General features: G+C 39.4%; 1 protein-coding gene across 2 annotated transcripts; it reads left to right on the plus strand.

The window, feature by feature from the left end:
• The first annotated feature begins 2,993 nt into the window (after window positions 1-2,993).
• CD109 (CD109 molecule) lies at window positions 2,994-141,287 on the plus strand. Of its 2 annotated transcripts, none has more exons than XM_059178469.1 (33): window positions 2,994-3,386; window positions 4,531-4,703; window positions 24,867-24,895; window positions 31,325-31,555; window positions 37,918-38,043; window positions 69,955-69,994; window positions 72,692-72,776; window positions 76,964-77,060; window positions 77,310-77,451; window positions 78,212-78,321; window positions 81,044-81,268; window positions 82,111-82,212; window positions 82,300-82,362; window positions 83,182-83,358; window positions 84,757-84,909; window positions 89,616-89,690; window positions 90,098-90,158; window positions 92,340-92,481; window positions 93,485-93,602; window positions 96,692-96,805; window positions 98,662-98,880; window positions 99,827-99,971; window positions 102,467-102,643; window positions 114,339-114,420; window positions 116,732-116,960; window positions 120,375-120,540; window positions 122,276-122,466; window positions 122,931-123,086; window positions 124,340-124,405; window positions 127,996-128,138; window positions 131,978-132,125; window positions 134,190-134,292; window positions 136,459-136,700. In XM_059178469.1, exons 1-33 carry the CDS (start codon window positions 3,313-3,315, stop codon window positions 136,578-136,580), a joined length of 4,284 nt encoding a protein of 1,427 aa, XP_059034452.1. In that variant the 5' UTR covers window positions 2,994-3,312; the 3' UTR covers window positions 136,581-136,700. The 2 variants fall into 2 exon arrangements, with proteins under 2 accessions (XP_059034452.1, XP_059034451.1); XM_059178468.1 differs by lacking the exon at window positions 136,459-136,700 and adding an exon at window positions 136,736-141,287 and having other exon boundaries at window positions 2,996-3,386.
• The last annotated feature ends 133,970 nt before the right edge of the window (window positions 141,288-275,257 follow it).

Genomic DNA, 275,257 nt, shown 5'->3' on the forward strand with positions numbered 1-275,257 from the left:
ATGAATTTTATGTAAAAGAGTTTCCAAGATGCTACCTTAAAGACCTCTTAATAAAATAGTACCGTTTCATTGTTTTCTTCATAAATGAAAAAGATATTTATATTCATTATAGAAACCTTGGCAGATATAGGTAATCACCAGGATAGAGACAACATTTTGGTGAGCATCCTTCAACTCTTTCTTCCATGCATATATCTATAATGTATATGTATACATAAATACACTTTATTTTTATAAAAAGGGAATCATATTTAGGGGTTCTTGGGTGACTCAGATGGTTAAGCCTCTGCCTTCGGCTCTTGTTATGACCCAGGGTCCAGGGATCGAGCCCCATGTAGGGCTCCCTGCTCAGCGTGGAGTCTGCTTCTCCTTCTCCCTCTGCTCATGCTCTCTCTCTGTATCTCTCTGTCTCAAATGAATGAAAAAAAAAATTTAAAAAAAAGGAAACATTTAAATTCTGTTTTAGAAAACAGATTCTCTACACTCCCAACAGCATATCATGAATATTTATTTCTAAATAATTAATCTCCAATTCAAGAACATAATTTTTAATTACTTCATAGTATTCTATTGCATGGATATACCATAATTTATTTAACCCAATCTCTTATTGTCAATCTTAGACTATTTTCAATTTTTCTTTCTTTTTTAAATGGTTCTTTTCTTTTCTCCTCTTCTTCTTCCTCCTCCTCCTCTTCTTCTTCTTCTTCTTTTTAAAGATTTTATTTATTTATTTGTCAGAGAGAAAGAAAGCACAAGCAGGAGGAGCAGCACGCAGAGGGTGAAGTAAGCTCCCAGCCAAGCAAGGGGTCTGATGTGGAACTTGATCCCAGAATCCTGGGATCATGACCCCAGCCAAAGGCAGACACTTAACCAACTGAGCCACCCAGGTGTCCCATATTTTCAATTTTTCTTTTTTTTTTTAAAATAAATATTTTATTTATTATTTGACAGAGAGACATCACAGGTAGGCAGAGAGGCTGGCAGAGAGAGAGAGAGAGAAAGAGAGAGAGAGAAGCAGGCTCCCTGCTGAGCAGAGAGCCCGACGTGGGACTCCATCCCAGGACCCCGAGACCATGACCTGAGCCGAAGGCAGCGGCTCAACCCACTGAGCCACCCAGGCGCCCCCGCCCCCATATTTTCAATATTTCTTAATTAAGAAAAGACTGAGGGGCACTTGGCTGGCTCAGTTGGTAGAGCATCCAACTCTTAATCTCAGGGTTGTGAGTTTGAGCCTCATGTTGGGTATGGAGATCACTTAAGGAAATAAAAAAAATTTAAAAAACCCTCTGAGATGAACATTTTTACTAATCCTTTTAACACATTTTTATTGAGTACTGTATAGCAGGCATGTAGTAGCTTCAACTCTATGCAAATCTACTCGGCTAAATTTCTATATAGTTAAGTTTTTCAGCAAGTGTGTATTGTGAGAAGGAAGAAATAAAAAGAGAGATACATCCAATTTAAGATCTGCACAGATTTAATTTTATAAAATAACTAGGTCATTCTAAACTGTTCTATAGGTCTTCTTGGAATGCAACATTCAGAGTCCCTCTTACGTTTGCTTGCCTCTAGAATAAACCTAAAGTTATTGCTGTGTCTCTGTGAAGCTTGAAAAGAATTTTCTGCATGATCTCAACTTCCCTTTTAAATCATAGTACCCCTAAATTGCCTGCACTTAAAGGCCTTCTGTGACCCCCTGTATACTGAAGTAAAGTACAATCTTAGCCCCTAACCCCAAAATAGTGTTTGCATTCCAACGTGATTATCGTACATGTTAGAGTTTGAGAAGCACGGTTTAGACCTCCAGGCTTGGTTTACACTTGACCCTGTTCCTCCGCTTGAACAACAGAGGTAAGGAGACTGTATCAGCAGTGACAGCCATGTCAGGGATAGGATCTGTACCCAAGGATCCACTCTGACACTTTTCATTATCCTCAAACTCTGCCTGCACAGGAAGCCAGGCACTAAAGATAGGCTGCCTGAAAGAGCCATAAGGACATAAGGAACCTCTGCAAAGCCATTCAGCAGGGTGAAAAAGGGTGGAACAGGAAAGGGAGGAAAGCAAGTTCCTGGATTCCAAAAACCACAGTTTGTCTAGGTGCTACTTTCTCCCGTATTTAGCACATAGCTTTGTCATGTGACATCCCTTCGCTGACCTCTTTTCCTTGTGCATTTTGCCCCACACGAAAAAGTCACCATCTAAAATTTTTCTCCACGAATTAGAAACTTTAAGTTGTCAAGGACTGAATGTGCCTGTTCTCCAACAGTTTCTGGCAGCTCTCTGCTTTTATGGTGTAGTCATGGTGAAACCTGAGTCATCTGAAGATGGTGCCAGTGCCAAAGAACTGGAGAAGGAGCTGTTGACAAGCCAGGGTGGTGAGGAGCTGGGGAAGATCTGTAACTGCTGCACTGCGGCTCCCGTCCCGCTGGGACAGGAGAGCCACCTCAGTCCTAATTGTTTTTCTACAAATTGCTCCCAGCTTTACAGACTTAATGAATACCGTCCGGAGGAAACGTGTTTAGAGACAGCCCAAATTATAAAGCATCACCCTAGATAATTGTTCTTCGCAGTTCCAAGTAGCAACACCGAACTGTTGAGTGTGCCAGAATTCCTTTCTTGCTTTTTTTTTTTTTTTTTTCCTCAACTGAGAAACCACAACATTTTCCTGGAGAGGCAAACGAAATACCTTAATCTGCGTTTTAAGTAAAAACAGTTTTTCTCCTGTCTTTTCATATACATTAAACGACTCGCCAGAAAATACCTCGGTTTGGCCTCTGTGTGTGTGCATATGTGTGTGTTTGCCATTTCTCTAAAATTATGACTCACAGTCTGGGGGACAATGATTGATTTTTTCCCCACTTCACATAGCTGCTCTGAATTTCTCCTCACAAGGATGGGCCTGTTTATTCACTCCGGGCATCGCTGGTAGAACGCTAGTGTAAACAGCCCGGCAACCCGGTGGGCTGGGGAAGTGGGCGGCGCGTGTTCTCCGCGGGGAGCAGGGATGCCGGGGCCGGGCCGGGCTCCCCCGCATTTAGAGACCGCTCTCTGACCCCCCCACCCCCCACCGGGATTTTCGATGCCGGCGGGAGCCGCGAGAAGCGCCATTGTGATGCCGGTGGGAGGGGTGGAGCCACCCAGCCCTGTCTCAATTTAGACTTCTCACTCCGCTTTTAGGCGCGCCCATTTCAGATTGCTAAACTCCAGAGTCAGGGGGAAAAAAAGCGGGGAGGAGGTGGAAAGCCACACCCCGCGGCGCCCGCGAATTTCCCCAGGAGCCGACGGTGGCCCAGGCAGACGCGGCCGAGATGCGGGGCTGGGGGCTCCTGACCGCCGCCCACCTCGTGTGCGTGTGGACCTCGGTGCTGGCCGCGGCCCCCGGGTAGGAGCGCGGGCGCGGGCGCGGGTGCGGGTGCGGTTGCGGGCGGCCCGGCGGGCGGAGGGGGCGGCGGCTGTGCGGCCGCGGCCGCGGGTGAGAAGCGGCCCGGGGCGGCACAGCGCAGCGGGGCACCGGCCGGGAGGGTAGACCGGCTGTCGCTGCAGCTGGGTTCTCCGCGGGACAGTGACTTTCTCCACCCGTGCAAGTTGTTGCAGTGTCTTCTGGCCGTAGCGACTTTCTAGGGAGTCGAGTTAGTTGCCTCTGCCTTTCCCTCAACATTCCCCCCACCTCCCCCGCAAAGATCGTGCTTTTTTTCCCCCCAAGGCTTGTGTCGTTCCAATTTTAGTATATGTGCTGCCGAAGCGAGCACTCCCCCCAAGGCTTGTGATGTGTTTTTCCTCTCCGAGGTCTCTCAGCGGCGGCGTTGGCAAGGTGTGGCTGAGGCGAAGTGGTTCCGCTGCAGACACCGTAGGAAGATAGCTAATGAGACACCCACATTAATGGAAAGTGCCCCATCCTACGGTTTTTTGAAGCTGAGCCTTTTTTTACCCTGGGCTGGTGCAGAGAAAGTGCTGTTTTTGCTGACTTTTATGCACTGCTACACCTGGACGTTTTACCACTGGTCGTTTAATTTCTGATGGTATATTTCAATCAGTGGTATTTGTTAGGTGATGTTTTCTGGGGCAGATGCCCATGGATGAAGGTTTGAATAAAAACCGCAAAATTGTGTGTGTGTGTGTGTGTGTTTAAGCCAAGAAAAAAAAAATCATGCTGGGATAAGGTTGTCTGTAAAGGAGAAGTTTAGAAGCTTGTACGTTGCCAATAACTTCTGCCTGCCTCAGCGTAAGCCATCCACACAGGCTCATCCTGCGCTGTCTGTGGTTTATAAAATGGAAATAATAACACATGCTCTCCTCTAGTGGTGTGCAGGAATTACTGTATTAAGGTTGACTTATGGGAATTCTTGTTTCAGAAGGGTTTCAGTGCAGTTGTTAAATGGAGCAGTGGGGCCATGTTGGAATAATTGGAACAATTGCAGTTGGCGCAGTATGAAATCTATTTCACTATCTGTGGAATTTGAGCATCGGAAAATAATGGAGATGTAAAGATAAGAAACTGTGTTTTTCTCTTCTTGGGAACTCTTTAGGCCTAGGTTTCTGGTGACGGCCCCAGGGATTGTCAGGCCTGGAGGAAATGTAACCATCGGGGTTGATCTTCTGGAACACAGCCCCCCCCAGGTCACTGTGAAGGCAGAGTTGGTCAAGATGGCAGCCAACCTCACGGTCTCTATCCTGGAAGCAGAAGGAGTTTTTGAAAAAGGTAAGATAAACAGCATGAAGTCTTACCCTTCTGTAGTAGTAACTGCAGTATATTAATAGAGCCATGGGTTAGGTAGGGTAACAGAGAAACCCCAGAGTCGCAGTGTTTCATGTAGTACGCTTTTAATTTTTGCTCATGGAGAGTCCAAAATGGTGTTCCCGGATACTTTCCCAACTGGAGATGCACAGACCCAGGTTCCTTCCACTTTGTGGCTCCCTCATCATCAACATGTGGCTTCCACGTTTGCAGGGGAGGAGCATGGAATTCTCATGTGGGAGGTTTTTATAGGATAGACCTAGAGGAGGCTCATATCACTTCTGTTCCTCTTCTGATGGCCACATTTAGCTGCAAAGGGGACTGGGAAATGTAGGCCAGTGACAGCCCAGAGGGGGAAATGGGTAAGGTTAACAGGCTGAGGCAAAATCATATTTATATATAGTTTACATAAACCACATGTAACCATGTTTTTTTTATATTTATTGAGTGCTAAGGATTTTATTAAGTAGGCTTGTGGAAAGGAAAAGAGCTACACAGTGTTAAAAGTTCAGTATTATGGAATATTTCTTAATTTTTAAAGTACAGGAAAAAAATGATGTAAATGTGGAAGTCATTGTAAAAGAACCCACATCTCTTAAATTTGGATTCAAATCTGGTTTAGGATTAAATTGGGTCAATGAATGTCTTCTTTTTTAATATGGAGGGAAAAATAATTTTGGGGGTAAATTCTTAAGCCTTTTTCCATTAAAATAAACATTTATTATATTTTTTTCTCTAATTGAAAGAGTAGTATATACTCAGTGATTACATCCTTGGAAGTAAAGGAAATAAACCCAAATCACCCATAATCCTACTTCCTAACTATAAACACAGTTAACTAGAAGCATGTTTAGATGTTTCATCAGAGGGCAGAGATTGTGGCATAAATGCCTACAGTGTTAAGAGTTATCTTAAAAAATTAATGTAAGAGCACATAATGAAAGGTGGAAGAGATTCCGCAATAGTTCATCTTCTAAATGTTTATCCTCTACTAACATAAATTAACACCATCATGAAAAAAGTTAAAATCAAATTTTATCTGTATCTGTGGTTTTTTTTTTTGTTGTTGTTTGTTTGTTTTTTGTTTTTTTGTTTTTTTTCTTCCCACTGGAGGTTGACTGACTAGGAGAGTAAAGTTTGGGATGGAAGTTAAGAAGAGTTCATGCGTATGGGAGCCAAGCCTCTTTGTCTTTCCTAGGAGTTATGTCAGGAAAGTTAGAGGCCTTGTTTCCCTGAAGAGGAAATGTAGCTTAGTGCTTAAGACCTGAGATTGTCCTAGCACCGGTTGTATGATCGTGTGCAGTTAGCTGACTGTTCTGAGCCTCGGTTTCCTCACCTGTAAAGTGAGGATAACGAAACTTACATTCCAGAGCAGGTATAAAGTGAACGTTAGTATTCCAGCCTATGTGGAATTCAACACCTGCTGTTAGTATTTTCCATAATCATACTGAAGAAGAACATGCAGGATGTATTATTTCCTTTTATATGAGAATAGACTTTTGTTTTTGGTATTGAACTATTATTTCTGAAAATGAATGAATGAATCCTGGTTTTACAATGATGGCTAAAGAAAATACTGAAATACTAAGTTCGAGCGGACATTACTTAATGTAGTTGCACAGTCATTATTTATCCACTAAGAGTTGTCATTTTGGCTCTACTAGTGCAGTAGTTTTACTGCGTTGCAGAGGTCCAGAATAACATGGCGGATTTTGATAAATATTTGGGCTTTGCTCCGATGTTTGTATACTCTTATTTTAGAATTTCTACTGCATCATCTTTCTGTAATCTTTATCAGTCTCTTCTTTTTTCTGCAAATAGTACCAACACTGTTGAGGGAGATGGGGAGGACTCTGGCTCATTTTAAAACTTTTTTCTTAGATTTATCTTTTGAGAAGAGAGTTGGTCCCATGTCTCTAGGAAGTCTAAAATGCTCAAGACTGGGTCAGACGACACTATCCTGAGGGCAGCATGAATCTTTGAAAAAGAGAGAGAGAAAATGTGTTTCTTCTAGAGGCTGTTTTCTGACTCTGCTGACATAGAGTTTCATTGAAAATACCATTTCTGGGAGCACTCTCTCCCTTGCAAAGGAGAATGTTACTCCGTTATCAGAGGCTGTGAGTCATTGTTCTCAAAGCAGATGCTTCCTGTAATGTTAGGACTCAAGGACCAAGACACTTTTTTTTTTTTTTTTTTTTTTTAAAATCTAACTTCTCCAGTGGCAGCAATATGTAGACAAATGAGCATTTTATTTATTTTTTTTTTAATTTTTTTTTTTTTTTAAGATTTTATTTATTTATTTGACAGAGAGAAATTACAAGTACACTGAGAGGCAGGCAGAGAGAGAGAGAAGGAAGCAGGCTCCCTGCTGAGCAGAGAGCCCGATGCGGGACTCGATCCCAGGACCCTGAGATCATGACCTGAGCCGAAGGCAGCGGCTTTACCCACTGAGCCACCCAGGCGCCCCGACAAATGAGCATTTTAAATCAATGGGTCTTCTAAATCCAGAGATCCTCCTAGGATCCGTTTTTTTTTTTTTTTTTTTCCTCCCTTGCCACATAAACACAAACAAATAAATACATTTTAGGTCTGATTATGTCATTACTTTTTTTTATGAGGGCCTCCAAGAAAAGGTTGCTTCTAATAAAGATTCATCATCCAGTAGAGCTGGGTAAAGAGAGGTATTATTTCTAAGCGGCTGTTTCTAACAGTCTGTTTTAGAAATTCCTGGGGGCAGAGCAGTGTTTCACCATAACCAGAATGCATTGGTAGCTTAGTTTGTGTCAGAAATGGTAATAGCTAAGGGAGTCATATTGCAGAATATACTTTAAAAAAGGAATGGGTGAAATTGGTGAAGGGGATTAAGAGTGCACTTATCTTTATGAGCACAGAGTAATATATGAAATTGTTGAGCCATTATATTGTACACCTGAAACTAGTATAACACTGTGTGTTAATTACACTGGAATTAAAATAAAAAATGAAAAGAGATAAATGAATTAAAAAAAGAAAGAAGACAGAAAAGTTTGGCTTGTCCTCAAGGAAGAGTTCATTTATTTATTTGAAAGATATAAGGAAGATTTTATTTACATTTCCATCCGTGAGGCCAGCAGCATTGATTACATTATAGTTTATTAATTTTTATTATTTATTTATTTATTTACTTATTTGTGTATTTTAAATTTTAAATTTTTAAATTGACTTATAATGTATTATTTGCCCCAGGGGAGTTTATTCATTTTTAAATACGTTTCTCCACTTATTGGGGATCAATTATGAGTTTTCTTGGGTGAACGGCAGCCCTTTAGAAAAGTGTTTTTACTAGACTTTGTGGCAATCTGTCAAGGTATATTAATGCCTCTTCAGTGGAGAGATTCAGACACAGAAGTGTGCTTGCCATTATCACCACCAATATCTTCACCCTCATCGCCACCATCACCACCAGCACCTTTATACTGAACAGAGCTAGGTTCAGAGTCTTCTGTCACATAAAATAGTTAAGTGGACCTAATTAACAAAACATGGTAAAAGTTCAGCAGGTAGAAATTACTAGAGGAAAGATGATGGAGTCACTTTTGAAATCAAATCAGATTTGAAGTCAAATCAGACTGCATGTTGGGTGGAGAGTGAGTCTGTTCCTTTATGTCTTTTTTTCTTGGTTTTTATCTTTTCCATTAGTGAGAGGTTGCTCTGGAGTTCCATGCCAGATCAAGAAAAAAAGTTGAAGAACGTTTGAATTCATGGGTCATAAATGGGAACTATCTTCTTCTCATCTGTGAAGCCATATGGAATGATTGAATTATTTTTAACGTCCTTGAAATTGTTATTTCTGCCTTATGCCCTCCTCTTTCTACAATATGAAATGTTCTTGTGTAAACTTTCAGTGTTTCTCTTGAGTGAGAATATGAACTCACCCTTTCCCCTCATTAATGAATTCATTGTCGGTGGTTCACGTAAACCTGATTTAAGAAAAAACCCTAAACAAAATGTCAGCGGAGGCCGTGGGTGCTCTGCAGGGCATCTTGTGGTTGAGTGCCTGCTGGTTGGGATGCATTGTTTAATTATTTATTGGGCCAGGCCTACTTCCATCTTCCCACTGATGCATTGGCATGAGGCATACTCTATGAGGGAGTGTGTCTATGTCCTTTAGTAATTGCTTTTTCTTTTGCTCTAAAATCTTGGAGAGTCAAAAAGTTTAACTTTTTAAGAGTTAAAAATTCTTCTTTGTCCTTTATTGTCTTTCTTTCCCACATTGACAAGGGGGTATTTTATTTTCCATCTTGATCCAGTAAGGGTGGGAAATCAATGCTTCTTAAGTTTGAGCTATTATCTGAAAGACTTAAAAAAATCATCCAGTTCAGTTCAGATGGCTTTCTGGTGGAAACAAAGCTCTGGAACATACGTTTCATGGCTTGTAGATCAAAATCAGTCCCGTGGTTTTTACGAGAGTAGATTAATTAGTGTAGTGTGTGGGCAGATCTCCCAGGACAGGTTTTCACAGGCAGCTTTGTCAGGAGAGCTAAGTCTGAACTTGTAGGTATGTGAGAATTATTTTTAAAGGGTGTGGACTCTTCATTCACATGTCTTTGGTATTGTGATATCTATCTATCTATCTGAAAGATAAAGGACCACAGTGTAGTTATGAAGCCAGGCTACCTGAGAGTCCATTAGTGGTTGTATGGTTGTGGGCAGTCATGATCTCACCGGGCTTCAGTTTTATTATCTGGAGAATAGTGGTTCCTGCCTTATGCAATTACAAGGCTATTGTACGGATTGAGTGAGGTAACATGTTGAAAGCACTTAACACATAGGAATTATTCAAGAAGAGGATAGCTGTTGTTACCCTGTTGTTATTAGCTATTGTTATTAGAAAAGAATAGCAACAATCATGACTGAGGCAGTTATTAATCATCAGTTGGTGTGATCTTGAAGTGGGAACCCTGTAAAAGGCACATCACTAGGAGGGGCTGGGAAAGGGATTTAACATATTAAATACTGAATTTCCTTATAGTGCCAGGGACTTAATGCACAATTCTTTTTTTTTTTTTTTTTTTATAAAGATTTTTATTTATTTATTTGACAGAGAGAAATCACAAGTAGATGGAGAGGCAGGCAGAGAGAGAGGGAAGCAGGCTCTCCGCTGAGCAGAGAGCCCGATGCGGGACTTGATCCCAGGACTCTGAGATCATGACCTGAGCCGAAGGCAGCGGCTTACCCACTGAGCCACCCAGGCGCCCTTAATGCACAATTCTTAACGTCAATAAGCTTGTGAGGAAGGCACTATTATCTTCATTTTAGAGATGAAGAAACTGAGGCTAAGAGAGAAAAAAAATAACTTTCCAGAGTTAACAAGCTAAATAGTGAAGCCTGCATTTGAAGTTGGTTCTGTTGGTTCCGAATTTGAAGGTTGAGATTGGATGGAAGAGTATGACATAGTTTTTGTTTGTCTTACTTTGGGATATTGATACAATGTTCTATCAGTCATCTTCCTATAAAATTATCATCACATTTGCTTGGGGTGATGTAGTCCTGGATCTAACGAAATCCAGTCTGGATCTGAAGAATCACAATGCAGTGCTAGCTCTCTACCCACTTTCCTTGGAGCTTTATAGAATGCAGGATCTGGACAGGACCTCAGAGATAAGCCAATTCAGTCACCTAATTTATGGCCAAGGAGACCGAGGCCTGGTGTTTGATGATTTGCCCAAGGTGAAATCACTTATTGGTAGCAGAGCTGAAGACCTCACACATCCCTAAGTTTGTAGGCCAGTGCTATTTCCACTCTAGGAAATTTTCCTAACATATGGAGAACTGTGTGTAAGACCTTAGGATATATTTGCAAATGTTGATTTTTCTGATATGGAAGAAAATAAGGCTAACTAAGGAGTTTTAAAATGCTTACCTGCATATTCGTGCAAGTTTCTTATTTCAGCTCAAGGTGGAGTTGCTCTTTATGGACTAATGATTCTGCATGGAGTGGGGGCTGGGAGAGGAGCCTCATGGATCTTTCTAACGCTAAATCCTGTTTCTGGGTTTTTCACTGTGTGAGTTGTGCTTATGAACAGCACAGACTCAGGGTGCCTGGCTGGCTCAGTTGGGGAGCATGCAACTCTTGATCTCGGGGTTGTGGGTTCGAGCCCTTCATTGGGTGTAGAATTGGCTAAAAGTAAAATCTTAAAAAAAAATGCCAGGGCCACCCCTTTAAGACATGGGTAAGGTCTAGGAATCTACATTTGTTTCAAGCAGTCATCACAAGTGATTCTTAGCCACATTAAAATGAAAACGACTGCTTTTTACTATCTCATGAATGGCTCCTGACCAAGTGTTGGAAAGCCTGAGAATGGGAGGCGTGCCTTTGCACGTCTGTGGTGATTCATGGTAGCTGAGCCAAGTCCCCTCCCAGACTTCTGTATTGGCTTTCAAGCAGCCCCCAACTCTAAGCATGGGTGTTTGTTTTAAGCAATGGAGAATCCTATTTTGGGGTTTGATTTATGAATCAGTGATTGAGTGAAGCTGAAAGAAAACTTACTGATTCTTTAAACTCCAAGTTAAAACATGTGCTGCTCCTTTTCTAACACAAAATGAGTCACTGTCCCAGTGACTCACTGAGGGGTTGTGGTGGAAATAGAAATCAGATCCTGTAAGAATTCGGGCTGGGTTACTGTTTGATCCTTTATGTTGCCAAGAGGGCTTTACAATGCTACAACTAGTTGTTTGCCCAATGACATTTTCCTCCACTAATTTATTATTTCCTGATTATTTGTTGTATGTGATTGTGGATGAATAGGGGCAGGTGGGGAATAAGAGAAAGGAAGGGTTAGAAAAGTTTCAGAGGTTCTAGAAGGATAATATATATTTTAAAGTGCAGAAGGTCTGACTTTTTATTTCTTGTTTTTATATAAGAATTCAGTGTGGTTTGTAAATAGTGCTTCTTGTGTATGACCTTGTGCTTGGTGGTGTTACCTTTTACATCCAGAGTTATACAAATGCCCATTCATACGTGTTCCACTCCTGCTGATATATTTGGCATTTAGTGGGAACAGTCATTTCACATACTAGGGGAGGGAAGAGTGTGCCCGGAGGAAAGAGCTGACGGCTGGGAGTGGCAGCCATGGGGGGATAGAGGTTTGTGTGTCTGTTTTTTGAAAAGATGCTACATTCTGCTTTAGATATAAATTTGGGGAGACATCCAGGTGGAGATGTACAGCAGATAGTTTTGAAATTGTAGCTAGGGAGAGAGTCTAAAGCATTGTTTTCACACAAGCAGACAATTCTTGGAGTCTTGGTGGGAATCCATAAGATGTATAAGAGAGACAAAACTTACTGGAACAATACTGGTGACAGAAGCTTGGAAGAAGGAAAAGAAATCAGTGAAATGGATGAATGATGAGCGGCCAGAGACAGGGATAGGTTGAAGATGGTGAGATGTTTCAGAAGCCAAGGGAAGAAAGTTGTAAGAAGGAAAGTTTTGATAGAGCTGAGTGTCCCAGAGGGACAGAGAAGAGAAGAGGAAGACAGAGAAAAGGACATTGGGTATCGTTAAGTGAATGGTTTTAAGTTGAACGTTGGGACCAAAAGCCAAGTTTAGGGAATAAATGGGTAATGAGAAAATATAAGAGTGTAGACTACACTTTACTGAAATTTGATAGTTGAGAGAGGTAGATATTCTCTTAAAATGCCCAGTAGAGAGGTAAAAGTCGTTGGCGCAAAAGAAGGGGGTGGATAATTCATGGATAAGAAGTCCTAGGATCAGGATTAGGAGCACAGGTAAGTGGATTAATCCTTAAAACAAACAAACTTGTACTTTTTGTTTTGATGCAAGAAAGAGATTGAAGAGAATGAATAAAGGAAGAAATATTTTGAGGTATGGGCTTGCAATGAGGAATAAAATTGGAATACAATTTCAGGAAAAGTTTGCAGTAGTTATTTACCTGCCTCTAAATTTTACACATTTGGTCATCTCTTCATAGGGAGTGGGGATATACATAATAAGTAGTAGCCCATTGGAAAGAGAAACACAGAATGGAGATACTCCCTTGTGGTATCCAAATGGATCCCTGCTGGTTTGTGGGATGTTGGAATGCAAGGGCGGATACTTGTATTGGTATCAAGGAAAGGAACACAGGAGAATAGAGAAGAGAAAGGGGCATTGGTTGTGGTAGTGTGCTTCCACTTGAAGCTTGAAGGGATTGGGTAGTTACTTTATTATTGCCATGGGATTGTCAGCATGAGTAGGAAGTGGAATTGTAATTTATTATCTCTTGGCCTGGGCTAAGGTGATCATCAGATCAAAGGTGCAATGACAAAACTTGAGGAGAAGGAAATTATAGTGGGTTCTGGTCTTACTCTGTCTTTTCTACTCTTCATTTCTCTTAGGAAAATTCCATGACTTGACTTTCTTTCTTTGCAAGGGTGAGGGTGAAATTGGCCAAAGAAAATTTGGTGGAGGGAGTTCGGTGGGGAGTAGTGGGGAGGTCCTTGGGTCTTTAGTTTTGAAGAAGTGACTCATGAATTACTCTAAAAACCAAAATGGTAAAGAGCTTAGAAATAAATGGAGTTATATTCTCTTAGGAGTACTTGGTAGCTTCCTTTTGGCAGGGCGATGCTGGGAATTTACATTTATGGAAATGTAGATGGCAGAAATGATTTAGTATTATAAATGTAAATTTTGCTGTAATCTTGTTAAATCTTCTCAGAAATGTAGTTGAGACAGGGCCTTGTTATTTTGAGAATTCCAAATATTTATTAGGCATCAAATTATATATGGCACAATATTGGGTGGCATAAATATTGGGCTCTTCATGGGGATGCAAAGTAAGTTTCTTTTCATTTGCCATCTCAAGTTGATGGTAGAGGCTGCTTGGAGTGCTCTGTTGATGGTGTCAAGGTGAAGTCCGGGTTTACCAGAACAGAGAGTAGATGGATTAGCTGTGTCTGCCATGGGCGTGGGGCTGGGGAGAGTTTTATGAATGCTGTAAAGACGGCTGTTGGGTTGAAGAGGGATGGACTTCTACAGGCCTACATGGGGCTTGAGGTAATCACAACATGGATGAGAGAGAAAAGGTAGAAGAATGGGTGTGTTCAAATACTACTGTGAGGGGTGCCTGGGTGGCTCAGTGGGTTAAGCCGCTGCCTTCGGCTCAGGTCATGATCTCAGGGTCCTGGGATCGAGTCCCGCATCGGGCTCTCTGCTCAGCAGGGAGCCTGCTTCCTTCTCTCTCTCTCTGCCTGCCTCTCAGTGTACTTGTAATTTCTCTCTGTCAAATAAATAAATAAAATCTTAAAAAAAATACTACTGTGAGAGTGCACTAAGTACAGAGGAGGGACAGGGAGGAAACATGAGATTTTGTTGGGACCAATATTTTGGAAGTAATATCCAGGTCTCTTCTGTATAGTTTGGGAGGCATAGTGAGTCAGACTCAGGGCTCTAGAACCACACTGGAATCGAACACTTAGCACTACCTCTTATTACCTAAGTGGCCTTGGGCAGGTAACTTCATTTCATCTAATCTCAGTTTCTTCATCTGTATGATGGCAATAAGAATAGTACCCACGTTAGAGCACTGATGTGAGTATTAAATGAGATAGTACTTCAGACCTGTTCTGAGCAATATGGTAGCCACAAGCCACCTGTGGATTTTGAGTGCTTAAAATGCGGCTTGTATAAGTTGAGATGGGCTGCAAGTAAAAAATACACACTGGACTTTGAATACTTAATACCAAAAGATGCGACAAAACTGAATTTTTTAAAAACTGATAAGTTTTTAATATTGATTATACCTTCAGGGGTAATATTTTGGGTCTATTGGGTTAAATAAAATATATTATTAAACTTAATTTTATCCATTTTTTTTTTAAAGATTTTATTTATTTGACAGAGAGAGAGATCACAAGTAGGCAGAGAGGCAGGCGGGGGGGGGGGGAGGGGGAAGCAGGCTCCCTACTGAGCAGAGAGCCAAAGCCCGATGCGGGGCTTGATCCCAGGACCCTGAGATCATGACCTGAGCCGAAGGCAGAGGCTTAACCCTCTGAGCCACCCAGGAGCCCCTCCATTTCTTTTTCTTAAGTGTATTGCCTTAGAACATTTATCATATTGTCTGGCATATGGTAAACATTGGAGAATGTCTGCTGTGTCGTACCTAGCATTTCCTAGTATCACATATTGTTATTTATGCCGTGCAGCTGTGGCATCAGGCCAGGTCTCTGTTGATGGCAGTTTGATTGTGACTCAGCTGGGCCTTCAACCTTACTCCTTATCCCTTGAGAAAGGAGGAGATCTTTCTAAAAAGAGCACCATCCCATAGGGGACAGTAAACTTTTCCAAAAAGGCCAGATGGTAAACATGGTAGGTTCTGCTGCCTTATGGATTTTGGTGTTTGTCCTTGTAGGCACAGAGTAGCTATAGAGACAGCGCGTAGTAAATGAGTGTGCTCATGGAACGTTACGGACCCTGAATTTGGAGTTCTTGTAATTTTCATGTGTCATGAAGTATTTTTTTTTCTTTTCCCTGCTACATAACAATGCAAAACCATTCCTAGTTGATGAACTGTAGGAAAGTTGGTGTGGGCCATCTTTGGCTCATGGGTCTTAAACTGCCAACCCTACTATCGTAAATGCCCAGACATTCAGTAGCCCAGAACCTTGTTTGACTCTTGGTTTTTCATCTGTTTTGAACCCAACATTTAGTTTATACTGTAACATTGTATTTATTTTACTTTTAGTGGGTTTTGTTTGACCTGTTGATACTCAGTGGTCTAACTGGAGCAACACATTATTTATGAAACTCCTGTTTATTGGGATGTTTGTAAATAAGGAGAGGCAAGAGAGAAAAAAAAAATTAAAGGAATGTGTAAGAGGCCAAAGGAGATATTTTTGTTTTGTTTTACTCAAAATGCTTGTCTTTTCTGTATAGATTGGATGCACTGAAGAGTTACTTAGCTTTACAGTGACAGTAAACTGTGAAGCAGAAGCATGTTTTAAGGTTTTGTCTTCCACGGATTTGTAGGGGGAAACCCTATTTCTCGGTTTGTCTCCCTGTGATCAAAGAAAATGCTGAACAATGAGAGAGTTATTTAATAACTTGATAAGGAGGTCCAAGTTTTCAGCCAGGATAGTGATATACTTTAGTTTATATTACTGAATAGCAGAGAACTACCAAAAATAATTAAGCAGTAACTATTAAGTCAGACATATAAATGTATATGTATGTTTATATTTGCATATACATTCATATACATACGTACATATACACATATATATTTATATGCATTTAGTGGAAAAGCTGTTTTTTTTACCCATAGGGACTGTTTCTGGATCTGTTGGATTTCCCATTACACATCACCCCTTTCCTTCAGCAGTTCTCCACAGAGCTATTTGGTGAGCACAGATGTCAGAAGAGGCAGCATATGGTATTATAGAGTGTGTTTAAAAAGCTAAGGGAAGGTTCGTTTTTGTGTATGCTTATTATACAACTTAAAAATAGTTTGACTTTATTTGTAAATCAAACGGCCAGCTCTCAGGCTTGTGCCAAGTGTGAAGCCTTAAAACAAGGTTTCTTTTGAGTGGCTTCGGCAGCATTGGGAAGGAGAAAGCATCTGAAAGGATTCTAAGATGGACTTTCTGTGGTTACACACAAGAATAACCTGAGTCCTACAGACTTATCTACAATAATGTTGAGAAGGACTTTTCGTCCCAGAGCGGATCTTTTGTCTGAGATTTAAAGGAACACGAGTTAGTGTTTCTAGAGGTGGTGCCTGTTTCCCATGTCTGAGTGGAACCTTGCTCAGAGGGAGCAGAAATGGTCATAGCAATTTGCAAATGCTGTCTATTTAATCTTCAACCTAGCAACAGTACAGAAAGAGATGACCATTGGGCATCTACATTCCCACCGGTTCACTCCCAGCTTTAGGTTTTGGTTGTGTAAATTATTGCTAGAATGTTAGGACTTTCACATAAGGCTGAGTAAGTGCCTAGGACATTCCAGGCTGCGTTTGTAAATTTGGAGAGAACACAAGTTGAAAAAAATGTCAAGTACTTGAAGTTGACCTTTTAATAATGACACATGAGACCAGTGAGTGGGCTTTAAACTGGATCTCTCTACACATCCTTTGAGCCACTCCCTGAATGTAGCAAGAATTAGGGTTGGGTGGGACATCTCTGCCCTGACGCTCTGGCTTTTGGGAGCAGCTTCTGTTTCTGGCCTTGTTTTTCCTGGGTCTGTGAACAGACACCGTCATGTGTCAAAGTAGTGAGAGCCAGGCATGCAGTCAACCTCCTCTTCCAGTTTTTCTCTAATGAGAAAGCCCCTCGAGGGTTTGACCCAAAAGAGCTACATTAAAAAAAAAAAAGTTCTATGAACTGGGGTTTCCTGCACTTCGAATCTGGGTAGCTGGTCCTGAGTTGCTGAAATGCTTGTCCTCCGATTAATCAACCTATTGGATTTATTTGGATTGTAGATTCTCAGCTGGTTTTTTGTTTGTTTTGTTTCGTTTTGTTTTTTACTTTCTCCTTGTTTAGTGTCTCTTAGATAAAAATAAATACACCCAGCCCCTGCCCCAAAATACATGCGCGCGCACACACACACACACACACACACGCACAGTCTTTGTAAATTTGCCAGTGATGGGAGGTAGACTGCGTGTCAGGCCATGATGGAGAGGAAGCACATTGTTTCCTCCAAGTCACAGGCCTGACAGAATGGCCAACCCCGATGATTTATCCTAAAGTAATGAAAAATAAATACCTCTCCGTAATCGAGGGTACTGGTCGTTGGGGTTCCACTTTCTGCAGTCTAATTTTGTCCATTTTCTCCCAGTGTGGGATATCGTGGTGGATCTGTGCTGTGGCACCCAGGTAGAGCCCTTCGGAGGAGAAGGACTGGTTCTCTCCAGCTCCTGGGAGTGCTGTGGCATTCTGCCCTCAAAGCCAGCCCACTTTGGGGTTTGCATCTGCTAAGAGAATCGCTTTGCCCAAGAGGCACTGCTCCTTGGGTGAAGGTCCAACCCCATCCGCCTGGCTCAGGACAGTTCTCAAGGGTCTTGGCTGTTTTTGAGAGTACGTGTCTTGTGCACGTACCGCTGCCCCCCAAGTCCTATCTCCTCCCTTTACCAGGTACTGAATACAGCAGCACTTCCCACAAAACCCCTGGCTTCCCTGGGGTCCCAGCTATAGACATATGTGGTTATTTTTAACTTTACTTTGAAGAGGGATTTTTCAGATCTTGAAATTTTCTTCGAATGTATCAGAACTGTAGTATGAGGAAGTGATATGAGAGTTGGGAAATTTTCTAGTTTTTGTATCCTTTTCAGAAGTTTTTGTATAACATGAATTATTTTAAAATTAGTTCTGCCATCGCAGTACTTATAGCTGAACTTGAAAGGTTGGGAGCAACGTGGATAAAGAAGAATCCTTAGGTCCTTTGATGACTAGCATAGAGCTGAGGAGAAGAGTCCTGAGATAATAGAGGTTTTGAACCTCTGTGACGGAGGGGTGAGAATGTGCACAAAGAGGCTCTCTAGGCTGGGGAACTTTTACAGTAATCAAGGGTATGTAGAATAAAAGCACAGAGGTAGGGCGCCTGGGTGGCTCAGTTGGGTAAGTGACTGCCTTCAGATCAGGTCTTGATCCCTTCTGGGGTGGAGTCCCATATCAGGCTCCCAGCTTCAGGAAGTCTTGCTTCTCCCTCTCACTTCTCTGCTTCTCCTTCTTCCCTCTCATGCTCTCTCTCTCTCAAATAACTAAATAAATAAAATCTTAAAAAAAAAAAAAGGCACAAAGGTTCAGTTGGTGGTTCTGTGCTGAGAGGGAGCCCAGAATGATGATTTATGGCTCAGACCCAAGAGCCAGGCTGCCTGGATTAGAATCTTGGCTCTGTTACTTCTTTTCTGTGGGTGACCTTGGGCGAGTCACTTAATGTCTCTATGACTTAGGGTTCTCATTTGTAAAATAAGGAAAATAATACCTAATGGGATTATGATGTGGATTAGATCAGTTAATATATGTCATGCTTTTATAACACTATAAATAGTATCTATTATTATTTACATATTATTTTATTCACCATATTTAAAAATTGCAGGCAATCAGATCTAGCTTGTTGTTTTATTGCTTCTAAGCAGAAATGGGAGTCCTCCATCCTCCAGACTAACATTGTCCAATAGAAGTATGATTCTACTATGTATGTAATACAACATTTTATAATACCCAAAATAAAAAAGTAAAAAATAGGGGCACCTGGGTCACTCAGTTAGTTAAGCGTCCAATTCTTGGTTTGGCTCAGGTTACCATGCTCTCAGGGTTGTGAGCTCAAGTCCTGTGATGGGCTCTGTGTTCAGCATGGAATCCGTTTGTCCCTCTCCCTCTGCATCGCACCCCCTCTCTTTGCTCGCTTGTGCACACAGACTCTCTGTAATAAATAAATGAAATCTTAGAAAAAAAAAGTAAAATATAGGGGTGTCTGGCTGGTTCAGTTAGTGGAGCATGTGACTTTTGATCTTGGGGTTGTGAGTTTGAGCCCCATGTGGGGTGTGGAGATTACTTATAAAATCTTTTAAAAAAAGGTAAAGAAAATCCAGATAAAATTAATTTTAATTGTGTACTTTAATCTAACCCAATAATTCATAAATATATAATCAGTTCAGCATGTACTCACTATGAAATTATTACTGAGATGGTTTACATTCTTTTTACTTCTTTAAGTGTTAGAAATATGGGGTGTATTTTGCGTTTGGAGCACATTTCAGTTGCTCATTTCAGTAGCCAACGTGGATGGAGGCTGTTGTACTGCTCTGTGCACCTTTACAGGTTTGCTAGTTAATCTTTTTATTTCAAGAGTGTTCCAGTCATCCATTTCTGTGAGCGATTCACCCAAAACGTAGCAGTTTGAAACAACAATACTTCATTATTTCTCATGAATCTCACTCACCCAGCTTGTACACACAAGATTGATGATTGTTGCTTGAATCAATTATTTCCAGGATAGCTGTGAAATTTCCCAATTCCATGATTCCTTCTATATTTACTTGTTGGAATTCTACAGTAAAGAAGAACTTTTTCTTCTCCATCATTTAGTCATGTGTTTAATTACAGAGCAGCATGCGCTCATGGACTCTTCCTTTATTCAGTAGGTTATAATCCATAAATTATTTGAATGTTCAAGTTGTCTGACCATTCCATGATGTATATTATTATATATATAACCTTTTATTTATATTATTTATATATACATTTATATAATTTATATAATATATAGGAGTGATCCAATGATTTGAACAGTCAAATAAAGGCTTTTTTTCCCCCAAATTTTCTATATTATCCCTGTTCCCACACATGCACAGCCTTCCCCATTATCAAGATCTCTAAACCAGATGGTACCATTTTTTTTTTTTTTTTTTTTTTTTTTTTTAGCAGGAATGAAACTACACTGACACATCATAAACAATGGAAGTCCATTGTTTTCATCAGGGTTCTCTCTTGGTGTTGTATATTCTGTGGATTTTGGCAAATGTATATTGACATATAACCATTATTATAATACCATACAGAGTATTTTGACTACCTTGAAATCCCTCTGTGCTCTGCCTTTTCATCTCTCTGTGCCACTTCCCAGCAACCTGATCTTTTTATCATATCCATAGTTTTGTTTTTTTTCCAGAATGCCATTTATTTGGAATCATGCAGTATGTAGCCTTTTTAGATCTGGCTTCTTTCACTTTACAATATACATTTAAGCTTTCTTTCTTTTTTTTTTTTTTAAGATTTTATTTATTTGTCTCAACGAGAGAGAGAGAGAGAGAGAGAGCACGTGAGCACACACACAGGCAGACGTAGAGGAATAAGCAGGCTTCCAGCTGAGCAAGGAGCCCGATGTGGGACTCAATCCCAGGACCCATGACCTGAGCGGAAGGCAGATGCTTAACTGACTGAGTCACCCAGGCATCCCACATTTAAGGTTTCTCTATATGTCTTTTCATGGCTTGATAACTCATTTCTTTTTAGAGCTGAATAGTATTCCATTGTCTAGATGTACCACAGTTTATTTCTTCATTCACTGACTGAAGGAAACTTGGTTGCTTCCAAGCTTTGGCAGTTATGAATAAAACTGCTGTAAATACCTGCGTGCAGATTTTGTGGGTGGTCATAAGTTTTTAGCTCTTTTGAGTAAATACTAAGGAATGGAATTGCTGGATTGTATGGTAAGAATATATTAAGTTTTTTAAGAGATTGCTTAACTGTCTTCCCAAGTGGCTGTACCTTTTTGCATTGTAAATCAGCCGTATGGGAGAGTTCCTTTTGCTCCTTATCCTGGCCAGCATTTGACATTGTCAGTGACTGATAGAAGTGTCCTGGTATCTTATTGTTTAATCTGCATTTCCCTATGATGTGGGGCATCTTTTTATTATGCTTCTTTGCCAACTGTGTATCTTCTTTGCTGAGTTGTCTATTAATGACTTTGGCCCATTTTTTAGTCTGTTATTTGCTTCCTATTGTTGAGTTTTAAGATTTCTTTGTAGATTTTGGACTATAGTCCTTGACTTTTGCAAATATTTTTTCCCAGTCTGCAGCTTTTCTTCCCATTCTCTTGACGTTGTCTTTTGCATAGCAGAACTTTTTAATTTTGACGAAGTCCAGCTTATGAGTTTTTTTTAAAAAAGATTTTATTTATTTGAGAGAAAGAGAGAGAACATGAGTGGGGGGTGGCAAGGAAGAAGCAGCCCCCCCCCCCCCACCTTCCTCTGAGCAGGGAGCCCAACATGGTGCTCTGTCCCAGGACCCTGTGATCACAATCTGAGATGAAGGTGGATGCTTAACTGACTGAGCCACCTATGCTCCCCTGAATTGTTTCTTTAATGGATTGTATCTTTGGTCTTATATCTAAAAAGACAAGGTCATTTAGGTTTTCTCCTATGTTATACTCTAGGAGTTTTATAGTTTTGCATTTTATATTTAAGTCTGTGATCCATTTGGAGTCAGTTTTTCTGAAGGGGGTAAATACTATGTCTAGGTTCACTTTTTTTTACATGTGGTTGTCCGTTCCAGGATTATTTGTTGAAGAGACAGTCTTTCCTCCATTGCATTGTTTTTGCTCATTTACCAAAGATCATTCAACCATATTAGTAGGGGTTCATTTCTGGGCTCTTTCATCTGTTCCATTGATCAGTTTGTCTATTCTTCTGACAACACTACACTGCCTTGATTACTGTAGCTTTGCAGTAAGTCTTGGAGTTATTAGTACTGGCCATCCAGCTTTTGTTGTCCTTCAGTATCGTGATGCTTATTCTGGGTCTTGGAATCAGTTTGTTGATTTTCACAAAATAACTTTCTGGGATTTTGATTAGGATTGCATTGATCAAGTTGGGAAGAACTGATGTCTTGACAGTGTTGAATCTTTTTATCCATTGAATATCTCTTCATTTATTTAATCCTTTCTTGATTTCATTTATCATAGTTTTGTAGTTTCTTCATATAGATCTTGTACCCGTTTCATTTGATTTATACCTAAGTATTCTTTTCTGGGGGATGCTAGGGTAAATGGTATTATTTTTAGTTTCAAAGAGCATTTGTTCATTGTTAGTATATTTTTATTGAGAACACACTCTCTTCGTCTGCTGAGGTACGTGTTAAGATCAGAGCAAATTCTGCTCTATGGAGAATGTTCTCAATTCCATCTATTCCTGCATATTGAACTATTTAAATGTTTCAGTCCAAATATTTTACAGGGTTTGTCTTTTTGCCTGGAGAGTACTATGACTCCCTTCAACAAATATTTTTACAACACAAAACTTGTCAAGTAAATTGTCTGTATTTATGGTTCTTTTGACTGACCAAGTTCAGTGGCTGCAATATCATAGGGCTTCTCAAATCTTACTTCAGTTCAGTATGGAATATGGCTATCCCATTAAAAGAAGAACTTAATGAGGAGAAGTTTCTTCCCACAAGTTGAGATAATACCAATATTTCAAAGTTAAGTCTTGTGAAAATTAAACCCACCTCTTATCAATATTTCAGTAAACCAAAACGATTCAGGACAATTGCTGCATCAGGATGCTGGGACAGTGGCATAACTTGGGATATTTAATACCAGCCAGGACTCACTCTGTGCAAAAGGCCTTTCAGGATCTGGTCCAACCTCATCTTTCTAGTCCTCTCCCTGCCAGCTCTTTTCTTCTGTAGACTCATGCTGAGCTCCGCTCTTTTGCATTTGCTGCTGCTCTGCCTGGAAACTCTTCCCTTCCTTTCTCATCTGGCTAATTTTTCCTTATCGTCCCAATCTGAGACTTCTGGCATCGTTTTCTCTGGGAGCCTTTTCCTGGTCCCTGTGGGGTGGGCTCTGTCCTTTTCTTATTGCCGCCCTCCCGTGTTGGCGCTGTATCTCTTCAGTTGTTTCTCTTTGTCACCTTTTCAAGACACTTTTTGTCCAGTGTCCTGTTATTTAAGAGTCCTGCTCTTTGCTTCCTATGGTGACAGTCACTGGATAAACTGGTCTGTGCTAGGTGATAAGTGATTTTGACGAATTGCTTATCTGCTTCTGAAAACATATTTGTATTTCACGGAGGCCCATTGGGGCAGTGGTCTTCAGGTGGGTGTGCACACATTGGGGATTGTGCAAGACCATTTATAAGGGTGTAGGCAGAAAACGTACTAACTTTTACTTTTTTTATTTTATTGAGCAAAACTAAGGAACTAAGGTTTTCTAATATTTAGTATTTTGGTTGAGAAAGTGCATGTATGTATATGACTTGATAATCTAACTTGACATTGGTGATATGTACTGATCGACTGAGTGCTCTATTATGAAAATGGGAAGACCCTGCTATAGAGGCACACGGACATCCCCAGAGGAGATCTCTTCCAAGTTTTCTGGCGCTACAGTGACTTACATTTTTCAAGTGTTTCCTCTGTGCCAGACACTGTTCTATACACTTTCTAGGTATCAACATACTTATTCTTCACAACCACTTTATGAGATTGGTCCTATTATTAACATGCTCAGTTTATGGGTGAAGAAATTGAACCTAGACAATCAGGTAACTCTTTCAAGGATGGGGCTAGTACATGGTTGATGAGTATAGAATTGGTGGAGTCTAATTCCAGAGGCCACTTGCTTAACCCCTGCTCTCTACGTGCTCTGCTCTGGTGTCTGTTTCTATAGGATAGACACATGTGGCTTCCAGGAGGACAGGGACCATGTCTGTCTTATTCATGGTGGTAAATACTTCTTAAATATTCACAAGTATTTCTTAAATGAAGGAACTGTGAGGGTCCATCATCACCTCTGAATTCATGTCACTTCAATAGGACCTTTGGATAAGTACTCTTTTATTTTTAACTTGAAACATTTTTTCCCTTGAAGTAATTGGATCTGATGAGAAATTGGCATGAGTTAAATTAGCAGCCCTATGTTTAGAAACTGTACATGAAAAGAAGTCTGCATCACTCTAATACCAGTGACTCAGTGATGAGTCCCAGCTCACCCCTGATGTGACTAATGCCTTCCTTTTCTTCCTTTATCATGAGGGTCTGAGAACATAAATAAACCTCAACTTCTTTCTCAACACAGATTCATATGTCCCTCCAATATGTAGAACCTTTTTTTTTTAAAAAAAAAAGATTTATTTATTTATTTATTTGACAGAGAGATCACAAGTAGGCCGAGAGAGAGGAGGAAGCAGGCTCTCCGCGGAGCAGAGAGTCTGATGCAGGGCTTGATCCCGGGACCCTGGGATCATGACCTGAGCCAAAGGCAGAGGCTTAACCCACTGAGCCACCCAGGCACCCCTAATATTTAGAACATTAAAGCAACAACATAAACAGCAGCAACGATGACAACAAAAATGATAATGGAAAAGAAAAGAAGAACTTAAGCTAATTTTGGGGGGTGGGGTTCACCCACTGATGGCTTTTTAAGTCTGGCTTAGCTTTCCTTAATTCTTTGGCACGAAGTTCTATGGTAATCCCTCAGGTATTCTGGGCTTTCACAATTGTTTTGTTTTGACCAAATAAGTTTATGATTCTGTAAGCTTATGATTCCTTCTCCATCCGAAAGAGTATTAGGAAAGTCTTCGGAGTTGTGTAGTATATCATTGTATTCAAATTCTGACTCTCTTTTCTTCCCTGTTTTGCTTTTAGGCTCTTTCAAGACACTTACTCTTCCATCAGTAAGTATCCATTTAAAAAATTTGGTTTCAGAAATATATATTGCTTTGACCAATGAAACAAAAAATTAATATTTTGTTGGCCTTTATATCAATTTACACCCCTTGTGAATTTGACTTGAGTTCAGTTTCACATTTAGACCCAGAATACTGTTACTGCAAGGAGATTGGTTATCAGCCTTTTCAAACCCATAGCAGAGATTTTCTTCACGTAAAATAGGGAACTCACTGAGGGAACCTGGCCTGGACTATTGCCACAAACACAGGCATCTGCCTTAAAAAACCTTAGAGTTTTGAGGGTGTAATAATGATCACTCTGTCCTTCAGTTTCTCTGTCCTGGAAAAGTGGAGTGCCACGCTGAGCTCTACTGAAGGCTGAGGCATTGATGATACTGATCCTGTCTTTATTGAAACTTTTTTGTTGTTGTTGTTGTTCATAATTTAAGTTTTTACATTATTTCTACTTAGAAATATTTTAAATATTACAAATTTATTTATCTTGGTTGCTGAATTTTTTTGGTCTCCTCTTTAAGTTTTGCACCTGGGACAGGGCCTCACCCACCTCACCCTTGTCCCAGCCCTGGAAAAGGGGATAAAGAAACTGCCTCCTGTTTCATAGGGGATACCCCAGAGGTGAAGTAAGATGTGAAAGTGCTGTAAAAATTTCCTATAGAAGTGGAAAGGGGTTATTATTTTGTTGAGAAAGTCATAAAACCTGATGATTACATGCTGTTTGTGAACTGATCCTACTTGTCATCGCTTTGATTTGGAAGTTTGTGCTTTTATGACTATGTTTTGTTTTGGAGCTTCACACTTTGAATGTACAATAGAGAACGGAGACCACAGCATCCAACAAGAGATGCCATTTAGTATACTTTTCTGAGAATAGTTGACTGGTGACTTTGTTAAAAAAACAAAACTCAGCCTAGTAAATTTGAAGATCTAATTGGCCTTATTAAGCCATTGGACAGGATCCCATCTAGCAAGTAGAGGGGGAGCTCCAGAGTTGTACCGTGTGGAAGATTTTTGTAGGAAGGAGGGTGGGGCAAGGAAGTTATTAGCAAAAGAAAAGAAAGGATTGTTCCAGACAAGGTCACCTTCCCTTAGGGGGAAGGGCCTGGGGTCTTATCCTGTAGATTACCTCATCTTCCTTTGGGTGGGGGTGGGGATGGAGAGGGCCCATGTGACAGATTACCTCATGGGTGCTTGTCAGAAAGTTCCAGATTGATTGTCCTAAAAGTCCACTCCTGGAGAAGTTGAAACTGCCATTAAATCTCAGTTTGCTCGTCTGGGAGCAAGCTAGTTCACCTTGGGCCGGTGGTTTTCCTTTGAACAACTTTAGCCCTGACACTTTACATACTTAATGTAGAATCAGCATCACCTGATGAGCCAGGTTCCCCCATTTCCTCCATTACTTCCTGAAGGTTACTTTTGAAACATATTCAGCAATCACTGGAAGTGGAGTGGGGTTGTTCCTAGAGAACACAGTGTGGCCAAACAGTGCTTTATAAAAATTACTTATATTCCATGGCTATGATTTCTTACCTATAATGCTTCTGCTTTCCTTACTAAGAAATAAAACTGCTTTTCTACTGTTAAATAGAAAGTAGGGAAAAAGAGGCGAAGCAGGTGGAAGTGGGGAAACCCAATCTCAGTGATAATAAAATATCGCATTGTGTTCTTGTACCCTAAAACATTAGAAGCTGGCCATATGCTGTTGAAAGAATTTTCTAATAAATGGTTAAAGTAAATCCTGTGTAATACAATAGTCCTACAGCAGAAGGTGGTGGGATTTAAGTCCATGAACCACAGTTTATGTTTTTATTTTTAAAAAACATTTAATTTATTTATCTGAGAGAGAGAGCCCGAGGGTCGGGGGAGGAGCAGAGGAAGAGGCACACTTCCTGCTGAGCAGGGAGCCATGGGTGAGGCTCGATCCCAGGACCCTGAGATCAGGACTGGAGCCCAAGGCAGATGCTTAAGTGACTGAGCCTCCCCGGCACCCCCAGGAACCACAGTTTAAAGTACAACTGTCTGGTTTCTTCAGAGAAGCCTGCAGGTGCACAGGCTGGAAGAGTAGAAGGGCTGAGCAGGGAAGGCATCAGGCCGAATGAGGGCACCTGGGCCTGTTCCGGTAATGTCAGTTTATTATAAACTGTACCTGGCCAAACTATCATTAAGCTGGAATTTGGCTGCTCTGACTCTTTTAAGTCTTAACTGTGTGAAATACAAACTCCAACATCCTGTATTTGTCTTTAATATTAATGCTCTTTCTATTGTTGTAGATATAGCAATTATCTACTGAAAGCTTTACTGGAGATTATATTTAGGACTATATCCCTTTTCTAGTAAAACAGAAGTTTAAAGACCTAGTCATAAAGTGTCTGGGAAAATGTGATCATTCTTGGCAAAAATAGAAAGTTCTGTATGGTTACGAGTTTTCAGTTAACATAGACCCAACTTTCAGAGTGTGCTCTTGCAATCTCATGTTTGTAAATGTAACATTTTGAATTGTTTTTTAAGGTTCTCTCAAGTTTTTGCTGTACAATATAAATATTTTGACTGCATTGAAACAAATGTGTTTTTAATATCTGATTAGCCTATTGTTTTTACTTTTGATACACTACAGTCAGCTTTTAATAAGAAGTAAATTAAAAAACAATTGATGCTTAATACCAATATTACTTTTTGCAGAGAATGTGCTAGGAGAAATTTCTTTTATTCTCTCTGTAAAGAAGTCCAACTTAAATGAAGAAGTGGCTTTTAAAGTTGGAAATGTTTTTAAAGTTTATTTTATGTATAATTAATATTTTAAAAAATATATATATTTAAAGATTTTGTTTATTTATTTGACCGAGAGATTGAGATCACAAGTAGGCAGAGAGGCAGGCAGGGAGGGAGGGGGAAGCAGGCTCCCCACCGAGCAAAGAGCCCAACACAGGGCTCAATCCCAGGACGCTGAGCTCATGACCCGAGCCAAAGGCAGAGGCCTTAACCCACTGAGTCACCCAGGCGCCCCTAAAAATATTTTTTAATAGAAACCATCCTCTTAAATTCCCAAACCTTATTTTAAAAGTTATTTGAAATCTCCACTACTCTTAATAACTAGCATTATTAATGAAGTAGAGTAGGATCAATGCTATTGTGTTGTCTCAGTTTCCTTGACAACTGATCTTTTAGAGAGGACAAGATGGTTTTAGTCAACCCAAATTAGTTCCTTGCCCACCAAGGGACCTTTTTAAAAATTGTTATTTATTTTTATTTTATTTTTAAGCAAACTCTCTGCCCAATGTGGGGCTCGAACTCACAACCCTGAGGTCAAGCATCACATGCTCCACTGATTGAGCCAGCCAAGTGCCTGTCCACCAAGGACTTTTTGAGCATACCTTCCTTCCATATTTTGGGCAAAGAGCAATCATTTCCTTAGAAAATTAGCATTCATGTATACACAGAATAGACTTAGCCTAATGAGAATCTTACATACCCAACTCAGATGCTAATCGATACTTTGCTGATCAAAGCCCCTTGATGTTGTGCACTCCCCTTCTCTTGTCCTGCTGCTAGACAGTGTCCTCTGTGGGCATTGTATCTTTCTCCAGCCATCTGGTCTTGGCTCAACATACAGAGGTCCCAAATCTCTGTGGGCGAATAATTGGTTCTTATATAAGAGATTTGGAAATCTCTGATGAGGGAGCCTCTTTATTACCAATCCTGGGAGCTCTTTCAATAATTGTGACCCCAAGAAGGCAGAGACAGTTGATCAGCGAAGATTCAGGAGCTAATACCTTCTGGTGTCCTCTCCACTGTGGGGAGCAGGTTACAACCCATCCTAGGTCTGGTACAGAGAGAAACTTCCATAGAGATTGCTTAAAATCCATGGTGTTTTCTTCAGTCTCCTCATTCTGCTTTTATGGCTTTTATGTTAGCAATGGAAAACTAAGGTCTCTACCATGTCACAGGATTCCTGGTGCCATGCAAAGTCTGTGGGGACACCCCAAGGCGTACAGTGATGCCCTGTGGCTTGTAGAGTCACCCCTGCTCTGCTGATACACCAGGTTCACTTGTCATCTCTGACTTTCCAGCCCTGGGATGAACACTGAGGCTTTGAGCATCTTGAATTGTGTAAATCTTACATATGCAGGAGGGGTGGTGGTGGTGAGATTTCTAACAGGGAAGTTGAGAAAACAAATTGGGGTGGGAGGAGGGGATGTGGGGGGCGAGGTGTAGCTAAGAGGAGCAGAAGATAGTACTGTCTCCTCCTGAGGCAGTGCCAGCGCTCCCTGAAGGAGGATGGATAGGAGAGAAGGTTTTGGGACACATTGTGTGTTACTTCTGTTTCTTTAACTCTTTGGTGTTCTAGTGGTTAATGGGCCTCTTTAGTTTTGGGCCGCTGCATCATGGATTTGCCATAAATCTTCAATCTGCTATCTGTTCTGGGGCCTAAAAATGATCAAACTGTCTCCAGATCATGAAAATCAATCCTATCAAATACCATATTTTAAACACGAAGTATTTATGAATCTTTGCCACGTGTAAGTCTTTGATAGGCTGGCATAGACCGTGTCCTGCTTTTAGTATTAAAATACCTATTTAAAAGAATCTGGGAGCTGAAGTATCATTTGAGAAAATGGAATATAAGAATGCAGGTTCCAAGCTAGACTCCCAGCCCTATGAGGGCACACGTCTTTGGTTCATGTTGTATCCCAAAGACTCAGAACAACCTGGAGACAGAAGGTGCTCAAGAAATATTTATTGAAGAAAAGCAGAAATTGGCACTGGAAGTTATTTGAATGTGATGCTACTGATTGTTTTTTTTCTAACTTTTTATTAAGAAATTTGCAAATATACACAAAACTTGAAGGAATTCATAGTGAACCCTTTTATACGCACCACTCCCAGTCTCCCATTAACATTTTGCCATACTTGCTCTATAACATGTCTCTCTGTCTCTCTGTCCATTAATTCATCTTATTTTTTAAATGTATCTCCAGGTAAATTGTGGACATCAGTATTTCTCTCCCTAAATATTTTTTGTTGATAATTTTATTGGTGCTTTGTTACATTTCCTTTGTATTCTTAGGCATCTTGCTAGCTTCCAGGTAGCTGCTATGACTGGAAGGTCTCCGAGCTTTCTGTGGACAAAACTTATTTGCAAGAATGAATCACAATTTAGTTTTAGAATCGCAGGTTTATTAACATGAAAACCAACTGAGAGTCAAGTATGCTAAGTCGTCTGTTTTAAACCGATTATCTCAAAGCTTTGGCATTAAAACAGCAATAAGCTTTTATGGCTTCTCACAATTTCTGTGGGTCTGGAATAGGGGAACCACGGAACTGGGCTGTTCTGATTTGGGATATTGCAAGATGTCAGTTAGACTTGCAGTCACCTGAAGGATTCCCCAGGGCTGGGGATCCTTGGTATGGGAGCTCATTCATAAGGCTATCAAGCTGGTGCTGAGGGAGGCCTCAGTTTCTCCCTGCAGGCGTCTCAAGCATCTTCATCACATGGCACAGCTGGATTCCTCCAGAGTGAAGAATCCCAGAGAGAGAGAGAGGGAAAGAGAGAGAACCAGGCAGATGCTATCCTTTCTATGACACAGCTTCATTCTCTTCTTGAGAAGCAAATCCCTAACTCTGGAGAAGGAGACTCCACATTTGGAAGGGCAGAGGGGCAAGAGTCGAGGAATGGTCAGACATGTTTCAGAGGCAGCCAATGGAGGCTTTTAGCAGAGTAGCACAGCTCATTGTGGGTTGCATCTTTGCTTCTGACCTGGAGCAACTTCCCAAACTCCTCCAAGCCCCACTTTCCTTGTTTATAAAACAGGTGTTAGTAGGAGCACCCATCTGGAGGATTGTCGTCAGGTGCCACAGGTCAAGCAAACTGCTGAGTAAGGCTTCTGGTCTGTTCATGCTGGAAGGTAGGAATTCTGTCAGTGAGAGCCTTAGGAGAGCAGCAGTAGTGTGTCGGTCCTTTCCAGCACCGCGACTCGTGCTGTGCGGGGTGCAGGAAGAGTGTGCACGGTAGGAAAGAACTCGAGAGAGTACAACAAGGAAAGAAGTCTTGTGCAAATGTGCTTTTCACCAGTGGACTGCCTCAACTAGGGGGACATGGAAAAAATGTTGAAAGATATTAGATATCCCAACCCACAGCGACCATGAGGAAGAATTTGCTCTGGGAATAGGAAATGACACAGTCACTGCTGCTGAGCCCTCCTTTCCAGGAACCCTCCGATTTAGCTGGGGAGAAAACTGCAGGCTGTTAGGAGGGAATACAAATTGTTTAATGTTGGTGCCTACGAGGAGGGAGTTTTTCAACATGGCTTTTGCTGTTAATAATACTATGGATTTAAATGTTCTAGTCTGACTTACATTTAAAAACACTTCTGAGGCAAAATGAGAATGTCATTTGTCTGATCTCTTTATTTTCCCCAGCTCCCTCTGAACAGTGCAGATGGGATCTATGAGCTGCGTGTAACTGGATGGGCCCAGGATGAGATTTTATTCTCTAATAGTACGCGTTTATCATTTGAGACCAAGAGAATGACTGTCTTCATTCAAACAGACAAGTCTCTGTACAAGCCAAAGCAGGAAGTGAAGTTTCGTATTGTTACACTCTTCTCAGATTTTAAACCTTATAAAACTTCTTTAAACATTCTCATTAAGGTAAGTGCCAGACAGAAATAAAGTAAGTTCAAGTTATCTCACTAAAGCTCTCTTTGAAGTCCTGTTCATATTATTTTAGAACTCACCATGGATAAGCTTCCTTCCCAACATGAGAGTGCTCTTTCTCGGAGGGGAGATGGTAGAACAATGGGTTCAGAGCTTAGGCTCTGGAGTTGGGCAACTCGGGCTCCAGTCCTTGCTTTTTCATTGATTAATTCATTGGTCAACCTTTATTGAGCTTCTGTGTTCAGGCCCCTGGAATGGGTCTGTGAACAGAACAGATTAAGTCTCCTGCTCACATCAAGCATGTATTTCAGTGAATAGTGTGGAGACAGACACTAAACAAACACATAAATATGTGTATGAAGTGAGAAGCCTGGGGTTTGGGTGGCTCAGTTGGTTGAACAGGTTGATCTTACGGTTTTGAGTTTGAGCCCTGCATTGGTCTCTGCGCTGGGCAAGCAGCCTACTTTAAAAAAAAAAAAAAAAAAAAGAAGGTGTAGGGGTGCTTCGGTGGCTCAGATGGCTAAGCATCTGTCTTCGGCTCAGGTCATGATCCCATAGTGCTGGGATCGAGGCCCGCAATGGGCTTCTTGATCAGCAGGGAGCCTGCTTTTTCCTCTACGTCTGCCTGCTCTGCACCCTGCTTATGCTCTCTCTGTTAAGTGAATAAATAAAATCTTTAAAAAATGTATATAAAAGAATTGGGGTGTGTGTGTGTGTGTGTGTGTGTGTGTTAAGAGAGAGAGAAAGAGTGTTTGTGTTTGCTATTTTCTCTGGGGTTGTTAGGGAAGTCTTATTTGAGCAGAGATCTAAAGGAAGTAAAAGAATGAGCCCCTAGAGAGGGAACAGCTTGTATAAAGACCCTGAGGTGGGAACTTGTTAGGTGCACTGGGGGAAAAGAGGCTGATAGTGTCCCAGAGAGTGAGGGAACAACTAATAGGAGATGAGGTAAGATACAGGTAGGTGGGTTAGAGGAGGGATTGTGCAGGATCTTCTTAGGGTCATGATAGGGACCTTGGATTTTACTCTGAGTGAAATGAGAATTCACTGGAGAATTCTGAGGACAGGCATGGTGTGATTTGGCTTATAAAAGGATCACTGTCTGCTCTAAGAAGAATAGTTGCTAGTTGTGAGACCTGGAGAAAATGCACCTCTCTGAACCACAGTTTCTTTATTTCTAAAATGAGTAATAATGGTAATACCTCACAAAGGTTTTTGTGAGATAATCCAAGTAAAGCATTTAGAATTATGCCTGCCACATAGTACATGTTCACTAAACATTAGCTCTTATGTTTATGGGAATCCCCTATGGCAGGAAGTCATCTGGCCTCTGCTTCTCCAACGCTCTGATGCCCTAGAGGCAACATAGACTGAGTGCTTTCCTGTGAGAACCAAGTTGAGGACAATTGAGATCCGGCTGGACCTGCTTTTCTACACTTACGCTGAGGAGGATATGAGACATTGGATCACTGCATGGAAACAGGGTGGCGACTAACCCATCCTTGTTTTCCTGGGACTCTCTTGATAACACCTGAAAGTCCCTGGTCCCGGGATCTCTTTTGGTTACCCTAAATGTTCTAATGAATGCCATAGGATGGAAGGCAGGTTCAGGCTTTTTTAGTTCAGTATCTTCCTATTCTTTTTAACTTTTTTGTCATTCTAAATTAAACTAAAAAGCAAACAAAAGTGAAGCAGACATGTATACGTGTAACTTCAAGCCAGTCTGTGTTTGTAGTAAGCACAACGTTGGTCGGCATGATGCTCGATGCATGTTCTTGAATTTCCAAGAATTCTAGCTCTGTGGATTTCTGTCTTTGCTGTGTGTTGGAATGTTTATAAAGGAGGTTGATATAGTGAATAGCATTTCTTTCTTTTTTTTTTTCAGAGATTTTATTTTACTTTATTTTTTATTTGAGAGAGAGAGCACGCGCAGGCAGTGAGGAGGAGCTGAGGCAGAGGGAGAGGGAGAAGCAGATTCCCCACTGAGCAGAGAGCCTGTCTCGGGGCTTGAACCTGGGACCCTGAGATCATGACCTGAGCCAAAGGCAGACGTGCCCCAGAGAATAGCATTTCTGAATTCAAATAGCTTTCTAAGCAGTGTTTTATGGACTACATTCATACCATCTTTCAAGTCAACATCTGCCTATTTCTGGCTGTTTCTATCCAATCTGCCTTGTTCTACCTGTGGTAATAAAAGTCAGCACTGGATAAATTGCCTGCTCTAGGCATTAATCTAGCTACTGGATTAAGGGACAAACACCTCCCAGGAGTTTTTGTGAAGATTAAGTGAGATAATTTAAGTAAAGCATTTAGAGTGGTGCTGGTCTGTGCATTTATTATTTTGTTTCTCTACGCTACTTTAGGATCACCTTTGGAACCTTCAATTTGTACTCTTGGGTTCTTTTCTCCAATTCTGAGCTTAGCTTGCCACATTTGACTTTCTCAGAAGTGCTCAGAGAAATCTCTGGTTCTAGTTGCGTGGCCAAGATGTGGCCCTCTTGGCCAGGGATGGGGATTTACACAGGTTAGAATTCCACCTGGAACCCAGAGTGTTTGGGCACAGGTGCCTGGGCAGAAAGCCATCCTCTGCTCTGTGCAAGCAGGCGGTGCGGCTGGGGTAGGAGCTCAGGTCCAGCGGCCTCCTTCCCTCTAACTTGTGGAAGCCAGATCAGAGCATTGATGCCCACACGGCTGTCCTCCTTCGTCTGACAGCAGTCATTTGGGCCAGACTGTGATGTTTTCTCCATCTTTCAGTGTGCGATAGTTGGTTTCTTGGCAAAACTTCCCAGAAAAAAAGTAGAACTTGCTGTAACAAAAGAGCCTCGGACTTGAATCCATGGGTACCCCCCAGGACAGCACCACCTGCAGGCTATGGTGGAGAAGTGCACCTGATGGCTGAGAGGCCGACTTCTCAGGACCCATCTTGCCGGGTCAAGGAGTGACTGGGGGGAAAATCAGAGGGGGAGACAAACCATGAGAGACTATGGACTACAGGAAACAAACAGGGTTTCAGAGGGGAAGGGAGTGGGGGTTGAGTGAGCCTGGTGATGGGTATTAAGGAGGGCACATATTGCATGGAGCGCTGGGTGTTATACACAAATAATGAAGCATGGAACACTGCATCAGAAAGTAATGTTGTACTGTATGGTGACTAGCATAACACAATAAAACATTTAAAACAAAACAAAACAAAAAAGAAGATAGTCAGTGATACTGTCATAGCAATGTAATGGGGCCGACAGTAGCTACACTTGTGAACACAGCATAGTGTAAAACTGGTCAAACCACTAAGTTGTAAAAGAAAAAGAATGGCTGTAGGATGTAGCTAAAATATTGATTGTCACAGCATGTACAGGGGTGATCAGTGTTTGTTTTTTTTTTTTTTTTTTTTTTGTCAACGGATATTATTCATTTTGCTGCTTTAGTAGCTAGCCTTCTCAGGATGAGAGGGCCTTCACAGCCCTTTCAGCAGTGGTAAAAACTTGCCCTAATTCCGGCTTCCTCCAGCTAATATCTGGGCTCACACTTTGGAAATAAGTGCCTTCGACACTGGCCTGGCAGCTGGCTCAGGGGATTTCTGCCCTGACTTCCTTCTTGAAAAAGGTGTTGCTCCTTGTCCAGGTGAATGACCTTGCCTGGGGAGGGGTGTTATTGGGGTTCTATCTTGTGATTGTGCCCTGGCCCTGCAGCCTGGAGCAGCTGGGGCAAAACCATGACCTCATCCCTGGTGAGGTGAAGGGCCACCTTGTTTAAGTGACTTGACTTCTCCAGTTCTCCACTCTAGACAGACCCTGGGTGCATCATCCAGGACTCTAACGAGTGGCCGAAATTCTCCTTGGGGACACATTCTGCAGCCAGGGAACTTGTGGCTGGAGACAGTCTGGCCCAGGCAGCAGAGACTGTGCTGAGCTGAGACACCTGAGAGAGATCCTGGGCCATCTAAAGATGACTCTGAGGGCACAAGGGGCCACTTTCCCAGCACGTCCAGCTGTGGTGACTGTGGCGGCTGTGCCAGGGACACGGTTCACATGGTACCTGGCAGTCTTGCATGTGACCTTGCAGGAAATGATGATGTTCGAATGCGGGGTTCTGCTCTGATGCCCTGTTCACATCCCGATGTGTGAAAACTTCTGGTGTTTCTACGCTCTATGTGTTTTTGGTGACAGGCCTAGGTCTAAGACAGGCTTGAGCAACTGGGGAATTATCTCGTTCACTCCCAACCCTCCAGATCCTCTGGACAAAGTCATCAAAAACTTCACTTAGGACATCCTTTGCTTGTGAGGCCATGGCCCCACCCCAGAAAAATGTGTACCCTCAAATGTATACCAAAATAATGCACCAGCAGAGTATGAACATTCCTTTCCACCCAGTTTAAATGACACTGGGAATTACTGTTATTTTTTTATTTTTGTCAGATGGACAGAAGAAAAATGGTATTTTTTTTTCATTTTCACTTGCATTCCCTTTATTATTAGACAGCATATATTTATTCGCTGGTTTGTGTTTTTTTCCTTGGGTTTTGAGTGTTTAGACTTTGTGGGCCTCGCATGCATCAGTCTGTGGCAGGCACAGGAGAGCCGACTGCTGATTAGAGTGCCTGTCCCAGGAGTTGGCCAAGGGTGGTGACCTGCTTAGTCTTGACTTGCTTTTGGTTTTCGGTTTTAACAGTGAGTTTCTGGCTTACTAGACTGCGCCATACTCAGTTCTTGGCATGGTACTTAACTTATGACTTTCACGTTCTACCCCACTCAGGAAGAGGGGTTTCTTCTGGCTTGTAGTAACTGGGCTAACCCACTACCTCTAGTCAAAGGACAGAGCATAGGAATAAGGGAAAATATTTGATCCTGTTCTCAGGAGCTCACAGTCTGGGAACAAAAACCCCCATATATTAACCACGAGGACCTTATATAGTAATATGTTCTCAAAAGGGGTAAACTCCAGATATCGTAGGGCTCTCCAGGAAGTGGCCATTTCATCTGCTGGTGGCGTGGATAGGAGGCAAGATACCGGAGCTTATTGCACCGACTGGATGGGAAGGGAGGGCACTCTAGGCAGCAGTTGTAGAGACCTAGATGCAAAGGCTTTTAGAGGTGAATTGCAAACAGATCTGTGTGTTTGGAGGAAGATGAGCTTAGGAACGTAGATGGAGTCAGACTCCTGAGTTCTGTATGCTGTGTAGAGGAGTGTAGACCTCATTCTGTAGGCAGACAAGAGCCAGCATCACCTTGTGGTCCAGCATAACGATCACAGCCGGTGTGTCTTCACTGCCTGTTGTGTCAGCAACGGGACCAAGCATGTTGACCCCTTTGTCTTGTCTGAGATTTATGTTTCAGATGGATAGCACTGTCGGCGGTGGGGAGGATGTCTTGGAGGGGCGACACTGGAGGAGGGAGATTAGTGGTGATGGTTAGAAAACAGGCCGTGCTGGCTGGGTGTGAGGATGGAAAGGAGGAGAAAGATGAGAGAGAGGAGGTTAAATAGCCAGAGCTGACAGGGCTGGGAATGGGAGAGGCATCCGGGACGGCTGCTGGATTGGTTTGGATGAATTCTGCGTGAAGGGATTATTCCCTTCCCCTGTTGTCTGGGAGAGTCTAGGACGAAGGATTTTTCACGTATCCCCTTGGGTGAGCATCTTTAGGATACATTTTTTGGATTTAAAGGCACATGGGTTTGAATCCTGAATTCACTTATTACTTACAGTTGAGTGCTTACCTAAGCTTTCTGGGAATCCGTTTTCTACTATAATGGGAGGACAGTCCTTCCCTGGGGGAGAATTACAGATTTTAAAAACTTTTTATTAAAGATTTTGTTTACTTATTTGACAGAGAGCATGCACAAGTAGGCAGAGCAGGAGGCAGAGGGAGAGGGAGAAGCAGGGTCCCCACTGAGCAGAGAGCCTCATGTGGGGCTCCATCCCAGGACCCTGGGATCATGACCTGAGCTGAAGTCAGACGCTCAACCCACTGAGCCACCCAGGCGCCTGATTGGGTGATGTGTGATTGTAATGATAAAACACAGTGCCTGACACATGGTGGGCCTTGAATACACGAGGCCTGTGATCTCTACAGTTAACAGTAACAACACAGGTTTGGTGGTGTACACGTCATTTTGTTCCATGTTGAAGGAAATATAGTTCTGAGAATTAAAAAGTGGAGTAGAATAAAGATGAGAGGAGTATGAGAAAGGAAGAATTTTGGTTGTCTTCTGTCTTGTAATATACAGCCAACATTTTCCAGAAACTCTCTCTATGGCCATGTTTTGGATGTGCCTGGGAGTGCTTCAGGGCATCATTCGTAACCAGATAGGGTACACATGTACACGGCAGTCTATACAGTTAACATGTATGGTTTTCATTGTAGGACCCCAAGTCAAATTTGATCCAGCAGTGGTTGTCAGAACGAAGTGATCTCGGCGTGGTTTCCAAAACTTTTCAATTATCTTCCCACCCAATACTTGGTGACTGGTCCATTCAAGTTCAAGTGAATGTGAGTATAAATGTATTTTTAAGGGGAATGCTAAAATGATTTGAATAGGTTAGGTGGGGAAAGAGCTCCAAAGTCATTTATTCAGTGAACAGAAAAATGTTAATCTGAACATCTGGACAGTTTAGGTGGTTTATTTTTAATTTACTGTGTTTTTCAATGGGTTAGCTTTCATGGTAACATATTAGAGTTCTAGTCATTACTGCTTTTTTCTGTAACATAATGTTTGAACATTAAAACATTGCATTTTAGTGTAAAACTGATTAAATAATGTTTATTTTATTTATTAAGTGTACACATTGAGGATTTTAAAACTAAACAATGAATACATAATTATTATTTGGCAGATTTTATGTCTCTGAGTGATGAGATTGGATTAACCTACTTCATCTTTGTTTTAAAAAATAGTGATTTTGGGAGAAGGTGGGGGGTGGGGTAATTGGGTGATGGGCATTGAGGAGGGCACTTGAAATAATGAGCACTGGGTGTTATATGCAGCTGATAAATCACCAAATTCTAACTCTATGGCTAATAATACAGAATGTATAAACTAAATTGAATTTAAATAAAAAAATTAAAAATGAAAACCACAGTAATTTTTTTTTTTAATTTATTTTTTATTTTCAGTGTAACAGTATTCATTATTTTTGCACCACACCCAGTGCTCCACACAATCCGTGCCCTCTATAATACCCACCACTTGGTTCCCCCAACCTCCCACCCCCCGCCCCTTCAAAACCCTCAGATTGGTTTTCAGAGTCCATAGTCTCTCATGGTTCACCTCCCCTTCCAATTTCCCCCAACTCCCTTCTCCTCTCTATCTCCCCATGTCCTCCATGCTATTTGTTATGCTCCACAAATAAGTGAAACCATATGATAATTGACTCTCTCATCTTAACTTATTTCACTCAGCATAATCTCTTCCAGTCCGGTCCATGTTGCTACAAAAGTTGGGTATTCGTCCTTTCTGATGGAGGCATAATACTCCATAGTGTATATGGACCACATCTTCCTTATCCATTTGTCTGTTAAAAGGCACCTTGGTTCTTTCCACAGTTTAGCGACCAAAACCACAGTAATTTTAAATAACCACAGCAATTTTATGTTCCCTAGTCCTCTTTCTCTCCAGCTTTTCCACATGCTTCCTTTGTTCACTGCCGACTTTTGTAGCTCTGAGACCCAACAGGGCAGGTGCACGGCAACATCCTCATCTCTCTGCCTTAGGTTTTCTCTTGCACATCACTGTGTGATGTTTGAAGACTCACTGAATATTTTTTCCCATTTTCTTCGATATTTATTAAAAATGTACAGATATGAATTTTGAGCTCATATGAATATGAGCTTTTAAAAATAGTTCTATTGAAATAGCTTCTCACTGTGGACATTTTGGTGACAGCGCTTTTCTGTGGGCCTTGTCAGGTGCGCTGGAGGATGTTTAGCGGTATCTTTGCCCTCAGCCCACTAGATGCCGGGAGCAGCTTTCCCTTCCCTCCAAGTGTGACAACCATGCACGTCTACACATACAGTCAGGGTCCCCAGGGGAAAATACCCTCTCTCTCCACCACTGAGAACCACTTTATTAGAAGGAATAATCATTCATTAACATCAGACCTTTAGTGGGATAAAAGTACTAAGTACTTCATCAATAAAAATTTAAAAAGTTTCCCCTTTTGGTTAATGTATTTTGGGGTGATATCCTAAAGGCAGAACTCGTCCCTCCTCGCCAGCACGTGTTTTGAGCACCCACGGAAAGACGAAGAGCGCCGTCGGCCTGCGGAGAGGTTGTGCTGTGGAGGGAGACACGTGGGCAACAAGAAAATGTAGAGGGGTGCTTGGGGGTTAGTGGGTGATGCGTCCTGGGGGGACCAGACATTTGCACTTACAGAGAAGGAGCGTGGATGTTTGGGAAACTTCAGAGAGAGAAAGCTGTTTGTAGAGGCAGGGAAAATGCAAGAGAGCCTCACGGGTCTGGGCGTGTGGGGGAAGTTTGGTGGTCCTCACACGTGTGGAGAGGGATGGGAGTTGAAGGTGAAGACAGCACATGACTTCGAAGGAGTTTGGGATTTATTCTCAGTTCCTACCTTTGGTTTCACCTTAAACTCTCTAGGATCAATTGCTTATTTATCCATCCATTTGTACATCTTTCCTTCTGCTCCTCTGTTGGGTATGTGGTGAGGGCTTTCAGGGCAGTGGTGGATACAAGGAAGTAAACACGCGACATCTGTGTCCTTGAGGACTGCTGTTGTGCTGACATGTAGTAGGGTAAAAGCTGACTAACACAAGCGTGACAAAACCAAGGCAGTGCAGCAGCGGGAAACCGCCAGGTGCTGGGTCAGTGAGCTTTGAGGTCTGTCAGAAGTTTCTAAAGAGGGTTTAGGGACACGGCTCCCTCTGTCTCTTGTGGCCTGTGTCATTTTCCTCTCGCTCTTCTGTCAACCTTTAAATCCGAACCGGTCACAGTGGCTCTGCTAAATAGCCATCATCTCAGAGCCCGACAAGCCAGCGTCTTCACCCGTGGCTGGCAAGTGGTGGACGGGCTTCCCTTGGGTCAGGTGTCCACTGTTGGCCCATTCGGGGACAGCTCTGCACACTGGCCAGGTGGGGTCGCAGCTTCCAAGGGGTAATTTATTTATTCAGTGATGGGTGACCAGAATATGTACCAGAAGACAGAGGGTGATAGAACAGTGGAGAAGATTTTGGAAGTTGTGAGGTCGTAGGTTGGAAGATTTTCAGGATTTCTCATGCCGTGCTTTGTGGACTCGACCCATTATGTTGCTTTGGTAGGAAAAAACCACAAGGAAATGTAGGAGCTTACGAAATTCAAATAGTTGACATGATTTGGCCTTTACCGCCCTCTAAAGCCTTGTTAAGTGCCACCCTTATCCTTGAACCCTGTGCTTTAGACATTTTATATCCTTTAAGTTTCTTAAACTCACGGTTCTGCCTGATCCCAGAGCCTTCCCATGCTGTTCCCTCTGCCTGTAATTCTAGAGGCTTGCTTTTGCCCTTTGGGCATCATCTAAAATAGCCTGATCCCTCTAGACATTCCCAGAGCACTCTGTGCTTCTCTTGCTTCATTCATGTCACTTTTAACAGGTAGTACCTACTAGACTGTGGTCTTGGGGCATGTTCATATCTGTATCTCTGTGACCTAGCGCACATTTTGCACTTGGGTATTAGTCAATATTTATTAGGTGAGTGTATTAAAGCTATATGATAATCATCTGTATTGAACTAAGTGTAATTTCCACCTTTTCCACATTCTATAACGCATCTTCGTCTTTTAGAAGACAAGCATATTGATCAGGTACTTATTGTTAGCGATACGTTTTTTTCTCCCAATTTTATTGAGGTGCATTTGACAAATAAAATGATAGGATATTTAAAGTTTACAGTGTGATTATTTGATATACATACACTTTATGAAAGGATTCCTCCCAGGTGATATAATGTTAAGGCACACGCTAAAGGAAAATAAGCGCTTTAATTAAAAAAAAAAGTCTTTTAAAGGCCACCAGGGGTCAGTATAATCAAAGAAATGTTATGGGACACAAACCCAGAGTCAGTATTTGTCTCTGGTTTTTATCTTTCCTTGACCCCTGCATAGTATTCAAAGACTGTTTATTGCTTATTATTAAACTCTATTTTTCCCAGCAGTGAATAATGACTCTGGCGAAAATGTATTTATTATTTAAATAGTCCACCACGTTAAACTATATTTTTGTTTTTCTTTTTTCTTTTCTTAAAAAAGATTTATTTATTTATTTATTTGACAGAGGTTACAAGTAGGCAGAGAGGCAAGCAGAGAGAGAGAGAGAGAGAGAGGAGGAAGCAGGCTCCCTGCTGAGCAGAAAGCTCGATGCGGAGCTCGATCCCAGGACCCTGGAATCATGAGCTGAGCCGAAGGCAGAGGCTTTAACCCACTGAGCCACCCAGGTGCCCTATTTTTGTTTTTCTAAGCCAGTGACCATTCTCAGTATAAATCTCAGGGAGGAGAAAATATTTATTTCAGAAGAATGTTTGAAATTCCATTTGTCTCTAGAAAAAATATGGGATGATCCTAGTATTAGACTTATCAGAGCTTTGATTTGTAGTGACTGTGCAGATATCAGTGTATCAGTGTGGCATTCTTAAATTACACTTTCAGCTAGGTCAGGGAAAGGATCCTTTAGGTGAAGCACACTTGGTGGGTTCCTTGGCATTTTCTACAATTATAAAATGTACCATTATGTGAATGAGTCATTTACTATATGCTAGCCTACCTGGATTACTTACATTGCTTTTGACCTTCAAGTAGTGCATTTTACTTTCAGGATTTTAATGATGAGTAATTATTTTGATTTAGTTGAATTTCTAAGCTTTTATTATTTTTATCTGTCTATCGTACAGTTTTTAATGGTAGAGCATATGAAGTTCCCTATATATTCATAGACCTGCATTTTTTACAATGCCAATTTAATTAAATTGATGATGATAACTTTTAAAAAAATATATTTTATTTATTTATTTGAGAGAGAGAGAAACAGAGAGTGAGAGAGATAGTGAAAGAGAGAGCACAAGCCAGGAGGAGAGGGAAAAGCAGTCTCCTGCTGAGCAAGGAGCCCGACATGGGGCTCGATCCCAGAACCGTGGGATCATGACCTGAAAGAAAGGCAGATGCTTAACCGACTGAAGATGATAACTTTTAAGCTCTTTTAAAGTTAGTAAAATTTAGTAAGAGCACTGATTTTTTAAAAAGATTTTATATATTTATTTGAGAGAGTGAGTGAGAGCGAGAGAGAAATTGAGAGAGAGGGAGCACAAGCAGGGGGAGCAGCAGGCAGAGGGAGAAACAGGCTCTAGCAGGGAGCCCGACGAGGCACTCTATCCCAGGACCCTGGGATCATGACCCGTGCCTGAAGGCAAATGCTTAACCGACTGAGCCATCCAGGCTCCCAAGAGCACTAATTTTTTATGTGTGCTACTTCTGCATGTACTTAATTTCTATACCTGCTTGGAATGTGGATAGTTCTTTGCTGCAAAGGGGACTGTGCTTCTTTTGAAAAGAATCACCACCCTTTCTACCTCTTTCAGCTCCCTGCCCCCATCATCCTTTCTCCCTTAACTTCAGGGACACTGTGACCTCCCCTTAGAAGGAAGAAGTTAGTTTTAGCTGTAATACCTCTTCACAGAAGTGTGGTTACAGAGTTGCTATATTTTAGGTATATTCGAGGACAGGTGGGGAAATGTGCTCCAATTTAATAATCATCTTACAAATATTCCTTGGTCAGTTAACTTGTGAGAGTTAGACATTGCTTGTATTTTCATTTTTTTGTGGTACTTCTCTAGGTGTCTTATCTCTCTAGGGATTGATCTCTTGACTCAGATCCTTGGCTGTCCCAAAGAGTTACACATTTTTTCCTCATTTTTAAAAACTTTGGTAAAATAGATGCAGAATTTACTCTTAACTATTTAGGGTACAGGGCAGTGGTATGAAACATACTCATATTGTTTTGCCTCCTTCACTGGGCTCCATCTCCTGAACTTGTATCCTCTTGCAGAACTGAAACTCTGTAACTAAACACGAACTCCTCATTCTTCCTCTCCCCCAGCGGGAGGCAACCATCGCTTTCCTTTTTGTCTCCATGAATTTGACTATTCTAAGCACCTCATACAGGTGCAGTCATACCGTATTTGTCTTTTTGTGACTGGCTTATTTCACTTAGCATGATATCCTTAAGGTTCGTGCAGATGGTTGCACATGTCAGAATTTGCTTCCTTTTTAAGGCTGAGAAATATTTCATTGTATGTGTATGCCAGGATTCATTACAAATGGTCTTGCATCTCTGATTTAAAAAATTGTTCTAGGTTACTAGAATACAAAAAATTGTATTCCTGGCTTAGAGGTTCTTTCAAAGAACTGCTAACCTTGGTGTGTGTACATCAGGCTCCTGGAGCGAGGAGGGATCTGGCCACCCCAGCCCTCTCCCCAGAGGCACCCACAGCCAATGGGTGCTCATGTTCCTCTGAGAACCCGAAGGGAGAGGGAGTCACAGAGAGAATCCTGCCCCGTTGATAATCGTAGCCCTTGCCCTTCTCCGCGGTGTGGTCGGTGGAAGCCTGTCTTCTCTTCTAGAGGAGTTCCTGCAGCTCAGCTGACCTCCCGAGGTTGTGCTTGCTAGAACCTTCCAGTGGTTCTCAAACAGCAGTGTGCCTGAGAACCAGCAGACTGGTGAGCTTATTTAAGATGCCCAGTTCGGGCCCCACCCCCAGATCACAAGTCAGTATTGCTGGCGTGGGCCCGAAGAATTTGCATTTTAAATAAGCACTCTGGGAAATTCCATTTGTCTTCTGGACCACATCTTGAGAAGTGCTGATTACTGTCCTCAGCCAGGCAGCCCTTCTTCCCGTCCATTCTGCTGAGAGGCAGAGTCGGGTGATGTAAGAGGCAGAGAACGGGAGACGGGCCCATGACGCAGTCTTTCATTCTCTACCGGGGAGACTCTGAGCTATGGACTTGGCCCCTAGGTAACGAGGTGACCCAAGCATGGGTGCTCATGTCCCTCTGAGAACCTAAAGGGAGAGCAAGTCACAGAGAGAATCCTGCCCCGCTGATAATGGGAATTCAGAAGCAGCCCGCCTTGAATTGCTCCTTTCTTCATAGCGCTTGCGTCCGTTCTTGCAAGTTAGTTGTTGTGGCAGGGCTAGGAAGGGTTGCTAGGGGCACCGGCTTCCCACAGCCTTGCAGCGTGCTCCTTATCTTTCCTGCCTTGCTGCCTAGCTGCTGCCTGGCTGGGTTGGCTTCCGCTGGAGCCCTTTGTCCTTTGCAAAGGAGCGTGTCTTTGTTTGGACAGTTCCTGTCCTTGAAGCTCTCTGGAGTAGCATCTTGTGACCCCGCTCCTGGCTTGTGCTGACAGCTTAACAGAAAGCATGGAGCGATCTGTGACAGCTCAGAAAACAGTGGCATCCTCTGGAATGTGGAAGGGGCTTCCAAAATACTTTCACTAGCCTCCCCTTGAAGGAAGACTGCTTTTTTTGGGAAAAGCTTCAAGTCCTTCCTTCCATGTGCAGTGAGAAAAGCAGGGAGGGGAGTTGGTTTGAGGATCTTGATTTCTTACAGCAGCAGTGGGCAGAGGTGAGCACCTCCTTCTCCATTCTTCTCTGGGCCCAGATACACCTCTTTACTACAGCACTTGCCGATCAGAGTAGCTATTTCCTTGTTTGCTTGTTTTATTGTGGCAAAATATAAATAACATAAAATTTACCTTTGTAGCCACTTTTTAAAATTTATTTTTTTATAATTTTTAAATTTTTTTATAAACATATAATGTATTACTAGCCTCAGGGGTACAGGTCTGTGAATCATCAGGTTTACACACTTCAGAGCACTCACCGTAGCGCATACCCTCCCCAATGTCCATAACCCCACCCCCCTCTCCCTACCTTTGTAGCCATTTTTAAGTGTATCATGTTCAGTGGCATCAAGTACATTTATATCCATCACCACTGCCAATTTCCAGAATTTGTTTCATCTTTCCAAACTGTGATCAGTGTAGTTTTTAAAAATATGACTGCCTTGTTTATTAGACTGTGAGTTCGTTGAAGATAGGAGTTCTGTTTTATTAATTTTCATGTTTATTCTATCTAATGGAGTATCTGACCTTTTATGTGAACTCATTCATACTTGAAGGATGAAAGAATGAATGAACAGTTTCTCCTAGGCTATTGCCATTGGTTATTATCCTTTGCTTTTTTTTTTTTTTTTTTTTAAGATTTTATTTACTTATTTGAAAGAGAGAGAGAGAGGGAGAGTGTGCACAAGCAGGAGGAAGTGACAGAGGGAGAGGGAGAAGCCGGCTCCCCCCTGAGCAGAGAGCCCGATGTGGGGCTCGATCCCAGGACCTGGGATCATGACCTGAGCCAAAGGCAGACAATTAACTGACTGAGCCACCCAGATCTCAGTGGTGTGCATTTTAATTTCTGGATCCCAACTTAATTTTTTTGAGGAGTTCCTTGTCTTGTTCTTCCTCTCCAAAAGCTACCCTAGGACTGCCTTTCCTTTAAAGTATGTCTTACCTACAGCTCTCTTCAGGTACCTCTTTTTGGCATTAGTTGAAAACTCTGAGATCAGACGTTAGCATGTCCTGGTCCTCAGTGAAATGGAGGATCTTGGGAGCCTGTCAGCCTGTAGCAAGTTTCCCCAGATCCATCTCTTCATTTTGTGGGGGAGGAACTGGAGAGAAGGGATGTGACCTGGTGGTTAAGCTTACATGGTATTGTGGTAGCATCAGGGCTCGAAGCCAGATCTCCTGACACCTTCATCTGTAGAACGTTAAACTATCTAGTATGTGTAGCAATTGCTATTTAAAGGTGGTCACCTTTTTGGTTGAGTTTAGATATTAACAGAGCTTGCTGTACACATTGGCGGAGAAGATGCCCACCTCTGTGACGTGATTCACAGGTGCCAGACAATCACTCCTTCACACATGGGCTTGTTTGTTTTTTGTTTTTTGTTTTTGCTTCTTTTCTGGCTTTTTAAGTTTTTATTTTAATTCCAGTTAGTTAACATACAGTGTAATATTAGTCTCAGATGTACAATATGGTGATTTAACACTTCCGTACATCACCCAGTGCTCATCATGACAAGTGCCCTCCTTAACCTCCATCAGCTGTTTCCCTCATCTTCCCACCGCCCTCCCCTCTGGTAACCATCAGTGTGTTCTTTGTAGTTGAGAGTCTGTTTCTTGATTTCTCTCTCTCTTTTTTTCCTTTGCTCATTTGTTTTGTTCTTAAATTCCACATGTGAGTGAAATCATATGGTATTTGTCTTTCTTTGGCTGAATTATTTTGCTTTAGCATTATACACTCTAGCTCTGGAACACTCTAGCTCTGTCTAGAGCTAGAGTGAACGGCAGGTTGTGAATGGCAAGATTTCATCCTTTTTTATGGCTTAATAATATTCTACTATATATGTGCATGTGTATATACGCCATATATATTTGCCACATCTTCTTTATCCATTCATCCATTAGTGACACTTAGTTTGCTTCCATAGTATGGCTATTGTAAATGATACTGCTGTAAACATTAGGTGCATGTATCCTTTTGAATTAGTATTTTTGTGTCCTTTGGGTAATTACCCAGTAGCATGATTGCTGGATCACAGGGTAGCTCTATTTTTAACTTTTTGAGGAACCTCCACACTGTCTTCCACGACTGTACCAGTTTGCATTCCCACCGACAATGCCCGAGTTTTCCTTTTTCTCCACATCCTTGCCAACATGTGCTGTTTCTTGTGTTGTTGATTTTAGCTCTTCTGACAGGTATGAAGTGATATCTCATTGTATTTTTGATTTGTATTTCCCTGACAGTAAGTGATGATGAACATCTTTTCATGTGTCTGTTGTTCATCTATAAGTCTTCTTGGGAGAAGGGTCTGTTCGTGTCTTCTGCCCATTTTAAAATCAGATTACTTATTTTTTGAGTGTTGAGTTTTATCAGTTCTTTATAGATTTTGGATTCTAGCCCTTTATTGGATATGTCATTTGCAAATCTTTTCTCCCCTTCAGTAGGTTGCCTTTTAATTTTATTGATTCTTTCCTTAATTGTGCAGAAGCTTTTTTTTTTTTTTTTTTTTTTTTTTATAAACATATATTTTTATCCCCAGGGGTACAGGTCTGTGAATCACCAGGTTTACACACTTCACAGCACTCACCAAATCACATGCCCTCCCCAATGTCCATAATCCCAACCCCTTCTCCCAAACCCCCTCCCCCCAGCAACCCTCAGTTTGTTTTGTGAGATTAAGAGTCACTTATGGTTTGTCTCCCTCCCAATCCCATCTTGTTTCATTTATTCTTCTTCTACCCACTTAAGCCTCCATGTTGCATCACCACTTCCTCATATCAGGGAGATCATATGATAGTTGTCTTTCTCTGCTTGACTTATTTCGCTAAGCATGATACGCTCTAGTTCCATCCATGTTGTTGCAAATGGCAAGATTTCATTTCTTTTGATGGCTGCATAGTATTCCATTGTGTATATATACCACATCTTCTTGATCCATTCATCTGTTGATGGACATCTAGGTTCTTTCCATAGTTTGGCTATTGTGGACATTGCTGCTATAAACATTCGGGTGCATGTGCCCCTTTGGATCACTACATTTGTATCTTTAGGGTAAATACCCAATAGTGCAATTGCTGGGTCATAGGGCAGTTCTATTTTCAACATTTTGAGGAACCTCCATGCTGTTTTCCAGAGTGGCTGCACCAGCTTGCATTCCCACCAACAGTGTAGGAGGGTTCCCCTTTCTCCGCATCCTCGCCAGCATCTGTCATTTCCTGACTTGTTGATTTTAGCCATTCTGACTGGTGTGAGGTGATATCTCATTGTGGTTTTGATTTGTATTTCCCTGATGCCGAGTGATATGGAGCACTTTTTCATGTGTCTGTTCGCCATCTGGATGTCTTCTTTGCAGAAATGTCTGTTCATGTCCTCTGCCCATTTCTTGATTGGATTATTTGTTCTTTGGGTGTTGAGTTTGCTAAGTTCTTTATAGATTCTGGACACTAGTCCTTTATCTGATATGTCGTTTGCAAATATCTTCTCCCATTCTGTCAGTTGTCTTTTGATTTTGTTAACTGTTTCCTTTGCTGTGCAAAAGCTTTTGATCTTGATGAAATCCCAGTAGTTCATTTTTTCCCTTGCTTCCCTTGCCTTTTGCGTTGTTCCTAGGAAGATGTTGCTGCGGCAGAGGTCGAAGAGGTTGCTGCCCGTGTTCTCCTCAAGGATTTTGATGGATTCCTTTCGTACATTGAGGTCCTTCATCCATTTTGAGTCTATTTTTGTGTGTGGTGTAAGGAAATGGTCCAATTTCATTTTTCTGCATGTGGCTGTCCAATTTTCCCAGCACCATTTATTGAAAAGGCTGTCTTTTTTCCATTGGACATTCTTTCCTGCTTTGTCGAAGATTAGTTGACCATAGATTTGAGGGTCTATTTCTGGGCTCTCTATTCTGTTCCATTGATCTATGTGTCTGTTTTTGTGCCAGTACCATGCTGTCTTGATGATGACAGCTTTGTAATAGAGCTTGAAGTCCGGAATTGTGATGCCACCAACGTTGGCTTTCTTTTTCAATATCCCTTTGGCTATTCGAGGTCTTTTCTGGTTCCATATAAATTTTAGCATTATTTGTTCCATTTCTTTGAAAAAGATGGATGGTACTTTGATAGGAATTGCATTGAATGTGTAGATTGCTTTAGGTAGCATAGACATTTTCACAATATTTATTCTTCCAATCCAGGAGCATGGAACATTTTTCCATTTCTTTGTGTCTTCCTCAATTTCTTTCATGAGTCCTTTATAGTTTTCTGAGTATAGATTCTGTGTCTCTTTGGTTAGGTTTATTCCTAGGTATCTTATGGTTTTGGATGCAATTGTAAATGGGATTGACTCCTTAATATCTCTTTCTTCTGTCTTGCTGTTGGTGTAGAGAAATGCAACTGATTTCTGTGCATTGATTTTATATCCTGACACTTTACTGAATTCCTGTATAAGTTCTAGCAGTTTTGGAGTGGAGTCTTTTGGGTTTTCCACATATAGTATCATATCATCTGCGAAGAGTGATAATTTGACTTCTTCTTTGCCGATTTGGATGCCTTTAATTTCCTTTTGTTGTCTGATTGCTGAGGCTAGGACCTCTAGTACTATGTTGAATAGCAGTGGTGATAATGGACATCCCTGCCGTGTTCCTGACCTTAGCGGAAAAGCTTTCAGTTTTTCTCCATTGAGAATGATATTTGCGGTGGGTTTTTCATAGATGGCTTTGATGATATTGAGGTATGTGCCCTCTATCCCTACACTTTGAAGAGTTTTGATCAGGAAGGGATGTTGTACTTTGTCAAATGCTTTTTCAGCATCTATTGAGAGTATCATATGGTTCTTGTTCTTTCTTTTATTGATGTGTTGTATCACATTGACTGATTTGCGGATGTTGAACCAACCTTGCAGCCCTGGAATAAATCCCACTTGGTCGTGGTGAATAATCTTTTTAATGTACTGTTGAATCCTATTGGCTAGTATTTTGTTGAGTATTTTCGCATCTGTGTTCATCAAGGATATCGGTCTATAGCTCTCTTTTTTGGTGGGATCCTTGTCTGGTTTTGGGATCAAGGTGATGCTGGCTTCATAAAATGAGTTTGGAAGTTTTCCTTCCATTTCTATTTTTTGGAACAGTTTCAGGAGAATAGGAATTAGTTCTTCTTTAAATGTTTGGTAGAATTCCCCCGGGAAGCCATCTGGCCCTGGGCTTTTGTTTGTTTGGAGATTTTTAATGACTGTTTCAATCTCCTTACTGGTTATGGGTCTGTTCAGGCTTTCTATTTCTTCCTGGTTCAGTTGTGGTAGTTTATATGTTTCTAGGAATGCATCCATTTCTTCTAGATTGTCAAATTTATTGCCATAGAGTTGCTCATAGTATGTTCTTATAATAGTTTGTATTTCTTTGGTGTTAGTTGTGATCTCTCCTCTTTCATTCATGATTTTATTTATTTGGGTCCTTTCTCTTTTCTTTTTGATAAGTCGGGCCAGGGGTTTATCAATTTTATTAATTCTTTCAAAGAACCAGCTCCTAGTTTCGTTGATTTGTTCTATTGTTTTTTTGGTTTCTATTTCATTGATTTCTGCTCTGATCTTTATGATTTCTCTTCTCCTGCTGGGCTTAGGGTTTCTTTCTTGTTCTTTCTCCAGCTCCTTTAGGTGTAGGGTTAGGTTGTGTACCTGAGACCTTTCTTGTTTCTTGAGAAACGCTTGTACCGCTATATATTTTCCTCTCAGGACTGCCTTTGTTGTGTCCCACAGATTTTGAACCGTTGTATTTTCATTATCATTTGTTTCCATGATTTTTTTCAATTCTTCTTTAATTTCCCGGTTGACCCATTCATTCTTTAGAAGGATACTGTTTAGTCTCCATGTATTTGGGTTCTTTCCAAACTTCCTTTTGTGGTTGAGTTCTAGCTTTAGAGCATTGTGGTCTGAAAATATGCAGGGAATGATCCCAATCTTTTGATACCGGTTGAGTCCTGATTTAGGACCGAGGATGTGATCTATTCTGGAGAATGTTCCATGTGCACTAGAGAAGAATGTGTATTCTGTTGCTTTGGGATGAAATGTTCTGAATATATCTGTTATGTCCATCTGGTCCAGTGTGTCGTTTAAGGCCTTTATTTCCTTGCTGATCTTTTGCTTGGATGACCTGTCTATTTCAGTGAGGGGAGTGTTAAAGTCCCCTACTATTATTGTATTATTGTTGATGTGTTTCTTTGATTTTGTTATTAATTGGTTTATATAGTTGGCTGCTCCCACGTTGGGGGCATAGATATTTAAAATTGTTAAATCTTCTTGTTGGACAGACCCTTTGAGTATGATATAGTGTCCTTCCTCATCTCTTATTATAGTCTTTGGCTTAAAATCTAATTGATCTGATATAAGGATTGCCACTCTTGCTTTCTTCTGATGTCCATTAGCATGGTAAATTCTTTTCCACCCCCTCACTTTAAATCTGGAGGTGTCTTCGGGCTTAAAATGTGTTTCTTGGAGGCAACATATAGATGGGTTTTGTTTTTTAATCCATTCTGATACCCTGTGTCTTTTGACAGGGGCATTTAGCCCATTCACATTCAGGGTAAGTGTTGAGAGATATGAATTTAGTGCCATTGTATTGCCTGTAAGGTGACTGTTACTGTATATGGTCTCTGTTCCTTTCTGATCTACCACTTGTAGGCTCTCTCTTTGCTTAGAGGACCCCTTTCAATATTTCCTGTAGAGCTGGTTTGGTATTTGCAAAATCTTTCAGTTCTTGTTTGTCCTGGAAGCTTTTAATCTCTCCTTCTATTTTCAATGATAGCCTAGCTGGATATAGTATTCTTGGCTGCATGTTTTTCTCGTTTAGTGCTCTGAAAATATCATGCCAGCTCTTTCTGGCCTGCCAGGTCTCTGTGGATAAGTCAGCTGCCAATCTAATATTTTTACCATTGTATGTTACAGACTTCTTTTCCCGGGCTGCTTTCAGGATTTTCTCTTTGTCATTGAGACTTGTAAATTTTACTATTAGGTGACGGGGTGTGGGCCTATTCTTATTGATTTTGAGGGGCGTTCTCTGAACCTCCTGAATTTTGATGCTCGTTCCCTTTGCCATATTGGGGAAATTCTCCCCAATAATTCTCTCCAGTATACCTTCTGCTCCCCTCTCTCTTTCTTCTTCTTCTGGAATCCCAATTATTCTAATGTTGTTTCGTCTTATGGTGTCACTTATCTCTCGAATTCTCCCCTCGTGGTCCAGTAGCTGTTTGTCCCTCTTTTGCTCAGCTTCTTTATTCTCTGTCATTTGGTCTTCTATATCACTAATTCTTTCTTCTGCCTCATTTATCCTAGCAGTTAGAGCCTCCATTTTTGATTGCACCTCATTAATAGCTTTTTTGATTTCACCTTGGTTAGATTTTAGTTCTTTTATTTCTCCAGAAAGGGCTTTTATATCTCTCGAGAGGGTTTCTCTAATATCTTCCATGCCTTTTTCGAGCCCGGCTAGAACCTTGAGAATTGTCATTCTGAACTCTAGATCTGACATATTACCGATGTCTGTATTGATTAGGTCCCTAGCCTTCGGTACTGCCTCTTGATCTTTTTTTTGTGTTGAATTTTTATGTCTTGTCATTTTGTCCAGATAAGAGTAAATGAAGGGGCAAGTAAAATGCTAAAAGGGTGGCAACAACCCCAGGAAAATATGCTTTAACCAAATTAGAAGAGATCCAAAATCGTGAGTGGGGAGAAAGGGGATAAAAAGAGGTTCAAAAAGGAAGAAAGAAAAAAAAAAAAAAACAAAAAGAAAAGAAAAAAAAGAAAAGAAAAGAAAAGAAAAGAATTTTTAAAAAAAGAAAACACCTAAGAAAAATGTAAAAAAGAAAAAATATATATATTAGATAAACTAGTAAAAAATCATTAAAAAAGAAAAAGGTAACAGTTAAAAAAAAAATTTTACCCGAAGGTGAGAAAAAAAAAAAAAAAGAAAAAGAAAAAATTAAATTAACTGCAAGACTAAAAAAAATCACAGGAAAAAAGCCATGAGTTCCGTGTTTGGCTTTCTCCTCCTCTGGAATTCTGCTGCTCTCCTTGGTATTGAAACCGCACTCCTTGGTAGGTGAACTTGGTCTCGGCTGGATTTCTTGTTGATCTTCTGGGGGAGGGGCCTGGTGTAGTGATTCTCAAGTGTCTTTGCCCCAGGCGGAATTACACTGCCCTTACCCAGGGCCGGGGTGAGTAATCGGCTCGGGTTTGCTTTCATGAGCTTTTGTTCCCTGAGCGCTTTCCGTAGAGTTCCAGAGGACGGGAATACAAATGGCGGCCTCCTGGTCTCCGGCCAGGGCCGCACTCCTCAGTGCACCCTCAGAGAACAGCGCCCAGTTACTCCCGTCTGCCTGACCTCCGGCTGTGCTCCGAGCTCACCGAGCCTGTGACCGGTTCAAGGTAACACGGAGCTGCGAGCTTACTGTCGGCTCTGCCTCTGTAGCCGGCTTTCCCGTTCCAATACCCGCAAGCTCTGCGACACTCAGACACCCCGGATCCTTCTGTGACCCTGCGGGACCTGAGGCCACGCTGACCACGCGTGGGCTTCGCCCCGGTTTAGCCTCTGGAGCGATGTCCCTCAGCGGAACAGACTTTTAAAAGTCCTGATTTTGTGCACGGTTGCTCCGCCGCTTGCCGGGAGCCGGCCCCTCCCCCCGGGGTCTATCTTCCCGTCGCTTTGGATTCACTTCTCCGCCGGTCCTACCTTTCAGAAAGTGGTTGTTTTTCTGTTTCCAGAATTGCTGTTCTTCTTCTCTTCGATCTGCCGATGGATTTTCAGGTGTTTGCAATCTTTAGATAAGCTATCTAGCTGATCTCCGGCTAGCTGAAGCAGTCTCAGCTTGCTACTTCTCCGCCATCTTGACTCAGTCGTGCAGAAGCTTTTTATTTTGATGTAGTCCCAATAGTTTATTTTTGCTTTTGTTTCCCTTGCCTCAGGAGACCTATTTAGAAAGAAGTTTCTATGGCTGATGTCAAAGGGGTTACTTTCAGTGTTCTCATCAAAGATTTATTTATTTGAGAGAGAGAGGGAGAGAGAAAGAGTGTGTGGGAGGAGGGACAAAGGAAGCAGGAGAGAGAGAATTTCAAGTAGACTCCCCACTGCTCACAGAGCCCTCCGTGGACCTTGATCCCATGATCCTGAGCTCATGACCTGAGCCAAAATCAAGAGTCTTGATGCTTAACCACCTGAACCACCCAGATGTTCTCTTCTAGGGTTTTTATGGTTTCAGGTCTTATATTTAGGTCTTTCATCCATTTTGAATTTTGTGTGTGTGTGTGTGTGTGGTATAAGAAAGTGGTTGAATTTCATTCTTTTGCATGTAGCTGTCCAGTTTTCCCAGCACCATTTGTGGAAGGGATTGTCTTTTTTCCATTGGATATTCTTTCCTGCTTTGTTAAAGATTAGTTGTGGGTTTATTTCTGGGTTTTCTGTTCTGTTCTATTGATCTATGTGTCTGTTTTAGTTCCAGTATGCAATGTACCAAATACTTATATCTTAATGTTATTATAGTTCAATATCAAAACAGTAAACTTACATTGATAGGATATGTGTGTATAGTTCTGTAAGATGCTTAGTTTTCAATGGCAGAGGGAGTTTTGGAAGATCACAACTCATTGGACACTGCTAATGGCAGTCCTGGGAACCAGGGTAGGTCACTAAAATGAGTACTATGTCTGTCGGGTAGAGTGAGAAAAGGAGAAATGAGCAAGAAATGGAATTATTTTGCTTCGAGGGTAACTTTCCCATTCAATACAAAGTTGTAGCTACATTTCTGCTTTTTCATCTTGCTTGAAATAGGTGCCCAAGAAAGGGGATCATGGGGCTCATCTTTAAAAACTTTTTTTTTTTTTTCAGTTTTCAGGAGAAACAAGGTTAAGTGGATGGTTTTTGTTTGTTTGCTTGCTTGTTTTAAAGAGTGTGCTTCTAGTTAGCACTTTTCTGCTATGGAAACCAGTTTGTCTCTTGTACAGCATAAATTTGTGCTGCAGATGGAGAAACCTTTTAGAAGTGTACATGTACTTGTGGTATTGGGTGTCTGGACTGCCATGGAGTTTTACATGGTCTATGTCTTTGTTATTGGTTAGATCTATTTTCCCCAAGTCCTGTTACTATGAGTAACTATTAGGTATAGACTAGTTTAGTTCCAATCTTGGTGAGTACCAGAATATTTGTCATTCTTTCTAATGAGAGAAGGGATTCAGGAAAATGCTGTCTCATGGGAGAGATTCTGCCCCACCCCCTCACTCTCAGTAGGTGATCTTTCTTTCTACTTCATACACAAAGCGGAACTTGTTAGATAGGAATTTTTTAAATTCCTCTGCCAGATCTATGTGTCTGCCTGTGTATGTGCCCATCTCAGGGTCATCCTCTTTCCAGAAGAGATGTGATTCTTCATACCTAAGACCAAAACCTCAACCCCTTCCCTGGCTTCTCCTTTCTACTTTTTCAGAAATCTTTTTTTTTTTTTTTTAGATTATTTATTTATTTATTTGAGAGAGAGACAGTGAGAGAGAGCACAAGCGAGGAGAAGATCAGAGAGAGAAGCAGACTCCCCGTGGAGCTGGGAGCCCGATGTGGGACTCGATCCCGGGACTCCAGGATCATGACCTGAGCAGTCGTCCAACCAACTGAGCCACCCAGGCATCCCCTTTTTCAGAAATCTTAACAGTATTTATGATCTCTTCTTTCTCCATCTTCTACCTGGATCTCTCTCTCTCTGTCTCCTGGATCTTTCCACAAAGTCTAGTCTGTTCAAATCTCTTACATGATTAAGGGAAAGGGGGAGAGAGAGTGAGAGTGGAACAGAGAGAGATTGGGAAGGGTCACTGAACTCTGCCCCTAGTTTCCTTTCTAGTAACTTCACTTTCTTTGTCTTTCCCATTCTAGCCAATCCACCAAAAAAAGGGTTGTCTTAATCTCTTCCTCAGCTGTTTGGGACTTAGGTTTCTTTCTACAGGTTTGCTAGTCTGAGTTCTTCTCCTTATCTTGTTTTGTCATTTATTCTTTCTTACATATGGGCATATCGTAAGGTTTGGCCTTAAGTTTCTTTCATTTCTCACTCTAGACCATGTCATCCATAGATATGGTTGTATTTTCCATCTATACACCAATGACTTTCAGATTTGTCTGAGAGAACCCAGACCTCTGTGTTCCAGACCTTTATAATAATCAACCTATTTAACATCTCTATTTGTATGTTTTAAAGGCTTCCTAATCTCCTCACATCTGATATTTCATTCTCATAATCTACCCTCACCACATCTGGCTCTTCTCCAGCATTCTCTAGCTTATTGAATTACTCTATCCAGTTGTGCAAGCTGGTAACCTTGGAGTTACTTGGAGTTTTCCTGTCATCTCATGCTTGTCACCATCCTAATTACCCAGACCTTCACTAATTCCCATAGATAGTATGCTTAAATATATTCCAAATCCATCTACTTCTGCTTCTCTTTATTTCCACCTCTACCTTTTTTGTCCAAGCCTCCCTCATATTTTCCCTAGATATTTGTGATGTCTCTTTTTTTTTTTTTTTTTTTTTTTAGTCATTTTTTTTTTTATTTTTTTTATTTTTTTATTTTTTATTTTTTATAAACATATATTTTTTATATACATATATTTTTATCCCCAGGTCTGTGAATCACCAGGTTTACACACTTCACAGCACTCACCAAATCACATACCCTCCCCAATGTCCATAATCCCACCCCCTTCTCCCCAACCCCCTCCCCCCGGCAACCCTCAGTTTGTTTTGTGAGATTAAGAGTCACTTATGGTTTGTCTCCCTCCCAATCCCATCTTGTTTCATTTATTCTTCTACGCACTTAAGCCTCCATGTTGCATCACCACTTCCTCATATCAGGGAGATCATATGATAGTTGTCTTTCTCTGCTTGACTTATTTCGCTAAGCATGATACGCTCTAGTTCCATCCATGTTGTTGCAAATGGCAAGATTTCATTTCTTTTGATGGCTGCATAGTATTCCATTGTGTATATATACCACATCTTCTTGATCCATTCATCTGTTGATGGACATCTAGGTTCTTTCCATAGTTTGGCTATTGTGGACATTGCTGCTATAAACATTCGGGTGCATGTGTCCCTTTGGATCACTACATTTGTATCTTTAGGGTAAATACCCAATAGTGCAATTGCTGGGTCATAGGGCAGTTCTATTTTCAACATTTTGAGGAACCTCCATGCTGTTTTCCAGAGTGGCTGCACCAGCTTGCATTCCCACCAACAGTGTAGGAGGGTTCCCCTTTCTCCGCATCCTCGCCAGCATCTGTCATTTCCTGACTTGTTGATTTTAGCCATTCTGACTGGTGTGAGGTGATATCTCATTGTGGTTTTGATTTGTATTTCCCTGATGCCAAGTGATATGGAGCACTTTTTCATGTGTCTGTTGGCCATCTGGATGTCTTCTTTGCAGAAATGTCTGTTCATGTCTTCTGCCCATTTCTTGATTGGATTATTTGTTCTTTGGGTGTTGAGTTTGCTAAGTTCTTTATAGATTCTGGACACTAGTCCTTTATCTGATATGTCGTTTGCAAATATCTTCTCCCATTCTGTCAGTTGTCTTTTGATTTTGTTAACTGTTTCCTTTGCTGTGCAAAAGCTTTTGATCTTGATGAAATCCCAGTAGTTCATTTTTTCCCTTGCTTCCCTTGCCTTTTGCGTTGTTCCTAGGAAGATGTTGCTGCGGCAGAGGTCGAAGAGGTTGCTGCCCGTGTTCTCCTCAAGGATTTTGATGGATTCCTTTCGTACATTGAGGTCCTTCATCCATTTTGAGTCTATTTTTGTGTGTGGTGTAAGGAAATGGTCCAATTTCATTTTTCTGCATGTGGCTGTCCAATTTTCCCAGCACCATTTATTGAAAAGGCTGTCTTTTTTCCATTGGACATTCTTTCCTGCTTTGTCGAAGATTAGTTGACCATAGAGTTGAGGGTCTATTTCTGGGCTCTCTATTCTGTTCCATTGATCTATGTGTCTGTTTTTGTGATGTCTCTTAATGCATCTCCCTAAATTTGCTCTTTTCCCCTTGCAACCAGTTCCCTGCACAGCAGTGAAAGTAATGTAAACATTAAATGGGATCGTGTTCTTCCTCAGCTTAAAACTCTCCACAGGCTTTCCATTGCCCTCAGAATAAAGTTCATATATTTCACCATGGTCGACATAAGGCCCTGCTATGGACTACTTTTCCAGCCTCATCTTCAGAGGTCATAATTCCCTATAAATTTAATTCACAGCTTTTATCATTGTCTATAATTATATATTCATGTGTGTGATTATTTGATTAATATCTTCTTTCTACCAGATTAGAAGCCTCATCCTGTGCAAGTGTATCTCCGTCACTGAGCACAATGCTAAGTGTACTTAGGTGCGTGACTTCTCTGTTGTCTCGTGGATGAATGAATACTTTTGCTCTGTTTGGGCTGCAGTTCTTTTCTCTGAATCAGCAACTCTGGGGTGGGAATGGGGCATCTCTGCTTCTTGAATCTACCATAGTTGATCCTGATGCCTGGGGCTGAAAACGGAATTTTCCTATTATGTGTATGGTGGGAAGAAACACTTCAGTAAACATCTAAAGACGATAAAACACAGGCCCTACTATGAATGAGCTTAGAGTCAGGGAAGTCTTCATGTAATAAATGCAGAGCATTAGATTGGGAGTTACGGGACATGGGGCCTTATGCTGTAGTCAAGGGACTGTGGACAGGTGGTGTCAGCCATGGATCTGTTTCCTCAGCTGAAAATAAGTCCTGTTAAAAAAAAAAAGTCCTCTTGGGGCAGAGGACTTGTAAGCCTCTTCATGCCGTTAAAATTCTGTGCTTCAACTACGTGGAGGTAGATGACACTCCAGAAGTCAGATGGGGACCATGGAGGTAGCGGTGGCTTGAGGATTGGGGCTGGGTGAGTTGGGAGCAGACACTTGCCTGGAGTGGAGGTCCTGCAGGGAGTAATAGTCAAAGAGGACTGTGAGAAGAGTGTGTGGGTTGAGGTGTGGAACATATTGGCTATCAGGCTCATGTTTTAGATTTCATTCTGTGCATGGGAGGAGGGGAGCTCTAAAAACTTGATTTTACTTTGAGTGTTAATGTTATGAATTTCATGTAAGACTTCTGAGGACAAGGAAAGCAAAAATTATGTGTGAATGAGTCTCTATTATAAAAGATACAAAAATTACACTTTTATTATTTCCTCTAATTATACAAGTAATGCATGCTCAATATAAAAACACTGAAATATGGGGCGCCTGGTGGCTCAGTGGGTTAAAGCTTCTGCCTTTGGCTCAGGTCATGATCCCGGGGTCTTGGGATCAGCCCCGCATCGGGTTCTCTGCTCAGCAGGGAGCCTGCTTCCTCCTCTCTCTTTGCCTGCCTCTTTGCCTACTTGTGATCTATGCCTATCAAATAAATAAATAAAATCTTTAAACAAACAAACAAAAACAAACACCGAAATAATAATTATGCAGTGGACAGAATGATGTGCTTACGAGAAACCCCTGGATGAAAAAATATGTCATCATTATTTGTTGTCTTGTTGACTTCTGTAGTATGACATGATTGCAGTAGTATTTTAGGAAGATGGCAGCACGTGGAGGTGATTAAAAGGAGAGGAGCTGAAGGCAGGGAGAGGGCCAGGGTCTTAGTATCATTGCTTTGCAAATACAGCCTATATAGCCTACCTTCTGTGTTAGGTGGTAGTAGTCTAGTCTGAAGGTAACAGAGGGTTGCTAAAGGGGAGCAGCATGAACTCAAGAAGAATGGGTGAATTTAAGAGACACTTGAAAGGATGATTCATCAGGTTTAGGTACTAATTGGATCGTGATTGTGAAAGGGAGAAAGAGGAGTAAAAGGTGTTAAGTTAACTAAAGAAACCATTAGACGGATGTGGTTCTGTTCCCATGGTGGACTACTTAAGCAAACTAGAATCTAAGTCTGCAAATCCCTCAAGGTTACGAAATCAAAATGCTAGGGATAACCAGTCACAAACAACCAAAGAAGCTTCAAGTTACAGCCAGTCAATACTTTCCTTACTTTGCTTCCATCTTTTCTCTGTGAAAGTTTCTCCCTGAGCTCCTGTTGGTAGAGGATGCCTGACCCCTTGCGGTTCAGGACTGCCCACTGCCACTCAATTTTTGTGCACATAAACTCTTTAAAATCTTTAATGTGCCTCAGCTTACCTTTTGATGAGTTGACTCTGGAATTTCAAGGGTGATCTCTGGGAGAATCATCTGTTACAAGGGAAGTCAGGGCCAGAAGCTTGGTTTCGGGGAGAGAGGGGGCAAGCTGATCAGAGGGAAATCACTACATTTAGCAGCTAAACGGAGGAGCCACCCAGAGCACGGGAACGAACAGCCAGGTTTGGAATGACAAAACCCAGAGTGCAGGCACAGAGCAGAGGAGACGGGATTCAGAGAGGGTGGCCACAGAGTTAGGTGCTGCACAGGCCTCCAGGAGAACCCAGCCTAAGAGAGAGGCCATGGGCAATTAGCAGAGGCAAGCAGCTATCACTGAGTGAGCACCCTTCCAGACCAGTGACATGGAAGAGGCAGAGTCCAGGTGACAATAAAGAGTATAGACAGCTCATTTAAAACTTTTGTTTCTAAGGAGAGAATTAATATAGTATGCTGTGGGCACAGCAACAAAAACACCATGTGATTTTGTTCATATTATGGTAAAGTAGACATTTGTGGAAGAGTCGAGAAATCTAACCATACGGTTCTAGTGGAAAACTAGGAGTCCGAATTGTTGATACCTTCTGCAACCCCAGCCTTTCTTAACATGAACAGGTGGCCAGTTTGGGATGTCCAGTTATTTGTGTGGGACTCTGACATTGAACATGTATAACTGAAAGGTACAATACGAAAACCACAGCATATTCTTTTGCCATTTAGTCTTGTTCTTTGGGAACAATTCTTCCCTATTACTTGTTGAAATGTAGGCCAAATCCCACCATTTTCCTGGTTATTTTTTGGTAATAAAGGTTCTGTCATTTTTGGTTATATTTACACACAAAGAAGAGTCTATGTCCAATAACTAATATGTCCAGTCCAATAAAGTCAAGTGCTGTCTTCTCCCAGTTTGGGTCTTCTCTGGTCTGGCTATCTCTCTCTGGCTCATTGCACTGTGTTTGATAACTCCAGGATTGAACAGGGTGGAGGGAAGAGAGGCAAGGGGTTAAAAAATCCTTACTTGAGACTTCAAGCTCTATTACAAACCTGTAATCATCAAAAGAGTATGCTAAACATACACTGTTAGTGGGAATGCAAGCTGGTGCAGCCACTCTGGAAAACAGCACAGTTGTTCCTCAGAAAGTTGAAAACAGAGCTACGCTACAACCCGGCAATTGTACTACTGGGTATTTACCATAAAGATGCAAATGTTGTGATCTGAAGGGGCACCTGCCCCAGTATGTTTATAGCAGCAATGTCCACAGTGGCCAAACTATGGAAAGAACCTTGATGTCCATCGACAGATGAATGGATAAAGAAAATGTGGTGTATATATACAACGGAATACTATGCAGCCATCAAAAGAAATGAAATCTTGCCATTTGCAATGACCTGGATGGAACTAGAGGGTATTATGCTGAGTGAAATAAGTCAATTAGAGAAAGACAATTATCATATTATCTCTCTGATATGAGGAATTTAGAGGCAGGGTAGAGGGTTTGGGGGGTAGGGAAGGAAAAAAATGAAACAGGATGAGCTCGGGAGTGAGACAAACTGTAAGAGACTCTTACTCTCATAAAACAAACTGGAGGTTGCTGGGGGTTGGGAGGGTAGGGAGAGGGTGGTTGGGTTATGGACACTGGGGAGGGTATGTGCTATGGTGAGTGCTGTGAAATGTGTAAGCCTGATGATTCACAGACCTGTACCCCTGGGGCAAATAATACTTTACATGTTAATGAAAATAATTTTTAAAAATCCCTACTTGATTTTTTAAATCATTTATTTATTTATTTATTTATTATTTATTTATTTTCAGCATAGCAGTATTCATTGTTTTTGCACCATACCTAGTGCTCCATGCAATCCGTGCCCTCTAGAATACCCACCACCTGAAACCCCAGCCTCCCACCCGCCGCCGCTTCAAACCCCTCAGATTGTTTTTCAGAGTCCATAGTCTCTCATGGTTCACCTCTCCTTCCAATTTCCCCCAACTCCCTTCTCTTCTCTAACTCCCCTTGTCCTCCATGCTATTTGTTATGCTCCAAAAATAAGTGAAACCATATGTAATTGACTCTCTCTGCTTGACTTATTTCACTCAGCATAATCTCTTCCAGTTCCATCCATGTTGCTACAAAAGTTGGGTATTCATCCTTTCTGATGGAGGCATAATACTCCATAGTGTATATATGGAGCACATCTTCCTTATCCATTCGTCCGTTGAAGGGCATCTTGGGTCTTTCCACAGTTTTGCAACCGTGGCCATTGCTGCTATAAAAATTGGGGTATTGATCAATTTGCCAATATATGTCCTACAGTTTAATATGGTTCAATGTCAATTATGAAAGAAATTGAAGAGGATACAAAGATAGGTTCATGGATTGGAAGAAAAAACATTGTTAAATGTCTATACTACCAAAGCAATCTACATAATCAGTGGAATCTTGACCAAAATAGCACCAGCATTTTTCACAGAGCTGGAACAAACAATCCTAAAATGTCTCTGGAACCACAAAAGACCACAAATAACCAAAGCATTCCTAAAAAAGAGAAACAAAACTGGAGGTATCATGATTCTGGACTTTCAGCTATATTACAAAGCTGTAGTAATCAAGACAGTAGGTGCTTGCACAAAGACAGACACATAGATCAAACAGATCAGAATAGAAAACCCAGAAATGGACCTACACTATATGGTCGACTAGTTTGAGACAAAGCAAGAAAGAATATCCAGTGGAAAAAGGGCAGTCTCTTCAACAAATGGTGTTGGGAAAACTGGATAGCTACATGCCGATAAATGAAACTGGACCACTTTCTTATACCATACACAAAAATAAATTCAGAATAGATGAAAGACCTAAATATGATACAGAAAACCATCAAAATCCTGGAGGAGCGGGCGCCTGGGTGGCTCAGTGGGTTAAGCCGCTGCCTTCGGCTCGGGTCATGATCTCAGGGTCCTGGGATCGAGGCCCGCATCGGGCTCTCTGCTCAGCAGGGAGCCTGCTTCCCTCTCTCTCTCTCTGCCTGCCTCTCCATCTACTTGTGATTTCTCTCTGTCAAATAAATAAATAAAATCTTAAAAAAAAAAAAAATCCTGGAGGAGCATAGGCAGCAACCTCTTTGGCCTAGGCCGCAGCAACTTCTCATTTGACATGCTGCCAGAGGCAATGGAAACAAAAGCAAAAATGAACTGTTGGGACTTCATCAGATAAAAAGCTTCACAGAGAAGGAAACAGTCAGCAAAACTAAAAGGCAATCTACAGAATGGGAAAAGATATTTGGAAATGACATATCTGATAAAGGGTTAGTATCCAAAATCTATAAAGAACTTACCAACTGAAAACCCAAAAAACAAATAACCCAGTCAGGAAATGGGCAGAAGACATGAATAGACATTTTTCCAAAGAAGACACCCAGATGGCCAACAGACACATGAAAAGATGCTTAAAATCACTCATCATCAGGAAATACAAATCAAAGCCACGATGAGATACCACCTCACACCAGTGAGAATGGCTAAAATTAACAACATAGGAAAAAACAGATGTTGGTGATAGATAAAGGGAAACACTCATATTGTTGGTGGGATTGCAAACTGGGGCAGGCACTCTGGAAAACAGCATGGGGGTTCCTCAAAAAGTTAAAAATAGAATTACCCTGTGATCCAGTAATTGCACTACAAGGTATTTACCCAAAGATACAAAAATACAGATTCAAAGGATACATGCACCCCAATGTTTATAGCAGCATTGTTAACAGTAGATAAACTGGGGAAAGAGCACAAAATGTCCATCTACTGATCAACAGATACAGAAGATGTGGTTATTCATATATCTACACGTGTGTGTGTGTGTATGTGTGTGTGTGTGTGTGTGTGTGTGTGTATTACTCAGCCATCATAAAGAATGAAATCTTTTGATTTGCAACGATGTGGATAGAGCTAGAGGGTATTATGCTAAGTGAGATATGTGAGTCAGAGAAAGACAAATACCAGATGAATTTAGGAAACAAAACAGCTGAACATATGGGAAGAAGGGGGAAGAGAGAGAGGGAAACAAACCATTAGAGAGTCTTAATGATACAGAACAAACTGAGGGTTGATGGAGGGTGTGGGTGGGGGATGGGCTAAATGGGTGATGGACATTAAGGAGGACACTTGTGATGAGCGGTGGGTGTTGTATATCAGTGGTGAATCACTAAATTCTATTCCTGAGACCAATATCACACTGTATATTACCTAACTAGAATTTAAATTAAAAAAGTAGAAAAAATATGGTTCAACGTTGTACTGTTGTCATCTGGCATTAGTGTTCTTAGGGCTTGGCAGGCATTAAAAACTAACACTTTCCTTCATCAGACTCTTCTGTGGGCTCTTTGGAGCTCCCCTGCCATTGCTGGGAGGCTTCGCATTCAGTGTCTTTGATGGTTTTGAACCCGTCTCCTCCTCTGGCAGCTCTCAACTTTGTCTTCAGCACCTGGACATCTATAGGATACCTCTAGCTTCCCCCCCACCCCCAGAGGTGCTCCCCATCTGGAAGGTGTTTTTGATCAGGAAAGAAGACAGCCCCATGCTGACACTCTCTCTCTCTCTCTCTCTCTCTCTCTCTTTTTTTTTTGCATTTCTAGTTGAGGGAAATTGCTTATCCTTTCTTAGCCTCTTTCAAGTCCAGAGGCACAGGCCACTTCCAGTACAGCACTGCGTCTTGGCTTAGCTGTCTGTACAGCTGGCCAATACCAGTATTTTGCTCTTAGATTGTCCAGGCATGTCAAGTGCCTGCCTACAGCCACTGATGTGTGAAAGCACATCAAAAGCTTTCTCCCAAAATTCCTTTCTAGTTTATTTACATCTTGACCTTTTTGGTTAGGAGTTGCAAAACGAGTTTTTGGAAACCTCCTTTGTAAGTCCTGTGGGCTAGCTTACACCTGGCTTGGGAATGTGGATGTAGTTGGCATCTGCGGTCTTGGGAGACAGAGCCAAAACTGAGTTTGAAATAATTCCGTATTTGTTATGTGTGGATTTAAAAAAGCTCAGTGTGTTTCTTCATCTTTAAATACAAATTAAATCCAGACACGGAGATCAGTGCTGAAGCAGACTTTTGGGAAATTGAAACGATCATGAATGAACATCAATGTGCGAGCAAAAATCCACTCAGCACCTTTAGTTCTGTCTCTAGCATTTCTTTTTATTCCAGAAGCAAGAATTAAAAGTTGCTGACCTGCATTTTACCATATATATATTTTAAAAGGTCATGTAGCATGTCATATTCCTTCAAGTTTATTAAAAATAGGAATTCTCTCAAGAGTTGCATGGCTTTGTGGCTAGAGAAGAGAAAGTCTGTAGCTGGAATAGATGATTTTAGCAATTCACATGTCTTTAATCTGCATCCAGTCATAGCATATTTTTTAGGAACTAGTAAAAGTAGTGTATTTTCTCTTTTCTCTTTCATTTGACTGATGTTTTGAACATATACCGTCCCAATGAACTGTTGGTTTAGGGATAAGGGGAATAAAGAAATTGCAGAGATTACTGAGAATACTTCCTGGTTTGTCTTCTCCATTTCTCCTTTAGAATTTGTTTTGAAAGTCTAGTTGGGTGCCTGGGTGGCTCAGTGGGTTAAGCTGCCTTTGGGGTCATGATCTCAGGGTCCTGGGATCGAGTCCCTCATTGGGCTCTCTGCTCTGCAGGGAACCTGCTTCCCTCTCTCTCTCTCTGCCTGCCTCTCTGCTACTTGTGATCTCTCTCTGTCATATAAATAAATGAAATCTTAAAAAAAAAAAAAGGGGGTGCTTGGGTGGCTCAGTGGGTTAAAGCCTTCGGCTCAGGTCATGATCTTAGGGTCCTGGGATCGAGTCCCGCATCGGGCTCTCTGCTCTGCAGGGAGCCTGCTTCCTCCCTTTTCTCTCTGCCTGCCTCTCTGCCTACTTGTGATCTCTGTCTGTCAAATAAATAAATAAATAAAATCTTAAAAAAAAAAAAAAAAAGGCTCGTTGAGACAGGCTTCCATCTCATAAGAATCAAGGGGGGAATGTATGTGGTAAGAGCAGGCTTTGTGAGGGAGCACTTTCCCCATGGAAGAGTGACCACCTGGGACAAGCAGAACTGAGAGGATGTTGATGAGTCATGTATTCTTGCCCCTGGAAAGGGGTTGGCCTGCAAGACATGCTGCTCAAGTATTTACTCTTTGAGGTCAGCCTTCTTCTCCTGTTGCTGGCAGAGTGAATGAGCACAAACCATATTTGATGAGCTGGAATAAACATGAAAACTCATGTTGAGGCAGGTTGTTTCTGTGGAACTGAAGGAAGATTGTTGAGCCAATGAAATCATGCTTCCTACAAAAGCGCTGTATTTTTTTTCCCCTTTTTCTTTCTTCTCCATTGTTCTAGCTAAGGTTAATCAGTTTAGTTCAGCTAGAGTTGACATAGAACAGTTTGGAAATACATTTTATTTTTTAGATCAGGGTTAAGCAAGCTATGGCCTAATGGCCAAATCCAGCCCAACACCTACATCTGTTTTTGTAAATAAAGTTTTATTGGAACACACTCAGTCTCATTTACCTCTTGTCTCAAAGCAGAGTCGAGTGGTTGCAGCAGGAACCATATGGGCTTGAAAAGCCTAAAATATTTACTATCTGGCCTTTTATGGAAAAACTTCACAAATACCTGTTCAGGCTTATGAAAGTACTCAGTATCAATATTTTATGCTTTTATATGACAAATTGCTATTAATTCTCTGATTTATTATTAGTTTCAAGTATTTCAATATTTTATATCAGTCCTGATGATAGGTTTTGTAAACATATTTAATAAAAATCACTAAACTCATTGTGGGAATTGGTATGACCCGATTGCCTAATGGATAATATGTTGGAAATTACAAAACTCATTTCTGCTTTTGAAACCCCTTGGAAAGTAAAAGAATTTATTTCTTGATTTGCATTTCACCACTTATAAACACCCTGGGAAAACCTCATCCAGGACAAAGCATCCTGTCAGCGCTCAGTTACAAAATGATTTCGTGATTTACTGGAACAATTTAAACTGACAGTGAAAAAAAGCACTTCTTTGCTGCACATTAGTGTTGTATGCAGTTGGCGTCTTCTACTCTTTGACATTTATATTCCTTCCAAGTACAGGGCAGAGAATTAAGGTTACTCTGTGGGCCATTTGCCAAACGGCCATGTCTCTTCAAGGTTGTCTGATTCTTCTCATGAGAAGGTTATTTCAATTTCTGGTAGGAGATGTTGTATGATAATTGAGGCCAAGCTGAGGAGCCCTGTAAGAACCAGCCTGCAGTCAAGAATCCTTTTGTTCATTTGTTTATACATACATTCATTCAACAAACATTGAAGGCATGCTTCATTAGGTGCTGGGTCCCCACTGATTTCATGGTCTGTTCTAGGATATGGATACAAAGCAGATAATTATAATATATTGTGTTAAGTACAATAATTGAGTTATACATGAGTTATTATGGGAGGGAATGGTATCTAACTCAGTAGGGGGAAAGGCACATAAGAGAAGGTCCCTGGGTGAGGCTAAATCCTGTTAAAGAAGTACAACACATTCTGTAGGACATTCAGGAGGAGATGTACAGAAAGTGGACTTGAGTCTGCATCTCTGGGCTGAGGTATGGGTCAAAGATAAAGATTTAGGAGTCTTGAGTATAGAGATGGCAGTTAAAACCAGGAGAGTTGATGAGCTCACTTAAGGGTCTGAAGAATGGGAAGAGCCTCAGGCTCGGGGTCGGTAGGGCCCACATTTTGGGAGCAGAAAAAGAGGACCACTAAAGAAACAAGAAAGTAGTCAGAAAGATACTTGGGAGTATCAGGAGAACAAAAGAGCTGAAAATGTTTATAGACCGAATGAAAGAGGAGATAGTAAACAGAGAGATGGAAAATCAGGAGTTATCAGGGATGATGAATAATGCAGGAAGCACGAAAGGAGAATTCATTGCAAATGTAATTCATATAACTACGTATCTGTTAAATAATTTCCGAAAACTTGGTTTCAAGGCTGTTGTTTAATGTAGGCCCAAACGAATTAGTTGATTTCCTGCATTTGTCAAATCTACTACTATATACCTAACACATATTGATTGAGTGCTTTTTTGGTATTAGACACTCTTAGGCTGGCAGCTCAAGGGATAAACTATGAGGGGTAAAAATGTCAAGCAAGGACCTGGCCCTCAAAGAACTTGCGGCAAGATAAACTACATCCCTAAATATTTATGATACACTTTTTACGGGGTGCGAAGGGAAAGAAGGAAGAACTGAAGAGCATGGAGGCTCAGAGTGCTGAGATTGCTCTTAAGTTGGAGATTCGGGGAAGCAGTAATTTTTGAGCTAAGTCTCGGAAGATGAGTAGGGATGGAAGTAATGTGTAGGTCAAGCTTAGGGGAGAGTAGGAGCCAAAGCACAGTGCATGAAACTGGAAACAAATTAGAATTTATAAAGGAACCTAATATAGGTAATTTGTAACATTCCTATATAGGACATGAAAACAATTTAAGATAGAAGCCACAAATGTAGATTCTTATGACTATGATCAACACAATTTCTTTGGGATCTACTTTAAATGACATCATCGAGATCAAGTTTTAGACAATTATTTTGTTGGTATATAAGCAGTTACCTTTGTTTCGTACTTTGATTGTACTCTATCCTTTTAGGATTAAAAATAACTTGTTCAGTTGATTTAGATTAACAAAGGATGATTTAAAAACCAATATTCTGTAGCTGGATCTGTGTAGTTGCTTTGATAAACATAGGGAATCAGATTTAGAATACAAATTTTATTGGTAGAACTACTTAGTGATATCAAAGAAGTTCTAGTTAATGTTACTTATGGACTTAGGGTGGACAGAAATATGGGAAACTAGAAAAAATGATATAACAAGAGGCCACATATTTTCTCGTTGATCTTGGAAAAGGAAACAGTTAACAATATTTGTTAAAATAGGGTAGAATATATTGTATTGTTTTAAGATCTGCACAAGAAAATGAAAGGTATAAGATGTTCGTCCAAGATGATTTTGTATTTTTGATTATGTATAAATACTTAGAATATGTGTAACTTTATTTTCTCCATTGTTTTTTTTTTAATATAATTTTTTATTTTTTATAAACATATATTTTTATCCCCAGGGGTACAGGTCTGTGAATCACCAGGTTTACACACTTCACAGCACTCACCAAAACACATTCCCTCCCCAATGTCCATAATACCACCCCATTGGTTTTTTTGAGAGTGATATTCAAAACAAATTTGAAGTCATAGTTTGGCATGTGGTATTCTTGCTTCATATATTTATAAACCATATAATTTAATGTAGTTTTCATTTCACAAATGATGGAAGTCAAATTAAACAGTTTGTTCACATGACCTGCAGTAAAATATAGAGACAGGTCACCTTTTTATGTTAGTGAATTGACAAGAAACACTAAATGAAATCCCATAGGCTTCATGTCACGGATGACTAAGAGTAAACTTCTACAAGTTAAAATTAACTGTTTTGCTCATTAAATCATTATAAATGCAATTAAAAATAATTACCTTAATCTTTCTATGTAAGTAAGCAAGCAAAATAATTAAATAAGAACTCACATGTTTTCTTGTCTTTTTTTTTCTTCCCAATAGGACCAGACATATTATCAATCATTTCAGGTTTCAGAATATGGTAAGAGTTCTTCAATTTATTCTGAAAGAAAAAAATATTTGTTACTTTCCACAGAGATAAGAGAAATTTCCAAGAGATATGTTATTTAAAGTACAAATGCTAGTGAGGGTGAATTCCTGATGTTTCTTATAGGCCTACCTAAACACATTTTTCCTTTGTAAAAGATATAAAAGGTTATTATAAAGAAAAATATGCAGAACAGATCACCTGGAGTCCCATTATGTTGTCTCTCTTATGCATATTTTTTTTGTTTTTCTACTTCATTGTGATCTTAACATATTTTAGTTTTTGCAAGTTTTTAAAAAAGATTTTATTTATTTATTTGACAGGCAGAGATCACGAGTAGGCAGAGAGGCAGGCAGAGAGAGAGAGGGCAGCAGGCTCCCGCTGAGCAGAGCGCCCGATGTGGGGCTCGATCCCACTACCCTGGGGTCATGACCTGAGCTGAAGGCAAGAGGCATTAACCCATGTTAAGAGGCATTAACCCATGTTATGTTTTTGACATAACAGTTATTTCCCCTATTTTTCATTTGGTTGCTTTGGTAAAGATGGTCTGTTTGACTTGGGCAAATCCTTTTCTTGCAGGAGTCACATTTATATAATAGTTAGATATACATAGATAAAAATAGCATGGCCCAACTAGTTTGTTGGTGGATGGAGAGGAAGGAAAGATAAGACTAGGATCTCATTTGTTAGTATAGGATCTGACTATTCGTTATAATTTGGATAACTATTTTGAGGTTACACATGAACTTTTTCATTTGATTTGTGTCGCTTTTTGACACTGTGTCTCATTCAGGCAATAGAAATTCTGGAAAGTGGTTTGTTCACACCTCAGTGACTCAGAGTCCACATATCTCATACAGCACTGGTCACTCCTAAGTCTCATAATCCACGAGAATAGGGATCAGCAAATTTTAGGCTCTGTGGTCCTTATGTTTTTGTCATAACCACTCAGTGTTGCTATGGTTGTAGGAAGTAGCCGTTGACAATATGTAAGTGAATGTGGCTGTGACCCAATGAAATTTTATTTAGAGACACAGAAATGAAAGTTTCCTATAATTTTTACATGTCATAAAATATTCCCTTGATTTCCCCCCCCAATGAATTAAAAATTTATGAACTCTTCTTAGCTCATGCTGGTTGTCATTTACTGACCCCTGATCTGGAACCGTGTTGTTCAAATTGGGGGTCACTTACCACATGTGGCTATTGAGTGCTTGAAGTATGACTAGTCCAAGTGGAAATGTGCTCTAAGTGGGTTAATGATCAGATTTTGAAAACTTAGTTAAAAAAAAAAGAAAGGAAAATGGCTCATTAGTAGTAATTTTTTGTATTGAGCACATGTTGAAATGATAATATTTTAGGTATATGGCATCAAATAAAATACTACAAAAATTAATTTCACATGCTTCCTCTTACTTTTTAAATGTGGCTACTAGAAATTTAAAATCATACATGTGGCTCACATTTTATTTCTTTTGGATTACCCTGATCTAGAAGAAGGAATTGGAGGTGGCCAAGGTTTATCTAGGCTATTTTCATTTCATATAGAGGTGGTGCTGGGTGGTTATATGTTGTTGAATTGGATATGGTGGAGGTGGGGAACTGATTGCCAACCTATGAAGTTTGAGGAATGGACATTTGAATTCTTTGTTCTAAGGAAATTCCACCTCTGAGTGGATCATATGGCTTTCTTGGCCCGCCAGTCCTAGATTTGTCTAGGACTATCTTGACGTACTAATGGCCTTTGGCCTGGCCTGGAGCTGGAGGTTTGATCTATACTGTTGACGCATTGGCCTTCTTGACACTTCTCTTGTGTTAATTGAATGGTGGGGTGGTTCGTAATGAGACTGATCTATTTGTTGAGCTAGTGAAGTTTGAGAAAAAAATTTCTATAGACTGGAAGGATACAATATTTTTTTACTCTGGTGGTATGCTTTATATCAAATAGTGTTCATATTTATAAAATATTTCACATCCTAATTATATAAAGCTGACCAAAATAGGGATTTTTTTTTACTTTGAGATTGCCCTCAGAAATCACTGTCATGCAAGAAAAGCATCATTACTTTGTAGTCACATCTTAATGATTAACTCAGAAATCCTACTACACAACTTTCCCTTCATTGCGTTCCATGACATTTAACTGCCCCCAGATTCTTTGATTGTCTCAAAGAATAAGGATTCTGTATGACTGCATACATGGTACCATGCAGACGGGGAGTCTTAGGGCCCTAGGATGTGCTTTTAGTAACCACACTGGAGAATGCTCCTAGGGAAAGGGCTGCTCTAGACGCAACTATTTAACACCTAGCATGGGAGTATTTTAACAAGCAGTAAGGGAGCACTAATGGGAGATGCCTGGTCTCCCACCATCCAGATGCCTTAGCATCTAGGATTCTGGATACAACACAGGTTCTACTGTTGAGAAACTTCCAGTGACACAAGTGTCCAGAGCAACTGGCCCCCACTGTCACTGTCTAGTCATCAGCCTCATAAGGGTTTCTCATTTTGGCTGAAATAAAGTGCTTTTCATCTATCTGTGTGTTAACGTGTCTTTGGAGTCTAAAGAATCCAAGTTCAAATAGTACCAATTGTTGACTTCTTTGGAACAACTTAGTCTTTATTTTGTTAAGTTAAAAATGATAGTAAAATAGATTCTTTGAGATATTTACGCTTGCTTCTCTTTTTCAGTACTACCCAAATTTGAAGTTACTTTGCAGACACCATTATATTGTTCTTTGAATTCTAGGAGCTTAAATGGTACTGTCACAGCAAAGTAAGTATCATTTTTTAAAAAATGGCTATATCCTGTTATAAAACTGACCAAGAGCTCATTATATACTCCATAATATTAGCACCATGTTCTGTTTATTAAAATACCACAATGAGCAGGAAACAAATATCTGTAATAACTAATTAAGCACGGAACTTGTCTGTACAGGTCTTTGTATCCACCTGCCTGCTTCCACGCTGATCCAATCCTGAAGTATTTCCCACAGACGAGGATCTTTCTGAGACTAGTCGGGGGATTTACATTATTGATTGTTCCAGATTGTATCTTTATCCCTCATTCAGCTGACATGGATCGAGGCTACTTAGGTCTTCTTCGATCTTAATTTTTTTCTGTCAGTAATGGAGATTGAATCTTGAGGGAGGAATTTGGTTGTCTTAATGCAATTAGCAAACAAGGAAGAAGTTCTCCCTCCTCATTGTTTCAGTGGATGAACACAGAGAGACTCCAGCCCATCCATATATAGGTGTATCATGGCGCTCATTATTTTGATCCGCTGGCTCGAACAGCAGAGGGTTTCATTTTGGGGCAGCAGAAAGCATCCCGAGAGTCCCAGCCTACCAGAGTTATTCCAGAACTGATCTTACGTAGCATTCATTTTTTTTTAAAAAAAGATTTTATTTATTTATTTGACAGACAGAGATCACAAGTAGGCAGAGAGGCAGGCAGAGACAGAGAGAGAGAGGAGGAAGCAGGCTCCCTGCTGAGCAGAGAGCCCGATGTGGGGTTTGATCCCAGGACCCTGAGATCATGACCTGAGCCGAAGGCAGAGGCTTTAACCCACTGAGCCATCCAGGCGTCCTGTAGCTTTCATTTTTGATGTGTGACTAGCTGTGCTTTGGTTCCTGAAATTTATTTAGTTTCAGAATTTATTTGTAATGGCAGATAAATACTGGACTCCCTCTCACTGACTTCTCATCTTCTCTTGGTGAGGGTTTGTGACAGTGGCAAGTGACGGGCAGTCAGTCTCCTGGTGGAAGAAACCCACAAAACGTTCTGAGGACTCCCGCTTCAGATTTTATTTGGAAAAACAAAACCAAAACAAAACACAAAAACCAACCCATGTGAAAATCTTGTGACACAAAGGCAAATATGTGTCTACAATTTATATACCAACTTAGTGTTCTGCCTGTTTTCAACCAAGAGGTGGCTTCTAATATGAATTTGGGTACTGTGGATGGATTTATGGTTTAGAAAACAAGTAAATGCCTGCATTTTACAAAATTATTATCCTGTCCTTGATCTTAGCTGAAGGCTAAGGATTCTGAGTTTTATTTTGAGTTCTTTGACGAGAGTTTTTAGAACAGTGAGTGCAAATCCACACAAACCATCAGCGTCCTCGTGGATTAGGTTGTGTGGAAACCTTCTTCGCTTCTGGTTTTTGGTTTTCAGGGCTATGCCAGGGATTCAGTACAATCACTTAGAACAGTGATTCTTGAGCTCTGGTAACTCTTCAGAAAGTTTTATATATAACTTTGGGGGGTGGGATGTGAGGATCCCCTGATACCCTCCTCCCTGCGGTAAGAATTCTTATAGGAGCATCTCTTTAGGTGCTAGAAGGGATGCTGCCGATTTAGGAGTTGCTTAGTTAAGCCAATTAGATTAAAAAAAAGAAAAAAGAACTCCTCTAGTTTCATCTGGATTCTCATTTGTTGAGCCTCTTTGAAATACCACTGTCTGAGAACAACATGGCCATTGTGATGGCCCCTGGTTTTTTTTTTTTTTTTAGCATTCACCACATCCTACTCGCATCCTTTTCCTTAGGACGCCTGCAGTTAAGGTTCCGCAGAAGTAGAGCCAGTAGGAGATACATATTAAGAGGTTGTTGTGAGGAACGGGCTTACATGATTGTGGGGGGGCTGGCGTACATTCACACTGAGGATATTCTTTACATCTTTGCAACAGATTAAGGAAATCTTTTGACCAGCAGAGTATTTTATCAGTCTATAAAAATTGGTGTAGACCTATTCTATAAATACTGTGTCCCGCAAAAAATCGAGATGTGTTGATGAAGATGATGATCCTATGAGTGGTTAATAAACAGTTTGGGCTTTTCTTTTGGTCATAGCCATCTGTCCATCAAGGCATGGTTAAGGTGAGGAACATTGCAGGGAATTTCCCAGAGAAGAAGGTTAACAGTCTCTTTTTGGCTTAGAAATCTTTTTTATTTTTATTTTTTTTAATTTTTAAAAGATTTTTGTTTATTTATTTGACAAAGAGATCACAAGTAGGCAGAGAGAGAGGGGGAAGTAGGCTCCCCGCTGAGCAGAGAGCCTAATGCGGGACTCGATCCCAGGACCCCGAGATCATGACCTGAGCCAAAGGCAGAGGTTTAACCCACTGAGCCACCCAGGAGCCCCTAGATTAGAAATCTTTAACTGAGTTGAATAAAAATCTGCATTTATTTATTGGGTTTGATGTGAACATCTGCTCACTATTCCCACCTCATTAAAAGAAATAGTAGACTCTTCCCCACTGACCACAGAGGGTTCTAGAGGATTGTAAAGAAAATAACATAGCACACATCTAGTTATTTCTATATATTCTGCAGATAGTAAAGTTGAAAAACATATTTTTTAGGCCAAGGTTTATTTAAGTGTATTTATTATTTGATAAATTGAGACATGTGTCTTTGAAATGACATGAAAAAAAGAGTGGGAGAAACATGAACTATAACTGGCCGGTTCAATTTTTTAGGTATCATTTTGTAAACCTTTGGTTATGGCTATTAAAAAAATCCTTGTTTTGTTAATGGCACTACCCTAGAATATGCTCCATTTGCTTTTTAAAATGTTGTCAAACTATTATTTTCTAAGTCATTAGTTTATTCCAAATGCTTCCCGACTTTAGGACAATAATTATCAGTATCCTTGTTTCATAATTATTATAATTAGCTTGAGGCAAAGAAGGCTAAATCTGCTTCACATTTAAACAAAAATAAAAAAATATTTGTATCTGAGAATACATTAAATGATGTCTGAATTTTCAAGCCCCCAGTACCTCATGTGATAGAACTCTTTTAAAATATAATGTTTTGGTAACCTTATGCATTTATTTAAGCTTTTAACAAGATGCAAGAACTGTTAAGTTTTGAGGACTCTCTTTTGAATGAATGAACTTTGTGCTGAAGTTGCTGACCAGGGTTGCAGCTGACTTGACTGTTTTCATTTGGAAGGTGATACATTTGAAAATGTATTTGTTTCATTCTCCTCAATTTGGAATGTACTGCATTTCACCATTGGCTTTTGAGTTGAGTTGATCCAGATGAGGAGCCATTTCTGTGTTCAACTAATGGATTCAGGAAACAGGAGTTTACTGTTAGATTTATAGAGTGCGGAGCAACACTGACTTCCACGTTTGGCTGAGTATTTATTACACAATAGAAATGGAAGGAACCCAGGAAACACATTTAAAAAAGGCTTTCTGGCAGTAAAATGGTTTACCAAAGATTGCCTCTCTTTTTCACATGAAGAGATTTTCCCATCATGAGAGAGGATTAAAAATTAATACATAAAATGTAAAGCAGCAGAGATGAGATATGACTCCAGAAAATAATTTTGGTACTGTGGGTAAAAAATTACTCTTCTTTTATATTTTTCTGCACAAAGCCAAGTTTTGATAACCCTGAGCACATTTGGTGCCGCAGTGTGTTTGGTCTAATAAACCCTTCTGGGTAATACTGGAACGGGCAACAGTGGGCCTTGGCGATTGCAATTTCAACTACCATTTAAAAATGTTCAAAAGTAGCAAAGTGTCCTGGACATGCAGTTAATGGGCCAGTCTAGATTTCTAGGAATAAAACGTTTTCGTAACTTAAAAAAAAAAAATCTTTGGACAGGAAACTGCACTTGCAATTATAATCAGATTTTTCTCTGCAGTGTCTAAAATGGTTAGAGGTGAAGTAGGTGCTATGAACTGTTTTTGAAGTATTGTCATTAAAAGTCTTCTCATTTCAGAGACTTAATTTTAAGGATCACCATTGATTAAGGATATTCCTAGTTGTGATTAGTTTTAAAAATTTGCAGTGAAAGTATTTTTTAAAATATAATTCTTTTAAGTTGGATTGCTAGTGATGTTATTGAAAGTAATATTTTCTTTTTTGGAAAGTTATATTTTTATGTGCTGTTTTGATACTGTCAAGTTGAAAATGTAAAAAAATTATTATTTTTCAGGTATACGTATGGGAAGCCCGTGAAAGGAGATGTAACACTTACATTTTTACCTTTATCCTTTTGGGGCATGAAGAAAAATATTACAAAAAATTTTAAGGTAACTTTTACAGAGATCTTATGACCTCAAATGGGGAAACACTATACGTATACTTTTATTAGAAATAAGATTTCATACTGAATTAACAAAGATTGAGTGTAAGAAAAGAGTTTTTTTAGAATTGGACAGATGAGAATCTACCCATTTATACTCCAGAGCCATCATATTTTGTGACTCAGTTTGAATTTTATTTCTAAAATTTGAATTGCTAAAGTGAAGAATAAAATTGAATTATTTTAAACAAAACAGATAAATGGATCTGCAAACTTCTCTTTTAATGATGAAGAGATGAAAAAAGTAATGGATTTTTCAGAAGGGCTTTCTGAACACATGTATCTGTCTTCCCCTGGGCCGGTAGAAATTTTAGCCACAGTGACAGAATCACTTACAGGTTTGTAGACGTTGAAGTGAAGGTAAAGCTGCTTATGTGGTGCTGCTCTCTCTCCTTTCTTGTTACAACTAGCACGTTCATTTGGGAGCCTTTCTAAAGATGCTACTTAATTCTGAAATTGTCATGTCTGTTAATTAGTGTCACTTGCAGAATGTTTTCATTATGAAGGAGAAACTTCTTTTCTTTCTTTCCATTTTCATTTTAAATTTTGGGGGGGGATTACCTATTTTCTACCACAGTCTGTGCTTCAACCACATGTAATAGGTATTTGTAATTTTCTCCATTTCTCCTTTCTTTTCAACCTGGGAACTACATGGAAAGGCCTGTTTTTTCAGCCGACTAACCACCTTCTGTTTTGTGTGTATGTGGGTGTGTTTTTAATCATTTAACATCTTCTGAGCTCTTGTCTGCTCATGGACAGTTCTTTTTCAATAATAAAATAAAGGTTAATTGCTTGGATCTTTCTGTTGCTATCCACAGCTTTCACGAGACCTCGAAGGAGCAAAAAATGATTCAGTCTGTGGCCTTAGTCTTCAGTGTCCATGTTGCGGATGGGCACAGCAGTAACAGTGCTTAGAACGGGTCCCTGGAAGCTGTAATAGAACCGTATGGTTCTCTTTATGACCAAACCAGTGTGGGAATGAGGCTTCTGTGCCCCATTAACTTCTTGGCGACGTAGCTTAGATAGAAAAATTGGATGAATAGAGGCTGTTGGTGAACAATAACATTTGGTTTCTAAATGGTGCAATTTCCAAAACAGGTATCTCAAGAAATGCAAGTTCTAATGTATTTTTCAAGCAACATGATTACATCATTGAATTTTTTGATTATGCTACTGTCTTGAAGCCATCTCTCAACTTCACAGCCACTGTAAGTTGGCATGCTTATTAATGATCTAAAGCAGCAAGTTCAGTTTAATGAAACAGAATGGCAGTTAATATTTTTGGTGCTTTTCAAAAAAATATTAAACTCAAAGTAGATAGATTACTTTTTCCCTCTTAGATATATGAGGTATGTAGAATTGTTCCCAAATGACCTTTGTCTGAGTTTACTTAAAAAAGTAGTTTCCGACAAACGTATTTTCCTCAAAATGTATTTAATAAGGGATTTAAGTTAGATTTGGATTGCTACATTGAAGCTTTTATAAATTACTTGAAAGAATTAAGTGCCAGTTAAAAAATTTCAATTTCAGTTTGATTTTCATAATGATTAATTTTAGTTCTAGCAAAGATGTTGCATTAAAAATTATCAACAATTACTCTTTAAAAAAAAATTTAACACTTATTGAGTGAATTTTGACACTGTGCAAGGCAGGATGCTGGGTGGGGCTTATAGAACTAAGAAGAATCCAGTCCCTACCCCGGATTTACAGTTTTTGTGATGGTGACAAGAAAGTATACACACAAGTATGATTTAAGGAGGATAAGGTCAGTGTCATGCATACATTTCTCTAGTGATTTAAAGCAGGGGTTGGCAAACTTTCTGCAAAGGACTGGACAGTAAATAATTTTAGCTTTGTGATACATATGGTCTCTGTGACAGCTACCCAACTCCGCCATTATAGCATGAAAGCAGCCTTAACTACTTTGTAACAAAGTCAGGGTGGCTGTGTTCCAGTAAAACTTTATTTACAAAAAGCCTGGATTCGGCTTTCTTGCCTGCCATAGTTGCTGACCTCTGGTTTAAAGAAGGAAGGTATGACTTCTTGTTGAATGGATCAAGAAAAGTTTTAGATAGTTTCTGATTTCAATGATCACATAATTTAGTTTGAAAAAGTAAGGAAAAAAACCCTTAAGGCTGCAAATGGTAACTTCCAAATGAGTAGAGTGAGACAGTAAGAGTCTGGGAGAAGGAGTTGGCTTGGGATAGGGAGGAGGGTCATTAAAGGATGCTTTATGGAAGGGGAAGATTTAAGCTATTTGCTAAAATATCAGAAGGGTATTATTTTAGTTTTTCAAAGATTTTATTCATTCATTTATTTATTTTTATTTTTTTTTTTAAAGATTTTATTTATTTGACAGACAGAGATCACAAGTAGGCAGAGAGGCAGGCAGATAGAGAGTAAGAGAAGGAAGCAGACTCCCTGCTCAGCTGAGAGCCTGATGTGGGACTCGATCCCAGGACCCTGAGATCATGACCTGAGCCGAAGGCAGTGGCTTAACCCACTGAGCCACCCAGGTGCCCCTCATTTATTTATTTTTAAAATATTTTATTTATTTATTTGACAGAGAGAGAGAGATCACAAGTAGACAGAGAGGCAGGCAGAGAGAGAGAGGGAAGCAGGCTCCCTGCTGAGCAGAGAGCCCAATGCAGAACTCAATCCCAGGACCCTGAGATCACGACCTGAGCTGAAGTCAGCGGCTTAACCCACTGAGCCACCCAGGCGTCCTCATTTATTTATTTTAGAGAGAGAGAGCGAGCGAGAGTGTGCAAGTATGAGCTGGTGAAGGAGCAGAGGCGGAGGGAGGGAGAGAGGTAAAGAACCTCAAGCGGACTCCATGTTGAGTATGAGCCTGACGTGGGGCTCAATCCCATGACCCTAAGATTGTGACCTGAGCCAAAACCAAGAGTCAGACACTAAACCGTGAGCCGCTCAGGTGCCCAATATTAGTAAATGTTTGGTGTGGAGGTGAAAGGTGGGGAACAAGGTGAGCTGAGACAAGTAAAGGCCCCTCTTTGCCAAGTTCAGGTGCATTCACCTGGATGGGTACAGTTGTAGCAGGGAGTTGTGTCCAGGGGTGGTGAGACAGAAAACAGGAGGCAAAGTGTGGGAAGTTGTCAAGAATCCTAAATGGCACATGCATGTTTTTGAACTTTATGCTCTAGGCAGTGAAGAGCCTAGGAGCCTTACGAGTGTGGGAAGGGTATGGAGAAAGCCGTATTCCAGGGAGACGGATGGGGCTGTATGTAGGAGGATGGCTGCAGCTCAGAGGCGGGAGGTGGTGAGGAAGCTTGAGGGGGGGATGTGCTAATGGAGAGGATGCAAGACAGAAGTACAAGACTTAGTGTATATTTGATCTGGGAGGTGGGAAAAGGGAGGGGTAACTGAGAGATGGGAAGTCTGGCAAAATTGTGGTGTTAGCAAAAAGAGGAGAGGCAGGATGGTTGCTCAGTGATAGATGCACTGAATTCGAGTTGACAGGGATACTTAAGTAGAAGTTGTCTGCAAGTGGAAATTGGAAGTGTTGAGTATGAATTCCAGAGCAAGGTGAAGAAAGCAGTAGGAGTGCTGAGACCTTTGAGAAAAAGAGAAGCACAGGTAACTGATAATTTAGCCTTGACAAGTTTCCACATTTAGGAAGAGGGACGTGGAACCCAAAAGGTCACGTGAGGACACAGAAAGAGGGCTCTGAAATAAAGAAGGTTGTTGTGGAGCCATGGAAGGCAAGAGAAGCCATACTAATAAGAAGGGAATGGTCAGTGGTGTTGGAAGCCTAGGGAGAGACTACTTCATCTGGAAGTTAGGGTACTGCCATCAGTTTTTGAGAATTCATTTTCATCAGAATACCACAGATGGGGACTGGATTCATTTGAACTTAAAAGCTTTGCTTTTCTTGTTACCTGTTTTTAAAATGTTGTTTTTGACAATTAGGTGAAGGTAACCCGTGCTGATGGCAATCAACTGACTTTTGAAGAAAGAAGAAATAATGTAGTTATAACAGTGACACAGAAAAATTCTTCTGAGTACTGGAACAGATGGAATAGCAGAAATCAGGAAACAGGAGCTGTCCAGATCATAAATTATACCCTCCCCCAAAATGGAATCTTTAAGATTGAATTCCCAATCTTGGATGATTCCAATGAGCTACAGTTGAAGGTACCATTTGTTTTTCATCATTATGTTACTATAAGATCATTAAAATTGTAATCTCATGGTAGGTACTCAAACCGTTAGAGGTCAAAGTTCACAGGAAGTAGGAAGTAGACACATGTTTCTATTTTTAAAAATGGAGGAAAACATTATAAACAATTTAGTAACAGCGGCTTGAGGGATGGACCAAGTACTTCCTTGTAAATTTATTTTAAAGAGCATAGTAAAATATAGTGCTCTGAAGATATGATCAAACTCCTCAGATTCCCGGCCTAGGTTGGTTTTCAATCATTTAAAAGTGTATTTTGGCAGGAGCTGAAATGAAGAGGAAAACATTTTTTTAAACCTATGCTCCTTTGCTGAACTCTTCTCAGAGGGTGTCATTTGGGACACCTCAACCATTCCTGCTATCTTTCTTTTCATTGCTCAACCCTGCCACAGGTTTGGTCCTTTGAGTTTTACTCTGACTATTGGTAGATACATGAGTTGGTCTGATGTTTTGCTTGTAAATAAACTCTGTGTTGTGGAGAGAAGGAAAGGAGTCCTTTCTATTTTGTTCTCTCTTCTCATTGTGTTTCTAGATAATGTACTTTCATTTCTGAAATAAATTAGGACTATGCTTTTTCCTCATAGATTATGGTGATGAAGACCCCTTCTGTGTTTTAAAGCTGTCACTTTCTTTATAAACTATAAAGTGAAGATCCAATGTCTGGAGAACACACTTTTTCTTTCTGCAAGAAAAAAGAGTAAAAGTGAATTTGCCTTTCAGGAATTGTTCAACAGATAGTATCCTTTCTCAGGGTGTTACTGAAGATGAAAATTTATAGCTCCCTTTTCTTCTATTATAGGCTTCTTTTCTTAATAGTGTGAGTAGCATGGCAGTTCATGGTATGTTTAAGTCTCCCAGTCAAACATACATCCAGCTAAAGACAAGAGATGAGAATGTAAAGGTAAAGCCTACAGTCACTTATAATTACAATATAATTGTTCTCTTTTGCCATTCATATGTGCTTATTAATTAAGATTTTTTTTTCTAGGTGGGATCACCTTTTGAGTTGGTGGTTAGTGGCAATAAGCAATTGAAGGAGTTAAGCTACATGGTAATCTTTTATAGAATCTGAATTTATTATCTCTCTCTCTTTTTTTTTAAGATTTTATTTATTTATTTGACAGACAGAGATGACAAGCAGGCAGAGAGGCAGGCAGAGAGAGAGGGAGGGAAGCAGACTCCCTGCTGAGCAGAGAGCCCGATGTGGGGCTCGATCCCGGGACCCTGGGATCATGAACCGAGCTGAAGGCAGAGGCTTTAACCCACTGAGCCACCCAGGCACCCCTTGAATTTATTATCTCTTATAGGATCACCACGAATGATATCTACCTTATGTCTAAACTCATTAATTTTTTAAAATTCAGTCTTATATCCTTTAGCCTGCCCTTTTCATATTACAGTCAAAATTTCTTTTTTATTCCTTCACCTGTATTTGCATTTCCAACTTAAGACGGATAATTAAATCTTGCATTATGTTTAAAATTTAATTTGTTTGAGATAATCCATCTGAGTTTATTGTAGAAAATTATAAAATATGAGAAAAACAAAATAAATAAATAAGAATTGCTACCCATACCTTGAATTTTGCTCATTCTGGTCTCCCCAGTGGTGCTCTATATTCCTCCCACTCAAAAACAGATTCTTGACTGTGAAGCTACTGTTGTCTCAATCAGTATTTCTTTTATCCTTTTCTGTCTCCTAGCTTATCCTCTCTGTGTTGGTCAGGGAAGTTTCTTTGCATTCATAAAGGCTTTGAAGTTGGTTTAAGTAAACAATTTGTGTGTATGGTTAAAGTTATGATGATTATAGCTGCAGCTAAGATTCTTACCAGCTTTGGCATCAAATGAAACTGTTCTACTCTTCTTTTCAGGTCATATCCAGGGGACGGTTGGTGGCTGTAGGCAAGCAAAATTCAACAACCTTCTCTTTAACACCAGAAAATTCTTGGGCTCCAAAAGCCTGCATTATTGTGTATTATATTGAGGATGATGGGGAAATTATAAATGATGTTCTAAAACTCCATGTTCAGCTTGTTTTTAAAAATAAGGTAAGATTAAAGGTAATGAATGATGTTAGAAGAAAACTTCATATTAGTGAAGTCTGAGAAATGTTACTATTTCTTTAGAAAAGTATCACTAAAAAAAAAGTATCACTAAAAAAATTGATTCAAAATTGAATCAATTATTCAATTGATAAACAAAATGAATATTCTTTTTTTAAAAAAAGATTGTATTTATTTTTTTGACAGAGAGAGAGATCACAAATAGGCAGAGAGGCAGGCAGAGAGAGAGGGAAGCAGGCTCCCTGCTGAGCAGAGAGCCCGATTCGGGACTCAATCCCAGGACCCTGAGATCATGACCTGAGCTGAAGGCAGAGGCTTTAGCCCACTGAGCCACCCAGGCGCCCCAGATAAACAAAATGAATATTCTTGATATTCATTTCCAGAACTATGGTTGAACCTTTTCATATTGTTACATGTATATTTTCACATGTGGAATTATTGGGCAGTGTGGTCTTATTTTAAGTTATGATTCTTGGCTTTAAGACTTTGACTGAGGGGTGCCTGGGTGGCTTAGTGGGTTAGGTATAAAAGCACAACTCAAAGGTATAAGAACAAAATTTTATCTAACCCATGGAAAGAAGAAAAATGAAAAGATGAAAAGAGAGGGGGAAAAAAGAAAGTAATCACATTTAAAAGTATGAAATAAAGTAGAAATAAATCCTAATTAGAATAAGAATTACCACACTTGTAAATGGGTTAAATAAGCTTATTAAAAGACATGGACTACCAGACACTCAGGGGGTTAGGTATAAAAGCACAATTCCAAGAAATTTCTTAGCTATGAAAGATAAGAAGTATAGTTTTAGCTATATTTGTGAAGACATAGCTTTCTCTACATTAAAAAAAATACTTTATTTTTTTTGTCAGAGTGAGAGAGAGAGAGAGAGAGAGAGCGTGAGCAAAAGCAGCGGGGAACGGCAGGCAGAGGGAGAAGCGGGGTCCCCGCTGAGCAGGAAGCCCGATGTGTTCGATCCTGGGACCCCAGGATGTGAGCTGAAGGCAAACACTTAACCGACTGAGCCACCAAAGCATCTCTACATTTTTTTTTTTTAAAGTAATCTCTACACCCAATGTGGGGCTTGAATTTACAACCCTGAGATCAAGAGTCGCATGTTCTACTGACTGAGCCAGTCAGGCACCGTTCTTTTTTTACTTTTTATATAATTTTTATTACATTACTCATGAAGAAACTACAAATTTGAAGAGGATATATTTAAACTTTTAAAAAATTTTCTTTCCCTGCAGAAGGCTTATGTATGGTTTCAGAATTATCCCTGAGTTAAGGCAAATGTAAAATCTTTGCTAGATTTTGAGTTAGTAAGATATGTAAGTAATGATTTTTAAAAAGTCAAATAAATCAGTCCTCTTTTCTCCCTTTCTTAGATAAAGCTATTTTGGAGTAAAACTCAGGCTGAACCATCTGAGAGAGTCTCTCTTAGGATCTCCGTGACACAGCCAGACTCAACAGTTGGGATTGTAGCCGTTGACAAAAGTGTGAATCTGATGAATGTCTCAAATGATATTACAATGGAAAATGTGAGTTTAGCAATTTTTTCCTTACAAAATACATGTTTAAAGAGCAAAAAGGAGACCTATTGCCTTAGTTCAAATATCTAAAGGAAATTTCATTAGTTCCTCTTAAGTCAGTAATCAGTAAAGTTTCCAAATAAAAAGGATTTGGATTCTGGTTGTTGTGTTGGAAAGGGGCTTCATATGGTGAAGAGTCTTTGCTGTTTTACATGAGAGATGCCATCTGAAGTTTTCTCTTATTTTCATACTGTATTTGAATTTAAGACTCTCGAGAAAGTACTAGGAAATTTACTTGTGTAATTGTGGATGACATTGGAGAAGAGAACTTTAGATAATTTTGAAATACTTTTTCTTTTGGTTATACCTAAGTGTCATATATAAGTATAGTCTTATTGAATCTGGAATTTGTAGTATATTGAGGGAGTGAAATCATGTTAATCTACAGAAAACTTATATATCAAGAAATATGGAAACATCTAGTGTTACATAAATTAATTCCCTATTCATTAATCATTCCATGTTAATTTGTAAGTTCTTGATATATTCTTTTGTGCCATTGTCAGTTGAAATCTAGATTGTATAACCTATATCCATTAATTGATTAAGTACATATAGGAGGAAAGATATAAATGTTTAGGTTGACTTGATCATTTTGTTGTAAATTAATCCACTTGATAAAAATTATATATAATTTTCAGTCTATAAAGATACTTTTTAAAAATCCATTTTATTTATTTATTTATTTAATTTTTTAGTATATGTGCTGCCGAAGCGAGCACGTATTTATTTAATTTTTTAAAAAAGATTTTATTTATTTATTTGACAGAAATAGACACAGCAAGAGAGGGAACAGAGCAGGGGGAATGGGAGAGGGAGAAGCAGGCTTCCCTCTGATTGAGCCCGATGTGGTGCTCAATCCCAGGACCCTGAGATAATGACATGAGCAAAAGACAGACACCTAACTGACTGAGCCAACCAGGTGCCCCTTGCTTTTGTTTTTTAGTGTCTGGTAGTCCATGTCTTTTAATAAGCTTATTTAACCCATTTACAAGTGTGGTAATTCTTATTCTAATTAGGATTTATTTCTACTTTATTTCATACTTTTAAATGTGATTACTTTCTTTTTTCCCCCTCTCTTTTCATCTTTTCATTTTTCTTCTTTCCATGGGTTAGATAAAATTTTGTTCTTCTGGTTTTGAAGTTTTACATTCTGTTTTTGTTCTTATGATACATGCCCTTAATTCATGAACCATGCATATTTATTTATCATGTTGATTTCTTACAGCTATCAATATTTGTATCTTTATCTAACAGAACAAGCATTTTCGCATCCTCTCATTTTCTTGCATATACATTTTGTCTTTCACCTGTTACCATCTTCTTCTCCAACCCCGGCCAGACCATGTTGCTTTTGTGAGGGATTGTAATTCTGTGTCATTATTGATTGCCCTTTTGATCTATGCTCTTCCTTCATTTTTTAATTCTGGAAATTTACATCTGTTACTTCTTCATATATTCCCTCTTCTCCATTTAAATTTTTTCTTTTCTTCTGAGACTCTCATTATTCAGAGATTGGCATATCTATTTTCTTTCTCCATATCTCCTAGCTTTTTGTTTTATGTTCTCTATCTCTTTGTCTTTTTCTGTGTTTCTTGAGAGAGCTCCTCACGTGACTCTGCTCACTGGTCATTTTTCAGTTGTATCTATCCTACTTTGATTTCTTATATTGGGTTCTTTATGTCAGCTATTATGTTTTTAATATCTATTATTTTCATTTGGTTCTTATCTTTTGTTCTTTTTTTATATCATCCATATTTTTCCTTATCTCTTTATGCATATTTACCATGTTTATTTTAAATTCTTGAACTGGACTTTTCAGTGTTTTGCTTCACATGTTATGTGTTGTCTATTTGGATATCTTTTATGGAAGACATATTCTTTGGATGTAGTTGGGTTGGCAGCTACTCTGATAATGTCTTGTTGAGGAAGGCTCAATGCCCCATTCCAATCTGTGTGTTTTGTGAGTTTAAAGAGAGGATGGGGTTAAGCTCCAGGGACTAGAAAACTACTCTTGATCCTCCCTGTGTGATGTTGGGTTTCATTCCGTGTTTCACTTTAAAGCTCTTAGGGAAAAGCATCACCAAGAAGAGACAATCTCTTGAGATTATGATTTAGCTGCCCTGAGAGTTTGGAGGACAAGAGGAAGAGAATGCTTGGGGCCATGGGTCTGTCCACAGGTTCTCCTGTTTCTCACACCAGAAGGGCAGAGGAGCTGACTTATTTTCCTGACACCTTGCAACAGGAAGTGTAGGCTGCTGCTGCAGCTACTGATTTTGGCAGTGAAAATGGGGGGAATGATTGTCCTGAGGCTACCCATTGGAAAGAAGTCAGAGCAGAACCTTTTCCCCAGACTGTCTGCCTCTAACACTTTCTGCCACCCAAATCCTCCCAACACACCAATTCAAGATATCCTTCACTCTTCCCAGGGTCTTCTCATCCCACTCATCCAAGTTTCCTACTTGCTTTTATTGTTTGTCCGGAGTTGGCTCTGGGGGAGGGTGTCAGGAGCTTGTAGTGACAGGCCATTTTGGTTTCTTTTGTTCTTGTTAAATTTATAAGTGGTGCTGAGAGACTCTTGAACACCTTGAGAAAATTTAAGTGTGCTAGACCTTCTGGAAATAATTTTCAGACACCGGCCTTTGCTGCAGCTTTGGCAGTGCCTTTTTGTTGAGCCACTGAGAAAAGGAGACTCTTTTTTGGAGGTAGTTGATTCTTTCTAGATAATTCCACAATATTCCATGATAATGATTCATGCCGGTGTGTCAGCAGAAGGTGATCCTGCATGCATTTGTGTTCTGTAGCAGAGTTTGAGTCATGGGATTAAAACCTTCTCTCTCTATTATGTCTGGTTCTGGGTCCATTGCCTGTTTGCCAACTTCTTGAGATAATCTGACATTTCCTGTTCTCTCATTCACTTGTTTTCTTCTTGGTGCCTCTTCTGGCACCATGTTTGGTTACCATGCATGTAGCAGTGGTGGTGCTTAGCACGGCAGAAACACTGGATGCACGTGTTTCATTTTAAATGGGTGTGTTTTTTAAACTTGGACTTAGAATCTTTCATGGTTTTTATTCCTGCCTTTGTCTTAAGTTTTCTGGTTAATGCTAATGTAAATAAAGGAGATGTATTGGAATAGTTACCAAAAAGGGTATCATATCTTAATTTTTTATTGTGGTGAAATATAGATAACATAAAATTTGCCGTTTTAACTGTTTAAAAAAAGATAATTCAGTTGGTGTGAATTACATTTATAATGTTGTACAAGCATCATCACTATCTGTTTCCCAAACTTTTTCATCACTCCAGAGAGTCTGTAACCATGAAGTGATGATCCTCAATTTCCCCCTTTCCTCACCACTGCCAAGCAGTCTCTAATCTACTTCCATCTTTATGAGTTTGCCTAGTCTAGATATTTCATGTAAGTGGAATAATATAAAATTTGTCCTTCTGTGTCTGTCTTCTTTCACTTAGCTTAAGGTTTTCAGGGTTCATCCATGTAGTAGCACCTGTCAGAACTTTATTTCTTTTTATGGCTGCATAGTATACAATTGCATGTGTCTACCACATTTTGTGTATCCGTTCTTCTGTTGATAGACGTTAACTTGCTGACTTTTGGCTATTGTGACTGATGCTGCAATGGACTGTTGGCATGTTAGACTCTTTGGGTCCCTATTCTTTTCAGTATGTACATGGGAATGGAGTTGCCAGGTTATATTCTAATCTGTGTTTAGCTTATTTATTTATTTATTTATTTATTAAAAATTTTATTTATTTATTTATTTGACAGAGAGAGAGAGTGAGAGAGGGAACACAAGCAGGGGGAGCGGAAGAAGGAGAAGCAGGCTTCCCGCAGAGCAGAGAGCCTGATGCAGGGCTTCATCCCAGAACCCTGGGATCATGATCCTAGTGAAGGCAGATGCTTAATGACTGAGCCACCTAGGCACCCCTATGTTTAGTGTTTTTAGAAGCTGCCAACTTTACTCACTCTTTTTTTTTTTTTTTAAAGATTTTATTTATTTATTTGAAATAGAGAGAGAGAGATCACAAGTAGGCAGAGAGGCAGGCAGAGAGAGTGAGAAGCGGACTCCCTGCTGAGCAGAGAGCCCGATGCGGGCCTCGATCCCAGGACCCTGAGATCATGACCTGAGCTGAAGGCAGACACTTAACCAGCTGAGCCACCCAGGTGTGCCTATTTATTTATTTATTTGAGAGAAAGAGAGAGATACAGAGAGAGAGAGAGAGAAAACCAGCAGGAAGAAGGACAGAGGTAGAGGGAGACAGAGAATCCACAAGCAGATTCCCAGCTAAGTGCAGAGCCTGGTACATGGCTTGATCCCAGGACCATGAGACTGTGACTTGAGCTGAAATCAAGACTCGGCTGCTTGAGCAACTGAATGACCCAAGTGCCCCTGAGCATATACCTCTTAGGAACTCTCTATCACTGAACAGAGTAAAAATAAGTTAAGAGAGGAAATGTATTTTTAACTGACTGAATCATGAACAAGGCATTCAAGTATTCTTTATTCCTCCATTTATGTCATTTTCATTTAAGCTTGTAGGCCCTGTGTTGTCTAAGCAACATACAAGAAATATGACAGGGGTAGAACAGGTTGCTGTGATTCAATTCATTGCATGTATTTTATCTTCTCTTTAGGTGGTCCATGAGCTGGAACTTTATAACACTGGCTATTATTTAGGCATGTTCATGAATTCTTTTGCCGTTTTTCAGGTATGTTTAATTTGTTACAGACTTTGAAAAGATATTAATATCTTTTACTATTGCAAACACTTTCAGAATTAATTATCTGGATTATGAAATGTTAACCTTTTCTTAAACGTGTTGCTGAAGTGGAGTGTTATATAAGTGTAATCTGAAATGGAAAGATAATTATCCTTCCAATTTTAAAAGCAAATGGAAAAAGTGTGTGTGTGTGTGTGTGTTCTGTGTACGGAAAGGGAGAGAGAATGCTCATGTACATATGTAAATTCTCAAAAATGAGATAGAGTAAAAAAAACCCTTTCACATGTGCATAAAAATGAATGCACAAGAGTGAATTAAAAGTATGGGAGACAGCTGGGACATTTTACAGAGCATTTAAACTTATTTTTAAAGAAAATTAAACTTGTTCTTTCTAGGAATGTGGCCTCTGGGTATTGACGGATGCAAACCTTTTGAAGGATTACATTGATGGTGTTTGTAAGTAAAACCTGGCAGTGTGCTTTTAAGTATTTAAGTCTTTTAGGTATTTAAAATTATTCACATAGGTATGAATACATTCTGGTTGGACATGGATATCATGATTTTCATTTTCTGTTCTCTTACCCTAAAGTCTTTGGTGTTTAATGTTCATCTGAGCCATGACATGGAATGTTTGTCTGGGCTTCTATCTAGATTTTTGAAATGAATGCTTGCTATTTTCTCTCTGTAGTTCTTTGGGATGGTTATATTTTTGGACATATTGGAAGATCCACTGCTTCCAATTTGTATTGAAAACTGTGCATAAATGAGAATGGTTAACTCTAGAAGTTGTTCTCTTTTCTTTCAGGAAACCTCATGCTAATGTCATAGTTTCTATCCCCAAGTTCCCTATGCCTGTCGGTTGTTCTCAGTTACTCCATACTGACCCCCGGCTGTCCAGCTTTGGGTTGGTTTTCAACACCACTGGATACCTGAGCCTCTGTCTTGAAGCTAAAAAGATAATTTTATAGCTTTAAAATTTTTATGAAGTCATTATGATCTCTATGTATTAAAGACAATATGGTACAGTTACTTTCTTCCTATAATCATCCATCTTGGACATCTTCTAAGCAATGTTTTTCCATTCTCTCTTTGCCAGTATCAGCTTTTACCTATCTTTGTTCATCTTATGAAATCCTGATTTCCACTGTAATACTCATTCTGTTGTTAGTTATACTCATCGTATCCTTTACCTTTTCCTGAGAACTTTCTTCTACCTTTCCACCTCCCCCACAGCATAACAGAAGAAACCTGATACTCTTACTAGGATACTGTGTCCTTAGAAACCTTCTCAAGTGACTGACATTAATTTTTCTGCTTCTCTTCTGGATCAAGTTTCCTAAGTCCCTAGTGTTCGGTGTTCTCTTGAGTACTTCAGTGTCACTGCTCAGCAACCCTCAGTTAAGAGCCATTTATCATTGGAAGCTCAAAAATTTCCATTATAGATCCTTCAGCCAACATTTAGGTCCCCTACTTTCCCTTTCCTTCTGTGTGCATTGAAGACTCTCACAAGATATTCGAAGTCTTACTCTTATTGTCATCCTGAGGATTTGACGTCTGTGTGGTTGATCCATTTAATGTGTACTGTCTTGCAGTCACCACGATGGCTGTCAGTAGTTACTCAAGGCCATTTTATTACTGGAACTCTGCTCTACTTTTAGAATTCAAATGCCTATCCTTCTACCTTGTATATTCCTTTGCTCCCTTTCATTTATTGAATATTTTTCATTTTATTTTATTTTCTTAAGATTTTATTTATTTGAGAGAGGGAGAAAGAGAAAGCACGATGAGCAGAGGGGAGGAGCAGAGGGAGAGGGACAAGCAGGCTCTCCGCTGAACAGGGAGTCCGATGAGGGGCTCCATCCCATGACCCGGGCATCATGACCTGAGCTGAAGGCAGATGCTTAAATGACTGAGCCACTCAGGTGCCCCTATTTTGCATTTTTTTGAAATAGTTTTAAACTTACAGAAAAGTTGAAAAAAAAAATAGAAGTAGATGATAGAAACAGAAAGAAAGCTTTTGGTGGAATATGGGTCAGGATGCAGTGTTATCGCCTTACTAGATTACCTTTCCTTGAGAATTTGGAATCTACAGTTTCATGGTTACTTTAACAAAATTTAGTTATGTAAACAATTTGGAAAATGAAAACTCTTCCAAAAATGGTTTAGATTATATTGACTTTTCTGGAAATGTGTCATTTTGCCAGGCAACATGACTTTATTTTTAAGCTAGTTAGCTAGATGATTGTAGCATCTTGGGGCTGGTATGACCAATGGTAATGATCACTAGGGAACTAAAAAGAGAAGAGAAAAATTGGAGGGAACTTTAAAAACGTGATTTAACTTTTTTTTTTTTTTTAGCAGCTGTAAGTAGTTTTTCAGGTATTGGTTGTAAAGGCAGGGAACATTTTCCTTTTTTTTTTTTTTTAAGTTTTTGAGCTGCTGTAACTGGCCTCAGAGCCCTGGGTAAGTCACTTGACTTCAGGGGGTCTCAGGTGTCTTATCTGTAAAATGAAAAGGTTGAATAAGATGAACTCTAAAGTCCCATTCAGCTGAGAGGTGTTGCAGTCCTGTGGACTAAGTTTATAATCATCTGCTACAGTGACTTTTTCCCCAACCATTGTCAATATTGATTTTTAGATGACAGTGTTGAATTTCTTGAGAGGTTTGCGGAGGAAACTGAAGGATACTTGGTAGATTTTCATGACTTCTCTTCGGTTAGTAACCCACGTATCAGAAAGCATTTTCCAGAGACGTGGATTTGGCTAGACACCAACATGGGGTAAAGATTTATAATGTTCTTCGCTCATACCTCTTTTGTTTAGTGTTCATTTTAAATAAATTTTGTGTTCTTTCTAATGTTTTAAGTACAAATGTATTGTGATGAACAACTAAATAGACCAAGAGGTTTTTATTTTAGAATCTTTATTATATTTAAATGTAATGTTTGAGAAAGCCACAGGCAAATTGGGGCAGTGAGAGTATCATTAAGAAGATAGACCATCTTCTAATGAAGGGTGTTTTTAACTTCCTTCAAGTTTCATGGTACTTGTTTGAGTAAATTGCTGAGAGTATGCTTATTGCCTTAGGGTGGGAAGCACTTGTAATTACTCTCTCTACCTTGTGGCTCTTTGTCAAACACCCCCATAAGCCACAGGAAGAAGGAGCACAGGTGGTGGGAGGATTCAGCTTAGTTGACCAACCCTGAGCTTTCTGGCCTGATGACTGAGCAGATGAATCATGCAATCTTCACATATTTTATGGTCAGCCATTTATGGAAACTTGAAATAAGACACAAGTCAAACCTCAAAAAAAAAAAAATAGCACTGACTGAGATACAGAGGGAAACTTCTATGCAAATTGACAAATAAATTGAGTTAAATTAGAAAATAGATACTTATTGTCTATACAGCATTTATGAAAATTATGGTCATTCTGAAGGTATAAACATTGTAGAAAATTTTTAGTGGTCTCTGGGTGAGGATGCAATGTTATGGCCTTATTAACTGAACTATTCCTAAGAATTTAGGATCTTCTCTTTCATGGTTACTTAAAAAAATTAGATATGTAAATAATTTGGAAAATTAAAACTTCTAAAAGTGGTTTAGGTTATGTTGACTTTTTTTTTTGAAATATGTCAGTCCTTGGTGTTGTGATTTTAATTAATTTATTTAAGTTTAGTTTTTAAAATTTTATTGAAATATAATGTATTATTTGCTTCAGGGGTACAGGTCTGGGAATCCTCAGTCTTACACAAGTGATTTTTATTTTTATCTTGACTTCAGTTCTAGGATTTACCAAGAATTTGAGGTTACTGTGCCTGATTCTATCACCTCTTGGGTGGCCACTGCTTTTGTGATCTCTGAAGATTTAGGTCTTGGACTAACAAGTTCTCCAGTGGAGGTAGTGTATTAAAGACCTACTTGCAAATGTTAAAGCGCCCAAAGCAAAGAAAGTGTCAACTCTTCAATGAATTTTCAAAAAATGATTCCTTATGATGTTGATTACTGTCTAGCGATTCCTTAGCTTTTCCTTTTTGTATTTCGTTGGTTTTATACTTTAGAATGCGAGCTGTATTAAATTCCTAAATGTGCTACGTCCGAATTAAGATTTGGATAAAACTTCATTATTGACTGAATTCAGCTATTTCCAAAGGCCAGAAGAGAGGTAGTTTCTGTGTATTCCCTCTGCAAAGGATGGGCAGACCTTCTCAAGATGTGCTATGGCACCATTTTTGGTCAAACTGCATCACATGTTACTTCTTCCTTTTTTTTTTTTAATTAATTAATTTTTTTCAGCATACACATGTTACTTCTTAAACCAGTCGCTGGCAAGAAGAATTTTATGAGCATGTCTGGTCTTAGACCAGTAGCTCTTACCTCTGTCATAACTAAAGTCCCCTTTTTATAACAGATACTTTGTTTTCCTCTTCCCCATCTGGAGTGAAAGTCATGGGAAATATGGTATACTTATATACTTAGTTAAAAAAAATCAATATGATGCCTAAAGTGAAATATTAAGGAAAAATTAAAGGAAAGTAATGTGTAGTAAAAAAAATATATATATATATATTACACTATATAAGTGGTCAGACGTAGCTGTACTAGACGGCATAAATCTTCAAATATTTACTCCATGCATATAGAAGCACCCTGTGTGTAACAGCTGCAAGTGAAGTTTGATATGTATGTATTGTTTTAGCATCTCAAAAACCTTGAGTGGTGCTGCCTGTGGTGATGTCAGTCTTTGAAACCATGAACAACTTTTGGTAAAGTCACAAACAAAACAAAGTGTGGTCTTCTGTTGATTTACAACATAGTTGTATTTGCAAAAAATTCAGTGTGTATTGAAAAATGCTTTGGGTTTACATATAAGGTGGAAATAGCTTGTAAGTTCAGATCATTATAAGCAGGTACTTTATGGGAATGTCTGAAGAGATATTCAGGAATCATGAGGGATGGGGGACACTTTTTCATTGTCTGAGACTGTCCTGAGCGTCACAGACTTTCACCCACTACCCTTCAATCATTGTGACAATCTAAGACAGTTCCACAACTGTCTACGTAAACCTCTAGAGGGAATTACTGCTGCCAGTGGCAACCATTGGCCTAAACTAATAAAGATTTATTTTCAGAGGTGGGGTAGCGGTTCAGCTTCCCCATAGGATTTGGCGGCTGACAATCTCAGAATTGGGTCACCAATGAGAAAGTACATGCACGTGTATATGTCAGAAGGTAGTAAGCAGCACATCATCTAGACTTTGCACATGAGTCTCAAACAGGGATGTTGGATTTGGCAAGTGGCTTTTCAAGCAGATGGCTGGAGTCATAATAGCATAGTAGGTGAGAAGCTTGGCTTTGGCATCAGACATGCTGGGGTCCTTTTCTGGCTTCTCCATTTACTATTGATGTGACCTTGTACTAGTTACAGAGATTCTGGACAGATTTCTTTTCTGTAAAGTATGAACATAGAACCTACCTCATTGGAGTTGTAAAGATTAAATGAAATAATTTGTGTAAAGTATCTATAAACTTTAGTGGAACTACATCAAAATTAAAGTTTCTGAATGGTGATGGAAACAACCAACAAAACTAAAAGGCAACCTACTGAATGGGAGAAGAGATTTGCAAATGACATATCCGATAAAGGGTTAGTATCCAAAATATATAAAAACTGATAAACTCTGCACCCCAAAACCAAATAATCCAATTAAAAAATGGACAGAAGACACGAACAGATATTTCTCCTAATAGACATCCAGATGGCCAACAGACACGTGAAAAGATGCTCAGCATTTCTCATTATCACAGAAATGCAAATCAAAACCACAGTGAGATACCACCTCACACCTGTCAGAATGGCTAAAATAAAAAACTCAAGAAACAACAAGTATTGGTGAGGATGAGGAGAAAAGGAACCCTCTTGCACCATTGGTGGAAATGACAATTCTTGCAGCCACTGTGGAAAACAGTATGGAGGTTTCTCAAAAGACTAAAAATAGAACTACCTTATGATCCAAGAATCACACTACTGGATATTTATCCCCCAAATACAACAACATTAAATCAGAGGATACATGCACCTGAGTGTTTATTGCAGCACTATCAATAATAGCCAAACTATTGAAGCAGCCCAAGTGTCCACCAATAGATAAATAGATAAAGGAGATATAGTATAGAAATAATAAAATATGGAATATTATTTGGCCATAAAAATGAAATCTTGCCATTTGCAACAGCATGGATAGAGCTAGAGAGTATAATCCTAAGTCAAATAAGTCAGTTAAAGAAAGACAAATACCATATGGTCTCATTTATATGTAGAATGCAAGAAACAAAACAAATGAGCAAAGGAAAAAAAAGACAACCAAGAAGGAGTTTCTTTTTTTTTCTTTTTTATGTATTATTTTTAAAAAAGATTTTTATTTATTTGACAGAGAGAGAGATCACAAGTAGGCAGAGAGGCAGGCAGAGAGAGAGGAGGAAACAGGCGCCCTGCTGAGCAGAGAGCCCGATGTGGGGCTCGGTCCCAGGACCCTGAGATCATGACCTGGGCAGAAGGCAGAGGCTTCACCCACTGAGCCACCCAAAAGCCACCACCCCCCCCCGCCAAGAAGCAGTTTCTTAACTATTGAACAAACTGGTAGTTACCAGAGGGGAGATGGGTGGGGGGATGGAGGAAATAGGGAATGGGGAGTAAAGAGTATGTTTACCATGATGAAAATAAAATAAAATAAAAAGGTAAAAAAATAAAGACCCTGGATCCGAGTAGGCACTTAATTAACTAGTTAAATTATGTTAAATAACATAAATCGCATTAATTCATCAACATTGACTTGGAATAAGTTGGCTGTTTGTTTTCCATTGATAGGCAAGTGGACATTTCCATGTGGAATTATAGGCTTCACAGGTTTTGTGAGATTTGCTTTTAATTGTATGAAATGTGAAGCATTTTGACTTAAATGAAGTATGTATTTGTTGTGTTCTTTCCAGCTACAAGCCTTCCAACCATTTTTCATATTTTTGAATCTTCCCTACTCTGTTATCAGAGGTGAAGAATTTGCTTTGGAAGTAACCATATTCAATTATTTGAAAGAAGCCACTGAGGTAATATATTTAAGGTTTTGTTAATCATTCACACTTCAGGAAAGAATAGAGAAAACACACAGGGATTGGGTTGTTAATGTTTGGACGTCTGGGAATCTGAGCTTTTTATACATTTCGGAGGGACTGAAAATATACATATTTTTTCAGTGATTTCTTCTACTTAATTAGTGTCAGAGGTGAGTCTTAGCGTCTACACTTTCTCTTTATTTCCAGCACAGGTTTTCCGCTTTAGCCGCATAAGTTCCTTGAGGTCTCTGAGGCAGGTCTTTCTCTTTCCTGCCTCCCTGTACTTTTTCCTCGTCCTCCCTGCATCTTGGAAGGTGTTGCTTCTTCTCACTGCCATTATGTGCTCCTTGCGGTTGGCAAGAACTTATTAAAGACCTGGCTTGAAGCTAGGATGCCTTTCCTCACCTATTCTGTTATGTGTTGTTCCCATGTTTATATAGTGTATTTGATTCTGAATACTGTGTGTTCAAAACAAGGCTTTGTTTTTTGAGTCACGTGCTTTATGTTTCCTTAGTTAGTTCCCTGGAAGGCAGGATTAGGCCACTGTTGGTGTTGTGCTCCCTGTAGTACTAACCAAGTGACTGATTTCCACCCCCCCTCAGAGTAAATAGGGATTATTAATCTCATTATATGAAAATGGTACAATGTCTTTAAGCACTCTGTTTATAAACTGTTACTTTAAAATTGTACTTAAAATTTTTTTTGGGGGGGGTAAGATTTTGTTTATTTATTTGAGAGAGAGAGAGACAGAGCACAAGTGGGGGGAGGGGTGGAGAGAGGGAGAGGGACAAGCACCTAATGTGGGGGTTGATTCCCCTGTGACCTGAGCCAAAGTCAGACACTTAACCCACTGAGCCATCCACGGCCTCTAAATTGTACTTTTTTACCTAGTCAACAATTGTAACATTGTAAAGAGCAAAAGATCTGGAATCAGAAGGCCAGATTCAATGTCTTGCTCTAACATTTACCAGAAAATAAGTTAACAGTAGTTTCCTCACCTGCAAAATGGGACTAGTAATTATCCCTACAGAAGATATTTTGAGAAACAGATGAGAAAATAAATGGGAAACAGTTGATAAAGTGTAAGTCCTAGATAAATACTGTTCTTGGTAAGATTTGCAACTTTGACATACTTTACTAAATTTTACAACCAACATATGCTTCAGGACTAATGTCTACATCATTCTTTCCTTGGAATAATTTTTTTTTAAAGATTTTTTTTTTAAGATTTTATTTATTTATTTGACAGAGAGTGATCACAAGTAGGCAGAGAGGAGGCAGAGAGAGAGAAAGGAGGAAGCAGGCTCCCTGCCAAGCAGGGAGCCCGATGCAGGACTCGATTCCAGGACCCTGAGATCATGACCTTAGCCGAAGGCAGAGGCTTAACCCACTGAGCCACCCAGGTGCCCACCTTGGGATAATTTTAGCAGAGACTCTCAGTGGATGTAGTAACACTTCATCATGTGTGTCTTAGGTTTTTCTAATGGGATCGATGTCTTAAGATGACACAGTTAAACCAGGCTTGTGGCAATACCATAACATGAAATAACCTTTCTGGGCCATCCTTCCCCTCAAAGTCTTCGGATAATAACAAAATTTAATGTTAGTAGGAGTTTAATATTAGAAACGGAACTGAAGGGTGCCCTTTCTCCATACATCTTGAGGTGGAGGAGGAGAGCATAGAGAAATGACATTTTCCCTGATAACCCTCTTGTCCTGTTCTTGGCTGCATCTGTCTCACTTTCCTCTCATCTTGAGCCTCGCAGATTTAATAACCTTTACTGTAGTAATAAAGCAACACTTTCCTGAGGAGCATTTATTATGTAAAACTTTGATAATTTTCTTTCCAGGTTAAAGTAATCATTGAGAAAAGTGACGAATTTGATATTCTAATGACTTCAAATGAAATAAATGCCACAGGACACCAGCAGACCATTCTGGTTCCCAGTGAGGATGGGGCAACTGTTCTTTTTCCGGTCAAACCCACACATCTGGGGGAAATTCCTATCACAGTCACAGCCATTTCTCCTGCTGCTTCTGATGCCGTCACCCAGAGGATTTTAGTCAAGGTAAATATTTGAAGTCTCAAATAAGTGAGATGGAAATATATAATCAAAAGAGAAACAGAAGATGGTTTTTCTCATGGTTAAATTTGTTGTCAAGATCTAGTAGGTCATCTCCTCCACCCTCCTGGTATTGTGTGATTGTTTTCTCATCTGTGTGTAAAGATCTATAATATGTTTTGGAAGTAATTGCCAATTACCTCTTTAGCTTTATGGTATGCCCCTACAGCAAATCTCTTTTGCTGTCAGTTACATTTAAAAACTGTGTTATGTTGGAGTCCTGTTAAATCACCCCAAGTTGATATGTAGATTTTGAATTTTGGAATTCCTTAATACAGTTAGAAGAGATTTCATAAAAATATTTTTAATGATTTTATTTATTGAGAGAGAGAGAGCATGAGTGGGGCAGGAGGGGCAGACAGAGTGGGAGAAGTGAACTTCCTGCTGACCAGGGAGCCAATGCAGCACTCATTCCCAGGACCCAAGCCGAAGGCAGCTGCCCAATCAACTGAGCCACCCAGGCGCTCGATAGAATTTTTTTTCTTTTTTTTCGAGAAGGCAGAAAAAGACAACTCAGCCTTGTGGATAAGCACTTGTGTTCTGGGGTGAGACAGCCCTAGGTTCATATCCCAGCTCTGTCAAGTGTGACTTTGGACAAGGTATTTAGTCTGTCTTTGGATAAGAATAGGATTTACTCAGAGGGTTTTTCTCATCACCTTTTCATCTTCTTCTTTGCCATTTCATGAAATGTTTTGTTTACTCTAACTAGAAAGTAAACATTTATTAACAGATTTGAAGCAGGAATAAAAAACAGTAGGTATTTATCTAATTGTATACATACTGTGAACACAGCAGGCAAGATGTTTATCTTATTATTTTCATAAAGTTCTCTGTAAACAGAGGAGTTGAGATGATGTCAATCGATATTAATCGTGTTCCTTTTTTCCTACAGGCTGAAGGAATAGAAAAATCATATTCACAATCCATCTTGTTAGACTTGACTGACAACAAGTTACAAACTCTCCTGAAAACTCTGAGTTTCTCATTTCCTCCCAACACAGTGAGTGGTAGTGAACGAGTTCAGATCACTGCTATTGGTAAGAACACAGTATATCACCATCACTGCTGGTTTATTTGTATGTGACTACATACATATCTATTTTTGGATGCATTTTCTTATCTAGTCCTAATGAGAAGATGTTGCCAAAATTTTTAGTTGGTACCAACTGATGATTACAATAGAAAGAGTAGCAGATATGTGTCCTAGGCCAGTTCTTAATCACAGTGTGCATATGAATTGTGGGGATCTCTTCTAAAGGAAGATGCTGGTGTAGTAGGCCTGGGGTGGGGCCTTGGGGTATGTATTTCTAACAGGCTCCCAGTTGATGCCGATGCTTCCGGTAGATAGACCACTCTCTGGGTAGTAGGGCCCACTATAATGGGGCTGGAGGGAGGGGTTAGTTCTAAGAGCAAGAGCTTCTGCCCTCTGAAGCTCTCAACCACTGGTACATAATCAGAATCTTCTATGGAGCTTCATAAAAACACAGGCTCCCCTTGAAACCTACATAATCAAAATTTCTTAGCTATGGCTAGGGTGCGTATATTTTGAAAAGGTTTCACAAGCCTTGTGAGGATGGAAGGTTGAGCGCTGTTTGCCGAGAGCAGATCTCTGTGTGCAGATAACCTTCAGAGCAGGAAGCAGCCCGCTGACTTCACCCTCTCCTTGTGAACTTCTGGCAACCCGAAAGTACTTTTTCGTCAGCTGTTAAACATAGCTTCCACACAAGCGCTTTGTTTATATAGCTGAGCTTCACAAGTAACTGGAGGAAATGTTTAGATTAATGAAGATTAATGAATCTAAATAGTTCGTTAGGTTTTCAGGCTGTCAGGACCTAAGGCACTTTTTCAGAGGTTCTTTTAAATCTCATCTGTATGTGGAATGCTTTCCAATATAACTCAACCAACCAGTCCCTCTGGAGGAGACTTTTTGGGAGCCTTAAGGTGTAATTCTTAAGAAGAATTAAATAAGCCCTCTACTTAGGCGAATAAATTCTCTCATAGTGTTCGGGTGCTGGGAGGTGCAGCATACATGGCGGGTGGGGGGAGTGGTGGGGAGGGCGATACTGTCCACAGGCTTGCGCGCGCGCACACACACACACACAGGGAAGAAGCCTTGAATTTCAAATGTATACCACCACTCCTTCCTACGTTGGAATGAGTCTGTCTTTGGTTATTGAAATACTCTTGAGGTTTGATTTTTTTTTTTTTGAAGATTTTATTTATTTACTTATGTGTGTGTGTGTGAGAGAGAGCACAAGCAGGAGGAGCAGTAGGCAGAGGGAGAAGCAGACAGCCTGCTGAGCAAGGAGCCGGGTCCTGGACTCGATCCCAGGAACCCGGGATCATGACCTGAGCTGAAGGCACACGCTTAAGGCAGGTGCTTAACCTACTGGCCACCTAGCCCTCCCTCAGAGTGGGGTCAGAATTAGAACTCAGCCTCTATATTTCTGAAGTTTTACTTATTTCCCCGAGTCATAGTGTTAAAATGTGGGTAGAGGTGTCTTTTAAGCAGGGATTTTGTCTAATTTTATTTTACTAACTTTGAAGAATAGTAATAATCCTTTTTGATCCTGAGATTCATTGAAATATCTATATATATATATATATATTTTAAATATTTTATTTATTTATTTATTTATTTGAGAGAGAGAGAGCACAGAGGAATACTGAAGGGAAAAACAGGCTCCCCAATGAGCAGGGACCCTGATGCGGGGCTTGATCCCAGGACCCTGGAATCTTGACCTGAGCTGAAGGCAGACGCTTAACTGACTGAGCCACTAGGAGCCCCTCATTGACATATTTTTGCATGTTACTTCTACTTTGTTTTTGCTAAAGAGAACACACTAAAAAATGACACACTGAAAAATACTACAATCAGGCATTTTGCTGATTGCCCTGAAAAAAAAAATCATTTTTCAAGTGTTTATAGTGTATTAATAAGAAATCAGAGTGAAATTCTACTTTTGTGAAGAATACTACTAATAAAACATTTCTTTCCTATATAAAAATAATGGTTTCCTAATCAGTTCCTGACATTTTTGTTCAAGAATGATTTTTTAGGGATACCTGGGTGGCTCAGTCAGTTAAGTGTCTGCCTTCGGCTCAGGTCATGATTCCAGGGTCCTGGGATCGAGTCCCACATCGGGATCTTTGCTCAGCAGGGAGCCTGCTTCTCCCTCTGCCTACTCTGCCTGTTCTGCCTGCAGCTCTCCATGCTTCTGCTCTCTCTCTGACAGATAAATAAATAAATAAATAAATAAAAAAAATCTTAAAAAAAAGAGAATGATTTTTAAACTTATTTTTTGCCTAGTGTATGCCACATCTTTACCTGCGGTAAACATCTGATTTGTCCTGTAATCTATGTGAGTTCATTGCCACTGTGTTATCAGTTATTTGACCAGTCTTCCTAAAAGCTCGACGTGGACTTTGTACTCTGTTCATCACTTCAATGTCAGCTGCCTTCTGTCCTCTGTGGAAGTGTCCTGGCCACCAGGACTATGTGCTGAATGTATGGAGTATCTTGTGCTTTCAGGAGACATCCTCGGTTCTTCCATCAATGGCTTAGCCTCACTGATTCGGATGCCTTACGGCTGTGGTGAACAGAACATGATAAATTTTGCTCCCAATATTTATGTTTTGGATTACCTGACTAAAAAGAGACAACTGACGGAAGACTTAAAAGAAAAAGCCCTTTCATTTATGAGGCAAGGTAAGCATTTTAGAAATATAGTTTCATTTATAAGTTAATTTCTTCCTCCCTCCCTCACTCCCCTCCTCACTCCTTCATTTCCTCCCTCCCTCCCTTCTTCCCTCACTTCTTCCTTCCTTCCTTCCTTCCTTTCATTCTACCTTGGCAGAGTCCATATTTCAGTCAGTCCAATTTGTCTTTGCTATGTGACTTTAGGACTAGATGGTGTTGAAAAGTGCTACAAGTTCAAGCCGTGGGAAGCTGTCACCATTCTTCCTGCAGCTAATTGTCAATAACGGCTGCTAACACGTTAAGGAGTTATTGTCTCAAGGGGTTTTTATTTTCATAAGGGACCTGACATTTAAAGCTACTTAAAAATCTAGAGGACTGAGTGTTTATTTATTCATCACACCATTCATGGAGTACCTGTTGGTGCCTGCGTCAGCTCTGCTGCTGAGGAAACAGGAGGTCAGGGCGTTTCTTCTCAAGGAATTCCCTGTCAGGAAAGACTGTTTGTACATACACACATGGGGTGTAGTGGGGCACGCACCTTCTCAGTGCATTTGAAGTGTCAGGTAGGTGGGAGTTAGGAGGGCACATTTGTACGGGGAGGCCCTGCTGGCCCCCCAGATGATGCCACACTGGTGGTTACTGTCCCGACACCTAGAGAGACTGACACCGTCTGCAGACACCAGATGCTTTGTGCCGTGTAAGTAACAACAGTTGTCATTAGCTGAGAGCTTGTATGTGCCGGGCAGTGTTCTAAGAACTTTATACCTGATGTCTTATTTAATGCTCACAGTGTTAGTATTGTCCTCCTATTTTTACAGATGAGGAAACTGAGACACAGAAAAGTTAATTAACTTGCCCAAGGTCACACAGCAAGTGAGTGGCAGAGCTGGGATTTGAACTCACTCCCTGACCTCAGAGTCCAGCGTGCTCAACATTACACATGGAACCATTCCCTGACCTCAGAGTTCATAAACTTCATGTCCATACTTAGACGAAACAAAAACTTTTTTTTTTTTAAAGATGTTATTTATTTATTTGACAAAGAGAGAAAGATAGTGAGAGAGAGAACACAAGTAGGGAGAATGGGAAAGGGAGAAGCAGGCTTCCAGGAAGCCCGATGCGGGCCCAGTCCCAGGACCCTGGGATCATGACCTGAGCCGAAGGCAGGAGCTTAATGACTGAGCCACCCAGGTACCCCCAAAACAAAAGCATTTTTAATAATAATAATGTGAATTTGATTTCCTCAAATACTCCAGAAGCCAACCACCCAAAGTTACAGGCTCAGCTTTGCACTTCCACGTTAGGGGACTTGTAGCAAAATCTCTATGTGGCTGAGTTTATCTGCACACAGTTTGGGATACCTGCTGCCCCTCAAACTCATGAGGAATAGAATGGTTTATGTAAAATGCTAAAAAAATAACCCCTTGTTCAGTGTAATCTAAAAATCAGGTCAATACTTCCCAACTCCTAAGTGTTTTATTTATTTATTTTTTTTGAAGGAATGGGTTACATGCAAATAGAGGCAAGCTGTTAGTGTTTTTGCTAACTTCTCCACAGTTAAGAATTAGAAAGCTTAAAGACACTATTTTGATGTGAGCTTTTCTTCCAGGTTCCCTCATTGTGTAGGGATTTGTTTATCCTAAACTAAATTTTATATTATAATGGTAATAATTAACCCTGTTTAAAGGCTTTCCAAATGTTTTCATTTAGTTCTTTTTTTCTCCTTAAGATTACCCATTTATTTATTTATTTGAGACAGCGCACACATGTGCGTGTGCGCGAGTGTGTGCATGATTGGGGGAGGGGCAGAGGGAGGGAGGTAGAATCTTAAGCAGACTCTGAGCTGAGCATGGAGCCCAACCAGGGGCTCAATCTCATAACCCTGAGATCATGAACTGAGCTGAAACCAAGAGTCAGACACTTAACTGACTATGCCACTCAGGTGCCCCATGTTTTCATTTAATTCTTACAAAAACCCTAGGAGATGGGTGTATTGATATTATTTCCATTTCACAGGTGAGGAAACTGAGGCACAGGGAGGTTACATAACTTACGCATGATTACTCCTGGGTGATCTGGTTCTGGAATTCATGTTCTTCTTCAGATCAATTGGAATAAGTTTACTTTGTAACATTCTTAGGTTGTTAAAAGCCATAACAGGATGGAAAATGTCCAGGAATTGGCCAAGGTGATTGAGTATGGCCAGTGTGCAAGAAGTCTCAAAGGGGCTTCTGATAAAATAGTAAGGGAGGGGGCGCCTGGGTGGCTCAGTGGGTTAAGGCCTCTGCCTTCGGCTCGGGTCGTGGTCCCAGGGTCCTGGGATCGAGCCTCATATCGGGCTCTCTGCTCAGCATGGAGCCTGCTTCCTCCTCTCTCTGCCTGCCTCTCTGCCTACTTGTGATTTCTGTCTGTCAAATAAATAAATAAAAATCTTAAAAAAAAATAGTAAGGGAGGAACATGGGCTTCTATCAGGAAGGAGACAGCAGAGACACCTGAAGTGTCCGGTTAGAGCAGAATGAGCTGTAAGATGTGGGATCCATGAGGATGAGCTGGTGAGGGTCGAAAGCTCTCTCTGGGGTAGGCCGGCACGAACAAGGGCTGAGAGGGAGGAAGGGGGTTGTGAGTCAGGAACCACGTACCGCATGAGAGGACAAACTGGGGGAGACCAGGGATTGGAATCAGAGCTGAGGGGAAACTGAGTGTTGCTGTGGAGAAGGTGAGAGCGGTATATTTTCCCTCGGGTTCGAGCCAGGCCCCGCAGGCCTGCAATGTGGTTAGGTCTTCAGGAAATTCTCAGAGATCTACCAATTGGAACTTTCCGTACAGAGCTGCCTATTTAAAATTATCCTCCTTCATACATGTATCTGTGGATCAGTCATATTTCAACGTATAAATTCAAGAGCTGCTTTTTTCAAGTTCTATTATAAGGTTTAAGAAGTGGTACCGAGTGTGCCATGCTAAAAAAGAAAACTGAGATTTCACACGTTGCCATAATGGTTATACTTAAGGAGCTGAAAAATATTTGGGATTGTCGTAATTCAACTGCACCTTTTTAAAAACAAGATGCTGACTTGTATTCAAGATTTGGGGTGACTGGCTTCAAGTAGAAAGTAGGTAGGAACTAGGCTGTTGCTTTATAATATGATACACATTCTTTGGAATAATTTAATAAAATAAGATAAAATATTTTAGAAAGTGCCCCATAATTCTGTATTTTATATGCTTTATGAATTATAATGTTGTCTAGCCAAGTATCAATGCTTTAAAAAGACAGAATGAATTTTCTAGTTTGAACTCCTTAAGGAATGATAAAATGATAAATCATCCCTTAATTTGAGTTGTGTTCTAGATACTTTGCTCTGGGTTAGCAGAGGTCCTAAAAAATGAATGTTCCAAATCCTTTGTATGGGTTTTTTTTGTTTTTCCCAAAAGGAGCGCTCGTCCCTCAGGCCAGCCCTAGCCAGGCTAAGCGCCAGCCTGCTGTATTTCAAAGCTGTTTTCCTGGGGGCTGCATCTCCTTGATGCTTGAGAGCCTTCCTCACCCTTGCTGGTTGTTTGAAGGTGCAGAGGGCCAGGGGGCAGAAAAAACATGGTTCTCTGAAGGCCGTATAGTCTTGCAAGCTGCTGTAGGCTTGAAGAACACTACTGCTGTGAAGTAGGCAAGCCTCACCTTGGGGGACAGGAGAACCCTGTGGTGACAGTTCCCACTGTGCATCCGGTCATACCTGGGCTCTGAATCCTGCCTCCTGCTTTGGGCCGGTTTCCCTTAGCCTTGTTTTCCCACCTATAGGATAGGGGTCATAAAGTACCCACTTCACGGGATTTGTTTTGAAGATGAAATAAGACATTTTAGCACTTTAACGCAACAAATGCCCAGTAACTGTTAGCTGGAGTGTATACAGTCAGTTGCATCTGACGGGGAGTTAGGGTCCGCAGTCAGCAAGTAATCCCTGTCCATCTGCCTCAGAAACAGATGTGAGGTTCTGCTCTTTCCATCCCATGGCGAATCCTTCTACTCACATACCATCATTGCTCAGCTGGACAACTCCAGTGGCTTCTTTTTACAAAACCTCTCTGCTTCTATGTTCATTCCCCTTCAATACAAGCTCCACATATAATAAAAGGGATTTAAAAAAATTTTTTTGAAAGTATTTATTTATTTGACAGACAGAGATCTCAAGTAGGCAGAGAGAGAGAGAAAGGAGGAAGCAGGCTCCCCACCGAGCAGAGAGCCTGACTCGGGGCTTGATCCCAGAACCCTGAGCCGAAGGCAGAGGCTTCAACCCACTGAGCCACCCAGGCACCCCTAAAAGGGATTAAAAAAAAAAAAGATTTTAATTATTTGTCAGATTGAGAGAGAGAGAGAGAGCACAAGCAGGGGAGCAGCAGGCAGGGTGAAAAGCAGGTTTCTTGCTGAGCAAGGATCCCAGTGTGGGACTGGATCCCAGGACCCTGGGATCATGACCATGAGCTTAACCGACTGAGCCACCCAGGGGCCCCAATAAAAAGGATCTTTTGAAAATGTTAAAATATGGTCACTTCCTTGCTTAAAATTCTCTAGTGGGTTCTGCAGCGGGTGACCTGGCCTTGGCCTCCATTTCTCACCTCACTGAGGCTGCCCTGTCTTGGCCCCCTCGGCTCGATCCAGAGCACTCCCTGCCTCCATGGTGCTTCAGGGCTCTAAGCTTGCTCTTCCTTCTCCTGGGACCCTCCCATGGCTGGCTCCTTCTCATCACTTAAGTAGTGTTTTCCCTCGCAGTGGCCTTCGCTTCCCATTTAGGAGCTCTCATTTCCTTTTCTTTCCGCACTTAGCATTATGTGCAGTGTTCTAAGTTGCCTGTTACCTGTGTAAGCTCCGTGATAGTGCAGGCCGTGTTTAAGCTCTCACCATCATATTGCCATATGAGCCCTGCTTTAAATGCAGCCTGGATGAAGGAGTTACTGTCAGTATTCACTTCCTGGGGCCTCGGACTCCTCATCCTAATGCAGGGGCTGGGTCCAGAACATCTCTCAGGTACTTGCACAATGCCATGATTGTTTTAAACACTCAAGGTTCTATCTGGCCTGGGCCTTTTCTTAGGAGCTAGGCACAGGGGTCAGTGGTTTCGACTCACTTTCCGAGCTGGCGAGGTGGCTGATGGAAGTCGACACAATGGTGCTCCCCCAAATACATCATTTCACCCGCTGAACTCAATTTTTATGTTTCAAAGTCGTGGACAAAAGCTTCTTGGTATAATGATTTTCATTATGAAATCAGTTTCTCATTTCAGAGACTTTGTTTTTTCTTTTGCCATCACATTTGCCAAAGTCCTTTAAATACACTGTAGTTGTTTTTACTTTTTAAGAAATTAAAGTGGCTTTGGCATGAGTCATGATTATATTATTTAAATGTCATTTATGAACAGCGCATTGTTTTACTTAAATCATGCTTGGCCCAGGAGCCCTGTAACCTAACCCATTGTTTTTTTGGTCAAAACAACAGCTTCATCATTGAACGAAGTCTCTCTTGCTGTCAAAAAGAAAACCTGTAAAATGAAAACTGTTTTTGATAAGGACTGGAAATGCTGTTAATTAAAGATTTAAACCCCTTGTTTTCCTTGAATATTTAAAAATGGAACCTGTGGCTCCATTTTTGAAGTGAGACTCAGACCGAACCTTGTTGAAAACACATTATATTTATTTTCTGTTGAAATAAAAACAGGAGGGGTGCCTGGGTGGCTCAGTGGGTTAAGCCTCTGCCTTTGGCTCAGGTCATGATCTCAGATTTCTGGGATCAAGCCCCGCATTGGGCTCTCTGCTCAGCAGGAGCCCACTCCCCCTCCTCTTTCTCTGCCTGCCTCTCTGCCTACTTGTGATCTCTGTCTGTCAAATAAATAAATAAATAAATAACATCTTAAAAAAAAAAAAAAAAGAAAAACAGGAAAAATAAGTTTCAGAATTTTTTTTTAAAAGATTTTAAAAAATTTATTTGGAGAGTGAACCAGAGAGAGTATATGGGGTGGTGGTAGAGGGAGAAGGAGAAGCAGACTCCCATGCTGAGCAGCAAGCCTAACACAGGACTCAGTCTCAGGACCCTGAGATCAGGACCTGAGACAAAGGCAGGTGCTTAACTGACTAAGCCACCCAGGTGCCCCTAGGTTTCAAAATTCTGATGCTGCTCTGGGAGTCACAAGAATGGCTAGAAGCAATAGTGAAATTACTGAAAAACTATAAAACCTGGGGAAGTAAGTTCTCGATCTCCGTATTCCATATCATACAGAGTAAGGACATTGATAATGATTACTTTTCTTTTAGTACAGAAACTATTTTTATCAGCTTTTTATCAGAGAAAGTGAGTGATGGAGTCACAAGGAGCTGATTTTACTTCTTTTACTTATATGTAATTTTGACACTTGAGGTAAACCAAATCAAATTATGTTCAGGGTTTTTTTTCTATGTCTTTCTAGTCTTTCTATCAATAGTATTTTCTTTTTTTATATATCATAATATATATATTATATAAGATTTTATATATTTATTTCACAAACAGAGATTAAAAGCAGGAAGAGAGGGAGGAGGTAGCTGGCTTCCTGCCAAGCAGAGAGCCCGATGTGAGGCTCGATCCCAGGACCCTGGGATCATGAGCCGAGCTGAAGGCAGAGGCTTTAACCCACTGAGCCACCCAGGCGCCCCTGTTGACAGTATTTTCATATTTATTATGATAAATAGTAAATATTTTACATCCATGGCTACTCCAAAGAAAATTCATGACCCAGGAAATGTGTAGCTTTTTTGGCCTTTTATAAACAACAGTTCATGGGTCATTATCCCAACAGTCTCTTGACGGCTTCTGTATTTTAATTTTCAGAAGTGTCTGTTAATTCCTATTATACTATTGCTTTCTAACTCAAGAGCTATTCACGAAACTATGATCTTCAGGCAATACTCTTATTTCCTCATAAACTTTTGGAGGAAAGCATCTTAATACCTTTTCCACCTATTATGAAAATTTCCAGCTGAGGTGACTACACTTGAATGTTGAATTGTGTTAACCGTAAACGTCACGAGTCAACGGTGTCTTTTACTGCTTGTGGAGTGGTTGAGTTGCAGGAGAAGCAGCTGAGGGTTAACGATGCATGGCTGATTTAGGTGAGGAAGGCTGTCTCACAGGATATTCCTACTGGGAGACTCATATAAGTTCCTTTCTCTATGTCCTGATTCTCTCCTTTGTTTTGCCATGGGAGCAGAGCTGGAGATTTGGAGTCTCTGTTTCATCTAAACCAGCTCAAGAAATGCACTCCACAACTGGAGATTGTCTGAGTCCTCCCCCTCCTCCGGGCTGGCTGCCCCCAGTAGAGGAATGGTGTTAGTTGTTGATATTAATGGGGACTGTTGGAGGTCAGCCACCTGAGGGGTAATTTCCATAAGCAGTGATCTCATCTGCATGATCTCATCTCTCTGGTTTTACAATAACTCATACTTGGAACTGCAGTTGTTGACGTGATTTGGGGGCTTGGAAGCACATGGTCCTCTCTTTAGAAGCTGGTCGTCCTTCTCACAGAGACATTTCCTGTAGTGATGGGGGGTCCTGAAAGCTTTCTTTCCTTCTTTCTTCTCTCCTTTCCTGTCCTCTCCACCCCTCTCTCTCTTCCCATTTTCTGTCAGATTGAGTTCACAGTTAAATTCTATCTGGTGGATTTAGTCCTGAACGGGAAACTGAAGGAGAATGTCTTGGACTCTTTCGCTAATTTCCTTTGTAAACACTAGAAAGTTTTTCTGCTTCTCCGTGAACCCTGACGGCCTCTGAAAAAGGAAGAGATTATATACTGGCTTTTTTTTTTCAAGGTTTATGAAAACTAAAACATGTTGAAATGATCTAGTCTTAGTAATGCCTATCATTTTTTTCTATTCTTGTTTGTTTCCTTTTTTGAATATGTAGAACATTAATATGCTTCCCAAAGACCAACTTATTACTCTTTTTGTGAATAACCAACTTACTCTGTTCTGTGAAGGGTTATCTCTCCCTCTTGTACCCCTTCTCCCAACCCTTTGTGGGTAACTTCATTAATTTCTAGTTTTTTTCCCTCTCTCTCTGTGCAGAAATTAACATATGCATATATATTTTCTTATTTCCTCTTTTTCTTACACAAAAGGTAGTATACCATACATACTATTTTAGACTGCCTTTTTCACTTAAAAGTGCATGCAGGAAATCATGCTGTATAAGTTTAGAGGGACATCCTCATTTTTTTTTTCTCTTTTTAAAAACAGCTTTATTGAGATATACTTGACACACAAAACTCCACATATTTAATGTGTATATAGTTTTTTTTAATAATTTTTTATTTTTTATAAACATATATTTTTATCCCCAGGGGTACAGGTCTGTGAATCACCAGGTTTACACACTTCACAGCACTCACCAAAGCACATACCCTCCCCAATGTCCATAATCCCACCCCTTTCTCCCAAACCCCCTCCCCCCAGCAACCCTCAGTTTGTTTTGTGAGATTAAGAGTCACTTATGTTTTGTCTCCCTCCCAATCCCATCTTCTTTCAACATCCTCATTTTTTTCACACTTGCATAGTCTCCACTTGTTTATGCACCACAGTTTACTCAACCAGTTTCCAATCTGGGGGCATTTAGGTACTTCCAGTACTTTTGCAATTACAAATAATGCTGCAGTGCATAATCTTATCATCTTCTGCATACATTTTTTTTATATATTGTTAGAGATATATCTTCAGGGTAGAATCCTTAAAGTTGGATTATTGGGTCAAAAGACATAGACACTCCCTTACATAGCACTTGTACTGTTCTGAGTTCCCTCTAGCATCGAACAAGGTATTGGTGTTTTTACAGCCTTCCCAACAGAATGGGTGGTCAGACGTGAATCTTTGCTAACAGGATGGGTGAGAAATGGTATCTCAGTGTAGTTTTAATTTGCATTGCACTTATTATGAAGTTGAACATTTTTCCATATATTGAAGTCCATCTCCCTTGGTTTCATTTGTGAAATGTTTCTTGTCGTTTGTCCATTTTCTTTCTTATAGGATTTTACTCTTTTTTTCTAAACTTAAAAGGTACTTTATATAAGTATATGTATAGCCATGTAGTAGTAATATATAAATATATATAATTTATATGTTAATATTAGGGACATTAGCCATTTTTCTGTGTGTGGCACATATTTTCTTCTAATTAGCATTATCCTGTGTTTTGCCATGGAAAAGTTTAAAATAATTTTTTATGGTCCTATTTATTACATATTTTCTTAAAAATTGGGAGTTAGAAAGCCCATGCCTGTGGTATGGAGTGATACCTCTTTTTACTGAGGGCTTGCCATGTAAAAGGTGCTGTGCTCTGTGCTGAGGACTTTTCATACATTAACTGAAGGAGCTCTGTGAGTTAGCGGGAAACAGCAGCTTTGGAGACCTAGACCTTGGCTATGTCTGGTTACGGAAGTTGACTAGTTTCTGGCTTCAATACCTCCCAACTGCATGACCCTGCACTTGGTGTGTTGTGAGTTCCAGTGTCCTCATCTCTGATGATGTTATCTCTAAATAGCCTTTACATCCTAGAGTTGTGAGAATTACCTGGGTTCATACATGTGAAAGGGTTTTGAACAGTTCCTGACATACAATCACCGTTGGATCAAGATTTGATATTTAATTATTGTACCATAATATTTCAATTTTAAATATCAAGATTATAGCCCCATTCTTTAAATTAAAGCAGAATTCTGACATCACCTAAATGTTGTTTATATTTCTTTCTTTCTTTCTTTTTTTATATTTCTTTTCCTGTAGGTCTTAAAGATCACCATGACACAGTGTCTTGTTTTTTACATGCTTTGTCTTATTGCAGCTTTAATTAGATCTGGAGTTTCTGGGGAAGGGCTTAAGGAGGAAAGTTTGGGACATGGCAAGAGCAGATCAACTGTAATTTTAAACCATCAGTGCTCATGTTTTGTTAGTTAAATATGAATTAATTTCTTATAGTTATTGATGCTTCTAAAATGTGGTATTCATAGAGTAAAACTTTTTTTGTTCCTAGAGTTTACTAGAGATTGAATTCAACATTTTGTAAATGCTTATGGTTGCCAGGCTTTATGTGACCATGCTGCAAAGTTCATACTGTGTGATGTCACCTGCCTATACTAGAATCTTGTGATTTTCAGGAATACTTCTTGGTTACCAGAGAATCATTGATAATGCCTTGTGTTGGAACAACTTTTCACTTTTTCTTCTGCTTGCTTTCTAATGATTAATTATTGATATTTCAATTTCATTTTTAGCAGCTTAGTTTGTTGTGGGTTGTTTGGTGAATCTTCTTGTGATCTCAGTCATTGGTCTTTGAGACCTACTACGTCCATTGCTTTTCAGATATGAAACACCTGCCTTATTTGCAGCCATTTATTTGCAAATATGAAACATTTGCTTTTATTAAAGTCACTATATGAGCCTTAACCCCCTTCTCAATTTACTTCTAAGGTGAGACTTCATTACCATTGCTGGCTTCTTCTCTTTTTTTTTTTTTTGAGAATTTGGAATTGATGTGGTGGCAGACAGGTTGGTTCTTTGGTTTACTTCAGTTGGCCATTGCCAAAATATTTTAAAGCTGTTGTCTTAGATTATTTAACAATTTTCCCATTCTGTTGCTGGCCTAAAAATAGAAATTAGTTTTACTTTTTATTTTAGCCCAAAACTTTGATTTTGATACTCTAGATAGCATTTTTCTTAGGTAGCAAACAATTTTAGATGATTAAGCATGGAAACTATTGTAGTCAACCCTACAAAGTTAAATAAAACTTGGCCTTTAGTTTGTTACTTTTAAATTATTTATTTATTTATTTAGAGCACGAGTTTGGGGAGGGACATGGGGACCGAGAATCTTTTTTTTTTTTAAAGATATATTTATTTATTTTTGTGAGAGGGACAGAGAGAGAGAGAGAACACACGAGCATGAGCAGTGGGGAGGGTCAGAGGAAGAGGCAGACTTTATGCTGAGCAGGAAGCCTGTTGCAGGACTTGATCCCAGGACCCTAAGATCATGGCCTGAGCAGAAGGCAGATGCTTAACTGATTGAGCCACCCAGGCACCCCCCCTACCTTTTTTTTTTTGTGTGTGGTGCAAAAAGGTGATTTTATTAAAGCACAATGATAGGACCGATAGGTAGAAAGAGCTGCTGCAGGGAGAGAGAATTTTTTTTTTTTTAAGATTTTATTCAGAAGTAAGCAGACAGGCAGGCAGGGGGCAGGAAGCAGGCTCCCCACTGAGCAGAGAACCCAACTCGGGGCTTGATCCCAGGACCCTGAGATCATGACCTGAGCCGAAGGCAGAAGCTTAACCCACTGAGCCACCCAGGCGCCCCAGGAGAGAGAATCTTAACTTGCTCTCACAACCCTGAGATCATGACCTGAGCCAAAATCAAGAGACCAGTTTGCTTCTTTAAGTGGCTAGAATTGTTGTCTCTGTTTTGGTATTTTTCTGAATTTAGTTGGAGCTATCACAGTTCTTATTTTACACATTCTGCTTGAAAAGTCTTGATAGTTTTACTCTCTCACAGCACTTAATATAGAAAATATTCAGTATCAGTTGCTGATTTAATATCTTCTTTCCCATTCTTTGTTTATGTTTCTGTAATATGAAATCATGATTAGAAACTTCCATTCATTTCAAGTTGTGATGACATTGATCATCTGTGCCCTTTTTGTCTGACAGGTTACCAGAGAGAACTTCTCTATCAGAGGGAAGATGGCTCTTTCAGTGCTTTTGGGAATGATGACCCTTCCGGGAGCACTTGGTAAGTGTGTTTTTGTTTTTGTTTTAAGATTTATTTATTTATTTGAGTGAGAGAGTGCCAGTGAGTCCGGGGAAGGGCACAAGGGGAAAGAGAGTGAAACTTTAGCAGATTTCTCGCTAAGCTTGGAGTCTGACTCAGGACTTGATCTCAAGACTCTGAGATCATGACCTGAACTGAAACCAAGAGTCGGACATTTATGCAACTGAACCACCCAAGGACCCCCACTTGGTAAGTGTTTTTTACTAATAGAACAAATCTTTCAGGAGTGGGCTCTTATTCAGGCAAAATGGCCATGAAACTGACAGATGTGTCCCTATGTATATGGGCTCATAGGTTGCTTTTCCTATAGCCTGTCTTTAAGGGAGATTTTCTTTTTTAAATATGGTTTTAAAACACTAACAAGTAAAATGTTTTTATTTAGAAAAGATAAGCTATAAATCCTTTTTTTGTGGGAAAAGTAATAAAAAATACTTTATGATGATGGTGCAGTTGACAAGAAAAACTGGTTAGAAATACTGAGTGATTATTACATAGCTTTTTTTTGTTGTTGTTTATTTAATTTAATTTTTTTTTTTTTTTTTTTTTAGAGAGAGCACGAGTGCAGGGGTGGAGGGGCAGAGGGAGAGGGAGGAGAGTGAATCTTAAGCAGGCTCCATGCCCAGTGTGCATGGACATTTAACTCAGTGAACCATCCAGGCACCCCGACATAGTTTTTTTCTTAGTTATACATGATCAATACAAATTTTGTATTAACACAGTCAACATAGGTTTCTTTAAGGTTATTTTTTGTGAAAAACTGTGATGGAATTAAGTAATAAGCAACCAGATTTCCTCCAGAATGGAATTTCTGTGAGGCTGATTTTGGATGATTATTTTCTCTCCTTGTACTGTTGTCAGTTCTTCATTTCACCCAGAAGATTAACTAACTGTAGCAGTCAGGTTGGACAAGGCACGTGGTGATAACAACCCCCTAATCTCAGTAGTTTAACAAGAGCTTCTTTCTTGCTCATGCTGCAAGTTCACTATTGGTCAGCGGGGGGCGCTGTAGTTCTTCCTCAGCAGACCCCATTTCCCAGGACGCTCCGGGCTTACGCGAGTCTGGGAAGAGAAAGCTGGTGGACCCCTCACCGGTAATTAGGAGCTTCAGCCTGGGTGCAGCATTTCTCCTCACTGAGTCATTGTCAGAGCAGGTCACATGGCCGTCCTTAACTTCAAAAGGGTGGAAAAGTGAACTTCTCTGCATACTCAAAGTAAAAGAGGATCAGCTGTTACTGAATACTAGTAATATTTATCACACCTCAACAGTTCATAGAATGAGACATATTGGCTTCACTTCAAATTCTCTTTTGGCCTGTGTCAGGATATAGATCCATAAATAGAAAGGTTTCAGTGTTTTATTGCTTGATGATCTTTTCACCTAAATATTTATTGTTCTGTAGCAGGCATTGCCTAACGTTTTCTGTAAAGGTCTGACAGTAAATATGTTAGGCATTGCAGGCCACATAGAGTCTCTGTTGCATCTAATTCCCCTCCTGTCCGTCTGTCTGTCTTTCTTATCTCCCCCCCTTTCCTTTCCTTTTTCTTCTTCTTCCTTTCTCTCCTTTCCTTCCTTCCTTCCTTCCTTCCTTCTTTCCTTTCCTTTTCCTTCCTTCCTTCCTTCCTTCCTCTCTTCCCTTCCTTTCCCAAACTATTCTCAAGTGGAGGGTAGTGGAAGGGACACACGTGTAAACAGACACTAGGCTGGATTTGGCACAAGGACAAGATTTGCCCAAAACAGATTTGGTCTGCAAGCTGTAATTTTCTGACTCCTGTCCTGCCGGAGAGAAATTATCCGTTTTTTCTAGTTAAGAGTGCTACAGTTTGACTGTGAACTATATGTACTTCATCCATGGCTTTAGGGCTAAGCCAAGTGTGTAATGGGATCTTCCTTGGTAAATACCTAGAACACTCCAAAAATGATAACCTTGGACAATTTAATTCTTTTGGAGTGTTGAATTCTCAATTTATAAAATAGTGAGGGGGGAGGCGCATGGATTAGATGACTTCTAAATTCCTTTCCAAATCTGATATTTTAGAAGTTGACCTGGAATTTCTTGGCCATCCTCAAGTGGGAACCATGTCTACCAGCTCGGCTGAGATGTTTATGTTGCCTCCTTGTTGCCTTTTATCCCTTTGTTCCTTCTTCCATGATTATCCTTTTGTGAGTCTTTTGGTTGGGGAGAAATGTTACTGTTGGTGTTTTCTTGCTCAGTGTTATTTAGAGGACTTTATAAAGTGTATTTTATGCAGTTTTTCTCCTTTTTTCACCTAGGTTGTCAGCTTTTGTTTTAAGATGTTTCCTTGAAGCTGATCCTTACATAGATATTGATCAGAATGTGTTACACAGAACATATACGTGGCTTAAAGGACGTCAGAAATCCAATGGTGAATTTTGGGAGCCAGGAAGAGTGATCCACAGTGAGCTTCAAGGTGGCAATAAAAGTCCAGTAACGCTTACAGCTTATATTGTGACTTCTCTCCTGGGATATAAAAAGTATCAGGTACTTAATCTTTAATAAATGATGGATGGGAAATCACAAGCAAGTTACGTCTTGATGAGTCAAGAATGTGTCTGGAAACCAAAAGAGTTCTGCAATTTTACATCACATTTGAAGTCTGAGTTTGGGTACCTTTTTGCTTTGCCTTTGTGACCATATTCTAAAATCTGAGAATGAAAATATGAACCTGCTCTTTCAGAATAACTAAGAATGCTTTCTTGTATAAATGGCATACTTGCTATTGGTAAGATAAATCAATATGTATTTATCATTGAAAAGATTAGTTTCTTAGGGGACAGAAAATCCTTCAGAATTTGGGAACGTATGCTAGCAGATTTAGGTTTTTAAGAATTTTTTTTTAATTTCTAAAATATCATGGAGTGATGACAATGTCTGCTAATTTAGTACAAAAGTATACCCACACTCTAAAAATCATGTTAAAGGGGCGTGAATTCTGGATGAGAATGAGTATGCATGGAAAGTTATGCTAATGAACTTATTTTTGCTTCAGAACTGTTTCAGTGATTGATGCCTTTACTGCTTTAATGGCAACAACATTTCACATGATCAAAAACAGCCATTCTTCATAGTAAGCTCCTACTGTTTCCCTAGTCCAGTCTTAGACACATGGAAGATAAACTTTCCCATAAGCTTAGAGGTTCAAAACATGAGATCAGATATGAATAATATTTTTCTCAAACTATATTTTGTGCTCACCTCCAAGTTCATGATATTCAGTGGTAGAAGCATTGGCAAATGTTCTACTTTTTATTTCTTATTCCTTCTAGGAAATGGTGCCTATTTACTCATAAAAACTGAAAAGCAGTGTTTTTTCTTTGTTTTTAAATCTTTCCTTTTAAAATCTTTTCTTTCTTTTTATTTAAATCCCGGGTAGTTAACATACAGTGTGATATTAGTTTCGGGTATACAACCATAGTGATTCCACACTTCCATACATCACCCTGTGCTCATCATGACAAGTGCAGTCCTTAATCCCATCATCTGCTTCACCCATCCTCCTGCCACCTCCCCTCCGGTGACCATCAGTTTGTTCTCTACACTTAAGAGTCTGCTAATGGTTTGCCTCTCTCTTTTTTTCTTCTTCGTTCATTTGTTTTATTTCTTAGATTCTACATATGAGTGAAATCATACGGTATTTGTCTTTCTCTGACTGACTTGCTTCACTTAGCGTAACACTTTCTGGCTTCATTCATGTCACTGTAAATGGAAAGATTCCATTTTATTTTATGGCTGAGTAATATTCCATTGTGTACACGCATGCACGTGCACACACACAGACACACACACACACACACACAGGCCAGCACATGCCTCGAGCACAGGTTGCTCATTCGCTGGAGCCTGGCCCACTCATCTGGCCAGGGAATGACGAGATGAGAGATGATAAAGTAGCGACTACATGGGACAGTGCTCAGAGGTCAAGGCTACATCTGAGAATCTTTGGCATCTAAATGTCTAATGTTGGGGTTTGGGGGTGGATATGTTTTTCAGCTTTGACACAAGGACTCCCTGGTACGAACATTCTCTCTGCCCTGCAGACAACTGACTTCCAGGGGTCACTGAAGAATGTCTTCAACCTTGCAAGAGGAAACCACATTCTGGGCGGCCTGCTCACCAACGGAGATGCTAATTTTATGTGAGTGGTCTCAGATCAGAACCCCCCACGTCCAGACTGTCCTGGTTTGTTGGTTTATGAGCACCCTCCTGGCATTTTCTTGACTCTACAGAAGGCTTTTCCTCAATTAACAGCCCTTCCCACTCCAATGGGTTAAGACCCACTGGTGGAGAGAAATTCCTACTGGGGGTAGAGACAGAAGCTAGGGAGATGCTGAAGACAGTTTCAGTCATTTTTTCTGGGGAAGAGAATGGCTGCTCACTTCCAGTCTCTTCCCCTCTCTGAGACTCAACTCCTGCCCCGTTACATGGGGAACTATAGCATCTGACCCCATTGGACTGTCATAAATATTAAGTGAAATAAAACGTGCTTACACAGCTCCCTGCCCTCACTAAGTCCCCAGTCAACAGTACCAGTTTGGACAACCTCTGTTGTAACAATGTGGCAATCACAAAAATTGATGCCACCTGACCACCAGAGCTTAGAAGACCCAGGTCCCCTCTTCTTAGTATGTTCAAAACTGCTGCTGATTGTAGGCTGCCTTTTAGTTTTGTTGATTATTTCTTTGGTTTGTGGAAGCTTTTTATTTTGATGTAGCTCCAGTAGTTTATTTTTGCTTTTGTTTCACTTGCCTCAGGAAACATATGTAGAAAGAAGTTCCTACGGCCGAGGTCAAAGAGATTACTGCCTTTGTTCTCTTCTAGGATTTTATGGTTTCTGGTCTCACATTTAGGTCTTTAATAAATTTTGAATTTATTTTTGTGTATGGTTCACTTTCATTCTTTTGCATGTGGTTGTCCAGTTTTCCCAACAGCATTTGTGAAAGAGACTGTCTTTTTCTCATTGGATATTCTTTACTGCTTTGGGGAGATTAATTGACCATATTGTTATTGCTGGTTTATTTCTGGGATTTGTATTCTCTTCTGTTGATCTAGGTGTCTATTTTTGTACCAGTATCATACTGTGTTTTTTTTTTTTTTTTAAGATTTTATTTATTTATTTGACAGAGAGAGAGATCACAACCAGGCAGAGAGAGAGGAGGAAGCAGCCTTCCTGCTGAGCAGAGAGTCCCATGCGGGGCTCGATCCCAGGACTTGAGATCATGACTTGAGCTGAAGGCAGAGGCTTCAACCCACTGAGCCACCCAGGCGCCCCCAGTACCATACTGTTTTGATTACTACAGTTTTGTAATATAACTTGAAGCCTGGAATTGTGATGCCTCCAGATTTGCTTTTGTTTTTCAAGATTGCTTTGGCTATTTGGGGTCTTTTGTGGTTCCATACAAATCTTCGGATTGTTTGTTCTAGCTCTGTGAAAAATGCTGTTGGTAGGGATTGTACTTTTGATGGGGATTGTACTAAATATATAGATTGCTTTTGGGTAGCGAGGACATTTTAACATTATTTGTTCTTTTACTCCATGTGAGCATGGAATGTCTTTCCACTTCTTTGTGTTTTCTTCATCAGTGTTTTATAGTTTTCAGAGTACATGTCTTTCACCTCTTTGGTTAAGTTTATTCCTAGGTATCTTCTTCTTTTTGGTGCAATTATAAATAGGTACGATTCCTTCATTTTTCTTTCAAATGCAGTATTATTTTCAAAATGAATAGCAAATCTTTAAATGTCAGTGATCATCCTTGATTCCCATTGCTCAGGACAAAGTCAGATACGTAAACACACACTGAAATTACTTTTTGAATGAATGTTTGGAAATACTTTTTGTTTAAAAAATGTGTGGTAATGGGTTACTTTGTATAGTAAAACATATGTTTTTTTTTCAAGCCTAATATTGATGTGCAAGAGTCTATCAACTTTTTGGAGTCTGAATTTAATAGAGGAATTTCAGACAATTATACTTTAGCTCTTATAACTTATGCACTGTCATCCGTGGGGAGCCCTAAAGCCAAGGAAGCTTTGAATATGCTGACTTGGAGAGCAGAACAAGAAGGTAATGCATGGGGTTGTTTGAGATTGTTAGACTACTATGCATTATGAAATATACAAAGTATGTGAGAAAGTTTTGTAAGCCAGATAGGAAGTTGATAACATTTACCTCTTCTGAATGGGATGATAAATGAAATGCAGATGAGATCAGATGAGTCTGACATGGCTGCTTCTGCTCTCCCTGTGTTTTCTAGAGAATTTCAGGGCTTGTGTGTTTCCTTGTTTTAGATATGTTCTGCCTTATGTCAGTTACCTTTTGAGCTCTTTGATACCATTTCTGGTTTGGTGGCCTTGAGTGGTCATTAGGACAAAAAGTTGTAGAGAGACTTGGGTTCAAATTCTAATGCTACTTGCTTTTCTGAGCTTCAGTTTTCCTAACTATAAAATGGGAATAACAACTAGCAAATGTTCAAAATTTGAACTAAAATGCTATTTAGTAGAAATGCAAATGCTGAAAAATGCTGTTAGTGAGTTGGATGACTTTTTTTTTTAAAGATTTTATTTATTTATTTGACAGAGAGAGATCACAAGTAGATGGAGAGGCAGGCAGAGAGATGGAGAGGCAGGCAGAGAGTGACCTATAAGTACTGAGCAGAGAGCCCAATGCGGGACTCAATCCCAGGACCCTGAGATCATGACCTGAGCCGAAGGCAGCGGCTTAACCCACTGAGCCACCCAGGCGCCCTAATTTTTTTTTTTTTTAAATGGGCTACAACAAGAAAAAAAGTGCAGGTGTTGCTACTTCCCGGATGACCTCTATGGTTGGAATCAAGGTGTGTGTGTGTCTGTGTGCACGTGTGCACACACGTGTGAGAGAAACAAGGGTAGACAGAGATGGGGATGAGTGGGCAGAAATAAGTAATGTCCACTGATTTGAAGCCTTGTTAATTCAAGAAAGGATAAATGTTGAAAGTGCTTAGAGATTTTTTTTAAGACTGTAAAAAACATTGCATTATTTTTAGCAGTAATTTAGATTGCATTCTTATTATCTTTACTGCCTTTTGCAGTGCTGGGCACTAGATTGTTACCTGGAGACTGTAGGTCTTGATATTTCTTCTCTGCTTGTTTAAGTGGTAGTTATTATTCCACCTGAGTGTGATCATCTAAAGAATAATATTTGAGCGGGGAGTGGGGACGCCCAGTAAGATGTTCCTCTGAGGGTAACAGGAATATCTCTAGGAAGATTGTTGATCTGGCCAGGGTCCTTCATTTTTTCTTTTTTCCTTCGGGGCTTGGATTTTTGAACTTATAACACCAAATTTCAGATAATGAAAAAAAGGAGAGGTTTCCGGGAACATTAGAGCTGGTTAATGGCAGATTCTCAGAACGGGATTCTTTCTAATGTGTCCTAAAATATTTTTAGGATGGCCTGGTCAGAAAAGTTATGTACATTATCTTCTGGAGTATAGTATGTTTTTCTTTTATTTATAGCTGTTTAGTTTTGAGCCAAACATGTGGAATTTCCCTTGGGAAATTATTTTCATCAAAATATCTTCAAATACAAGGAAATGGATGAAAATTTATAAGTTGCATTAGTTTAGAAACTGACCTATAAGTACATGTTTACATATGTGTCTGTGTTTGTGAATACACATATATTTGCATGGCATAAATATATTCATATTTGGAAATATATATATATGTTGTAAAGTAGGACTTGGACCAGTGTAGGAATATTTAATGGTATAAAATAAAATTTTTGCTCCATTGGTCAGACTATTACCATTTGTTTCTTACAGGAGGCATGCAATTCTGGGTATCATCAGAGCCTAAACTTTCTGAATCCTGGCAGCCACGTTCCTTGGATATTGAGGTTGCGGCCTACGCGCTGCTCTCACACTTCCTGCAGTATCAGGTGTCTGAGGGAATCCCAATTATGAGGTGGCTCAGCAGCCAAAGAAATAGCTTGGGAGGTTTTGCATCTACCCAGGTGAGTGATGATAGTTTTTCGTTTTTTAAACTAAATATAGTTTAAATATAAATGTAATTTTTTAAAGGAAGTAGGTGGTTGCTTTCTTCATGACTTCATAAAATTGGCAATTGAAAAATTTAGTACTGTAAGTCAAAGGTCTAAGTTACTAATTTTCATCTTTTTCTCATCACGGATGTAAACATCATCTGTGCTATGTATGTGGGAAAAATTAGTTCCCCATGTATCCAGGCCATCTTTCCTGCGTGGTAACTGATGGAGCAGATACTCAGTGTCAGTCAGCAGATACTTTCCGAGCCTTTCCTGTACTGTATGTCTTGGACCTTCAGAAATGAATAAAGGAGAACTCCACTCCCAAGGAGGGTGGATGACTACATAGCAGGTCTCCTAATTACCCACTTTAAAGACTCTTCAGTGACACTGATATAAGCTTGTATGCACACATGTTTTTCTTTCCTCAATAGGACACCGTTGTAGCCTTGAAGGCCCTATCTGAATTTGCAGCCCTAATGAACACAGACAGGACCAACATCCAAGTGACTGTGACGGGGCCCAGTTCACCAAGTCCTGTAAAGTTTCGGATTGACACACAGAACCGCTTTCTCCTCCAGACATCAGAGGTGTGGACAAGGGGGTGGTTATTTACAATTATGTGCAGGTGATTCCTTATGCTGGAATGTTGTTTTATTATTTATTTCCATTCTGTTAACTTCAACAGAAGCTTGTTCCTAGAACCCTGTAAAGAGACTGGGAGGAAGGAGTGCCCTCCTTTGGTTGAATTTGCTGAGCTGGGGAAGAGGGGAGAGCCGGGGATGGGAACTTTGGAAAGATTTGGAAAAGGAGAAAATACGGGCTCTATCATATTGGGAAAGGAGTGAACACCTGCTGAGTTCCTGTGCTCTGCAGGCAGTGTGCCAGATTTCTTCACATGTACTATTGCATTTGCTTCTCAAACCAACACTAAGAAAATATTTCATCTCTACCATGCACATGATAAAACTGAGGCTGAGGAAGGTTAAGTAACTTGCTCAAGATCATGTTGCGAGAAATAGCAGGGCTAGGATATGAACCTGTGTTTCTGACTGTGTTCTTTCCAGCTGTACCACATGGCCTCTTAGGGGAATTGATAGAATCAGGACTAAATTCTTACTTTAAAATGGAATAAAGACTTATCATACACCCACTTTATTCCTGGGGTTAACCTTGTGGGAAGCTGAGAGTAATGGATGAAAGTGATAACTTCAGGGCTAGAAACTGAGGAAGAGCGCTGGTGGCAAAAGAAAAGGAGTAGTGTGACTCCTAGTCCCTGATCATGTGCCTCTGTGTTCATAGGAAGGCCAACAGATCAGTCGGATTAGGCACTAAGGGAGATGGAGGAGTGAGAGGACTTTTGTTTCTTTTTCTTTTCTTTTTTTTAAAGATTTTGTTTATTTGACAGAAATCATAAGTAGGTAGAGAGGCAGGCAGAGGGAGGGGGAAGCAAGCTCCCTGCTGAGCAGAGAGCCCGATGTGAGGCTCAATCCCAGGACCCTGAGATCATGACCTGAGCCAAAGGCAGAGGCTTTAACCCACTGAGCCACCCAGGCGCCCCAGGACTTTTGTTTCTTGTCTCTCTTGCTTCTGCACCTCTAGGAGGGCAGCCCTATCTCCTCTCTCAAAGGCAGAGGTGGGGGGGTGTGGAGAGTGGACCCTTCCTCTGCCTTCACCTCTCTTACCTGGTTGGCTTTTGACATGGGAAGCTGTGTGAATTCTTAGAGCTTTTCACAGATGGCTTACACTCCTAGTGAGGGGTGACACTGATATCCTGTGCTTGCTAGAAAGATGGAGGTATGGAAGATTAGTCTTATTCACTTTTCCCCCCATCTTCATTCAGCTTGCTGTGGCTCAGCCAATTGCTGTTAATATTTCCGCAAGTGGTGTTGGATTTGCTATTTGTCAGGTATGTAACGATTTTCATTTTTGTTTAGTTCAATAATTCTAAATGTTAGAACAGTTCTTTCATTTGGGGTACTGCTAAATCTGTAACAGATAATGCATAAAATTCTTAAGGATCTCTATCTGTGACTTAGGTAAGATAAATCACTCTCTTTAATAAAAAGTATTAGAGATGTCACTACTAGTCAGTGGAAAGCAACCAATGGATTGATAATCTTGGAAAAAGACTCCTTGTGTATTATATGCTCTTTGAAGTTAGAATTAAATTCTTTTGATATGATCGTGTGAGTTGTTGGGAATGCCCATCTTTTTGTGAAAATACAGCTCAGAAATTGTAATGCTGGTAGAGTTTCTACTAAGACTTGATAATACAATACTTATTGCCCATAACTTCTTAACATTCATTTAACAATATAAAGTTCAACATGGTATTATAAGGAATAGATTTGAAGATAGGAAATGTATCCCTTTAATGTAAATTCTTATGTAAGTGTTGGCTAATTGAATTTAAATTAAAAAATAAAGTCTTACATAATAGTAAATAAAACAATTAGAGCATGATATATCCAATGCTTTGGTATAAGAAAAATCCAAATAAACTTACTTTTAATTGTGCAATAGCATTAGAATAAAATGGAGGTAGTATGTAAAATCCTGAATGGAATAGTTATTATATTTAACACACTGGAAATTATAAGGACTTGACATAATCTTATTGCAAACAAAAATCATATGTTATAGGACCGAAAATCTTTACGTGCTTGGTTAGAATATACAAACCAAACAAACCCTGAAAGATTTATCGAGAAAGTTAAAAAAAAAAAAAAGGCTGTTATACGGAAAAAGTACTTTTCCAGAAACCAGTACAACTGTTATAGTTAAAAGAATAAGTATACTTGCTAAGTATTGCAGATAGATGGTCAGGTATCATTTCAAAACTTCCAAGTAATTCTAAGATTATTTTGTATAATATTCAAAACATGGTAGTAAATGTTTTTTTTAAAAATCAAGGAAAATTATCACAGTTGAAAGGAACAGTATTCAACAAAAAGAATAGAAAAAGAAGAGTGAATAATTTCTATTTGTCTTTACTAACAAAGGCCACATGAAAATTCTCACTCTCAAGCTGTCTTTCAAAGCAAACAGCAAATCCAAAAGTAAGTACACAGGATAGTTTAGATACAACTGAAAAATCACACATACTTATATCACTAATTGGTTGGAATTCATTCTCGATTAAAGCAAATGTAGGGCGCCTGGGTGGCTCAGTTGGTTGAGCTGCTGCCTTCAGCTCAGGTCATGATCTCAGAGTCCTGGGATCGAGTCCCGCATCGGGCTCTCTGCTCAGCAGAGAGTCTGCTTCCCTCTCTCTCTATCTGCCTGCCTCTCCATCTACTTGTGATTTCTCTCTGTCAAATAAATAAATAAAATTTAAAAAAAAAAAAAAAAAGCAAATGTAGATAAATTACTGAAGCCAAGTGAGTTTTACTTGAGCTTTGAAGGACACAGTGTAAATGTGGTACGTACTGGTCAGAAGGCTTTTGGAGAAGACTCCAAACGAAGGCTTTTGGCTTTTTGGAGAAGACTCCAAATGAACCTTTTCCAGAAAACAAAAAGGAGGGACCGATAGGCACTTGTTAGGATGGAGAAAATTGCTAACAAGTTGGACACCTCGGAATGGGTACTGAGATTCTTTTAGTTGGTATTTTTGTTAAGTGTTCTAGATAAAGAAAGGAAAGAAATCTCTGAGGTTTGCAGAGATTAACCCCATATTAAGTACTGAAATACTAAGCTGTTGGAAATAAACTGCAAGACGTCTGAGAGTTCGCCGAATGAGCAGTTGGGCTTTTCATGGGTCAAACGTTAAGCCCAATGCTTCATTAGAGATAAGTATTAATTATGACCCAGAGGACAAAATCTAGTAGTTCTTGTTTGTTTCCTGATGACATTGGTCTGTAAAGGACGATTACATGCCCCTGCAAAGGGGATGATGGAAATAGCAGAGACCAACTCTCCAGTTACGTGAAACTATTCTTCACCTCCTCCAAGAATATTCTAAAATTTTAATTGTAGTTTAAGGAAGAGTTGGAGACAACCAGAATGATCAAGGGGACGAAGGGATTATACAAGCTAGGTATAGAAGAATGAAAAGTTGTAACTCTTAGGTTTGAAAGATGAAGGCTTAGAAAGAAGATTTTGAGTATTATAAGCTTTTTGAAGTTAATATTAAATTCTTTAGATAGGATTAATGTGAGTTGTTGGGAACTCCCATCTTTTTAAAAGTTTTTTATTTTTTTTTAAAAAGTTTTATTTATTTATTTTAGAAATAGAGTGTGTGGGGGGCAGGGAGAAGCAGAGGGAGTGGGATAGGCAGACCCCACACTGAGCACAGAGCCCAAATCAGGACTTAATCCCCTGGCCCTGAGATCATTACCTGAGCCAAAATCAAGAGACAGACCCTTAAGTGACTGAGCCACCCAGGCACCCCAGAAAGATGATTTTTTAGAGTGTGAAAATCTACAGAGGGTACTGGATGCTTAGTTCTGGTGTGTGTGTGTGTGTGTGTGTGTGTGTGTGTGTGTGTGTGTGATTTAAGTATAAGAAAATACAACATTATGGGATGCCTGGGCGGCTCAGTTGGTTGGGTACCTGCCTTTGGTTCGGGTCGTGATCTCGGGGTCCTGGGATCAAGTCCCACATTGGATTCCTTACTAGATGAGGAGTCTGCTTCTCCCTCTGCCTCTGCCCTCGTTGTGCTCTCTCTTCCTCTGACAAATAAATAAATAAAATCTTAAAAAAAAAAGAAAAAAGAAAACACATTAAATAGCAACAGTAAAGTTTATGAAACTTGGTATCAAAAAAGGAAGAAGAAATAGATTCCAATTCAGCTTGGTATGAGGCAAGTGTAGGAAATTTTGAGTAAATTCCAAGCTTTTGATCTTAGGAACCCTTTGGGGAAAAAAAACAAAAGAACAAAAAAACAACAAAAAACTTCTCCTCACACTTGCCCAGTGTCCCCATAGTACCTTTCACTAGTGGTAGGCACAGAGAATTAGCTGAAAAAGACCCAGTTGTCTTAAAATCCATCATTTATTTTATCATGTTTTGAAAGTATTGTACAACCAAAAGAACACTGAGCAGTTGAACAAGTTTCTGTTCAATCAGGGCTTGAAATGAGTTTCTAAGATTCCGGTTTGTGAAAAACGACATCACTTGGGCAGCAGAGCTTAGAAATTAGTGGATGGTCTCAAGAAAGAAATAGGCAGTAGTTTCATTTTTTCCCTAAAGGGAATGTTTTACATTCTTTGAAAAAAAAAATACCTATGAGTATCATGAAGGTCTATACCTGCTCTGGAGTATTACATAAAACTTTTCTCAATTTTAAAAATTATTGCTTATAAACTTTTATAATTTTTGTTAATAATGATACTTTTTGACTAGTAAAACTAGTTTTTTTCTTGGTTGAAGATTACAAATCTAGTTGTGTTTATCCCAAAGAAAATCAGTACCTAATATTTAGAATTTATGGTGATAGCAATTTATTGCTAATAATTTATGACTAGCTTATTATTTATGCTAATTTATTGTTTACAGTTTAATGTTATTTATAATGTGAAAGATTCGGGTTCCCCAAGAAGACGGAGATCTATTCAAGACCAAGAAGCTTTTGATTTAGACGTTGCTGTAAAAGACAATAAAGATGATACTAATCACTTGAATTTGAATGTGTGCACAAGGTTGGTATTGCTTTAAGTCCTTTCTTTCTCTTTCTTTTAAATAGATTTGAAGATTAATTAATTAATTAAAGAGAGGGAGAGAGAGAGAGCACATGTGATGGGTTGTGGGGGGGGGCAAAGGGCCGTGGGAGACTGAGAGAGAGAACCCTAGGCAGGCTCTATGCTCCAATTGGCATGCTCCAATTTGGAGCCTGAGACAGGGCTTGATCTTGTGACACTGAGATCATGACCTGAGCCAAAATCAAGAGTCAGACACTTAACTGACTGGGCCATCTACATCCCAGATTTGGAAATTATTTATATGTAGTTATCTAACTATATAGATATAAGGAGTTACAGGGGCACCTGGGTGGCTCTGTTTGTTAAACTTCTGCCTTTGGCTTGGGTCACAATCCCAGAGTCCCGGGATCAAGTCTCATCTTGGGCTCCCTGCTCAGTGGGGAGCCTGCTTCTCCCTCTGCCTGCTGCTCCCCCTACTTGTGCTCGCTCTGTCTCTCTGTCAAATAAATAAGTAAAATCTTAAAAATACATATATAAAGAGTTACATTTAACAAAGATTTCAGTTATTTAATGTACTTCAGATTATAAACTAGAAATACTGCTTAATTAAGTTTAAGTACTTCTCAATGTGTTCAAAATAATTTACAAGTTTTTTATATTTATAATAACTGAATAGAAAATTTTAATAAAATGTAGGTCTTAATATATGAAAACTTCAAATTAACCAATCATGTTTAATACTCTAAAATTCATTATTACTTGGTTAGTAATTTTCTGTTAAGTAATTATTCCAAGTTTATATTCAACCTTTAGTGTTATGCTTTTAAACCAAGACTTTATAAGAACATGCAAGTTTAATGAAGAGAATAGAGTTTTTAAAGATTTCATTTATTTTTTTGAAGACAGAGATCACAAGTAGGCAGAGAGGCAGGCAGAGAGAGAGGAGAAAGCAGGCTCCCCGCTGAGCAGAGAGCCCGATGTGGGGCTCGATCCCAGGACCCTGGGATCATGACTTGAGCCGAAGGTAGAGACTTTAACCCACTGAGCCACCCAGGAACCCCGAGAATAGAGTTTTAGACACAGTGAGAATATTCTAGTTTAGAAGGTGTTCACCTTAGATAAATAGGCACTTTTAGCTTCTGGGAGTACTTAATAAGGTTTATTCTTATTAATTCCTAAATTTAAGAATTCTTAAATTTAATTTAAGAAATTAATTTAAAAAATTAAATAAAATTTAATTCTTCAACTTAAGAATTCTTACATTTAATTTAAGAAGTTAATTTTAAGAAATTAAATAAAATTTAATTCTTCAACTTAAGAATTCTTAAATTTAATTCTTAAATTTAGTCTGTATCCAAAATATCTGAGGATCTTGTTAAGTCAAAAGGAAAAGGGGTGGGGCGCAACAGAGCAACTCCTGTAACAGGTTCTTGAGCCAGGAGACTTTACAATTTTTTCCTTGTCGGTCTGGCCTCTTACCTCTACATGATTTGCTGTGAAGTTGGGAGTTACTATGAAGATACACTGCTATTGAGGAGCACTGTCTGCTCTTCTTAAGTACCCGCCAGATGTTCTTCAAGGTCATCACTGGGTGTTTCTCCAGGGGGCCAACCTCTTTAGGCATGGCGTGAATACACTGTCCTCCATTACTACTAACATCTCTACTACCTTTGGGCCTGCATGTTCATGATTTTGATATAAAATGTCACCTGTGTTTGTCCCATTCATTCCCTTCCTGGGCATTTCGGACGTACTGCAGGGGGAGAGCAGGATTCCTTCAGTGGCCTCCTTTTCAGCTGAGAAGAAAGTAGGACTCCCACTCTTCTTTATGAAGCTTATGATTGGGTTGTTTTCCAGAATAACAGCATCAAGTTTTTATTATTTCAAGTAATAATAAGCTGTATTTATCACAAACTTACATGCCAGGCATCGTATCAATCACTTTCACATGCATCTCATTTAATTGTTACACTAACTCTATAAAGTAGGTGGCATTATTATCCCTGATTTTGTCATTCACTCATTCATTCATTCAATATCTGTTGAGTCTCCATTCTGTACCCAGCACAGTGTTAGATGTTGGAATATAACAGTGATCTAAAAAAGACAGAGGCCCCGTCTTTATGGAGCTTACTGTTTGGAGGGGAGACAGAGAGAAACTAATAAAAATAAATCTTCTAAATCAGTATAAAATTCTGGTTTTGAAATGGGCAAAGAAAAAGGTCTTTGGAACTGTGAGAGGGATTTTACCTCTTAGGGAGGTCAATTGAAGAAACAGATGAGGAAAATTAGGTGAAATCAAAATTCCTATCAGGATGGGGCCTCATTACTTACGAGGGCTCATGAAAGGATGTGGGATTCCAACTCTTAACCTATCATCAGGAATCAGATGGGTGACAGATTCTGATAAAGATATATATATCTTTTTTCCTTTTTGGGGGGAGAGAAACTAGAGAAGGGAACTGTTTTCATGTGAGAGTAGCAGTTGGTAAAAAGGATTTGTATGCTCTACTAGTCTTTTGAGAAAAATCTGATATGAAACAATTAACATTTTTAGTGGAAAAAGAAAAACGATATTTTAGGTGCTTTATTCCCATCCATAGGGTCCAAGCCCTTAATCAATTTAGAGGAGGTTTTCTGTGTGTGGTGTAGACATTTAACAGATTCTCCCAGGGGCTGACAGAAAGACCAGGTCAGCAGAGGCGCTTTTGATGCTGTCCGAGAAAGTCATTGTATTTAAGCCGATTGGCTTAAAGTTTGCTTCAGTGTTTGCTCTGACACAAACACCTCTAACTGCAAGGCACTTGGTTTTCAACGACACCTCTCTTGGCCAAGTGCATCACTCTGCAGATGGTTTCCCTTGTTTGTGATTGCTGAGCCAGCTGTCGTCGGCCCTTGTGCTGTGTGGCTTTTCAATCAGACGGGTTTGGCAGCCCTTGGTTTGCTTTGCTGTTCTCAGAAGCAAGATTCTCTACCAGCCCTTCTTGCTTTTGCCGTCTGCAAGGACAACAGGAACTCACCTAACAGTGCTGCAATCCTTTCACATTGTAGGCAGACTCCTTTCTATAACCACATTGGGTTCTTAACTGCTCCAAGCAAAAAGCTCTTGCCACCTATTCATTGCCGAAAACTGTTTATTTTAAAGGAGACAAAACGCCCGTTGGCGCCCAGATCCTTTTGATGCTCATGTTGTGTACAACAGGGTGAGAGAACAAGGTGGTGACACAGAATTTTCCAAGGCTTGGCATTCTCGCCAGGTGGCCAAAGAAAACACAAAATGGGCTCCGAGTACATTTTGGAGAACAAAGGGAAGGACCCTCCCTACTGGTCTTCTTTTTCTAAAACCAGATGAGAAGATTGGTAAAGACTTGGCGGTCGTCTCCTGCTTTAAGTGGTCAAGTTTTCAGTTTCTTTTTTGGGTCCTGGCTTTCAGCTGGAAAGCTCAGAGCTGTCAACTTCTGAGAAAATGAAAAATGCGATTCAGTTTGGAATCACCCCGAGAAGACATCATTGCCCACTGAGAGGGCATCCTGGTTGTACTTGTTACAACTCTGTGGGCACAAGGCTGACACTCTGAAGGCATTTCGCATCATGTGAATGCATTGCTAAATTATTATTCCTCATATGGTTGAAAAGTATAAGAATTTCATACCTACCTGGAAGGAAAGGATTACCGGTTTTATAATAATTTTCTATAGAGATTTTTTTTAACCTCAACTAAACCCCAAGTATTTGGAATAACACTTGGCAGTTTTAATATTTATGCGATGAGAGTTTGCCAACAGCTTGAGGTTTTTCCTAAAGGGTTTTTCCCTTCCATCCTTTCCTCTTTACTGTAGGTTTTTGGGCCCAGCTAGAAGCGGCATGGCCTTGATGGAAGTGAACCTCCTCAGTGGTTTCACCGTGCCTTCGGACGCAATTCCTCTGAGTGAGACTGTGAGGAAAGTGGAACATGATCATGGAAAAGTCAACCTATATTTAGATTCTGTAAGTAGTAAAACGTAAGTTTCATGTAGGTGACTGGTGACAAGATGCCATTTATTGTCTTGGAAAGACTGCCTTATGCTAGACCTATTTCCTTTGTCTTTATTTCAGCTTTTTGTGTTCCCGAATGATCCTAACGTGGCAATTGTATATTTATCCCCACTAAAAAGACATCACTATAAAATCAACATAAAGAGAATACTGTTAATGATGAGCCTGATGAAAGTCTTGACAACTAAATTATTATTTCTTGCCAGATGTAAACTCTATAGAAACTTGTCACATTGTATTTTCAAAAATTCAGTCCAGGTCGCAGTTTGAGGACCCTCTGCCTTAGGGAATTGCTAAAATTATCTTTTTTACATTTTTTATTAATTTACTTGACAGAGATCACAAGTAGGCAGAGAGGCAGGCAGAGAGAGAGAGGAAGGGAAGCAGGCTCCCTGTTGAGCAGAGAGCCCGATGTGGGGCTCCATCCCAGGACCCTGGGCTCGTGACCTGAGCTGAAGGCAGAGGCTTTAACCCACTGACCCACCCAGGCACCCCATAATTATATATATTTTTAAAAATTTAATTTATTTGAGAGAGAGAGAATGCGCACACAGGGGGAGCAGCAGACAGAGGGAGAAGCAGGCAGCCTGCCAAGCAGAGCCTAATGTGGGACTCGATCTGAGGACCCTGGGATCGTGACCTGAGCTGAAGGCAGATGCTTGACTGACTGAGCCACTCAGCATCCCTAAAATTATCTCTTTAAATGCTGATAATGAAAGCTTTAATTACAAGTTCTACAATGCTTTCATAGAAATTTTAATAAATCCCAATAGGGTTAATATTCCTGCAATGAATATATTAGGTGCTTAAATCATAGAAGAATATTCTCAGAGGTTTGGTCTTCACACAAATTATTATATAATTTTCATATACTCTTCTCATTGTTATATGAAACTTACTGATCCAAGAATAAGGTGCATAAGAGAGACTTACGTGAAAATTTGACCGTACTTATGTCTCAAAACTGCTGGCATATAACTTATTCTTTCTTTCAAACATCTATATGAAACTCTTAGGTTGAATCAAAATAGAGTTTTAAGTCTTTTTAGGCTTTTATGTTATGTTGGGGGAATCCCTTACATTTCTTATTGCAGTTTTGCCAGGTATGAATCGGAAATATATTGCGTTCGCAATAGATATACTTTAAAAACAACTAGTTTCTGAATGTTCTCATTTGTCTTAAGACGTCAAAAGCCACTTTGGCCAAAACTTTGTTAAAACTTGTCCAAAGTCTCTAGCTTCTTTCTCTGTTCAGGAGTTTTCATGTATTATTACGTACTGCTTGAATACCAAGGGTTTGATTTCGAACTTGAAAAACAAGTTTGAGGTTTGTATCTAATAATGCAATTGGTTTTGGAGTTTGTCCTGTATCTATGATGTACTTGTATGTATGTGTGTATCTACATATGTTTTTATTTGATGGTTATCTTAATTTGAGTGTGCAGTATGTTCTGACTGATTAATTTGACTTTTCATTTACCGCTATTGGCACGTAATGGAATATTTGAAGGAATTTATCAATTCTCAGGTTCCTTTAACAATATCGGTTGTCACATTGGCCCCTCCTAGAGGCAAGGAGCTGACCTTTTGCACCCCATATAAATTTTTGGCTATGGGGTTACCTCACAGTAACCCATGAGGTTGCTTCTGTGAGCTGAAGGCAGTTCTTCAGAGAGGGGGGCTACCAGGAGCTATCAGCAGCGACAGGGTGGGTATGTTGTGGGTATGTTGCTGAGTGAGGCACCTGGGCCAGGAATGTGCATCCTTGGACTTGCTGCTTCCTTAACCCTCTGATTCTCAATATTGTTCTGGTAAAATGGAAGTGAGAACAGTACCTATCTTGTAAGAATTGTTTTATGAGCTATATGAGATAATTTATATAAAGGGCTTACCACAACACCGGGAATGTAGAAATCCTCCCTAAATGTTAGTTTCCATAAATGATAAGAAAAAGAAATGTCGTTTGGTTTATCATGAACACATTGTCACCCCCTTAAGTCTTTTGTATTTTTCAAGGTAAATGAAACCCAGATTTGTGTGGATATTCCTGCTGTGAGAAACTTTAAAGTTTCAAATACGCAAGATGCTTTGGTGTCCATCACAGATTACTATGAACCGAGTAAGTGTGTTCTAGAGTTTCTGATATCTTAGAAATTAAGTCAGGCATTTATTCATTTGTTCCTTCATTCATTTGTTTACCGTGGCCATGTATCTTGTGTGTGAGGAGTGTTCTTGGGGAGATCATAGGTGTGGGGAAAGTATAAGAGAGCGTAGGAGGTGAGCTTTTCAATTAAATGAAGACAATTAATAATTTTAAAAAGTCCCATGATAGCATTGAGCAGATGAATACAAAAGTGATGTTTTTCCTAATATTTTTAGGTTTTTCCTCATATTTCAGGTTTTTAACTCGCACTTAGAAAATTTACAAAGAAAAAGTGACCTAACCGTGAGTCTAGTTATATGCAGTTTCCGGGATTTTGCTTCCGTTCCAAGCATCCCTTCCATCTGTTTTCTGTTTTAAAATGGGATTTCTTCAGGAGAGAACATGAGCCTCATTTGCAGTATGAAAGACTGGGATGGGTTTAGCTGAGTCTGTTGTTTTGCTAAAATTTATATATTTATATCAGGTTTTTTTGATTAGCAGATCAAGAAAAATATAGTCTGTCTGAAAAATAACTTGAGCTTCTTTGATTTTACTGGTCACTTCTTACTTTATAAAATGTTAAAAAGTTAGGTTGTGAAAGCAGACATCTGGTTTGTAGATCACCCAGGTTAATTAGGACTACTTCTACACTCAGTCACAGAGTGAAGTTCTGTTGAGAATATGGTCTCTGTAATTGTAATAGATCTCATTCTGAGTGGGTACTCCTGGTGGCTCAGAATCATCAGAATGTGTGAGAATCATTAACATTTTGATGTACTTAGGAGTTGTAGGTACACTCTAAAGTGAAATGAACTTGTTCATGTGGTCAGTAGTGTTTGATAGAGTATCATAGAAGATGAAGGTTAAGAACACCAGTTCTGGGGCGCCTGGGTGGCTCAGTGGGTTAAGCCGCTGCCTTCGGCTCAGGTCATGATCTCAGAGTCCTGGGATTGAGTCCCGCATCGGGCTCTCTGCTCAGCAGAGAGCCTGCTTCCCTCTCTCTCTCTGCCTGCCTCTCCATCTACTTGTGATTTCTCTCTGTCAAATAAATAAATAAAATCTTTAAAAAAAAAAAAAAAAGAACACCAGTTCTTTCTCCTTCTGAGTCAACAAATCAGTTCCTCTCATCTTCTGCCTCTTGGTGGAATTGGGGAAAAGCATTTGCTCAGGTTCTTATGGGAGGTTTGGGGAAACACTGAGGGTGGCCCTTCTTTTCTGTGGAAGGGCGGGATATATGGTAGAGACTTAATGGTAGCGCCCAGTTATCCAACTTCGGAATTCAGACTAGTTGCAGAAGTCTCCAACTGATGTTTCTTCCGCAAATGGAGAATATTTTAAACATTTGAAAAATAAAAAAGATACAGTTTGTATATTTGTGTGTGTGTGTATGTGAGGGAAGCAACTTACTTAGGAGGGGGACATTTTTAAATGAAAATATGGGAAAGATCAGAAATAGTAAAAACCTTACCAACCCAGTTTTAAAGATTCTAACATTAAAAAAATATGATAATAAAAATATTTAAAAACACAATATCAAAAAATCATGAAGAAATTTGAAAATAGAATGTGTTTTTAAAACTGTAAAAATAAAAATCATTTGTGATGTACGGTAAGTTTACTGTAGTGCTGCAGGTACTTTATGCAGTTTTTAGAAAATATTAGCTTATGCTATAAAATTCACCCCCAAATATTAGCTTGTACTATAAAATTAGATGCTATATGCTCAACGTTTTAAAACATTGAAACTTGTTACAAAGGCAGGCTTCCCTTTGTATTTTTATATATATATATTTTTTAAAGATTTTATTTATTTATTTCACAGAGAGAGAGTACAAGTGGGCAGAGAGGCAGGTGGGGCCGGAAGTGGGGTGCGAGGGAGGGGGGAGCAGGCTCCCTGCTGAGCAGAGAGTCCGATGCGGGGCTTTTTCCCAGGACCCTGAGATCATGACCTGAGCTGAAGGCAGAGGTTTAACCCACTGAGCCACTCAGGCACCCGTATTTTTATATTTTTTTAATAAAGCCCACCGTAAATCTCTTTTTGGGAGTTCTAATAAGCTTTGCTTGAATGCAGAGAAAATGACACTAGAAAATAAACTCGAAGAAGGTAAAACAAGCCTCCATTTCAAGTCTTTCCTGTTCCAGATTGGAGTCGCAGAGTGAAGCTGTGGTCCGTTCCCACCCACCTCGCCCCTGACCATCTTCCCAGAGAGGGCCACAGTGCAGGGAAGGCATTGTTTCTCTCTTGGATTTGGTTAGGAGCGTGAGACCCTCCTGAGCATTTCAGTTGTTTCTTGTAAAGAAAAATAAAACTGTGAAGAATGGAAAACTCTGAGATGTGTATTGAAATGGTGGTAAGGTTTGGTGGAGTCAACGTTTCTAAACAAGGGATCTGTGTAAACTGGTGTCTGCCTCTGCACAGGGAGACACACGGTGAGGAGTTACAACTCGGAAGTGAAGCTGTCCTCTTGTGACCTCTGTGCGGACGTTCACGGCTGCGATCCTTGCGAGAGAGGAGCTGCGGCCTCCCTTTATCCCGCTTCGGCCATCGTGGTGCTCGGGGTCGCGCTGCTCTTCTCTTTGCAGTGTGGGCTGTGATTCATTTTTTAAGGACTCCACGGAACATGGACATTTCCAGAAGTCACACGTCTTGTTTTCGTTATCAAGTATTGCCTCTGTTCTTGAAAAACAATTTTTTTTCTCTTTGTGGGGTTGTGGGGGGTGGTGCACAACAGGTCCTAGAGGCATAGATGTCATCACTGACTTCTGTGTGGAACAGAATCTCCGAGTTTCGCAGTCGTGTGTCTTTATTTCCCCCTCTTAAAAATCGTTCAGGTGTGTTTCATGGAGGTGTTGTTTTCCCAGAATAAATGCGTTATTTTAGATTAGTTATTCTTTTTATTTTCTAGAAGAAATGAGCCTGGGTTCTTAAGCATTACTATACAGCGGTGTTGGCTTTAGCATTAAAGACAGATGTCTGGGAACTGGGAGGCACCAACCAGAGGAGGAGCTTGCTCTGTTCCCTTCCTACATCCACCCACCTCTGCCCTCCCCCATGCCTCACCCCCAGTGGTCTCAGTCTATCCTTCATGAATAATATTCTTCTTCCTTTTAGTAGGGGGTGAATTTATTTTTTTTTAAGCCAAGTGTTTTGTTTTATTTCACTCCAATTGTAATCTCATCCTCCAACCTTTACCCTTCCTGTTTTTCTTCTGGAGAGAAGGAGAAAGGGAATGTGTGATTCAGAGCTGGAGGAGTGTACGGAAAACTGCCCTAAGGAGTCATGGGTGCCCTGCCTTCCCTCTCCCTCAGCCCCACACATTGGCTCTGGTTCTGGGATGAGAGTCCGAGGCCATGGCAGAATGTGCCTGAGACCAGAAGATGCAGCTTTGTGTTAGCAATGGGGGACGATTAACCAGGGCACACGATACTATCGAAGACGGACAGGCTGACTCCCTGTGGTCTGGGCAAGAAGCTGGGCCTTAGCAGGGACTGAGAGAGGTGAACATGACTGCTGACCTCAAGTATGGTTGGGGGTTACCAGGAGTCCTGTAAAAGCTCTTCTAGGCTCAGGTGTCTGAGCATCAGCCGGCTGTCTGGCGTGAATGCTTGTGTGAATCTTTAAGATTTCTGAACTTTGAGCACCTGGATAATTGGTTACCCTGTATTCTAAAGGGTAATATTCTTCTATCTGGGTGAAAATTTTAAAGAAAAATTCCTTTCCTTCCATCTTCCTCCTTTTCCTCCTTTCTTCTTTCTTTCTTACATTCCTCCCTTCTTCCTTTCTTCTTTTCCTACATTGAAATATTTTAGGTATATCAAAAGTCAACTAAAGATCTCTTACTAAATCTAAAAATGATTTAATTTTGCTGCTTAATTCCATGGCATTCCTCTCAAGTGAACATGGAAAAAATAATTGCCACAAGCTCCAGAAAGTCTGCATTACAGTATTTCGATCATTTAAAAATAAATCCATCAGAAATAAAGGATGCAAATAATATATTTTAAGAGGAATTTTTAAAACTTTAAAAAAAGTCTTAGTGAATTTTAAGAAATTGTACTGAAGTAGATATTCATATATTGCTTTTGGATATTTTGCGTTGAATACCAAGGTAGGAGTTACCAACATTCAGTATTTTAAAACTTGAAACCTAGATGTAGAAAGTAGATCCTCAGAGAGTGATCTATAGAGGCAGGGAAGTTAAATATCAAATAAATAATCTTCTTGTATTTACTTTTGGTGGGTGTAAGTTTGTAGTTCTGTTACAGCTTTGAAAGAATCTTACCGAAAAATAGCACTTGTCATATTTGGGCCTTCAGGTATGGTATTTCTGGCCTTTACATCCTAGCACTTCTTTAAGATGAAAATTATCTTCTGATGAAGTCGGGGGAGGGTGTTGGCACAGGGAGTCCTCCTCGCCTGCTTGCCCAGGGAACCTTGCCCGACCATCGGTACCTTAGATTCTTCAGTAAATAATTTACTCTGAACTTCGAGTGTAGGAAATTGGGAAACAGCTAGACTGGAAAGGCCAGTGGAAGACAGTTTGTATCATTCTCAGGCCATATTCCCTCAGTTAAAAACTAGAACTCTAATACTTTTTTGGGAAGTACTTGAGGTCTTCAGATTAACAAGTCATCCAGTAACTCTTCTTGTAATGCATCTCTTTTCATTATAAATTTATTAAAAGTGGAGGAGGAAGAAGAGGAGGAGAAGGTCAGTCAGCTGTGCTTCCCAGTGCATGGGCTGCATTCTCGTCGTCCTCCGTATCTTTCTTCGAACACTGGCTTTGCTGCAGGCAGTGGGGTTGCATTAGAAGTGATGAGAAAGCCACAGGCAGAAGGGAATAGGAAGCCGTGTAGGAGTAAAAATTAATAGTATAGACTGCATATGCTATGAATAATTATATTATGAATAATCATATTATGAATAATTATATTTAAAAACCCCCATTTTACCTGTAAGTTTGCTTGCGCTGAGACTCTTCCATTTAGAATGCTGTCCATCTCATTTCCAAAGTTGGAACTAATCTGACATCTCCACTTCTCTTTCACCGAGTGGGAACCTTATTTAGACAATAGCACCTCCCATTTGCAGTTTTCACTGACCAGTGGTTCTGGACACTGACCCATGCACTAGTGGCCAAACAATTCAAAGACAGAACAACACTTTTATATTCAGTTTCCCCATCCTACCGCCTTCAGGTAGAATTCTGAAAAAGAAATGAAGGCAACTAACGATTTGTTTGCTCTATGAGTTCAGAAAAGAAAAATGCCCAGTTACCGAAATGCTTTTTTTGACTGTATTACTCTGTTATACTTTGTTTTTCAAAACACTGTAACAATAGTATCTTTGGTTTAGAATTTTGGGTATAGTATAATCTGAAGAGTGTTGTGCTAATATGAAATCCACGTATATATATGAAATCCATATACACGTCTATTACCTAACAACTTGTTACTTAAATATGCAATATCATATCCTACACATGGGGATTTTTAGGAGTGTAGATAGCATAATTCTCCCTGCTTCCATCCTTTTGAGCCTGGGCATAGTTTTTTTTTTTTTTTTTAAATTTATATTGAGCCCTATTTTCTGTTTATGTAAAATACAGTTATAAATAGTCTGGCATTAGAATACCAATTATCTTAGCTATAATTTAGTTATTTAATTCAACATTTCTGGCTGTCCGATGACATTTAAAGAAAATTGGAGCTATCATTTCTCTTTTTAATTTTTAGAACAAAGCATTTTATTTACCTCTGGCATACCATCTGGAGTTTTTTGTAAGAGCCTTACTTTTTTCTCATTTGCTCCATTGAAGTTTAATACTGATTTCTGTAGAAATATGTTGTAAATACCTACTTGACAAGGATTCTTAAGACGAAGACAGTACTTATTTGAGTTTGCCAAGTGGCAAAGTGCATCGTTTTCTGGCACAGTAGAAGTCTGAGACACTTACAGTAACTGAACTTGCTCTTGGGTTAGCGTCAGAAACTATCCTAGCCTCAGTAGAGGCTTCTGTTAGACAAAAGTGTGTATTTCTCATTTTCCTTTGTTTTCAGACTCCAAGAAAGCATAGCACTTTTAAGAACTTAAAAATTTTGTATCACCTATTCAAATGATATTTATGTTAATAGTAAATATCTTAAGTTACATTGGGAGAATCTGAGGTGTAATTATTTTTATCACTACTTTGAATAGAGGATTGTTATCCCACTTTCTTCCAGAAACTAAGCAGTAAATATACATTTTTAATGAAGTATGCATTAGTGAGAGTAGGCTTGTTTCAAAACAATTTCTAGCCAGTGTGTTTTCAGCTGCCTCATCCAAACACATTGTGTCATTCCATAAAATGTTATTTTCATTTCAGTCTTCACCCAGGAAAATAGATAGTTTGTAAAGATGATTTTGGAGCTTTTCACTTCAAAGGACACTTATACATTGGTATGTGCTTATCTCTGTAGTAGGGATGAATGATATCGATAGACGTGTGGCTTCATATTTAGGAATAATTTTATCTCATGTTGTCATGATGCTATGATTTAACAATCTTCTGCCCAGTGCATTGAATTTGTGGTAGAGGGTAGTATCATGTTCCATTTGTTGGTCTTTAAGATTTATCTTTGATAGCTTCGGGAGAATGTGGCTCTATTTTCATTCTTCTTACCTTTCTGTTTTGGATTTTTAGTAGGGTCGTTGGTAGCTGATCTGATAGAGTCAATTTATTTTCTACACAGGAAGCTTAATAAAATGTTACTCACGAATCCCCTATTTTAAGAATCTTTTTTGCATATGAGAAGAATACTGTTGAAATAAAACATTATTTCCCCCCCAATTAAAGCATTACATGTTGACCAAAGTGATTCTGAAAGTTTAAATTTTAAATGTTAGAATGTTATGTTGTGAATTGTATTCTCATATATTCAGTAGGAAATCATGGTTTATCAATAAAAATTAAAATTCCCACCTATTACTATCAGTGTTCTTTTATTTTAGTTTCAATCATGTCTCTAACACATCCCCTTTACCTACACCTGTTAATTGTGAGAGTGGGTTTCTTTGTTACAGGAGTCTGACATGAGTGAGGTGAAGGGAACAGCCGCCCACCTGCTCCACCTCCCTCCTCATGCTTTGCTTTGGGGCTGGAGTGGAGTCTGTGGAGAGGTAGGTGATAGACCAGTAAAGAATGTGAGGTGAGGACTCACTCAGCTTGTGGAAATGATACAGAAATATGGAATGCAGAGTTTGCATACACAGGAAAGTAGAGGCATGGATTGTTGTCTCTGGGTGGGTCCCTTTGAGTCTGAGCTACTTTCTGATTCTCACAGTAGAGGTGGTCCTTAGCTTGGGGCTGTTGGATTCTTTTCCTCCCACTATGGCTTGGGTCATCATTTCTGCTAAGATGATCTACAAATGGACCTGAATAAGGTTCAAGTAACAATTTATTTGAAGTCACTGATGATAACTTCAGATTAAGGGGCTTCAGAGGTGGAGGTATTGTGGCCTTTGATCTAGTCATGCTGCTCAGGCACATGTGGCATCACCCCCAGACTTTTGCAGTATCCTCACAAGGGACGCTGTCAGCAAAGGAAGTAGTGGGTGGATTCTCGAAGCTTTCTCTAGCCCCTTGCCCCTTCTCTCCCCATTTTTATCCCTCTTTTTCATCCTGAAGCTCCCACCTGATCCACTTCTCCTCTCAGAAATCTGCAAGTACAAGGCTTCCCTCCTGTCTTCAGTTTTCTCTTGGTCTGGAGTGCACGGCCAGCGAGAGCTTTCTGTCCTCTGCCTGTTCTGCCGGTGGGTCAGGTCCCTGGAGTGGAGGAGTCATGAAGACCCTATGGATTCTCCGCTCTGATTGGTAGTTTGCTTTTATTCCCTTTTCTGTTGTCCTGATGATGATCTAAAAGGTCAGGCAACTGCATAAATTCAGGATGAGGGAGACATTAGATGGCACAATACATGAACAAAACTTGATGGTTAAGCAAAGTATGAGTCAGTGACCAGACATCTACTGCCTCCAGTTGCTCAGCAAGGGAGGTATTGGTTCTGTGGTAGCCTGCACGTTTCAGGGTGTTGCACCCAATACTAAGGTCACAGTCTAAGAAGGTAAGAGCACCTGGGGTCCACGTGGGGCAGAGTGGCCCTAACGGTGTCAGATGAAACCTCCCTGGGTTTGGGAGTGTTCAGCTGGTGAAAGAAACAATGTGGACTCAACATTTTCTTTAAATACGGGAAAGGCTGTCACCTGCAAGCTCATGTTGCAGAATTGTTGCAAGTGGTTAGATTTTGGCACAACATTGGGAGGAATTAAACAGAACTTCGTTATTTCAGAAGACAGTGACTACATGGTCACTACACAGGTTTGGCAGAAGCTGATCAGTAATGGTGGACTTTATAAAATGGTACAGAATCCATTACTTTTTTTTTTTTTTTTTTTTTTTTTTTTGCATTGAGTGTTAAAATTGTTAAGAGTCAAGAGGTTTTCTTGTTGAGCTCCCATTTTAGATTGAATTGTGTTTCCCAAAAAAGAATGTTGAAGTCCTAACCCTCAGTAGCTCTGAATGTGACCTTATTTGTAATAGGATTGTAGCCGGTGTCATTCAGTAAGATAAGGTCACACTAGAGGAAGGAGAGCTCCTATACTAGTATGACTGGTGTCCTTACAAGATAAGATGGCCAAGGGAAGACAGAAACACACTGGGAGAATGTCATATGATGACAAAGGCTAAGGAATGCCTAAGGCTGTCAGCAAGACATTAGAAACTAGAAAGGGCATGGAAGGGTTTCTGGTAGGCCTGGCCCTGCCAACACCTTGATTTCAGACTTCCAGCATCCAGAACTGTGAAACAATACATTTCTGTTGTTTTTAGCCACCCAGTTTGTGATACTTTGTTGTAGCAGTCGTAAACAGATGTGGCTTCCCAATATTACTAAGACCCTGAGATGTTAAAGGCTTACACAGGTTCTACAGCTTCTCCGTCCGCCCACACCCCAAGCTCTCAAGAGCAAAACTGGGACTTCTACCTGGTGAGTATCAGGCACTAAATAAATATTGTGGCATGAATCAACCCACTGTTTTACTTTGAGTTTGGATTCTACTATGGTGATGGCTTTCCTAGCTCCTGCTTTTTGTGGGCTTGGTGCTGGTGACTAAGCCCCCAACATTTACCCTCTACTCTTGGCATTCCTCCCTCCATGCCTTCACTCACAGGTGGGAGGGCTGGAATTGCCCTCCGTTATAGCTGTACTTATTGTCTTCTGTATAAACCCTTATGGCAAGGCGCCTGGTGGCTCTGGGGGTCATTGGTTCAGGTCTTGATCCCCGCTCAGTGGGAAGCCTGCTTCTCTCTCTCCTACTCCACCTGCTTGTGTTTCCTCTCTTACCATCTCTCTCTGTCAAATAGATGAGATCTTAAAAACAAACAACCCTATGGAAGTCATGGCCAATAGATTTTTTCATGAATACCAGCTGACTTCATTTGGAAATAATTGCCTGGGGGGATTCTACAGGGATTTTGAGGCCACTTCTGAACCTCATGGAAACAAGACCCACACTTAGCTAATGTGTAGGTAGGAGAACGCAGGGTCCTTGAGCTGGGAATTTGCCATTCCTGATTTAGGGACTGTACTGTACAATGTAGCATTTAATTACATTGTCCCGCACTGTGAGCTGATTGCTTTTCTTGGTACAGATCTTGATTACTTACTACATTGTAAAACTCAATTTTTAGAATTTTCTACCCCATACCATAGACTGTCTATATATATTTGATGTCTCTATCATCCACCTCTTTCGCCACATTTATGATAAGTGCTTTTGGATGTACTTGGTGCATTCTGTAGGATTTGAACTATAGATTTATCAAGACAGAAAGAACAACAAAAATAATAATAAAGTTAAACAATAAAGGTCCTAGCATTCTAAACAAGTGAAAGCGGACAATTTTTTCTTAAAAAAGATTTTATTTATTTATTTGACAGATCACAAGTAGGCAGAGAGGCAGGCAGAGTGGATGGGGGGGGGGAAGCAGGCTCCCTGCTGAGCAGAAAGCCCAATGTGGGGCTTGATCCCAGGACCCCAGGACTATGACGTGAGCCGAAGGCAGAGGCTTTAACCCACTGTGCCACGCAGGCACCCCAGAGAGTGGACAATTTATTATTTTTTTTAAGGCTTTGATTTTTTCAGGTTTAGTAGTTTTTCTTCTCTGCAAGTTGCAGATTTTGTTTTCTTAGGAACTGGTTAACAGATGTTGAAAAACAGGAGGAGTTACTCAGGCAAAGAAGATAGTTTGGTAAATTGGGCAAGTACAAGCTCATAATTTGAAGGTTTTAATTTTTCTCATTTATCTTAAAGAAGCATACCAGATTTTTTCCCTCAATTCTTGGGAAATTTAAATTAGCTCTGTGTCATTTTTCTCAGTATCTTCAGAAAGTCCTATGCTCACTTCTCATATTGCCTTAATCGTTACTCCATGTATCCAGAAGCAATGAGAAGCAGGTTCCTTGAAGGGCAGAGATTATGCCTTACTTAGTTTTTAATTTTCACCATTTATACAGTTTGGCAAATGGTAGCTACTCAATATGAGAGGCAGCAAAATATTAGCTTTTTTTTTTTAGAACAAAGACAATATTACTTATTTTTCAGGCCCATTCATTGCCTGATTTCCTCCAGGACCTCACTGAATTTGTTTAGAGACCAAATGTCCTGGTCACCAGTTCCAGTGTGTGTCAGGGGTTTCTCCACACCACCAAGCAATTCTGGGTCAGTAGCTGGGTGTCTAGAACTCACTTCTGACAGAAATAGCATCAGACTTCGAGGGTTCCTGCTTCAGTCCCACAAGCCACTTCAGATGCCAATGGCCAATCTAAGCCCAGGCTGTTTCCTGTTCTGACAGGCCACAAATTGGAAACTCCCGTAGCCCCCTACTTGGGTTCAATTTAATTTGTTAGAAAGGCTCGCCAAACTCAGAAGACCTGTTTACTTACTAGATTACTGGTTTATTAGACAAGGTTTATTATAAAACTCAGAAACAGCCAGATGGAAGACTGGCATAGGGCCAGATACAGGGCAAGCATCTGGAGCTGCCCAGCCCTCCCCAGGCCTGTCAGTCTCCCAGCACCTACGTGGGTTCCCTAACCTGGCAGCTCTCAGAACCCTGGCCCTTTCCGTTTTTATGGAGGCTTTATAACACAGGCATGACTGATATAAATCTGACCATTGGTGTGGTTGAACTCAATCTCCAGACCCTCCTCACCTACCCTAGGTGGGGGGGTGAGGGTGAGACTGAAGGTTCCAATTCTCTAACCCCATGTTTGGCTTCACTGGCAACTAGGCCTCATTGCTCTGTGTGCTAAAGGGCACGTTATTAACATAACAGAAGAAACCTTTCTCACTCCCAGCACTTAAGAAATTCCAAGGGTTTGGGGAACCTGGGAACTAGGAACTATGGAGAAAGATCAAATATGTATTTTTCTTATAAATCACAATATCCCCAAATCACAGTATAATATCATATTTGTGCTTTATCTCACAACGTCCAACACTACCTTTGACATGGTAGATACTCAGAAATGTTTAACTGAAAAATAGAATTTGAAGAACCTACAGTTAAGGACTTTCCATGTGAATAAACAGAAGATACAGGCCTAGAGACAGAGGAAGTAAAGAGGGAAAAGGATAGAAAGAAAGAAATGCAGGAGATGGAGAAATAAGGAAATAATTCTAGGCATGATCATTATTTGACTTACTAAGTTTCAATTACGGGGATTTGGAGAATTTTGGCAAATTCCCAAACACTATAGATACTGAAGTCGTGTGTTTTAAGTGCTGAGTAAGAAGTTAACCTTCATTTATAAAGTGATGAGTAACTGTGGCTCTCTGTGTTACTGCATTAGCTAATTTCTGGCTGTCCTTGCGCAGGCGTGCAAGGGGAAGATGGATTCTTCTTCTTTTTTTTTTTTTTTTAATTTTTAATTTTTTATAAACATGTATTTTTATCCCCAGGGGTACAGGTCTGTGAATTGCCAGGTTTACACACTTCACAGCACTCACCAAATCACATACCCTCCCCAATGTCCATAATCCCACCCCCCTTCCCCCAACCCCCCTCCCCCCAGCAACCCTCAGTTTGTTTTGTGAGATTAAGAGTCACTTGTTTGTCTCCCTCCCAAACCCATCTTGTTTCATTGATTCTTCTTCTACCCACTTAAGTAGCCCCCATGTTGCATCACCACTTCCTCATATCAGGGAGATCATATGATAGTTGTCTTTCTCTGCTTGACTTATTTCGCTAAGCATGATACGCTCTAGTTCCATCCATGTTGTCGCAAACGGCAAGATTTCATTTCTTTTGATGGCTGCATAGTATTCCATTGTGTATATATACCACATCTTCTTTATAGATGGATTCTTCTTAATTTTAACTGATTTAGGGAAAGAATGTCATAGTTATGCATCACTGAATATACTGAAAGTACTGAGTATATTAAAATAAAGTCTATGAAAGAATAGTAATCATGCCTCCTTATTAGGAGAATCTTTAGTTTAATCATAAGGCTCTCACATATTAAAAACTCTGTCCTGCTCTATCTCTTCTGTCCCAGCCAAACTTCTTGAGACAATTCTCTATATTTATTAGTTACACTTTGTAATTTTGTATCCATTCTTCAAACCACTGAACCTCCGTCTTACTCTGTAGAAGATGCTCTGAATCAACTGATCTGCTCTCTTCTCTGCATCTAATGAACATTCTCCCTCCTTCTCTTCTTGACATCTTAGGAGCCTCTGACATTCCGACAACTCTCCCTCCTGGGTCTTCTTTGCCCTTTGTCTTATTTGTCTGCACACTTTCCTGATTTTTATCCTTTGAATTCCCATTTGCCTCTGTATATTTTTGAAATTCAGACTTGAGATATTTTGGAGGTATTAACAGGAAGACTTTGGAATAGATTAGACATAGAGGGTGAGGAAAAGAGGGGGTCAGAAAAGTCTAGCCTTAGCAACTAGGTGATGGGGGCTAAGAGGAGGCATTTACTGAGATGAAGAAAAAAGACTGGATAAAGGAAGGTGTGTGCGTGTGTGTTTCAAAGATTCCATTTTGTGGCATTATACCTCATTCCGTTCCCAGCAAAGAGGAACTACATATATTTATGACCCTTAGCGATTTGCTGTTAAAAACAAGACAGCAGGGTGGGTGGCTCAATGGGTTAATCCTCTGCTTTCAGCTCAGGTCATGATCTCAGGGTCCTGGGATCAAGGCACACATAGGGCTCTCTCCTCAACAGGAAGCCTGCTTCCCGCTTTCTCTGCCTGTCTCTCTGCCAACTTGTGATCTCTCTCTCTGTCAAATAAATAAAATCTTTAAAAATACAACAACAACAACAACAAAAACAAGACAACAGGTTCCAAATGGAGTTGCTTGTGCTAAGCCTCATGTCCCCAAACCAAGGCTTAATTACAGCATTGACTCTCCAAATGGACTCTTAAACCAATCAGTCGGGAATTTTCTGGTCAATACTAGTTAAGTAATCTTCATGATAGACCCCTTCCAGGTCCTAAAGAAAAATAACCTTGTTGGGGCACCTGGGTGGCTCAGTGGGTTAAAGCTTTTCTGCCTTTGGCTTGGGTCATGATCCCAGGGTCCTGGGATTGAGCCCCCATCAGGCTTTCTGCTCAGCAGGGAGCCTGCTTCCTCCTCTCTCTATCTCTGCCTGCCTCTCTGCTTACTTGTGATCACTGTCAAATAAATAAATAAAATCTTAAGAAAAAACCTTGCAATAACCAACCTACTTTATTGTTTTTTAAAATCAGAATGATTACTTTGTTCCTGCTCCCTCTTGGCTATAAAATCTTTCATTTTGTACAGCTCTTCTGGTCACCTTTCTATTAGATTAGATGCTGCCCAATTAGAATCAATTTTTCATACAAATACACTTAAAATTTTAATATATGCCTCAGATATATCTTCTAATATTACCAATGCAAAGAATAACAGCACCATATTACCTAATTATTCCTATAAAATAATCTACTCCCATTTTTTTTGTAATCCAGAGAAATTTAGAAAAATCCAAAAGAATTCATATAGCAAACTCATTGGTATGAACCATAGGATTTGATTTTTAAAAACTTTTTATTTTGAGATAATTATAGACTCACAAGTTGCAAAATACCGCACAGAAGGCCTGTATGCCCTTCACCCAGTGGTGACATTAGCTCCCCCAGTGGTGACATTAACTATAGTGCACTATCAGAGTAAGGACATTGATCAACACAATACAATTAGCTGGACAACAGACCTTACTTCATTTTCTTGATCTTTCTACATGCACTATTTTCTTATGTGTTTTTGTTTATAATCCTAGGACATTTTATAGTGCTATAGTCTGAAAGTGTCTCACCCAAATTCATATGTTGAAACCTAACCCTAAAGGTGATGTTATTAGGAGATGGGGGCCTTTGGGAAGTGATTAGGTCATGAGGGGAGAGCACTTGTGAACGGGATCAGTGCCCTTATCAGAGAGACCAGAGAGATCCCTTACTCTCTTTAGCTATGTGAGGTCAGGGAGGAAAAAAAAGAGCCATGTATGGACCAGGAAGCAGGCCATTACCAGACACCAGATCTGCTGGCACCTTGATCTTAGACTTCCCAGCTTCTAGGACTGTGAAAAATAAATGCTTCTTGTGTATAAGTTACCCAGTCTATGGTGTTTTGTTAGAGAAGCTTGACTAAGACTTACAAATTTGAATAACTGCTATTACAAAGAAAACACAGACCCATTTCATCACTCCAAAGAACTCCCTCTTGTGACTTTAGAGTCCTACTGTTCCTTTCCTTCCTTAATCCCTGGCAACCACTTATCTGTTCTCTGTCTCCGTAAGTCTCATCTGGAGAATGTTGTGTTAGTGGAATCATATAGTATGAAACCTTTTGAGTTTTTTTTCCCTGTTCAGCATCACACTTTTAAGATCATCCAAGCAGTTCTATGTATCAACATTCATTCCCTTTTACTGCTGACTAGGATCACAAGATTCGATTTTGAGAGCCTGTGGGACTTCTAGGTATGGAGTGTGCATAGCCTTGCCAACCCGATGTAAAATGTTCAAATGAATTCAAGTTGATACAATAGGAATAATAAGTGTGGCAAAGGAAGAGAATCATAAAGAGGGAAATTCTTAGCCATGCTCAGGAGGAAACAGTGGGGTTGGGAACAATGCCTATATACCAACACTTCCCAAATTGTAATTTACAGAATGACAACAGCTCTAATGTGGAGAAAGTGTTTAATGGCAAAGTTCAGGCAATCGCAAAAAAGTGTCACAGTTGTAGGATTTATCTTTAATATAGTCATGTATATTTTGAATTCTAAAAGGAGTACATGATATTCTGTGCTTTCCAGACCTTCAAACAAGTACATGAATGCCATTTTTCTCAGAATATTTCTTTCTGAGAGTTTTCCAGGGAAAATACTTTGGGAAAAGCTGTTGTAAATTAATATACAATACTTAAGTTCCAAAATGATCATGAAACTTTATTATAAAGTTTTATCACATGGTCAAATGTGTTTACGAAGTTGATTTAAAGGTTTATAATAGGTATAAAAGACAAAGTTGCTTTAATGGCAGAAATGTAACAATCAAATATTCCTAATGGCAAAAAAAAAAAAAAAAAAAAATCAAATTTCTAGAACCAGAGAGTGGAATGATGGTTACCAGGGGCTAGTGGTGGGGGAAATGGGGAGATATTAGTTAAATGGCAACTTTTCAGTTATAAGAGGGATAAGTTCTGGGGATCTAGCATACAGCATAGTGGTTTTGTTAATAATAGTGCATTGTATACTTGAAATTTGCTAGGAGACTAGATATTCACGGCTCTCCCCACACCAAAGAACAAAATGAAACAAAAAACAAAAATGGTCATTGTATGAGGGAATCGATGTAACAACTTAATTGTGGTAAATATTTCACAATCTCTATGTATATCAAATCATCACGTTGTACTTCTTAATATATGCAATTTTTGTCAATTATGCGTCAATGAAGCTGGAAAAATTACATAAAAATATGCTGCCACTAGGGGGCAGAAGAGGATTAGAACAAAGAAAACCCCCAATTTGCCTAATTTAAAAATTCCTGTTGTGAACTAAAAATGGAATGGGATCCTGAGCTTTTTCTCTTCTTTGTGCAAACAGAGAATTAAGTTATTAAGATATTCTGCTTACTACCGTATACGTCTGAGGATGCATTTTGTTCTTTGGCATGTAATTTATGCATAATAATTTATTATTTTTAGAGTAAAAAACATATCCAGAGTGGGAGCTGCTTTTTGATTTTATGAAAACAAATCCTGATATTAAAAAACCTAAGAGAGCATTAGCTTTTGGAAATTTAGAAAGAAATACCATTGCCATATTCTGCTATCATTCTTCTAGCCTATTCTGGTTAAGGAATAAGTTATGGCAAGTCAAGTTTGACCTAGTTTGTGGAATTTTAATCTCTTACTGGAATCAAAGAATCTCCATTAATCCTCTAGCATATATTTATTACTTTCTTTCTCTGCTGACTTCTGCTGTGCACTTGAAGTATTTTCTCTCCTCCCAGTGCTGCTTCTTTCATAATCACAGCTGGAGAAGAACAAATATAACCAACAGGAGAACAAAATGGGCTTGTTAGTGGAGGTTTGGTTGCCTGGTGAGCTTCTCAAAGGCTGTCTTCACTTATAGCACCAGGCTCCCACATGTTCTTTTTCATAGTGAACTAGCTTATCTAAATAAAAATGTTTCATGAGAATCCAGGAAACCCCTCTCATCTGAGAGAATAGTCTAGAAATTTTCTAATGAGAAAGAGCTTTATCAGTTTGATACTGTACTGACGGGATCTCCCCTCCACAGCGCCCATCTACTCTCTTCTTCCCTTCCCTAGAGTGCATTCTTGTTTGTCATACAACTTTCCCGGTGAGAGGATCCTAGGGTGGGGTTTGCATCTCCCTGGAAGGGGGTTGTCATTCCCAGGGGCCATCGTCAGGAGAAGCTGTGGGTCCTCAGACAGGAAAAGGGATAATAGGATTGGGAGAGGGAATTCTTGCTTTTCTCTAGATAGTACTTTCTTGGGTTTGGACTTGGAGGCTATTTAGACATGCTTGAGGATGCTCTCAGGAGGGTTTAGGATGGCCTCTGCCAGACAGAGGAAGGCTAGGAGATGGAGGAGGCTACAGATGAGTGAATTATACTATGTAAACTGGATTCCCACTTACTCTCTTCCTGCTAACTTTTAGATGCTAGTGATTTCTAAATGTTTTGGCCTTATTTTAGTTGCACTAAAGGGAATTTTAAAAAATTTAAACTGTAGGGTGAGAACCATGCCTCCCTGTGAGGCCAGTGTGGAGGTGATGGCTTTAATAAACAGCGGCATTGAAAACCGGAAGTTGAGTGTCAGGGACACTACCCCACACAGGGATGTGTCCACTTTGTTGGCCAGGTCTTACTCTGCAGTCCAATAGAAGGCTTCTACTAATTCTTTTTTTCCCACCCACGGCTGTGCTAAACAGTATCAGATATTAACTGCATGGTCTTCAGGTTTGTACTGAAAGTGGAATTCTTCTAAGGACTCTGGGATCTTGAGCTGTGTGGCTCATTGGTTGAAAGGACAGATGCAGAAGTTTCTCCTAGATTACCACAGCCAAACCCTGAGACTGTGAAAAGATGAATGTTTTAGAGGAGTGTGCGTGTGTGGTGTGTATGTGACTGTGTGTGTGTGAGAGAGAGAGAGAAAGAGGGAGAAAAAGAAAGAGAGAGAGAGAGAGAGAGAGACTCCTTTTATTGCCTCCTTGGGAAAGAAATATTGGACCAGGGGACATGGAATCATCACTCTTCATCCAGTACACTGAAGCGCAAAGTCCTTTCTATTGTTAATTTGTGAAATGTGAAAGCAGTGAGCCACCTTAATTCCAAGCAAGGGGCCATTGAGGGGGAGCTCCAGGGTGTTCCATTTTCTCCTCCTCAGTGCAGTTCATCTCGTGGGAAAGGAACACCAAGATGTTGATGACAATTACTTAGTAATATGTATTATTGAACCCCTGTGTTCCTGTGAAAAAGCAAAATCACTGTGTGGGATTGTTGGTTGCTCTTCCGTAACATCTGTCCTCCTGCATGACACCTTTCTGTGGCCAGCGTGTGTCATTTGTGACAACAGATTGCCTATTTACTCTGTGCCTGGCATTGTTCTAAGTTCTTTACATGTTTTATGTCAAATAATTCTTCCAAATGCCCTGTAAGACAGGTGCAGTATTCCAGAAGAAGATGCTGACAAAATGAGGAGAAGTATATATGATAATGGGAAGTAGAAAGCCTGCACTCAGATCCTAGCGTTCTGGTTCCAGAGCATGTGCTCCTAACTACTACACTGTACTGTCACCTGGTGGCATTCATTGGACTTCCGTGAAACCCTATGGATCTGGATTAAGTCTTGGTGATTTTAATCCACAGTCCCTTAGGTTCTGATGTGATCACATACATGAAAGCTACTCTTGTTTGGGGAGAGCAGTCCAAAGTGAAAACTAGAGTTTAATGATAAAATCATTCTAATACCAACTCAAGAATAATGTGACCTGGGAAATCATTCCTTATATCAAACTCATCAATATCATTTTCAAATGATACCGCTAATATTTATTGAAAAATTATTTAGTACCTCTTAATCCACCCAGTGACCAAATGGGGTAAATATTATTGTCCCTTGTTTACAGATGAGTTTAGGGTTATTTAATAATTTCTCAGTGTTGTTCAGCTTCTTAAAAAGCAGAAGTGAGATTTGAACTCAATACTGTATGACCCCAAAGCCCACGTTCTTAACCAATGAGTTATACTGATATCCTATTGTAGTTCAAGATAGACATCTTTCCAATTAGTTAGCTTTCCTGAAAAACTGGGAGAGGTATAGTCTTGATCTCTCTGTTCCTGAATTTTGTTTTGCTGATTCTGTTCTGCTCTTGAACCATCTGTGTGCCATTCTTTCTTTCTTCAGTGTTCAGCTTTCATCATCTGGCTTTGATTTGCTCAAACTCTTTCCTCTATGAGATTTTTATTGTTTTAGTTTCTTTTCCTATGGAAACCAATTTTTGTGTAGTTAATTTAATAATACATGTTTTACTACTTTGAAGTCTTATTTTTTCACTACAATAATGGAAGCTATATAGCACTATGATGGGTATTTTCAGGAAAATGATATATATGGATAAATAACTTTAAAATGATAAATTTTTGGCCCTACAATTATCCTTGTGGATTTGTCAAACAAAACTGATCCAAACTCCCTTGCCAGTGTCACTTTTTCCACATGGCATGATCTGAGGACATAGCAGCTTTAAAATGCTTGTTAATGGCATAGAGAAAGAAAGTATTATATCTGAAAATTCTCTGAAAATGCAAATAAGGTCATCCCTGGATGATGATCATTTAGTAGGAGTGCCATATTAGCCAAATGAGTTCTTTCAAGTTACAGAGAGTGGGGCAGAGCCCATGGTGAAAGGGTTCTGGGATAGGTATATTCATTTCCAGTGCAGACATATCACTTTAAGTACGAATGGGTAGGTCAATGAGCTTGAAGGGTGGGAAAATCTTGAAGAAAATGGGTGGTAATAGGAGTAAGTGTTGGTGGCGGTGGAATTTGAAAAAGTGGAAAGTCTAAATATGTATGTAGACTCGGAATGGACATTCATGCAATTGCCCTTCTGGCTCACAGTAGGGAGAAGCCAATTCACACAACATGTATTTGCCTTCACAGCTGACTGGGTAAAGGTGGGGTGATATGTCCCTTCTCAAATCTCTGAAACCAAGAGATTCTAGACAGCTGGATGTTTTCCGAAACAAAGGTTTAAACTGGGACTTTGGAGAAAGAGAATAATGAGACAGATGCTAAAGAGTGGCAGAGATGAGAAATAGAAATTTTTAGTTCTCTCCAGTGTTCTAGTCATCACCTTTCCTCATCCATTCCCTAGGATTTTTATAACTCTGCCCTTGGCATTGATGGACTCCTCTGCCTTTTTGCTCAATTATTGAGCTTCTGATCATTTGTAAATAGTCACATTTTTATGGTAGCAAAATATATAAAACATAAAATTTACCATTTCAATCATTTTTAAAGTGTGCAATTCAGTGGCATTAAGTACATTCACACTGTTGGGTATTCATGGCCACCATCCATTTCTGGGACTTTTTTCATCCTAAACAGACACTCTGCACCCATTAAATAGGGGACTTACTATTTTAAACTCCATATTTTCCTCTTTCCCTAACCACAAATCTACTTTCTGTCTCTGAATTCTGTCTCTGACTACTTATAAGTGGAATCATCAGTGTTTGTCCATTTGTGACTGACTAATTTCACTTATGTAATGTCTTCAAGGTTCATCCATGTTACAGCATGTGTCAGGACTTCTGTCCCTTGAAGGCTAAATAATCTCATCAAATGCATATACTACATTTTGTTTATCCATTCATCCATCAATGGACACTTGAATTGTTTCCACATTTTGGCTATTGTGAATAATGCTCCTATGGACATGAACATGGGTATACAAATATCTATTTGAGTCCTTGCTTTAGATTTTTTGGGTATACACCCAGAAGTGGAATTGCTGGAATATATGAGAATTCAGTGATTTAAATTTTTGAGAAATTGCCATATCATTTTCCATAGTGGCTTCACCGTTTTGCATTCCCACTTAAAGCACCCAAAGATCCCAATTTCTCTCTGTCCTTGCCAACACTTATTATTTTCTGTTATTTTGATAATAGCCATTCAAATGGATGTGAAGTTATATCACATTGTGGTTTTGATTTGTATTCCTCTAAGGACTAATGATATCGAGCATCTTTTCACACGCTTATTGGTCATTTGTTAAGTCTTTTTTGGGAGAAATGTCTACAAGCATCCACTTTTTTTTAACATATAACGTATTATTTTTCAGGGGTACAGGTCCGTGATTCATCAGTCTTACACAATTTACAAGCACCAACTTTTTCTTTGGATGTTGGTTGTGTTATTGAGTTATAGGAGTTCTTCATATATTCTGGATCCTTTATCAGATATATGGCTTGCAAATATTTTCTTCCATTCTATGTGTTGCCTTTTCATACTATCTCTAGTGTCATTTGAGGTACATTATTAAAATGTTGATGTAGTCCATCTTCTCTACTTTGCTTTTGTTGCCTGTGCTTTTACTGTCATATCTAAGACATCATTGTTAAATACAATGTCATGAAGCTTTTCACTTATGTTTTCTTCTAAGAGTTTGAGTTCTTATGTTTAAATCTTTGATCCATTTTTAGTTAATTTTTGTGTATGGTGTAAAAGCCCAACTTCATTCTTTTGGCATGTGGGTAACCAGTTTCCCTAATACCACTTGCTGCAAAAGACTCTTTTCCTCTTTGCACAGTCTTGGCACATTTATTGAAATCATTTGACCATATATATGAAGGTTTATTTCTGTGCTTCCTGTTCTATTCTATTTATTTATATGTCTGTCTTTATTCTAGTGCCATAACTTTGAGTAAATTTTGAAATTAGGAAGTGTGAGGACTCCAGTTTTCTACTTCTTTTTAGGATTGTTTTTGGCTATTCAGGGTCCCTTGAAAGTCCATATGAATTTTAGGATGGATTTTTCTATTTTTGCAAAAAAAAGGCATTTGGATTTTGTCTTGCTTGAACTCTTGGATCTTTGCTTTGAGTCCCTGTTTTATAGATGTAGTTTGTTAATTTTTAAAATTTGCTTTTATCTGCTCCACAAAAATATTTTTCCTGTGATTATTTTTCTTCCATTTTTCCTCCAACTTCCTCTCTCTCTCTTTCTCCATCTTTCTCTCACAAACTTTTTGGTGGAATTTGGGGAAGTTTGTTTAATGATTCCTTTTAAATTTTTCTTCATAATGAGTAGAATTCTTTCTGTACTATATATTACATGAAGGTTATGTGTAAGAAGGGAATTTTTTGAGCTTGTAGAAATTTTTTTTTGAAAAATTTTTTATTACAATGGAATTCCTTATGATATAAGGTTGTGTGGGTAAATTCTTTTAGCTTTTATTTCTTCACAACCACCTGTGATTGGAAGCCACAGCACTGCCCATAATGTACTCCATTCTGCCTTACTTTTTGAAAGCTTCCTAAAAATATGGAGTGTGTGAGTGATTCCTAGTTCCCTACCTTCCTTGTTCCTCCTTGATACAGACTATATACCCTCACAGGTTGTCCTACTGGTCCTGGAGGCCTGTGTTCTGATAGGCTTGTTTTGTTTGAGATTGTTAGCTAAGGACTTCCTCTCTGGGTGTCTTCCCATACCTCTATTTGACCTTTAATGCATTTGGCAGCTCATCTTCACATATTATGTTTTGAAATTACAAAAGTCTCTGAATTTTATTAAAAGTGGAGCTTAGCTGGGGCGCCTGGGTGGCTCAGTGGTTTAAAGCCTCTGCCTTCGGCTCAGATCATGATCCCAGAGTCCTGGGATCGAGCCCCACATTGAGCTCTCTGCTTAGCAGGGAGCCTGCTTCCTCCTCTCTCTCTCTCTCTCTCTCTGCCTGCCTCTCTGCCTACTTGCGATCTCTGTCTATCGAATAAATAAATAAAATCTTAAAAAAAAAAAAAGTGGAGCTTAGCTTTCTGTTTCTCATTCTCCTAGTTGTTTTTGGGTTACTTCCTGAAGGAGAAGAGACAAGCCTTATAGTTTCCAACAATGAATCTGTGAGACAAGAACGTTAGCTTGTAGAAATAACAATCATAGAAAGTTGACCTTCTTGAGCAAGAAATGTGAGGAGGTTGGATAATATCAGAATCCCAAACAATTCCTTTATGGTGAATTCTAGCTAAGTAAAGACACCTGTGTGATCTGCATGAATGACAACACATGGAATGCAGAACTGATGTGAATTAGCTGCCATTGCCTTTCATAATCAATCTTAGGGTGCTCTGGAGATCTCTGCTTTAGGCTTATGTGTATTTCTCAGATTTTGTTTTTGAATCTAGTATTGTCATTTGGTGTTTCCACCTTTAAATTCCTGGCTCAAAGGCTTTTCATACTCTTATTTGTGGCTCTTATTTGTACTGTGTAGTCCATTGACCCTGTTGTCTTTTTTTCCTTCCTTCTACTACCAATCAACATGTATCTGCTTAGTGGACTATGTGGATTTCTGGAATTTCAAGGTGATGTGCGTGTGACAGGGGAACAGTTTGGAATTTGTTTCCATTATGGCTGTTGTAACTGAAATTATGAAGAGGAGATAAGAAATCTATAATTGTACCTTATATTCAAGATATGACCAGAAGTTGGAATCAGATATGAATAAATAAGGGTATGTATTCCATGTGAAATTAGAAATGCTTAGATAACAATAGTGTTTGGTCAGCCAAAGAGTGACATCGTAAGAGAGGTAGTGTGACAGAGAGGCTTGGATGATAATTGGCACCTGCAGTGATAGTATCTAGGACAAGGTGCTCCACAGAATGCATTCATGAGTAGTATCGAAGTGCTGTGTTGAGGGGAGTGACAAGATAGAGGTTCACTGAAGCAGTGGGTTCTTTCTTTTAGCTGTTGGCATAACTTAGTCCATTAAACATTTTTTTAAGAAAATAGGTGGGACTTTTTCCTTTCCTTTTCCAGCTCTATCCTTCTTTTATGCTTCTCTTTGTGATTACTTTTCCCTTCAAAGCTATCTCAAGTGTTCATTTTGCCTTATATAAAGTTGCGAGATGTGGCAGATGATTGAAGAGGTTGGTGAATTTATATTATAGAGATGGTCCTATCTTAAGCCTTGTAGATTCCTTGATATTACAACAGAATTTAGAAGATCTGTTCAACCAAGATCATAAAATTAGTCTTCAAAGTACTTGAAATAGAATACTTATCTTTTTTTTTTTTAAATTTTTTATTTTTTATAAACATATATTTTTATCCCCAGGGGTACAGGTCTGTGAATCACCAGGTTTACACACTTCACAGCACTCACCAAATCACATACCCTCCCCAATGTCCATAATCCCACCCCCTTCTCCCAAACCCCCTCCCCCCAGCAACCCTCAGTTTGTTTTGTGAGATTAAGAGTCACTTATGGTTTGTCTCCCTCCCAATCCCATCTTGTTTCATTTATTCTTCTTCTACCCACTTAAGCCTCCATGTTGTATCACCACTTCCTCATATCAGGGAGATCATATGATAGTTGTCTTTCTCCACTTGACTTATTTCGCTAAGCATGATACGCTCTAGTTCCATCCATGTTGTTGCAAATGGCAAGATTTCATTTCTTTTGATGGCTGCATAGTATTCCATTGTGTATATATACCACATCTTCTTGATCCATTCATCTGTTGATGGACATCTAGGTTCTTTCCATAGTTTGGCTATTGTGGACATTGCTGCTATAAACATTCGGGTGCATGTGCCCCTTTGGATCACTACATTTGTATCTTTAGGGTAAATACCCAATAGTGCAATTGCTGTGTCATAGGGCAGTTCTATTTTCAACATTTTGAGGAACCTCCATGCTGTTTTCCAGAGTGGCTGCACCAGCTTGCATTCCCACCAACGAAGACACAAAGAAATGGAAAAATGTTCCATGCTCCTGGATTGGAAGAATAAATATTGTGAAAATGTCTATGCTACCTAAAGCAATCTACACATTTAATGCAATTCCTATCAAAGTACCATCCATCTTTTTCAAAGAAATGGAACAAATAATGCTAAAATTTATATGGAACCAGAAAAGACCTCGAATAGCCAAAGGGATATTGAAAAAGAAAGCCAACGTTGGTGGCATCACAATTCCGGACTTCAGGCTCTATTACAAAGCTGTCATCATCAAGACAGCATGGTACTGGCACAAAAACGGACACATAGATCAATGGAACAGAATAGAGAGCCCAGAAATAGACCCTCAAATCTATGGTCAACTAATCTTCGACAAAGCAGGAAAGAATGTCCAATGGAAAAAAGACAGCCTTTTCAATAAATGGTGCTGGGAAAATTGGACAGCCACATGCAGAAAAATGAAATTGGACCATTCCCTTACACCACACACAAAAATAGACTCAAAATGGATGAAGGACCTCAATGTACGAAAGGAATCCATCAAAATCCTTGAGGAGAACACGGGCAGCAACCTCTTCGACCTCTGCCGCAGCAACATCTTCCTAGGAACAACGCCAAAGGCAAGGGAAGCAAGGGCAAAAATGAACTACTGGGATTTCATCAAGATCAAAAGCTTTTGCACAGCAAAGGAAACAGTTAACAAAATCAAAAGACAACTGACAGAATGGGAGAAGATATTTGCAAACGACATATCAGATAAAGGACTAGTGTCCAGAATCTATAAAGAACTTAGCAAACTCAACACCCAAAGAACAAATAATCCAATCAAGAAATGGGCAGAGGACATGAACAGACATTTCTGCAAAGAAGACATCCAGATGGCGAACAGACACATGAAAAAGTGCTCCATATCACTCGGCATCAGGGAAATACAAATCAAAACCACAATGAGATATCACCTCACACCAGTCAGAATGGCTAAAATCAACAAGTCAGGAAATGACAGATGCTGGCGAGGATAATACTTATCTTTTAAAGTTCCCTTCAGAAATGGTTATAATTCCATAATAATTATGTTAAACATATTGCTTCTAGAGTTTCATCTAGAGAAAAGTAATGTGGCTCTTAATGCTGTATATTAAGAAAAGAATAAAAGTATATAGGCCATTATCAAGGCACATATAATCAAGTGCATATGTTCCAAATTCTATATTCAATTATTTAAATTTTTATAAGGAGCCGTTTCTATAACAGATGTATCACTTTCTATGTAGCATAGGGTACTGACCATTATGTACTTTCCAAATGAGCAAAATTAGTTATATCAGATTAATTAAAGGAGAAATCATATACATGTTTCTTAAATGAAATTGTATATTGTCACGTTATCTTAAGGTTATCTGAAATCTCTCATATGCTACATCTCTTAAATTAATCTCATTCTTTTTCAGCTAGGTCTCTTTTAATTGTATTGAATATATGTTTTTGGAGTCCTAGAAAAGATTCTTTGTCAAAATTATATTTGGCTTCTTTAGTCCCCAGAGCTTGTGAATGATATCAGAGTGGGAAATATTATGAATTAATTCCAAATACTTGGACTTTGGAAATGAAATTAGTGCTCCATGCAAGTAAAATAAAATTTTTGTCTAGAGCACATTAATTTTAATTTTATTACTCATCTAATTTGTAAAGTTTTTCTACTTTTTATGTGGAAAAAGTAAAGAATAGAATGGCTACACACATTTCAATTATGAGAAACCATAGTAAAATAAGCCAAAATTAGAGAATGTCTTCTACTTTTAGAGCTAATATTTCCATCTCTTTTTTATAGGAAAGGGGGTAATTTAGATCACTTCCTAAATAAGATATCCTTTTCTATATAGCACATGCCACAACAGTTTGCTGATGAACCTAGATTCTAAAGGATTAGTTCAATTTTTCAAATGTTAAAGTGGAGATAAAACCCATAATTCTAAACAAATTCTCTTCCTTCTGAAGGAGAAATAGACTCTGTATATTTTTCACTCACATAACAGAGAATCTTAGAGTTGGCAGGGGTTTAATTTACACTTAAAATCTCAAAGGTTACTTTTTCCAAGTTATTCGATCCAAGAATGATGGGCTCCTTCCTGATTATTTAAATTTGGCCGTTTTGGAGTCTGATTCAGAAGTTAGGAAGTCTTTACTTAGTCAAGGGCTGCCAAACTATAACATCAAAGAATTCAGCTTAGTTCAAAAATAAGAAACTGTGAATTGTGAAGGCTAAACTTGGCAGTTAACGTTCATGCAGATCATCTGCCTTCCATAAAATGGGTTTGATACATCTTTTGGAAATTACGCCCATTAGTTTTTTAGATTAATTAGATGTGATTCTAGCTCAAAGCTGACATTTTCAATTAAATGCTTGTAGTGTAACTATTAATACTGAAAATGTGAGCTGTGATATATAGGAAAAGTGAACATAACAAGATGAATCTCTACTGTTAAGTATTATGTAATCATCAGAGAAATTTACTGAGTGCTTAGTATGAAAGAATTCCTTTCATTTGCTTATTACAGCACATGTGCTTTTTTATATAGCATACTACTTTTACACTCCTTTGTGTGACATATACAGTTAAAATGCATAATCTATCTTATACACTTAGAGTAGGCTTGTAAGTATCTTATAAATATTATGAATCAGGCTTATAAACTTCATATGCTTGGTATATCAGTTCATATTTAGTGTTTTCAAAATTCTTTAAAAAATGAAGTATACACAAGGTAACACAATAATTACAAAACTTATGAACACTAGTATTTAATCCACCACCCCCAATAATTACAATGTGATTGATTTATTTCTTCATAATCTCTATAATTATTTTTATCCTTTGCTGGAGTTGCAAGGTTACCCACACAACCAAGAGGAGAAGAATTACCCTTTCCGTCTGCAAAGTTATTGTTTGGGGATTTGGGATTGGAACATGGCCTCTGTGTGTACCTTTGAGAGGGATTTGATCCAAGCAGGAGGTTTTCAGGATAAGCCTAGAAAGGGAAGTTGATGAAATTGTCTTGAGTCTCAAATGCAGGACTAGGAATTTGAACTTACTTTGGCAGGAACTGTTGCTGGCTTTGAGTAGAGGAGATACAAAATGAAGGTTGGGTTAGGAAGATTGATTAAGTTTTCAATTGTTTTCATTTACTTCAATGTACAAATTCTTCTTGAATAATAGTTGAGATCTAACTTTTGTTCTGAAAATTTTCTCTCAGCTTATTGAACTATGATTGAAACAGATTGTACATATTTAAGGTATGCAAGCATATATACTTAAGATGTACAATTGTCTATATCTAAGATGATATTTTGATATACATATACATGTGAACTGATTGCCTCAGTCAAACTAATTTGGAGTAATGTATGCATTACTCCACATAGTTTCCTTTCTTTGCTGGTATGACAACTTGAGATACACTCTTGGCAAATTTCAAGTGTATTTTATATTATGTTCTAAAATTTTGAACAAAAGTCAGGGTATTTACCAGGATAAAACCAAGAAAAAAGTAGAGAATTAGTAAATAGCTTTCTTTTTCTTTTTTCTTTTTTTAATCAGTCTAGATAATTGGTTTTTAAAAAGGGAGTTTCTTTTGCCTGTCTTTCCAAAGGACATTTGACAACTCCTCTTGTAACTGGGAAAGGTGCTACTTCATCTCGTGGTTATTGGCCATGTGGGTAGGGACCAGGAATGCTGCTAAACTTCCTACAATACATGGAATGGTCATCTACAACAAAAAATTATCTGACCCCCAAAGTCTGTAGTGCTGAGTTGGAGAAACCCTGGGGTGCACATGTTGAGGGCATACTCTTGGCAGAGCATGAACTAAGTGTGTGAATCCCCTGTGCTCAGTCTTCTTTGAGGGACTTGAGTAATTATTTGTATTTTCTTTTGACACCCATGACATCAGGGATAGTTATTTCACTGAATGTGCTTTTTTTTCTCATCATAGAATGTACTTTGAAATTAAGTTTTCAGAACATCTGGTATTAATAGAAGCTCTTCTTTTTATTCAGATATACTTTCTTTTCAGTCATATTTTCTGAAATAAAACACATGAATATAGTGAATGATCATTAGTTAAATAGCTCATGTCAAAGGTACTACTGGGGTGCCACAGAGTGGTTGAATTTTATATGAAAGAATAGCCTAAAAATTATATAATATTTGCTTTAGCCAATAAGGTTAATTATTTTTTCAGGGTAAAATTTAATAATTTAAAAAGCAGTAAGAAGTGGTGATCATATTTTTAAGATGTTCTTAGAAAGTCCGTCTAAAGATGTATTTGATTTTGAAATCATTCACATTTTAGAAAGGAGAACCTTGAGTCCTGCATTAAGACCTGTGACTTTGTCCTCAGATTTAAGACCTTTAACCTTTTTGTTTTGAAAAAAATTCAAATCTTGCAATAGAGAACAGTGATTACTGTATGCCCTTCAACTAAATTAACAAACTGTTAACATTTTCTTTCTATTTTTAACATGTATGTGTTACATGTTTTATGCTTACTTATTTTCTTTGCCTCCTAAGAACAAGTAATTCTCTTATATAACCATAACCACCATTGGAGAATACATGATGTGGACTGATTGACCAAAAATAAAAAGACAACAACACCAGAAACAACAAAAACAAAAAAGAAAGAAAGAGAGAGAGAGAGAGAGAGAGAGAAGGGGGGCAGGTGTTTGTTAATTCTCTATTATTTTCTTGTTTTTTTTTCCCTGTTAAATATCCTGATTTAAGAAAAGGCTTAGAACAAAATGTCTTATTGTATACTTGAAATTTACCAAGCAAGTAGGTCTCAAGAGTTCTCAACATATACACAAAAAAGGTAACTAAGTGAGGTGATAAATATGTTAATTAGCTTGACTGTGGTAATCATTTCATCATGTATCCAAAAATCAAAACATCACCTTAACTCAGAAGTCAACAGTAGTTACGGCCATAATAAGTATAATGATTAAGTTAAGGAAATTTAAATCGATACAATATCATGTAAATATAGTCCTCATTCAAAATTTGCCAATTGTGCCAATATTGCTATTTATAACATGTTGTATCTACCTTTTCTCCTTTAATTTGGAATATTTTCTCAGTATTTTTTGTCCCTTATTATTGATGTTTGGGGAAAGGGCAGGCCAGTTGTTTTGCAGACTATCCCTCACTTTGGATTTGTACTCCTGTTCTGCCTTAGGTTGTACATCTTCAGTAGAGGGACTGCTATGTAAATGGTGCTGTGTCTTTCTCACTGCATTATACCAGGAAGTACCCAAAATCAATTGGTACCATTATTGATGATCATTTTATTTTTTATTTTTTAAGATTTTATTTATTTATTTGAGAGAGCTAGAGAGAGAGCACAAGCAGGCAGAGCAGCAGGCAGAGGAAGAGGGAGAAGCAAGCTCTCTGCTGAGCAGGGATCCCCATGCAGGGCTCGATCCCAGGACCCTGGGATCATGACCTGGACCAAGGGCAGCTAGTTAAGGACTGAGCCACCCAGGCACCCCTTGATGATCATTTTAATCACAAGGTTAGGGTGCTAGCTTCCAGATTCCTCCACATAAAGGCATCACTTCCCCTCTAGGTAATTAATAAATTCTCTATGGGGGAACATTTTATGATTGTGCAAATAATCTGTTCCAAATAAATTTGTATCCAATGATTTTAGTGTCCAGTGATGGTTCTTGCTTGAACCAATTATTAATATAATGATTATGAAAGAATAATTTTCTAGCTCTATGATTCCCTGTACACTTAATAGTTGGTTATTTACTTTAAAAAAAGTTTTTTTCTTTGGTAACTTTTTGTTTGTTTTGGTATCAGTATGAACTCACAGATTATTTTTATTCATTGTGCTATAATCCATGACTTTCATGATTCATTTTATACTCAAATTATTCTATGTTTGGGCACTGGGAACCCTGTGTGAGTGGCTCTTGTGACCTTTTGCAATGTTCCCATCAGTTTCTGAGTTCTACCTTGCTGGCTGGCACAGTAAGATATTCCAGGGTTCGACATGTACTTCCCTGTTATTGGCCTCTCTCCTTTTAGTTGGAAATGGGATTTAGAAAACAAAAAACTGGATGTCAGTTGTGTTCACTACTACTGTGTTGTCTTTGCTTCTAGGCCCTTTTAACAGAATTAGGAATATATTTTCCTTCCTTCCTTCCTTCCTTCTTAAAGACATTTATTTCTTTATGAGAGAGAGAGCGAGCAAGAGTATGAGCCGGAGGTGGGGCAGAGGCACAGGGAGAATCAGACTCTACTGAGCAGGAAGCCCAATACAGAACTTGATCTTAGGACCCTGGGATCATGACCTGAGCTGAAGTTAGATGCTTAACTGACTGAACCACCCAGGCACCCTGATTTCTTTTTTAAAGTTTAAAAATTATTAATTGTGGCAAAATACATGTAAAATTTACCATTTTAATAATTTTCAGGTGTGTAGTTGAATAGTGTTAAGTACATTTGCATTGTTGTGAAACTAATCTCCAGAACCCTTATCATCTTGCAAAACTAAAACTTCACCCATTAAACAATTTCTCACTGCCCTGTTCCCCCAGTCTGTGGCAGCCACCATTCTGCTTTCTGTCTCTATGAATATGTTGCTCTATGTACCTCATATAAGTGAAAGCATATGTTTTTCTCTTTTTGTGACTGGCTTATTTAACTTTAGATTTCTTTTTTAATCACGAATTCAGTAAGAGTATATTTGAAACATTATGTCATGGATTTCTATTAAAGTTGTCAGAATTTTTTTTGAAAAATTCCATTTTAGAAATAAATGAAGCTTCCAGATATACTTTTTATAGTTAAGGGTGTTGACCAAGTATTTGTATCTAAATATTTGTCAATTTCTTTAAATACTAAATGCTTGGTTTTGGTAAAATATGAATCACATCTACTTTTCCTGAATACACTTAGTATTTTTTTCTTCTGGAATTGTATGAGTACTTAGAAAAGAGAATATTATTTGAGAACTATGCCTTTTAAATAGGAAAACGTAAAATGAATTTATATAAGTAGTTACTAAGCTATCTCAGATAAGCATGAATTTTATATTATATTTTTCTAGCCAGAGCACTGACAAGTCACTTAATCACTTTTAAAGAAATACCATGTTTATCTACATATCTATCTGTAGCTCTGATAGATGTATTGGAATGCTAAATATCTAACATTCTAAGGGAATGTTTCAAATATGTGAGTTGATGCTTTTTTTTTTTTTTAAGATTTTTATTTATTTGAGGAAGAGAGAAAGCACAAGCAGGGGGAGAGGCAGAGAAAGAGAGAGAGAGAAAGGGAGAAACAGACTCTCTGCTGAGCAAGGAGCCTCATGTGGGGCTCAATTACAGGACCCTGGGATCATGACCTGAGCCGAAGGCAGACAATGAGGTGATGCTTTTAATAACTGACTAGAGAAGTAAAAAATTACTGAAGGCCATAAAAGATGAATGCCGTGGAACTACATGTGATTCATAAGAATTTTGAATGGGTTCCCAAAATCTGTGTTAGGCAGAATATTTGAACAAATTTGGATTTTATTTGTGAAAATTTTTCTTAACATATTATATATGATTATGTATATGTGATATATAATTATGTATATGTATTATGTATGTGTAATGTATATAATTATATATATATATATATAATTATGTATATGTAATAGTGAATGTTGTTTGAACTTACCAGGTAAATATAAGCAAGATGTTCTAAACACATCCTTTCTGGGCACCTGGGTGGCTCAGTGAGTTAAACACATCCTTTCTTTCTGTGTAGCTAAACTTTACAGTTCTATTACAATGTATTAGTTCTTTAAAGTGATAGAAATTAGTGCTATCTTTTGGATTTTGACTGAAGAGATTTGATGAAATTCAGAGTAGAATATGGGACCAGGCAGTGGGGAGTGGAAATTGGTGTCCCAAATCAAGTTTTCATTTAGGCTACTTAATCACTGGGCTAGAATAGAAGGTCCCTGGCATGTTTAATTTCGTCTAGTCCAAAATTTGTTAACTCTCTCTTACAAAGATTGCCAAACCCACATCCTCATTCTTACCTAAGGCTTATCATTCCATCCTTAGAAAGCTCTATCTGCTAGAAAATCATCACCTACTTATGCTGGTCCCATCCTTTGGCACTATAGAGAAATGTCTTCTCTCTCTTCCATGTGACTGGCCTTCAAATATTTAAAAACTGGCCCTCAAATATTTATGATTTTATTTTCATAAATTAGAATCTTTCATCACTATAACCCAAGGCTCAATTCAAAAGGCAGAACGAGGCAGAAAAGGCAAACAAGGAGAACTGGCAGAGTTTAGGACCTGTTCTCCCATGCCATAAAGCAGAACAAGGTTTGCTGGTTCTACCAGCCAGGTGTAGCTTCCCCATCCCACTGCCTCATGCAACTCCTATTGTTAGTCAGCCTAGTGCAGGTATAGTCCAAATTCCATAGCCTACAGTGCTTTGTTGCTTTTATTGGAAAGACGTTGGCTCTTGTGGGTAAATAAAATATATACTTTCTTGTAGCAATTTAGGGATGAGCAAAACTTGCTATTTCACAACTAAGCAGGGCACTGGTAATTATCATTCTTGTCAAAATTGTAGGGACTAAGTGTGGAGGTCACTATGATCATTGTTTCGTTATGTTAGAACATTGACTTTTCCACAATATCATGTTTGGAGTGCTGATTGTGTAAAAACTTTGCAAGACATGAAGTATAAACCTAAGAGCTTGGGAAGAGAGAACACCTTGAATTTACTTCCAGTATTCTCACTGTCCTAATGGTTTTACTAGCTCATACTCCATACCAGGTACAGATAGTACCTGCTCACACAGCAGAAACCTAACTTCTGTCCAGGACCCACCCTTCACAGGCCTATGTATTTCAGGGAAGGCGGGCTCCATATTCCGCCCCAGTGGTCAATGCTGGTGATCTTCAGCGTTGGAAGGAGCCTATTTTAGGCCTTTTCGGTAGGCTAATTCTTTGGGTTTTTTTGGACTGATTTAGGCACTGCAGGACATTTAACATCTTTGGTCTTCATTGTTTAGATTCCAAAGTATCTTCCATTACTGTGACAGCTAGAAATGCTCCAAAACATTTCTAGATGTTCCATGTGAGCAGGGAATGGAAGGAGAGACTAAAAAGTCATGCTGAGGGGTTGGGTAGTAGTAGTCCCATGTGAGAACCATCAATCTAGGACAATCACAGAGGTCCCTTTCTTCTTGCCAATGATGATGTAGGCATGGGGATCTAACACAATTCTGACCAATAAGATGAAAGAGAAAGTCTGCTGGAGTGCTTCTGGAAAAATTTTAACACATTGTTAAATGAGAAGGAACAGTTAATTGTGTCTGACCATTCTCGTGAAAATATGATGTCTACAAACTGAGGTTTCCAATTTCTTGTGGATGAGGTGATTTGCTAAAGAAGGCTAAACAAAAAAGGGGAAAGAAACTGATCCTTAATAATACGAGTGAGCTGCTGAATAGATCAGTCCTGTAGTTTGACTTCTTATTATGTGAGATAATAAATTCCTCATTGATTGAATCAATTGAAGTGAAGTTTTCAGTTACTTAAGTTAAAAGCATATTAAATGATTTGCCTTATCCTGTTTTCTTCCTCCCACTCTTCAGTCTTAAAGATCACTTTATTGAAACAAATTGAATATTAAGAATTAGTCCATATTAAAAATTAAAAATATTCATACCTGAAGCAAATACCAATGCTCTTTGAAAGATGGACCCAGGTATGTCTTTGGCACTATTCATTTATCAGATTGAAATAGGTCAAAATAATAAAGGCTATGTCTTAAGTCCAATAAATGATTTCAAAATCAGAACCAACTCGACAAGGAGCTAATCATTTTCCTTTTAAAAATTTACTGGCATTAGGATAATATTCATATGACATCATGTCATGTCACAATATTCAGTCATGGTGGCCTTTTTCTTTTATCTTTGCCTTCTTACTTGAATCATGACATTAATTTTTGATATTTCAAAATTTTGAAACACCAGCTGGCATTTCCCAATTTGACTGGCTTTTGCCTGAAAATAAACACATGCTTGGAAACTAAGGTCAGTGTCTCATGAATGAGTCTATCGGTGGTGATCTTGACTCTCATTTTAACAAGGTTTAAAACTTTTCACAGATCTGTGGAATTTTAGTGCTTGGGTGGACATCAAAGGTAATCTAGCATGCATAAATCCTTTTTGAATCCCTAATTGGAGGGGAGAGACAGGTTGATAGAATGCATTTTATAGTTGGTATAAATTCTTGAAGAGATGGCATGTCATGGTGAAGTAGAAGGCACAGGTATTAGGATAAGAAAACTAGTTCTTCTGGTCCTGGCTTTGGCATTTGCCGGGTATATGACACATCAACTATTCACCTTAGTTTCTTTGTCTATAAAATAGATTTAAAAATATTATGCTAAGTGAAATAAGTCAATCAGAGACAATTATTATATGATCTCTCTGATATGAGGAATTTGAGAGACAGGGTGGGGGGTTGTTGAGGAAAGGGAAGGAAAAAATGAAACAGGTGGGATCCGGAGGGAGACAAACCATGAGACTCTTAATCTCCGGAAACAAACTGAAGGTTGTTGGGGAGTGGTGGGGAGGGAGAAGGTGGTTGGCTTATGGACAGGGGGGAGGGTATGTGCTGTGGTGAGTGGTGTGAAATATATAAGCCCAATGATTCACAGACCTGTACCCCAGGAGCAATTAATACATAATATGTTAACTAAAAAAAGTTGAAAAAATATTAGCTCTGCTTTTCTTAGAGGGTTGTTGTGAGAATTAAATGGAATGCTGAATTATCCAGCTAGCAGGTGTTAACAACCACCACCACAATTACAAAAACAACATCCTGTTGGGTGAATTTATTTTGAGGAAGAACCATTGCAGATAAAATTTTAAAATAAATAAATAAATAAATAAATAAATAAAACAAACTTTGTTGCTTGCTGGAACTACTTTCTCCCTTTTGCCATTTGGTTAACTCTTTATCCAGCATCAGCCTCTGCTTTAGGCATCACTTCCCTCCAGAAGATTCCTGTTTCCCCGCAAAAGCAGTCCAGATCCTCCTTGTGTTCCTACAGTATCAGATTCATAACTCAGGTACAACACTTATTTGTCTCCATCTTGCTCTGCAGCAGTGGTTCTAAACATGCTTAAATACATCCAGGGAACTCATTTAATAAGAGATTACTAGGCCTTCTCCTGAAAATTCTGATTCAATAGGTCCTGCAACCTGAGTGTCTGAATGTTTAAAGGGTGATGATTCTGATGAGATAGCCTTTGGACCACACTTTGAAATCTCATTCATGTCAAGAGTGCTCTCTCTGAGAGCCAGGCTCTAACTTTCTTCTTTGCATTCCCTCTACTAGAATGGGGCTAGGCGTATGGCGGGTGTTCAGTAGATAAATATGAGATGTATGGCAAAAAATAGGGTTCAGTTTGTAGAAATATATAATTCCTTTGACTTATCACACACAATTTATACATATTGCAAAAAACAATGTATTTTGCTTTTTGTGGTCCAAACATTCAAATGTCTAAAATTATTATTGTTCTGTTACATAGAAAGGAAGTCTTTCAGCATTTTTTTAAATGTTAGGGAAATGAAAAGTAAGTATTCACTTATTTAAAAAAATAATTCAACAAGTGCTTTCAACACGCATACGTTGTGTTAAGTGCACACACATAGAGGCATTACAAGTCGATGTAAGCAAGATATCAGTTGCTCAGGAACTGGACATCTGGGAAGAGAAGATAAAACCATATATAATGGGGCGCCTGGGTGGCTCAGTGGATTAAGCCGCTGCCTTCGGCTCAGGTCATGATCTCAGGGTCCTGGGATCGAGTCCCGCATCGGGCTCTCTGCTCCGCGGGGAGCCTGCTTCCCTCTCTCTCTCTGCCCGCCTCTCCATCTACTTGTGATTTCTCTCTGTCAAATAAATAAATAAAATCTTAAAAAAAAAACCATATATAATGGCTCTGCATTAATGTAAATGCTAGAGTGGAAATTAGGTGGGGTACTGGGTGTAGGAATGTTTGAGAAGATGTGTGGAGTTGAGTCTTGAATTGGAAAATGAAAAGGAAATACTATTGAGGAAGGTGGAACTGTTTAATAAAAAGCTTAGAATCAACAGTAGGCCTGCCTTTGGCATGTTGGAAGAGGAGCAGAAGTCTCAATAAATTGTGCTGCCTCTTCTCTCCCTCCTACTGAACAAACAAATAAAACAAAGGAGTAGATGAGAAACCATGATATCGACATCTTGAACTCAGATAAAGGCTAAGCCTGAGATTTTAGTTCATTATGAGAGCCTAAATCCCTGCTACTTGACTTCTGGAAAGGTAGCACAGCAGATGATGTCCATAAGGAGCTTATTCCAAAAAAAAAGGAAAGGACTGAGTTGGGCATACTCCCCACATTTGGTAATCACCTAAGTCACTGCATTTGCTTGCTTTGGCAGAGGGAAGCAGCACTTGTTCACCGTGTAGACATCTAGATCTGTGTGTCATTTGCATGAATTGAGTAGAGTTGGTTCAGGGTTTCAGAAGCTCTGATGCCAACTCTCTGATAAACCTCCTTTAAAAAGGGGGTCTAATGAGTCGATAGGACCTCATAGTACTGATTCTTAACCCAAGAACTTCAGCAAATAACCTATGCAAAGTTATATTCCCAGAGTCCGCTGTGTTGTATTGCCAAAGGTCATGAAAGAAACACAATAGTATCTGAGGCAAAGAATGTAGACAAAACAAAGCAATACCAACCAACCAACCAAACAAACAAATGACACCAACAAACACTTGATTCTAGTTTCTTGGCATATAGTGTCTCACCCACTGTCAATTAATGCCTGTTGTTCAGAAACCACAATGACTTAAAGTCAGCTGGGAGAAATTTCTCACCACTTTGTTTGGAGGAAAAATCCATCTTTTCTCCCACTCTTAGAAAGTGGTATTTGAGATGTTGTTTTCTTCTTGTGAAGTTTATAGAAATTTGCAGTGTGGCAGCCCTACCACTCTCTCGTTGGCAGCCATTTTTTTCCTGTGCCCCAGTAGCTGTTCCCACTACTTCTTTGTGTGGAATTGCTTTGGCATGTAAAGTCTGCCTCTTGGGGAAAGCTTCTCTCTCATGTGTGCTTCAATTCAGAACCTGTTTGATAGCTCTTGCCTGTGGGTGACTATAGACATACTGACAAACTCTGAGGGTGGTCATGCCATGGCTTGCTCCTTGGACATGCAAAATGAAATTTTGTGCAGCCAGTCTAGTGCTGCTTACCTAGTCCCAGCACTAAGAGTTAAATCCAGAAACTTGAGAGGGCTCACTAGCACAGGTGGGACTCTGCTGCCTTGCCGACTTGGCTGAGAGACACAACAAGCTAAAGGACCAGAGAAGGATCTATTCTACCAATGACTGAATCCTTACCCTATCCTGCCTTAGTAGATCACTGGCTTCTATTGTGTCCCTAGGCTGCCTAGGAAAGCTCACTTGTCACTTGGATCAGCTTATCCCTTATATTTCACTACTCACCATTTGATTCACCCAAGTCCTTCACAGAGGGTTCACAGCCCTACTCATGCTGCTCCCCATTTGCCCTTCCATTGTACTGAAGGCCAGTTTTGTTGGAGACCTTACTTCTGTTGCAGTCCCGATTGCCCACCAATGCCTAAAGAGATCCAATCCCCCTTGAGGCAGTCAGACCAAACTTTGTGTTTAGCACCATTGAGGTGAGCTCTGTCTAGTGATCCAACCCAAATATCCTATGGTTGGGCCTTTAGGATAGGAAGGGTAGCTCACCTGGATGTTGTGGTGATGCATTTGGACTTTACAAGCACTGTTCTTTATTGTTGTTATTTATTTAATTAATTAGTGAATTATTCATTATTGAGCTGGAGAGTGTTGAACCTTTGTAAACTTTTCTTCAAAAATAAACGCAAATGCGGTAGGTGGGCTGATTTGGTGTAGATATAAGGCTCTATTTGGAGTGGGTGTAGGGTTTTGCGGAGGTTATTCCAGTAATCTAGGCCAGGGAGGTGCCAGGGACAAAAGGCGTATTTCCTGAGATATTTACAAGAGTTAAAATGAACAGGTGACAGGGTCAGTGGGACAATTCCTACAAAGCAGTCCTGCCATGGGCTTATGAATACTCCCCATTCTGTTCTCTCTGCCTTTATGGCTCTTGACAAGGAGGGATGCATCACCTAAGGGGCCAAAGGGAAAACATTTATTAGGCGACATTTATTAGTGGAGTGGTTGTAACAGATGTCATGGAAGATTCTTAGCATGCCTTGAGTTATTCTGATGTACGGCATTGGAATGTGTGTCTGTTTTCCCCTCTCAAGTACTTGAAAGATGCGCTCCTGGCCTGAGGTACCATCCATCCTGAAGCTAGTTTTAGACATCTGGTGCTAAGACCATGCTCTTGACAAATGGCTAACATTTTAAATAAAGGAAAATATTACATCAGAGAATTCCACTTATTTCTCAAAACTAAATGGCACTGGAGCCACTAGATGTGTCATTATTAAAAGTGGACTCTAGGGAGGTAGTAGTAATGAAGAGAGGTTCTCCAAATTTCTAAACCCCAATTTAAAGAGCATTCCCTGATACACTCATCTTTTTGCCTCCTGTAAAAGGAGAGAAATTGTTTTTTATCCAATGAATATTTGGCCAACATGTTAATGATGTCCACCTGTTTTCTACAAACACAGCTGTCTTCTTTCATTCCAGGAGAGCTGGGCATATAGTGTCTCACCCACTGTCAGCACTTGGCTTCCAGAACCTGACCAGAATCCAGATTGACATAAATTCCCAGCCATCTCCTAATGAAACACAGCTTTACAATCTGTAAGTGATGTAAGGTGTCCTGACCAAAACTGGGCCCCCGTACAATTCACCCCAGAAGAAATGAGGATGGGATGTTTTTGTTTCAGGGGACTTTCCTAGTCTTGTCCTCAGGATCTTTTGTAACCCATCACTGAAATATTTTAATTAATAAAACAATTTAATAAACTCCCAGTTAGAAGGGAAATGTCTGGAAGAAGCTAAGAGTTTTTGTGTTGTTTAGAGGAAAATCCCACTTGATAGTTACCATCAAAGTGGATCTAGGAAGAATTGAGCATTGCTTATGGATAAGGCATTGATTGGGTCTAATCCTGAACAAGATACAAAAATGGAGATTACTCTCTTCCAGTGGAAGATCTATAGTGTAGGTGAGGCCTTCCCACTGTTGGCTACTGGCTGGACCTTTATAGTACATGATCTGTTTGCTAGATCACCGATCCCCTTCCGTACCCCACAAGCTTCAGTGGAGACTCTTCATGTGAATCCTGTGTGTCTCAGTCTCGCTAAAACCACCGGCTAGCTGTTCAGGTGTTTTCCGTTTTCTTTATCTAAGGGCCCAGGCAATCTTTTAAATAGAAGGGAATCTAAACAAAGGAAGAAGAAAGTAAAACAGCGCACTTAGGAAGATTTTCTCAAACAGTCAGTGATACCGGAGACTGGGAGAATTCTGGGGACCTGCGACGTCAACCGGTGCCAGGGTTCTTCACTTTGCGGGAGAAAAAAATTCAAGGAGCAGAGTAAAGCATAGCAGAAGAAACTTCATTGCAAAGCAAGACCACACACTGCAAATGCGGGGCGAAAGTGTGCCCATATACTCCAAAAGAGGATCTGAGTCACAACCTGGGGATGAGAGACCCTGATTTTTTTTTTTTTTTTTTTTAAAGTATTTTTATTTATTTATTTGAGAGAGAGACAGTGAGAGAGAGCATGAGCGAGGAGAAGGTCAGAGGGAGAAGCAGACTCCCCGTGGAGTTGGGAGCCTGATGCGGGACTCGATCCCGGGACTCCGGGATCATGACCTGAGCCGAAGGCAGTCGTCCAACCAACTGAGCCACCCAGGTGTCCCAAGAGACCCTGATTTTTTATGGGAAGTTATCATTGAGGCGTAAAGCATTTAGGAAAGGCCCTGGAGCAATTGGCAGGATTTCTAGGAGCTCTGCGTTACGTTACACATGCTTTACGGTTCCTAGTATGCGCAGGCGCACTCTGATTTCCGGCTAACTAGGTCTTTGTGCGCATGCGTGTCATGGACTTCCGTACCAGCTGCACGTTGCTTGTGGTGGTGAGAAGCCTCAGAGGTGTCACACGTTTGTTGGGGGTCAGACTCGGTTCCTCGGTGTATGGTCCTCCTGCAAATAGCCGGTGCTTCCCTATTCCGTCTGGTCAGGAGTAAATATAAAGAAGAAGTTACACCCCACCCCCCTCCCCTGCCCGAGCACAAGGGTGTGCAGCACAAGATTCTCCGTGGGTTTGGGGTAAGTGAAGGCACCTTTCTCTAGCCTGTGTGGCCTTTGTGTGGGTGGTGAGTAAGCTGCAGCCTTACTTCTTTACGATGACTCGTGTGGAAAGGCTGCAGGTACTCACATATTTCCCAAGGTAAAGCTTCATTCTCAGGCACGGGATCGTCTGAACTCCTATGAAGAAATCGTTTTCTTGTCTTACAGTTTGCAATCTCTCTTTCTGTGCAGGCAAGTATTCTTTGTATTCCTGTTTTCAGATCATGTGCCTTAGGGACTGCAGGAGTAGGAAAGGATCGAATTCACTTTTCTGTCTCCTTGCATATACAAAGTTGGTCTGTGAGATGACAGTTCTAGAGAGGCTATTTCTTAGCAAAAGGAGTTTATTCTCTGCTTTCATCTGGAGGAGGGCAAGAGGAGGGCCGCCAGTCCAGTTATATCATCTCCGATCTTGCCAACCAGCCTGAATATCTTAATTATTTAATTAGCACTTTTCGGATTACTAATGAAATTGAGCACTTTTCGGTACATTTGTCTGCTCCTTTGTGTATCTTTCGAAAATTGCTTGTTCGGGTTCCTTCCCATTTTCCTGTAGACATGTCATACTTTCCTTACTGATTTGTAAGAGTGTAAACACCAAATTTGATAGTGCATGTCATCATGCAAAATTAATGTGTGTTCTGTCCCTAATAGAGTAACTCTTGTGTTCTGAGAAACTTAGGCCAGATAAAGCCCTTCCAATTCTGCTTGTGGTAGAATGTCTTAATTTGAAGGAACAGGATGGAGAATCTGTATTGAATAAAAAGCATACCTTATTTATGTATTGTTTTACAATTTAAAAGGACATTTTATACACATATTCACATTTGGTACCAAGTGAGGTGTTCTCTGAGTTCTTAGACCAAATGGAATGAAGTCTCTTCATGTAGCTCACAAGGGTTTGAAGGGCGCTCACTTATTAATTGTTTATATTTCGCGGGACGTGAGCCCGTTTGGCTTCAGGCCTTGTATGACAGCTGATTCCTAGAACTCTTTTCCTGGTTAGTGCTAAGTGATCAAGAGAACAGAGTCTGTTCTTTGGCTCTTATGTTCACTTTAGTAGATTCGGGATTGGGCTGAGATTCAGTATACCTCAGCTGGAGGTGCCATTGCATTTTTAAACATTATTTTTAATTGTGATAAAATACACATACGTTTACCATGTTAACTGTTTCTAAGGGTACAGTTCAGTGGTATTAAATGCATTCACATCCACCATCACTACTGTCTATCTCCAGAACTCTTCATCTTGTAAAACTGAAACTCTGTTTCGGTTCAACAATAATTAAATAATAACTCCTTATTCTTCCCAGCCTCCTGGCAATCACCATTCTTTTTATCTCTGTGAGTTTAACTGCTATAGGTACCTCATATGAGTAGAATCGTAAGTGTCTGTCTTTTTTTCACTGGTATTTTGGGTGGGATAGTTCTTGGTTGTGTGACTCTCCCTTGCATGTTGGTTGGCTCCGTGAGTGATTTTCAAACACTGAGATGCCTGTGGAAACACCACTCAATGCCTTGTACAATCAAAGCTGGAGGATGGTAGTGCCCCTTTGGCTGGGTCTCCAAATGAAACCTCCAAACCATCTGAAGTTGATTCTTTTAAAAGCAAATATGTATTTGAAATGTAAATAGCTCCTTATTCCACTAAGCATAAACAAGCCCCAGATGCCACTGTCTCAGACCTGAGAAAGCCAGGCCAAGTTTCATCAAAGGCTCTTTCAAAGTTCAGTTCCTTACCAGGCACATGTAAACAACTTTAAATGCTCCCTTGGAGTGTGTGGCTTGCAGGTTTGCATTTGGGTAGTTGGGATCCAGGGCCCTTGACTTCTTCCATGGGGAATAGACTACACAGCTTCTCTTCCTAAACTCCCTTTTCCTTCCTAAGCTTCAGTCACTGGATCCTCTGAACTCCTAAAGAAGAAATCCTAAAGAAACGCAGCCGCTGGTGAGGCTACCACTTAATGCTCTTTGTGTAAACAGTTTATCACCCTGTTCATTACTTACTGCATTTTTCAGTATATTTATTTTAGCAGAAGTACCTCAAATAGGTTAGAAATGCTTCAAGCCCTTTTTGAACTCCCAAGTATAAACTTTATTACAAAAATGTTAATAGTGGAGCGCCTGGGTGGCTCAGTGGGTTAAGCCACTGCCTTCGGCTCGGGTCATGATCTCAGGGTCCTGGGATCGAGCCCCGCATCCGGCTCTCTGCTCAGCAGGGAGCCTGCTTCCCTCTCTCTCTCTCTCTGCCTGCCTCTCTGCCTACTTGTGATCTCTGTCTGTCAAATAAATAAATAAAATCTTTAAAAAAAAAAACAAAAATGTTAATAGTGATGATGATAATAGTAGTAGTAGTTGTAGTAAAACCAAGTGGTGGAGTGGGGCTCTGACACTTGGTTTTCAGAGCAAGCCATGGAGTATTGGCATCAGTCCTGATCAGGCAGAACCAGAATGGCTCGCCCTTGTGAGGACAGAGAGGTCCCGCCCTTCTCCATCCCAGAAGGCAATGAAGACCAAGGAGCAAGCTTGTCTTAAATGTGAGGGTGGAAGTTGGATTTGAGGCAAATAGCCTTCTTGGTAGAAATGGACACCTCTGATGATTCTGGGCTTTCATGAGGCACAAAGAACAGCTAATCTTGAGGGTCTTACCATTATTGCCATACATAGTCATCACCTAACCCTTTATTTTTATTTTTATTATTATTTTTTAACCCTTCACTTTTAAGAAGGTATTTTGTATTTTAAAAGTAATAAATGCACATTATTGAAATATAGAGTATAAAGAAAATGATGATGAGAAAGAATAAGGAGAGAAGGAAAGTAGATCATGTGTAATTCCAGCATCCATAAATATTTATGACTCACCTATTGGTTTTTTGACTTCGGGTACATTGAGTGCATTTAAAAAAAACAGTTTCTACCTTTTTTTTTTTTTTTTTTTTTTTTACTCTCCTCTTTCTAAGGGAACATTCTGATACTCAGTGGTACTACATTGATTGATTATAAAATTATGGAGGTAAAATTGAATTCAGTGTGCTCACCTCACTCATCCAATCATAAAACTCCCTTTGGAGTAGTTAAAGGCCTTGCCCATGGTCACACAACTGTCCATAGCTATGTTTGGCAACTTTTCAGTTCGTGCAGTTGAGAATGTCAATGATACCTTCAAGTAAGTTTGGACAATTGGAAAATCTGCCTTTTCAGGCTGTGTTCTGAGCTGTGTGTGTTGTCGCCAGTCCCTGTGGCTCTGACTCTGTGCCTTTGAGGTTTCATCCTAATTCTTCTTGATTAAATCTTATGAGGCATTTTTTCCTATCCATCCTCAGCAACTGCTTTTTAAGGTTATATGATACTATACCAGTTCTGTGTAATTGTACTTAGGAAGTTAAGTTGTAGTAAGTCATGGTTCAATTCAGTGGACAGAAGAAGAACAAGAAGGCCTGAGTGTGCCTTTTTCTTGGGCAATCACAGATTTCTCTAAGCCTCAACTACCCTCTCTGTAAAATGGGATGATAATGACTACCTAAGAGTTTCTTTAAGGATTAATGAGGTAATGCTATGTGAGTACTTTGTAAAAAAAAATGCTAGTGTGAATATTTTATGACCTAATACACTCATTCCTTCTTCCTCATTATTTAAGATCAAGTATGGATCTTAGGTGAAACTGGTGAAGGTTTTGGATAATTTGTTACAATGGCAAGATAGAGTATTGCTCAAAATTATTTAGTTAATAAGAAATAAGAGCCTTCAGGATGTTGAAAACACTAAGAGGGGCTTAGAGTTATAAAGAAATTTGAGATGCGATTCTCTCTTTTGAGGAAGGAGGGAAGGCTATAAAACATAGGGTCAAAATAATGTACCTAGTTTAATACATCTTTTTTCTATCTGTGGCAATGTCTCCTTTTTAAGAACTCATATTAATGTGGTTTAATTGTGTGTTTAGTCTCTACCATATGGTTAATGTACCTCTTGATGATTCTCTAATGGTTACTTGTGCACTGATTTTACCACTCAGACTCTCTATTTCTCCAGAGACTGACTTATAATTTATAGGTTCCATATCTTCCTCGTAGCAATAGCTGCAGAGCCTGATAAAAGCTTCGGCATAAAGGGTAGAGAGAGAACAAAAGGATGGGTAAAAAGATTTCAGACTCCCAGGAAAATTTTGCTTTAATCCAATGCCCAGAAGCAGGCCTAGAGATAGAGTTTGCTTCATGACCCGCTGTTTGAAGAAAAGCTACTTTGAGAGGACATGTGTGCTATCTCATAGATAAAAATCTACCCTGGTATCTCCTCTAGAATACTCCTCTATCTCCGTCTTGTCATTCAGGTTTGGGTTTAAATGTCATTTTTATGAAAGAAAGGGTTTCTCTGTTGACTCAATCTAAGGTTATCCCATCTTCCACATTGCTTGATTATTTTCTGTTGTATTGCTAATTTATTTCTATGCAGTCCTTGTCATTACTTGAAATGATACAAATTCCTTTATAAATTTACCTCACATTCTCAGTGATTTACTTTTGTAAAAAATTCGGTGAGTTACTTAAAAAAAAAAAATTAATTAATTAATTTTCAGCATAACAGTATTCATTGTTTTTGCACCACACCCAGTGCTCCATGCAATCCATGCCCTCTCCAATACCCACCACCTGGTTCCCCCAACCTCCCACCCCTGGCCGCTTCAGACCCCTCAGATTGTTTTTCAGAGTCCATAGTCTCTCATGGTTCACCTCCCCTTCCAATTTCCCTCAACTCCCTTTTCCTCTCTAACTCCCCATGTCCTCCATGCTATTTGTTATGCTCCACAAATAAGTGAAACCATATGATAGTTGACTCTCTCTGCTTGACTTATTTCACTCAGCATAATCTCTTCCAGTCCTGTCCATGTTGCTACAAAAGTTGGGTATTCATCCTTTCTGATGGAGGCATAATACTTCATAGTGTATATGGACCACATCTTCCTTATCCATTCGTCCGTTGAAAGGCATCTTGGTTCTTTCCACAGTTTGGCAACCGTGGCCATTGCTGCTATAAACATTGGGGTACAGATGGCCCTTCTTTTTACTACATTTGTATCTTTGGGGTAAATACCCAGGAGTGCAATTGCAGGGTCATAGGGAAGCTCTATTTTTAATTTTTTGAGGAATCTCCACACTGTTGTCCAAAGTGGCTGCACCAACTTGCATTTTGTTTATAACTCCTGGAATAGTGGCTAGTATTCAAAAAGTGGTGGTTAAATAAATAAATAAATTACATGCAATCACAACTAGTTATAAGGAGACACCCAAATATTTTGACTTAAAATTTTATGGTCAAATATTTCTTTAAAATTGGACCATTTGGGAGTGCCTGGATGGCTCAGTCAGTTAAGCATCCATCTCTTGATTTCAGCTCAGGTCATGATCTCAGGGTCCTTGGGATCAAGCTCTGAGCAGGGCTCTGTACTCAGCAAGGAGTCTGCTTGAGGATTATCTCCCTCTCCCTTTGCCCTTCCCCCTGCTCATGCTCTCCTTTTCTCCCTCCCTCCTTCCCTCTCTCTCTTTCTCTCATCAATCAAGCGATCTTTAAAAAACCTGGGCCATTTGGATAAGAACTGGAACTACCTAAGTATACTTTAATGTAGGATAATGAAATGAACTGTTTTTATTGTAACACTTTTTATGTTACTGTTAGATGACTGCACATTCTTATGGTTACTCATGAGAATGGGTAAACTCAATAAAATGTCAGGGAGCAAAAAATGGGCCAGTCTAAAGGTCTCTTTATCTCAATTTTCTCATCTGCCCGGTTGCATAACTTGGATGGTCTCAAGGGACTTCTGAAATTCTGTGAGCTCGATGTAAGAGGAAATACAGAGCAGAGAGTGTGTAATGTGTGCATATAAACAGACATGTTAAAACCTATCTTTAGAAAAAAAACAGGACATCCTTTAAGCCATTGTGTGGCATGTTAATTGATGAACTGATTCCTCTCAGTCATTTATAGGAAGAGCTTGGAGGGAATTTGAGATAGGAAACAATTTCCAACAGCTTTCATTGTTGAACAGACAGCTGTCTGTCTAGTCAATACAGGAATTTTCCTTTAATTTGGGACCTAGTTGATGACTTAAGTTGGCTAGTCCAAGCCGGCTGAGAAACTTGGAGCCAGACTTGAAGGTTTTTTTTTAATCATATGCTTTAGGCAGAACTCTTCCCTCTAAGTCAAAGAATGTATGGCTGTTTCTCTTCTTTCTAGCCGTAGGCCATTGCTTTTAGTTTTATCTGATTGTAATCTTCGTGGGGTCACTAGGCTTGGTAGGCAGGTTAACAGAAGAATTGCAAATAGAAGGTACTAGGAGGCAATGCTTCCTTTATAGATGCTGACAGTTTACCCCTCTTTCCCTTTTTAAATCTATCACAAATGAATAAACAAAGTAATGGCAGTGCTTAATGAATGGAGTAGTTGGAAAAGCACTTACAGTAGTGTCTTTGTGGATTGTGGCAGCAGCTTGACAAATGAAGATGTAACATGATGTGTAACTTACATGGGCAGGTATAAGTCACTTTTATTAGACACTAGATCTTTTCTACTTTCTCTGTAACATATTATATTCACCATTTAAGAAAATGAATTTTTATTTTTCTTATATTTCTAAATGTTAAGAAGCATTAAGGTGATTTTTCTCCAAATAAATGAAAGAATAATTGGCCTATTTAGTACAAATCCCAGGCACGAAATTCTGGTTAGCTGTAATTTATTCCTGTTGTGTTTATTTAAATAAATCTGTAAATACCACTGATGGTTTTATAGGGAGAAACATGTATTCTAATTGTTAAGCAAAATTTTTTGTGAATTGAAACAAGATGACTTTAATGAGATTTTCTTTAAAAATTTATCTTCAAAAATATGTATATGTGGGGTGTATATGGTGGGGCTCAGTCAGGTAAGCATCTGTCTTCTTCACCCCAGGTGATGATCCAGGGGTCTTGGGATCAAGCCACATGTAGGGCACCCTGCTGATCAGCTTGGTGTCTGCTTCTCCTTCTCCCTCTGATCCTTCCCCCTGCTGGTACTCACTCACTGTCTGTCTCTCAAAAAAATAAATAAAAATCTTAAAGAAAATATTTGTATGGGGGTGGCTGTGTGGCTGTGTTGATTAAATGTCTTTCTTTGGCTCAGGTCATGATCTCCAGGTTCTGGGATAGACTCCCATATCTGACTCCCAGCTCAGTAGGGAGTCTGCTTCTGCCTCTCCCCCTGCTTGTGCTCTGTCTCTGTTTCTCTCTCTCGAATAAATTTAAAAAAAAAAAAACTTTAAAAAATATTTATATGCATCATTATCAGAAAAGAAACTTGTAGAGTAGAAAAAATTCTGGACTGGTGGTCAGAACATACGGGTTCCAGTCCCGGCTCTGTCCTTAACGCTAGGGACTTTTTGAGTCTCTCTGCAGCTTTCTTATTTATAAAAGGTCCTGATTTGGACTTCTTGTCATACAATCCTGCGGATTTTAAGATATATGTAAAAATTATATTGATTTTAGTAAAAACAAATTTGAGGAAATGAAAATGAAATTGATATCAAATGGCCTAAGATTGCCATTGTGTGGTGTGTGTGTGTGTGTGTGTGTGTGTGTGTGTTTTTAAAGATTTTATTTATTTATTTGACAGATAGAGACCACAAGCAGGCAGAGAGGCAGGCAGAGAGAGAGGAGGAAGCAGGCTCCCTGCCAAGCAGAGAGCCCGATGTGGGGCTTGATCCCAAGACCCTGGGATCATGACCCGAGCTGAAAGCAGAGGCCTTAACCCACTGAGCCACCCAGGTGCCCCGTGTGTGTTTTTTTTATTAGGATTTTCTTATTCTTGCCTCATCTTTTTACAAGGGAACACAAACTTCCTATAAATTTTAAGGGAAAAATTTTTTTCTACTTAGGTGAGAGGTAGAGTTGATTCACCCTGGTAGCAGTGCACCTGGTTAGAAACAGCATTCAACTGAAGATTGGTCTTCCTTTGGCCTCCACCTGAAATGCAGAAAGAAATGAGAATGAACTAAGGAAATCCTGAGCTGTGATTTGGCATCCCCGAATCTTGGTGCCTTCTGTACTCTGTGCTGTGTGGCTTGTGATTGTGCCAGGAGCGTGATGCTTTGGTATAGTGCCCCTGGTTTAGGGTGTGTGTGTGTGTGTGTGTGTGTGTGTAGAGGGAGGGTGGAAGGAGATTAAGGGATTGAGGAATTCATTTTTGTCTGCCTGGCAGGATAGATTGGTCTGGCCTTCTTTCTTGGAGAATTAGCTTCATTAAAATTTTAAAGTAATTATGCCTGAAAAAGGACAAATGAGTAAGATTTATTGCCAAAGAGTTGCCATTTGGTGCCAGCGATCAGGCGTTGCTCTGTACCACTCCCCATGACACAGGATGTGGTCTGATATTTAGTCTAAGTACTGCTCCACTTTTTTCTGGACACAAAGGAAGGGAATTAACAATGCTTCTTTGTTATGGAATAACTTCTTAGAAAACTGCTTTCTCTCCTCTTTAAAAATTAGAATTACTCAGACCAGGATGAAGAATACAAAATTAGCCCTAGCCTTTAAGCACTCCCTGGCCCCCAGGAGCCATTTTGGTAGAGGTGATGAACATGTTTTAGTGTTTTAACATTTTTGGAATGTAAGCAGGGTCAGTCTGCATAGAGTCAGCAAGGTTGTTACTCCAGGGACCTAGTACAGGCTTGCTGACCTGGCTGCAGCATCCAGTCTTGCTGGGAACAAAGCCTGCCCCTATCAGTTGCCCTTTGATATTTTGTTTCTTTGGATTTTTACATCATGGAAGGTGGATGGTATTGAGTAACTGAAATGAATGTAATAAAGCAGTCTTTTCATTCGTACATGTTATCTGTATATTATACTTTTGTGTAATAAAATAGCTTGTTGGTTTTTGCACTTACCTAGAATTTCAAAGTTGTTGGAGAGATGTTTCTTATATAAGGTCATTTCAGTACCCATCAAATCAAAATGATATAGTTGTGTGATTTGCAGTTGGTATTTTTATTAATTTGTTGGCATTCTCCTTAAATTAACAAAATATAGAACATCAGCAAAGTGACAGAATAGATGATCCCCAACCCTCCCTCTCGTAGAAAGACCAGCTAGCAAGCTATCTATAGACAAGACAACTTTGTGAATATTTCAGAGCTAGGGGTGAGACTGAAGCACCCAATGGACCACAGAGACCAAGAAGGGCTGTGTTAGAAGGGCAATAAGAGTGTTTTCATTTTGACTGCATTTTCCCTCCCCCAGAATGACAAAGCTCTACACTGATAAGACCCCATGGGGCCTATGGTTTCTCCAGGGATAAAAGCCCAAGATGATATCATTTTCTTCTGCATACTTTCTAGAAAGCCTAGTTGGATCTTGCCCTACAGGGATCACCAGGGGCTGGACCATCAGGGATCAGACAGAGATGGAAAAGTGGGGAGGGGCTACAGCAGTGATTTTTGATTTGGATTTTCCTGATAATTAGTAATGTTGAACACCTTTACATGTAAGCTATCTGTATATCTTCCTTGGAAAAATATCTATCCAGATTCTCTGCCTGTTTTTTAGTAGGTTTAGGTTTTTTTTTCCTATTAAGCTATAGGTCTTTATATATTTTGTATATTACCCTTAATATTACCTGTAGACTCTGGTGGACCACATTTCTATGGGTGGTGGTACCTGAGCAGAAATCTCAGTCAGTGGCTTTACCCATTTGCAGTCCCCTTTGGACAGGGAACTTGGTCAGCACTTCTGTCTGTTTTAGGTTCCCAGCCAATGGGCTGAACTGGCTGTGGAGACCATTTTGTGTCCCCACTCGGACAGGGAAGCAAGTTGGCAGTTTTGCCCAACTGCTGAGCATACCCTCCAGTCCTTGTGGACTGGAAAGGCTGGCTAGAGATTCTGGGCAGCTGCAGAGCCCATTCTACAGCTCCACTGAGGCCAAAAAACTAAGTCAGCAACCCTGCCCAGCTGTGGAACATAAATTCCTCCTCTGCCTGACCTGGGAAGCAGTGACCTGGGGCAGCCTTGGAATGAAGCCTATTCTGAAAATATGGGAAGTAAGAATAATCTTAAAAAAAAATCTAAAATCAAGAAAAGAAAAGGAAAATATATTAAGTAAAACAAGAAACTAAGATTCTAGAAGATATTAATATCTGGAGGAAAATAGAGAAGGGAGTGAAGCAGAATGAAGCAGAATGGGTGAAGCTCAGCCAGTGACAACAGCTACTTCCACAACATAGCCTGCAGCCTACCTGACCAGGGAGTCTGGAAAGTGACCCCACTAGATGATGCAGCATAGCTTCCAGCCTCATCCAGCTATGTATCTGAAGGCCCCGTCTGACCAGGGAGCCCTGCCAACAACCTCTCCAATGTGGAGCATAGCCTGTGGCTTATTTCAAACTATGCTAAAGAGCTATAGTAATTTAAACAGTATGGTACTGGCATAAAACAGACACATAAACTAATGGAGCAGAATAGAGAGCCCAGAAATAAACCCATGCACATACAGTCAGCTTGTGTTGGACCAGGGATCCAGGCACATTGAATGGGGAAATGATAGTGTTTTCAATAAATGGTGTTGGAAAAACTGTATAACCACAGACAGAAAAATGAAATGGGACCTCTATCTTATACCACTCTCAAAAATTAACTCAAAATAGATTAAAGATTTAAACATAAGACCTGATACTGTAAAATTCCTGGAAGAAAAATAGGGAAGAAGCTACTTGAATTTGAACTTGGCAGTGATTTTTTTGGCAATGATTTTTTAGATATGACACCAGGGGTACACATTCGAGGGTGCTCAACATTACTAATTATCAGGGAAATCCAAATCAAAATCACAATGAGATATCATCTCACACCTGTTAGAATGGCTGTCATCAAAAAGACAAGAGACACCAGGTGTTGGCAAGGATGTGGAAAAAGAATCTTTGTGCATTATTGGTGGGAATGTTTATCAGTTCCACTACTGTGGAAAGCAGTTGGAGTTTACTTAAAAAATTAAAAGTAAACCACTGTATGATCCAGTAATCCCATTTTTGGGTAAATATCTTAAGGAAATGGAAACAGGATATCAAAAAAAAAAATCTGCTTTCTCATGTTTATTGCAGCATTAGTCACAATAGCCAAGACGTGAAAACAACATAAGTATCCATCAACAGATGAATGATACTTGTCAGCTACAAGGAAGAAGGAAATCCTGTCATTTGTGACAACACGGACGGATCTTGAGGGCGTTATGCTCAGTGAAATAAGTCAAAGAAAGACAAATTGGTGTGGTATCATATGTTAATAAAGCTGGATTCTTAGAAACTGAGAATAGAATGGTAGTTGCCAGGGGCTGAACTTGGGGGATCTGGGAAGATGTTTACAGGTTCAAACCTGTAACAAGTGATAAATGTGTTCTGGAGATATAATGCACAGCACAGTGATTGTAGTCAACGGTACTGTTTTAAAAATTTCAAGGTTTCTAAAAGACTAGATCTTGATTGTTTTCACCACAAAAAAATGATAATTATGTGGCATGATAGAGGTGTTAGCTAGTGCTGTGGTGGTAATCCTATTGTAATTTTAATTTATAAATGTATCAAATCACATTGGACATCCTTAACACAATGTTATATGTAAGTTATATCTCAAATTTAAAAAAAATATTTTTGTATCCTAAAAATATTCTCTTCCATGCAGCCCTAAAAAATTTGCTAACCAAATATCCCCATTGCAGACTTTTTAAAATAGTTTTCAAATGAAAGAAGAAAAATGCATGTGATCTGTTAGAAATATATGGGAAGAATCCTCTTAAAAAAATCTAAAACCAAGAGAAGAAAAAGAAAATATATTAAGTAAAACAAGAAACAAATACTAGAAAATGTTACTATCTGGAGAAAGATGGAGAAGAGACTGAAAATCAAATGAACCTGAGTGGGTGGTTACTAACGAGTAATAGGGGAAGATAAACATACTGATAAGTTTAAGAAACCAATAGAAATTAATAAACATGGATGAATCTTATGTTAAAGAAAATCACTGTCAGAATAAAAATAAAATAATTTTTTTATTATGTTCAGTTAGCCAGCATATAGTACATCATTAATTTTTGATATAGTATACAGTAATTCATTAGAAAATACATAATATTTAAACTAGAAGAAAAACACTTGATCAATCTGACAACTGGAAAGGAGAAAAAAGTCTATGAAAAAAGTAGAAAATATTTTTAATGGAAAAATACAAAATAAGATAATAGAAAAATACCTACTATAACAGTAATTATAATAAATGCAAATGGTTAAACTTGTCAAATAAAAAGGCAGGTCTTTAGGTTGAAAATTTAAAATATAGTTTTGTCAGTAAGAAATATATGAAAAATAAGATGCAGAAAAATTGAGAAGGATAAGAATATTATACAGATAAGTATAAGAACAATGGAATAACATTATATCTAAAAAATTAAAATTAAAATGTATTATTAAAACAATCATAGGGGACAAAGAAATATTACTTAAAAAAAACGCAGGAATAGCAGAAATATGTGAATGAATAAGTGTACCATAAGAATAGATAAATCAATAATTTTAATGGTAGATTTTAATATACTAACATACCTACCAAGCAGGGAAAAATATACAGTAATGTCTATGACCTAAACAATGTAAAAAATAAGCCTCAACTATTAGATAGACAACTTTTCACTTAACAGAGAATATCGAAGCTTTACATACTATAAACATTTAAAAAATTAAATATTAAATTGAGCCCTAGTACATTTCATGGTATAAATATTTTGCATACCACATCTTCTATCATAATACAATAAAGTTAAAGATTAATTATAAATAGTTTAAAAAGTATGTTTGGAAATATATATTGCCATATTACCCTTGTTTTTAAAAGGAAGAAGAAAGATTAAAATAAATTAGCAAATCATTCAACTCAAGGTGTTGTTGAAAGAGCCACAGAGTAAACTTAAAAGAGCAAACACCAAAGAAATAATAAAGACAGAAAGATCAGTAAAATGGAGAACAAATATTAAGTAATGAGAATAGTAGCAAAACCAAAGCTGGTTGGTTCTTTGAACAGATTAATAAGATAGACCAACTTCTGGAAAAATTTGAGTTTATTCAAAACAGGTATTTTGACTTGTCACCTAATTGCAGAATTCTGTGTCTTTGAATTTAGTTAATGGAAGATTATTGTTATCTTTTGCTGTTGATATATTTCTTTGTTTCTTCATGTTCTTTGGAGTTTTCTCATTTATTTTTTATTATTCATTCATTTATTTAATTATTATTTTAATTATTATTTATTAATTTTTAAAGATTTTATTTTATTTGTCAGGCAGAGATTACAAGTAGACAGAGAGGCAGAGGCAGGCAGATGGAGAGAGAGGAGGAAGCAGGCTCCCTGCTGAGCAGAGAACCCGATGCGGGGCTCAATCCCAGGACCCTGGGATCATGACCTGAGCTGAAGGCAGAGGCTTTAACCCACTGAGCCACCCAGGTGCCCCTTATTAATAATTTTGTGAAAAAGATTATTTATTTGGCTGAGAGAGAGAGTGCACACAAGCAGGGTGAGCAGCAGAGGGAGAGAGAGAAACAGGCTCTCTGCTGAGCTGGGAGCCTAAGGTGGGGCTTGATCCCAGTACCCTGGGATCATGACCTGAACCAAAGGCAGATGCTTAACTGTCTGAGCCACCTAGGTGCCCCTGGAGTTTTCTCATTTAAAATAGCAGACACCTCGTGAAATCTTTACTTGTCTTTGGGTGAGACATATTTTTCGTTGGTCCTGTTTATATCTAGACTTTCTCCAACCTTGTATGGATACACCTGCTCACAGTTCTTCTGCTTATTGCAGAATTTTTAAGCTTGTATATTGTCTCTGGTTCTTACAACTCATCCAGCTGGTGCTGGGAATCTCTCTGTCTCTTCCTCTCTCTCTTTTTTTCAGAAAGTGGCAATGAAGTTCAAGATTGTGGATTCTCCCTTGCCCCCAGACCCTGGGCTGTTTTTTTAAGGGGACTCCCTGTTTACTTGGAGGCATACACAAAGAGCTGGCTGAATAGAAGTGGGGAGGTGTGGGTTTAGCTCTGAGGACATTGGGGGTACCCGCAGGTGTGGGGATCTTCAGGTGAGGTTATACCAGTGGCTTGTGGGCAGGTTTCCCCCTGAGAGTTAGCAAGAACTGTGTGCCTTTCGTGTCCTTTGTATTCCTTGTATTCTTGTCTTCCTCTTTTCTTATCGTCCTCCCCCCAATCATGACAGGGAGCTGGAAAGATACAGGTTTATCCAGCAGTGTCCCAAGCCCTGGGCAGCTGAGCATTTACTCATCACTCTGCCTTTCCCCTGTGGAATAGAATGTCTCTGGCTAGTTCAGCCCTGCACTGTGCTACCTTGGAAGAGGGGCAGTACTGGCAAAGTTCCCCTTTCCCTCTCCAGTGCATCCAGATTCATACTTTTTTTTTTTTTTTTTTTTTTTTATTTTATTTTATTTTATTTTTTTTATTTTTTATTTTATTTTTTTTTAATTTTTTATTTTTTATAAACATATATTTTTTATATACATATATTTTTATCCCCAGGTCTGTGAATCACATGCACCCGAATGTTTATAGCAGCAATGTCCACAATAGCCAAACTATGGAAAGAACCTAGATGTCCATCAACAGATGAATGGATCAAGAAGATGTGGCATACTTTTCTTTTCCATTGGAATGCTATTACCTCTCCTTGGAAAGGCTGGATTTCTGCAAAGGCTCTGTCATCCATAGGTGTCTACCCAAGTCATCACTTTCCTAATTTTCCCCAACTGCAGCTGACAGGGGCTGTGGACAGTGTACAAACTCCTGCTGGTTCTGCAGCCTCTACTGGGGTCTGCCTGCCTCTACCTAATGCACAGGAGGGTGAGCCTCCTCCTAGGAGTGTGGTGCTGGGTCCCACAACTACATGGAGAGACTTTTGTTCATGGATGGGTACAGAATTAGTTGATAAAGAAGGACAAAAGGAGGAACGTCTGATAGAACCATGATGCTGATGCTGAAACAGCAATAGTGCTACTAAAACATTTTGAATGACATTTTGACTGGATATAAAATTCCAGGTTCAGATCTTTGCTTCTTTAATACTTTAAGAGATAATGTCAGTTTTTAAAATTCATCTAATTCTGTTGTTGAGGAAGTCAATATCAATATGATTCTTGTTCCTTTGTACGTTTACGGTGATCTGCTTTTTCTGGAATCTTTAAAAGTTTTGCCTGTCTTTAATATTCTAATTTCACTTTAACATATCAATGTGTGGTTTCCTTCTTCTTCTGTTCTTCTGTTTGGCACAGAATTGACACTTCCAATATAAGATATTTCAGCTTTTTAAATACTAAGACATTTATCTCCATTTATTTTTTCCAATGTTTCTTCATTACTTCATTTTTATATTTTGTCTCCTCTTAAGACTTTTTTTTAAGCTCTATGCGGTCTGAAGGTATTACGTGCAGGAGGTCAAACAGTTTGGTGGGAGGTAGCAGGGTCATTTCTTGGACATGCTTTCCCCTCCCAGCCAATCCTTCCAGTTTCAAAAAAGTTTGTCCCTCATTAAGATTAATACTTTACCAAGGGATTTACTCAAAGCTCTTTAGCTTGATTAGCATTGACTTTTAGTCACAAAATGCTAGTTCTTTTCCTATTTATTTACACATTATCTAAAACCTCTACCTCCTACTTTTTAATAACTCCACTTTCTTGAGAATAATTTTTAAATGCCAATGTTTTGATAATACAATTAACATTATTTCTGAAAGTGTATACGCTGAGCTGTCAAAAGGTATGATTTACTGTAAGACTTCTGAGGCCAAGTACGTTTGGGAAATGGTGAAATAGACAAAGCTAAGCATGTTTCTCTTCCTTGCAAGACTTCCTATAGTCTTAATATGTTCACATATATAGGTAATCTCTAACAGACAGGATGGAGATAGAGATTTATGGGGTCTCCCAAGGTTATTTATATACGTACACTTTTTATTTTGAGGAAACCTCGTGCGGGCTAGTGTTCTCCAGAACATATTTAGAGAAACGCTAGATGAATGGTAGGATTTTTAGAGCTGAAATATAATTCAGAGATGATTTATCCCAATTTTGAGCCTTTGAGTTACCTGAAGTCAAATAATTAACGGCAGACCTAAACTTAAAGCTCAGGTCTTCTGAAGCTGAACCTGAAGTCAAATAATTAATGGCAGACCTAAACTTAAAGCTCAGGTCTTCTGAAGCTAAACATGGTTTCTGTAAACTGTTTTATACAACTTTTGTTTAAAAAAAAAGGCTTTTAAAATTATGTTTTCATTGTGCCAAACAAAGCAATTAGGCCTGTGTTTTAGAAGGTTAAATTAAATGTAAAACCAGTGCTCTTTCTGTTACCTGAATAACACTCTCTAGAATTGTTACCATTTTCTTTTTGATTGGAACTATATCTGCTTTTCAGGAAAGGGAAGTGTTGCCATTAGATTTTGGCATTTTCTGTCCATGCAGAAAGCAATCCAGAAATAGCTGGAGACCAGGAGATCTATGGATGGGAGTGAGTAGAGAGGAAGAATGGGAACAGAGAAAGAGCTTTCTAAATGAACGATATGGGACAGCTATTTCTGTCCTGTTATTTGGAAATATTAGCATTCTGCACTTACCTTAGGAATTTATCCTTGCCTATTACAGACTAGGGAGGCAGTGGCAAGCAGCCTGCTCCATTGTCAGTCCCAGTGAGCCTGCATCTCCACCCTCCTGCTCCCCATGCTTGCCAGCAAGTTTGTAACTCCAAGAAGCTGATCTCACCTCAGGCTCTTGGGAGAGAGTATGTCTTAGGACTGGGAAAATCCTTGTCAGCCCGTCCTATTAGGAAACATCGAAGATAACCATGACAGTCTTCTCATCATTTTTCTTCAGTTTTCCTGACCTGATACAGGGAAATGCACGTGGAAGTTACTTCTACAGATTTCAGGGGGTGCATGGCCCTATTAACATCTTGCTTTCAGACTTCCAGCATCTAGAATTAAGACAGTAAACGTCATCTTAACAAAACTTAATGATTAAATGGACCTTTGGATGCTGAAAAAAATAAATAAAAAAAAAAGATAAATGGACTTTTGGAGATGTCTAGGATCTAATCCATAAGCTCAAAACATCAGTCCATAAGCTTTTTGAAGAACCACAGATGAACTTCATAGCATCTGAAAATCCCTGAAATGGTATGCAGAATATTGTGATTAAGTCCATTTTTCAGGGAAAGGAGTTCATGGGTTTCATCAGATTCTCAAGTGAGTCAGTATCCCCCCAAAACTTAAGAACCGGGGCACCTGGGTGGCTCAGTGGGTTAAGCTGCTGCCTCTGGCTCAGGTCATGATCTCAGGGTCCTGGGATCAAGTCCCGCATCAGGCTCTCTGCTCAGCAAGGAGCCTGCTTCCCTCTCTCTCTCTGCCTGCCTCTCAGTCTATTTGTGATTTCTCTCTGTCAAATAAATAAATAAAATCTTAAAAAAAAAAAAGAGAAACTTAAGAACCATTGATCAAGTCTAATTTTCCTAGATTACAGAGTTGAGGAAACTGAGTCTCTGAGAAGCCAAACGACTTTAATTGTAAAATCATGCAGTTTTTAGTGGAAGTTAGACTTACAGTACTTTTTCAGTCCAATTCAAGTTAGTATTCTAGTATTAACATATGTTACTTAAAAAAAAAAAAAAGAAAAGCACATTTCCATATTTGGGCATTCAAGTTTTGAAGAGAATCTGGGTCCCATATGGGATTGCCTATTCCCAGATGAGATTCTTAATGCTTGTTTATAAGATATTCAGAAGTGAAAAGATAGAGTGATTCCTGCTGCTATGTTACCACTCATTTTTTCCTTCACTCTTTTGCTCAGTATCTCTTCTTTCCTAGTTACTTAAAAATAATCATAATGAGAAATAAAAGTTGCAGGGTAATCTCATTTTGTATATGAGGTAGGTTTTGTATCAATCGGAATCCAGCTAGGAAACAATCTAGACTTTTCAGCAGAGGGAATTTAACAAAACCTTTGGTCACACAGGGGATGAAAGAACTCAGCGGCCAAGCAGGTCACGGGGAGGCAAACCAGAGAACAAGAATAGCACACTGCTCCCCTCATCTTGTCAAAGGGAGGGGGCAGAAATGGGGTTTCCATATCCTAAAATTTGAGGTTCTCTGAACCATGGTGGAAGGTCTTGTGGGAGCTAGATCCACACTGGAGGAACAGCCATTTCCAGTGGCACCACTGAAAATAGGGAGAGAGAGATAGAAGGAGGCAAAGAGAAAAGAAAGACTCTGGCTTCACTACTCAAGCATTCTGATCTCCTGCCAGGACCTTCCATTGGCCAGACCTACCCGGAAGGCATAGGGCAAGAGACTCTAGGAGCTGTAGTTCCCTGAAATACAGACCGCAGTAGGAGAGGGGAGTAGGATGGACATGAGAGGGGAACAAAAAAGCGGCCAACTGGCAAAGATTTAAAAACAAACAGGAAAAGCTAGGCAGTGAAGACCAAAATGCCACCTTGGGGATGAACTCACATCTTCTATGAAATTTAGCACAGCCAGTTTTACCTCTGGTATTGGAACAGATAGTGCTTTTTTTAAAAAAATTGAGAACTGCATGACATATTTGGCTTTACTCTGGAGTCCTCTTGTATGAAAAATATGAATATTTCAATGCTAAAATCACTCAGTTCAGTACATGCTCAAACCTTGAAAGGTTGCCAGAAACCGAGAACGGGGGGTAAAAGCAAGTTCACACCTTGCATTCCAGACTCACTTAGAAATCTCAGTCGCTCTCTTTCTCTGGATGGGTAGATAGATACAGATATGTGCTACAGTGGGTGGAAGAACTACCTCCACTATTGGCTGATAATTCTCTCCTTATCCTTCTCTTTTTCCTTCTTTCTTTTCTTCCAGAGACTATATGCTGCTGTAATGCTGCTCAGTCCCACTGAATTTGACAGTGTACTGCGTATTCTGCTTAGGGATGAAAATACAGTTTGTGAGACATGGTTCCCGAATTTAGTGTGCTTGTTTGGAATCAGTAGAGTTTATGGGACTACTGAAAAAGATTTCAAAAAGAGAAGACAGTGCAAGAAGCTAGTTTATTTTTTGTGGTTGGAGTATTTTTGGGGGGAGAACTGTTTTAAGAAATTCATCATCTGAAGTGTGTTGATCACTCATTACATAGACTTAGTGACACATCAGGGAACGAAATACTGTATAGAAAGCAATATTTCCGTAAAGATTGGTAATTTTGATGACTCCTTGCCCACATAAAAATTATTCTAACAGAATTATAAAAAATTCTACCCATGATTTATTCCTCTTCTGTCTTGATCATCAGTTGGTAAAATAGTGTATTAAGGTAGTGATAGGATGTCACTTTGACAAAGTCAGAAGAAATGAAACTAGGAGCCATCTCTGTGTTCACTTAAGTAAGAAACTTGATTACTGGTCTAGTAGGTGGTCTTCATTATTAACCAGTTAGTATTGATCAGCCACTGATTAACTGTTATTGAATGTAACATTCATTAAATAAAACAATAATATAATTTCTCGTTGATCATAATCACAGACATTCTGTGTGGGTATTCCCCCCCATATCAGGTAAGAAAACCAAACTTTAAGGAGGTGAAATGATTTGCCAAAGACCATGTAGTATTTGTGATATTTGTAATATTTGTAATATTTGTGAGCTAGGGATGAGATCCTGTTCTCCTGACTGTACTAGCCTTGTCCTATGAGATCGCATGGTTTCATGAAAACTACTGCTAAGGCATAGGCAAAGAAGGGTTATAAATGATTAGACAAAATTTAGTAATATAAATGATTTGTTAAAAAGTGTTTGATAGGGGCGCCTGGGTGGCTCAGAGGGTTAAAGCCTCTGCCTTCGGCTCAGGTCATGGTCCCAGGGTCCTGGGATCGAACCCCACATCGGGCTCTCTGCTCAGCAGGGAGCCTGCTTCCTCCTCTCTCTCTCTGCCTGCCTCTCTGCCTACTTGTGATCTCTGTCTCTCTGTCAAATAAATAAATAAAATCTTTTTTAAAAAAGTGTTTGATAAAGTATTTTTTCAGATTCACCTCTGATTTCTCAACAAAATAGCTGATATGACTTTAGCCATTAATTATTAAATTGGGAAAATAGGAAGACTATAATAGTGATTCTTTCCAAATCTTTGAATATAAATTCAAAAAGTGTTTTGAAAAATCTTGACTCAGAACAAGCAGAATGTAATTTTATCAGAAAACAGTTTTAACTTTGTGTTAGTTACACAAAAATTTCAGTGATTTCTGTAAAGTAAAAATAGTACATACTATATTTTCTCAACACAAGAAAGGAAAGTAAAAGCTGATGTAGAAAGATTTAAAACAACTTATACATTTGGAAATTAAAAAATATATTTCAATATATTTTAAAGAGTACTAATGAGTTCTATAAAAATTAAAATAATCATCTATTAGAAGTAAGTGAAAATTAGATGCCTTAATACCACAAAAAGCCTATAAGATATTACTTAAATAACATTAAATGTTTCAGTCTTAAAGGGATTTAGTACAAAATGAACATGTTTATAATTTTTGGTTAAGGAAGACTTAGAAAAGTTAGATAACTGAAAGCCACAAAGAAAAATACTGATGGATTTAATTATATGAAATTTAAAACTTTGGCAAATGACACCATAATCAGTGTTAGGAAACTGACAAAGATTCAAGATTGCATATTTGTAGCATATAAAGTAAAAGCTTAATATGCAGAAAATATACAGATGTCATGCTTAAAGAAGCTGTCAATATAATAGCAAAATGGTGAAAGATAGATAATTCAGATGGAATATAAATGGCTAAGAAACTTGAAAAATATGTAAATTAAAGTAAAATGAGGTAATACCTTTTTCCTCATTGTAACCATTTTAATGACTGGTAAACATTTGAAAGGTTAGTGATATAGTTATAGGGCAAGCATATGGGGAAACATAAACTGTCCATAGACTGTTGGATGGAGAGTAAATTAATACAGCATCTTTGGAGGGCAGATTGGCAGTTCCAACTTAGATTAAAAACATGAAGATTCTTGAAACCGGTAATGTCAGTTGTAGAAATTTATTATATTGTATTTGCATAAGGATGTTCATTTTGGAATTGTCTGTAATTAAAACAATAAAATGCACATACTTTTGGATATTAAGTAAATATGATATATCCATTTTTTTTTCAAGATTTTATTTATTTTGGAGAGAGCAAGCATGAGCTGGGGGAGGGGCAGAGAGGGAGAGGGAGAGAGAATCTGAAGCCTACTCCACCCTGAGCTTGGAGACTGACAACGGGCTTGATCCTACAAATGCAAGATCATGACCTGAGGCAAAACCAAGAGTCAGACACTTAACTGATTGAACCACCCAGGTGCACCAATATATCCATTTTATAAAATACCCTTCTAGAAAGAATGTGTAGATAGATCTATGTATACTGATATAAAAATGACAACTCTCTGTTGTCTGGAGAGAAAGGAAGTTGCAGTAATAGATTGTATCTAGGTTAAAAAAAAAATATATATATATAGGTATCAAATTCCCACAGTTCCAAGATGTGCATTTCCCTCTTCTTAACAGATCTGCAATTAGAATGCAATGTGGAAAGTTATCTGCCAGGAATAAGAAGAACTCATAACCTAGTCATCGCAGGGACTGTGCTATGCAGAGATGTCCTCAGTTCTTATGATTATTGCTTCAGCATAATTATGCAATGATTACCTACACACACGGTTGAGTTTTAAATCTGGACCCTTCATTGTCACACACACGTACTGGAAAAAATTCATACCAAAATGAAGCAGCAATGCACAAAGTTATTTGTGCCAAAGAATGAATGTTATTCTATAGGAAATGCAATGAGAAATTGCAGAAATTGCCGAGAATGTCCCAGTAGATCACAGAATTTTCAAAGCTAGAAGAGGTTGCTATGATCTTTTCATGTGTTATGAGGGATTATTGCACAGATAGGCCACACTTGCCTGTCAAAAACCTGTCTAGCTTTAAGGAAAGATCATTTAACTTCACTGGATGAGAAAATCAATTAAGGGGAAAATAAACAGGAAATAGAACCAATATCTTCTCTATGATTTGAAATCCTATGTACTTAAGATGCTAAAAAGTTAAAATCATCATCCTGGGTAGTAAAGAGCAGAGGTCACCTGTAGCGTATGCTAAAGAGTGATAGTCAGAAGTGATTCAGAAGAATCTTTATAGACTTTGTCCATGAGAAGGCCTTAGACTCAGACTTTAATTGTGACTTGATTGACCTTGCTGTTGGAACCCCTTCCAGCTGTGTAAGCTATAGCCTTTAACCCAAACTCTCAGGTGAGTGCACCCATACTAAAACATTCGCCTGATCCAAGGTCATAGTCTCTTTTCTTTGGTCTCAGGTATATGTAAGTATGAGTGCATGTGTGAATACATATATAGTATTAGTAGAATTTTGCAATCTTTTGGCATATGTGCTATTATTTCCTTTTAGGTCAAACTTTGTCCTTCCCTTCTGGAACATGATGAGATATGACCCTACTTATGTGTGTGATGGCCGCGAAGGATAGTTGGGGTGGGTCTTGATAAGAATGGACACCCTTGCAGGACATCTGCCCTTGGTGAAATACTACGTGAGCTTCAAGCAAGGAATGGCTAGTCTTCTCAGTTCTGGGAGGGCAAGCTGCCTCCCTAGCATGGACAGCTAGTACTGCCTGGGTTTTAAATCCTCAAGTCAGGGGAGTGGTGACTGCTGAAGCTGATTCAGGGTCTTATAATAAAAGGATCAGCTATCAGATGTGACAGAGTATAATTTCTGTATGAATTATGCTTCAAAAGTCATGTTGCTGCACATACTGCATACCATCTATCTAAGAAAGAGGCAGGTGGTAGAAAACCAAACCAAACAAAACCATTGAACTTATGGGCATTTTCAACAGGTATGCACTGAGCCTTGTCCCCTTCTGTTTTAGGACTGCTTCTGTTGCTAGACGCTCTCTGTAGAATAGTTCAGCCCAAATACTCATGCAGACCATGTTCAAATACATAAAGGCTAACTTATATTTCTTGTACTGTATTCATCTGCACAACAAGCCTTACACTTCACTTTCTATTAAGTCCACGTATCTGTTACTGACGATAGAAACATCCATGGAATTTCTTTTGTTTCCTGTGTACTTCATGGTTTAATCTTCCCCCAAACTGTCTCCTTCCTGTCTCCATCCTAACTGAAATGCTAGTAGACTGCATGTAAATCAGACTCCTTTTGGATATTTCCATTTTTTCTTTCCCAGGCAAAAAGAAAAAAAAAAAAAATCAACTTGGGGACCTTGCCTTTTATTGGAGTATAATTATCCCTTGTGTACATTTTGAAGTCATCTGCATTATAATGGAAGAACTGCTTTCATTCTTCTTTCTCCAGCTTTTTTTTTTTTTTTTTTTAAAGTTCATTTAAAAATGATTAGCCCACTTTACAGACTCATCATTTTTGGACAGGAAAAGACCCACCATTAGATCATCTGATTTCATCCTGCCTAGCACCAGAGCTATTCCCACAATGCATTTGCCAGTGATAATCTTAGTTCATTTAAAATGTTTCAAGCACTAGCATTTATAATAGTCCCTTGGGGTATAATACAGAGTAAGAGGCTTCATTTAGGAAAATTCTCTTCTTTTCCAAGACATACATAATCCCTACACAAAAAACTTACAAATAGATATACATAGTAATGTTTTGACTTGGTTCCTATTTTAAGAATTTTATTCTAGGACTTTAAATTGAATAAACTCTCTTCTATGCTCTTGGATTAGAACTTTTCTGCCTTACATGCAACTATCCTGCTTTTCTTTCTCTCTCTTTCTTTTTTCCTTCTTATTTTTTATTTAACATCTGTAGAACCATGGTAGGAGCTAAAATGTCAAATATATCCTATTTTTTTAATTATTTTCCACTTATTTACATAAAAATAGCCATGCATGATAAAGTTGAAAGCAGTGAGATGACATCCTTGATTTTAATTCTTTCTCTGTAGTGTGTTGGCTGTGCCAGAACTATCCTAAGCCACCTTTTCAAGATTCAGCTTGGTTCCTGTGTCTTTTATGAAGTTTTGCCTTGCTATTTAGACCTGATTAATGTCTCCCTTGTCAAAATCTTTTACATAATTCTTAATTTTGCCAGAGTGTTGTTATTTGCTATTACTATGCATTCTTGTGCTATAAGGGGTTGAGTAACCTACTGGAATTTGGGGACTTTGTCTTGTCCACCTCTGTCAATGAGCAATGCAGTCAGCTAACACAGTAACTGTACTGGAGAAGTAGGTGGATTGATTTTTTAGTTGTTTTCTTATAATTTGATCATGTTTTTTATGACTGGCTTAAAAAACTTTAGTATTCTAATTGTTAATCCAATTTAATATATTTAGATTTATAGTAAAATACTTCAGAGGAGTTGTGACTTCATGATTTGAAGTCCCATTGTACCAGGTTTTGATTTATCTCCTTGGTCTCACAGGCTTGTCATTTGTTTGATGTCTGTGTTTGCTTTTCTGCTGTTGTCCCCTGCTTGGTGTCACCATAAACTAGGATCTCTTGAGTGGGAGGTGGTGTTCCATATAGGCTCCACCATGTGGCCAAAAGGCTCCACTATGTGCGGGTTTCCTCTGGGACCCCTGCATGGTTGCTTGACATGATTTAGGTTAGCTCCCATAGGTGTAGCATTCCTGATCCTCCCCACTCCCCGCACCAGCCTTAAAAACTAGGATCCCTACCACTCTTCCGACTGGATTGCTGATATGTTGTTGGCTTATTCTTGGTGAAATTTGGGCCCACAATAAATGCAGATTTCCCTATACCAAATTTGATGGTGGGAGAAACTTTTGAGATTATTTTAGAATACAGCTCCCCCTGTTCCATAGAGCCCCAAACTTCATAGGAAACACACTTGTACCTACATCTCTTCTCTGAATCACCCACCTTTCAATCAGCTTCAGAAGTGGGGAGTGGAGATGATCAGTGGTAACAGGGACAAACCCTTCACACTTCTGACACTCTTCTATAAGTCCCCTGCTTCCTCTCCCATTTGTTTTTTATATCACCTTCTGTAACAGCAGGGGGGAATGCCCCATTTTTGGATTTGCCTACTTCTCCTACCTCTTACCCTGCCTCACACCTCTCACTGTGTCCTATGAAACCAACATTTTACATTCTAGTATCTTTACCCTCAGCAGTTTATGCAGGGTGATCATTGGGAAGGAAAGTAGAAGATGCCATTTCAGATATCACGTTTAGTGTGCTAAAAACAATCCTTCACGTATCCTGTTCCATTTGAATTTTGTAATGCTTAGTCTTCAACAGGTGATTGTTCAATTATTCTGAGCAGTGCAAGGCGAGAAATTTAAGATAGGTGACTCTCCTTAGTAGAGTGAATGCCATTCTGTGACAATCAGGTTTCCTGACAATGTGTTATTTCATGAAATTCTCCCACTTCAGTCTCAAACCCATATTCTCTACTTTTTGAGGGCCAATCATCCCATATTCTCTACTTTTTGAGGGCCAATCATGGGCAAGAATATAACTACCAATGCCTAAATGTCTCTCTTCTAGAAGTTTTGTGGAAATGAGCTGTATTACTTCCCAAATAGTCATATTATATCACCCTGAAGAGCCCAACTGTTCTCATACTTCATATTTCTTCGTCTTCCACCATCTTTAGGGGCTGAGGGAAATGGGGAGGTACAAGGTTTTTTTTTTTTTTTTTTTTTTTCCCTTCTGAGAACAGCAGGCCCATGGGTGGTCTTTGCTCTGACTGTTAGAGAAATTTATTCCAACTGGGCAAAATGACAATCAGCTGGCAGTGAGAATGTGTTGTGAATTTTGAATAGTAAAAATTCTATTTCCTTTTAATAATAAGAGGAGCTTATTGATTCATCTGTTTATTCATTTACTTATTAATTTGTTCTTCAAATGGGCATTGGGCATCTGGCATAGGATTAGATGCTGGGAATGTAGAGATGTAAATGATTGATGAAGACTCCATCAAAATATTAAATGTGGTTTTCTCTATATGGTTGGTTAAGAGTGATTTTTATTTCCTTTGTTTTTCAGAGTTTTAAAAATGAAGACATAACTGTTACTATTAGGATGAAAATATGATAAATATTTTTTTCTTGGTTGCTCTTTTAAAAAACTGTCTAAGAAGGGAGAAGAAGAGACAGACTGTTGTTTGGGGGAGGTTTCGAGTCAAGAGGAGAGTCTTAAACATGGCCTTGCTCATGAGTATAGGTTAAGAAAAAAAGACGGTCTGAGGAAGAAGTATGAGATTGTTTAGATGGGCTAGGGCTTCTGAAGAGGATGAGGGGGTAGGAATATAGAATAAAGCAGAGGGATTCACTACAAACAGAATGGAAGACAATAGTATAAAGATGAAGGGGAAAAATAGGATAGATTTTCTCACTTCAAACACTGGCCATGCAGAGCAAGGTCATGGACTAGGATATTCCTTTAATCTGTCTTGCTTATGCATAGGCATCAACTTGGATAGAACCAGAAAACCCACTGATAGCAGCTAATGTTACTGACTTTTATTTTCTTTGAGCAGTAGGTAAGTTCATCAACTGGGAAAGTAAGGGAGAAGTAGCAGCACTGAGTACTTAATTAGACTGATAAGGATCTGGGATATCCTTAAGATAGAATATGGAAAAATCCTCTCAAGGACAGAGAATTGTCTGTTAGCATTGAAAATCCAGGTGGGTTCTAGATCATAATTATGTAGGTGTTAAAATTCTCTCATAGGTCATTTGTGAAATCTTTTCAGCTGATGGCACTTACCAACTTATATATGGAAGGAAGAAGATGAATAAGTGGATTGGTCCAGCGTTGGGATATTTTAGAAGTCAAAAAGGAATAGCAAGTGGCAAGGGACTTAGGGTTTTAGTAAAGGGATGTTTTAGGTGATGGTTATAGTAAATAGGGAAGAAACATGGAAAGTGGAGGAATGAACCATATTGGAGGACTCCATATTGGAGAACCATATTGGAGAACTTATGAAGAGTAAGTTCAACAGAAAAATGCAATGTGACAGCAAGGTGTATAGGAGAGAAGAGCACTGGAATGTAACAGCTCAGGGCTGGGGTCTGGCTAGGTGAGGATATAGTGCCTTGCAGTGGTCAAGGGAGAAAATAGGGGGAGGGATGAGTAGAAATGACCTAGAGGTGACAGGAAAGTTTATGTTCTTCCAACTCATTTATTTTGCAGTTGAGGTAAAGCAAATGGTACCCAAGAAAGGAGTAAAAAAGTAAGTGAAGCTTAAAATGTGCAGAAATCATGAAGTTCCTTATAGAAGGGCTTGTCATCCTGGTTCGAGTATTTGTGATTGTCATCATTATTGACTGCTATACTTAAACTTATAATTAAGGAAGACTATAAAGTAGGCTAGCTGGTGAAAAATTCACATTTCCATGAAATATTTTTGCCATTAGGCTTTGGCCATCAAGATCAGGAAACAGGACAGTAATTGGGAATAGAGCCAGGTTAGGGTCTTTTATTTGTTGTACCTCGATGCCCTAGTCCTTTGTGATTGAGAGGACAATTCCTGTACCTTGGTTCCATGAAACAAGGGGTCATTCTTACAGCTTATGATATTCAGCTTCCCTATTCATGGGTCTACTGCCTTTAGCCAGGCCAGCAGCAGATACTTGCTTAATCTCCCATCCACTCCCAGATATCAGGGTGGAGAAGCCAGAATCAGAGATGCTAGCAATGGCCTTTTGTCCATGGAGGAAATGCAGTGTCTGGGAGCAGTAGTTTGAAGAGAACTGGTCCAGTGGGGCTTGAGGGACCTCACAGATGCAGACTGAAGAAGCATATATGGGAGCCTCTGGCTGAATATAAATGAGCCCTGGACTATAAGAGAGTTTTACAAAAAATGAAGTTGGGAAGGCATCAGCCTCCTTCTGTTGTCTTTATGGCATTTTGTATAGTGGTAGGGAGTCTGAGGGCAAAGATGGTGTCTGAGCATATTTAACTCCTTGAAGAGTCAAGCTTTATTCCAGTGCCACATGCTGACCCACAGATACCGATCATACGGTTGGCATTCACACAGTTACCACCAAGTAGTCTTCATCTCCTAATCTTGACCTTACTTTCTCTAGCTTTTGGCTCCCCCTACATTTGACCTCCTGTTTCTATTTCGTTTGTCCTTGGCTTAGGACCTCTAGCTTGCAGTTTCTTGGACTTCTTTTCCTGTGTTTGATAGTTTGCTTTTTGGCAAACGTGTTTCAATGACCTATCCTTGGAGGTTGGTAATGACGTGGATGATGTGAGAAGAGGATCTGAATAGGTCTAGGACATTCTTTACTTATTTTATTTTGAGGATCTCATTGATATTCCAGTTATAAAGAGGGGGGCTCTACCGGTTGGTAGGGTGTGTGACTCTTGATCTTGGGGTTGTGAGTTCAAGCCCCACGTTGGGCATAGAGATTACTTTAAAATAAAATGTTAAAAAAAAAGAATTAGTAACACCAGCCTTTAATAGGCATGTATAAATATTGTTTTGTTGCTTTTATAGTATTTGCTTGAATATCAGATATTTGGAAAATACCCATAATGCATTTAGTAGTGTGGGTTCTGTAATTGTCAAGCAATCCTTTTGTTTTCTTCTTTCTTCTTCTTTTTTTTTTTTTAAAGAGAGAGGGCAGGGGGAAGAGCAGAGAAAGAGGGGAAGAGAGAATTTTAAGCAAATCTCTGTTGTTCAGTAATAATCTCATTATTTTGCCACAAAGAGTTTTAGATCTCTTCATGTGAGATGCCTTTTTTGGAGAAGCTCTTATGTGTCTCCTGTCTACTGAGCAAAATGCAAATATGACAGTCCAGGTCTACACAGAAAAGAAAGTAGGAGGTAACCGTATATTTTCCAATAGTGTTGTTTGCATTGTGAAATGACTTAGAATATTATTCTCATATTAGCAAATTTAATAAATGTAATTCAGTCTAATAAAATAGAGAATTCAAAGCCTTTTTTTTTCCAGTACTGCATATGTTATGTAAATGGAGATACCTATTAACATTGTAGGTTAGAAAATAGCTTTGTGTTGTGGGGACCCTAGAAACATCAGGAGGCTTCAGAGAACATGTTATAAGGAGGTTAAAATGACCAGGAGGGGAGAGGGGTGGGGGGTTGGGTGAAATAGGTGATGGGGGTTAAGGAGTGCACTTGTGATGGGTACCCAGTGTTGTTTGGAAGTATGGAATCATTATATTGTACACCTGAAACTAATATTATACTGTATGTTAACCAACTGGAATTGAAATAAAAGCTTAAAAAAAATTATCTGGAGTGCATATCATTTTGCCATCTCTGCCATGGCCGTGTGTTGTCTTATTGCTCATGGGTTTGTTGACCAGCCTGTCTGCTCCCTCACATCCCTGTGCATTTGGGATATATGAGTTCTGGAAGATTGCTTGTACTACTTTGGACCTTACATGGGTGATATTAAACCCAGTGTAGGTCTAGAATTCTGAGATTCTTTTTCTTTAAATGTATGGGCTTGTGAAAAGACTTTTTAAGCAATGGAGAGCCCAGCTGACATGTTCCATCCCCCATGCTTGCTGTAGGTGATCTCCTGATGGGTAATCTGCACACATATGTTACCTCTGCAGATCTGGTTTCATTCTAAATTCTTCACTTTTCTGCCCTGGAGTAAATTTTGTTCCACAGTCTTACAGCAACAAAGAGGAGTAACTCTGCCTCAGGCAGTTTGGAATTACCACAGGACCAAAACAAGGGAGTTTTTGTTTTGTTGTGATGGCATGTTCAGAATTTCACTAGCTGGTCTAATAATACATTTTTAATATTTAAATATTTTTGAAGTTTAAATCTAGTTTCCATTTTATCTTTTAAAAAATTGCTTTTGCTTTAATTGTATTATTCTGGATATGACCTTTGGAAAACAGAACTTTCCTGCTCTCAACACTTACTTCTCCCTAGAAAAAGAGCCAAGATTTTCACTTCAAGTAATTGATATCTCTTGATTGATGGCCTGATTGCCTTTTGACTGAAACTCATTCACTGTAAAATGTTGCCACAAGTAGCATATGTCTGCTAGGGATTTTATGCTAATTAAGAAATTAAAAGTTTTTATTTTTCCTCTCAAACAATTTTAGGTATCAGCTAGGTGAGATAAAATGTAGACAACACCTCAAGGTTGCAACTGATTTGGTGCTTTAAGGGTAACTAGGATGGGGGTTGGGGTGGTAGGGGGTAAGTGACATGAGATGGCCCAGGGCATCTTCTCAAAAGAGTGTTTCCTGCGCTCCAAGGGATAGAAGCTGACCTGGTTTAATAAAGGATTCTGCAAGACCTCATTTTGTCATCAGATTCTTCCAGAACCCAGAACTATTCTTCTGTAACAAAGACCACAAATAATAGTACCTTAACCATGTTAGAATTTTTCTGCAACGTACAATTCTGTGAAAAGGTCATTGTTATGGGTTGTGTCCCCCCAAAAGATATGTTGAAGTCCTAACCCCTGGCACCTGTGAATGTAACCTTACTTGGAAGTAGGGTCTTTGTGGATATGATCAAGTTAAGATGAGGTCATATTCGATTAGGGTGTGCCCTAATCCAATGACTGATATTCTTGTAAGAAGAGGAAAATTTGGATGCAGAGACACGCAAGGAAATGCCAAGTGAAGCTGGAGACAGAGATTGGACTGATCGGTCTGCAAGATAAGGAATGCCAAAGATTGCCAATGTAAGGGCAGGTATAAATTAAAAATAAGAGGCCTCATATGAAAATAAGAGACTCCCTGCTCCTCCTTTTTATTACAGTATTTACTTTAGAAAACTTTTAATTATGTTCTTTATCTCTTTGAAATGTATGTAAATCTCTTTATTTATTTTTTTAAAAAAGATTTTATTTATTTATTTGACAGAGATCACAAGTAGGCAGACAGCCCAATGCAGGGCTCGATCCCAGGACCAGGACCCTGGGATCATGACCTGAGCTGAAGGCAGAGGCTTTAACCCACTGAGCCACCCAGGCACCCCTGTCAATCTCTTTAAAAGCTAAATAAACCTCTTGCCAGATTTATGCCCCACAGTAGTGTCTTTCTCAAGGATTTGAGTGCCATCTCTTTGAGATGCAGTCATTAAGACAGCATTTCCTTTTCCCAGTTTCCTTGGGTGAGTAAACACCTTCCTCTAAAACCACCTCCTGCCATAAAAGTGTGAGATATTTTTCCTCTGGATAAAGCCAATTTACAAACATAGATGGCCACCTTAGCTACCACCGGGTGGATCTAGGATGAACTATGTGTGACAAATGGAGTTGTCAAGTCTTCTTACTTGAGGACCGGTTGTTGTTTATTTCAAGAACATGCATGGAATGACTTGGTCTGCTTGGTGAGCTTTCTTTCTGTTTTTGCCATTTCTAAGTGGATTGCTAGTGAGGTGCATCACATTCTGGTTGAATGCTTATTCAACAATAAAATTCTTTCTCTTTTACCTTTATGTAAAGGTTTCCTGGGTTGAGAGAAGATTTTGTTTTAAGTTATATTTCCTCAATATGAGCAACTACCAGAGACTAGGAAGAGCTAGCAAGAGGCTCTGGGAGGTGCATCCTTTGCCAACATGTTGATTTCCCATTCTGGCCTCCAGAACTGGAAGAGAATAAACTTCTGTTGTTTCAAACCACACAGTTTGTGGTAGTTTGTTAAGGCAGCCCTAGGGAATGGCTATAGTAATCCATGGCTAGTATAGCAGTTGGCTCCACAAAGTTCTCAAGACTTGATCTCTAGCCTTTTGTTTTGTCATTCAGAGGAGGTTGTGCCACTTGTTCTCACAGATTGAAATGGAGATCAAACCATTATATCTGCATTCCAACAGCAGGATGGTACTAATACTGATTTTTCTTAAGGAGGATTCCTGAAAGCTGTCACAGGAACTTCTACTACATTCTCATTGGGTAGCACATAAAAGTCAACTATGAAAGAAGAGGAAAAATGGATATTAGGGGCAACCTGTAATCTCTGAATGTCCCCACATGCCCTCTTTCTTAGTTTCTCTGCTTGAATGCAATTAAAAATTATTTCTTACTTTGCTAATTCGAATTTACCACCATTAATGTATTTTTTCTCTCCAGAATGGTCAGAACCATATTTTTTAGTTTTCACTATGTGATGTTACTTAGTTTAAAAATATTTTCATATACATAACACACTCTTTTCAATTTGCCAACCTGAAGTCTATGTACTCACATAATTGAAAAATGGGCCCACCTCAGGTAGTAAGATTTCTAAACCAGCAGGCCAAGGTTGGAAATTCTTTACTAATATGGTACTATTACCATGAATGTGTTTTCTTAATGAAAAAAAAAAAAAAAGGATTTAAGAGAAAGGAAAAATAAAACTGTCTTTAAATAATCCTTACATGATCTAACTAAAAAAAGAAAAAAATCTATTCCATTGCAACATGTGGTATGGATTTTAAACTGATCTATCTTCATGCTGGCATGAATATTCTGGAAAATATAAATGAGAAGCTCTTCAGAAAATAGTCTAAGATTTATATGAGAGTTTATAGATGGATTATAGAAATATCCTAATCTTTAATCTTTAGCTTTTATTGTACTATAAAATTAAATTGTTGTAGTCTCTTAAAAACGTCTGTCTAAATTTAGTTTTTTATTGACTATGAACTTTGGGGGATGGAATGGGTGGTTGTGGTGGGGACTTTGGGTTTCTTGGCTTTGTTCTTCTATTTCATATTATCTCTAAATTTTCACACCAAATAAACTTCCCATCTGTTTCACACAACATTGAAGGACATTTAATTAGTGTTCATAAGTACATCATTGAATGAAGAGGACATTTTTTTCTCTCTCTCTTTCTTTTTAAATACATGGTGAGCCCTCAGTTGAGCTTGTCTCTCACTTTTTTCCTGGTGTGTTTCTGTTTTGTTTCAGCAATGTGTGCAGCACATTCTTGTTTGCACTAAAAGGTTGTCATATGGATTGTTTTGACTGTTTCCATGACATGCAAATGGACAAGGATTTTGAAAAATGTTCTTAGCCCTAAAACAAACCATATTTATTTACACATCTAGGTAACCAGACCTCCTCTTAAGCTTTATCACTTGTTCTTCTAGCTGAAAGGAGAATATCTTTGTGCTTTTATGAGAGGTTGGCAAAATGCCTGTTAGTACTCTGACCTCCTGCTAAATATCACTGTAGATTTTTACCTGCTTTATAGCTTTTGAGTTATTAATAGTGCTTTGGACAAAGCTACCACAAGCCTGCCTACAGTCATTGTACAGAATTTCTATCCAGTAGGGCCTTCACATTTCCACATAGCAGAATTCTCTAAGGGCCAAGCTATCTGTTTGGAATAGCAGAAAAGGAAAATACAGGGACAGTCCGTCTAAAGTTAGTATCACAATTAATGAAACTGTCATATATGTCTGAAGGTCAGAGCTAGTAATGCAGATTTGGGAGTTGTTTGGGTAGAGATGATAGTTGAAGCTTTCTGGAAATGAGAAAAGTTCAAACAAAAACCTTATGGAAACTCGGGGTGGGGGGGAATAAAGTGGGCTTAGATAAGTCAATCGTGATAGTGACTGAGATAAGGCCTTGGGCGTACTGGCTGAGAGACCAGTTTCAGTGGTGTGTAGGAATACAATCCTGAGTTTCAGAGGACAAAGAAACAAGTGAACAGTGAGATGCGAACAGGGGTACAGATGGCACTTGAGCAGGTGTATGGTAGAGTGGGGAATAGGATGGAGCAGCTAGTGGAGGTTAGCTGGGGATAGACAGTTTTTTCCCAGGCTAAGAAGCTTCTTGATACCCTTGTGTGCCAAAGCAGAGGAGAGATCAGTGATGTAAAGAGCACAGGCTTTAGCCTTTGGCTGTGCTTGCTAGAATCTTGGAACTATACAATATTGGGCAAGTTAACTGACCCCCCTGAATCAGTTTTTTTCCTCAGTGAAATGAAGATGAAACATAGTTCAACAGACTATTAGTATGACAGGGGTAGGAGGGGAAAGAAGAAATCTTAGAGATTGTCTAATGGCAAGGAAATGAGACCCAGGGGGATAGAATGACTTGCTTAAAGTTTGCAAGTAGTTAGAGAAGTAGAATTTGTACCCAGAACTTCTGATTCCTTGTCTTTTTCAATTCTGTTGCAGTTCTGACAGGTAGGAGAAACTTACAAGATAAAGGCTACCAGTAAAGTTCTGTGCTTGGCTTAAAAAGTAAACTGTGTGAATATAGCTTGGTTAGAAATGTGGAGAGGAAAGTTAGCTCTGGCCCAGTTCATATGGGAAAGATATAGGGGTTTTTACTTCCACAAGTGCAACATGAGCCAATGGCACAATTTATTACTGAAAAGGGTGACGTGGGTATGGACCTTACCACCACAGTGGAATTCCCCAAACCAGCAAGGTCAGACCACATAGAGTGCTCTGTCTGGTAGGGTGCCTAGTTTCAAGAGGGTCTCCTAGCATCTGGATGTGAAACCAGAGATGGGCAAGTAGGGGGTGAGGTAGAGATTTACTTTGGAAAAGAATTTGAAGGACAAAATTATAATAAAAAAAACAAACACCAACTTTTGGAAAAGGAAGTACACTTATTCCATGTAGCTTTACAGAAACCTATCTTGGACCTTGGAAGGGTAGCTTTGGACAAAGCATGTTTTGGTTGAAAATGAAAAAGAATTAAGAATTTTAGGTGTTAAAACATGAAATGGAGTTACTTACCTGTGAAATGGTGCATGTAGGAAGGTTGAGTAAGCATCCGTTAGTGATTGTGGAGGGGCCATCTAAAAAAATAGAATAGTTCTAGATTTACAGAAAAGTTGCAGAGATAGAACAGATTTCTAGTCAACCCCACACCCGGTTTCTAGGGGGCCACCTAGAAAGAGGAAAAATCTATCCAGGAGAGAGTGTCAGAATCAACGCAGAGTGGAAAAGGAAAAAGCAGCCCTCTTATGGATCCAGATAAGTTAGTTGCAAAACTAACAGGATACATTATTGCTCCCAAGGTCATGCAACAGCTTCCAAATGCTGTAATAACCCACTCTTTGAGTAAATGCATTTTTCTGAATGATGCTCCCAAGTTGGCTTTTTATACCTACTTAATAATGGAAGTATCCAGTATTTACCACATGACTGCACCCAGTCTTTTGTTAAATCTCCATTTTCCCCAATCTTGTCGTAGAAACAGCCACCAAAATAGCCCCTATTTCCCTTATATATTTCTCAGAACCCTTCACAGAAGTCAGACTTCAGATAAAATGTACCCCTCCTCATTTTGTGGTGTGTCATTCCGTGGTAGCCCTGGAGCACCCTCCCTTGCTGGATCCAGTCAATATATCTGACTTTGTCAGACCACAGGTGTGTCCCAGGTGGTTGTTACCTGATGAGGAGTTAGCAACTCTTACAAGTAGGACATCTTATGGCTTAGAGATTTCAAGCTGACTTTGTGGATGAGTGTGTTGAAATGGCCTGTTTGATGTGATTCTGGAGGTGGTAGGTGAGTGAGATATCAAGCAGCCCTCTGGAGTGTCTGAAGGGGGTGATTTTGTTGGTCAAGATGGACAAAGACTGCTCTACTAGCTTAAAATTTTTAGATATTTTTTCTCTTTTGGTCACCAGACCATTAGTGATGACCACAACACTAAAAGCCCTCTCTATTTCTGTAAATTCCGTTTATTGAGCAGGTAGATATACCAGGCCTTGTGCCAAGTGTTTAGACATTATGCCATTTAATCCTTACAACAGTCCAGTTTTCAGGTAGGGCAAGGTCATGTTACATCTCCTTAGGTAGTAAGTAGCAGAGTTAGGATTTGAACTCAGGGTTGTCTGGCTCTGTGCTCTTAGCTACCCTAAAGAAAAAGCTAAATTTTCTTTACAGAATCTCAGTTGCTTCAAGTATGGCAGATTTCAAAGTATGTGTTCTATCTTATCTCCTGCCCCTGCCCCAGTTATCCTTCAGAAAAATCTTTTAACTTTTGTTAACTGCAATATAGATTTTCAGTAAAGAGAATACTTGGTTTTCCTGGATATGCCTTGTGCTAATGGAGAGGTAGCAACTTTTCCCTCTATACTTCAATTGTGGCTTCTGCTTTCCATGATTTGTGCGATCTCCCTTCAGACCAGCATTACCAGAGTAATTAACCCCCACCAAGTTGACCTAGTGTCCCTTTCAAGTTTATTGAGTTAAAGTATGTATTTGACGTTATTGTAGGTTTTAAAAAGGTTTTCTAAATCTCCAGTACCTTTTTATAAATGTCTTGCTTAATTAGGAGAATTTAGTGGTAGAATCTGCAACTTTGACTTTGGGTTCATTAACTAGAAAAATCTTGAGCTACTTTGATCATGATAGAAGTTGTTTGGGATATAATAAAAGTTCTTTTCAGTGTAATTGGGTGGTTTGAGCTCAATAGGGAACCAGGACTTTCTTCTCCTTAAGAACTCTTCACTGGCTCATGTTTCCATGGGATATCAAGTAATTCCAAGGCCTGTGAACTCATATGGGCTCTTTCCCCACCCTTCTTTCCTAAAGAACTTTAGAGGCAAGTGCTTGCCAGAAATGTGACAGCTAACAGGGCTTCTGGGAATATCTAGCTGCTCACCAGGTGTGAGTTTAGGTTATTCTATTCCTTGTGAACGTCTTTAGCTTGTAACAGAAACCTTGTTTCTGTTAACCTTTTTCCTCCACTGGAATCGAATGACAGCTTAGCTTACTGAAGAAATGATTCTCTTGGGTAGAAATGGCAGAATATTTCCATCTGGGAAGTAGAGACATTGGAGGGTAGGAAACTATAGTTGCAAGAAGCTTGAGATGGGAGATGGCGAATATTTGATAGTACTTATTACATGGTAATCTTAGGTATTGGCGGGATGACTTCCTAGGGGGTATGCAATAGAAAAATATGATATTTATTATAAATGTGTTTGAGCAATAAATGCTTTGTGGGGGAAAATCATGTTCTTGGCAGGTAGTTGTACTTCCTGACCCAAAAGGTCTTTTTCCAAATCTAATTCATTTGATTAAATCAAGGTCTGTGAATTGTGAGGAAATGTTTCTAGAGATGATACCTCCAGCAGAGAAAGAGCAAAAGAAGATAAAATAGTTTTTAAAAATACATTCTGTAGCAGGAAGCAGTAGAGTCCAGTAAAATAAACAACACATACACACACAGACAAGATTTGAAGTCAGAAAGATCTAAAATCAAATCTCTATTTTGTTTCTCTCAGTGTAATGTTGTGCAGTTTACAGAAGCTCTCTGAACATCAGTTTCCTGTCTACAGAAGTGAGACTATAATAATCTTCTAGGACTTTTGTTAATATCAAAGAACATAAGTGAGAATATATAGTAGACAACAAATGGTAATTTTAATTATTATTATATCAGGGCTATAAATACATAGGGCCCCAAAGTCGAAGAATAGGTAGATAAGAACAGAGAAATTAACTCTAGAATCAAGAATTTCTTTAAAATGTAAAGCACATTAAAATTCATGTTATAGTGAGATCAATAGCAGTTATAAGTAACAAAAGCCATGGTGATGGTGGTGTTAAGTGGGGAATGAGAATAGTTGGTGGTCCTTGATTAGGGTGAGGGGCTCCCACTCTGGCCTTCCAGGGAGCAGCCTGCATCTCCAAAGGGCAGGCTGGCCCCACCCTTTGACAGAGGGAACACCTCACCTGGAGGGGTCGGTAGGGAGTTCACTAATGCATGGGCTTTATGAACTCTAGTTTCCCTTTCTGAACATTGTAAGAGTCTGGCAATGAGGAGCCTCTCTTTGATGAATGGGAAGGCTTGCAAGAGTATTTTTACTAATTACAGGAATTTGATTCCATTTATCATCCAGTAGTTGCTCAGCTGAGGGCAAGTAAGGAAGGGTCTAATGACTCAGATGGCAGTAGCAATATAACTTAACTCTTTCATACATATCTTCTTGATGTTGGAGATTTTGCTCAGGTGATAACTGATTACCTGATCAGTGCACCGTATGACACAGCTTCACATATGAGGCCACTCATGAGTCTATATCATTACAGATCCATTTTACTTTCCTTTATATTAAAATATTAATTCCCGATTCCCATGGGGAAAAAGAAGTATCTTCACTGTCTATCGGCCCAAGGATTTGATCATTTGTCTCCAATATATATTTAAAAGTTACCTAAAGTGTCACTATCTCATTTGCCCCAGTACTCCAGTTCTCACTGATCTTTCCTTCCTTTGGACCAAGTAAGTTGACATGGTAGCTAATTACTCCATTTAGGTTATTTTTTTTCTCCCTGACTAGATTGTAAATGTAAGAGCTGGGTTTACGTCTCTTACTTTTTTGTATTCCCCATAGCATACATCATTAGAGATGCTCAATAAATAATTACTGATTTTATGATTTTTGGTACAAATGTTAAAATTATAGTACCTTAAAGTGAAATAAATTCATTTATTTAATAAACACAAAAATAACACAAAAGTGTGAAAATAGCGATTTTAAAAAAAAGATTTATTTATTTGAGGGAGAGAGTCTGTTCTTGTGTTGTGTTTATGGGGGGAGGGCAGAGGACTCCTGAAAGCAGACTCCCCACTGAGGGAGTGGGACTGGGAATGGGGGTGGTGGGCCTTGATCCCAGGATCCTGAGATCAAGACGTGAGCTAAAATCAAATTTATATGGAAAACCCAAAAGACTCCACTCCCAAACTACTAGAACTCATACAGCAATTCAGTAATATGGCAGGATACATAATCAATGTACAGAAATCAGTTGCTTTCTTATACACTAACAATGAAAATATAGAAAGGGAAATTAGAGAATTGACTCCATTTACTACAGCACCAAGAACCATAAGATACCTGGGAATAAATCTAACTGAAGAGGTAAAGGATCTATTCTTTTTTTAAAAAAATATTTTATTTATTTGACAGAGATCACAAGTAGAGAGGCAGACAGAGAGAGAGGAGGAAGCCGGTTCCCTGCAGAGCAGAGAGCCCGATGCGGGGCTCGATCCCAGGACCCTGGGATCATGACCTGAGCTGAAGGCAGAGGTTTTAACCCACTGAGCCACCCAGGCACCCTGGTAAAGGATCTATTCTTGAAGAACTACACAATACTCATGAAAGAAATTGAAGAAGGCACAAAAAGATGGAAGACCATTCCATGCTCATGGATTGGAAGAATAAACATTATCAAAATTTCTATACTGCTTGGAACCATTTATGCTTTCAAAGCCATCCCGATAAAAATTCCTGGCATTTTTCAAAGAGCTGGAACAAACAATCCTAAAATTTGTATGGAACCAGAAGAGACCCCAAATTGCTAAGGAAATGTTGAAAAAGAAAAACAAAATGGGGGGCATCATGCTGCCTGATTTCAAGCTTTACTACAAAACTGTGATCACTAAGACAGCCTGGTACTGGGACAAAAATAGACACACAGGCCAGTGGAACAGAGTAGAGAGCCCAGATATGGACCCTCCACTCTAATGTCAAATAATCTTTGACAAAGCAGGAAAAATTTACCGTGGAAAAATGACAATCTCTTCAATAAATGGTGCTGGGAAAATTGGACAGCTATGTATAGAAGAATGAAACTCGACCATTCTCTTACACCATAAACAAAGATAAACTCGAAATGGATAAAAGACCCCATTGTGAGGCAGGGATCTATCAAAATCCTAAAGGAGAACATAGACAGTAACCTCTTCACCACTGGCCCCAGCAACTTCTTTCAAGATGTGTCTCCAAAGGCAAAGGAAACAAAAGCAAAAATGAACTTTTGGGACTTCATCAATATCAAAAGCTTCTGCACAGCAAAGGAAAGGTAAAAAAAAACAAAGAGGCAACCCATGGAATGGGAGAAGATATTGGCAAATGACACTACAACAGGGGGCTGATATCCAAGATCTATAAAGAACTCCTCAAATTCAACACACACAAAACAGATAATCACGTCCAAAAGTGGGCAGAAGACATGAACAGACACTTCTCCAAAGAAGACATACAAATGACTAACAGACACATAAAAAAATGTTCATCATCATTAGCTATCAGGGAGATTCAAATCAAAACAACATTGAGATACCACCTCCTATGGGTTAGAAAGACCAAAATAAACAAGAAGTAAACAACAAGTGTTGGAGAGGATGTGGAGAAAGGGGAACCTTCTTACACTGTTGGTGGGAATGCAAGTTGGTACAGCCACTTTGGGAAAAAGTGTGGAGACTCCTTAAGAAATTAAAAATAGAGCTATCCTATGACCCTGAAATTGCACTACTGGGTGTTTACCCCAAAGATACAGACGTAGTGAACAGAAGGGCCATCCGTACCCTAATGTTCATAGCAGCAATGGCCACAGTCGCCAGACTGTGGAAGGAGCCAAGGCACCCTTCAACAGACGAATGGATAAAGAAGATATGGTCCATAAATACAATGGAGTATTATGCCTCCATCAGAAAAGATGAATACCCAACTTTTGTAGCAACATGGACGGGACTGAAAGAGATTATGCTGAGTGAAATAAGTCAAGCAGAGAGAGTCAAGTACTATATGGTTTCACTTACTTGTGGAACATAAGGAATAACATGGAGGACATTTGGAGATGGAAAGGAAAAGTGAGATGGGGGAAATCGGAGGGGGAGACAAACCATGAGAGACTGTCAAATCTGAGAAACAAACTGAGGGTATTAGAGGGGAGGGGTTTGGGGGGTTGGATGAGCCTGGTGGTGGGTATTAAGGAGAGAATGTATTGCATGGAACATTGGGTGTGGTGCATAAACAATGAATTTTGGAACACTGAAAAGAAAAAAAAAAAAAAAAAAGAGATACTTAACTAACTGAGCTACCCAGGCACCCCAATAGCAATTCTTTCTTTCTTTCTTTCCTTTTTTTAAAACTTAGTTTGATTTTGCTTGGATTTAATGGGAATCGGCTTTTAATTAGTCAAGCATGGAAAAATATGTTTTTTGAAAGACTTGATAAGAAAGGACCCCACCATGGCTCTTTTATGTCCTTACCAGATAGATTTTATTTTTGGGGGGTGTAGTGGTATAAGCTCCTGCTCCTGTTTTTATTTTAAAAAACATTAGTACACTATTCAATGAGTACTGCTGTTTGTTTTTAAAGAAAGTGATTTATGACTAGATTGCATTATATCCACTAGATGGCAGGTGATTGCTAGAAAAAAAAAAGGGGAACGAGAATTATGGTTATTTTTTGCGATTGGTATATTTCCATTGAGCTGTCTCAGTCAACAGGGCTTGCCAATAACTCCTTAATTTCTATAAAGTTCTTGAGCGTTAGCTTTCCAGAGATTTTAAAAGTGATTGCAAACATTCCATGAAATATGCTGGCCAGATATTTTTCCACTACCACAACTAACTCTAGACTGACCTTTTATTTCCCCCAATTTTCTTAAACCATAAATGGTGTCCTCACCTACCATGGGGATTTAAGTAAATTATAGTAAGAAGAAATGCATTATTCAGAGAGATGGAGAAATTACACAATTCTTAAGTAAAATATGCAAATTAAAGTTGAACAATTGTTTTTAAAACAATGGAGTGAAATACAGTTTTTGTCTGCAGTGTCTAAGGGCTCTTTGAGAGAACTTGGGGGATAGTGTCTCATGTTTATCAGCACTTCCCACCTGGTATTTGCTGTGAATGTTTGAGATGATCATAAACTCCATTGAAAAGCTTACAGTTCCACATGTGCGCTCACTTTCCAAAATTATGAGAAAAGTATGCTAGTGTTTGTACCTCTTGACTGGCCTGATCAGGCTCCTTCTGAGTATTCTTTCTCTCTTTCACTCTTTCTTTCTTTCTATTTTTCATATGTGGTTGGTCTTTTAGGGATCCTGATAAGATTCAGAGAAGACCTGAAAAGCTCTGCTTGTACCTCTAAGTTAAGCAGAATGAATGAGACCAGTTCACCTGTGCTGCCATGGCTTCTTTAGAGGCATGGAATTCCCCATCACTATGGATGAGACGAGGTAAATTAATTCGCCAATTTATGACATTCAGAGTTATCCCTTAGCACTTATTTTTGTTATTTCTAAAAAGCTACTGCACAGATATTATCATATATGGACTGATCACAAGGTTTATATTTGTTGCCATCATCTTTCACAATCATATCTGGTTTAGTTCGTTGAAAATGAGTGTCTCTAATAACAGCTAGGTAAATAGGCCTTTTGACATTTTAGAGTTAAGAGAATTTGACATAATACTAAACTCATCTCTTCAGACAAATTTGAATGTCATGAGGACAGAAACAAACAGCATATGCATCATACACCTCTGTGGTCCAAGGTTTCTTCCTGGCAAAGTGTTGAGCAGTAAATGGGTGCGTACCTGGGGTGAAGGCATTCCTTACCCAAGGGCAGTACCTATGTTTTATCATCCTCAGCTGTGAAGGATTTTTGGTGGGTATGAAGAGATCAAAGCCCAAGGTCATTGATTTGGCCTCCTGCCAACACTCTGACAAATTCACCAACACTACTCAGTTTTATTTTGTGCATTTAATATCTATTTTTTCCACATATAATTTAATTTTCCCACAAACCCTATGATGTAATAACCAGGAGAATAAAACTGATTATACCTATTACTGTATTTGTACATAGACCTCATAAGGAGGCTTTGTCCACATAGCAAGCTAATGCTTGCCTTTGGCAAAAGCTGTTAATTTAGCCTAAGAAAATACATTGAGTGAAAATTAATTAACTAATTTGTTCTTTAGTAATTATTTACTTAGTGCCTAATATTGCCAAAACAAAAAGTTCCTTGAAAGAAATGGAAGGCACTGAGCTCAGAATTCTTGCAGAAGAGTCCTACCCCTGTCCTCAAGACTTTTTGACACTGTTAGAAATAATTTACTATTAAGAACTAGCTGGCCCATTTATGAAAAAGAAAAATCTTTTTAAACCTTTGTTATTATAGTCATATTCTATCCCTTGTTGTATCTAACTTTATTTATTTCTTTTTTCTTTTTTTTAAAATTTTTTATTTTTTATAAACATATATTTTTATCCCCAGGGGTACAGGTCCATGAATCGCCATCTAACTTTATTTTTTGTATACATATAGGGTTTTTTCTTCTAAAAAATTTTGGGATACAATTTCTTCTAATTGTAAATCTAGCAAAGGGCTTTGTTCTAGTCTCCAGCCTGAGCAAATTCTCTCCACTTTCTTTTTCTTTCTTTTGCCAGCCAACTTACCTTATCAATTACTTTTTTAGAATTATTTTTTAAATTTTCATCTTTACAGTCATTTTACATCCCTTCATTGTGTTTGCCCTTATTTTTGTATATATATAAGTTTTTCTTTCTTTAAAATTGTGGGAGGTATTTTCTCCCAAGAGACCAAAATATACCCCAAATCAAGAGGGTGGCTATGTTCTGGTCATCAGTCCTCTCTCTCCCTGTCTCTCTCTCTCTCTCTCTCTCTCCGTATATATATATATATATTTTTTTTTAAATTTATTTTTACCCCCATTTTTCTCCCCCAAATTTGGGGGTCTCTTCTGATTTGGTTAATGTACATTTTTCTGGAGTCACCCTTTTAGTATTTTATTCTTTTGTTCATATATTCTTATCTGGATAAAATGACAAGGCAGAAAAACTCACCACAAAACAAACAAACAAACAAGAGACAGTACTGAAGGCTAGGGACCTAATCAATACAGACATTGGTAATATGTCAGATCCAGAGTTCAGAATGATGATTCTCAAGGTGCTAGCTGGGTTTGAAAAAGTCATGGAAGATATTAGACCCTGCCTGGAGAAATAAAAGCCCTTTATGGAGAAATAAAAGAACTAAAATCTAACCAAGCTGAAATAAAAAAAGCTATTAATGAGGTGCAATAAAAAAATGGAGGCTCTTACTGCTAGGATAAATGAGGCAGAAGAGAGAATTAGTGATATAGAAGACCAAATGACAGAGAATAAAGAAACTGAGCAAAAGAGAGACAAACAACTACTGGACCATGAAGGGAGAATTAGAGAGATAAGTGATACCGTAAGATGAAACAATATTAGAATAATTGGGATTCCAGAAGAAGAAGAAAGAGAGAGGAGGGCAGAAGGTATATTGGAGTGAATTATAGTAGAGAATTTCCCTAATATGGCAAAGGGAACAAGCTACAAAATCCAGGAGGCACAGAGGCCTACCATCAAAATCAATAAAAATAGGTCCACACCCCATCATCTAATAGTAAAACTTACAAGTCTTAGTGACAAAGAGAAAATCCTGAAAGCAGCTCGGGATAAGAACTCTGTAACATACAATGGTAGAAATGTTAGAATGGCAGCAGATTTATTTACAGAGACCTGGCAGGCCAGAAAGAACTGGCATGATATATTCAGAGCACTAAATGAGAAAAACATGCAGCCAAGAATACTATATCCAGCTAGGCTATCATTGAAAATAGAAGGAGAGATAAAATGTTTCCAGGACAAACAGAAACTTAAAGAATTTTTAAACACCAAACCAGCCCTATGGGAAATATTGAAAGGGGTCCTCTAAGCAAAAAGAGACCCTAAAAGTAGTAGACGAGAAAGAAACAGAGACAATATACAGTAACAGTCACCTTAAGGCAATACAATGGCACTAAATTCATATCTTTCAGTGAGTGGTTACCCTTAATGTAAATGGGCAAAATACCCCAATCAAAAGACACAGGGTATCAGAATGGTTAAGAAAACAAAACCCATCAATATGCTGTCTACAATAAACTCAAACTACAATAAACTAAACTATTTTGGGTCTGAACTATTTTAGACCCATAGAAACCTCCAGATTAAAAGTGAGGGGGTGGAAAACAATTTACCATGCTAAAGGACATCAAAAGAAAGCTGGGGTGGCAATCCTTATATCAGATCAATTAGATTTTAAGCCAAAGACTATAATAAGAGATGAGGAGGGGAAGGACACTATATCATACTCAAAGGGTCTGTCCAATGAGAAGACCTAACAATTTTAAATATCTATGCCCCTAATATGGGAGCAGCCAACTATATAAAATAATTAATAACAAATCAAAGAAACACATCAACCATAATACAATAATAGTAGGGGACTTTAACACTCCATCACTGAAATGGACAGATCATCCAAGCAAAAGGTCTACAAGGAAATAAAGGCCTTAAATGACACACTGGACAAGATGGACATCACAGATATATTCAGAACATTCCACCCCAAAGCAGCAGAACACACATTCTTCTCTAGTGCACATGGAATATTCTCCAGGATAGATCATATCCTGGGTCACAAATCAGGTCTCAACTTTTACCAAAATATTGTGATCATTCCTTGCATATTTTCAGACCACAATTTTCTGAAGCTAGAACTCAATCACAAGAGAAAAGTTGGAAAGAACTCAAATACATGGAGGCTAAAGGGCATCCTTCTAAAGAATGAATGGTTTGGGGCACCTGGGTGGCTCAGTGGGTTAAGCCTCTGCCTTCAGCTCAGGTCATGATCTCAGGGTCCTGGGATCAAGCCTCACGTTGGACTCTCTGCTCAACGGGGAGTCTGCTTCCCTTCCTCTCTCTCTCTGTCTGCCTTTCTGCCTATGTGTGATCTCTGTCTGTCAAATAAATAAAAATCTTAAAAAAAAAAAAAAAGAATGATGGGTCAACCAGGAAATTAAAGAAGAACTGAAAAAATTCATGGAAACAAATGAAAATGAAAACACAACAGTTCAAAGTCTTTGGGACACACCAAAGGCAGTCGTGAGAGGAAAGTGCATAGTGATGGAAGCCTTTCTCAACAAACAAGAAAGGTCTCAAGTACGCAACCTAACCCTACACCTAAATAGCAGCTGGAGAAAGAAAGCAAAGAAAGCCTAAACTCAGCAGGAGAAGAGAATTAATAAAGATCAGAGCAGAAATCAATGAAATAGAAACAAAAAAACAAAACAAAACAAAAAAACCCCACAATAGAACAAATCAACAAAACTAGGAGCTGGTTCTTGGAAAGAATTAGTAAGATTTCCCAGCACCATTTATTGAAGAGACTGTCTTTTTTCCACTGTATATTTTTTCCTGTTTTGTCAAAGATTATTTGCCCATAGAGTTGAGGGTCCATATATGGGCTCTCTACTCTGTTCCACTGGTCTATGTGTCTGTTTTTATGCCAGTACCATGCTGTCTTGGTGATCATAGCATTGTAGTAAAGCTTGAAATCAGGTAACGTGATGCCCCCAGTTTTATTTTTGTTTTTGAACATTTCCTTAGCAATTCAGGGTCTCTTATGATTCCATACAAATTTTAGGATTATTTGCTCCAGCTCTTTGAAAAATACTGGTGGAATTTTGATCAGAATAGCATTAAAAGTATAGATTGCTCTAGGCAGTATAGACATTTTAACAATGTTTATTCTTCCGATCCAGGAGCATGGAATGGTCTTCCATCTTTTTGTGTCTTCTTCAATTTCTTTCATGAGTGTTCTGTAGTTCATCGAGTACAATTCCTTTACCTCTTTGGGTAGGTTTATTCCCAGGTATCTGGGAATAAATGGAATCGATTGTCTAATTTCCCTTTCTGTATTTTCATTGTTAGTGTATAAGAAAGCCACTGATTTCTGTACATTGACTTTGTATCCTGCCACGTTGCTGAATTACTGTATGAGTTCTAGTAGTTTGGGGGTGGAGTCTTTTGGGTTTTCCATATAAAGAATCATGTCATCTGCGAAGAGAGAGAATTTGATTTCTTCATTGCCAGTTTGGATATCTTTTATTTCTCTTTGTTGTCTGATTGATCTTGCTAGGACTTCTAATACTATGTTGAACAAGAGTGGTGAGAGTGGGCATCATTGTTGTGTTTCTGATCTCAACGGGAAGGCTGCAAGCTTATATGTAGAAGAATGAAACTCGACCATTCTCTTACACCATATACAAAGATAAACTCAAAATGGATAAAAGACCTCAATGTGAGACAGGAATCCATTAGAATCCTAGAGGAGAACATAGGCAGTAACCTCTTCGATATCAGCCACAGCAACTTCTTTCAAGTTATGTCTCCAAAGGCAAAGGAAACAAAAGTGAAAATAAACTTTTGGGACTTTATCAAGATCAAAAGCTTCTGCACAGGAAAGAAACAGTCAACAAAACAAAGAGGCAACCCACGGAATGGGAGAAGATATTTGCAAATGACAGTACAGACAAAAGGTTGATATTCAGGATCTATAACGAACTCCTCAAACTCAACACACACAAAACAGACAATCATATCAAAAAATGGGCAGAAGATATGGACAGACACTTCTCCAATCAAGACATACAAATGGCTATCAGACACATGAAAAAATGCTCATCATCGCTAGCCATCAGGGAGATCCATATTGAGATACCACCTTACACCAGTTAGAATGGCCAAAATTAGCAAGACAGGAAACAACATGTGTTGGAGAGGATGTGGAGACGGGGAACCCTCTTCCACTGTTGGTGGGAATGCAAGTTGGTGCAGCCACTTTGGACAACAGTGTGGAGATTCCTCAAAAAATTAAAAATAGAGCTTCCCTATGACCCTGCAATTGCACTCCTGGGTATTTACCCCAAAGATACAGATGTAGTGAAAAGAAGAGCCATCTGTACCCCAATGTTTATAGCAGCAATGACCACGGTTGCCAAACTGGAAAGAACCAAGATGCCCTTCAACGGACGAATGATTAAGGAAGATGTGGTCCATATACACTATGGGGTATTATGCCTCCATCAGAAAGGATGAATACCCAACTTTTGTAGCAACATGGACGGGACTGGAAGAGATTATGCTGAGTGAAATAAGTCAAGCAGAGAGTCAATTATCATATGGTTTCACTTATTTGTAGAACATAACAAATAGCATGGAGGACAAGGGGAGAAGAGAGTTGAGGGAAATTGGAAGGGGAGGTGAACCATGAGAGACTATGGACTCTGAAAAACAATCTGAGGGGTCTGAAGGGGCGGGGGATGGGAGGTTGGAGGAACCAGGTGGTGGGTATTGGAGAGGGCACGGATTGCATGGATCACTGGGTGTGGTGCAAAAACAATGAATACTGTTATGCTGAAAATAATAATAAAAAAAAAGAATTAGTAAGATTGATAAACCCCTGGGCCAGATTTATCAAAAAGAAAAGAGAAAGGACCCAAATAAATAAAATCATGAATGAAAGAGGAGAGATCACAACCACCACCAAAGAAATACAAACAATTGTAAGAATATATTATGAGAAACTATATGCCAGCAAATTTGACAATGTGGAAGAAATCTAGGATGCATTCCTAGAGACATACAAACTACCAAAACTGAACCAGGAAGAAATAGAAATCCTGAACAGACCCACAACCAGTAATGAGATTGAAGCAGTCATCAAAACTCTCCAAACAAACAAAAGCCGAGGGCCAGACGGCTTCCCAGGGGAATTCTACTAAACATTTAAAGAACTAATTCCTATTCTCCTGAAACTGTTCCAAAAAATAGACATAGAAGGAAAACTTCCAAACCCATTTTATGAGGCCAGCATTACCTTGATCCCAAAACCAGTCAAGGATCCCATCAAAAAAGAGAACTACAGACCAATATCCTTGATGAACACAGATGCGAAAATTCTCACAAAACTACTGGCCAATAGGATCCAACAGTACATTAAAAGGATTATTCACCATGACCAAGTGGAATTTATTATAGGGCAGCAAGTTTGGTTCAACATCTGCAAATCAATCAATGTGATATAATACATTAATAAAAGAAAGAACAAGAACCATATGATACTCTCAATAGATGCTGAAAAAGCATTTGACAAAGTAAAGCATCCTTTCCTGATCAAAACTCCTCAAAGTGTAGGGATAGAGGGCACATGCCTCAATATTATCAAAGCCATCTATAAAAAACCCACTGCAAATATCATTCTCAATGGAGAAAAACTGAAAGCTTTTCCGCTAAGGTCAGGAACACGGCAGGGATGTCCATTATCACCACTGCTATTCAACACAGTACTAGAAGTCTTAGCCTCAGCAATCAGACAACAAAAAGAAATTAAAGGCATTCAAATCAACAAAGAAGAAGTCAAACTATCACTCTTTGCAGATGGTATGATATTTTATGTGGAAAACCCAAAAGGCTCCACTCCAAAACTGCTAGAACTTGTACAGGAATTCAGTAAAGTGTCATGAAATCAAGTCAATGCACAGAAATCAGTTGCATTTCTTTACACTAACAACAAGACAGAAGAAAGAGAAAAGAAGGAGTCAATCCCATTTACAATTGCACCCCAAACCATAAGATACCTAGGAATAAAGCTAACCAAAGAGGCAAAGAATCTATACTCAGAAAACTATAAAGTACTCATGAAAGAAATTGAGGAAGACACAAGGAAATGGAAAAATGTTCCACGCTCATGGGTTGGAAGAACAAATACTGTGAAAATGTCAATGCTATCCAAAGCAATCTACATGTTTCATGCAATCCCTATCAAAATACCATCGATTTTTTTCAAAGAATGGCACAAATGATCCTAAAATTTATATGGAACAAGAAAAGACCTCAAATAGCCAGAGGGATGTTGAAAAAGAAAGCCAAAGTTGGTGGCATCACAATTCCAGACTTCAAGCTCTATTACAAAGCTATCATCATCAAGACAGTATGGTAGTGGCACAAAAACAGACACATAGATCAACAGAACAGAATAGAGAGCCCAGAAATAGACCCTCAACTCTATGGTCAACTAATCTTCAACAAAGCAGGAAAGAATGTCCAGTGGAAAAAAGACAGTCTCTTCAAAAAATGGTGTTGGGAAAAGTGGACGGCCGCATGCAGAAAAATGGAACTGGACCATTTCCTTCCACAACACACAAAAATAGACTCAAAATGGATGATGGACCTCAATGTGAGAAAGGAATCCATCAAAATCCTTGAGGAGAACACAGGCAGCAACCTCTTTGACCTCTACCACAGCAACTTCTTCCTAGGATCATTGCCAAAGTCCACAGAAGCAAGGGCAAAAATGAACTATTGGGATTTCATCAAGATCAAAAGCTTTGGCACAGCAAAGGAAACAGTTAAAAAAAAAAAAAAGACAACTGGCAGAATGGGAGAAGCTATTTGCAAACCACATATCAGATAAAGGACTAGTGTCCAAAATCTATAAAGAACTTAGCAAACTGAACACCCAAAGAACAAATAAGCCAATCAAGAAATGGGCAGAGGACATGAACAGACATTTCTGCAAAGAAGACTTCCAGATGGCCAAGAGACACATGAGAAAGTGCTCCACATCACTCGGCATCAGGGAAATAACAAATCCAAACCACAATGAGATACCACCTCACACCAGTCAGAATGGCTAAAATTAACAAGTCAGGAAACGACAGATGTTGGCGAGGATGTGGAGAAAGGGGAACCCTCCTACATTGTTGGTGCAACCCAAGTTGCACCAACAACAATGAAAGTTGGTGCAACCACTCTGGAAAACGGCATGGAGGTTCCTCAAAAAATTGAAAATAGAACTACCCTATGACCCAGCAATCCCACTACTGGGTATTTACCATAAAGATACAAATGTAGTGATTTGAAGGGGCACATGCACCTGAATGTTTATAGCAGCAATGTCTACAATAGCCATACTATGGAAAGAACCTAGATGTCCATCAACCATCAACCGATGAATCGATAAAGAAGATGTGGTGTGTACACACACACACACACACACACAGACACTCTCTCACACACACCCACACACGCATGCACAATAGAATACTATGCAGCCATCAAAAGAAGTGAAATCTTTTCATTTGCAACAATGTGGATGGAACTAGAGGGTATTATGCTGATTGAAATAAGTCAATCAGAGAAAGTTATATGGTCTCCCTGATATGAGCAATCTGAGAGGCAAAGTGAGGGTTTGGGGGTTGGGGAAGGAAAAAATGAAATAAAATGGGATCAGGAGGGAGACAAAACATAAGAGACTCTTAATCTCACAAAACAAACTGAGAGTTAGTGGAGGAGGGGGTTTGGAGAGTTTGATGGGGTTATGTACATTGGGGAGGGTATGTGCTATGGTGAGTGCTGTGAAGTGTGTAAGCCTGACGATTCACAGACCTGTACTCTGGGGGCAAATAATACATTATATGTTAAAAAAAAAAAAAAAAAAGAACTGGCTGGTCCAGTCTGTGCACGTTTTTGATATATTGCTTTAGAACCATCTTATTTGCTCAGGGTACTTATTCAAAATGTGTATTCCTAGCATTCAGCATAGTCCTGATACTTAGTGGGTGCTAAGCAAATGAACATGCTATTGATCCTTGAGATGGCTCTTGGCCCTTCTGTTCATGTATATATTTTTATTTTTATTTTATTTTTTTATATAATTTTTTTTTAAATTTACTTATTTTCAGCATAACAGTATCATTATTTTTTCACCACACCCAGTGCTCCATGCAATCCATGCCCTCTATAATACCGACCACCTGGTACCCCAACCTCCCACCCCCCCCACCACTTCAAACCCCTCAGATTGTTTTTCAGAGTCCATAGTCTCTCATGATTCACCTCCCCTTCCATTTTACCCCAACGCCCTTCTCTCTATGCCCTCTCTCCATGCTTTCTGTTATGCTCCACAAATAAGTGAAACCATATGATAATTGACTCCCTCTGCTTGACTTATTTCACTCAGCATAATCTCTTCCAGTCCCGTCCATGTTGCTACAAAAGTTGGGTATTTGTCCTTTCTGATGAAGGCATAATACTCCATAGTGTATACAGACCACATCTTCCTTATCCATTCGTGCATTGAAGGGCATCTTGGTTCTTTCCACAGTTTGGCGACCGTGGCCATTGTTGCTATAAACATTGGGGTACAGATGGCCCTTCTTTTCACTACATCTGTATCTTTGGGGTAAATACCCAGGAATGAAATTGCAGGGTTATAGGGAAGTTCTATTTTTAATTTCTTGAGGAATCTCCACACTGTTGTCCAAAGAGGCTGCACCAACTTGCATTCCCACCAACAGTGGAAGAGGGTTCCCCTTTCTCCACATTTCCTCCAACACATGTTGTTGTTTCCTGTCTTGCTAATTTTGGCCGTTCTAACTGGTGTAAGATGATATCTCAATGTGGTTTTAATTTGAATCTCCCTGATGGCTAGTGATGATGAACATTTTTTCATGTGTCTGATAGCCATTTGTATGTCTTGATTGGAGACGTGTCTGTCCATATCTTCTGCCCATTTTTTGATATGATTGTCTGTTTCGTGTGTGTTGAGTTTGAGGAGTTCATTATAGATCCTGGATATCAACCTTTTGTCTGTACTGTCATTTGCAAATATCTTCTCCCATTCCGTGGGTTGCCTCCTTGTTTTGTTGACTTTTCCTTTGCTGTGCAGAAGCTTTTGATTTTGATGAATTCCCAAAAGTTCATCTTCGCTTTTGTTTCCTTTGCCTTTGGAGACATATCTTGAAAGAAGTTGCTGTGGCTGATATCGAAGCGATTACTGCCTATGTTCTCCTCTAGGATTCTGATGGATTCCTGTCTCACATTGAGGTCTTTTATCCATTTTGAGTTTATCTTTGTATATGGTGTAAGAGAATGGTTGAGTTTCATTCTTCTACATAGAGCTGCCCAGTTTTCCCAGCACCATTTATTGAAAAGACTGTCTTTTATCCACTGTATATTTTTTTCCTGTTTTCTCGAAGATTATTTGATCATAGAGTTGAGGGTCCATATCTGGGCTCTCTACTCTGTTCCACTGGTCTATGTGTCTGTTTTTATGCCAGTACCATGCTGTCTTGGTGATCACAGCTTTATAGTAAAGCTTGAAATCAGGTAACGTGATGCCCCCAGTTTTATTTTTGTTTTTCAACATTTCCTTAGCGATTCGGGGTCTCTTCTGATTCCATACAAATTTTAGGATTATTTTCTCCAGCTCTTTGAAGAATACCAGTGGAATTTTGATCAGAATAGCATTAAAAATATAGATTGCTCTAGGCTGTATAGACAAGATGGCGGAGAAGTAGGAGGAGGCGCCCATTCAACCTGCACCCTAAAGTGAGCTGATTACCTTCCAAAGATCTCTAGTCACCCACGAAATCAGCCTGAGATCAGAATTATACACGTCTGGATCTCTACTGGAGCAGAAGACGCCAGTGGGCAGGTAAAGTGGAGTGGGAAAGTCGGACTGATACCGGAAGATAAACAAAAGGGGGAGGGAGCCACCAGAGGCCACCCGTTGGAAAGTAATATCCCAATACAAGAGTGCCCTGCACCTGGGCACCAGCATTAACTCGGGAGTCTGGTAGAAAGCACTCAAAAAGAGCAAAGGATCACCGGGGGAAAAATTGCGGGAATTGGGGTGTTAGGGTTGGGGCTTAAGTCCCCAGACCCAGGACAGCCACCCTTGGCGCAGAGCCAGAGCGAGTGCGGCAGAGAAACCAGGTCTTGGTCCCTGAACCACAAGCTTGCCTGAGAGTGCGTGGTGCCGGCTCTGGGTGAGGGGCTGGGAGCCTCGCCAGCCAACAGAAGCACAGCCTTTTTGCAGTCCCCACGCAAGTGCCCTGCTGTGCCATCAGAGTCTGAGTCGTGCCCCGAGCTCTCTCCTGAGAGAGGTGCACAAAAACGCTAGCCGGGTGCTCTTGGACTGGAAAGACCAGGCACTCCCAACCCGGGCCAGCGGGAAAATCTCAGTGTGCGATCGCTGCTTGGAACTTCTCTGGCAGTCTGGAGCTGCCCAGACAGCCGCCGCCGCTGCTGTGGTTTTGGGTACAAGCAAAAAATCCTGAGTCCCCAGGGACCGAGACTGGGAATCTGCTCTGCCAGTGGCCAAGGGGGGATTTATATGGGCTCTGAAGTCGGACTGAGGCTTCTCTCTGAGAGGGAGGTCAGGGTGCAGTTTGCTTTCCTCTAAACCTACAAAAACCATCAAAAGCGGTCAAGGCGAGAGAGAAAAACAAAAGTGAACAAATATAAAATCCTCCAGAGAACAAAAGCCTGAAAAAACCAGTTTCCTCAGAGCCCACCCCCTTGAGGGGGGCGGGAAGACTTAGCTGAGAGAACTTCAGGGACTGAAAACCCAAGTGGCAGGCCCCTTCTGTTCATATTTTGATTTTTCATTTAAATTCCGATTATGTCTTGCTTTTATTTTATTTGCATTTGGAAACCAAATTCTATGCTATTATCATTCATTTACATGGAAATTTTTTTATACATCCTAAGATCCTCAAACCTTAGGCCTTTTTTTTTATGCCTTATGGCCCATCTTGCTAACGGCTGCATAAAATTAATCAAGGTAAAGCACAGATGCTCACAGATAACAGTTCAAAGCTGTGGCCCTTCAATGCAGAGCAGCTGAGTGTAGTCCTCGTGGGAGTCGCTTGGGGGCGCCACCCTCATTGCTTGTGGTGCACAGGAGTTTTCTTACCGGCTCACTGCAACACAAATGCTGAATGTTATTTTCACTTTTTCCAAATGTTAAAATCCTCTTTGGATTTGTTTTGGTTACTGAAAACAGGTACTGACGTAGGCCTTTCATAAGAGCAAAGTAGCGTAATGTGAATTTTGGAATGTGGGAGAATATCTGTACTAGATTGTTTACAGATCAGGACACTTTTGAGAATGCAAGGCCGTTTAATTAATAATTATACCAGATAATAGGTGTAAATTGGAACTGCCCTTGGCAAACTGGGAGGTATGATCACCTTACTTAATAGCCCATTTTTGTTCTGGCTTATTCTTGCACTTTCTGCTCGTATGTAGGAGTAAAAATAGATAGTGAGTTGCAGTGTAGGTGATGATGTCACAAAAGACTTTCTGACTTTTCTTTTCAACTCATCAGTAAGTCCCAGCACTCTTGGTGACTGATTTTTTTCTTCTTTTTTTATTTTTAAGGGCTTTATTGAGGTAGAATTTATATACAACAACTGGCCATCTAGAGTATAAAATTTGATAAGTTTTGACCAATGTATACTTCTATGAGACAACATAATCAATATATCTGTTGCTCCCTGCACATCCCCAGGCAACCACTGATCTGGTGTTTTGTATTTTCTAGAGCTTTGTATAAATGGAATCATACTGTATATTATCCTTTTTAAAAATATGGTTTCTTGGAGATTCTTCCATATTTGTTGCTTTCCGTTTTTTATTGAGTTGTATTCTATCGTATGGATATTCTACAATTTGTTTACACATTTACCTATTGATGGCCATTTGTATTTTTTCTGATTTTTAATTATTTCAAATAAAGCTGCCATACATTTGTGTATGCATCCTTTTGTGGACATATATTTTCACTTCTCTTGGATAAATATCTAGGAGTAGAATGAATATATGAAAGACTTGACTTTTAAGAAACAGCCAAACTGTTTCCAAAGTGATTTATGTTCCTATGAGAAGTGCATGAGAGTTCTAATTTCTTCACATCCTTGTCAAAAACTTGGTATGGTCACTCTTTTTTTTTTTTGGTCCAATTTTAGCCATTATAATAAATGTGAATCCATTTTAATTTTCATTTTCCTAACAACTACTGATGTCAAATATCTTTTTATGTCCTTATTTGCCCACCTATATATCATCTTTGGTGGAGTTCCTGTTCAAATTTTTTGTTTTTTATTGGATTATTTGCTTTCTTATTATTGAGCTATGAGAGTATTAAAAAATGGTATTTAGAACACAAGTCTTTTCTTTTTAAGAGATTTTATTTTTTTATTTGAAAGCGAGAGAGAGTACGAATAAGAGAGCACAAGCAGGGGCAGCAGCAGACTTCTCACTAAGCAGAGAGTTGGATGTGGGGCTCAGTCCCAGGACTGTGAGATCTTGACCTGAGCCGAAGTCAGCTGCTTAACTGACTGAGCCACCCAGAAGCCCCTAGAAAACAAGTCTTTACTCAGATATGTGACATAAAAACATTTAACCAAATCTCATTCTTTTTCCTTTTTTATATTTAGTTTTAAAAATTTTAAATAAACATATAATGTATTTTTATCCCCAGGGGTACAGGTCTGTGAATTGCCAGGTTTACACATTTCACAGCCCTCATAATAGCACATACCCTTCCCAATGTCCATATCCCCACCACCCTCTCCCTTCCCCCCTCCCCCCAGCAACCCTCAGTCTGTTTTTTGAGATTGAGTCTTTTATGGTTTGTCTCCCTCCAGATCCCATCTTCTTTCATTTTTTTCTTTTCCTACCCCCCAAGCCCCCCACATTGCATTTCCACTTCCTTATATCAGGGAGATCATATGATAGTTGTCTTTCTCCGATTGACTTATTTTGCCAAACATAATACCCTCTAGTTCCACCCATGTCATCGCAAATGGCAAGATTTCATTTCTTTTGATGGCTGCATAGTATTCCATTGTGTATATATACCACATCTTCTTGATCCATTCATCTGTTGATGGACATCTAGGTTCTTTCCATAGTTTGGCTATTGTGCACATTGCTGCTATAAGCATTTGGGTGCACGTGCCCCTTCGGAGAACCACGTTTGTATCTTTAGGATATATACTCAGTAGTGTAATCGCTGGGTCATAGGGTAGCTCTGTTTTCAGTTTTTTGAGGAACCTCCATGCTGTTTTCCAACATGGTTGCACTAACTTGCATTCCCACCAACAGTGTAGGAGGGTACCCCTCTCTCTGCATCCTCACCAGCATCTGTCATTTCTTGACTTGTTAATTTTAGCCATTCTGACTGGTGTGAGGTGGTATCTCATTGTGGTTTGGATTTGTATTTCCTTGATGGTGAGTGATGTTTTTTCATTTTTTTATGTGTCTGTTGGCCATCTGGAAGTCTTCTTTGCAGAAATGTCTGTTCATGTCCTCTGCCCATTTCTTGATTGGCTTATTTGTTCTTTGGGTGTTCAGTTTGCTAAGTTCTTTATAGATTTTGGACACTAGTCCTTTATCTGATATGTGGTTTGCAAATAGCTTCTCCCATTCTGCCAGTTGTCTTTTTTTTTTTTTTTTAACTGTTTCCTTTGCTGTGCCAAAGCTTTTGATCTTGATGAAATCCCAATAGTTCATTTTTGCCCTTGCTTCTGTGGACTTTGGCAATGATCCTAGGAAGAAGTTGCTGTGGTAGAGGTCAAAGAGGTTGCTGCCTGTGTTCTCCTCAAGGATTTTGATGGATTCCTTTCTCACATTGAGGTCCATCATCCATTTTGAGTCTATTTTTGTGTGTTGTGGAAGGAAATGGTCCAGTTCCATTTTTCTGCATGCGGCCGTCCACTTTTCCCAACACCATTTTTTGAAGAGACTGTCTTTTTTCCACTGGACATTCTTTCCTGCTTTGTTGAAGATTAGTTGACCATAGAGTTGAGGGTCTATTTCTGGGCTCTCTATTCTGTTCTGTTGATCTATGTGTCTGTTTTTGTGCCACTACCATACTGTCTTGATGATGATAGCTTTGTAATAGAGCTTGAAGTCTGGAATTGTGATGCCACCAACTTTGGCTTTCTTTTTCAACATCCCTCTGGCTATTTGAGGTCTTTTCTTGTTCCATATAAATTTTAGGATCATTTGTGCCATTCTTTGAAAAAAATCGATGGTATTTTGATAGGGATTGCATGAAACATGTAGATTGCTTTGGATAGCATTGACATTTTCACAGTATTTGTTCTTCCAACCCATGAGCGTGGAACATTTTTCCATTTCCTTGTGTCTTCCTCAATTTCTTTCATGAGTACTTTATAGTTTTCTGAGTATAGATTCTTTGCCTCTTTGGTTAGCTTTATTCCTAGGTATCTTATGGTTTGGGGTGCAATTGTAAATGGGATTGACTCCTTCTTTTCTCTTTCTTCTGTCTTGTTGTTAGTGTAAAGAAATGCAACTGATTTCTGTGCATTGACTTGATTTCATGACACTTTACTGAATTCCTGTACAAGTTCTAGCAGTTTTGGAGTGGAGCCTTTTGGGTTTTCCACATAAAATATCATACCATCTGCAAAGAGTGATAGTTTGACTTCTTCTTTGTTGATTTGAATGCCTTTAATTTCTTTTTGTTGTCTGATTGCTGAGGCTAAGACTTCTAGTACTGTGTTGAATAGCAGTGGTGATAATGGACATCCCTGCCGTGTTCCTGACCTTAGCGGAAAAGCTTTCAGTTTTTCTCCATTGAGAATGATATTTGCAGTGGGTTTTTTATAGATGGCTTTGATAATATTGAGGCATGTGCCCTCTATCCCTACACTTTGAGGAGTTTTGATCAGGAAAGGATGCTTTACTTTGTCAAATGCTTTTTCAGCATCTATTGAGAGTATCATATGGTTCTTGTTCTTTCTTTTATTAATGTATTATATCACATTGATTGATTTGCAGATGTTGAACCAAACTTGCTGCCCTATAATAAATTCCACTTGGTCATGGTGAATAATCCTTTTAATGTACTGTTGGATCCTATTGGCCAGTAGTTTTGTGAGAATTTTCGCATCTGTGTTCATCAAGGATATTGGTCTGTAGTTCTCTTTTTTGATGGGATCCTTGACTGGTTTTGGGATCAAGGTAATGCTGGCCTCATAAAATGGGTTTGGAAGTTTTCCTTCTATGTCTATTTTTTGGAACAGTTTCAGGAGAATAGGAATTAGTTCTTTAAATGTTTAGTAGAATTCCCCTGGGAAGCCGTCTGGCCCTCGGCTTTTGTTTGTTTGGAGAGTTTTGATGACTGCTTCAATCTCATTACTGGTTGTGGGTCTGTTCAGGATTTCTATTTCTTCCTGGTTCAGTTTTGGTAGTTTGTATGTCTCTAGGAATGCATCCTAGATTTCTTCCACATTGTCAAATTTGCTGGCATATAGTTTCTCATAATATATTCTTACAATTGTTTGTATTTCTTTGGTGGTGGTTGTGATCTCTCCTCTTTCATTCATGATTTTATTTATTTGGGTCCTTTCTCTTTTCTTTTTGATAAGTCTGGCCAGGGGTATATCAATCTTATTAATTCTTTCCAAGAACAAGCTCCTAGTTTTGTTGATTTGTTCTATTTTTTTTTTTTTTTTTTTTGGTTTCTATTTCATTGATTTCTGCTCTGATCTTTATGATTTCTCTTCTCCTGCTGGGCTTGGGTTTCATTCTTATTCTTTCTCCAGCTCCTTTAGGTGTAGGGTTAGGTTGTGTACCTGAGACCTTTCTTGTTTCTTGAGAAAGGCTTGTACCGCTATATATTTTCCTCTCAGGACTGCCTTTCTTGTGTCCCACAGATTTTGAACCGTTGTGTTTTTATTATCATTTGTTTCCATGAAATTTTTCAATTCTTCTTTTATTTCCTGGTTGACCTATTCATTCTCCATATATTTGGGTTCTTTCCAAATTTTCTCTTGTGATTGAGTTCTAGCTTCAGAGCATTGTGGTCTGAAAATATGCAGGGAATGATCCCAATCTTTTGATACCGGTTGAGACCTGATTTATGATGCAGGATGTGGTCTATTCTGGAGAATGTTCCACATGCACTAGTGAAGAATGTGTATTCTGTTGCTTTGCGATGAAATGTTCTGAATATATCTGTGATGTCCATTTTGTCCAGTGTGTCATTTAAGGTCTTTATTTCCTTGTAGATCTTTTGCTTGGATGATCTGTCCATTTCAGTGAGGGGGAGTGTTAAAGTCCCCTACTATTATTGTATTAGTGTTGCTGTGTTTCTTTGATTTTGTTATTAATTGGTTTATATAGTTGGCTGCTCCCACGTTAGGGGCATAGATATTTAAAATTGTTAGATCTTCTTGTTGGACAGATCCTTTGTTTATGATATGGTGTCCTTCCTCATCTCTTATTATAGTCTTTGGCTTAAAATCTAATTGATCTGATATAAGGATTGCCACTCCTGCTTTCTTTTGATGTCCATTAGCATGGTAAATTGTTTTCCACCCCCTCGCTTTAAATCTGGAGGTGTCTTCAGGTTTAAAATGAGTTTCTTGTAGGCAACATATAGAAGAGTTTTGTTTTTTTATCCATCCTGATACCCTGTGTCTTTTTATTGAGGCATTTAACCCATCAACATTCAGGGTAACTATTGAGAGATATGAATTTAGTGCCATTGTATTGCCTGTAAGGTGACTGTTACTGAATATTGTCTCTGTTTCTTTCTCGTCTACTACTTTTAGGCTCTCTCTTTGCTTAGAGGACCCCTTTCAATATATCCTACAGAGTTGTTTTGGTGTTTGCAAATTCAGTTTTTGTTTGTCCTGGAAACTTTTTATCTCTCCTTCTATTTTCAATGATAGCCTAGCTGGATATAGTATTCTTGGCTGCATGTTTTTCTCGTTTAGTGTTCTGAATATATCATGCCAGTTCTTTGTGGCCTGCCAGGTCTTTGTGGGTAAGTCTGCTGCCAAACTAATATTTTTACCATTGTATGTTACAGACTACTTTTCCCAGGCTGCTTTCATGTTTTTCTCTTTGTCACTAAGACTTGTAAATTTTGCTATTAGGTGATGGGGTGTGGACCTATTCTTATTGATTTTGAGGGGGGTTCTCTGCACTTCCTGGATTTTGATGCTTGTTCCCTTTGCCATATTAGGGAAATTCTCTTTAATAATTCTCTCCAGTATACCTTCTGCTCCCCTCTCTCTTTATTCTTCTTCTGGAATCCCAGTTATTCAAATTTTGTTTCGTCTTATGGTGTCACTTATCTCTTGAATTGTCCCCTCATAATCCAATAGCTGTTTGTCCCTCTTTTGCTCAGCTTCTTTATTCTCTGTCATTTGCTCTTCTATATCGCTAATTCTTTCTTCTGCCTCATTTATCCTAGCAGTGACAGCCTCCATTTTTTATTGAGCTTCATTAATAGCTTTTTTGATTTCAACTTGGTTAGATTTTATTTCTTCAGAAAGGGCTTTTATATCTCCCGAGAGGATTTCTCTAATATCTTCCAAGCCTTTTTCGAGCCCAGCTAGTACCTTGAGAATTGTCATTCTGAACTCTGGATCTGAGATATTACCAATGTCTGTATTGATTAGGTCCCTAGCATTCAGTACTTCCTCTTGTTCTTTTTTTTTTGTGGTGAATTTTTCCACTTTGTCATTTTGTCCATATAAGAGTATATAAAGGAGCAAGTAAAATACTAAAAGGTTTGCAAAGACCCCAGGAAAATATGCTTTAACCAAATCAGAAGAGATCCCAAATTGTGGTGTTGGGTGGGAAGGGGATAAAAAGAGGTTCAGAAAGAAAGAAAAAAAAAGTATTAAAAAAAGAAAATGAATAAAGAAAAAAATATAAAAACAAAAAAATATATATTAGATAAACTAGTTAAAAAAGTTAAAAAAGGAAAGGGTAAAAGTTAAAAAAAATTAGCAGAAGAAGAGAAAAAAATGAAAAAGAAAAAAAATTAAATTAACTGCAAGACTAAAGAAACATGGGAAGAAAGCCATGAGTTCCGTGCTTTGCTTTCTGCCCCTCTGGAATTCGGCTGCTCTCCTTCGTATTGAAACTGCACTCCTTGGTAGGTGAACTTGGTCCTGGCTGGATTTCTTGTTGATCTTCTTGGGGAGGGGCCTGTTGTTGTGATTCTTGAGTGTCTTTGCCCCAGGCGGAATTGCACTCTCCTAACCAGGGGCCGGGCTGAGCAATCTGCTCAGGTTTGCTTTCAGGACCTTTTGTTCCCTGGCTTTCTGTAGAGTTCCGGAGGATGGGAATGAAAATCGTGACCTCCCAGTCTCCAGCCCAGAGGAACCGAGAGCTCGGGGCCCCACTCCTCAGTGCGCCCCTAGAGAATAGCGCCCACTTACTCCTGTCTCCCTGGCCTCCGGCTGCGCTCTGAGCTCACTGAGCCTGCGACTGGTTCAAGGTAACCCCGAGCTGAGATCTTACTCCTTGGCTCTGTCTCTGTAGCCAGCTTCCCCGTTCTAATATCTTCAAACTCTGCGACACTCAGACACCCCAGATCCTTCTGTGACCCTGCGGGACCTGAGGCCCCCTGACCCCTCGTGGGCTTCACCCCAGTTTAGCCTCTAGAGCAATTTCACTCAGCGGAACAGACTTTTAAATGTCCTGATTTTGTGCTCCGTTGCTCCACCGCTTGCCGGAAGCTGGCCCCTCCCTGCCAGTCTATCTTCCCATCGCTTTGGATTCACTTCTCCGCCAGTCCTACCTTTCAGAAAGTGGTTGATTTTCTGTTTCTAGAATTGCTGTTCTTGTCTTCCATCTCCCTTGTATTTGTAGGTGTTTGCAATCTTTAGAGAAGCTATCTAGCTGATCTCCTGCTACCTGAAGTAGTCTCAGCCTGCTACTTCTCCGCCATCTTGACTCCTCTCCCTCTTGTTCTTTTTTTGTAGTGAGTTTTTCTGCCTTATCATTTTGTCCAGATAGGATTTGCTTTCTCCTCCTCTGGAATTCCGCTGTTCTCCTTGGTGAATGAAGTTGGTCTTGGCTGGGTTTCTTGTTGATCATCTGGGGGAGGGGCCTGTTGTAGTGATTCTTAAGTATCTTTGCTGGAGGCGGAATTGCCCCACCCTTATCAGGGGCCAGGCTAAGTAATCGGGTTTGCTTTCCGGAACTTTTGTTCCCTGAACACTTTCCGTAGAGTTTCGGAGGACGAGAATGATAATGGTGGCCTCCCAATCTCAGGACTAGAGGATCTGAGAGCTCAGGGTCTTGCTCCTCAGTGTGCCCTGAGAGAAAAGTGCCCAATTGCTCCTGTCTCCCTGGCCTCTGGTCACGCTTGGAGAAAAGCGCTCAGTCACTCAGTTTCCCTGGCCTCCAGCTGTCCTCTGAGCTCACCCAGCCTGTGCCCGGTTCAAGGTAACCCCGAGCTGAGAGCTCACTCCTTGGCTTTGTCACTGTAGCCAGCTTCTCTGCTCTAATACCTGCAAGCTCTGCGACCTTCAGACACCCCCGGTCCTTCTGTGACCCCGTGGGACCTTGGGTTATGCTGACCCCGTGTGGGCTTCCCCCCAGTTTTGCCTCTGGAATGATGTCCCTCAGTGGAGCTGACTTTTACAAGTCCTGATTTTGTGCTCTATTGTTCTGCCACTTGCTGGGAGCTGGCCCCTCCCTCTATGGTCTATCTTCCCGTTGCTTTGGATTCACTTCTCCACAGGTCCTACCTTTCAGAAAGTGGTCGATTTTCTGTTTCTATAATTGTTGCTCTTCTTCTCTTCGATTTCCTGTTGGATTTGTAGATGTTCGCAATGGTTAGATAAGCTATCTAGCTGATCTCCTGCTACCCAATGTCGTTTCAGCCTGCTACTTCTCCGTCATCTTGACCTCCGGCCAAGTCTCACTTTTCTTGTCATTTGCTTAGCAGTGTCTTTTGAAGGGTCACCTGGGTGGCTCAGTCAGTTAAGCATCTGCCTTCAGGTTAGGTTATGATCCCGGAGTCCTGGAATCCAGTCCCACATAGAGCCATGCATGGAGCCCAGGACTGGGCCCTCTGCTCAGAGAGGAGCATGCCTCTCCCTTCCACTCTGTCTCTCTCCCCACTCATACTCTCTGTCTCTTTCTAATAAATAAATAAAATCTTAAAAAAAAAAACCCAATGTTGTGAAGAACAGAAGTCTCAATTTTGATGAACTTCAACATACTAATTTTTTCTTCTATGAGTCATTCTTCCTTTATTTTGTCAAAGAAACTGATTTTTAACTGAGATTGATCAGGGTGAATTTAAATGAAATAAAAACTGATATTAGAACTTTGAGACATCTAGTCTTCCCAATTTGTATAAAGTATATTATTTTATTATGGTATCAGTTAAACTTCTGAAGGAGCTCAGAAGTTAGTAACAGAGTTATTTCTGTTTTCAATATGTAACATGGTCGATTCTTACTTACTTAAAACATAAGCTAATCAACTCTCCTTAATTAAAGTTATGACCATGAATGGATTGCCAGATTTTGAAGGTGACATAAGTCTAACACAGCTTTTTGATAGCACTCTCCCTCTTGGGCCTTGGTAGCACCTTCCATACCACCCAGATAGACTTCAAGTCAACCTCTGTGTTGCCCTAGAATTCATCATGACCTCCATTTTTTAAAGGCATCTCTCTAGTTTAATTAACCTTCATTTCCTGTTGAACTATTGAACAGTTATCAGTTGCTCTGTCTTCTCCCAGTGTGGCATCTTCAACCTATTGAGATGCCACAATTATCTTTCTAAAATACAAATGTGATCATGCCGTGTTCTTGTTATAACTCTCCTAAGGACTTCCTGTGTCTTCAACATAAGTCCAAGCTTCTTAGTGTGCACCATAATTAGAGTGGCCATATATCTCAGTTTAAATCATTTTTTTAAAAAAGATTTTATTTATTTGACAGAGAGAGAAAAATCACAAGTTGGCAGAGAGGCAGGCAGAGAGAGAGAGGGGAGGAAGCAGGCTCCCTGCGGAGCAGAGAGCCCGATGCGGGGGGCTCGATCCCAGGACCCTGGGATCATGACCTGAGCCGAAGGCAGAGGCTTTAACCCATCCAGGCGCCCCTAAATCATTGTTGTTAATGTATATGGTTGCTTGGCTTATAACACCTCACTGGTTTGCATTCTGGTTATACTAAATTCCTTTCAGTTCATGTGTATCATTCACTGCTGGGCTTTTGGGTACACTTTTCTTTCTGCCTTACCCTTTCAGCTGGTATTGAACTTCTTCTACAAAGCCTTACATGAAATTCCACGTGTTTACTTTCTAGCTCTCCTATCACTCTCTCATTGTAGCATTTAACAAACCATTGCTAACAATTTGTTCACTTGCTTATGGGCCACACTAGACTGTAAGCTCTTTGAGGGTGGAGGGAATTCTATGCCTCCTGCTCTAACATATCCAGCAAATAGAACAATTTGCTAGTACACAAGTATTTACAGACCATATCCTCTACATATTAAGAGTTTGAGACAACGAAATGTACCCTTCCCTCCTGGAAACACCTGATCTGGAACAAGGAAGCGTGGAGCACCCAAACGGGTTGCTCATATAAAAATACAAAACTCTCTTAGGATTGAGTAAAGAAAGCCTCTGGTTGCAGATGTCCAAGCATGACATTTAAATGTTCTATAAACTTCCTCCTGAGTTCTTGCTTTTCTTTGTGACAGCTATCACTTTGACTCCTACAGTTCTTGACCTTTATAGTTCAGTTTTTCTCTTTGTCCTAACTATGAAAAAAAAATTTGTTTCCCTTATACTCAGCTAAAAGAGATTAGAATTATTTTCTAATAGGTTATACAAAGAGCAACAGCAATTTAAAGAAATGAAAAGCCATGAGGAACCCAATAATAACCACAAAATTTACAAACATTAAAAATAAGCAAGTCCTCAAAATACAGTTTTTAACATTGTGTCCCAGTAAAAGCAGTAGTAAGCTGGACTGTGCCTCACACTCCCTTCTGCCCTTATCCTAAGATAAGGAGTTATTCTAGCCCCAAATAGTCTGCCATACATTTGCCCATGCCTGAATTCTTTCCTTCCATGTCCCTTGTTTGTTCATGGTGAAGCCCTTGAGTTTTATCTTGTTTCCTTAGCATCTGGAAAATACTCAGTTTGGATACCTTACTGAATCTAAGAGCAAATAGCAACATCTTTAAGCTGAGTCTTTTTCTTTATTTAGTTTTCCTTGATGAGGATCTTCCTTTTAGACTTGTTTCCTGCTACGAGATCAATCCACAATAGAGTGTAGATTGCTAGCAAAGGACCTAGGCACCATGGGGTGACCCTAATCTTCCCAGTTCAAGGTTTTAGTTCTGTTCTGCCTTGATATCCAGGGACCCAGATATCAAATGAGCTCCTTAGCATACGTACATCTGTGTGTACATTCATACAATATGCAGGAGCAAAGCCCTGCCCAAATTCACACCTTCCTTTTTAAAAAATGTAACAGTCCTTATTATGCCATAGTCACAGTTTGCACAAAATGAGATTGAAACTAATCATTGCTTATGATTAAATACCTACACTTGAATTCCTTTGGATTTGTTTGTATGACTTGCAAAGTCAGGTAGGATATTCCAGAACAGATCTCCAAGTGTGGTCCCTGGACAAGCAGCATCACCATTACCTGGAATTTGTTAAGTTCCAGTTCAGTTCCAGTTCCAGTTCAAGTTCAAGTAAGTTAACTTGGAAGCCCACTTCAAACCTCCTGAATCAGAACTGTGGAGGTAGGACCCAGAAATCTATGTTTTAGTAAGTTCTTCAGCTGAGTCTGAAACACTTACAAGTTTGAGAACTGCTGTTTTAGAAGAATCATCTCCATTTTTGAATAATAGATGGCAGAGTTGATTGTGTGGAACTATCAAACATTTTGGTAATAGGTAGAGCATTAGATAGAGTGGCAACTGGGGAAACTTTATGTCTTCCAGCAAGTTTGTGTGTGACCATTAGACATTTTTCCATTTCTAATAGATTTGGCAGGAATGGAGTAAAGTTGAAGGAGATAGATCACAATCTCTGAACCAGTAAATAAATGAAAGTTCCCCTATACTTGCTGAGTTGCAGCCAGGAAAAAAGAAAAAGAAAAAACTAAAACAAAAAACCCAAACCCCCAACCACTCCCCCAAATCTGATAAAAAAATACAAGTGGACCGGAGCTGGGCACTCCTTAGAATAGAATGTCTGCAGGCTCCGGCCGAAGAGAAAATTCTTACTCAACATATGTTGCAAGTTGTGAGTATTAATTATATCCATATTTGCCTTTCATTTATGTGGCTTTCATTTGTGGCTGGGTCTGCCTTACAGGTGTCCTGTGTTCTGGAGAGTGGAGATCAAAAGAATTCACAGAATTCACCTCTCAGGCTTTCAGAAATGTATAGCCAAGAGATAAAATGTTTCTTTGGTATCATCATTTTCTTTTCTTATGAACAAGGCATCTAGGTTTCTCAGGGAAAGCTAGACCTTTAAAACAACAACAACAACAATAACAACAACAACAAAATTCCTATGTAATTTACCTAATAAATTACCTTGAAGTCGTCAATATCCTAAGAAGTTTTTTTTCGATAATTGTTGTGGAGCAACAACAATCCAGAGGACAGATTCAGCATTACTTTACTTTGCTAAGAATTTTTAATTGGTGATTGCTGATGTATACGTCATATTGCAGTTATCTGGTCAAGCAGCTGATGCATGCCACAAGTTCGTCAGAGGCAGCAGGAGACTGGAAATGGGCAGTGGGTGTCCTGACCTGGCTACAGTGACCTGGCTGAAAGGGAAACACGTTTTTTTCATCATTTGCCTATAGTGCCCCACGATATCCCATCTGGGATATAGAATTATTCTGGCTTCTACAACTGGTACTTCCTCTGGAAACCAAGTTTTCCTTCATCCAACCACTTATGTTAGGATTCGTGTGAGGAGTCATCTGGGATCCTACTTTATTGACCTCTGTATACCAGGTCCATTCCAACATATGTTGATGGCATCTGTATTTTTCCCTCAAGTCTTGGCATTGCGTTTGGGAATTAGAAAAATGTTAGCTTGTTGTAGAAACACATCTTTATGAGGGCTGTATGTGAAATATGCATCTGGAGGACTGTTTTTCAAATGGTGTCCTTCAAGCTCCAGACATGTTCTAAGGGTATGTTTGGCAACATGTCATCTCTGCCACATAAATCTTGGCTTCCCAGGACTTCTTAGGCTGACTGCACGCCATTTCATTCTAGGATTCTGTCCTTTTTGTCCCAGACTCTTCTGTAGGCATCAGATCCAAATCCATCCTTTACTTCTGTGCGTTTGTTTCTAGATTTCATGAAATGCAGTGTAGGACTGATATATTTTTAATTAGAAAATATTTTATTAATTATATTATATTATAATTTTCTATTTATATATATAATTTATATTAATTTTCTGATTATATTAATTAGAAAATATTTAATATATTTTAATTAGAAAAGACTACAGTCAGACCTAAATAAACTAGTTGTCAAGTGGGACAAATAGCCACAGATCACTGGGATGCTCCCCTTCCCCAGAGCTTTGCTTTAGTGCCATCTGATTTGATGACAGCGTCTTGTGGTGGGATTATATTGGATTAAGAGGCAGCAAATCTTTTTCCTAGTTTTGGTTCTGTGACCAACAGGCTGTGTGAATTAGAGTCAGATAATTCTCTCTTTGTGCTTTAGTTTTTTCGTTTAGAAACTAACGGTTGGGACTAGTTTTTAAAATCATCAGCCTAAGTAGTCTAGGAATCTTACTACTGCTATTGAATGGTTGTTAATAACGAGTTCCCATTTTCACTTTGCTCTCTTCTCCTCTACTTGAGCTTCTACCCTTACCTCATCAGAAGAACTTGATGGAGGGAAGAGGCAGGCTGCATATTAGAGAGAAAGGAGGGGATTGTTAATAAAGTATTCATAAAGCTGTGTCAGGTCCTGCCTGCCCTGGCACCATCTTGGCACTTAGTGTCAAGAGATTTATCTTCTAGCATCAGTGAAGTTTGTAAGATGCGGGATTGAAGCCAGATAGCTATCAAAAGCTCCATCCTGGGATGCCTGAGTGGCTCAGTGGGTTAAGCCTCTGCTTTCGGCTCGGGTCATGATCTCAGGGTCCTGGGATCGAGTCCCACATCGGGCTCTCTGCTCCACAGGGAGTCTGCTTTCTCCTCCTCTCTCTCTCTTTCTCTGCCTGCCTCTCTGCCTACTTGTGATCTCTCTCTCTCTGTCAAATAAATAAATAAAAATTTAAAGATTTATTTATTTATTTGACAGAGAGAAAGAGAGAGGCAGAGAGGCAGGCAGAGAGAGAGAGAAGCAGACTCCCTGCTGAACAGAGAGCCTGACGCGGGGCTTGATCCCAGGACCCTGAGACCATGACCCGAGCCGAAGGCAGAGGCTTACCCCACTGAACCACCTAGTTGCCCCAAATAAATAGAATATTAAAAAAAAAAAAAAAAAAGAGCTCCATCCTCACTGCCCTGGGAGGAGGGAGGGAGCGTGGCTGGGTAGAGAGGTGAGAGGTATCTGAATTACTCTTCCTAATTCTGGAATCTGCTGGTCTTGTGGAAGCTCTGGTTTACTGAGGTACAGTTTTTAGTTCTCAATTCCTAGGTTTTTTTTCTGAGAATGTCCCAGTTTTCCACTCTGGCATTAGAAGAGCTTGACCTTCTACCAAGTTATTTAAGTTTCCTACTTCTTTCTACAATAGATACTGATTCTGGTCCTCTTATGCCCTGTCACTGTCTGACATCTGACTTCATAAGGAATGGACCTCAACGCACCATGATGCTTTCACCAACCAGACTAAAAGTACAGATGCACCTTGCAGACTTCTGATATTAGTTCCTTTCCCTCATATTGATCCTTGGGATTGAGACATCAGTCTTGATTGAGCCCAAGATTTCTATATCCTCTTTGCAATCTGGACTTCAGATCAACATTGACTTGTAACTCCATCCTTCGGCTCAGTTTTTCCTATGGACTGCCACTGAGATCTTAGAGTTTCTGTCAGGTGAACCATGAGAAACTGTTGTTTGACAAACAGGAAAATAAGCTATCATGTTACTGACATTTTTTGGGTTGTGCAGTGGAGTCTTTAAAGGGTCTTAATTGTTTGGCGTATATTTCCCCTGGAAATATAAGAATGTAAGTGTTTCAGAAGCAAAACATTTTAGAGTTACAGTTGACCACATCAATAGAAATGCTTACACATATTTCTTATCTTTAATAGGTAATAAGTGCATAGCAAATTGCTCTGCCAGAGCTAGTGGGGAAGTTAATTAATCGTCTGTTTGTAACACATGGAGTCATTTCTGAGTGGCTTCAATTTATTTGTTCAAAAATAAGCCCAAAGATGAATTGCATATTAGATTTACTGCCTACAATTTTGAAGCTTGTAGATGCTGTGGTGGGAAGCAGTCACTAATTTAATAATTTAGAAACAATTTGGGAATAGCTGAGTGAAAATAAAGTTATTGGACTCTGCTTTATAAACTCAAATTTTGGGGGAAAGTATTTATGAGTTTGACCAGCAGGAGCTTTTGATTCCCATTAGCGGTCACAGCTGCTCGCTGTGAACGTGGCAAGCTTGCTCCACTGAAATGTTGCCGCCTAGCAGTTTATTTATCAGGTCTAAAAGGATGAGACAAGAGCACAAGATGTTTTTGAATGTTTGCAAATTCCTAGGGAAGCTATTTTTATCCCAAATGGTATAAATTCTAAAAAAATTAAAAAAATGATTTTGGTATTTGAAGTAATTATTTGGGCATCATCGTTTTGATTGCCCTAACTCTTTGGGTCATGGCCAAGGCAACCCCATTCATAATAGAGGCCCCTCTATGGTGTGTAAGTAGGAACGTTCCAGGCCATAGAAGTTTGCTAGCAGAACTGATTTCAGGGAATTGTAGACAGTTAAAGCTGCAGATGTCCTTGAAATAATTTCAAGCAGCTCCCTGTTTTACAGTTGAAGGAATTAAGACTCAGGAAAGTTACAGAAGTTAATCACGGCCACACGTCTTTTTAGCAGAAGAAATGGTTGTAGAATCTAAGACTCCTGATTCCCAGTTTAATTATCCTTCTTCCATATGCTGAGAAGGGTTAGAACTAAATTAAAAAAAAAAAAAGCTAAAAAATGGCTTTCTTAAGTGCTTTTTTTTTTTTTTTTTTAAGATTTTATTTATTTGTTAGGGAGATAGCACAAGTAGGCAGAGCAGCAAATAGATGGAGAGGGAGAAGCAGGCTCTCCACTGAGCAGGGAGCCTGATGCAGGGTTCTATCCCAGGATCCTGGGATCATGACCTGAGCTGAAGGCAGCTGCTTAACCTACTGAGCCACCCAGGCACCCCTCTTAGGTGCTTTTTTTTTTTTTTTTTAAAGATTTTATTTATTTATTTGGCAGACAAAGATCACAAGTAGGCAGAGAGGCAGGCAGAGAGAGAAGAGGAAGCAGGCTCCCTGCTGAGCAGAGAGCCAGATGTGGGTCTCGATCTCAGGACCCTGGAATCACGATCTGAGCCGAAGGCAGAGGCTTTAACCCACTGAGCCATCCAGGCGCCCCTCTTAGGTGCTTTTTAATGATTTCCAGGGATGAAGCTAAGTATAACATTTAAAAGCGGTTTTAGTCAGCCACTTTCAGTTTATTACCTTCTCTGAGATGCATCTATAGTAACCTGCGTTCTGTGTTCCCAGTTTAATAATTTGGCCTCCTTTTAATTTTGTACATAATTAAAATGGATGCTTCCTTTGGATTTAAGGGGTGGCTTTTATTTTCTGTCAGTTTATGGAACTGAGGCCAGATTAATGAGCTCCAATGAATTATGCAAAGTTTCTGTGAAGTGAGGGATAGCTGTCCCACATGCTGAGAAAACGTGCTTTTGCCTTCTTGTCTGGTGGCTGTGTGTATTTAATTATGTGCAGAATGTGCTGCTGGGAGAAACGTGGCCTGGATGCATTCCCCTTAGGAAAGGCCTGTTGGTGACAGTGATACTCTTTGAGTCCAGGCGAAGCTAGGGGCCTGGGCAGGGCAGACAGAAGCAAGGGAGCGCCTGGCATCCGGCCTCTAGAGGGCAGTGCTGCCTTATGAGTCAGTCCCCGAACTCTGGGTCTAAGGCTAGATGGGATAAACAGTACTGAGTGTCTTGGACACCTACTTTTCCTGGAGTTCTAGACATAGAAGGAGAAGTAATTATGTTGTGGGTTGGTACTTTCTTTGAGCCTGGATGTCCTGGACTCACTTTGCAGTTCTAATCTTTATAGTGTCGAGAAAAGGACACAACAGAGTATCAGCACATCTGGTATCTAGTCTTAGTTCTGTTACTGATTAATTGTGTACCTTGAGGCCTCTGGCTTCAGTTTCTTCATCTGAAAAATGAAGTGGTTCTAATATTTCTTCTCTAAAATCTGTGAGTCAGCTGGTTCTTCTTTTCTGCCCTATTTCCCCGGGCCCTACTCAATACTCAATTTCATCCCAGGGCTTACCTCTGACTTTTAAAGAGGTATTAGGATAACCTCTCCATAAATAAATCTCCCCCTCTGTCTTGGCTACCAGGCGCAGTTTCTGTTCCAGGAATGCTTCTTGCAACATCACCCTTCTAAAGTAGCCACTGTGGTCTATCCAGGCTTGCCAAAATAGCTCATTAGCAAAAATGCTTAGTGACCTTTGTTATGGGTTGAGTTGGGCCCTGCTCCTCCAATTCATATACCGAAGTCCTTACTGCCAGCGTGTGACCTTTTTTTGGAAATAGGGTGGGTGCAGACGTAATCAGTTAAGATGGGGTCATACCGGACTAGAATGGACTCCTAATCCAATATGACAGGTGTTCTTAAAAAAGGGAAATTTGGAAACAGACATGCACAGAGGCAGTTATGCTGCCACAAGACAAGAAACTACCAGAAGCTGGGAGAGAAGCTTGGAGAAAATTCTTCCCTAGTGCCCTCAGGAGAAGCACAGTCCTGCTAATACTTTGATCTTGGACCTCCAGCCTGAGCACTATGAGAAAATAAATTTATTTTGTTTCAGCTGCTCAGTTTGTGGTACTTTGTTATGGGAGCTCTAGCAAAAGAACACAACCCTAACGGGCATTCAATTGACTTATTGAACAATGTGTTGAATGTGTTTTTTCCTAGGTGGCTGCGAACTGACAAAGACTTGGTCCTGCCTCCTGCACTGTACTCCATCAAAGCCACCATTACTGGGTTGTTTGAAATGACAGCAAGTTTTGTGTAGCTTGGGGCATGTGATAGATTTAGTAGGAAGAATGCACCTGCTCAGAGGTAATAGTTTATCCTTCTTTAAGATTTGATAACTCTTTTGTTCTTCCAACTTAAACTGGACTCTGAAACAAATCAAATGTGCTGGTGGCTCAGTGATTCAGAACTGTCTTCAACTTGACGTAGTACTTGAAATGCGGGAATTCTCATTTACTGAATAAATAAGGGCAGAGGTTTGATCTTAAAGTGTTCCTAACAAAAGGGATCAATTCATAGCCCTAGCTTGTGATCAGGAAGAGAAGAATGAACTGTGGTCACTTCTCTTACTAAGACCTGTCATTGAAGTCTGTCTCCAAGGTTATTCCAGAGCCAAAATATACTGAAAAGATGAGGACAGAAACTGTTGTCAGGGAGTAGGGGGAGGCTTGGTTAGAAAAGCCTTCATGGAGGCCATGTTTCTGTCAGCATCCCCATCTCAGCTGGAACCTAATGGACATTTATGAGGGAGTCACCTGTAGATATTCCTTAGTCCTTAAATGATGGAATAATTCCTTTATATCAACATGCAGTGTACTTATCAGAAAAATCCAGAAATCTTAGATATTTTGGCAATTGCTTGGAAGTTGTACAGCCTTGGTTTATATTGCTTAGTGTCGTGTGCTACTTCTTGAAGCAGAGGTTCACTCTTTGTTCATACTGTCAGTCAGTTACATTCTTCTCTGATACCTATACCATTTGGATCCCCACATATATCATTGGATATTGGTCAGTGCCCGGGAGATGAAAGTTGTCATTTTAATAGATTCAAGTTCTAGGCATGGGTACTGTCTATCTTGTTTCTGTGACTCCTCAACTTTGCTTTTGATCTTGAGCTACATTTTCATGAGTTCCTTTACCTCACAACAGAAGGGAACAAAAGATTAGCATTATTTCTTTTTTGGTGCTAAAGAGGAAAGATACTTGTTTGAAAAATATTCCTGACAAGCTATAATCTAATTATTGGAAGAAAGAATGAAGGTAAAAGTTATTTTGGGGCCCTCTCGATAAAACCAGCTCGTGGTTTAAAAAATCGAAGTCTTTGGCCTAGGGTATAGATTATCCGCTACTTACTCTACTTTAGAGATCCAAAGACAGAAATTTTGGATTTTATTATTTTTCCACACTAAGCTTAATTTTACATTTTATAGCAGTAAAGGGAAATGCAAATATCATGACTATGAGGTTCCAATTTTTTGGTAGAAAGAAGCAGGCTGTTTCATCGAGAGAGGATTAAGTAACCAGCCTTGATGTATTGGAAGGGTCTTGGCTCCTTAGGACATACACGAGGTTGGCTGAAGTTTTGGCAAAATTTTACAGAAGGGTCCATTCCAAGTAAAAGAAGACCCCATAGGTACTGTTCTATAAATGAGGCAAAAATTTGTGAATTATCATATAAAATAAATTGATGGGAATGTATTTCCTTTGACACAACATGGTAGCCCATTTAGGGTCTGTTTCGGTTCCAAGGAGCTCTGCTTGCTCTTGTACTTTCTATAGGGCATGGACTTTCAATCAAAATCTCTTGAAAACTGATAACTAATTATAAACCATCACTTGCAAACAGTGAAATCTCTTTATTCACAGTTTAAATTTCATGGACACAACTAATTATGGGTTGCATTAGTTACCTATAGCTGTGTAACAGATTGCTCTAAAATAACAAATTTTATTATCTCCCAGCTTTTGTGGGTGAAGAATCTGGGTGCAACTCAGGATCTTCTGGAAGTAGTGAAGGTGTTGGCTGGGAATGGTATGCTTCCAGTCTCTCTCATGTGATTGTTGGCAGGATTCAGTCCTTGCTGGCTTTTGGCCAGAGACTTCTCTTAGTTCTTTTCCACTTGGAGTTCTCCATGGGGCAGTTTACAACATGGCAGTTGGCTTCTATCAGAGTGAGCACTTGGAGAGCAAGAGAGAGTGAACAAGATAGGTAAGGGTCTTTTTGTAGCCAAATGTTGGAAGTGATATCCTGTCACTTTTGACATCACAAGTGAGTCAGTATGTCCAGCTCACATTTAAGGGGAGGGGACCTACACAAGGTAGTGAGTACAAGGAGACAGGCCTCATTTTACATGGATAATAGAATTTGATAACTATAATTATTTTAATTGTATAATTTGAACTGATGTCATTGCCTTTCTATTTATTTATTTATTTTTATTTAATTAATTTATTTTTTTAAAGATTTTATTTATTTGTCAGAGAGAGAGAGAGTGCAAGGAGCAGCAGACAGAGGGAGAAGCAGTTTTTCCCCCCACCCCCCAACAAGGAGTCCGACCAAGGACTCGATCCCAGGACACTGGGATCATGACCAGAGCCAAAGGCAGACACTTAATGACTGAGCCACCAGGCGCCCCACTTTTGATTCTCTCTTGTTCATTTATCTGCACAGGAAGCAAAAGCCATGTGGATATGCAGAAATGAAAATATGAGAACGAATTGGGGTATTTGCAGTTCCTTCAGTCTTTTCCTAATGACACCAGCTCCAGAGTTGACTTGCAGGAAATTGGGGAGTATTTCTGCTCTGACTGTTTGGGGAATAACCATGTTTGGAACTGGTTCCTACTTGCAGATGTCTGAAAAAAATAATTTTCTTTTTTTAAAAAAATTAATTTATTTGACGGACAGAGATCACAAGTAGGCAGAGAGGCAGGCAGAGAGAGAGGGAGGGAAGCACGCTCCCTGCCCAGCAGGGAGCCCGATGCAGGGCTCGATCCCAGAACCCCTGAGATCACGAACTGAGCCAAAGGTAGAGACCCACTGAGCCACCCAAGAGCCCCTGAAAAAGTTTTTATTATCTTTTTTTCACTGGCATGATTCTTTAATCCACTCAGAAGGGCATCTTCTGTATTCTTTTTCTACTCACTTTAGAAACTTAGAGAATAAGGGTGCCTTAGTGGCTCAGTCATTTAAGTGGCTGCCTTTTTTTAAAAAAATATTTTATTTATTTATTTGACAGACAGAGATCACAAGTAGGCCAAGAGGCAGGCAGAGAGAGAGGAGCAAGCAGGCTCCCTGCTGAGCAGAGAGCCCGATATGGGGCTCGATCCCAGGACCCTGGGATCATGACCTGAGCCGAGAGCAGAGGCTTTAACCCACTGAACCACCCAGGCGCCCCTAAGTGGCTGCCTTTGACTCAGGTTATGATCCCGGGGTTCTAGGATCCAGCCTCTGTCAGCTGGGCTCCCTATTCAATGGGGAGTCTACTTCTTCTTCTCCCTCTGGTGCTTTTTCTCTCTCTCTCTCTCTCTCAAATAAATAAGTAAATCTTTTTTTTTTTTTTTTCCCCTAGAAAAGGACACTTAGAGAATAGAGGCCATAGTTTGAAGATGGACAGAAAGAAAGGGAGGAAGGTAGAAGAGATGGACCAAAAAGTTCAGCGTTGGCAGACTGTGGGGCAGGATGCATGCTGATTTCTAGCTCTTTACTCAAGATTTAACCGCCCAGGAAAAGCCACTGCATCAGTCCTGGTGAGCTGCTGAGGAGAGGGTTCTCTGTCCACTTTCACATAGGTCAGGCTGAAATATATGGAAATGCCACCTTGGTCAGGTCAGTTGTAAAAACTGGGCAAGAGAGATCACAGACAGTGGGTTGTTCGACAGAGGTGACTGGTTTTATAGGGATTTTGACTACCATAATGGCTAAACAGCTGTACATGTAGAATCTGTCATGTTTATAGTTCACTTGATGAAAAACAGTAGACTATGCCACAAAATTGTGGGAAAACATCTGAATTTTATGGCCTCCTTAAGGTCATAGTCAGGAAAAAGTTTTTCATCTTTTTGCTAGTATTTCAGATTGAATTATGTTTCTGTGGAAAATAACTTCAATCCTCCTAAGTATGGATGACCTCAGTTACCTTCTAATGGCTCTCCCACCCTCAGACTCTGTTAGAACCTTCCAGCCCTATGCCCTGCTGTCTTATAAACCTTCCTAAAACGTCTGTGCCACTACCTGCACAGAAACACTTAGTGACTTCTTATTCCTCCACATTAAAGACCATATCCTCAACATTTATTCAAGGTTTGCATGATCTGTTTCAGCTTTCCCTTACTTTTGTAAAAGTGCTTAATTCATATGTAAATCTACATGTAACACTTAATTTTCAAATCCAGCAGACTATTTGACATCTCAATTTAGGTAAAAATGTCTTATATATTATATGTCCAAAAAGACTGTGATTCCTGTCTTCCTCACCTGTTCCTCCCCTTGACTTTCCCATCCCAGTGTTTGGTATCATCATCTGCCATCAGGTCAAAAGTTAGAAGTCGTCCTGGATTCCTTCACTTTCTTCATGACCCGACATGATCAACCCACCAGCATGTTCTCTTCTGGTTACCTATTAATACATTCAAATTGTACTATTTCCTGTCACAGCCACAGCCTCCATCTAATGTGAGTTACCATCCTCTTTTGCTAGATGGTTCTAGTAGCCTCCTAAACATTTTTTAGTTTCTATGCTTTCTCTTAAAAATCTCAACTTCCACATATAAAGAGGAATCTTTAAAACATATACATCAGATTATAGACTCTCCTTCTAAAACCTTCCAGTGATTCTTCATATCATCTAGATACAAGTCCACGTTCATACCATGGCCCCAAGACCCTGCATGACTTAGCTCCCCTTTTCTGCTATCATTCTCTCTACTTCCTACTATGCTCCATCATGCTGGATACTTTGATTTATAACAAGCCAGCTTGTTTCCTCCCCATGGCTTTTGTTTTTCTTGTCATTTTTAAAAAAATGTTGTTTATTTATTTGACAGAGAGAGATCACAAGTAGGCATAGAGGCAGGCAGAGAGAGAGGAAGGGAAGCAGGCTCCCTGCTGAGCCGAGAGCCCGATGCGGGGCTCGATCCCAGAACCCTGAGACCATGACCTGAGCTGAAGGCAGAGGCTTAACCAGTGAGCCACTCAGGCACCTCCTCTTGCCAGTTTTTTTAAAAAAGATTTATTTATTTATTTTAGAGAGAGAGGAAGAGAGAGGGAGAGAGAATGTGATTTGGGGCGGAGCAGAGGAAAGGGAATCTTATGCAGACTCCCTGCAGAGTCTGCAGCCTCATGCAAGGCTTGATTCACGACCCTGAGATCATGACCTGAAGCAAAACCAAGAGTCAGACATTCAACAAACTAAGCCACCCAGGTGACCCCTTTTTGTCACTTGTGACTGGAGTGTTGGTTCCCTAGAGCTTCACATGGCTGGCTTCTTTTGGTCATTTAGATTTCAGCTCAAAGGCTGTCTTCCCAGAGACACCTTCCCTGACCATCCAGTCTAAGCTAACATTCTGTATACTTTTGATTCTATTTCCAAATTTAGTATTCTTTGCAGAACTTATCACTATCTGAAATTTATATTTTTGGTCTACTCATTTATGTCTGCCTCTATACCCTGGACTCTGAGCTCCCTGCGAGTGAAGCCTCCTCTGACTTCTTTGACCTCTTCACTGTGCTGTCCCAGCACCTAGAACAGGACAGGACTACAGTAGGTGATCCAATCTGTAAGCCAAGCTGTCTGGTTATGGGCTTCTGAATATGACACAGTTTATATTCCTTGCATTTTCAAAAAAACATTTGACTTGAATATTGCATTGCTTTCCCTCTCTGCTTTTGAAAATTGTTTCATCTTTCAAAACCCCATTTAAATATCAACTTTCTCAGCCACACCAGCACACAGTTATAGCCCCTCTGTAGTGCTTTAACTATTCTTGTCAGATTCATAATTTTTTTTCTTATTGTTTATATGTCATCTTGAAGTTTAGATTTTTATGACTGTATATCTTATGCCCTCAACTGGATTATAAGTTCTCTAAAGGCTGGGATATGAATGAATTCTATGAATTTTTTCATATTATTGTTGCTATTAAAATATGGCATGCATATATAGATGTTGAATAATATGTATTGATTAATTCATTTTCATTCTCACACCTAGTCATAATTTCAAATACTCAATTTATACATTTGAAATAATTCTTGCCTTTGGGTGACTGCTAACATTTTCATTTAAAATGGCAGTATTTAAGGATATATCTGCAGAAACTAATTCCCAAATAATTGGTACCAACTGGAAGTCTTAACAGTGAGCTGCTGGTTTCTGCTATTCTTCCAGTTTTTACAGGCAGTTATAACTTCACACATCTGTCATAGACAATATAGGGCTTAAAGAATTTCTTGGAAAACAACTAAACCAATATATGCATAGACAAGAAACTTAGGGGATGCATTTAGTACCAAGAAATCTTTACTAAGGGCATCTGGGTGGCTCAGTCGGTTAAGCTGCTGCCTTCAGCTCAGGTCATGATCTCAGGGTCCTGGGATCGAGTCCCGCATCGGACTCCTTGCTCAGAAGGGATCCTGCTTCTCTCTCTGCCTCTGCCTGCCACTCTGCCTGCTGGTGCACACTCTCTCTCTCTCTCCCCGACAAATAAATAAATAAATAAATAAATAAATAAAATAAAATAAAAAATAAATAAAATCTTAAAAAAAAAAAGAAATCTTTATTAGAACTCAAACTTGATTTTGTAGAAAAAGCAAGTACCCCATCTTTTGTAATAATCACTGTCAAAAGAAACTATGTAATCTTTGGCCAGTGAAATTCATTCTTATCATTTAAGAATTTGCCAATTTAGTGTATTCCTCTACCCCTCCTTTTTTTCTTCCTTTGGAAATCACATTAAATAAAATCAAGGATCATAGGTATAAGCTTCTCAACTTTCCACACTCCATTTACAATGTTCACTAGGCACTCATTCTTCCATATCTGACTCTCCTCTGTTTCAGAGGGAAAAACTGTTTTGTATTAGTTACTATAAAATGTAATCTAGGTAAGTGCACTCAAATCTTTTTGATTACCAAAATCACCCAAGGAAGCTCTTACAAAGGTAACAGTATCCCTGATTTGAAAGACAATCTACCCTCTAACTGTAGATCCCACTTTTCCCCAGATTGTCCAGGATTTGATCCATAATTACCTCGACTTTCCCTCTATCTTTGACATCTAACTGAACAGCGTCTTCTTACAATGTATAGAGCCAGGAGCTGCTTCTCCAAGGCTGTATACCTGAGCGAATCTTGACCTAGGAGTAGGGTTAGCAAAAAACAGGGGAAGAAAAATGGGTCTCAGGTAAGAGGGATGATATGTGGTAAGTTATAGGGTCTGTAATAAACATAACAAGAAATCATAAATAGTTTGGGGTGAATAGGAAAAAGGGCTGTTCTCTGGAAACACTCAGTGGCCTGTGTGTGAGTGCAGGGAGAGTGATCAGTTGGGTTACCCAGGGTTAGAGTTTTGCTGTGAGGTTAGGGCAGAGGTTCAGGGGGTCGTGGAGAGTGGCAAAAGAACAATTGAAAAGATGGATCTAGCAGGTAAGGCAATGAAGTAAAACAGGAAGGGAAGTGAAATCTGGGAGAAAATGCTGGGTAGACAGCTCCATGTCTGGAGGTTGGGAATGGGAGCCCACTGAGGGTGTGGGAGCATCATAACAAGGTTATACAGATGGAGCCTTCATAGTAGGGTTCTAGGAGGACAAGAACTTTAAAATGAACTTAAAGGAAGAGACTGGTTATCACCTGGACTGACAAAGAGGGAAGGGAAAGAAGCTGACAACAAGTCTGTTATACTACAAGCAGCAAAGCTTGGCTCTTTTAACTCTAAACATGAGAGACTTTAAAAAATATTTTTTTGATAGGCACCAACTAGTAGGTAGACTCTTTATCTTTAGTGGAAAGAAGATCTTCAGGAAGTCACATATAATTTGAAGGCTTCTTTTTATCCTAGAACTGTAAGTAGATCCAGTAATTATACAATTAAAAAATAAGGTTTGTAAGTACACTGAATCAATAACTTCAAATTGCTATTGAATAAACCATGAGAATGAAAATCCATTGCTTTCTGTTGATAATCAAAAGTTTTCTTATTTCTTTTGAGGGGAAAATACCAGAAGCATACCATTTGGATATAATACCCTAGTTGCTAAGGACCTCTGGAGAGAGCTTTGTGGAGATCGGGGTCGTCCTTACTTCCTATGGGGGCTATCCCCAGGACAGGATTTCAGATGCCGGGCTACACCCAGGGAGACACGCATTATGCATGTTTCCACATTATACATGCTTAGCTTCTTGTGGAAGGAGCTTGAATTCCCCAGCAATCGTAATTAGAGGCCACATTTTACAATGGTTTCGTGAAGAACTGATGATAAATTCTACTCCAGACAGTTGGGGATGTAAGCAGCTATGTTATCATTTACGGTCTCTTAAGAGGTTTTGTTCTCACACCAAGCTGCTGGTCGTTACCGTTTCATGTTATTTCACATCTTCTAAATCAGTGATGCTGTGCGGTGTTGATTACACAATGCATAAGCCTAAGATAGATGGGATTCAAACCATCACAAAACATGGCAGCTCTTACTTCATCTGCCTCACGGATCCAGTTGCATGTGTGTTTTAAACAGTCCAGAGAACATTTTCCATTCCCAAGATCATGATTTCTGGTGCAAATAGCAAATCGGAACTGAACAAAATTTGTGATGCCTGAGGATCTTCAAAGGAGTTTTCCAAATGATTCATGAATCAATAGCTGATAGACTCAGCCATGCAGGGTATTTGTTTGTTGCTTCTGATGGTTTGGATCCCTCCTTCTATAAACAAATTCCTTTTGAATAATAAAGGACATCAAATAAAACCTCAGGGTAGGGCCTCGGAAGCTGGCATACTCTTCAGCTCTGTTCTCCAGTTTTATGGGAAACTGCTGATTGTAATTAGCTAAAAAACACTCAGAAGTCTAACTTTAAATAGAACACTCAGACTGGAGCATTTATTTATTTATTACTGCCATCATGGGGACATTTCAAACCAATAAATCTAACACATAGTCTTAGGGAGCAAAAGAGTTCTAGTAATTTGATAAAAATTTAAAATATTTGACTTGATATATTTGCTTTTGTTCTAAGGATAAATACTGGGTCCTTTTGGTTTATCTAAGAAGATGGAAATTGAAAGTGCATTTCCTCTTAAAATATATCTGTCATTGCTGACCTGGGCTGTGATAATAAAGGAATGGGACAAATATCCTTCAAATATTCTTTTTTTTTAAAATAAGTATTCTTTATGTTTTAAAAATCTTTTAAAGTCTTACATGTTCATCACAGAAAACCTAGACAATACAGTTGATCATAAACAGCCTCTACACTGTTTTGATTTTCTTTTTATCAATGGAGATCCATTCTCCATCACTTATTGCTGGGTCCTTCTGATCAACCTGACCTTTAATATTGGTGTGCCCAGGACTCTGGTCTCTTCTCTTCATTCATTTATAGTCCCTTTCCCCATGAGTGTATTGAGTCCAATAGCATTTAAGAAACCATGTATATGGTGTGAATATATACATTTATGAATTTATATAAATATATAAATTCAAGTATACATATATACATATATGTGTGTGTGTATATATAAATATATATATATTTATTCAGCCTGGACCTCTTCCTTGAACTCTGGATTTATATATCCAGCTGCCTATTCTATGCTTTATTTGGATATCCATAAACATTTTAAATTAAAATATCCCAATCTGAGGCTCCGATTTCCCAACCCACCATGCTGTCATCTCTATTCCATCTAACAATATCTCATACTTCCAGCTTCCTCTGACCAGAAAGCTTTGAGTAACCCTTAACTCCTCTCCCATACCTCATGCTTAGCACATCGGGAAGACTCTTGAGATCTATCATCAGACTAGTCCCAGAATTTGACCACTTGTTGACCACTTACACCCTTATTACCTTAGTTGAAGCCACCATCATCTCTCACCTGGATTTTCCAGTAGCTTCCCTAAGTAGGCTCTCTCTAATTATCCTTGCCTTCTTGGTCTGTTCACATAGCAGCCACAGTGAGGTTTTAAAAATATGTCAGATAATGTCATCTCGCGGCTCAGAATCTTCCAGTGCCTTTCCATCTTACTCAGGGTGAAAGCCAGAATTCTTGTACAGGCCTACAAGGCCCAATGTGACTTTGCTGTTTTCCTTTTCTTTCTTTGCACACCAACTGTATTTCTTATTCTCTTGTTTTATTTCCTTCCACGTGATGTTTATCACCATCTAACATGTCATATAATTTCCTTTTTCATTTTGTGTCTTTCCACTGGAGTGTATGCTTCCCAGGGACAGGGATTTTTGTTCTTTCTTGTGGTGTATTCTCTACTGCGAAGCACACAGCAAGCATTCCGTAAACATTTGTTACTGTTATGAATGACTGAAGGGAAGTGGGGAGGAAGGGCTTCTAAGAATACATAATTCCAGAAATCAAATGCTATAATTGGCAAAACTAAAACAACAAACAAATAAAAACCAAACAGCCTAAACTTCTTCATATTCTTTCTTTCTTTCTTTTGTTCTTTCTTTCTTTCTTTTTTAAGATTTTATTTATTTATTTGACAGACGGAGATCAAAAGTAGGCACAGAATCAGGCAGAGAGAGAGGAGGAAGCAGGCCATCTCCTGAGCAGAGAGCCCAATACAGGCCTTGATCCCAGGACCCTGGGATCATGACCTGAGCCAAAGGCAGAGGCTTTAACCCACTGAGCCACCCAGGTGTCCCACCATCTTCATATTCTAACCAGCACGAAGACAACTATATATTCCATGCAGTTTGATACCTATCCTTCTTGGAAGGATATTTTATAAGTCGTGATTCAGAATTCTTTCAGCCCTAGATTTTACAAGGTACTGTCTGTGCTCAGTAAGAATGCAGATTTTCATTCTCAGAGAGGTCTTTTCCTAGCCCTACCTTTTAGTCACTGAAATGCTGAAAACGTTCATAAGTGATGAACCTCATAAACTGTTTCCTTGTTTCTGTCTAACTTTCTGTGTTCTGTCACCAAAATTCTTTCTAAGGCTCTAGTCTATGTTAGGGATCAGCACATGTTTTTTGTAAAGGACCAGACAGTAGATATTTTAGATTTTGTGGGCGATGTAGTCTTCGTGTCTGTTGCAACTACTCACCTCTAATGTTGTAGAGCAAAAGCAGCCGTAGATAATATATAGAGTGTCGTGACTGTGTTCCAATAACTCTTTATTTTGAAGAATAAAGGTAGTATGCTATATTTGGGCCTTTTGTTACCTACAGTCTCTTGATGGTTTCCCATTACAACAGAATAAAATTCAGTATTTCTAGCTTTGTATACAACACCCTTCATAGCCTGTCCCTAGCCTATCATTTCATCATTATTTTTAGCTACCCACATCTCAAATGATCTTCTAGTATATTGTGTTCATTATACCCTGGGTGGGTTTCCCATCAACAAAGGCTTTTGGTCTTTGGCAGCCCTGGTATATTGTCGTCCCCAACTAAATCATCATCTTTGCTACAGCTGCTGCTGGCCCAAGATCAGGTCTTTGATTCTACAGGCATTGCCATGAAGTTTGAATCCTAGTTCCTCAGTCTTAATAAGTAGGATGCCTATGTTTAACCAATAGAGTTGTCATCGGAAAATGGACACATTGAGACATATCCATATGTATGGGTTGTATAGAAGGTTCAGACTGATTTTTTATATATGTTTTCTTTTAAAAAACTTAATAATCCAAGTTATTAAATTTATATATGTTTTCAATTCTGAGTTATTGAACATATTCATTAAATTTTTTTGGCAAATTCAATATAGCAAAATTTCTTAAATATCTAGTTGATGGAGGAGTGAAGTGACACAGCATGTATATATTATTGCCTGTTATTTTACCAAGAAATATTTTCAGATCTGAAGATGATCAAAAGCACAAAATAATTGGGAGAAAGACAATAAAAGCTTGAGATAACTGAATAAAACTGTTAATAAACAGGGTTCACTAAATAGAAAAAAATATTCTTTTGGTTTAAAACTTCTTAACTTTTGAATATTCCTTCTTTCACTCTACAGATATTTATTGTTGGCCTACTATGTTCTAGGCACCATTTGAAATTCTGGAATGTGTGGATGTTAAAGAGTTATAAATAAACATCTGTGACCAGTATTTCAAGTATTAGCCCAATAAACATTTGGAACATCTGCCACAGTTTGGACCTCTGACTATATTTTGGGTGTGTGTTTTCTTGTGGTTAGATAATGTTGGGGGCTGGGCATTACAATGCTATCTTGTGTGGAAAAACACTTAAAGATGATGTTGTTGTTATTTCAACAAAGTAGTCCTCAGAGTTCCATTTGATTTGATGCTTTTTGTCAGTTGGCTTCTCGGTGTTAATGATTCTACCAGACTGAAATAATTTGTCATCCTCTAGAATACTAGCCAAATTTAACTCAAATTAGTTCTGAAATGAAAGATGACACATTTAATTAAGGTAAATACATTGGTGACCATTTGAAAATACATTTTGAAAAGTGACTTTGCCAACCAGATGGTGTCTTCATGCAAACAGCTGGATCTTGAAGAAATACTCTGTACAAAGTAAAGTTGGGGCTGGCTCCTAGCAGGAGTAGATTGTCTTCCTTGTTCTTTGATTGCAGATGGCTCAGGATAGGTGCTTAATTCCACCCCAAAGTGGAGGCCCATGCCCAGGATCAATGATGGTTACTAGAGCAACAGTACTGGGTATGGTCTGCCTCCATCCTGAGGTCACAATCTCTTGGGAGCTTCCTGCTAAGGGCCACCAAGTTGATAGCCTATTTCTCAAGAGCAGTCTGGGCTCTGACAAGTGGATCAGCTCTCACTGCCCTGGGCATGGGCAAATTTCTTAGTGCTTTTACAGTTTTTCTCTCTGGTATATTCTGGTATATTCTGTATCAGCCTTACTTGCTTCATATTTGGTTGAAGAGATGAGACAGAAAGGGGCATAAGAGGCCATTTTTGTTGTTTGGATTCCAGGTTACATAGGCTTTCCTAACTTAGGCATAAGGAGTCTCTAGGTGGTCTAGTACGGCTTAGCAACCTGCAGGGCTGCAGACTGGAGCAACAAAGGATTTACTTGATGCCCATTGCCTTCTGTTCATATATTTTCCTCTGTGTATGTGTATTTCTCAGAGACCCTGCAGGGAGAGGAGACCGTTTAAGGACAGGATTTTGCATTAACTTCTCATGCCTGTGTCACTTTAAAAAAAAATGTTTGTACCCCTTGATATAACTTGCATATGCTTTGAAGGAACATAGACCTTCAAATACTGTTGATTAAAGAATTGAATCTTGTTTATTTTCATATTGTGAAATGATGTACACATGGTAGAAAAAAAAAATCAAACAAAAAAAGTCTATCCAGTTAACAATGATTAGTCGACCCTTAAGCCACAGTGTCACTCACTGGAGGTAATGCCATTCAAGAGTTTCTAATGTATACCTCCAGAAATTTTTCATGTATATACATGAATGAATAATTTAAAAGCATGTTAAAAATTTCAGTAGCATTACTTTAAAAACATATATACAGAAAGGGGATTAAATAGTTTTATACTTTGCTATTCTAAATTTAACAATGTCTTAACGATTGTTTCATTGCAGCACGTGGAGACCTACCTCATTCTTTTAATGGCTGCATGCTTTTTATATTGCAGGAATGTAGAATAATTTATTCAATGAGGGATTTACTGGTTTAAAGATAATATATGTCCCACTGAATGGATAGTGCTGGTTTGAAGATATTTCTCCCAAGGTAAAGATATAAGATTACCTCTCTCCTTTTTTTTCCCCTGGAAAATAAAAATTCAACCTTACTTATGTTGTTGGAAGTGTGAATTTTGGAGATGCTAATGTTAATTTAACATCATTGGAATAATAGCCAAATAAAAACAACATTGGAATAATAGCTAAAGAATTGTGGCTGGATATCTCAAGGTATTAATCTATACCTTGAATATTTCCTTCTGTTGTCAGAAGGAGTACCCTGACCACTTGTCCTTCCCCAGTCCTGGTCTCTGGATGATTGTCACCTGCATCTGAAGCAGCTCCAAAGAGTAGGAAATTTATAGAGAAAAGCCAGTAGCTGAAATGTTAGGCTGGGAGATTCAGAGGTTCTTTGAGTTCAGAAGCTTGGGCTGGAGGAAAGGGAAAGGAAGGCAAAGGAACTACTCACAGGAGAAGAAGGAATGTGGAAAAAAACCTGGGAGGGGTAGGAGTGGAGAAGAACCACCTGGGAGCTGAGGAATGGGGACTCAGCTCTGAGTGAACATACTGTTCCCAGAGACTCTCCCTGGTGTCTGGCGCTTCCTCTCCCTGTTCCTCCTCTAACTAACCACCTGTGGCTGACCTTTGAAAGGAAAGCTGTTGTTAGTGGTGAGAAGCTGGGACACCCTAGAGAGTGGGGGCTAGTCGTGTTATGAAAGGAGGCCTCATCCCCCGGCCAAGGCTGGGAGTATTCATGATCTAGCTCAGCGGAGGACACACAGCTCTCATGCTCAGCACCATCGTCAAAGCATGGAGAATGCAGAAATGAAGGTAGTGAGTATGGGCAACTCTTCTAAGGAGTTTTGCTATAAAGAGGAGCAGAGACATGAGACCACTGGGTTAAAGGAAGGTGGTAGTTACAATCATATACAATATCAATCATAATAGAGCCTGAGGCAAGGACTCCTCTGGACATTTTAGTTAGGGGAGACAAATATTTATTGTTTTTACTTAACTCATTTGTAATTGGGTTTCCTAACATTTGCAAAACAAAGAATTGTAATTAATAAAGTGGGCAATTCTCCTTCATTCCTTGTTCAGGGTAACAGAAGAGATCAGCCATCAATGCAAGAGATTTCCTTTTTGGAGGACTCTAAAAGTTTCAAAATATGTAGGAGTAGCATTTAAAGAGGATTAGTACAAAGTATTTTTAAGAGCGCCAAATAATTAACCTTCAAATTTCTCATGAATAAATAACAAATAAAGAGACACTCCTGTGAACATTTTGCTAAACTCAAGATAAATTGCTGAAGAATAATACAGAGCATTCCTAGTCTATGAATCTCATTGAGCTATAACATCCCCTAGAACAACTTACTTCACTCTTAGTTTCAGTGAATATTTATGTTTTGTGAATGATTTAAAGACATATATTAGAGGATGGTTTTTCGAAGTTTTAAAATTTTAGGACCATGTTGTTCCAGTTTTCTAGATTATAGCCTTCTTCAGTCAATATTCTATTTGTCTAATTTTAATATATAATAATTTATAGTGATAGATTAAAAAGGATAAATGATTTTATTCTAATTAGAATAATAATTTAAAATTAATCAGCTCCTGATTTCTTTCCTTGAAAACTGTTATTTCTTTCCTTGAAAAATTTAACACAAACTAGAACCTCATTCTTAGGAAAATATGATGAATGGAATATAATGGAGAAAATTGAGAAGTGTGGCCAATGCTAATTTTTAATTAAGCAAAAAAAAAAAAAAAAGCTAAATTTATTGGAAGCACTTGCCTGATAACCTACTTGGAGAATAGAATCCTAAGTTTCTTAATTCCTCATGATGATTTAGAATGGTTAATTAAGGAATTATTACCTTAAGTCAGTCCTGTCTAGACTTGTTATTGGAAAAAAAAAAAAAGAAAAATGAGCATCTTTTAATTGTTATGGGTACATTTCACTGAAGTGATATATCTTTTATAAATTACATCAGTAAACATTTTTTTTCTCACAGCAATATCTCTGAATATATTTTGTTTTGTAAAAAAAAAAGATATTTAGTTTTTAGTAGAAAAGCCAGTCATGAAAGAAGACTGCCCAAAAGCATAAAGATAGCCCCTTTGGCTCCCTGTATTCTTGATTTTTTTCCTCTATGGATGAATGACTTCTTTTTATAGCCTCTATAAAATCATATACTTATAGAAAACCAAATCTTTCTTCCGTGGTGTGTTTCTAAAAAACCAATATAGAAGGGAATGACCTTAGAAAAACATCCCTTTGTCCTGGGGTATGAATTTTATATCTTTCAATGTTTTAGAAGGTAAAGCATTTTTAAAAAGATTTATTTTTTATTGTATACTGAGGATATCAGGAATATAATTTTATTTCTAGCAGACATCTATTTATCTAGATATTAGCAGATATATCTTTATAGCAGATATCTACTTCTCTAGAATCCAAATACCTAGAAATTTGAAATAAGCAGATTTCTTCTCCACCTCTCATCCCCACTCCCACTCCCTTTACAACAAGGTCAGGGCTAGGTTGGTGATTAAGCAAGACAAATGGGAGAAGACCGAGGACAGGAATCCAAGGTCTGTTATGTTTAGATAAAATACCTGGCCTGATTTTTGGATATGTGAAAAGAAGATCTGAAAATGAAGCAACCAGTGCATCTGGAGGTCTAGATTCTGCTGGTCTGTTCCAGGATGACACTCGCTGTTAACATGTAATACCACCCAGCAGGCATTTTCTGTTAGTGGGAGTGAGTGTGCAGGTAATATGGGCCTAGAGGGCCAGCAGAAGCAAGTGTTGGGAACTCAGTGATACTGAGCAGAGGTTAGGTAGGGGGAATCGAGTTATTTTGGTGACCACCATGTTGTTATTGTGAGGACTGCACACTTCTTGAAGGCAAGGGGTTTTCAATGGTTTCTGTGGCCTCCCTAACGCCTTGTGTGGTGCATCATAGGTGTTTAGCACTTTTCTGTTAAATGAGAGAAGAAAGCGGAGAGCTCAGTTTCTCTTGGGATGCATGTGAGATAGTAGATTTATTCAGAAACTGGGTGTGAAGGAAGGACTTGGAATAAAGGACACATAGAAGAAGACTGAGCTTTGTCTGATGGGGTACTAAATCATCAGGGTATAGTGGGTACCATTGATTCATTCATCCAACAGCTATTTACTGAACCTCAGCTCTGTGTCATGCGTCACATTAGGAGTTTACAGAGGAGTGAACAATACAGTTGGGGTTTTCCTGGTAGCACTTAGGCTCTATCAGGATGATTGGCATGCTACAAATAATTAACCATTAGTGATACATACTCAGAAGATGCACAAGTTGCTGTGAGAATGTGTAGTAGAAATGCTTGAGTGGGGTGTGAGCATAAAGAAGGGCTTCCTTAAATAACATATGCAGACTTGGTTGGTGACTTGGGCATGAAAAGAAGTGGGCAGAGAGATAGAAGTTCAGAACAAGAGTCAATACTGAACTTGCTGAATCATTATAGTAGTGAAAAAGACAGCAGTGTCAGGGATTAACTCTAAATTTCTAGCTTTGGAGAGACTGACTCAATGCGGAGAGGGAGAGCTATGTTTTACTTAAACTTACCCTGCTAGACTTTTGTTTTCACCATTTCAGCCAAACTGCCCTTAGCAGGGCTGCTAGTGATTTCCAAATGGTTAGATCCAGTGGTTAATTCTTACCCCTCCTCTGAACCTCCTGTTACAAGAGTTGGATAGAGCTGGTCATTCTCTCCTTGAAACTCTTTTTTGGTTAGGCTGTAGTGGAGTCCCTCAACTCCATGTTGTTGTTGTTGTTTGTTTTGTTTTGTTTTCATCTTACCAAGTGCTCCTTCTCAGTCTCATTTTTTGGATTGTCTTTATCTTTGCAATCTTTAAGGGTTAAAAGACCTCTAAGGGTTGAGTCCTTGGATCATTTCTTTCTTTACTCCCCAGGTGAGTTCATCTAATCCTTGCCTTTATAATCTCTGCTTCCCACTCTTCTTGGTCCCCACAACCCATAGCATTCTCTTCTGTGCTTGCACCTGCTATTTCCACAATTGTACCAACCCCTCCATGTATGACAACTCCAGTTTTCCAGTTGCTCAGGCCAAAATCCTTGAAATCACCTTTGATTGCTTTCTTTCGTATCCCACGTCCAATTTATCAGAAAATTCTGATGGCATACTCTTTGAAACATACTCAGAATCCAACCACTTCTGCAAGTTCCCCAGTGTGAGTACTATCACCCCTCACCTGGATTATGATAGCAGCCTACAAACTAGAATCTTGCTTCTGTCCTTGATCCAATGTAGTCTCTTCCCAATACATACATGCCCCCCATGTGTTATCCCTCCAAAAAAAAAAAAAATGTGAGATAGTCATCCTTCTAACTTAAAACATGCCATGGCTTTCTACTTCATGTTCTGTAAAAGTCGAAGTCCTTACTGAGGAGTAATTGGTTTGTATTATTTGGCTTTCTGCTACCTCTCCCATGTTATTATCTCTTACTGCCTTTATATCTCTTACCATCATGGGCCTCACAGATGTTCCTCAAACACCCATTTCAGGATATTTGTAATTCCCATATTGTCTGCCATATTCCCCCAGATACCTATATGGCTTCCTCTTTCATGTTTTCAGATCTCTGTTAAAATGCCATTTTTAAAAAAGATTTCATTTATTTATTTGAGAGAGAGTGAGAGAGAACATGATGGGGTGAAGGTCAGAGGGAGAAGCAGACTCCCCATGGGGCTGGGAGCCCGATGCGAGACTTGGTCCCGGGACTCCCGGATCATGACCTGAGCTGAAGGCAGTTGCTTAACCAACTGAACCACCCAGGTGCCCTAAAATGCTATTTTATAAGGGAAGCTTTCTCTGACCACCCTCTCTCAAATCCCATAGCCATCTTTCCTACCTTCCACCATCATGTATCCTCTTGCTCTGCTTTCTTTTTCTGTATAGCACCTGATACCATGGGGCCTTTTAGTTCATGTTCTGCTTCCCTTCTGGGCAATGTGAGCTTCCAGTTCACTGGGATTTGGTCTCTGTGTTTTATTCCAGGGCCTTGATTAGTGCTTAGCATAGATGATAGGCTCAGTGAGTCAATGTTGGACACATGAAAAAAGCTTAGAAAGATCCACATCTGACTACGAATGCTTTGAAGAAGAATATGTTTAGTGTGGATTTTCTTCAGGGGTTGGTGACAGGGAACTTTAAGACATAGGATAAAGGAAGATTTTTTGAAATTTCTTTCATCATTTCTCAAGGCCACTGTCATTTCTTTTTGTTTAAAAAAAGCCTCCCTCCCCATATGAATTTTGTAGATTCTCCTTACTTTCTCTACCTCTCTTCTATCTACTGCTTATGAAAAGAATTTTAGTTGTAGTCTACTAGTTCTCTATGTTTGAACTCTAGGACCAGCAGCCTTCGTATTACTGGGAACTTGTAAAAAATGTCAGTTATAAAGGTCCACCCTAGACCAAATGAATAAGAAGCTCTGAGGTAGGGCCCAGCAACTTATGGTCCTTCCTTTAGCACCACTCTCTTTTCCATCCACATCCTCATCCACCCCCTAAAGGTCCAGTGGTTCACTGAGAAGGTTTAGAACACTTTTCTTAGAAGATGTTCGTGTGTGTGTGTGTGTGTGTGTGTGTGTGTGTGTGTGTCTGTGCGCGCGCATGTGTATGTGTGTGTTATAAAAGTTTGCAAATTTTGTAACATTACATTATCTTTGCATTTTGCAGGTTGATTGCCTGTACCATTTGCAAACTGTGATAAAGAGCTACATTTTCTGTTTTATCTAAAACCCCTCATGAGCTCCAGATGGAGGGGGCGTCATTGATGTGGTGCTTGCAAGGGGTCTGTTGCCTCAGCCACTGTTGCTTTCCTGGTGATTCTGGGGGACATGTGGCACTCTTGCCACCGAGGACTGCTTCCCTCAGGCTTCAGGCTGATTTGCTATTAGAATTATTTTTTTCAGTCCCAGATTCTTTTGAAAGTCATAAAAGTATATTTTCCCATAAAATTGATATGTGTGCCTTCGTGGTTCACCTCACCCCTGGTTAATTGATCACTTGCCAAGAAAGTATATTCTAACTGATGAGGGAACAGAAGGCTGGCTGAGGACAAAGCAAAAGGCTGACACCCTGCAATCTTCCCCCACCCCCACTCCTGGGTGGGACATGTGTGACATTCTTTAGGAATCTCCCATCCATCTTAATATTAATATCTTGCTAGAGGGAAAAAGGACCTTGACAATGGCAAGACCTCTGGTATCCAGTATCTTGTAGGTCCTCTTTAGCATACGAAAGTTCTATTGAAACCTTCCTTTTTCCTTACCTCCCCAACACCATGGTGTATAACCTGCCACCCCTCATAACCCCCAGCAGCAGCTCTCTCTGCCCACAGGTCATGTCTCTGTGCTTTAATAAACCACCATTTTGCACCAAAGATGTCTCAAGAATTCTTTCTTGGTCGTCAGCTCCGGACTCCACCCCATGGAACCTCACCTATATTCTAAAACTTTATCATAACCATTCTAGTTAATAAAAGTTTATTATACAAAACTCTAACTTTATAAAAATGGAGCTCAGAGAAAATGAGATATTTTTTTTTTTCTGTAACGATAAAGACCTTAAGGGCCTATTTACTCAGAGCGATTCCATCTCGTTAAACAGTGATTTTGTTTATGCAATAAAACTTAAACTGACCCTGCCCCACCCCGGGAGGGGGGAGCTTAGCTTACTTAAAAGCAAGTCTGGGAAACCAGTCCCAGGTAACAAAGCCCAAATACAAAGGCGGGTCAGGTCAGGTGGAGGTAACAGCTGGAATGCAGGGATAACTCGGGTCAGGTGGAGACATCCAATCAGTAGAGCACTCATACTGTTTCCCTAGCTACCAAGGAGTGTGGGCCCCACATTTTGGGCCCCTTTGGGCGCCAATTCTGACCAAAGTGATAGGCTAGTTCAAATATCTACTATAGGGTAAATTGTAATTAAATTGGCCACCTTTGTGGGTCCTAGCATGACTGTGCAGCTTTCTCTGTGTGTTACAATCTCATTGGCCACCTGTGCGTGGCCAGGCCCAACCACATGGCCTTTGCCTTTAAAAGCTAGTCTGTAAGGCAGAGAGTGGTCGCCTCTTTGTAAGAGATGCCCTGGCCCATCAGTTTGATTCTCGATGCTTGGCATGAAATAAAGCTTTGCTTGACCTTCACTTTGTATCAGTCTCGTTCTTTGACCATGGACCCAACAAGACAATAAGTTAGATTTAAGCAGAAATAAAGCACTCATTTGATATTTAAGCTGAAAGAGAAAATTCTTTTATTTTACAGTGGGAGTGAGAGGCCATTTGTTCGTGTCACAACTGCAGACCCTGAAACAATTTGGAAATTCTTAGTGTTGACATTTTAGTTAATATCCTTCCATTTTTTTGCTCAATGCATGTGACTATATCAGGGGAATTATGTACTGCATGCTTTTATTTAAACAAATACTGGCCTATCCTATGCATAGTTTATTTAATTCATCTCCAATTACTGAATATTTAGGTTTTTCCAATTTTTAGTTATGAACAAAATTTCTTATATGCCCTTGATTTTCATGTAATTAATGATACAAAGAAGTGAAATTGCTAGGTCAAAGTAATGTAGTCTTAGAATATAAGTGAGGTTTGGTGGGGTGAGGGCCAGAGCCAATGACCAAGAGACATCTTGGTCTCTGTCAATGTCTTGAGACATCTTTAGTGCAAAATGGTGGTTTATTAAAATCCAGGCACAGGACCCATGGGTGGAAAGAGCTGCAGCCCCAGGGTTGTGAGAAGCGGTCCATTATATACTTGTAAGTTGAAAGGGGGTCAGGGATGGCGTAAGTCTCTAAGGAATTTTGGAAGCAAGGTTTCCAGGACCTTGAGGGGTTAGCTATTGTTGGGATAAAGGTTATTCATTACCAGTAATAAAACCTTTGTCATGAGACTCTTTAGATGTATATCAGTGGGCCATATGTTTGGGAATGATTGTCAACAGTATCTTGGAGGATTTACAGATAAAGTTTCCAAAGGAATTGTTAAAGTAGACTTACAGGATCCTGGTTGGGGGTAGGGACTGGTCAGGCTAGGATTGCCCTTTACGTTCCATGCTTCATTCACAAAGCCTTAAGGTGGAGGTAGTTGAGTCCCTAGAGGAATGTCACTCCATCTGTCAGTGGGTAAGGAAATTTAATAATTTTTCTTCTGCCTCTGTTTCCCACATCAAAAGTTTATATGTGCATTTAAATTTTTGATAAATTTGTACATTTACTTTCAGAAAGCCTACACCAATGATTATTTCCAACTATACCCAGCAGAAATTTATTTTTTCTTTAGCCTTTTGCTAATAGTGGATATTAAAAAAAAATCCTTAAAATCTGCCAATTGGACAGCTAAAATACAGTTATTAAAGTTCTAATTTATTTGATTAATGATGATGTTGAACATCTTGTCATTTATCAGCCACTGACAATTTTTATACATATGTTTATGCTTTCTGTTCTTTTTTATTAGAATATTTATCTTAATTATATTGTTCATATACATGGTATATAATACATGATTAAGCTGTATGGTAAGGTATATTAACCATATATGGTAAAGCATATTAGGTATGTATAATGAAGCCTATTAACATCATGTATGTTGCAGAACTTCTTTTCCAAATGTCATTTCCCTTTGTGTTTGTTTGAAGGTATTTTAAAAGATTTTTTTGCCGTGAAATTTTTATTTATTTTTTTTAAATATACCAGGCCTTCATTGTGAATTCTGCCTCTGTTGTCATGCTTAGGAAGAGGTTTTTTTCCATCTTATTTAATTCTGTTTATTGACAGTTTTTTTCCCAGTTAGTTACCTTGAATTTTCTAAGGGAAGAAAAACTGTATCATGTGCAAATAATACTTTTTCTTTTTATTGGCAAATTAAAAAACTCATTTAATTTTTATTGGATTGATTCCTTTAGGACATACAGAAAATTTTAAAATAATAGTGGCTATCCCAAGTATGCTTGTTTTATTTCTGTTATAGGAGCTGGATAATGCAAAATATTTTAGAAGTAATCTTTGCAGATCATCATTTTGTGTTATTTCCATCTGTAAAAGCTTCATCTTATCAATTTATGTTCAAATAGTAGGTTATTAATGCATATTTATTTTTAATTGTTTCTTCTTTACCTGACTATGGTGAGAGCTGTGAATTGTGTGAGACTGATGATTCACAGACCTATACCCCTGAAGCAAATAATACATTATATGTCAATAAACAACAATAACAACAACAAAAAACCCCCTAAACCTTTGATTTTTAAATTCCAAATTACCAATAAAAATACAGAATCAAGTAGAAACAACCTTCTTATGGTAATTACTATCCATAGATACTCCTGAACAGTCTAGCTTTTATGGAAAAAGTTGTATCAGGGTTCTTTATTTTTTATTTTAAAATATTTTAATTAATTAATTAATTAATTAATTTGAAGATTTTATTTATTTGACAGAGAGAGACACAGCAAGAGAGGGAACACAAGCAGGGGGAGCAGGAGAAGGAGAAGCAGTCTTCCCACTGAGCAGAGAGCCCAATGTGGGGCTAGATCCCAGGACACTGGGATCATGATCTAAGCCAAAGGGAGATTCTTAACAACTGAGCACCGGCACTACTGTGTCAGGTCTTTGCTATTTATTTTCTGCCTAAAGTATACCCCCTGACTGGCCTTATTCTTTCCAGCTTCCTAGCTCAATAGCAGCATATTTCCCTTTTCTTAGACTCTGACTTCTCTGACTTTTATAACTTTAAAAGTGTGACCGCCAATTTGTGCTTGCCTAGATTGCAAATTTTTAAAGATTAGCATATACACATAAAAATCCAGAAGGGTCATATCTTTTTTTTTAGTATAATCTGAATATGTTCCTAATCAGAAATTATTTTCTGTAGTTCATGTTTGCTTGATATGGTCTCATATTATTGCTGATATTTCCATTTGATGGGCTCATTAATGAAAGTCAGACATATTTGTTGTAATGTCTGGAAGAGGGTCACCTGGGTGGCTCAGTCAGTTAAGTGTTTGCCTTTGGCTCAGGTCACGATCCTAGGGTCCTGGGTTGGAGTTTGGGCTCTTTGCTCAGTGGGGAGCCTGCTTCTCCCTCTGCATCTGCCCTCTCCCTGCTTGTGTGGGTGCTCTCTCCCTCTCTCTCTCTCTGTTAAAATAAATAAATAAAATCTTAAAGGAAAAAAAAGTAGTATCTGGAGGAAACTGATGGGCAAATTGGGTAGGTTTAGAGCTGCTGATGGAATCTGTCAGTCTATGTTTCTTTCTCCACATTTAGATTTATTTATAGTGATGCTAAGTGTCGCTCTCGCCAGCAAGAACAACACGGAGACACGCGTGGAGGCAAACTTCTTTAATGGCTTCTTTTTATGTTCTTCCCCCTCTGGCGCAGCACAGCACGCAGCTCCCGCCGCCCCGCTCAGGCGCCGCCGCCACCTCCAGGGCCGCGCGCCGCCCCTGGGCGCCCGCCACCGCTGCCGCTGCCTAACCGGAACTGCGCCGCCGCCATGGTCCGGGCTGCGGCCCCCTCCGGCCAGCCGGCGCAGCGGCGCGGCCTGGCTCCCGGCGGGCCCGCCCCTCTACAAGTACATTCAAGCATATATACACTGGCAGCTTAGCCCGCCTAGCCAATCACCGCAGTGCTCATGCACCTCCCGCGTGAGTGGACCTAAATGAACAGCCAATCATATTCAGTCCCTTACAGCTCTTATAGTAGGCCTCCTGTACTGGCTCCCGACATCTCCCCCTTTTTTATTTATTTATAATGGCTGAGATCGTGCCTGTCTTAGGTTGCCAATCCTCAGCACACATGCTTACCCGTCATCGGGTACTCTCCCTGGTCGAAGAGCCCCTGTCTTAGGTTGCTATGGTGTGGGATCAGTCTTACCCGTCTTTGACTACCGATCTAGCATACTTAGCCATATCTGGGGGGAGGTACCAGCTTCAAGAGCCATCATGGCTTGAACCATGAGGTGTTATTGTCGTTGATTGCGACGGACATGGCCACACACCCAACATAACATTAGTATGTTAGCTGTGATTAAGAGAACAGCCATGGCACCAAGTCCGGCCCACTGTTTGAGGAACGAAACAGATTGCTGTAACATTTTTTTTTCCACTCACTAACAGGTGCAATACAAGATCAACCCTTTGATTTACAATAAGGATCCCAGCATGCAAATGTCCGTTAATTTGTTCTTGTGTAGTCAATGCTTCAGCGATCATTCCTGTGACGTTGTTGAGCGCAGCTGCTGTCTGTACTGAGGTTGTCAACGCTACCGCGGCAGCAGTAGCAGCGGCAGCGGATGCTGCGATAGCTGCAATAATCGCTGCTGTTATTCCAAAGTCTCGTTTATGTCGAAGCAGCACCGGCAGGTTGTCGGAGTTCACTTGCACTGGCATAGGGATGTATGTCGGTATCTTGGCTATTACTGCCGAGTCTCCCACCGTGGCGTTCCAACATTCTGATAGTTGACAATTCTGGGACTCACAAGAGAGACTAGATGACTTGTTAATAGTAGAAGCATTAAAAACTATGAAGAGAAAGGGAGCTCTAACACAGACGGGCGTTGGTGAGTAACTTATGTGCTTAGCTGAGGTGCAATTGCAAGTAACATTTGTTTCAAATCGAGAGCCTACGTGATAGTTGTACGTACAGTTACGCCATGTAGACCCATTAATAAAGTGAAGGCTTTCCAAGCCTGTACATGCCTGTGCAGCGTTGCAGAGCAGCCACCTATCTAGAAGGTGAGCTGACACGCCTTGCGCAGGGTCTTGGTAGGTATAATTATAGCCAAAAAAGGTGGAGTTAGAGTAAGTGGGGATTTTAGGACTGAATGAGAATCCTGTTCCCACCCAAACTCCTGAGAGGCTACTATGGCAGCCACTCGTGTGGTGCAGCTCGCACAATAGCAGGCCTTGGTGCAGCAAGGTTTATACGGAGGAGGCCCCTCGTAAGGTGGCGCTGTTGGGGCTGGGCGCGTGGGCATAGGATCTAAGTTATCTACCACTTCCGTCTCTGTTTGTAACTGCGCCATAGCTCCTTCTTTCACTTTTAATTTCAGCTGTGCCATAACTTTCCCCTGCATTTTGAGCTGCGCCATAGCCTTCTTTAGCTTTTCCTCCTTTTTTGCAAGCTCCCTCGTCCTTATCCTAGGAACTTTGCAGCCATCTCGTTTCCCATCCCGGAAAGCTTTCTACGCTCGTCCTCGACTTGAGGAACTTTCCCTGTCACTAGACAGAAATAGGTGCACTCCTTACCTGATCGTTGCCTAACTCCGCGTGTCTCTTCTGCACGAGTTCCCGGGTTTCGGCACCACTTGTCGCTCTCGCCAGCAAGAACGACACGGAGACACGCGTGGAGGCAAACTTCTTTAATGGCTTCTTTTTATGTTCTTCCCCCTCTGGCGCAGCACAGCACGCAGCTCCCCCCGCCCCGCTCAGGCGCCGCTGGCAGCTTAGCCCGCCTAGCCAATCACCGCAGTGCTCATGCACCTCCCGCGTGAGTGGACCTAAATGAACAGCCAATCATATTCAGTCCCTTACAGCTCTTATAGTAGGCCTCCTGTACTGGCTCCCGACAGCTAAGATTTCTTTGACACTTTCAAACAGCCCTTATTTTACCTTTTACAATTTATTTTTTCCCTCTACTTTGGATTTTTCCTTCACTTTTGATATTTTCTTTCCTGTTAGTATATTGGAGTTTTGCAATTTGCTTGACACTGTTGTCTGTAAATATTCATTCCATGTACCTCTTTTCATGACCAGCTCTACTCCAGAGCTCTAGTCTTAACTCTGAAAAAAATTATGAAAGTGATGCTTTCAAAATGTGGCTGAATCTTTTTAGTTGTGTGTGGGTTAGCAGAGCTTACATTAATGTGTAGTTGAAATTTAAGTAATTTAGTTTCTCTTAATAGGTCTCATAAAAAAAAAAAAACCCAAACACAGGTCTTTCTTTCCCTCTTTCGCTGTTTCTGCTGTTACTAGGAGAATAGATTTAGAAAAGGCCACACATTTCCTGTCCAGACTGGAGTACAGGGTTGAAATTGTGAAGTTTCATTAATTTACTTCATTTCAACAAATATTTTTGTACAGCTCTCTCAAGTGTAGGCCTCTTTTGTGAATTGGGCCCAGGTAACACAGAGCTCTGCATTTGAAATATCCCCTACAATCGCCACGGCAGAGGCTTGGAGAATACCGAATTCAAACTATGAAGGTAATTCAAATGTGCTGATTCTGTAGAAGTATGGGTATTATAGTTCATATTCCAGCACATTACTGATTACATAGCTTTTGGTTTAGTTTATTGTAAAAAAGTTTTGAATATCTATAATTTATGGCAGACAATTTGGAAAATTTCCATTATAATTTTCAATTGATATCCATGTATTGGTAAAGAACACACAAACATTTTCACTCTGAGCTCATCTGTTTTCTACTAGGGTTACTGTTTCATCAGGGAAATTCAGAAGAATGAACCATTATATAAACATCAAGAAAAGAAGTTGGAATATGTTATCTCTTTCTGGTTGTCTTAAACAAAAGTAATCCAGAGGGGCAACTTCTAAAAGTCATTAACAAAATATTTTTTCTTGAAGTCCAGCTTCATTGTTTGGTCATCAAATGAGGGATGGAACACCTTTGTTTACAAATGATTTGCTTTCTTAGAGCACTTTTTGTATAATTAACATCT

The sequence above is a fragment of the Mustela lutreola genome, chromosome 6, assembly GCF_030435805.1.
Source record: "Mustela lutreola isolate mMusLut2 chromosome 6, mMusLut2.pri, whole genome shotgun sequence".
NCBI classification, from domain to species: Eukaryota; Metazoa; Chordata; class Mammalia; order Carnivora; family Mustelidae; genus Mustela; species Mustela lutreola.

Coding starts and splice junctions, on each gene's coding strand:
- CD109 (XM_059178468.1), top strand. CDS start 3,313: ATGCGGGGCTGGGGGCTCCTGACCGCCGCCCACCTCGTGTGCGTGTGG. Junction 82,213..82,299: donor CAAGAGATGAGAATGTAAAG/GTAAAGCCTACA, acceptor TTTTTTTTCTAG/GTGGGATCACCTTTTGAGTT. Junction 122,467..122,930: donor GAGGTTTTGCATCTACCCAG/GTGAGTGATGAT, acceptor TTTCCTCAATAG/GACACCGTTGTAGCCTTGAA.